We start from the raw sequence: 288358 nt of genomic DNA on the forward strand, positions 1-288358 counted from the left end.
AGAAGCATCTGCGTTGAAACCCACCCCTGGTGCATCAGCCGGGAAGCGCACAGGAGTGGAGAGAGCACATGGCAAACACACGCATATAATGGATTAAAATGTCATATGCGATGAAGTTTTTTTATGACAATGGTAGCATTCCTTTCAATGGTCAATGGTATATGAATGGCGTAGTGGAATTCTATTCATGCTCTGGTTTTGGATGGTTTTAATACACTGTTGTTTTCATACATATGCTGGTATATATAATGTTTGGTGTGACTACTGTTTTCATATAGACTATATCCCATATATACCACGTTGTTGGGCTACCATAATGTTGTTTTCATAAAGTTGTTTTCAAAGTGACTAACATAGTTAACGCTCCTGCGTTTGACTGTATTTAATATATTGTTTGGGGCCAGAATACACTTTGATATCAGAATCAAAAGCACATTTTTTGCCAGCAGAATTATTTTTTACAGCTCTCGGATTTTACAATGCATTCAATCATATCTATGGTGGGAATAGTTCTCAGTGGCAAGGAGAACTATCCTGAATGGTCCCGGATGATAAAACACACTCTCATTTTCAATGAGTTGTGGAAAGGAGTGTGTGTCAGAGACAGAGACAATGAACCAATACAGCCTACCTCAGACAAAGAGCTCGTCATTTGGGAAAACAAGAACAGCAAAGCTTATGCATTAATCACAGCATCTGTAAATGAAGAGGTGAGTCGCCATATTTCGTCATATTCAACTGCCTTTGAAGCCTTACAAAAGCTGAAAGAACTCTATGACTCACATTCTGCACTTGAAGTTGTTCAACTCATGATTAAACTCTTCACTCTTGAACTACAAAATAATGATCCTCTTGCTCTTGCATCTGAAGTAAAGTCTGTAATGTATGATATCAAATCCACTAAAGTTGAATTGGATATTCCTCTTATCGCTTTTCTCAAGGCACTTTATCCTACTTACTCCAATTATCTTGAGTCATTGCAAGCAAATGGAAATCTCAAAGATATAACCTTTGACTCTCTTGTGAAAAAATTTGTTGAAAGAGAGAAAGATTTTGGAAAGAAGACAGCCCCTGAATCTTCTGAAGAGGTTGTGTGCCTTGCTCATAAATAAAAGCATCCTGCTCAAGATTCTACAAGAGGAAGAGGTGGTCGAAGAGGAAGAGGAAAATATTTCAGAGGCAGGGGGGCAGACATTCTCAAGGAGAAAAGGCAGATTTGTACTGCATTCATTGCAAAAGAAATGGATCACATGATGCCTCTACATGCAAGCTACCATGGAACAAAATTGAGCAGAAAAGAAACCAATAGAAAGGTAAAACTGATGATACAGACAAAGGTAAAGCACCTGAATCTGCTCACTATGTTGTGGCACAATGTAACATTGGAGTAAATGAAGATTTATTTAATGCTTCACTTGCTTCTTAGAAAAATGATTGGTTGCTTGATTCAGGAGCAATTTGCCACATGACTCATATAAAAGATTTTTTTGAAGATTTCACTGACAATGTTGATGGAGCAGTATACTTTGCAGATCAATCAAAAATCAAGCCATCAGGGCTTGGCACAATCAGGCTTAAACTGCCTGGTCTTCCAGACTTTCTTCTGCATCATGTCTATATCTCCCACAACTCAAGATAAACTTGATGTCCTTGGTCCACATCCGCCAGCAAGGTCACTCCATTCATATGTTTAATGGAAAGCTTGAGGTAAGAAAAGTATCTGACCACTCACTTGTCATGAGGGGAATAGAAGAAGGAAGGCTTCTCAAGCTGCAAGGAACCTCTGCTCATGCACAACATTTCTCATACAATTCTCATCATGAAGAAGGTACACTTCCATCAAGTTTATTATGGCATGCTAGATTTGGACATTTGAACTACGCCGGTTGTTGAAGAAAAATGGTGTTGCTGGTTTGCCTACAATTCCTAGGAAACTTAAGCAATGTGATGCTTGCATTCTAGGAAAGCATAGCAAACAGTGTTTTCATGATTCACATTCAAGAGCACATAGGAAACTTGAACTCATTCAGTCAGATTTATGTGGTCCAATGCCTGTTCCTTTTGCAAATGGAAATAAATATATCATGACATTTATTGATGACTACACCAGAATGTGTTGGGTTTATTTATTGAAGAACAAATCTGATGTTTTCAAACATTCAAAAATTTTCATAAAGGATTGAAAATGATGCACAATCTCATATTGTGTCTATTCGCACTGATAATGGAAAAGAATACACATCAAATGAATTTGAAAACTATCTTCGCCAACATGGGATCAAACATCAAATGATTGTGCCTTATAATCCCCAAAAGAATGGTGTAGCTAAAAGAATGAATAGGACAATCTTAAATATGGTACGATCCATGCTCTTCTTCAAGAACGTAAAGATAATGTTTTGGGCCGATGTTGTTCTATGTGTTGCATATATAAAGAATAGATGTCCATCTAATGCTATTAGAAACAAGACTCCTTATGAAATGCGGTATGGACATGTTCCTTCGGTAAAGCATCTCAGGGTCTTTGGTTCCACCTGTTATGCCTTGATACCAAAGGTACATAGAAACAAACTTGGTGCTAGAAGTCGTAAGTGTATCTTTCTGGGATATTCAAACACCTCCAAAGCATACCATCTTTATGATGAAGTAAATAAAAAGTTTGTTCTATCTAGAGATGTAATTTTTCTTGAATCATCCAAAACTGACAATGTTGTTGAGCGGCAACTTGATCGCTTGGATAGATTCGCAAAAGCAAAATCATTTCAAGAATTTGATAATCAGATTCCACATCTTGAAGGGGGGATTCCTATACTAGATCAACATGTGGAATCTTCTTATGAAGAACACTCGCCCCCGCATGAAACTCCAACAACGGATGATGCTTTAAATGATGTAATTGATAGAATTGGGAGACTCAATCTTGATTCAGTCCCAACTCAATCAACGGAGCAGCCTGGACCATCTAAGAAAGGTCCCCCAAAATGGCTGACAAAGACACTTGAAAGTGTTCATCCTGATGAAGTTGGAAAGACAGGAACCAAAAATTCAAACCGGAAAATGGAGGTGATGTAGATGACTCTAATTCAGCTGTTGATATGGATGTTTCTTATGATTGTGAATTGAACTTGTCTACAGATTTTAAACCAACTTCATTCAAAGAAGTTGCTTCTCATGATGAATGGAAAGTTGCGATGCAAAAGGAGTATGATGCCCTCATAAAGAACGACACTTGGAAGCCGGTTGATCCTCCATTAGGAACCAAACCAATTGGTTGCAAGTGGGTCTACAAAAACAAGTATAAAGCTGATGGCTCACTTGACAAGCAAAAAGCTAGGCTTGTGGAAAAAGGTTTTGTACAGAAGGAAGGGGTCGATTATGAGGAGACTTTTTCCCCCACAGCAAAATGGGCTACCATCTGGACACTCTTTGCACTAGCAGCTCAGAACAGTTGGAAAGTCCATCAAATAGATGTAAAAACTACTTTCTTGAATGGAGATTTAAAAGAGAATGTTTTTATGTCCCAGCCTGAAGGATTTGTTGTGAAAGGACATGAACATAAAGTATGCAAACTTGTGAAGTCCTTGTATGGCCTCAAACAAGCACCGCGAGCCTGGTATGAAAAATTAACTGAGCATCTTCTGAAACTCAATTTCAAACATTTTGATCTTGATGATGCAACTTTATTTGTCAAGAAAGTTGGAAAAACAGTTTTATATCTTGTGGTATATGTAGATGATCTTTTGATGACAGGGAACAATGAAAGCTACATTGCATCCATAAATAAGGAATTGGGAAAAGTTTTGAAATGACTGATTTGGGCTATGTTCATTACTATCTTGGCATTGAAGTAACCCAACACCCAAAGTCCATATTTCTTTCTCAAAAGAAATACATTGGAGATCTGTTGAACAGGTTTGACATGATAGAGTGCAATCCTTTTGCTACTCCAATGGAACAAAACTTAAAGCTCACATCTATTGAAGGTAAAGAATTTGAGGATGTAACAAAGTATAGACAGCTTGTAGGAAGTCTCAACTACCTCACTACTACCAGACCAGACATTTTGTTTATTAGTGGAATCCTCTCCAGGTTTATGCAAAAGCCTTGTGAGGGACATTGGTTTGCTACAAAAAGAGTTCTAAGGTACTTGAAGGGAACTCAAGACTTTGGAGTCAAGTATACATAGGTGGACGACTTCAGCTTGATTGGATACTCTGATTCAAACTTCGATGGAGACAAAGAAACTGGGGTATCAACTTCACGATATGCTATGAGTCTTGGATCAGGAGCTATCTCCTGGAGATCACGCAAACAATCAGTTCTAGCAGATTCCACAACAAAAGCAGAATATGTGGCAGCAGCTGAAGCAACAAAAGAAATTGTGTGGCTCAGGAAAATTCTTGAAGATTTGCAGTTAAAACAAGTACAATCAACTCCACTCATGATTGACAATACCTTTGCAATAAGGTTGGCCAAGAACCCAAAGTTCCATGATCGAACAAAGCACATCAATACTAAATATCATATGATCTGACATCATGTTGAGGCCAAAACAATCCATCTCCATCATTGTTCCACAAATGAGCAAATTGCAGACATCTTCACCAAAGCGCTTGGAAGAGAAAAACTTGAACGATTCAGAATGATGCTTGGACTCACCAACATCCCTTCAGATTAAGGGGGGAATTTTGACACCTAATCCTTGTGATTGGGTGAATTTATGTAAATAAATAAATTATAAATATGAACAGTCATCGAGAGATGAACTGAACAGTCTCTCCCTCATGTATATAATGAAGATCTACCTTGTGGAATAATATACGAATCAGTTTTTGCTTTATGGAGTTATTGCCTGGCTTGATAGTCTCCCTTCAGGGAATTCACAGCTACGCAGAGCCAGAGCTCAAGATAGTTGCGTAGAACTAGAGGGTTGATAGCAGCAAAGAGTTGAGAGCCGAGAGCCAGAGCAAAGAGCCAAAGCCAAAGCTGAGAGCCAGAGCCAGAGCCGAGAGAACAACAAAGAGATCAAGTGATCCAGCTATTGCTGGTGTCCAGAGTATGCTGAAGATAGAAGAAGGAGTCTAGAGGTAGTTAAGAGAATTCTGAGGGAGTCAGAGAAGCCAGAAGCTCAAGAAGCTCAGAGCACTGACTGAAGGAGTCAAGTCCAAAGAAGCCTATATATGTCTGCAAAGTGAGGACAGCCAGCGGGATAAGATGGTATTATAAACCCATAGTTTTAGTTGTAAACCAATGGAGTTGAGTGTGGAACTTATAAAAGAAGTTTACCATAATCCCAAAGAGCCTAGTCAAGTTGATTAGATCTCATGGAGACGTAGCCCAAGATATCAGGGTGAAGTCCTAATTAATCTTGTTGTCTTATGTGTTTGCTTATTTGCTGCTTTATTTACTGCTATATGTATTTTATATCAGTTTAAGCAAATGAATTTAAGGCACATGATCAGTTAAGGGCAAACACAAGCATACACCTCTTTCAAGCACTTTTAGTTCCGCAATTGGTTAATCATAAGCTAGATCTTGGAAATTAATAAGCTTTGGAGTGGGAGAGGTTCTTGTAAGATAACAAGAAGCCTTTAGTGCCCCATTTTAGATCAGGTGGTATCAGAGCACTTATATCAGATCTGGTTATATTAGAGCCAAAGATTGATTAACCCCACCTTCAAAGAAGGTTATATCAGAAGTGGTTATACGAGAGCAAATGGTATCATGATGCAGGTGGTATCAAGGGTGGATGCTTGATTGATGGAGCAATTTATTTGTTTTTTTAACTTGAAAGGTGTTTAAACGGTCAAGGACTGATTGTTTGATTGTTTGTAAATTGAATGTTGTTGGAGTTTGCAAAGGTTCAGGGAAAGTTGTTGTTAGCTAAGTCCAGGAGAGGACAAGATGGAAGAAGGGATGAAGGAATTCTTCTTATCCCAAAGGACCTCAAAGAAATCCTTGTAGCACAAGAGGTTTGTTGGAAAAGGTTGCTTGAATAAGCTCTTTGTTAATCTTGTTTGAAGTTCTTTTGTTCATTTTGACAAATACTACTTCTGCAAGTGAGTCCTCAAATTCTTCTTTCTTCACAAGTGTCTTTGATGAAGACAAGAAGCAAGACTTGTTCACCTTGATGGATATGGTGAGAGAAATGTATGAGGATGGAAGGAAGAGCATCATACTTAGAGAGCAGTTGAATTCCATGAAGGAAGAGAAGCAGTTGCTTTCTAACAAATTGCAGGAAATGGAGAGACAACTTCATATTGCAAATATGAACCTGGAAAGGATGCATGAGTTGGAGACACAACTCTTTGTTGCCAAAGAAGCCTTAGTCAAGTATCAGCTTGAAGAAGAGGTAAATAATTCCAGTTTGTCTTCAATTTCCTCTAAGAATGTTTATATTGGTTCTTTTGAAAAACATACCAGAGGCATAGGTTCCAAGCTAATGTCCAAGATGGGCTATGAAGGAAAAGGCTTGGGAAAACATGCACAAGGTATTGTTGAGCCAATAATGGTTGAGGAAAGGCCTAAGTATTTGGGTCTTGGCTATGGACAATCTTATGGAGAAAGTTCTGAAGCTACCATGAAGGCCATTGAAACAGTTCCAAGAAGGAGTTTCATTTCAGGTCTTCTACCTCAACAGTGTGAAGATTGTATTCATGGAGAATGCAATAGCTTGAAACATCATTTGCGGGATGCAGGTGTTCATAAGAATGCACTTGAACCAAAGAGTTGTGGAAACTCTGACAGCCTTGAAGAGATTGATGGTGTTCCAAAGGGATTTACTTCTTCATTTAATTCACATCCTCATGAAGGCAATAAAGGTGAAAAGGAGAGGTATAAATCTGGTTCTAAACACATTCTTTTTTATTGTGTTAAGTATGATAAATTTCCATATAAGCATTGGAAAAGAATTGCATGTTCCTTTTGTGGTTGGGATAACCATAATGTTTCTAGTTGTTGGAAGAGAATGGCCACATGCAGGAAACTTTGGAAGGAAAAGAAGCAAGAAGCCAAAGGTCCATTGGACAAGGAAAATCATATTGTCAAGAAGATGCACATGTGTTGCACTTACTACCATAAGCAAGGACACATTGCTGAAAAGTTTTGGACTCTGAAGCCATCAATGCTTCCATGAAACTTGAAGAAGGTGGAAAGATAAAATGGCATGAATGGAACAAAATATTCCATGATTGATGTGTTTCAGGATGATTCACATGTTGTTGTTGATGTGTAGACAAAGGAAGGACCTTTGAAATGGATTGGTAAGAAATGGTTAGAGTTCTTATCCAATTAAAGTTGCATATATTTTGATGTGAACAGAAATATATCACATCTATTTGCATTTCTTTGTTAATGAGATGCAAGTTGCAGGATTTTACCAAGAAGGTGAATGGAAAAGTTGAGTAGAAGACTCACTTTATTGTTGCAACATTATATTCATTTCAGCTTCTAAAGTACAGTGTGCTTAAGTGAAAGTTGAAGGATGAAATGCATTCATAAGCATGATATGCATGAACACAGGGATGTTGATGATTTCCTTGTATTTAAACATGTATGTGTAATTAACTTGAAGGGTTGATTGCTTTGGCATGCATGTAATGCAATATTGACTTGAGAAATGTTGATTTGGTCTCCAAGATGGAGATAATGATGAAGTGTTTCATCTTTGACAAATAACTGTGGACTTCTTTTTCCACATGCTTGACTTGAAGGGTCAATTGTTTTAAAGGCATGTTTTGTTGGCTTGTTATCTAGTCAATCATTTGTATGCAGATGTAAAGACATGGAGGTGTTCACAACTTGTGAAATATGTTTCTTTTGTTGAAGCAGGAGTTTAAGACATCCAATTGTTGTCTATAATTATGTTGTTGTTAACAGTTATTTTTGACAGCATGTCAAACAGGTAAAAATGAAAATTTTGTGAAGCGGAGGTAACTTCACATTGGTTTGAGCCACCTTGGATCAATGAACAGGCATAGAAGTTCAAACTACCTTCTGTGATCTTCTCAGCAAGAGTTCTACAGGAAGTCAAGGAGGAATACAGTTCTTCCTAGGAGGACAAGCACATTCAGGAAGGGAGTGTTCAAAGGCTTTGGTTTAGAGGCACTATCCATGCAGGCAAGTGTATGAAGGCTGAAAGAAGAGGGTGTTGTACTCTCATCTACTATTCAAATTAGTATATTAGACTTTTGGAGACCAAAAGATTTTTAGTGGGAAGGCGTGATCTAAAATGGATTTAACATAGACTTCTAAGTCTATGAATATTCCTCACAGAGGAAAATTAAAGTCAAGGGATGCTCTTGGAAATAGTCCCATTGCATATATTTCTTCATTCTGAATCTAACGCAATTTGAATGGGCTAAAATGGACTTCGGATGAAGAAGTTATTGTAAAAAGGAAAATTGCCCATTATCCTTAGAAAAGGAGGCAATTTCTTATAAATGGGACTTAAGGGAAAATGTGTTTTTAAACATAAAATCCCTTAGAGTTCATCGCATCGCATTCCTTCATCGCATCATATATATATATATGGAGCATTGATATCAAATACTTGCTAAGGTTTTGCAAATGGGGTAGCAAGCTAAGTGGGCTTGATTGTGGGGAAAACTCCACAGTTAAGCGCGCTTGAGCCAGAGGCGATCTGGGATGGGTGACCTCCTGGGAAGTCCTGGTTACCGGGTGCAAGCCCCGGAAGTGATGATTGATGCTATGTGATTCATTTCAATAGTTTCAATCCCACTTCTTCACCCCTGTGAGCATCACCCGATGCAATGAGTGCTAAGTGAACTATTCAAAAATCATGAGAAATTAGTCAGTTACGACTACCTCTCATGGAAATGGTCATACGTGAATGACTTACTTAACGCAGTTGAATCCCAAAATGATATCTAATATAATGCACTACGTAAACCCCCATACTTAAATTCAAAAAAGAGTGAAGGGATCTCTAATTGAATGGTTCATGAGGCACAATACTTGCTAAGGTTTTGCAAATGGGGTAGCAAGCTAAGTGGGCTTGATTGTGGGGAAAACTCCACAGTTAAGCGCGCTTGAGCCAGAGGCGATCTGGGATGGGTGACCTCCTGGGAAGTCCTGGTTACCGGGTGCAAGCCCCGGAAGTGATGATTGATGCTATGTGATTCATTTCACTAGTTTCAATCCCACTTCTTCACCCCTGTGAGCATCACCCGATGCAATGAGTGCTAAGTGAACTATTCAAAAATCATGAGAAATTAGTCAGTTACGACTATCTCTCATGGAAATGGTCATACGTGAATGACTTACTTAATGCAGTTGAATCCCAAAATGATATCAAATATATATATTATAAAGGGGACATTTCATATCGCATCGCAATACATCCAAAGGGAAGGACTTAGCCAAAGGCATAAAGGTTTTGTGATAAGCGATCAGTGATTGCACGTGGATTGTTGGAGCGGGTCCACAGATCAATGGTCAGGATATGACCGCTAATCGGTGATCGGAGAAGGTTGAGGACCATGACCCATGGCATTGCGACTTGCAACCATGCAACTGTGCAATATGCGATAATGTCGATCGGCGATCGATGAATCGCATAACAAACAATACAAAGGCCAATGCACATGCGACCGCTGATAAGGGATGTTCGATATGCTGATGTTCTGATGGGCCGATTGGCGATATTGGGGATCAGCGATCGGAAAACCCCCAATACCAGGGCCAATGCACATTGTGATGTGCAACTTGCGATATGCCGATAAAAGGCGAAACCGATAGAGTTTATAAGTGCGATTTCATAAATTTTGAAATCTGGATTTACAGGATTTCTGTGTATTTCCTATGTATTGGGTCTTTTGGCCATACGCTTATGCGATTGCAATTTGCGATAGAATGGAGGACCCGATGGGTTTATAGATGCGGTTGCATTCCAGTTGAAGTCCAGTTTTTGCGCCTAATAGTGTATTTCCGTGTATATTCTCTTTGTATTGGCAATATGGTTATTTCATGGATTTTGTCCTGGAAAGAGGCCGTCGATTCCTTTGTAACTGTCCCTGTTCTAAAATCATTGTGCCACGCTATAAGTGGGCGTTTTGTAACAATGATGCAGGAATGTGTTATACACAGAGAGCCACAGAGCAAGATGGCCAAGCGCAGAGACACAGAGCCAGAGAGCCAGTGGGCCAGATGCAGAGCCGCAAGGAGCAGATGAAATGCAGAGGCAGAGGAATCATTGCACAGAGAGGAACGGATGGAAGCCACAGAGTTGGAGGATTCCTCACAAAAGCCAGAGAGCGCGATTGACAAAGGGAGCTCACAAAAAAAAAATGTAGCAGTAGAGAAGTTAGTCTCCCTTCAGGGAGCTCACAGTTGCGCAGAGCCAGAGCTCAAGATAGTTACGCAAAACCAAAGGGTCGATAGCAGCAAAGAGCCGAGAGCCAAGAGCTAGAGCCAAAGTGAGAGCCAAGATCTAGAGCTAGAGTCGAGAGCTAGAGCCAAAGCCAAGAGCCAGAGCTAGAGCCAAGAGCCAGAGCCAAATCCAAAGCCAAAGCCAGAGCTGAGAGAACAACAAAGAGATCAAGTGATCCAGTTGTTGCTGGTGTCCAGAGTGTGCTAAAGACAGAAGAAGGAGTCCAAAGACAGTTAAGAGAATTCTGAGGGAGTCAGAGAAGCCAGAAGCTCAAGAAGCTTAGAGCACTGACTGAAGGAGTCAAGTCCATAGAAGCCTAGATCTGTCTGCAGAGTGAGGATAGCCAGCGGGATAAGATGGTATTCTAAACCCATAGGTTCAATTGTAAACCAATGGATTTGAGTGTGGAACTTGTAAAAGAAGTTTACCATAATCCCAAAGAACCTAGTCGAGTTGATTAGAGCTCATGGAGACGTAGCCCAAGATATCAGGGTGAACTCCTAATTAAACTTATTGTCTTATGTGTTTGCTTATTTGCTGCTTTATTTACCGCTATATGTATTTTATATCAGTTTAAGCAAATAAATTGAAGGCACATGATGAATTAAGGAAAACACAAGAATACACCTCTTTCAAGCACTTTTAATTCCGCAATTGGTTAATCATAAGCTAGATCTTGGAAATTAATAAGCTTTGGAGTGGGAGAGGTTCTTGTAAGCTGACAAGAAGCCTTTAGTGCCCCACTTCAGATCATTGTAACTACTACAACACATGGAGACACACTGGTAGAACTCTAGCTCTCTCAATGGACCTTGTTCGTGAAAAGCAAGTCTAACACCTCCGGAGGTATTGTTCAGTTCTCAATTCATCTTGGTTCCCACACTTGCTTGATTGTAAGATGTAGCATTTTCCAAGATCTTGGTCGATTGACACACATTCCAAGTCAAGTTAGCATATTTTTTTCGATTGGGGTTGAGGGGTATATTGGTGCACAAGCAGTATAGTCGTCAGACTTTTAGTTTCATCTCTGGTGTTGCTCCGCTACCAGCAGGCCTGGACAGTACCCTAGCTGAGTCACACAGGAACACAAGCATCGCTACGCTGCCAGCGAGCCTTGTCAGTACCCCGGTGGAGTTACTTGCACCACTTCTCTGCGTAGGAAGACTTTCTCTTCTTTCGCCTTATTCATTTTTCAAGATTTTTACTTTTCATTTTCTCATTTTTCAAGGTTTTTCACTCTTCATTTTTTCATTTTTCAAGATTTTTCACTTTTCATTTTTTCATTTTTCATAATTGTGCATAGCACTTATTCATTTCAGAGGCGGAAGAGGGATCCCATCTTATTGAGAGCAGAAGAGGTTGTTCCTTAAGAGAAGTAGTTTATTATATACCTCTGACGTGCTTGTTAAGGTTTCCCCCCTCACCCTACTTTACTTGACTGAGCTACCAAGGTCTAGCCCAAAAACAACCAACTAGAGTGGGTGACACTAGTTAGTGCACAAGTTTTCTGTTTTCACCAAGGCTCACTTCGAATAGTACATATTTTCCATTAACATATCATGGACCAAAAGTAACAAGTTCTTCATACAGAGGCACGATGATAGATAACCAAGTAGTGATAGATGTGCAAGGCCTCTCGTACTTTACCCAGCTTGTTTCAAGAGTCTTGCATGGTTTCATGTGAAACTAACCTACAGACAAAACAAGCAAACAAACAAAACAAAGTGAAAGAACAAGTAAATGTGAAATAAAAGTGAGTAAGCAAACAAACAAGTAGACAAACAAACATGCAAAGCAAGAAAGAAAACAAGCATGCAAGCAAATAAACTGAAAGCAAACACTACTCCTACTCCTAAGCTAACGGTGCATGGGCCTGATCACATGAAATGATATTTCCAATGTAACCATCGGCACATTGGTTGACCCATGTTGGTGAAGGCTTGGTCCGCGAGCAACCCAGTTGTGCGAACCAGCAAACAAGAAAGATATAACAATGAAGAGAAACACACTTCATTTTTAAAAGTGTCCATGGAACATAAGTGAGTGCAAGTACATGGCATATGGTCTGTGGACTTGTCACAGTGTTGTGCGACATTGCGTGTGGCTTTGAAGCATACGCATACTCTTGACTATGGCATGCAAGCAAATGAAAGAAACAAAGACAACTTGCATATTGCGCATGTGCTTGCAATGTAATATTCCTCCAATGCATGAGCGATGGTCTCGTGTAGTTCAAGTGGAGGAAGCATGATTTGTGTTGATATTAATCTTCAATACATACAGATGAGTGATGATGAACCTTGGGTGATTGAACAATTTCCTAATCGGAAGTGAAACGAACCTCAGGACAACGAGGGCCTGACATAACCATCAGCTTGGGCTAAAGTACCTCGACAGCCTAGGGTGTTTCAACTTCATCGTTAGATAGATCATCATAAACAAGTGGCTTCTAAAAATCAACTGCAATAGAATCATGATCGTGATCGAATATGGGAGTAAATGGATCACGATAGCCATGATCAGAAAAATCAATGATTGCATCAGCATCCTCATGATATGATGAATCAAACAGAGGGGTTTCCAAAAAAAGGCATATGAAAGATCAAGTGGATTTTCAATGAATAATTCATCCTCTCCGTTGTCAAATGATGGACTAACATCCGGTGTGTCCTGCGAGTGATCAACAATGGGTGCATCCATAGATGAAGATACACATGTGAAATCATGGATGGTAGGTTCACCAAATATGTCATGAAAGAATGGAGGGGGCTTGAACAGAAGGGAGTCATCCTTCACCGAGTGTTGATACTCAAGCTCCAAGTCATACTCTTCATGAATGACAGCGCATGTTGGTTGTGCAACACCAAGTCTGTCGATGGCTTGATCCTCTTTCACAACAAGTGTAGAGTCTGAAATGGAAGAAAACAAGACAGTATCATCCGAAGGAACAACCAAGTACGAAGACGGAGGTTTTGGTACAAAATGCATATGACAACTCGATGGACTCATAACCAAATCTGCGCAAAAATTAAGCAAAGTGATGTTGGGAATATGTGACAACTGAACAGATGTGTGAGCATGATCTCCCACATCACTCTACAGTGGTGGAGCTATTTGATGACGGGACGACGGAGATTCACTTGTGACAATGAATGTGTCCGTCTGTGATTGCGCAACTCCATCACTGAAGAATACTAAGCGAGACTTGAGTTCAACCTTCTTCTTGGGATGGCCAGATTTCTTAAGACAATACTTGAATCTATCCTAAAGATAGAAAAAATTCATCTGGCTCTTCAAAGCTTGAAACTACAAATCGCGGAAGCGCTGCCGAAAATCCATAGGCGATTCATGAGGATCCTTATGTTGTTGTAACAGTTTTTGGTCAAGATGTTCTGGATCAAAATGATAGAAAGTGTCTTCAATGAGATCACAGAAGTGCTCAAGTGAGTGCACGATGTCAACCGGTAGGCTACACAAGCACCGATGTGGAGATTCATGAAGTGTGTATGCAAGCAACAGACTTGCATGTTCGTCAGAACATCCATCTTCTTCATGAAGCATGGAAAGGAAGTCATGTAAGAACTCAAGCCAAGCCACTTCATCTTCACCATCATACATGTATGTGGACAAGAGATCAAAAAAATCCCTCGTGATGGTAATATATTCAGCATGCGAAAAACATTGTGGAGGTAGGAGAGTGTAAGACTCCATGATAGATATGAAAAGGTTCAAAAAAGGATGAGAGGACACATATTCTCATCTGGCCCTCCTTCTAGCACCAGAAATGTTGATGGTGCTGGACCCACCTGTTAGCCTCCTGCTGCAGCAAGTTAATCATCTTTCATGATCGACATTTTTACATGCCAAATATGTCATACTTTGCTTGCTGCAATGCTCCATATTTGCTACAGATGGCCAGAGAAGTATCCATGAGAGTGTGCTAATCTAAATGCCACTGCTATGTATCATTTTTGATGAGTTGATCCATTTTGATGAGTTTTCAGCTAAGGGAGGTCCAAACAGCTTAATCTTGGTCTCCCTAGGTTTCAATTTCCTGTTGTAGAATATAGAGAATGAACATCTGTCCAAACAACTTAATCTTGGCAGATTTGTAGATAGGTAGAGAAACAAGGGTGCTCAACAACTTAATCTGAGCCCCTGGATGCAATAAGTGTAGTTGTAGATAGGAGTACAGCAAGAAGAAAAGAACAAAAAGCTGGGTATGCTAGTTCAAGTGCACCCAAACCAAAAAGAAGAGAAAATGCTAGGTGAATAGGTCGGGTAGGTAGCTTTGTGGTTGCAGAATCATGGCTTGTGATCCATTTCATATTGTCAAGTGTTATATCTATCATATCACAAGTTGAAGGTGATTTTTCAGTTGGAGGACTTCAAGAAACGCATGTCTAACTTCCCCTTCTTCCTCTTTCCCCAAATCACTCATTAATTTCCCCTAAAAGAGGTCACGATCTGCTTGATACCTCTTAGATTCATCATTCTCCATATTATCTGCCTTGGTGAAGATCTGCTTCACTAAAGGAATGTTCACACTTCTTCTATCAGTCATTTTCCCCCATTGATAGCCTAAGACATCATTCTTAGCGCTCTCTGATCATTTGTCATGTTAACTATTAACTTTACTATGTAGCTCCCTATCTATTTCCCCTTCCCCTACTAAAACTATGTTAATAACTCCCCTATATACTTATCCCCTCCCCCTGGTTGAAAAATAACCATAAGTACACTTGGGAATTTCTAAGTTTACCTGAAACTGAGCAAGAGCCCTCACTTCCCCCCTCAAACCATCTTCCAAATGCATTAGGACCCCTTCCTATGCATAAAATCCCTCCTTTCATCTATGCAAACCCTCCATTATCCATGTTTTAACCTTTTTTCAAGGCTCAAAACTCTCTCACCATGCTTCGGACCCCTTCCGATGCATTAACAACCTTCCTCCGATTTCATTTTACCTTTCTTCAAAGGCAAAAAACCCTTCTGATGCTTTATAGCCCCCTTCTATACATATAAACCCTCCTCCGATGGATTCCCCCCCCCGATGCGATATCGCTATCGGAGGCTTCCTCCATCATATTTTCCCATATATCCCGCATATACTCTTTTTTATCGCAACTCCCCTTTTTTGTTTTATCGTTTAAACTCAAGTTTTTTATAAAACTTAAGTTATAACGTAAAAACCCGCATTTTTCAACAATATCGCATCGCAGCCGTCCATCGCCCCTGCTCAGATCAACAGCCCAGATCTTGTCGGCGATCTCCCATTTCGGCGATCGCAATTGTATAAAGTCCTGCCCCATGTCCCCGCCGATAGCGAAATGCCGATTTAATCGCGGCCACCCATTCGGGCCCTCAGATCAACGGTCTTTATTAAGTCGCGGCCCCATATATAGCATTGCTTATTCCGGAGCCGAAGTATTAATAAAATGCAGCATATAAAATTATCGGGTCCGAAAGGAGGCCTTTGTACAGCGAAATGGGAAAGCTCCGATATTCCAGAGCCAAAAAGTTATAAAGGGCAGTTTTAAGGGATTTCGGGTCCGCATATTGATTTTGTTAAAATCCGCCGATATGAAATCGCCGACGGACCGGACCCGATCTCCATAAAGAAAGGGCATATAAGCATTTCGGGTCCACGGCATTTCAGAGGTTTTATGTATTGGGACCAATGGTCCGCCCCGATGCGATTTAGCGCCAGCCGTCGGATCGGGCCCCCAGATCAATGGCCCTGATTTAATCGCAGCACTCCCCATGTATCGCTCCGACTAGCGGAGCCGAAATAACAATAAAGCATGGTATATTAGCATTTCGGGTCCGCAAACCAAGTTCTTGTAAATCCGCCGATATGACATCGCCGATGGGCCGGACGCGATCCCAAATAAAAGGAAGGGCCTATAGCATATCGGGTCCGCCCAGTTTCGACGATTGTTTATGTGCCACCCCCTGGTCCACCCTGATGCGATTTAGCGCCAGCCGTTGGATCTGCCTTCACGCAATCCAACGGCCAGGATTTAATCTCCGCTACAGTGCCGCTCCTGCCTATGTTTTTCACGAATTTTACATAAAAATTGGTCTTTTTCTGTGTAAAAGAAAAGGCGGCATTTGTTCATATTTTCGCATATATGCCCGCGCCCGGATCCTGATAAGGGAATTCATGCATCCCTAAGCTTTCTGAGATCGCTCCAAGACCCAGTTTTGCTTCAGATAACCAGTTTCGGCCTCGGTACAGTCAGCAGCATACAAATCCTCCTTTTTGTGGCATTTTTTGCAAGGTTTAATGCTATTTTTGATCGGCCAAACGCCGATTGCACCCAAAGGCCATGGAGGACATTAGCAGCAGTTAATTTTGCATTAAAAGGCAGAAAAGGGGCGATGGGACAGTTTAAAGAGTATCAACGGTGAGAAAAGGCCCAGATTCAGTGCCAAAGTGTATCAGGATGCGGCAAAGAGTATCAGTCCAGTTTTTCAAAGCAGATGAAAGCAAAGCAAGCCCAGCAAAGTCAACAAAGCATCATTCAGCCATTAAGGCTCACCAACACTTCTTTTTTTGCTTTAAAGCCACCTAAAGGCATAGATGAAGGCTTTCAAGGCAGAGTTATTGCAGAGACATTGTTCCCAGTCATTTTTTTGGAGTAGCGTTGCTTCCTTAATTGCGCAGTTATCACACATAGGACAGCGCGTGGCTCAAGGCACTCTTTCAGTCCATTTTTGAAGCTGCAGGACCCTGTGCAACCCTAAAGAGCCATTTTGATGAGGCTGCTCCCTCATGTGCAGTTGTTTTAGATATTTTATTGCATTTATTTCCAGCACAACTTAACATTAGAAGCAGTTATTGCACAGATCTCTTTTGGCTCTGTTTTGATAGATATTTTGAGATATTTTCTCCCTTGACACTTGTTCAAGGGATGTTTGTAAATATTTTTTATTTAAACAACCCTCTGTATTTATGTAAAGGGTTGGTTGGTCGATAACTCCCTCTCTAGACTTGCATTGTATTTTCTGAGAGTCTTTATAATCAAAGATCGTTGGAATGTTTGGGAGATGAACTGACTGTTGTGTTTTAATGTCTGAAGAGTGACTATGGAATCCTAACGCTTCTACATAGCCCAATAAGTGTTTCTTATCTCTGTTTACAATTTATATGTGTTTATGCCATCATTTTTTCACTATCTAAATAGCAGAAAGAAAGAATAGTTCAGAGCTCACTTAGTTGTATTATGTTCTCAGATTCTGTGATTTATCTATGTTTTCCTCTGAATTAGTCCTAAATATGAATACTGATTTGCTCATATTTACACTATTTCCCTCATATATGAATGTTGTTTAGGAATCCTTGATTGCTCCTATATAAATGTTCATTCACCTTCCCTCTGTTAGCATAATGAGAGCTACTTAGTTACCTTTCATTCACTAACCTTCGTTCCATCTTTATTCTAGCTAGATATTGTTTTATGTGTAGCTATCCTGCTCTGTATTCCTCTTGTGACCAAGAAAACGCAACAGCAAGCCTAATCCACGACTCCATGCCCAATGGTTTGAACTTCTCACACTATGCATCCCAACTCTGTTTGAAAGAATCCCCCATCCCACCAAACATAAACAAAACCCCCTTGAACTCATTAGCTAGCCTAATATCATCTTCAACAAAGCTAAATTATAAAGAGAGAGCCCTCTCTGATTGCAGGTAGGCTAGGACCTGCAGTCCAAAGATTGGTTTGTGGTTACCTCGGCCGTATCCTTTAAGGAGCTTTAAGGACAACCTGAGTGATAACACCACCAACATGTCAGGGGATCTCCCCGGTAAGAAGTCCCAACTAGACCTCAAACCATTTGGTGTACGAGTCCCAACAGTGAGTCGTACGGTATCACCTTGACCACAGTTTCGCACAAAATCAAGTAAGATGTCGTTGTTGGTAGCAAGGGTATGATAGTTGCGGTGAGTCAAGGGAGGTGCATGAATAGTTCTAACACACAGAAAGTAGGGTGAGTGCGCCCCTTGGAAACCTGTAATAGTACCCGACTTGGAAGGGAACATGTGAGCAAAGATGCATCACCCACTGAAAAGCAAGATAGCGAGCAATCAAAATTGATTTTTAAACCAACAACACGTCTGCAACAAGATTCATACAATTACATACAAAATAGTTCCTACACAAATGCGTAAGTTAAATAACATACATTGCTAAAGAAACCAGAATAGTCCAACTATAATAACAACATATGCATGAAAACGTGTTGGCTCTATTATATTAATAAGTGTAAGTTCCAGTGATACAATACATCCATGTACACCCGCTAGCCCCGATAGCATAACATTACAGCCACAACCTCCTGCTCTGCCAAAGAGATATACTAGCTCTACACAATGGAGAAGCCAAGGGTCATTACAATACTATCCAAGCATTCTACAGGATACTCCTATTGGAAGCTTGGCTGACCAAAAGCCTTTATAATGAGTTATGAGGGACTATTTATAGCAAAGGGTGGGGTGACCCTTGACATTCCCCTTTTCGATCGTTCATCTACCCTCATGACTCTTCAACTACTATATGACTATTACATTCAACTATCGACACTTGAACTTCCACTTGATAAGACGATACATAAAATCTGTGCATGTACCCATGTGAAACAAAATGGCTTGAGCAAGCGATGCAAGACATCACTGACACTTGGACCATCATGGTGAGACCAACTCTTTGACATCCTTATGATGGTCGATGGTGGCGAACCAATGCCAAGCTTGGTCATCCATGATGGTGTAGTGTGCTCAATGGTGAGCTGAAAGCGAACTCTTGCCTCCATTGCATCCGGGTACACTGCTATGGCTCCTCCATCCAACTCGTCTAATAACATGCACATAATTGTCTTGAGTGTAGATGGACCAGCAACATACTGATGCATAGTGTCTGTGTTGATCTCCAAGTGTGTGTTGGTGACCATGCGCATCAACTTGTCAAAGTACATGTTCAGCTCCAGTCAGACTTGCTTCTTGTCTTCGCCTCAGTGAGTGTGCCAAATGGGTGGGATCGCATGTGTGCGCACAATGACATGCATCCTATTGAATTCCCTTGCATGTGATCAACAGCACTGCTCACCCTGTCTGCTCCATGCTAGCTACTAGCATGGATCTATAACTTGTATGGGCACAGTTTCATCCATCTGTGCATGTTGTGCCCCCCGTTGTACCTGAACCTGTTGCAACTCATTCTCTCATCTGTGCAACTATTGTTCTTCCTTGAGTTGTTGTTTCAACACATGCAACTCCTTCTCTATTCCTTTCTCTACCTTTGTGCAATCATCTTGTCGTGTCGTCACCTCATACCCTTAATCTCCAAAGCTGCTTTCATCATGATTGGATCTACTTTGAACTTGCAGCTTTGTTCTGCCTCTATGCTGTCAACATACTTCCTCTTGCATTCATCGCGTGCAGGTGTACTACCTTCTGTAGTTGTTGATGGTGCTGCTCACTGTTATGTTGCTGCCATATCATCTTAATTTCCTTGTCTATGAACAACTTGATGTTTTCATAGTTAGGGAAGCTTATAGACACTTGCTTGGTTGTGACCCCCATTGTGCTCTTAACGGTGTCCTTTGACTCAGCTCTCCTAAAGGCCATTATACTTGTGTTGTTGAGAGATAGACGAAAACCTGTGATTCCTGGAGACATAGCAACACTCATGGCAAGAAATCCGTAGTTGAAAACCAAAACAAACTAGAGGACTGACTTGCAACATACCTATGTGATTGATCGTGAAGGTTGGCAATTTTCACCGAGAGGTTGGAAAACTGACTGCCAAAACTACACAAGGCACATTCCGGGCTGTCAAGAGGTTGACTGACTGCTGGAATTGTGCAATGCATAGTCCAGCCTGGCCTGCTGAGGACTGAAACTGCGCAATGCGCAATTTCAGTCAATAGTGACATGAAACCAGCGAACTGCATTGCACAATTTATAGGGCCAGTAGGACACTTCCTCGAAGAATTGTGCAATGCAAGTGTGGAGGTCTTTGTTGAGACAGACTTGCATAGTTTCTGGAGGGAAGGCAGAGCCTTCGCTTCTGGAAATGCGTAGTGCTATCCGAGCAAGGCACGATCTGGGGCAAGGCCACTTAGACCGGCCGACGAGTGACTAGAAACATGAGAATTCTGAATGCATGATGAGATGAGTGAAAAAAAGAGTGAATGATCATACATGCAAATAACAAGTGCAGGATTCACGAAATAGGAAAGCATGCATGTGTGTGAAGCGAGTCGTCGCAATGACGACCATTCGTGCAAAAACAGTGTCATGCATGTGATAGTAGTGAGATGCGAACGAAAAATGAAACGATGCTTCTACAAGCTAACATAAATCAAAACAACAGCAGACGTTCACTGAAATCAAGTAGATGGCACTCACACAAAGAAAAACACAAAAAGCGACAGAAATGTTGCACGAGACATGAACAGCGGGCTTACCCCGAAGCAGTTGTGTCGAATGTGCTGACGACTCCTAGATGTAATGTGGGATGTCAAAACTACAAGGTCGATGTGAGGAATGATCTCTACAGCGTCTGGTTGATGAGTTTTGATCAAATTGAGGTTGTGACGCGCATGCCAAAAATATAGGAAAAGTGACACTAGGCGGGAGGTTTCTGAAATGATCCTTGCATGTAACATCCAGCTGCTAAAAATAGATCCATGAATCAAGGGATGCTTTTGCATGCTTCCTTGGGAGAAGAAGTCCATGCATGCAAATTATTTTTGCTCGGCCCCAGAGGGAACCAGTCAACCTGAAGGTACATGCAGCGATCTGCGAGCCTCGGATGAAAATGATTGCAGTTTCTGGGCTTAGCAAAGATGGTTATCCCAGAGGGATTGTACAATTTCTGGGAGGAACAGGTGACTGTCTCCCAGGATTGTGCAATTTCTGGGTTGAGTAGCTATCTTGGGTCAGACCTCGCAATTTTCTCAGGGAAGCCTGTCTAACTACATATCACAATTTCTGAGCCCAGTAGGCTACCTAGCTAGATTTGCACAACTTCTGCTAGATGTTGGGCTGGCTGTCCTAGAGGGATTACGCAATTTCTAGGTTGAGCAGTTGACTGCTACCAAGAATTGCGCAATTTCTAGGTTGGATTGCATAGTTTTTCCAGTGAAGGTTGACAGGCAGGATTGCACAATTCTGGAGCCCAGTAGGTTGCTAGTCAGGATTGCGCAATTTTTGGAGGGAAAGATATGTCCCCTTCAGAATTGTGCAATTTATTGAGGGAGTTGCTTAGCCTGCAGCTATACCAAGTCTAGAAAAACAATCTATGAAGGGGATGCAACAAGATATCATGCACAGCCTGGAAATCTGCTAGAAAAACACCAAAGTTTGTGTACTTGATAGTGCAAGACATGCTGCTGAGGATGGATGCTAGGAAGGCTCCAAAATGAAGCTAAGGAAAAAATTTGGAGGGTGGTTGTAACTGCTACAACACCCTCACAAGGTCCATATAAATGAAAATATGAATGTCCATATCAATTTCATGGCTATGTACTACTGGAAACAATCCTAAGTCAACTATGAAAGGGAAATACAATGTGAGTGTATCCCTATATTCCATTGTTAAACACACCGATGACCCAAAAGAGTCTAGACCCACAAAGTTCCAGCCTTTAGATTTCTTCCTTAATACACTAAATATAGTATTATCACCCCCCCCCCATGGTTTTATATATAAAAACAATGTCTAGAAGTTTTGACTCTATCATCCTTTTAAGGGGTGGAATTTTGGGCCTCCCTCCTAACACTCTTAACATTCAAAGACATAATTTTCATGGAGGAACCCCCTTTGGGGTTTTCCTAGCCTTAGTTACTCTAATAAAAACACTTTTTTGACCCTGATTAAGTTACATTGAGTTGTCTCCTATTCTAAATGTATAGCAGCCTTATGTCCTACCTTCAAGGGACCCCTATCAAAGGGTTAATTGAACCCCAACCCTCATGATGTCTAAGAAATAGAGTGAGGTTTCAGGAGGTATGGATCCATCCCACTGGAGTTTGAGGAGTAGATTAGGTAGGGAATAGGATTAGATGTACCCATAAAGTAGGGTTACCCGTGATAGAAAACCTAGTGAGCCCTTCATGAAAGGAGGGGACAGATTGAGTAGGAAATAATTGGCACCCCTCAAAGAAGTAATGGGAAGAATAGAAATAGATATTTCTTCCTTACTTATATTTCATAGGCCAAATAAAAGCATCCCACTTTATCTCCAATTTATCCCATTGAATAGTTAAAATCTCCAAGTCATCAAATAGGTCCTTCTACAAATCATCTCCCTAATCCATCCCTAGAGTGCCAAAGTAGAGTGATATTGAAATATCACAAATATGAGTCCCTCGTTAAGTTTATATAATGAAGTGTAGCCCTATTGAAACCCCCCACCTCTCTCTATTATATTGGTAATATTATAAGGATATATCACAAGATACAAATTCCTAGCCAAGACAATATCAGTATGGCCATGAACCTTCATTGGGACAACTTCAGACAAAAACACTACATTTTCATCCGTAGGGTCACTTCCATCATTAGATTTACCCACCCCCCACTGTTGAGAAATGGTTGGGTGTGTACAATCCAGCTATAAGTGGCCCATTACATGGAAATAGGAACAAGAAAATGGCACATCCATGTAGTCAAGGATCTGAGTATATGTTATATCACCATTAGCACTTGAATTTATTCAAATAAACCTTTCCCAACATCAATATTAACCAAAATATGATCCATATATCATAAGTTATTCTCTAGGTAACCATCATCATGCACAATATAGAAGCCAATTTTGTTAGCTATAGTTTTACACCCTACATCATTCCAAGGTTCTAGTGGGAGATTGGGAAACTTGACCCAAATCGAAGCACTAGCATGCATAGTTTTCCATGCATCAAAAATGGGGTTCCATGGTTTAGGATCCAGTGTATTGAGATTTAAAAACCATCTTTGCGCCAAAATCTATTATGCGTCCTCCTCACACCTAAATATAAAACCATACCATCCCCTTGACATTCAGGCTATATCTCAGTAAAGGAGACCAATACTATTAAATCTAGGAAGACATATGACCCATATTAAAATGTTGATTGTAGAACTTATTGACCATTTTTTTGTTGAGTAAGTCCCAAACCTAGTCGAGATGAATGTCCTTACCTACCACCAAAGATATATTGTTCCTTAATTGGATCTAATGGGTTATTTCCTTCATCACTGACCCCTATGTAATGACTTGAGAGTAGGTAATGTACCTATTGTTTCCTAAAGCCTTAAACTATATCCTATGAAACCATCATTGAGTAAAGGGAGAAATGTGGGAGCACTAAATTAAGAGTTTGATTCACCTTCTAATGGGATAGTGATAAATGTGTTGTTAGGGACACCAACCCCTTCACTAATGTCCACATTAACAGTTGCTTGAGAGATATTGATTCGAGGATTAATCTCAATTGTTTGTTGAATCGTACTATTATATTTAGGCCTCATTTGTTGTGGCACCAAGGCATGGCCCAAAGATAATACGGTAGGGATTTTCTAAGATCTACGAAGGTCAGCACATGATCACTAGTTCCAAAAAAAATGAACCTTAATAAAGAATCATCGAGTATTCCACCAATTGGACATCCTCATTGACTAGAGTGGGACCCATCCCTAAATCAAAAGCCTCCACCTTAACAAGACTCATCCTGTGATGTCAACCAAATCTTGCAAAAACCATAATGAATATGTTATTCAAACCATCATATTATCATAAATTAAACATGAATTTTATATGAATCAAGATATCTACCAAAAAAATTAAATTAATTATATCATAAGTTGTTCCCCTAGTGCACCTTAAGTCTTGAATTGATCTCGGCATGTTGTGACCATTGAATTCATTAAATGACTACCAAACCTTCTTTTTCATTAATTCCTTCATGTTAAAGCTCACAGCCTGAGCATGGCAAGGTTGTGGCCTTCACCTAAGCGTAACTCGGTTATATGTTTTCGAATATTCTCGAAATTTGATGGATATGAGTGAAGTCAACTAGTTGACTTTGCTCATGTCTATCAAATTTTTGGAATATTTTGTAATCTGTAATTGAGTTAAAGATGGACATGGCATTTAATAATGGATTAGGTTCCTAGATTATTTCTAGAATGCTCTTACACTACGAAATCTCCATGGACAAAGTGCATTCTAAGAGCCAAGAAATGCAGGATAAAACAAGAGCAATATGCAAATGGTGAGGAGTTCAACTCCATGTGAGTTGAGGGAATTTTAAATGGTGGTCTTTGACAGAATTGGAGGTGTAGCCAAGGCTCTATCGATTTGACATTAAATTCAAATGTGTAAACTCTTTGACTTTGAATGAAAAGAGGTGAGGAATATGGTAGAAGATGTGTTGATAGTGTTGAATTATTCCTGCTCCAAATTCATATAAAAGGTTCATGTCAAAGTGGTGTGGACATTAGGTAGGAAACTGGATCCTAAATTTCATAGTTAACGATGAACTACCATGGGCACCACCATTTTAGGGCTAGATGGTAGCCAACCTCATTGTATTGGGGCCTTTCAAAATGGACACATTAATGAATTGCTTACATGGTTTGTATGTGTGTAGTTGTTGGATTCATCTTTAGTGGTGATTGATTTCAATTTGATATCTTTCTAATTAAATAGCATACACCACATTCTAATGTCAATGATCACATTCATGTCATTGTGTGTTTCTAGGAAAGGAAAGGCCAAAGCCATCGATGGCTCCACTTTACTCTCAATCCCGACATACTACCTACTAACTATCAGACTTGGCCAAACACTCACTAGATTACCAATATCAAATAAATTGGAAAATGCTAGTGGAACTTAAATCGAGATGGTAAGATAGTTATTTCAACCAACCATTAAAGTAAAAGTGTTGAGCCAACTTTACATGGAAAAACTAATTAAAAAATAAAAATAAAAAACACAGCAATTAACAAATTCCACATAGGAGGTGAGTTGATGCCAGTGGAGGAAATGGAAAAGATAGATGGTAAAATAATTTTGAAGTCAAAACCATGTAAACAACTCAAATCGCGCATTCAGATAATCAGTTATTATTACTTTTTACTTGTACTTCACACAATAATAAGGAATTCATCTTATTGAAGATAAAGGGTGTTAATAAGTATTTTCAACTTTGTAAATTATTTATTATCTTTTAGCATATTTGAAATGCTCAAATGATAGTAGTTTCAATAAGACAATGTGTATGTTTGGTAGGTCATCACTACGTAAAATTTTGACAACTTTACTTTCTCTTTTTATGTGAAAGTTGAGGATATTAAGAAGCAACTAGAATTTATTTTATGTATGCTTCAAGTTATAACATTCACTCGTACAACGATAGTTGGTAGTTCTCTCACTCATTCTGCAATATCCTAGGCGATTTCGTATTTGTGCACTAGGGTTTGAGTGAGCTCTGCGATCTCCCCCAAGTGCCTCTGGTTATGGCCTTCGGGGCCCTGCCCACCATGGCGGATCCACTTTAGCAACCTAGAGCCCACTCCTTCAAGGATATGGTCTATGGACGACCGCCAGACCAAGCTTCATTCTTCACAATGTTTGCCTCCAGCTCTGCCTTCTGTATGCCACCAGGAAGAAGCTCTGGCAAATAAGAAATTATGCATCCACAACAAAATGAGCTACCAAAAAGGAATGAACACACAATGAAAAGATCAACCAAGGATACTCGGGCAGAAAAGGGCAAGGCCGCAGATACGCCTTTCCCTGCCAACATCAATCCTTCACAATTTTAGGAGCAGCTGCAAGATCAGGGGAAAAATACCAAGAATAATTGTAATCCCAAAGCCAAGAAAATCCCAGAAATGGAAATCCAGGACCCCGGGGTAGTTGAATATAGACAATACATGCAGGAACACGCAATTATATGCAATTTCATGGGAATATGGCCAACTAAAAGAGCCATGAACTAGTGGATTTAGAGAAAATGGACACCCAAAGGGGAGATCAGACTTCAACTAGGCTCCAAAGGATTTTTCACAGTCATCTTTGACCTCCTAGAAGACAGAAACAAAATTTTTGAAGGAGGACCTTATTCTACAATTCAATCGGTTTATACATGAGATTCTAGAGGGAAAAATTCACACCAAAAAAGAGGATTTCACTAGGGTTCTAGTCTAGGTACACCTCTACTCCTTACCTACTGATTATTGGGCTCGTTCAGTCTTAAAAGGTATAGGAGACCAACTGGGGGAGTACATCAAAATGTCTGAAGGCACCAGAACGGGTCACTATGTTTCCTACGCCCGAATCTGCATATATATAGACGTCTCTGGTGCCCTTCCAGAAGCAATCAAATTAATCTTCAGGGATGAAGTTTGGCTGCAAAGTATAGACTATGAACAAATTCCCTTCCGATGCAGAAAGTGTCACGAGCATGGGCATATTTTCCGAGATTTCCCTATGAATAAAACCCCTCAAACGCAAGAGCAAGTAAATAAACAAAAAGACAGCGAAGGGTTCACCAAAATAATCTCCAGGAACAAGAATAACAAGAAGAAATCTATCCTCGAGAAGAACCTATACAAAGAAGCAAGCCAGAATCAATTCAAGGTACTAAACAGTAACCAAGAGAAAAATAACCCTAACGAAATGATAACAGATGAAGCAGGAGAGGCAAAAATGCACCCAGTAGACAGCAACCAAGATGAAAGGGATATAGGCAATACCAATGGAGTTAAAGAGCAGGTGTTAGAGGATACAAAAATGCAACAAGTAGAAACAAAGGAAACACTAGAGGAGAACGCAATAGAGGAAGCTCTGTAGGGGGTAGACCTTGCAACAATTGTAGAGGAATGGAAACAAAAAGGAATAAATGCCATATCAGAAAAATAGTTGCAAAAAATCGAAGGAGATTATCTTCTAGAGGAAGAATTAAAACTCAAAGCCGGCCAACCAACATAGGAAAATACAACGTCAAAAGGCATATTAGCCAACATCCCCATGGAAGGACTCAACCTCAAAGGATCAAGCAAAAAGCGAGGACGAAAGACCACCAGTCATCTCCTTCAAGAACTGGGAGCCAAGTTAATCAATGAAGGAAAGGTAAAGGCTCTAGCTCTATACCCATCTCCATGTCAATGAATTGCTCTTAGAATATAAGGGGACTTAAAATTCTTGGGAAAAAACTCATCTTAAAAAGCAGAGTCTTGTCTAATCATCCCGACATCCTCCTCATTCAAGAAACAAAGTTGGACTCAACTCACCCTCCCCTCCTTCTCAACTCGTGCTTCAAGCCTTACATCTCATTGGCTAATACAGCTACTGGCACGGCGGGGGGCATAATGACTTTTTGGAAAAATTCCAAACTCGACCTAATATCTTCTCTGGCCACTCACCATTCCTTAACAGTGATCCTCAGAATCATAGGCAGCAACGAGACCATTAGTATAATCAAAATGCTCCAAATCATATCCAATCTCCTTGACCCTCTGCACCGCCCCATCAAAATCATTGCAAGTGATTTCAATATGATAACTAACCTATCTGAAAGAAAAAAAAAAAGGGGGGAATCTAGAAGTTAGATAAGGACTCTGAGGCTTTCCTTGCCACCATTGAAAACCTCAACCTCATTGACATTCCCACTAGCAATGGCTTATTCACCTGGAATAACAGAAGAGGAGGAGACCGTCAAATAGCCTCTCGTTTAGACCATTTCCTCCTATCTGAGGAAACTTATCTTACCTCCTGGGAAATGGAGGCGAGAATCCTTCTGCAAGCAGGCTCTCATCATTGGCCTATCTCTCTCGAGATTCAAATTTCCATGACTCCGAAGAATAAGCCTTTTAGATTTGAGGCCTTCTAGTTGAATCACCCGAATTTCATGGAAAAAATGAAACATGGTGGACTTACTCTCCCATTAGAACTGGAAACAAAATGTATAATTTCCAACAAAAGTTAAAAATATCAAAGAGGAAATCAAAAAATGGAATAGAGAAACACTTGGCAATATCATTATGGACAAAAAAAAACTTGGAACACCAACTAGAACTTCTTCAACAAATTATAATTGAAGAAGGGCTAACAAAGACAAGTAAGCAAGAGGAACAACTACTACAACAAAGATGGGATGAAAGAGCCATTCAGGAAGAAAAGTTGTGGCAACGAAAATCCAAAATAAATTATCTGAAATGTGGGGAAAGGAACACAACCTTTTTCCAAAAAACAATGATACAGCACAGGAGGAACAATAGAATTCTGGCTCTGAAGAACCAAGAGGGTCATCTCATTCACACTCAAGAGGAGTTGGAAACACAGCTCACCAACTACTTCAGGTCTCTTCTCAAAGAGACAAGGAGTGATCAGGATCAGGATATCAAAAATATCACCAAGAATATTCCCAATATCCTCATGGAGGACCATAACAAAATCCTCCTAAGGAAATTCTCCCTCCAGGAAGTGGAATATGTGGTCATGGGAATGCCCAATAGAAAATCTCCAGGGTCGAATAGGTTCACTATTGATTTCTACAAAGCTTGTTGGCCTATCATAAAGTTGGATGTCCATACCCTGGTGGAGGAATCTAGAATTCAAAAGTCTGTCCTTAAAGCCCTCAACTCCACCTTTCTGACTCTGATACCCAAAGGAATCTCTGTGATTTCCTTGGACAAATTTAGGCCCATAGCCCTCTACAATGTTATATACAAAATAATCTCCAAAGTTCTTTCCAATCGAATCAAATTCATCCTCCCTCTCCTCATCTCCCTCCAACAGTCTGGCTATGTGGAAGGAAGACAAATCATGGATAGCATCATCCTCTCTCATGAGCTTATTCATTCTCTCAAATCCCAAAAAACACCTGGTATGATGATTCAGCTAGATATGTCAAAAGTCTTTGAAAAAATTAGTTGGAACTATATGACACAGATCTTGGATGTGTTCATTTTCCATAAAGAAAACATCAAGTGGATCATGGCTATGGTGTCAGGAGCTTTCTTCTCCATCCTCGTGAATGGATCACCTTCGCAACCCTTCAATCCTAGAAGGGGTATCAAGAAAGGGAGTCCAATCTCTCACTTCCTCTTTATTATAATGGTGGAAGGGCTAAGTCATTCTATCACTGTTGCCCTACATGAAAATAATCTCTTTGGTCTCAGCCCCATGCCTTTGCCCCCCCTACAACTCACCAACATTTTGTGGATGATACTCTTCTCATGGGCCTCCCTTCTATCAAAGAGGCTTCCTCTTTCATGTCCATCCTGACGAACTTCTCTGATGCTTCTGGTACCTACATCAATCCCCTTAAATCAATTTTTTTTTCTTTAATACTCTGCTGCCCATTTGCAGGAACATCGCTAGACTCCTAGCCATTCCTATTAGCTCTCTCCCCTACACTTACCTTGGTGTTCCCCTTACATATAGGCCTCTCTCTCGGGCCACTTGGGAGAACCTGATAACAAACTAGAGAAAATATTGGCCAATTGGACCTTCAAATCTCTAAATTTGGCTGGTCATCTTATCCTGGTTAAATTTGTCCTTTGAGCCATCCCGCTTTACATGTACTTGGCTCTGGCAGCCCCAAAGTTGATTTCAATCAAAATCAAGAACCTTTAGAGGAACTTCTTATGGAGAGGAGCAAGGTCAAATAGAAATGGGCTCTTGTAGCTTGGGAAAAAAATCTAAAAACCCAAAAAAGATGGTGACCTCAGTCTTAGAGATATAGACCTCCTGGGAAAGTCCTTGGGAGCCAAAAACCTATGGATATGGATTTTTAACCCCAACTCCCCTTGGGATACCCTCTGGAAAGCAAAGTGCACTCCCTCCTTAATGCAAGAGAAAATCATCAGGCTCAATGGAAACATCAAAGATTACGTCATATGGAATCAAGCTTGGGATAATAGGGACATCATTCAAAGACACTATTTCTGGGAAATAGGCAGCGGGAACAAGGCTCTTTTCTGGGAGGATTCTTGGCAACAAAGGTCGAAACTTGATCAAGACCAATATCAACATATCAAGGTTGAAATGTAAAACAGAGGGAAGATCAAAGTCAATGAGTACTGGGAAAAAGTGAAGAAAAGGACAAATGGAGAAAGTGGATCAATCACGAGGAATGGACTCCCCATATGGAACCCAAAAATTGGTCGGACCTCTCCTCAGAGTTACAAAAAAGACAAATCCTCCATGACTTTGCTGAGGATAAACTTAGATGGAGGGAAACTGAGCAGGACACTTCATCTTAAGCAAAGCATACAAATAAATAGCAAAGCATGACCAACTCCAACCAGATCAGAAATGGAATGCAATTTGGGATAGGAAGCACTGGCCGAAAATTTATATCTTCCTTTTGTTAGTCATGCACAGAAAATTTTTAATGTGGGACAATCTAAGAAGAAAATGCTTTATTGGCCCCTCGAGATGCCCCCTCTACCAGCAAGAAGAAGAAATCCCCAATCATTTGTTAAATGTCTGCCCTTTAACTTCCAATGTATGGAATCGGATTTCTTTGGTCTTTAACAACTCTGATCGAGACCCCTCTTCCATTCAAAGCACCATCGCGAACTGGAGAATGCCTATTCCCCCCATCCTCTGGTTAATTACGCATGGAATTTAATACTTGGTTTGATCTCTTGGGCTCTGTGGAAGGAACGCAACGTGAGAATATTTTGCCACCTCTCCATCCAGGAGGAATTCATTATCGCGAACATCAAAAGCATGCTCCGCGAAACTCTTGCCTCTCTACCCAGTCAGACTGTCAAAGCCCCTCCCACCCTCCGCGAAGTGAGAATTCTCTCAATGTTGGATCTTCGTTATATTAAGGTCTGCAAATTAACTTCCCTCCCTAGGCATGATAATAAAAATAACACGTGGCGGTCACCAAAGCAGGGGACTTTCAAACTCAACTACAATGGCGCAGTTAAAGGGAATCCAGGCCCAACAGGTTTTGGAGGGGTCTTTCGAAACTCTAAAGGTGAGATAATCTGGATTTATGAGGGAAATATAGGTTCAGCCACCAACAATGCTACTAAACTTCATGCCCTGGAACATGGCATCGTCATAGTGCACAACCTAAACCTCAGTCCTCTGATAGTTGAAGGAGATTCCATGTTGGCTACCCAAATTGGCAAAAAACTTCAGCAGGGTATCGAGGTGGACAAGATCTCGGAAAATTGGTGCCTAAACAAAATAATACAACGGATCAAGCAAGGAATTGACAGCATGGTAGGCCTCCACTTTCAAGCAATCAAAAGGAAAGGAAATAAATTTGCAGACAGACTAGCGAATGAGGGTACGGCTAGTACCCTACACCTGAAGTCCTGAGCATGTCAGGAATTGGAGGAAAGGGAACTCTGTCAATAATGCGCATCAATCAATGAAGAAGATAACTACTCTCCCGAACAATAACTGTTCGTGTACTTTTTATCATTACAAAATGGATTTTCTGCTCAATGAGAAGGACAGGTGGAGGATGCCTGAGTATGGACTCATCCTTGGTTGGTCTATCTTCAGAGCATGTGATGCCATCTCCCCTCTCCCTTGCTTGATGCTATCTCTATCTCTCCTCTCTACTCTATCATTACTCCTCTGCCCCTCCTCATATCCCCGCATGCTTCCCCTTCCCACCCCCTCTCCCTCTTTCCGGTCTCCCTCCTCCTCCTGGCCTCTATAAATTCACCCCTCCCCCTTCTCCCTCTCATTCTTCTCACTGCCTTTGCCCTCCTCATTTTTCCCCTTGCTCTCTCATTCCCCCTGCATTCTTGTCCCTCGGTTTCTCTCATGGCTCTGAGGCATGGTTCCACCCATAGTCCAAGTAGGGGAGGTGCGCGCAATCGCGCAACCTCTGTTAGCATTCTTTGGGCCCAGCCCCTACTACTCGCGTGGAGGCTGTTGCTAGGCACGCAGCTCTGGGCTACTCGGTGGTTATTAATCCAGAAACTCGGGAGAGGATTTCTGACTTAGAGGCCCATGCCAATATTCTCCGAAGAGAGGTCACCACGGAGGAGGTCGACGCGAAATTCGCTTGGATTCCAGACCCTGCTCTCACCTGGGCATGCGAAAACTTCTACACGCATACAATTGAAACATGGTGGCAAATGAAGACCATCATGGGGCTTGCTATGCAAGAACAAGAGGAGCGCTCCAAGACTCTGGAAACTAAGATTGACTGACTCACTGAAAAGTTTGTAGTGTATGTAGAAGCCATCCACCATTGCAGATTTATCACTTGGGACACTCTGAATTTTATTGTCATCAAGAAGAAATCGACACGAAGGCCCATTCAATTTTTGAAGGAGTCTCGAGCATCAAGAAAGAGGACCCCGAGACCTCCACGAGTCGTCGAGCCATCACCGCGTAGTAGGAGGGAAGCTCTCAGGAGACTCCCATTCGTCTGGATGAGGATCAGGCCACCACCAACTAGGAGTGATGCAGTTGGTTTCCTTCAACGTTTTCCTTCCCATGTGAATGTTCTTTTGCCTTTGCAAAAGTTTGTATGTTCTTCTTCTCCTTTCTTGGCTTCTAATTTCTCAAATTTTGAAATTGTTGTAAGGAGAGTACCTCTCGACTCCACTTTTGTACTATGTTCCCTCTTTTGTTTGGGTAGTACTGTAAATATTGCCTATGTTATGACCATTACTAGCTTTTCGGTTTGGTATTGTGTCAGGTTCTTTCCCACACAACCCTTTTTGTAATCTGTCAGTTTACCAAGTAATATACTATCTTATTTACAAAAACAAAAGCAACAACCAGAATTTTATGTTTATTTTCCATGGGTTGAGGTTAGAATAATGAGAAATCTGTTCTAACTTTTGGACAGTGTATAAATCATTCATTAATTTTATCCTAAGAACTGGAATTCTTCTTTTCCATATTATTGTGTTGTTGTCTCTTGTGGTGACATCATAAAATAGTCAATACTAAAATAGAAACAACGAAAAAGTTCAAGGATAAATTGGCTTCAAGAAGTAACATTATACAACATCTGATTAGATGTTTAAAGATAAATTATAGAGAATACTTGGGGAAAAACATATTCCTTTTAAGCTTCATAGCATTACAATTAAGTTTTGGGATAACGTTATTTCTAAGGTGAAAGGTAATAACAAATGTTAATGGATCTTAATTATAATATCAGTGTTAAGAAATGGTATCCCCTTTCTTCTACTTATTCTTTTGACATTTATGTTTATAAAATTGAATCATTATTATTTTACGTCTTGCATATGTCAATAATATTGTTCTTCTTAATTAATTTTTCCAATGCATGATCAGAGTCAATTGTGAATTAAGGTTTGTCATTTCTCTTAGAGTTTATAGGTTTTCTTCATGGAAACTTTACGAGAAGGGAGCACTACCCTTCCTACTGCAATGTTTTCATAATAGGAGGAGGTGTTGTAAGCTCGCATAAAAATATTTAGGCAGATTGGAATCAATCTATAGGAAAATCCCCTGCAACACGTGAATGCTAACCACCGAAAACAAAGAAAGGTATTTATATTAGTCTAAAGTGTTCAAATGTCAATCCAAATCGAAATATTGGTTCATGCATCCCATAGGAATTTGTCATGCCTAAACATGAAACAGTTTCCTCGAGAATTGTTAAAGACATCCAATACATGAAGGACCATGCCCTCATTGGCAAATTTATTGGTATTTGGCAAACTAAACTGGCTTTGGAAGGGTCGATTAGGAATTTTTTGCAACCAAAAGGTAATTTGGATCTCAAACTAGGCTCTAAATAGTTCTTTAGTGCAATATTTAATAACTAGGAGGATAAAGAAAAAGTTCTTCACAATCGCCCCTATTTTTTCAACTCTACAAGGTTGTATCTTTGCTTCTGAGTAGAGAAATTCAATCCTAACGAAGAAGATTTATCAATAGTGCCCTTTTCGTTGTGCCTATACTCACTACCTCAAATCCAGTCATAAAAGGCCTCAAATTAAAGAAAGGAGGCGCACATATATTATATGTAACTCAAGTTTCTTTAAAATCGCCATTCAAGATTTGTGGTTAGTTGATCTCATCACCACCGATGATTTATTCACTTGGAATAACAAGAGAGGAGGATCCAACCAAAATTATTCCAAGTTGGAACACTTCCTAACCTCTAATCTCTTATGACTTCAAGTACCTCTCTAGTTTCTTCAATTCTCCCCACATTTCGATTGCACGTTTGGGTCATCTACTTGTCATTGAATTGGGAAGGTTGTCTAAAAAAGTTTCATTTTTTATTAGAAACCTTTTGGATTCAACACCTAACCTTTAAGCTCAATATCAAGAAATGGTGGAAGGAATCCTTTGTCAATAAAGGCTCCATTATGTATAGATTTCATAGCAAGCTCAAATACATAAATTTGTAACTAAGACAACGGAACAAAATGAGTTCGGTGACATTTTTAAAGCTCAATTGGGTCTCACAAGCAAATCATAATAGCTTCAAGCTCAAATGATAATAGAAGGAAGATCACCTGAACTAATAGAGCAGGAATAAAAAATTCAATCCCAATTAGAGGAGATATACAACAAGAAGATATTCTCTAGAGGAAAAAATTCAAAATTAGATGGCACTAGGAGGGAGAAAAGAATTACAATTTCTTCCACAAATCAATGTTATAGCACAGTTTCCATAATCGGATCCTTGCATTAAAGACCCTCATGGCAAAAAATTAAAAAATCGTAAGGAAATAGAAAAAGATTTAACATCCTTCTATTAATCCCTCTTCTTAGAACCCCAAAAATACCAGCACCCAACCACCCAGAAGATTACTAGGCACGCTCATTCTTTATTCTCTAGAGAACACAATGAAGCTCTCCTAAGAGAAGTTCCATCCTTGGAAGTTGAACAAGTTGTTATGGAAATACTAGAAGGAAAATATTTAGGACTAGATGGTTCACTATATATTTCTTCCAAGCTTGTTGGTTGATAATCCAAATGGACATCTAGGAGCTAGTGGAAAACTCCAAAGAAACCTCTTCCATCCTTCCATCCCTTGATGCAAACTTTCTCACTCTGATCCCAAAGGAATATTGTTCAATTTGGATCCAACAAAATTTTAGCCATTTCATTTTGCAATGTTATTTACAAGATCATCTCCAAAGTGGTGGCCAATAGGATCAAACCTCTACTTCCCTCCCCAGTCACCCTAGAGAAATCCAAATACGTGGAAGGACATCAAATAATGGATGACATCATCTCAACCAATAATCTTATTCACTCTTTAAAAGAAAAAATTGGTATGTTTATAAATCTTGATATTTCCAAAGCTTTTGATAAATTAAGTTGACAATACATTTTTTATATTTGTAAGGCCTTTGATTTTGCTAAAAAATGGATCTACTAGGTTATGTCATTGATATCTAGATCTTTATTCTTTATCCTAATCAATGGGTCACCCTCCCCCCTTTGAACACCTCTTGTGGCATTTCCCAAGGACATGTCTTATCCCTTTCCTCTTCATTCTTATGATGAAAGAGTTGGGAAAATCCATAAAAGTAGAGGTAGTCTTAGGAAGACTAAGATGCTTGAGGCCACATGGAGAAAATTTGACCTGGTAGCACTAGATTCAATCCCCAAATGAGCTTTGGATCATATTATGGAGAAGGAAATATGTCAGTCACATTGAGGAAAAAAAAAATTATACATATGGATGGAGGAATTCCTCGTTCTCACATATGGAATGTGGCTTAGGAAAATTTCCACTTAATTTAAAATCATTCCTTATTGGAGGTATAAAATGTATAATCTACCCTTTTTTCGGAAGATTTGTGGCAGCGATGTTAAAAGTTGAAACATGATGTAGATCTCATACATCTCTAGGAACTCATGAATTCTCGAGGTAAGCTCTTAGTCTAACAATATTGGCTTCCCACCACTCGCATAAGTGATGACAACCAATTAAATTTTGGAGCTCTCTCCCAGAAAATCTCAATTGGGAAGCTTTCTAGAAAAACTTGAATCAAAGAAAAATAAATATCCAAGAGGAGCCAGATAAATTAAGATGAGGATACAAATTTGTCGGTGCCTTTAACTTAAAAGAGGCCTACATAATACTGGTGGGGTTAGGAAGGCCCTAGGGGAACCAACGATCCTTCCTCTCCCTCCTCTTGGGAAAAATATTGGAAACTAAAACACTAGTAAAAAATATTTATTTTTTTATGGATCTCATTTCACTAGAAAATCCTCACTTGGGACAAGCTCTAGTGATGAGGATTTCAGGGTACCCCATAATGTCACCTTTGTGTTCAAGATCTAGATTCAAGCATCTTCTCAATTCTTGTAATATTTCTTTTTTGCAATGGGACAAAGTAACAATTATATTTAAATAATTAGACTACAACATCGAAGAAAATATTTTTTCCACAACATTTGATTGGGAAATTTCAGCCTTCAAGCATCCCATCATTAACTCAGCCTGTCAATTAATGCCCATTTTTTTTGTTTAAGATTTTTGGAAAGAGAAAAATCGGAGGATCTTCAAGGACCAAAAACTCTTTAACTTGTTAGTTTGGGACCGCATTAAGAAGGACATTAGAGAAATGGTATTCCTCTTCCCCTAATTGTTGCAAGGCTAAAAATTCACCTCCTCTGAATCATCTATTCTTTCCTCCCAGAAATTTTCCCCCTTCTACCCTTCCCCCCTCCCTCTCACCTTCTTTGCATGGAATCTCTCTCGATTCTTGGTCCCCCCCACCCCCTAGTTTCATCAAACTCAATTTAAATGGAGCCTTAAAAGGAATTCCTAGGTTGGGAAATTATGAATGAGTCTTCAAAAATAGCTCAGGCATCATTCTTAGAATATTTTCTAGTTCCTTGGGTTTAGATACCAACAACCCATAACAAATATATGCTTTGGAAAATGGTTTGAGAGTGGCCATCCAAAACAATTTCACAAGTCTAATTATTGAAGGAGATCCTTAACTAATTGTTTGGATGCTCGAAAACCTCCTCAATGGATCCTCTACTTTGAAGATAATTAAAATATGGAACCTAGCTAGTAGTATGGAGAGAGTGGCCCAACTCTTACAAGCAAAAATATGGTTTGTCCCTCCCATATCAAACGCTTGAGCAAAAAGTTTGCAGAAAAACTTGTAAACGTTAGATTAGAACAAGATGGGTCCCCCATAGATCTTAATGGACCAATTACATTCCTCCATCCCTCAAGGAATTATGTTCTAAAATGGTCAGTGTGGATCTTTCTTCTCCCCCACATAGGATGATCACCAAGGCATTCCATTATATACACTAAACACATGTACATGCCACCTATCCATCAACCTTATAGTAGGATACAAATGGTGGTTGGCATGAGAGATTTGGGTTCTATCAATACAAGGAATGTAAGTCACTCCATACTCCACCTGCTCCTCATCATGATCAAGTCTACAATGAACATTCTATGTGGTTTCAACATGTGTTGTCTAGAATTAAGTTAGATTGAGTTCACTAGCTCACGACATGAGAATTTATTAATGGATGTATTATCCGCCCCCCCTACAATGAAGGTCTTACTTGGTGAGAAGTACAATTTTATGTTGGTCTGTTAGGGTCCCACGCTAACCCCCTTATTTATGTAATGGGATCACGTCATAGTCAAGATTCAATAAAGCCCATATTAATATTTGTAAGTGGTTAACCCACAATTAATGACGGGACCACAGTTAGTTGCAAATGGGCCGTAGTATTAGATAGATGGTATTAATAAAACCCACGGTATTGATCTGTGGTATTGCATGTATGAGTCATATATAAAGGATAGAGACTCCCTGCGAGGAACAACGTGTCTTATTTTGTAAGCGAGCTCTGCTCTATTGAAGGTTTCCCCCTCGAAGAGGCAAGTGAACATTACTCTCTGAATAATAAAATCATTGATGTTCTGTGTTTTGGGTATCTTTTCTTTGCATATTCTGTATTTGGGTATCATTTTGCAGGTTAAGAGCATAACATGGTCAAACAAATTAGTGTTTCGTTGTTTCTCTATTTTTGAGTACTGCATTCTGCTCTATATTTTTTTTTTATGTTTTCCCTCTAAGCCTTCTCTACCATTGGCTTCCATCCCATAACTTTTCTTAGCGTCAAGATGCCATCTCCATCCGTCCCTTCCCCATGCTTTGTTCATTATGGCATTCTACCAATCATTACTTGTATCTTTCTATTCCTCTTTGTTGACCTCATCCCATCGAATTGCGTCCTTGGCCTTTGGCCTTTGAACTTCGTTCAACTCTTCTATTTTACTACCCCATTGGACCCCTACCCCTCCTATTGAGCATACACTTATGCTAAGAGAGGGTTTGGGTGGTTATGAATCACATATGACATCTATTAACTACATAACATGGAACATATGATTTAATGACACCAATGACAATAATTCCAACACCTCCTTCATTCTCTTTGCAAAATTTTCCTATTTACAACCCCCACTCTTTCTCAACCAAAAAGTGTAGCCTCTCCCTCTCATTCTTTTCTTGTTACACAACCATGTCACAAAGGGGCTTTATACTCTCTGGCCCAAACTCCAATAGGAGAGAACAATATCCTCATGCTTGTGCTCAATAAGGCATAGAAGTAGCAGCTTGTAGGTGGAGGGAGCTCACTCTTCACTTTGTGTAGGAGGAACTGGAAGCAGTTGAATGTGAAGCACACGTGGAAAGAAGGTTTTTGTCTAACATATATGTAGAATAAGAAGTGGGGTAGTGGGTTCTAGATGCGGGAAACACCCATACTATGTAAAACCAATATATGTAAATAGTGGCATATATTGATAGTTTAAAACGATAATGGAAAGTTGTTGGTAGAGTGGAATAAAGCCCATGAGGAATTTCTTCTTTGCATTTATGCTCTGCAAGAACAAGTAAACAAATTAGACAAAAAAATTCAAACCTAAAAATTTATTTGCGAAGAAATTAGCAAACCTAAAATTTCACAATAGTGAAGAAGATGATTAGCCCCTTTCTCTTATCTAGGTGGACTTCCCCAATAGATTATTATGATTTTGGTTCTCTCATTTTTGTTTCTTAACTACAAGTGTAGGCTCAAGGGACCTGTACATATTTTTTATACGATTTTAATTTATGGTGTTATAGCTAGGTTCAGACTCAGTACTTGATTAAATATTTCTTAGCTTTAAACCTATTTTTAAGACTAGATATGTTATTATACTTATGGTCTAGTTTCTTTAGTGATAGACCAAACATTTGGATTATGTAACCTTTTCTTATTAGTAATACAAGTATGTCTAATTTACCAAAAAAATGATATTGTTCTTCTTGAAAAAAGTTAAATATCTCTAAAAAGAACTCAGGGATCTCTAACATCTTCTCAAAATTCATGAATTCGTCATTAATATTTATTAAACTAAGAAAACAATAATTTAATTTAAGAAAGGATTTTATCCTTCACCTTTGCACAATGATAGTATACTCAAAGAAATGGGATCCCATAAACATTTAGGCACTGAATTTATATGGCATTAGTCCCTACCAAAGTAAGGAATATAGGAATTGGCTAGGTTGGTCAAATATAGTTGACCTAGCAGGGGAGGTTGGAGCGGAGGGGTTATTCTCTGCCCTGATGGAAAAGTTTGGAAAAAAATTCCTAGGGCCTCGGAGTAGCCAAAAATAATCAGGTGAAATAATTTGGCTTATGCCAAGGGTTGAGACTGGCATTAGTCGAAGGAGTTTCCCATTTATCAATTTTTTGTGATTCCCTTGTTACCGTTCATAAATGTGTTAATTGGACTAAAAACAAGGATTGCAGTCTAAGTCCAACCATGCAAAGAATAATCTTCTTGATGGATAAGTCTGAATTCATATAATTTTTTCATATAAAGAGGGAGAATAATAAGCCCGTGGATGAACAAGTAAACCAGGCCATCATCTTGGAACAGAGCGTTGTTAGGGTGGAGGAGGGTGTCCTAGCCAAATGTCACATCCCATGAACCGTATTAATTGGAGCTCCTCGAAATGCATGAACAACTTGGAGAAGGGTGATTTACCTAACAGGAAGATTAATATCATAATTTATTCTTCGACACATCTGTTACGTGGAGGGAGGCTCATAGATAAGTTGGATACCTCATTCTCCAGATGGATAATTATGGTGAAGCATGACAGGATCATGGATAGTTGGGATTGTGTCAGCCGAGATTTAATGTCGAGAGGTAGCGAAGGTATTGTGCTTACTGAGTTCGACGAGGATTGCCTTTGGTCGATTGTGTGGGAATTTTTCTTGGAGAAAGAAGCAATGGAAAGGAATTTGATTGCATGGAGGGAATTAACGAAGAGAATTGAATCTAAAGTGACCCTTAGCACCGTCAACTTGGAGTTTATCTTAGCTATAAGGAGATGGTTAGGCGGGCCATTTGCATTGTGGATTGTAGCACACCCTTTCCGTGATAAGGATATGGCTGCTCGGTCTCGAAATGGAGCTAGAGACTCTCCTGAGAATCCATTTGGGGCATTCAGGCACGAAGTGGAAGAAATGATCTCATGGATAGGAGGGAAAATGATATCCAAGGCCAAGTCTCATTTTTCTCTCATGGTGGGTCAGCTGGAAGATTTGAGGGAGGAGATGGAAATTTTCCAAGCAGCATCGAAGGTCATCATGACGAAGATCGAGAATCTTGATTGCAAGGTAGAGAACTCGAAATAAAAAGTAGAAATCACAGTTGTCTTAGTCCTAAAGGAGGCATTTGGCTTAGGGGAGGGAGGCGACAATGAACAAGTCAGGGGCGTTCAGGGCAATCCTCCTCCGGGGACCATTGCTCAATTAGAATCTCAACAAGTGGTTGTGCAGCTCGAACCTAAGGACTCAGATCAGTTAGGGAAATTTCAGGCGACAGAGATGGATGAATTTGGACAGGATGTGTCAGAGGATGTTGATTAGTTAGTATATATATGTAGTTTTTTTTTTTAAGCATGTAAAGCTTAATGGGGTTTTTTGGTGAATGTATAAGGATAATGTAGTAGAAAAGTTGGGAAAGAAAACTCTGAAAACCTTCTGCCTCTGGTCAGAGTTGTTTTGCAGGGATATAGATTTGATGTTGCTTTTGAATGTATTGGTTCTGGCCAGAATGCAGTTTATTTAATGGAAATATAGCCGTTACTTAAAAAAAAAAATAGTTGACCTAGTGCTATTAAAAGAATTTTTTCTAAAATTTTATAAAGTTATTTTTTATGTTAAAATGAATATTAAATTTAAAAACCTTTTAAAAAATTGAATAGGAATTATGTGATTGGTCAAAAATACTTGATATGACTAAATACCCATGTTATGGATGTGACATTTCTTAAAAGAAAATTAATTTAAAATTTCAAAAAAGAAAAAGAAAATAAACCTAATGTATCTATTTTCATTAAAAACAATTTAGATAATGTTGACATTGTAGATATAATTGCAGCTACAAGCTTCTCCTAACAAATTTGGTGGAGAAATGAGTCTTTCTACAACCTAATCCATCCTACTCTTGTCCTTATCCATTTCAAGATATCCTATGTGACAAGCTAGTAATTCTATTGCACTTATGGGCAAATGCAATTGTTGATTATTTCACATATATTTTCTCTGTTGAAGCTCCTTGCGCTATCAGAGTTGGGTACACCAAATATTTTATCTGGAGTAAGGTCTCCATTTTGAGGACCTTTAACAGGCCATTTATGTTTTTCTCCTCCCATTTTCAGTTGAAAAATACTTGTATTTCTATAAAGACATCTTTAGAAATTTATTTTAATTTGAATGGACTTTTAACAAATTGAGGTATCAAGTCATGAACATTGTTAGTTTTGATGGTGTGTAAAAGTGATTTTTTCTTTGAAGGAAATCTTACTTACTCTCATTCATATTCATAATTAGATAGCTAACTTTCAAAAGGTTTATATTTATACATATCTCAATTTGGAAAAACATAATCTCTCTCACTTGACTTTTTAAATATATGTTGAGATTTTTCTACAACCATTACCCTGTGCAAATATACTATTGAAGTGAAAAGTATGTTTCTCCTACAAGTATTTCAATACATCCTTCTTGCTAATTTTCTTTCATCCACTTAATGATTTAGAGCTTAGCACATACCAAGATCAAATACCACAAAGATATTCTTGCCTCTTGAGGCTAGGTTTCATGCATCATTGCCACTGATATAATCTCACCTCCTAAACAACATAGACAAAGTCCTCTTCCAGAGTATCAAACTCAAGAGTTTTCATTGCATAATGAGTAGTGAAACCACAATTATGTAATTCGAGAACTAGGTCTCACAAAGAACACAAAAAAACAACCCTAGTGATCTAGCAAGTGCATTGAGATGAATGGTCCATGCCACGTTCATGGTCATCCCATGGCTATCAGTATTTTAGTTCAAATCAAACATCTTGTCTGGTACAACTATAAATCAATTGCCATCTCGCATGCATATCAACAGAAACATTGCCAACACAAGAAAAAAAATGGGCACCTTCGCAAGACAAGAAATTTGGGTGGCCATTTTCTAAAGACAATTTAGGTTGGATAAGAAAAATATGGGGACAATTTATGTTGGATGAGTCCATTGTTCTGTCAAAAATTTTGTTGTAAATGTGAGTATTAATGTCATTGATAAACTATGTTCACTTCGGTTGATTTTAAAAGGAATGATTATCCAATTTTGTTGATTCTCAAACTTAGCATGGGATACGTATCTGATCCGGATCTCTTTAGCTACGGGAATTAACCAAGATATTTTACTTATGTGATGTTAGAAGAATTGCATATAAAAGAGTATGGAAAGCCACATGTCCATACTGTAAATAAGATGAAACATAACGACGGCCACAAATCAAAGAGAACAAACACATTGATAACGAAGTTCACGCAGTGTGGGTTAAATCTTCGGGCCCTGGTGTCAAGAGTGGGGAGTTCGCTTCATTAAATGTTGCAAGATGATGATGAGTACATAGTACAATTCTTTTTCATTACAAGGATCAACTCCCTCAACCAGAGTGGCATGTATCTCCACGAGACGTTCTCTCGATAGGAACTCTCACTCAAATGGGCCTTCCTTCAGCATGACAATCTAATAAAATCTCACATGATGTGGAATACAAGTATCCCTAAACATAATGGTAACAAGGATCTCGACAACAAAAACATCATCTCAGCAAATCAAAAGAAAGACATGGCATAACGACATCATATACCTCCACTTTTGGGGATGGATGGAAAATTCAAAGCTCAGCTGAAAAAATGGACTGCACCGTTGAATTCATGGCATGAAATCGTGTCTAACAACTATAAACTTTTCCCCTTTTGAAACCGTCAAAATATGGACCCTTGGGAATCTCAAAGATGCACCCAAAGATTCCTTCCAGGAGATGGCCAAAAAATTCGTTGCTTTGATGAAAATTTTGAGCACACCACTATGCTCCCTACGAAATTATGTGAAAATGACTATAAATTTACCATCATTCCACCTCTGTAAAAAATCAGCCCCTAAGGGAATCTTTTAGATTCCACAAGATCTTGTAAATATTCCTTGTTGTTGGCCGCCTGAATTTTCGTTGCTCAGATGGGGAAAGGGACTATACAGTTGGACTCCTGGCGATAAAACGTGCAAAAATGACTATACACTTCTCAAATTTTGACACTGGCACCTCTAGCCCTCAAGAGAATCTTTTCAGCATCCAAGAGATTCCCTAGCTCTGGGTTCCACCACCCCTGCCGCTCAGGGTTTCACCACTCTTCCACCATCGGCCTCCAGTCAAATGAATTGATTGGGCTTAAGTACAAATGTTGGGTGAATTGGCCAATGTTGGCCCACTTGGCGCACTGGTGGAGCGTTAATTTAGGTAGGCGGAGATCCCAAGGTTGAACCCCCACCTCGCCGCTTGCGTTGTTTTTTGGCATTTAATAAATTTAGTCATCTACGATTCTAATCGTTTGTTGGCAGTGTATATATAATGCGACAATTGTATTAACATGCGGTTGGTGGTTTATTATAATTTGGGTTCGAGGTTAACATTGGAATTTATGTTTAGAGTTTGGTCGTATATGTTTTATGTTTAAATGTTGCTCTGTCGGCAAATCGATTGGTGGTTAAGCCGGGTGGGTTCGACACCCGCCGGAGCATATATGGCATGTTGTGGTAATCGACTGACGTTGTTAATACATAAACGTCTACATATGGCATAATGCAGGTTCCACCGAGGTTGGCCATACGATTATAGTAACGGCCTTTGGGTTGTCATGTGGTGGCGGGGTTTGACACCCACCACCATATTTAAACATTTGTTATATAATGTCATTAGTTGGTGGATTGTCACCCCTTAATATATGTGTGTGTGTGTGATCTGAATCGGATCCTAAACACTCTCTAAGTTTTCATGACTGTTTCAAATTATGACAAAAGATTCAAGTCTTAGAAAAATCAAAGCTATCAGAAGGAATTCTCATAACAGTTGTAGTTGTGGCCAGAGCGGAGCAACGAGGACCCTCGGTCGAGTGCGCAGACCGTTGGCCCATGGTAACGTCCGCTGGCGCAAACTAGCAAAACTGAAGGCCAAATCAAGAAACGGGGGTGGTTTCTAATACGCAATTAGCGCTAAAGTGCTAATCGCCTATCGCAGGGCGTCCCCCTCAGTGAAGGAAAGCCCCGAAGCGCCGGGACCCGAAAACGCTATGAAATGCGGAAAAGTAATGCGTTTGTTTCCGTAGCGTGGGATTCCACAAACCGAACGGATATTGGAAGGCCTAGAGGCGGTAAGCAGTTTTGACTGAAACTCGCCCGATGCCACACATCGAGCAACATGCGTCCGGGGATGAGAGAGAAAATTGCCCACATCGGACGGGTAAACGTCATGCAACTTGTCCGCCCGATACGAACAACGATCGTCGGATCTAGGGGGCCCAGATCAATGACTGAGGCGTGTCCCGATAAATGACCAGATTTGACAAGTCAAAAAGCAAGATTACAGGGGATTTGAAGTCCGACATGGATGATGAGTTGGAAAACGATTCATGTTTCGCGGGAAATCTTGAAACAAATGGAATTAACAGCCATTCAAAAATGATTCAAAGAATTTGACACTCAGTTTGTTAGGAAATAGGTGGCCACCTCCCTGCAAGGCGTTACCCAGTGATGATGATGCAGAGCAAAGGAATTCAAACGGACATAGGTAAGGAAACCAGAAGGTGGGAAGTGGAAACGAACAGTCAAAAGAACAGACTAAAAGCCATGACCTGACAGAAATAGAGGACACACAATAAGGCAGTGACAAGAATTAGCTAGATGTAGATAGCTAAGAGCAGAAAATAGAGAGTAGAATCTGAGCTGACCTGAAGGCAGCATCGAGCCAGACAGAGCTAGAGAGAGTCAGAGAGTCTGTGTACTCCATAGAAGGCTTGAGAGGTTCAAGCAAACTCCTCAGCATAGGCCTGCCATACTACTATGACCATCAAAGGTCGAATTTCAGTAAGGAGAGTTTGTGCACTCCATTCGAGACTCGAATTGAGCTCATTGTTGTAAAAAATCTGCTTGAAAACATAATAGAGAGGCCACCACTGAGAGATGGACCAGGAGACGTAGCCCAGGAGCATTGGGTGAACTCCTTATTAAACGTGTTGTCTTACATGTTTTCTTGTTATGTTTTCTCTAACTGCCTTAGTGTCTGTGTATTTTGCAATCTTATCGATCCATTGCATAAAGTAACATAGGCACATCCATGCACGAGTCTGTAATACCTTTAATTCTTTATCCTGGATAAATTCCAGATCAATATGTGTGTGTGTATATATATATACCAACCATTCAAAAGATTTCAACCAGATTTTAAGGGTTACTATGAAAATTAAGTCGGCAACAAATTCACCCCGTTCCGGTGGTCAGATTCCGTGTCGGGACTCTGCCAAATTGTTGCCTCGTTAGGACTGCCACTTGGCCAAGTTTGACTAGAAATTTTATCAATTATAACTTGAGCATACGAACTCAGATTTAAGTGACGTTCACACCATTGGAATCAAAGCAACAAGCACTATGATCTAGTCCTAGTTGCACTTCAATATGAGGACTTTTATTTTTGAGCATTTACATAGCCATTGTTGAATTTTGAGCATGTCTAGAGCCACCTAGATCATTCCTCCAAGCTAAAGAGATATTTTTCCTCCAAAAGCATGAACATACTCTGCAATTGTTGTGTTACATTGTCTGTACTACTAGTACAAGTGTCCTGACAAGTCACACTTCCTTCTCCTTCACCCTTGTTCTTCAAAGCCATAAGTGATGAGTCAACACCTGCATCTCCTTCAAACCAGTAGTACATATTTGAAAATTACATGCTCAATTACATGACCAATAATGACCCAAGCATCCATATACTTGCCAAGAGTTTATAACACACACTCTCTGGTCAAGTTTACATCATGATAGAAAATCAATCCCCATCTATCAATAAAAGGCCAAAACATCATTGTCCCTTTGATAAGTGATGGAAAACACATAATCACTTTTACATTTATATCAAAACACATGATTTACAAAATTTTCCATGACAAGCTACCATATCTAGAAAAACCATCTCTCACTCATGAAAGTGAATGGGTCATCATCCTAGCTCTGATTCACTTGTTTAACAACTCTTCCAATTGGTTCCCGCATGGGCGCTTTGTCCTTGAAACACAACTCTAGATGGAGCATACAACACGTCTCTCTTTTATGTCCACATTTGTTTCAATCACTACAAAAAGTCTTCGCCCTCTAGACTTGCTTTACCTTCTTCCTTCCATGATGTGGAGAAGGTCTTTCACGTCTCACCAGCCACATGGTTATGCAAACCATAAAAGCTACATAGTTTTCTATGAAATGATTTCTTCTCATCATTAACATGCTTGTAATCAAAATGAAATTTAGAATACTAAGACTTTTTATACCTCTCTTGACGGTCTCTGGTGCTATTTTGGTGGTGACGACTCACCTTAGATTTTCATTTGCAATGTGCACTATCATGGGAGGATTCTGAAGTGTTCCAATCATTCTATTTCTTTGATGTCTTCGACAGTGTCTTGGAAGCTTCTGACACCTTTGAGAACTCTCCTTTAGTGTATCCCAAACCTGCAAATTGAGGCGTTTGTACGACTTCCAATGGCTGAGTCATTCCTTGGCCATTAACACCAAGTCCTCCTCCTTTATACCCCACCTTGGTAAGGAGTCTCATGCCAGTTCCTGAAATGGGTACCTCCGTGTTTCCAATAGAAATAGTGTCATGTGAAAATGAAACTAAAGAATGATCAACCCTATTTACCTCATCTGTCAATTTTGAAATAGGTGGTGATGGCTTCGTTAAGCCTTCGTTGCGCTTCAACCTTTCCAAGGCGCCTTCTGTGGCTTGTAATTAAAGCTGCAATCTTTGCTTCTCCTCTTTCTCTTCTTGTAGAAGTCAGCATTCCCTGCTTGAAAGCTCTAATTGATCTCCTCATCTGAATGATGAAAAGACGATGAATAAGAAGAATGGTCATTGGAACATGTGGATGGAGCATTGTCCTCTTCTCTTTCTTTCTCATGTTCCTCTCTTGCCATCTTTTCCTCATAATCTACATACATTATGTCCACCATGTGTGCCATCCTGAGGAGGTCCTCGTAGAGATCTTTGTTGTTCTTCATTTCCCTTCTTGTTGCATGTTCAATCATACACACTCGCAATTCACATTAGCAAGAAGACTGCTCTTATACCAAACTTGATCTGGATCTCTTTAGCTACCGGAATTAACCAAGATCCTTTACTTCTGTGATGTTAGCATAATTTCATATAAAGGAGTATGGAAATCCACATGTGCATATTGTAAAGAAGATGAAACATAACAACAACCATCAAATCAAAGAGCACAAACATATTTATAACAGAGTTCACCGAGTGTGGGTTACGTCTCAGAGCCCTAGTGTCAAGAGTGTGGAGGTCGTTTCATTAAATTTGCAAGATGATGATGATGAGTACATAGTACAATTCTTTGTCATTACAAGGATCGATTCCCTTAACCAGAGTGGCATGTCTCTCCACAAGACGTTCTCCCTATAGGAACTCTCACTCAAATGAGCCTTCCTTCAGCATGACTAGCTAATAAAATCTCGCATGATGTGGCATACAAGTATCCCTCAACATAATGATAACAAAGATCTCGACAACAAAAACATCATCTCAATAAATCAAAATAAAGAAATTACATAACTACATCATATACCTCCAATTCTGGGGATCACTAGAAAATGAAAATCTCGGCTCATAAAATACACCGTTGAATTCATGACACTAAATTGTTTCAAATGACTATAAACTTTTCCCCTTTCTAACACTGTCAAATTCTGGACCCTCAGGAATCTCGAAGCTTCCCCCAAAGATTCCTTCCTAGAGATGGCCGAAGATTCCACTGCTCTGATGAAAATTTTGAGCACACCACTGCACTCCCTACAAAATTATGTGAAAAATGACTATAAAGTTGGAATCATTCCACCTCTGTCAAAAATCAGCCCCCAAGGGAATCTTTTAGATTTCATAAGATTTTATAAAGATTACTTGTTGCGTCCGTCTGAATTTATGTTGCTTAGATGGGGAAACGGACTGTACGGTTGGACTCCTAGTGAAAAAAAATTCAAAAATGGCTATACACTTGTCAATTCTGACACTTGCACCTCTGGCCCTCAAGAGAATCTTTTCAGCATCTAAGAGATTCCCTAGCTCAGGGTTCCACCGTCCCTGCAGCTCAGGGTTCAACTACTCCTCCACCGTCGGTCTCCAGTCGAATGAATTTATTGGGCTTAAGTACAAGTGTTGGGTGGATTGGCCAAGGTTAGTCCACTTAGTGCACTAGTGGAGCACTAATTTGGGCAAGCAGAGGTCCCAAGGTCGAACCCCCACCCCGTCGCTTACATTTTTTTGGCGTTTAATAAATTTAGCTATCGGTGGTTCTAACCATTCGTTGGCGATATATATATATAACGCGACAGTTGTATTAACATGCAGTTAACGTATATGCAGTCGATGGTTTGCTATAATTTGGGTTCGATAGTTAAGAGCGGAGTTTATGTTTGGAGTTTAGTCATATATGTTTTATGTTAAATGTTGCTCCATCAATGGATCGTTTGGCGGTTAAGTCGGGCGATTCGACACTCGCATGAGCATATATGGCATTTGTTGTAATCGATCGATGCGGTTAATACATATACGTTGACATATGGCATAATGCGGGTTCCACCAGGGTTGGCCATACAGTTATGGTAACGGACTTCGAGGTGTCATGTGGTGGCATGGTTTGAGCACCAACCACCATATTTAAACATTTATTATATAATGTCGTTGGTTGGCGGGGGTGGCAACCCGCCACCCATTAATAGTTTTATTTTTGTTTTTAATAAACCAACCATTCAAAAATTTTCGACTGGATTTTAAGGGTTACTGGGAAAATTAAGTAGGAAACAAATTCGCCCATTCCGATAGCAGGATTCTAGGCGTAGGGAATCTACCAAATTGTTGCCTCGTTAAGACTGTCACTTGGCCAAGTTTGAATAGAACTTTGACCATCTATTACTTGAGCATACAAACTCAGATTTAGGTCGTTCGCATTGTTGGAATCATGGCAACAAGAGCTACGATCTAGTATTAATTTCACTTCAATATGAGGACTTTGATTTTTTAGCTTTTCCATAGCCACAGTTGAATTATGAGCGTGTTTGGAGCCACCTAGATCAATGTCCTTCCTAAAAAAAACTAATGAAGCGATAATTGTTTTCACTCACTTTCTTTTATACTTTTTTATATTAATAATTTGTTATTATTATTTGTCAATATTTATTTCAATTTTTTATTTATTAAATATTAAGAGATATTAAAAAATCATTAATTGTGTTAATATATAAGAGTAGTTATGTTTTCAAATACACCAAAATATGTTGAATAATTTATTCAAAACATATAAATACATGAAGGCTTGTTTTAAGGTAACTCCACTATTTTAACACATTACTTCATGTGTGTGGGGGTGGGGGGGGGGGGGGGGCACACGCGCGTGTGCTCATGTTTTCACATACACCAAAATATGTTGAATAATTTATTAAAAAATATAAATACATGAAGGCTTGTTTTAAGATAACTCCATTATTTTAACACATTAATATGTGTGTGTGCGTGCACGCATCATATTGTCTTTTGTAGTGTAATAAAAACCATGAAATCAAAATAAGTGATCCTTCACACAACCATTTGATCTAACTGCTCTCCACATTTGAAGAAATCCACCTCTCATTAAGAATGGGATATAACCCATGCCATCAACATAGAATGGAGTATAGCTTGCAAGAATCATATTGATTCAAGGGATATTGCCAATCCTGCAAAAAGGGACTAGTCATTTAAATATTCATCTTCAACAACTCCTCTCGGGGTATGAGCCTCTTAAAGGTATCTGGATCCACATAAAATAATGCAAAATCACTAGCTAATGAACACCAATGCTTCTAAAAATGAGACTTGGAATCCTAAATACATCTACAAAAGAAAATATTCTTTGTGATAAGCCTCCTTGATTGAAAATGAGGGAGGCCAGATGTGCAAGCACCCTCCTACTTCCAACTCTAAATTAGCATTCTAACTAGATCTGAAGTTGTTAGTTGAACACACTAATAACTTGTTAACAAAATATCCCAACCATACATTCATTTAGGAGTTAAACTACTTGGATAACTTCTTTTTCATTTACCACTTTGTCTTTTCAAATTTGTGGTAGTTTTTTTTTTGCATCTTAGTGTTAATGATTTGTGCAAATTATTTAGTTTTTAGAAGTATCTTATATAGTGTTAATGATTTGTGCAAATTCAACAAGCATGACAAGTAGAACCAATCAACCACTCAATCAAGCCTCTTAGGTGAAGTTTGAATTGGATTTTGTTGATTGTGATTTTTAGGACGTTATATTTGTTCATGTTTTCTAATGTTATTAGTTTGTTAGTTATTATGTCCTTATGATTATATTATACTCTACTCGAAACTCATAATTTTTTATATGGCTAAATATAGTTATGGTAATTCATAAAGATCATGGATGTTTTATTCAATTCTTTATTGTGTCGATAGTCACTTGATAACCTAGTATGGAGGAGATGTTGTAGTGTCCATAAAATGAATTATTAAATCAAATATTAATAATAATGAAATCATAATGTCAGCGTAATTATAAAAGTAATAAAAAGTAACAAGTAATAAAAATAATAAATTGATTCAATTCAATTTATTATATTGCAATTTTCGTTTTTATTAATAAAGTCATAAACAACTTTTTCCAAGAAAAACATAATATGCATTCACATTAAAATAAGTTTAAATAATAATGGTTCATGTTCGTAATCATTATATTTCAAAACTTCATATTGAAATTTAATTAATAACCCGAAACAAATCCAATAACTACACTAGAATCTTTTTTCATGTGTGTGTGTGTGAGAGAGAGAGAGCACTTTGTATATCACATAAACAAATATAAAACATGTCGAAGAAAAATGGTGCATTATGTAACTACATGTATTATCAGGGTTTTGATAAAATAAAAAATAAGGATATTTCTATAAATAGAGATGTGAAATTTATATAAATATAAATAATATTATTGGGAACCAACATAAGTTCATCTTAAACGTGAATCTACTAAACGTACAGAGGGATCAAATCTCTAAGGTGTAAATATTTCCTCAAGTTTTGTACTCAAAAAGGCATTTGCGTCTTGAGAAATTTGATCCCTTTTAATGCTTGGTAGATCCAAACTTAACATCGATCTATGCTAGTAGAAAAAAAAAACCACTACTTATAAAAGTTTTGTATCATGATATAGAAAATTATTACACCATGGTCTATTTCAAAGTAGGACTTTCAAAATTTCCATTATTTTCAAAATAAAAATGTATGAATGGTCTAGCTTTCATAACTTGAGAATATTCTTCAGCATATACACAATCTAATGGATGAAATCAAGGGTTTCTAAACAATTTTTCCCTTTCAAAACTTATGCACTATGTTTGCAACCCCCACTATATCCTCGCGTCACAAATTATCAGCGTTCCATAAATTAAATAGCACATAAATATTTTGATGGTTATCAAATTTATCAACTATTAAAATTATATAATTATACCAGTTTATATAAATATTGCTTTAAAAACTTGGAAAAACTATCTTCAAAAGGCACAAATCATCTTCCTTCACCATTTGTTCATAGATGTTTACTAATATGAAATGAAGATTTTGTAAATAGTTATTTGAAATTTCATAAAATATTTTTATAATTATTATTGAAAATCAAGTTATCTTATAGATAGAAAGATATATTAATGAGAAAACATTATTTATAATATTTTTACATTACAATAATAATAGTAGAAATAGATTTAATTTCAAATATATATATATATATATATATATATATATTATAATATATAATATTAAAAATTATTAATTTGATATATTTTTTTCATTTAAAAATGATATAAAAATACAATTTTATTTGAAAAGAGAAAAATATTTAACCTTACTAGATAAAACGAAACAATTCTTCTTTGTTCACTTTCCCTTTGTGACCTTTGAAAAAAATGAATTAGAAAATTAGTTTCTTCCTTATCAAGGAGCCCTCTTCAAAAACTTCAATTGCTCTGAGTTCTTCCTTCAATTTGGCATACATCCTTTGCCACACCTTCATCTACAGTGAATGCCATCTCACCTTCTTCTTTCTCAGAATCTAACCATATCTCTCACTTTCTTGTAGCAGTCGTTTTATATTATTGAGTTATGTTCTTAACTCAACCACTTCCTTCTCAAATTCCTCATCACTCATTCTCTTCATGCCAGTTGCATTGGCACTCTTTTTCCTATGATTGTGACTTCTTCCTGAACCCTAACCATCAATAGTCATCTTTATCTTTTCCTTTTGTCATCTTTATCTTTTCCTTTTGTGGACTCTCCTTGTCCACTTGTGAGTTGCAACAAGCCTTTTTCACCTCTGTAACAAGCTTGCTACTTGTCACCAGTACCAAGTCATCCTCTTGGTATCTCCTCTTCTTCTAGTTCTCTACAGTAGAATATATCCTCGAGCATGTCTACTCCTCATCTTTCAAAATTGTTGGATTCTGCATCTTCATCTGCTCACTTCTCTTTTCATTTGAGAACTTACGTTGTCCTCTTCTCTTCCAACAATTTCATCTTGTTGTTGGTTATGTCACAATTTCTTCTTCTAAGAACTCTGCTTGCTTCTTCTTCTCATGTCATGGCTTCAGTTATTGTGATGGCTAATATCAATATTCTTGTTTGCTCCAACCTGCAAACACAATTCTCATAACTAGAGTCAACATAAAAGCGTCAATACTCATCAAGATCTCTTCAATACTTTATCCTTTTGACCGTCCTTTGCACAGTGTCTTTGTCATTTATTCATGCACTCCTATATACATATTCTCCCATTAAAATCATTTCAACCTGCTCTAATATCTTCTCAAAATAAGAGACTTCCCTGTAACTTTTGTCTGCAAATTCCTTCCAGAATCAACTTCACAGGAAAATTCAAATTCTTATTCAAATCTATCCTCCCAAAGTAAATATCTTCCAATCCAAAGATAAAATTTTAAACTTACTATGTGCCTTAAATAACATCGGTGTTCTTTCTCTTACTTCCTTCTACTTCAATACAAAATGCAAATTAAAACAATTTACCTCACCCAAACCTGATTTCTTGCAAACTCTATTTCTCCCAAACAAATTTATATCCTATGATCTTCCCACTAAAGAGCTTTCTATCCTCATATATTCCCACTAAAGATATTTCTATCTCTTATACGACTTTGATGCTGGAAGAATTACCTTGACCAATGATGTGGCAATTAGGCATTTCTCTCAACCCAATTGTGGGGGTATAAATCCCATTTATACCCGAGTCTCAATCATGATTTTGGAATGGGTTCATTTTTATTTAAAAGGCGTATAGAGCCAAGTGGGAGGATTTATTTATTAACAAAAACAATCATGTCCAAGTCTTGTTATGAACTCACCACACGACCCAAGTCATACATATAATATGTATAAGGGGAAGGGATCAATCCCTTTGAAAACCACCAGATTCAAGAACCATATAATCTAACAGGAGTGTGGTCCAATCCCACTTTAACACTAACGTGAACCCATTCTATATGTCGTAGTCTATTTACCTTACTCCAATCTCCCTATCAACAACTCTTCATGACCGCACTCGTGACCTAGATCTTGGAATCCTAGACCCATAACTTTTCAAATAAGCCTGCCTTTAGAATTTTCAAGAGACAAAAGTCGGGATGGGAATATTTCCCATTATATGTCGCTTCAACTCCCCATTATGTGCTGACCCTGGAACTCCAGGCCCCAACATTTTAGAACACATGCACTTGGAAAACCTTCGGGGTGATTCTTCTAGGGAATCTGTCTCTACACGGAAATCCTTTGATGGAGCTTTGGTTTTGTTCCCCAACCTCCATTAAGTGGCATCTCCAACGCTTGACCCTCTCCACTTGTTGACCTCAAGATGACAAATTTCTATGGTATTTGTTGGACCAAATTTTGTCTTTGTCAACTGACAATCCCAAACCCTCATGATTTTAAGTCGAGCTCTTCCTTTTATCTCTAGGGGAAAACATTTGGGGAAGAGGTATTCCCGTATTCGTTTAATGACATTTTTGTTACCTCGACACTTTGTAAGTCTGTTACCCCAGTGTTTTTGAACCATGTCCACTTGGAAAATATCTAGGGTAATTATTCTGAGGATCCTGTTCCAAAATGAAAATTTCCTACTATGAATTACCTTCTATTTGATCGATCTTTGTTTATTGAAAAGCTTTCTAGGCTCAATTAAACTAAGTCTCGAACTTATATTTTTTCCAGAGAAAATGGATACTAGTCGTAGAGTTTTAAAACAGTGAGTATACTGGACTACAATGCGCATTCTCCACCTATGCAACGTATCGAACCAAACCCACTATCCTCCTTCGATCATTCACAATCTCTAGATCTCCACACTTCCTTTGTGCCCTTTCCCTAACTAAATTAGATGATTGATCCGACATGTTGATCAAAGATTAACAATTAATCTTAACCGACTGTAAGTGAAATGGTTCTAACCTACATCCCTACACTACTCCTCTAATCGCTCTACCACCTAAGCTTCAATTCACAACTTTGCAACTTTTTTGTGCTTTCTTACACACAATCCCCTTGAGCTTAATTGAAACAAATATGCAACACACTTGTATTTGATATGATTTACAAAGGTCAGTTCCACACAATAATGAATAGAGCATCGACAGATAGATGAAAAGCACTCACGTAGTGTTTCCTCTATTAATGAATACACATAAATAATTTACAAAGACCTATTTTTGCCTGATTTACATATGATTTAGCTCCTCTTGGCCTTGTGGTCGTACTTGGGTTTACTCTACCAATCCTCTTGACACTACTCTCACACTTTCCTACCTATTTTTCTCTGCCTTTTGATTACATAATTATACACAAGGTTCAGATTCCATAATCTGGTTCCAGACCATTAATCACTCAATAAACCCCTATCTCTAGATCCTCTAGATGCATATTTTTCTCAAGAGGTCTAACTAACCCCAGAATATTGCTAACTCATTCAGACATTCTCAAGATTACTTCTTAAAAGTAGATCTGATTACAATATTCATCAATCTCAATCACTCATTTACAATTATTCTAGAATTATAAGAAAGCATAGGAAATACATTTTATTTAAATAATTAAACTCAATTAGGGAACCAACTCCCTTGGTAAGTGAAAGACCCCTAGGTCTAGTCAAATGTATTTTGGCTTGGAAGTTAAATGCTCCTGCATCATACTCCCAAGGTGGAAAATATTCATGGTCTCCTCACCATGTACTTTCATAAGCTAATGAAATCCTCCTAGGTTACAAACTTTAGTTTCTAGTTGATCATCCATTCTTTTTCATTGCTCTTTTGGTTTTGTTGTTGTTTTATTTCTTCTTCAAGGTTTCCAAACTTTATGTTGCATTTCTCCTCCTTGCTTACTAATTTAAACTTGTTCAACCATTTGAACTATGTTGTTGGCTATCCTTCTCTCTTTAATGTACATCTTCTGAGTCACTTTCATCATCAACTTCCTCATCTCTTCAATCTCTACGTACAGCTTGTCCTCTGGCTGATACATATTTTGTAATTTGTTGTTGCTTCTTTGTTGAACTTTTCTGTTGTTGCTCCTCACTAGTTGTTGTTGCATCTTCTTTTCATTTCCAAGATTCTTTCTCTTATATTTATTTTATCTCAAACTGTTGCAATCCACCATATTGGAACTCACCATGCTTGCATTTTCTCCACAATTTGTTTTTGAACTGTTCAAACAGTCCTCTAAAAATCTCATCTCTATTGTGAGATCACTAACACTTTCCATGCCTTCTTCAAATCTGATTCCTTTATCCTGGAACTTTTCTTCTTCACCCTATCTTCTATAGTCTTCTCAACATTATCTTCTTGAATAATTTATACTCCATTTTCAACCTTCATGTTTGTTTCTAATAACTATCCATCTCCAATATTTGTAAACACATGCTCAAGAAAAAATTCTTCGATCTTAGTCATCTCCTCTAGCAACTTCATTTCTTCATCAACCCACATAAGCATATCATCTAAGTGTTGTTCATCACCTGCAATCATACATAAATTAATAGTTTTAAAATCATATGGTCCTTATCCCAAATTGATGTTATTGTCAGCACATCCTCATGCTTATCTGAACTAATCTAATAGTTCATGAGATTATCAATAAATCACTCCTCAACATCTTTAGCTTCTTCCTTGTTAAGGATTAAGCCTTGTTCAAAAAATTCAGCTGCTCTAAGTTCTTCCTTCAATTAAGCATACATCCTTTGCCTCACCTTAATCTATAGTGAATTCCGTATCACCTTATTTATTCTCAGTATCAAACCATATGTCTGGATTTCTTGTAGCAGTTGTTTTATATTACCGAGTTATGTTCTTAACTCGACCATTTCCTTCTCAAATTCCTCATCACTCATTCTCTTCATGCCAACTGCTTTGGCACTCTTTTTCCTATGATTATGACTTCTTCTTGAACCCTAACCGTCAAAATTCATCTTTATATTTTCCTCTTGTGGACTCTTCTTGTCCACTTGGGAGTTGAAACAAGTGTTTTTCACCTCTGTAACAAGTTTGCTACTTGTCACCAGTACCAAGTCATCCTCTTGGTATCTCCTCTTCTTCTGGTTCTTTGCAGTATAACCTCTCCTCAATCATGTATGCTCCTCATATTTCAAAGTTATTAGATTTTTCATCTTCATCTGCTCACTTCTCTCTTCACTTGAGAACTTATGTTGTCCTCTTCTCTTCCAACAATTTCATCTTATTGTTGTTTCTGTTACAATTTCTTCTTCTGAGAGCTCTACTTGCTCCTTCTTCTCATGTCACGACTTCACTTACTGTGATGGTTTCTATCAATCTTCCCATATGCTCCAACCTACAAACACAATTCTCATAACTAGAGTCAACATAAAAGCATCAATACTCGTCAAGATCTCTTCAAGACTTTGTCCTTTTAAATGTCCTTTTCACAATGTATCTATCCTTTCTTCATGCACTCCTCTATACATATTCTCCCTTTAAAATCATTTCAACCTGCCCTAATCTCTTCTCAAAGTAAGAGACTTCTCTGCAAATTCTGTTTGCAAATTCCTTCTAGAATCAACTTCACAGGAAAATTCAAATTCTATCCTCCAAAAATAAATATCTTCCAATCCAAAGATAAAATTTTAAAATCACTTTGCACCTTAAAGAACATCAATGTTCTTTCTCTTACTTACTTATACTTCAACACAAAAATAAAATTAAAACAATTTACCTCATCTAGACTTGATTTCCTATAAACTTTGTTTCTCCCAAAGAGATTTCTATCATTTGATCTTCCCATAGAAGAACTTTCTCTCCTCTGATCTTCTCACTGAAGAGATTTATAGCTCTGATACCACTTTGATGCTGAAAAATTTACCTCTACCAATAATGTGGCAATTAGGCACTTCCCTTAACCCAACTGTGGGGTATAAATCGTGTTGAAAAAAGTGTAACTAGGTTCAGTCTTCATAATGACATGATCTTTGTAAATGATGAAATAAAAGAAATGAAATTATTTTGGTATGCCTTGCTACATGGGTTTCATGAGCAAGAGGTTTATATTTGTTAGTGGCTCCCATTGAGAGCCTTAAGATTTATTATTGAGTAAAGAGTCAATGTCATATGAAGAAGCTCTTCTTGAGCCTATGTTCAATGTATACAAGTCTATAGAAATGTCTAACAACCCTCCAAAGACAAGCACAATCCTTCTTGAAGAAGTTGGCCTCCAAACAATGTAAAAAGAAGTCATGTCAGCTTACAGTTAAAAGAAACATCTCTTTGTTGGTTCAAGTTAGTTAATTTATGGAGGACAAACTACTATAAATACCCAACTAAGGTCTGTGCAAAAGTAGAGGTACAAAACTCGGATTCTTTGCAATTTTCGAATGGGTACAGGTTCTGAGATCTGCATTATAGGAGGACAGATCTCAGATGTCTCTGAAACTTCGATGGGTAGTTACAGTGAGTAATTATAGTCTCAAGACTTCGTAAATCTCAGAGAATTTTGTCATGCATCTTTGTTCTTCAGATGGGCATCACAGGATGAAGTTTCTTGGCCTCCTTACATTCCTAATGATTACAGTCTCCACCTCCTCGATGATCACAGTCTCGGCCTACTAATACAGTGATCTCTAAAGTAGCCTTACAGTCTCGGCATACTTGTGAAGAGGAGGATCTTGAAGTAACACTCTCTGTCTCAACATGCATTCTGGACATATTCATGATCTTGGTATAGTGGTAATCATGATCTCAGTCATGATCTTGATTAAGACATGGTTGCAAGGTTATGATCTTGATGAAGATTTTGGTGTATCTCTCATACATATAAATATCTATGTATAGAGATCTCGTTATCATGGTGAAGGTCTTAGTAAAGAAGCAACATTGATCTTAGTGAAGGTGTAGTAATGATCTCGATGAAGGTGCAGTAGTGTTGCATCAGTAATGACCTCAATGATGCAATAGTGATGACCTCGGTTTAGCAGCAGTGATGATGATGATCGTAGCAGTGACAAAGAAGAGGATTGGTGTCTTGGTCTTGAAGTGGCCTAATAGGTCAAGGGTCATGGTCTTGGTATTCATTAATTGGAATCTCTGTAAGAATAATTTTGTGTTGGTTTTCCTCTCAAAGAGTGAGAGTTTTTGGCCCTGGCAAAAATCCAACATCTTGTGTCCTTGTCTCTTTTGTTTTGGTAACTATTTGGTGAACTAATAAGACACACTCTAATAATACTAAGAAGAGATTGTGCTAATAAGAAAAAGTTAAAAATACCTCACAAATAGTTATCATGAAGAGAAGAATCTTATTAACTTGATTTTCCCTAGATTCTTCAACATGGTATCAAAGCTAAGGTGTTGAAGCTAAAAGAAGGGAAACAAAGAGACATTCAAGGATCAAGTTTAAAGAAGGGCATCAAAGCAAGTTGGAGGTTATCAAAGAAAAGGATCAAGATCTACATTGAAGAACCAAACCCTCATTTTGATCAAACCCTAGATCGAAGAAGCAGCCTACAACAACAAGAACATTTGTTTCCATAGTCATCATCAAAAAGCCACCAAGACCCTCATCAAGTTGTCTACAAAGCAAGGTAGCTCGAAGGACTTCAAAAATGAAGATCACATCATCTAGGAAAAAGTCAAAACCCTAGAAGTAGTCCCTATCTACACTACAAAATAGGGAAAATCATATTGAAGGCAAGAAGGCATGGTAATCTTCAAGAAAGTATTATCTCCTTGCCCTAGAAGAAGATCATCCAAAGAAGCAATAAATCATCCTCATCAAAAGGAGCAACCTTTTCTATGAAGAAAGGCTTTTTCATCTAAATGAAGGTCATCCAAGAGGAGGTTCTAATACATATTCTTCAACCATCAGCAAAGTAATCAAGTAAGAAGAGTTCATCTTCACTTGTCAAGTAAGTATCTTTCATTCTATAATCAAGTTTGGTTAAATGACTTCATGTTTGCAAGGAGATCTATAAATTGGTTAGGTCATTGAAATTCCTTGCATAAGAAAGGGGGATAGATATAGTCCCCGAAAGAGAAGTCATTGATATCTATGGAAACATCTCTGAAGGTCAAGCATTGCTTGAATGCACGTAAAAGGATCAAGGGACTCATAAAATTCTTATGAAATTAGTCAAAGGTCCTCTCATCCCTATGTATCAGGAGAGGAGGCAGAAAAGAGATATATGAAATGCTAGAAGATATATTCTCTAAAAATGCAGAAAAGAAGGTCGTATCACTTAGACTTGATCTACACAAAATTGAAGGTATCAAAGAATGAAGGGATGTCTCCATAAGGTCTAAATTGGAGATCTAGGAGAAAAGATAAGAATATAATCATCATCATTCTAACTGATAAGAAAGGTAACAAATGTCCATAGACAAGAAGGTTACCTCATTTGACAACTTGTGGTCTCTATGCTAGATATAAAAATACAAGTTGAAGGCAAAAGTTTTGAAGGTTAAAGGACTCAAACATTTGCAGAAAAAGGGAATTTTGGTCCTCAAACAAGACAAAACAGTGTTATGGAAAGATTATGAAAAGAAAGCCATATCACCAAAAAGGTGGAGGACGTTGAAAAAAAGGGCCATGGAAATAGGGAGTAACATATCTCTAATATGATTGAGATGGTATCCCTCACAAAAGGGTCCTATCATAAGCTCCTAAATCTTTTGTTATAGATATGACCATGATAATAAGATGCATCGTGGAAGCATTGGAAGCAAGAGCTCGTGATATCACCATGGGGAATCGTGAAGGACATAAGGATCAAAATACATGGTAGTCAAACATGAAGGATATAGCTCTTGGGAACCTCATTGGACATTGAAGGAAAGGAAGAAGTCATCCAGGACAAGGCTTATCATACATCAAGTCAAAAAGGAAACATCCACCAGATGGGGATATGCAAGATTCTCTGATGGAATCCTCATCAGAGGGTTCACTAATCTAGAAAGGAAGCAAGTGTTTCATCAAAAACTCCAACTTGTGGAATTCATGGATGATGCTATCATGACATAAGAGAAGAAGCATATCAAGGGGTTGAATACACTTCAATCAATGAAGTTGTTGACAGAAGCCTAGATGACCTAAAGGTAAAATGAGGTATGTATGCCTGTATTTGATATTATAAAGTCATGTCATATGGTTGCAGGAAACATGGATCGCTACTTCTATCTTAAGAAGCATGATCAAGAGAAAAATGATCTCTTCCTCTGAAAGAATGCAGGAAGGCATAAGTCACACTAGATGAAATCAACATAATATGTCCTCATATGAAGTATGAGGTGGTTGACTACAATTAAGAAACTTTGATTAAAATCTCCTGGGAATGGAATGAGAGAGGAAGGAAGAGAACGTGATATATTTAACCTTGATGAAGGTGATCAACATCTAAAAGTCCAAGAATATTTGACTAGGAAATCTCCCAGAAAGATATGAAGACTCTGATGAAAGTCTGAAAAATATGGAAACCCTTGAAAATGGATATCTTTGGGAGATGTGTCAACATGTATGCAGGATGTTGATACCTATAGGAATATGTCATGATGAAGAGCCATCTCGTAAGGTACTATTTGATTTAATGTTATGTTTTGATTTCTTGAATAATGTATGGAAGAGTTCATGCAGGGATACTGGAACAAGAGTTGTAAGTACAAGTACAACTATAATTCATGTGGTGGATGGAAATTTTTGAAAAGAAACATGATGAGGAAGAAGTAGCCATATGACTAATGTTCTAGATATGTATCAAGAAGGCCACTTTCCATGAATAAAGGAATGACATGACGAACCAAGGAGGAAAGTGATCAATGGCCAATGCCTTACAAGGAAGAAGCTCAATTGAATTTCATGACATCAAGGAAGGAAATTGATCAAGAAGTTGAAGGAACCACGAAGAAGAAGCTGCTAAGGAAAAGAAGAGTCCCTAGTTATGAGGGAGCTCTCACAAGTCCCTAATTGAGAGGGAGCTTGGGCAAGTTCCGAGTCAAAAGGAACTTGGGAAAAATCCTAGTCAAAAGGAACTTGGGTGCATTCCTTTATAGGAATGGGCATATCTTCCCTAGTTGAGAGGGAGAGATAGACACAACAGAGAGATAGACACAACATTCTTCTCTTCACTTGGGAAGAAAGAATGGAGGATTGGGTAATCATCTGGAATTTGATTCTCTTTGAGGATGTGTATGGAATCCAATATAAGATTAGGCAAGAGGATCGATATTCTTTGAGGGTTGGAAACCCAAGATAAGAATCCTAGAAGGTCATACTTAGTGAACACCTGGGTGGGTATGAACCTTGAGAGAAAATGATGAAGGTGTCTATAGTCACTGGTCTTGCCAACATTGTGCTCTGATATGATGAGAGATAAAGTTGTCATTCAATGCCTTGTTGTGGAAAAAATGTTGGTTACTATGATGCTATACAGATGGGTTACCAATCCAATTCTTCTTATGAGAAATTATTCAGATTGAGAATGACCAAGTACCATTATGAATACCTCCTTAGTTAAGACGGAGTGTTCAAGAAAGTGTAACTAGGTTTGGTCTTCATAATGACATGATATTTGTAAATGATGAAATATAAGAAATTAAATTATTTTTGTATACCTTGCTACATGGGCTTCATGAGCAAGAGGTTTATTTGTTAGTGACTCCCATTGAGAGCCTTAGGATTTATTATTGAGTCAAAGATTCAATGTCATATGAAGAAGATCTTATTGAACCTATGTTCAATGTATACAAGTCTATATAGATGTATAACAACCATCCAAAGACAAGCACAATCCCTCTTGAAGAAGTCGGCCTCCAAACAATGTAAAAAAAGTCATGTCGGCTTATAGTTAAAAGACACATCTCTTCATTTGTTCAAGTCAACTAGTTTATGGAGGACCAACTACTATAAATACCCAGCTAGCATCTGCACAAAAGTAGAGGTACAGAACTCAGACTCTCTACAATTTTCGGATGGGTACAGGTTCTGAGATTCACATTACAGGAGGACATATCTCGGATCTCTCTAAAACTTTGATGGGTAATTAGAGTGAGTAATTATAGCCTCAAGACTTCGTAAATCTCAGAGAATTCTGTCATGCATATTTGTTCTTTGGATGGGCATCACAAGATGAAGTTTCTCAACCTCCTTACAGTCCTAATGATTATAGTCTCAACCTTCTCAATGATCACAGTCTCGGCCTACCAATACAGTGATCTCTAAAGCAGCTTTACAGTCTCAGCATACTTGTGAAGAGCAAGATCTTGAAGTAAAACTCTTTGTCTCAGCATGCATTCTAGATGTAGTCATGATCTTGATATAGTGGTAATCATGATCTCAGTCATGATCTTGATGAAGACATGGTTGCAAGGTTATGATCTTGATGAATATTTCGGTGCATCTCTCATACATATAAATATCTAAGTATAGAGATCTCGTTGTCATGGTGAAGGTATCAGTAAAGAAGCAGCACTGAATCTCAATGAAAGTGAAACAATGATCTCGATGAAGGTGCAACAATGTTGCAGCAGTAATGACCTCAATGATTCAATAGTGATGACGTCGGTTTAGCAACAGTGATGATGATGATCTCTGTAGTGACAAATAATATGATTAGTGTCTTGGTCTTGGAATGGCCTAATAGGTCAAGGGTCTTGGTCTTGGTATTCGTCAATTGGAATCTCTATAAGAATAATTTTGTGCGGGTTTTCCTCTCAAAGAGTGAGAGGTTTTGTCCCTATCCAAAAGCCAACATCTTGTGTTCTTGTCTCTTTTGTTTTGGTAACTATTTGATGAACTAAGAAGACACACTCTAATAATAATAAGAAGAGATTGTGTTAATAAGAAAAAGTTAAAAATACCTCACAAATAGTTATCATGAAGAGAAGAATCTTATTAACTTGATTTGCCCTAGATTCTTCAACAAATCCCCTTTATACACGAGTCTCAATCATGACTATGTAACAGGTTCCTTTTTATTTCAAAGGTGTATAGAGCCAAATGGGATTTTTTCTTTATTAACAAAAAACTATGGGATTCAAGTCATGTTATGAAGTCACCACACGGCCCAAGTCATACATATAATATGTAGAAGGGGAAGGGACGAATCCCTTTGAAAACTACCAGATTCAAGGACCATATAATATAAAAGGCGCACAGGCCAATCCCACTTTAACACTAGCATGGACCCATTCTATATGTCGTAGACCCTTTACCTTACTCAAAGCTCCCTTTCAATAGCTCCTCATGACTGCACCTCGTGATGTAGATCTCAAAATACCGGACCTGAAACTTTTTAACTAATCTTTCCTTCAAAAATTTTGAGAGACAGAAGCCGGGATGGGAATATTTCCCATTATCTATCACTTCAACTCCCCGTTAAGTGTTGGCCCTAGAACCTTGGACCTTAGTTCTTAGAACACATGAACTTGGAAAAGCTTCAGGGTGATTCTTCCAGGGAATATGTCTTTAGATAGAAATCCTTTGACGAAGCTTTGGTTTTTTTCCCTGTCCTCCATTAAGTAATGTCCTTGATGCTTGACCGTCTCCACTTATTGGCATCGAGACGAGAAATTTCTACTGTATATGCTGGACAAAATTTTGTCTTTGTCACTTGACGACCCCAAACCCCGGTGATTTTAAATCGAGCCCTTCCTTTTATATCAAGGGAAAAAACTCTAGGGAAGAGGTATTCCCGTATCTATTTAATGACATTTCTATTACCCCAGCACTTTGGAAGCCTATTACCCTGACATCTTTAAACTATGTACACTAAGAAAATATCCAAGGTAGTTTCTTCCAAGGATTTTGTTCGAAAAAGAAAATTTCCTAATGTGAACTTCTGTGGGATCAATTAAACTAAGTCTCGACCTTGTATTTTCTTCTAGAGAAAATGGCTACTACTCGTAGGGTTTTAATACAGTGAATATACAAGACTCCAATGTACATTCTCCACCTCTGCAATGTCTCGAACCGAACTCAAGCTCCTCCTTTGATCCTTCAAAATCTTTGGATCTTCAGGCTTCCTCTTCGCCCTTTCCCTAACTAAACTGGATCATTGTTCAACGATCAACAATTAATGTTTTTTTAAAATGAAAACAATTATGTTTGTATTAATTCCAAAGCACCAAGGATAGACAACTTTGATATAGTGATACATAAGTAGGGGACATCTCTAGTGGAATAGTTCCCATTGCAAAAATACATATTACAATATGGAGACTATCTATTCCTATTTCACTAATTGAGTAGTTCCTTACAAACGGTTGAAGAAGTAAGATGTATCTACACTTCATTGTTTGTTACAACTTTACTTGGAGATGTCGCAGTGCTTCTTGGCTGTGATGATTGCTTATTCCTATTGTTAATTGTTGATATAATTCTCCTCTTCCTAGTGGTTGGTTGTTATAATCCTGCGACTCTAAATTTTTTGCAATCTTCCTTTCCAAAAATAAAACACGATACTCCAACAATCCAATGCATCTATGATGTGCATAGATGAACTTCCAAAGAGATGAGATTGTTTTTTTAGTGTGTTTAAAATATTCCTTGTTCCATTTTTCTTGGATTTCTTTGGCTTGGTCCAACTCTGCGTTGAGAGATGTGCATTGGTTACCGGAGGTGCTACAATTTTTGTTTGGATCCATTTCAAATAAATCGTTAATAACAAGGAGAGGCAGGTCAAGGGGGGTTGGGGATGGGAATAAGAAGAAAATTACACAAGTTTGATGGGAAAAACAAACATAGAAGCAAATTATTGAGCTGGGGGTTCTAGGGGTCAAACTAGGTGATGGATTCAAGAGGTTAGGATCTCTGCAACGGATCCAAGAGATAGATAACTTGAGGATTTCTCTAGATTGGATTTTCCTTCATGTCTGATAATATTTGATGAGAGGAGGTTGACTTTATATGCATGGATCCTAGAGTTATCATTATTTTTGAGAGCGTCAATGTTGGAGTTTTCATCTGACCTTATCTTAAAGGATGACGAGACAAAGTTCGCAAAGTTGTTGATGTCAAAATTAATGATTAGGGTATATGGATGGTATTATGATCTCCATTGATTCTCGCCTCACCTTGCTGCCACTAACATGCCTTATTTCCTTGTTGATTTGTTGTTGCATTATTACCCCTTAAGATATGATAGAAGGTGACTTTTCCCAGTTGTACTAGCTGGTGTCGAATCCGATCTAAAATTTGACTAAGCTCAACATTTTTGGGATTGGTATCTCTAACTATTTGTTGAATGAGAAAATCTGAATTTCCCAGGACGATTGGATCTTGGAAATGGAGCTCTAGAAGGATTGGGACACCCAGGAGGAGATCATCTTCATTCTTGTTGTTCGACGCTTGTCTAAGGTCCCATTCAAAATAAAAAAGTTCTCCTCCTCCTATTGCTACAATAATTCTTCCCACCTCTGCTCTTCCCAGATTGTTTTTTGAAGCACCATCAAAGAAGATACAAGATCTCTTTTGGTTTGTTAACCATTTCCTAAATTCGCATTCCTTGAGTCTTATTTTCCAATTTTGGAGGAGGGGAGGGGTGCGGTTTCTGTAGGGGTTTTGGATGCTTTGAAGAATTCTATTCAGAACAAATTGGAACCAATTGACTTTTACCTCCTGCAATGTTTGGAGATCAATTTTATTGTTGCCTTTTGATAAGATTGCTTCAGTGGCGAGGCCCCAAATTTTGGCAATTATCTTCCTCTTATCTGGTTTTTTTTCTCTCGAATACACTCTTATTTCTTGCTAGCCAGAGCTTCCAATAGAGGAAGGATGGGAGGCTAAGCAAGAAGTGCTTAGTCAATTTTTTCTTTTTGAGGGTCGGGGGGTAATTTATGTTCCAATTATCAAAAAAAAAAAATCATCCAATTTCCGAGTGAATTTTGGCAAGACCGAAAGGGGATAGATCAAAAATTTCCAACACATTTGGGGAAAGGGAGATGAGAGGATAAATGTTGAATGGACTCTACAGAATTTATGCAGAAGGGGCATCTTTAGGGGCTAGATATATTGCACTTCTTTAGATTATCTGCAGTCAATATTTCTACCTTGAGGAGAGTCCCGGTAACAAGTTTGATTTTGGGAAAGCTTTCAGCTTTCCAAACTATCATCCAGAATGACCATACAGGTTGTTGACCTTGCTCTTCCAGGAGGGCATTGTAACCACCCTTGATTGTATATTCCTTCCCTGTTAGATTCCACTTGAACCCATTTTGTTGTGTGATTTGGACTGGGTTTGCGCCTTTGAGATGCTTGACTAATGAGTTTTATTGATGAGAGAGCCTAGATGGAAAAGGAGGTGGCTTCCAATCCTTCCATACTAAATAACTTGGATCCTAAGATGAGATATGAGTTAACTTTGCTATGCCTTTCCATATACACCAATTCTTAAGATGTTGGATTTCTGAGATGGTTGAGAGATTAGGTCTGCTAAGAATGTTGCCTTCCCAAACATTTATTTCATTTCCACCTCCTGAAATTCTAGATGTATGAGCTTTGATGAGAGGGAGCATATTTTTACAAAAATTCTAGATCGAAGAGCTAGGCCTAAGGCAGATCCAAGAGTGGAAAAGAAATTGGTGAGAGCTGTTCAAATATTTCCCTTTAATTACCATTTTCCACCATGTTGGTCCTTCATTAATTAATCTCCATAGGATCTTTGATCCGAGAGCTATATTCATGATTTTTGGTTGCTTTATGTATATCCCCCCTCTTTCATAAAAGGCTATCACCTTCTTCCAACTAAAAAGGTTGTAATTTTTTGTTTCAATCTTGCCTCCGTGCCACAGGAAATTTCTTAGGAGGAACTCAATCTTCTTTTGGACATTGACAGGTGTTTGCAGGACTACATAATGATAAATGGGAAGAGTAGATAATACTGATTTGATTAAGATGACCCAACCTACCAGGTATAGTCTTTGTGTTCCCCAGTATTGCATATATTTTTTTTAATTCGTCTATGATCTTTTCCCAAACCACAACTTTCATGTTTTTTTTTTTTTAAATAGGCATCCCTAAATATGTAAAATGAGTCCAATCAGATTTGCAGGAACCTCCAAAATTTGGGAAATTCGTCTGAGGTTAAAGGGAGAAGTGTTCAAACCATAAATGTTTCTTTTATGCTTGTTGAGAGAGCCTCCTCGTGCTTCGAGAAATAAGCCCAAATTGTTCTTGATTCTTCTTGCCACTATAGGATATGCTCCTTTTAGCAAAGTATCATCAACAAAATGGGAGTGGTTTATACTCTTTACTCCCTTGCTGTAATGGATGCCAATTATTAACCATGTTTTTCTTCCATAAGGGATCGTTTTTTTTTTTTTAGAGCTTCTTCCATAAGGCCATATAGAAAGGGTGAAAGGTGGAACCCTTGCCAAATTCCCCTTATGCTCTTGAAGAAGTGACCTGGCCTTCCATTTACTAGTGTAGCTATCCAAGGGTTGTGTATATAAGTTTTGATGAGGTCAATAAATGTTTTAGCAAAGCTAGTTTTTTCTATGGTAGTGAATAGAAAATATTGTCTTACTCTATCAAATGTGTTTGCAATTTATTCTCGTATTAGGCTTGAGTGTATTGCTTCCTGAACAATGAGAATGTTGTCTACGATCTGTGTTTTTTGAACGAAGCGGCCTTGATTTTCAAAGATTATACGAGGGAGGAGGTTTTTGAGGCAGTTTGCAATGAGTTTGTAAGAAGAGTTTCACAGGGATATAGGACGAAATCGATTGAAATAGGTGAGTCTAGTTTCTTAGGGATAAATGCAAAAAAAGGTTGAATTTGTGTTACCAAATATTTTATGCTTCAGTTGAGCCTAGTGGATCATCCTGATGAGATCCTTTTTTATGAGATTCTAGTAACACTTGTAGAAAGCAATGATGAATCCATCTGGCATTGGCACGTTGTTAGGGTGTAAACTCCACATAGATTTTTGCAATTATTCTCCTTCAATAGGTTTTGTTAGTGCAACATTGGTTTCTTCTGATATCATTTTTGGTATCGGCCTTATGATTTCCTTGACACTTGGAGGTTCAAGATCAACTATCAAATTTTTTCTAAAATGTTGATATGCTTCCTCTTTGATCAATTATGGCCGTTTGATGAGTGTGTTCCCTTCTCTGTGTATTGATCGACTATGTTTTTATTCCTTCTATCCTTTGTTAGGTTGTGAAAGAATGTTGTGATTTTATCACCATCTTGTATCCATAAGATTTTGAACTTAATTCTCCATTCCTCTTCTTCTTTCTTATTGTTTTGATAAGATTTCCAGTACAATAATTTCTCTCGCTTGGAGGTATGTTGTTTCTTCATCTATTTCCATTCTTTGTTGCACTTCTACTAATTCCTTTTGGATGTCGATATTTCCCTAAGTTGGCTCTCTTTAGTTCGTCTTAACCCAGATTTTTAATGACTATTTTACAAGCTTTATTTTGGTCCCCCAAACATAGCTAGGGAATATGTCTATTCTGGTATGTCAAGTTTAACTGACCAAATTTTTAACCTCTTCATTGGTAGACGAAAGTGGATTGTAATGAAAAGGCAAAGGGCAAAATTGACTCTCATTTAAAATCAATTTAATGGGCTTGCGGTCTGATGCTACTAGAGTGAGAATTTTGGATGAGGTCATTCCATTTCTTGCAATAAAAATTGTGTGAATTATGAACCTGCCCAACCTTTCCTTTATATTGTTTAGTCTCTTTCTTCTATTTATCCAAGTATACTTACCATTTTTTGGTTTGATGTTCGGAAAATTGTGCGCAATCATGATAGCCTCAATATTTTCTCTGTTTGGATCTAGAAGATATGATCCTCCTCCTTTTTCATATGAGTTCATGACAAGGTTAAGATCCCATCCTAAAATAATATGTTGATCGCCATCAATTTCCAATTGGTTTGCTAGAGATGTCCATCATTGTTATTTGTCTCTGTAGTGAGATCGAACATATAAGTTATAGACTATGATAGTTTCTCAATTTGTTTTATTATGGGAACAAGTCTTAATCCAATGTTTCTCTTCATGGATTTTTTGGATATCCAACGTTGTTTGATTCCACATGGTGTTGATTCCTCTTAATGATACTCTTGTGCTTATTGCTACATATTTGTATTTTTATTGAGTTTTTTACTGTGCTTGTCATTTCCTCTTCAATTACTTTGGTCTCCTGGATTGGAAGGAATGCAGGGGTTTCTATTTTTATTAGGTATTTATTGCATTTGTTTTTTAGGCGTGCCCAAGACCTCTGCAATTCCAAGAGACCAGATTCATTATTTACTTTGTGAAGGGATGACAGAGCCCTTTCCTCTCCCTGCCTAGGTCTATATTTCCTTTACTGTTGATCCTTTACCTAGGAATGTGTTCATTGGTTGTTAAAAGCCCATTGCCATGTCTTTTTGTGTTGCTTCATCGCAAAATTATTTATTAGTCTTCCTTCTAGTTTATCTTTGAGGGGCCTCAAATGGAGTTGAGGCCTCTTTAGCTTTGGTTCTAGTCACGATCCCAACAAAGGAGGGAGTAGAAGATCGCAAAGGTGAGAGGAGGGGTTCAAGGAGAGGGGAGGAGGTTTCTACAAGAAGAGGGTCATATTCAAGTTTTCTTATAGGGGAAGATCGCATAGGAATGTTCGCTTCCATGGAAATAGGTATGGAGTGGTTTTGGAGTGGGGGTTGAGGATTATTAGAAATTTTTGCCTCATCGGATTTGGAGGTAGGAGGATCGATTGGATTAGGATCTATTGGAAGATTTTCCAATGATCTAAAGGATTTTGAGGAGGCATGCTAATGGATTCCAGGATAAGTAATTGGTTCAACATTAGAGGAATATGGGGCAGAGGAGGAAGGCCCAGAGGGGGGGTGATCTGGTTGTTTATTTGGTTTACTAGAATTGTTTTTGCATTTGACAATTTCCAATTGAGCTTCCTGAATTTCATGAAGATTCAGATGTTGTTTACTTAGGACATCGATTATCAGAATGACTATATTCATGGCATACCTTGCACTTAAAGGGTAGTTGTTCATAGTCAATTTTTTGAATGTGTGTCTAACTATATTCTTTGATCTTCATCACTTCAGGAAGTCCTTTGGCTAGATCAATTTCCATGCATATTCTCCTTTGGCTCGCTTTGATTGATGTATTTCCTAATTACATGAACCCTATGGCTCTTACCAATTCATCTCCCCAATAGTGAAGAGGGATGTGGGGAAAACAAACCCAAACTGGTACTGCACTATGGATATCAAGCTCTAGATCGAAAATCAGTGTCCATATATTCAGATAAAGGCCTCTTAAGTCCATAAAGTATGGTCCATTTCTAAAGATCAGGTCGCAATCTTCCTTGGATTCAAAGTAGAAGGTGTAATATCCTCTGTCGCAGAAACAAATCAAAAATTTCTCTTGAATTTTGAGGGACCAATTACGTCCAATCCATTTTTGTACTGGTTTTGGCGAGGGTTAGAGTTCAGTAAACTGACCAACCAATCCTCATTCATCTAAGGAGAGTGTTGTCTATTTCTTGAATTGAGTCTAGGCATTTGACAAATTTGGAAATTGATGGGCGTTCACAAGGTGGACCCAATGAGAAAATGAGGGACATAAAGGCCTATGTAGCTGGATCAGGTGGAGGAGGAGGAGAAGGGGATCAACCCCCTCCCAAAGAGGTCTCCAGAGGGGCCATACAAGTGATCAGGGTCACGAACTAGGTTTGACAACGTGGTAGATCAAAGATTCAAAGTGTAGTCAGAGAGTTGCTAATTTGATCAATGGCATATTCAACAATTAATCATGATCGCCTGTAAATGAAAGGGTTATGACCTACTTCCTTGCACTTATCCTCTAATCGCTCTCTCTCCTAGCATTAATTCACAACTTTTCAACCTCCTTGTGCTCCCTTACGCGCTCTTTCTACACGCAATCCCTATTGTGCTTAGTTGCAACAAATCTTTAACACAATTCTATTTAATATGATTTACAGATGTTAATTCCACATAATAATGAATAGAGGCTTGACACACAAATGCAAACACTCAAAATATAGTGTTTCCTCTATTAATGAATACATACAGATAATTTACAAAGGCTTATTTTAGCCTGATTTACATATGAGTTGCCCCCTCTTAGACTTGTGGTCGTACTTGTCTTTACTTTGCCAATCCCGTTGACATTACTCTCACACTTTCATAACTATTGTTCTTGCCTTTTGATTACATAATTATACATAGAATTATGAAACCATAAGTTGGTTTAGATCTATTAATCACTCAACAAACCCCTATCTTTAAATCCTCTAGATCCATATTTCTCTCAAGAGATCTAACTGACCCCAAAATCTCTCTAGCTCATTCAAACATTCTTGAGATTACTTCTTAGAAATAGATTTGATTACAATATTCCTCACTCTCAATCACTCATGTATGGTTCTTCTAGAATTATAAGAAAACATATGAAATACATTTAATTTAAATAACTAAACTCAATTAGGGAACCAACTCCCTTGGTAAATGAAAGACACCTAGGTCTAGTCAAAAGTATTTTGACTTGGAGGTTAGATGCTCCTACGTCATGAATGTTATGTTATTATATTAAGAGTACAAATTGAGTGGGATTAATGATTAAGAACATGTGTTTACTCTTAAGGGGGCATATGTACAAATTTAGAGGGGGTAGAGCCCGTGCATATCAGTAAACCTTTTTTTTTAAACCATGGTGAATCAGTATCACATTGGAATAATCTAGGTGATGCCCATGATCAAATATTCTGGATGCAACTACAATACCAAGAGTGTATTTAATAACTCACAAGAGTCATATACACCTTAGTAAACTTTAGGAGTCAAATCATTGTGTGGATATGGGTCCCTTGTCCAAAAAACAAGAGAATCTCATACACCAATTGTGCAGATCCCTTGTCCCACAAACAAGGGGGGTCTCATACACCAATTGTGTGCGTCCCTTATCTCACAACCAAGGAATTCCCATAAACCAATTGTTTGGCTTAGCCGTGACCTTAAAATTAGATTAATATTAATATTAATATTAGGATATAACATTAAAATCACATGTAAAATAACAAGGTTCAATTTTTTATTAATGTAGAGTCGTTTTTATAAGGGAAGGTATTTGACTTTTAAAACTTGATTTTTTATTATCATTAAAAAATTCAATTGGTCAAATCACTACAATAAAAGAGTCTTTTATTCTATAAATATTTTTTACACATTAATTTAAAATCAATGTTGTAAATGTTGTAAATGTTTGTAAACATGTACATGTCAGCTCAATTAAAAAATAATAAAATGTTAAAAGTAATATAGAGCCTGGTAGGGGAGATATTATGGTGTCTGTAAATGAGCGTAAACATTTAAATGTTGCCCCAATTAATAATAACAAGTTAAAAATAATAAATTTTAATTTCTTATATTGTAATTTTATTTTTGTTAATAAAATTATGAACAATTTTCTAGATAAAAAAATAAATCATAATATACATTTTACCATATAAATTAAAATAATGATTCAACATTGTTTTAGGGGTCAACGTTTCTAACCCTTAATTGTGGTTCATCATTAGGACATAATGATTCTATAACCATATTTAAATTTAATTAATAAGCACATAAAAACTTAATACTTACAATAAACTTACGAAATAACAAGATTCTTAACCATGGATATTCACCCCCATTTTACCATGGATATTATTAACTTGTAAATAGGTTTTGTAATAATCCCATGGGTCAATACCAGTCACACATTTTACAACCAAAATATTTTATTTTAATTTAATTTAATAATATTTTTAATTAAATATAAAAACAAAAAGGTTATAATTACTTTTGAGATATATCTAAGCCCTCTATCTGTTGAAAAGTGTAACTAGGTTCAGTCTCCATAATGACATGTAATTATGATTTTATGTAATGAGATGTAAAGAAGAAAAATAAAATTACTATATTGACTTGCTTCACGAGTTTCATGAGCAAGATATTTTGTTTTTGAGTCAAGACTCCCATTGAGAGTCTTTAGGAATTATTTGTCATCTAGTCATAAAATGATAGAGTCATTGCCAAGTAATGAAGTCATGTTACACTTTGTAAAAGGTCAATATTGTCTATGTAAAGTATCCTCCAAGACCTTGTCACTTATCCTCTTCAAGTCGGCCTACAACGATGGAATAACATGTTGGAAGAAGTCGACCTAACCTCTAGGGATCATGTCGGCCTAAAGGACATGTGTGGAGGTGTATATATAGCCACACTCGGCCTCACTTAGAGGCAAGCAACTCGACTTGCATTCGATCAAGCAGAAGTGCGGAGAAGAAGGCTACAAAGAGAAGTGAGAAAAAGGGTTTCTTCTAGGGCAACAAAAGAGATTCTTCTAGGCATAGTGAAAGAGTTTCTTCTGGGCAAGTGAAGAAAGGAGTTTCTTCTGGGGCAACGAAGGAGGTTTCTTTTGGGGAAAGGAAGGAGGTTTCTTCTAGGGAAACGGAGGAGGTTTCTTCTATGATACTTGTTCTGAGTAACCGAGATAGATATATAGAGACCGAGATTCTCTAGAGGAAGCAAGTGAGATCATAGAGACTGAGTTTCTCTAGGATAAGTCGAGAAGAAGCAGTGTGAAGTATAGAGACCAAGCTTCTCTAGAAGGAGCCAAGGAGAGCAGTTTGAAGGAAGTCGAGAAAGGGAAGAGGAAAAACATCAAGGATAGTGACAAGGTTCTTAGGAGGATACTAGAGTCAAGGGTCTGTGTCATTGTCTTGGTATTCATCTATTAAAGATCTAGAAGAAGAATTTTGATCGGGTTTTCCTCTCAAGAAGTGAGAGGTTTTGGCCTTGACTGACAAGCCTACATATTGTGTCACTTGTCTTTTATTGTGCATATTGGTAATTTTCTTGATAAAAATAACACGATAATAACATAACAAAGAACATATCATAAGCTAAGAAGTAAAAGTACATCACGAGGAATTATCAAGCAGAGAAATCTTTTAACTACCAATGCCCTAGATTTCTCAACACTATCCTCGCTACTACTAAAAATATTCCATGGATATTCCAAAGATATTAAATCAAGGTTTTAATAAAATAAAAAATGAGAATACTTGTATATATAGATATGTGAAATTTATATAATATAAATAATATCATTAAGAACCAGCGTAGATCCATCTTAACTCTAGATATACCGAGCAAACAAAGGGATTAAATCTCTCAAGATGCAAATATCTTTTCGAGTGCAAAATTTGAAGAAATGTTTGTGCCTCTAGAGATTTTATTCTTTTTGGTTCTTGTTAGATCTAGAGTTAAGATGGATCTATGTTAGTTTGAGCAACACACTAATAATTTATTTTAACTATAAGATATTTTTATTTTCACTTAATTTATAATATATATATATATAAGTAATATACATTGAAATCACGGGCCTCATATTCGAAAATAGAAATATATATCCATAGGATATACTCTTTCCCTCCACACACACACATTGAATTATGTCACATGTCTCTCTCTCTCTCTCTCTCTCTCTCTATATATATATATATATATATATATATATATATAGAGAGAGAGAGAGAGAGAGAGAGAGATGGACTCTATATTAAACTTCTCCTATGCTTCAAAGTAGTAAACACTTAATTTTCTCGCCCTTTCTCTATTTGATGTTAAAATCTTTGATTCAACATGCACATTAAATTATTTGATTTATAATCCACATTAAACATTTTTTGTTATTAATATTTTTTAAATGTTATTGTCTTTTTTGTTTTATAATCCACAGTAACATTTTTTGTTATTAATATTTTTTAAATGTTATTTTTTTTTTTGTTGGCTTCACCCACGGAGGATTTGAACTTTGAATCTCATGTTTTACATAGTACTTCATAAGACGCTATCACCATTAAATATTATATGTTAACTACGTATTAAGAATGAAATAAATTACACATCTCTCTAGAAATGGAAAATGAAAATATAAGAAAAAAATTAATTTAAATTACTTTATTTTTCTCTATATAAATGGGTCTAAAATTATGTTATTTAATATGGAGAATGAAATATTTTATTTTATGGTTGAAACAAAAATATTTTTTGTAGTGCAATTTTTTTATTTTGTTAAGATTTTGGACTAGATACTCTACTAATAGCAGTTATAGGCTAAATATTGTAATGTCTTTTGAGCAATGAAAGAATTTAACTCATATCCTATGTATAATTTTTTTTTATTATTATTAATATTTATTGTTATAAATATTACATGTCAATTGAACACAAAATGATTTTTTTCCACAAAAATGAGTAGTTTAGTATTAAATCTGCATCTAGTTGCAACAAAATACACGAGGGTTACATCTTCAATATTCAGACCTGACCAAAATTCTGAGAGAACACTGACCCATTACATAAAAGGACCCAAAAAAATTAATAGTAGACCTGATAACCTCATCTCTGCAAGATTACAAAAAGGACAAAAATCCACATGTAGTGATAGTAGCTAGATTTAATCATTGGTTGTTGTTGGCTTATTGATATCTGTGTCACGCTTTCCTGAATCTTCTTGGTGCTGGTCGGGACCAGTGGGAGCATCTTTGCTTAGCTTGAGGTCCATGATAATGTTACTGAGCACGTCAACTTCATCAGTCAATCAGGAGAACTGAAGTTGGACTGTCAATAGTTTGTCTGTGAGATCCACCTAGGCGTGGTACATTTGGCAGAATTTGACTTGGAGATCATAATCTGCCCTGTGAAGAGCTTCATGGATAGAAAAACACTGGGTGCAGGGACTATCCACTAGGGAGGACTCTGAGTCTAAATTAGAATTCATTGGACCACAATGAAAGAGATTTCGACGAAGCTTGATGGTAGTAGGAGATGATCCAAGATTCCCTTTGTTGGCTTCAAGGATTTTATCACAGTGAGGTGATAGGTTCGTTTTTAAGAGCCTTAAATATATACTGGAGCCCATATACAAACATAATATCCATGCAAATCAGATGGATTGATAGTGGGGACTAAATAGAGCTTGGGAGAAGAATATAGGAGATAGCTCTACCACCACAAAACCAAAGACATGACAAAACCTCCAGAAGAGAAGGACAACATAATTGTTGATTAACCAACGGAGCCTCAAACCACCTCAAAAGACTCCAATTAACACCCAAAGAGCTAGGATAAGAGCCTATATCTCTGGAATTTCCATCTGAACCAAATTAGGTGCAAAGAACAAAGTTGAAAACATGAAACGTAAAAGTACCTTCTAGAATTGGAGTCCATAGCAGACTGAGGGCAGCAAAGAAAGGATGCTCAGGCTCTACCAGGGTGGCCTCCGAACCAACGAGCCCCTGAGCACCATAATTCCCATGAGAAGGAGTGCCTTACCCACACAGTCATTGCCCTATTGAGAAGCAATTGAAGTCTTAAGTGGAGCTCTTCATAGATATGTAAGAAGTTCTGATGCCTTAATGCCACAGTTAAGTCCAGAGGTAGAGCACAATCCAATTTCCCATACTTATGAGAAGACTATGCACTCAGAGTAATGATCACATGAATGTATGGAGTTGCAGTGAGGCACCATCCCAATTTAACATTGCTTCCCCTATCAGTCCACACAATTTTCATCTTTAGAACATTAAATTTCCCTGTACATCATCCCAAAAGATCCATCATTATTTTGATTGAAGGGCAAATCCAAGGCTTGGGTAGATAAATGTTTTTAATTTGAGCATGAGAGGTAGGAAGCAATGTCTTGCATGGTGGCGAATTACATATCTTGACACATTTTGACATGAGACCTTGTTATCATAAAACCTTACCAAAGTTTGATTAAACTCATTGCAATGATTATAAGGGATGGAGCATGAGAGGATAAAAGGAGTATAAGGGAGGGGAAAAATATTAACCATTTTTTTCGGGAATATTTAGTGTTCTTGGACAAACACCTAACCCTCTAGATCTAGTAGCGGATCTAGAAACAACAAACAAAGTAATCTTAACTTTTCCTATAAACAACAGATAAAATAAGAGAATAGAGAACCTACTTGTAGCTTCCACTTGTTCCTTATCTCCCTTGACCGATTCCGTTGCTCCTTCCCGTACTTAAATCACTTGAGAAGTACCTGCACAACTACAGAAACAAAAACCCATCAAAGAATAATGATCTATTGCTTATAAATAACATGGAATCGGAAACATGATATACATATGGAAGCATTAACATATAACACAAGCATTAGGGAAAAATCTTGAAAACTTTATTGATAAGAGGAAATATTACAACCCATATGAGTTCGATCCAGTTTCATCCTTCCAATTCAATCCTTCATCAACCTCATGAAAAGCAAGACACTCCAACACTATGACAATACTTGCACTCAATTCTAATCTCATAGCACCAGCATCTCCTTACAACTCAATATTTTTCAGCCCAGATCTCTTAGATGAGTGATCTATTTATAGGTGAGTGAAGGAGGTTATGCCATCAATGGAGGTAATGAATGCCTTTCTAAATTTATAAATCAGTTCCATGGAAGAAGGGATAGGGTATTGATGTTTCCTAATTCCCTTTCTCATCCAAAGGCGAACTCAAAGGAGTAGGTGGCATTGAGAAACTTCTAGAGGCTTCCAATGGATAAGGAATCTTCAAACCCTCATAGAACTTTGCTCAAATTTTCCCAGCGCAGGCCAAAGAGGGACCAAGTGCACTGCATAGCACCCTGTCAGTGCATGGTTTGCATTGTAGCGCACCCTAATGAAGGCCTACCTGTGTTGATCTTCTTAGAGGTGGTTTTTGGATGTTTTCAGTGATGGAACTTCTTTGGAAGTAAGGCATTCGGATGACTAACTTCTTTAGGGCATGTAACAACTGCACTAGGGTTTGATGTGCCCTAATAATATCGATTTGTAATTTGGGGTTGATGTGCCCAAATGGATCTGTATTAGTTGCCCCCTAAAGCATGAAGTCGTAATTATATATGTCAGGTGAGATGCTTTATCACGAGGAGAGGAGGTTTTGAACGGAAGGTGACTTGCATCAATTGCAATACATATATCATGATAATTTGATTTTTCTCATGAACTCGTTGAGGAAGGCATACCCATGCTCAGCTTATAAACTTTCAATACATGTACATAAATCAAATAGTCATCTACAAATATAGACTCATGTTTCTACAGATATAGACCCATGATTAGGATGACCATCTGTGTAAGGCCATTGTACATTTGATTTGGTACTCCAATCTGGTTCAATCTTCACTCGATGTACAAGTCTAACCATGTGAATAGATGTTCTGAAGTCAAACATGGAAAGACATCGTCTGATTACCAACCAATGATGTAAGCCGTTAACAGACGCGAGAGGAATCATCGATAATGAAAATGACCCTCAAGGTACTACTGTACATTTCCCGTGGTGTGAATAAATGATTTGATGTCGAACACCATACAAAGTCTTTCCTATCGCCATTGATGTCAACCTTCGCCAGAAGTGAGAAACCTACCATTGATATATGTAAGCTTCAAGGCACTGAAGGGGTGTCTCTAAATCAACTTCTTGGATGATGAGCTAATACCGACAAGAAGCAACTCGTCGTAGGAGGGCATTGATGTATCCCACATCTACGACACGAAACGAGATAAATGACTTTGGAGATAAGAATTGACTGGTGACACAAGGTTCAGGAATGGCGGTCATGAAAATGAAGGTTTAGAGTATTGCAACAGATGAATTTTTAACTGGATGACTTCTCTTGAACATATCGGCGACACTGAGATGAATTGGTGGCGTTGACCCAAAACAAAAGTGATGGATGGTGTGATAGACCAACAGTGTGATAACCATCAAGCTAAATGACCCAACCCAAATAGTCACGGAGATGAAGTGAAAGTGTCATGTTCAAGAGCAACTAGCTACCAAAAGTTTTCTCGAATTTTCCCATTTTCCCCAGTCATTGCTGACTAGTACCTCTTTTTTTTTAATCAAGCTTGAGGAGGATAACATATGCTTGTTGTATAATTCACCCTTTGGGCGAACCCATCACTATTTGATGCTTTAACGAGTCTAGCAAAGGTGAAACTCGGCCTTGTCTAGATGGACAAGTTTGTCGCTATTTGATGTTTTTAACGAGTTTAACGACAAAGACAACTCGGTCCTTTTCATGTTTAGAGAGTTTTAAAAGGGACGAAAAGGAAACTCCATAAGTTATTTTTCGTAAAATAATCTCTCAAGTCCAAAAAAGTGTAAAATAATATAAGAGAGATGTCATTTCCAATCCTTTAACGAGCTGGAATAGACAAGCGCTCGACAATCTTTTCTTGTTTAGAGAGTCTAAAAAGAGTTTAAAGAGGACTCTATGGGGGTTTCTTTTCGTTTTTAACAAATCTCGAAAAATAAACAAAAGTTTGCTTTGTGGTCAAAGATGTCCAATTTTCCCTTTAGCACATTGAATTATGCTTTCAGTTGTTAAATTTACTCAAAAACTTCATCAAAAAGGATTAAAAATACATGTTCATGGATTAAAATGAATAAAAAACTAACATTTACTTGATTAATTGCAAAAAATAAACATAAAAACAAGTTTTGTAATTCATTTTTACCATTTCACTTTTACCTTTTGATTTGGAGCTCTGGAGCAGTTTTTTACCCCAAACTTCACCAACTGATTGCGGAGGATTCTGTGGATCGTTTCTCATGCCGTCTGGACCAGGTAGGAGCTATCCCTGTTCTCTTCCATTTTGTTCCATTCATTTTCAATTTTGAGCAAATTTTTTTGGTTTTTAAGGCCCCTAGGGTTTCATGCACCCTTTCTATATTGAAAGGTGCGCTACATTGCATACACCTAGAAGGTAGTATGCATTGCAGCGCATTGTCTCTAATGGAGGGGTGCGATGGGCACAAAAACCAAATTTTGACAGTTGTTTTCTCCCAAATTTTCAACTTTTTTTTGCAAAAATTAGATCCTAATTTGTCTAATGGTTGCATTTCAGACATTCATCGGATCAAAATGGTCATTATATGGAGAGAACAAGAGCATGAAGAACAAGACATGATTTCCCTAAATGATCAGGGAACAATTGATGCCCTAAGGAACTATGGTTCGCTGAAGTATTTTCGATTATCCAACGTGCGGCAACAAATTGAACTGTTACAATATCTTGTTCGTTCTTGGGATCCTACAGATCAAGCTTTTCACATTAGGGGGAAAGTGATCCCCTTTACCATCGAGGATATTTACTTTCTGACGGCACTGTCGAGACGGGGTGCCCCCATCTGATTAGCAGGATTCACCAAAGGAGGTGAATCAATGAGAGATTATATTCGACAGTTCTGCCGGGAAGGAGCTCAACCTAGCAGAGATGGAAAGATCAATATTAGAGATGTCAGTGATTTACCATTGAGAACAATCCTTTTTACCCTCACCAAACTGGCTGGTAGCGCAACTTTAAATTTGGCAAACAGGTCTTATAAGTAGTATGCTTTAGAGTGCTTGGAGCCAAAGGTATTTAATTGGTGTGAGGCAATTCTTACATCTATGAGAGAACAACTAACCAAGGTAAAGAATGGAAAGACAAAAAAAATTGGTTATGTGTCTATCTTGATTTACTTTGCCTTGGAGAGAATCCCACTCATGCAGCCACAACACATCTCACTGGGAGTAACTGGACCTAGAGACCCACGGATGCAGAGGTGGGTGGATCTTATGGCTCCTCTACTTTCTTTGAGTGGTTCGACCATCAGGAGATGGCCTTCTCAGAATATCCATATTCAGGGATGGATTTCCGTTGTGATCGAGATCTGGTGTTGCCAGCTGGGGCACAGCGGAGTGCTATTGGTAAAATGTTTGACCACAATGTTTTTTCTTTTTAAAGTTTCTACTTTTTTGTGTTTTTTGATTGTTGCCAAGACTAAACAAACTTCTATATGTATGTAGATGTTGGATCCATTCGACCTGTGGTACGCCAATGGGAGGCAGGTGCACTAGTGCAGAGAGTTGTTGGGAGGGCAGTTCTCAGAGACTTGGATTTAGCATAAACCTTGGCCGAGCTACAAGATCACATAGAGGGTTTGACCCTGGTATTCTGGATGTCCGGATTGAGGAGTTACCTATGCGATTACAACGCCATACCATTTGCGTGCCGAGTCATTGGATGAGACTCCTGCGTATGATAGCACAGGCTATGACCTGTTATCATCAACATCACTAGTCTATTGGGATATTTTCTGCATACATTTTTAGTTTTTTGGGTCAGATGACCAAATTTTGTCTTGGACACAAACTATTTGTAAAAACTTATATATACAACTATCTAAAACTATCTATTTGACTTTCAGAGTTTTATTATGGTTAAGTGATGCAATCCTATTCAAATGATGTTAAGAATGTTTACTTTACATATAAATGTCTATTTAACACATAGTTCGCTAGAGAGTCAGTTAATGTGTTTAGATTTCTGGAAATATGTTGATATTGAATAAATTCAAAATACCTTTCCAAAATACAAACTCTAAGGAACATGCAATGAATTTTTGGGTTTCGGACGATATAGACGCCAGTAAGTTGTAGTACGACGAGTTGTGAGTCTAGCCTAATGATAATTCGGCGTATGCCAAGTGAAATGGCATCAGAGAGGATTTCAATCAACGTGATATACTCAGCGATATTGTTTGTCGATCGACTAATACATATCCCTCTAAAATTCACTAACTCGCCGCTCGAAGCGAAAATGGCCCATGTTGCAGAAGATAAATTCTGCATACTACGACTAGCTCCATTGACATACCCAACAAATGTTTCCGAAAAGTTTGACATCTGCAACAAATGCGAAGTGGATTACCTAACCAAACAAAAACTCTAAAAGAAACACACACACAAATGCAGTCAAAGCATATATACAATGAGTTTTACTACACTTAACTAAGCATAGTAATGTTTAAGGTACAACCCGTTTTGGGGCTGCGACAATAGAATCCCATCATAGTCCACTAACTCGTAGGCACCTTTCATCAACACACGTTTAATAATATAAGGGCCCATCCATAATGGTTCAAATTTTCCCGCTCCAAGTTTGTTAACATCCTGATCATAAAGCAAGGCCAGGTCACCTTTTGAGAAGACACGAGGCTTAACATTTTTGTCATTTTGTGCTTTGATGCGTTTCTTATGCGCCTCGTTAGCTAATGTGCATCACGAAGAGTTTCATCCAGATGGATTAATTCCAAAAAACGCGCTTCTTCTTCAGAAGTGTCAGGTAGCAGGTCAATCGCGAGTTTGAGAGACGAGATTTCACATTGGATTGGTAAGATTGCTTCCAAACCATACACCAACTAAAAAGGCATAAATCCAATCACATTTCTCACTGAGGTTCTATATGCACATAAAGTCGAGTACAGGATTAAATATCAATTCCTTTTATGGCTCCAATCATTCTTTGCAACATGCGCTTAAGGACTTCGTTGATAGCCTCAACTTGTCCGTTAGCTTGTGGATAGTATGGGGTAGAACTATCATGTGACAGTCCTAATTTGGCAGTTAATTTGACCATCATGTGGTTGCGAAAATGCAACACGTGATCTGTAACTATAGCTTGTGGTACACCAAACCTGGCAACCACATGGTTGAAAAAAAACAGAGCAGCCGTTTCGCCACTGTTGTTCAATGTTGACATCGCCTCGGCCCATTTGGTAAAATAGTCAACAGCGACTATAATATACCCATGCCCCCCGGCCGTAGTGGGGTTACATGTCATAAAATCAATGCCCCATTTTGTGAATGGGCCAACAACAACGACTGGATGCAGTGGTGTAGGTGGTAATCTGGTTTTATGATCAAAAATCTGGCAAGCATGGCAACTTCTGACAGCATGAATGCAATATTTGAATATGGATGGCCAGAAGTAACCAGCTCGTAGAATTTTTTGTGCAGTTGCGTAACTAGATAAATGCCCCCCACAAGCACCTAAATGACACTCATTCAAAGCTTTTTCGACCTCCTCATGAGTAAGGCACCTACGTAAGATCATATCGACACCACGACAATAAAGTGTATCTCCAATGATTAGATAACCTTTGGCTTGGTATTGAGTACGTCGCTGTTTTGAGCGAGAGGTATTAAGCCGAAAAGCTTGGGTCTGGAGATGGACCAGTATATCTCCATACCATGGATCACTTGATGAGATTAGAAACACAGACTCTTCCAAGATTGATGCTTCGGATGTTATATCATTGGAAGACGAGGGAAGGTCGCAAAGTAACTCAACAAAGACAAGAGATTTCTTTGATTTAGATTTTATGAATTCCAAATCAAACTCCTACAAAATAACTATCCATTTAGAATACTTGCCCCCTAGCAATTGATGTGACAAGATGTATGTCATAAGGTTGCAATATGATATAATGGTAGTTTTGTGAAGGAGGATGTAATGACGAAATCTTTGCACAGCTTGAACGACTGCTAAGGCTAACTTTTTGACATATGAATATTTACTTTCTGTATCATTGAGATTACGACTCAAATAATAAATAGGATGTTCAGTTCCACTTTCTTCTTGAAATAAAACCATACCAATGGTTGTATCTGTAGCAGCGAGATACAGGAAAAGTCTTTTTGATAGTTTGGGGCATACAGTAATGATGCTCTAATCAGGGAATCTTTGAGAGCATCAAAAGAAGCTTGCGCAACTTAGTCCCAATGGAAGGGTACCCCTTTCTTCACTAGACGTGTATAACCTTTAGCTAATTTAGCATAGTTTGGAATGAATCTCCTCAGAAAGTTTGGCTTCCCTTGAAGTCTTTGTATCTGTAACAAGTTTGAAGGTGGAGGCAAGTCAAGGATTACCTGAACCTTAATGGGATTGAGTCGAATTTCATCTTTCTAAACTACGAATCCAAGCAATTGACCAAATCCTACGCAAAACACACATTTTTGTGGGTTGAGTCTTATCTTGTAGTGTCGACATCGTAAAAATATTGCTCTCAAATGTTGCGGGTGATCAGTCCGTTTTCGCGAATGAGCAGATAAATCATCAAGATAAGGTTGAACAATGTGTTTGATATCATGGAAGGCATAATTCATCGCCCTCTGAAATGTAGCCCTTGCATTATTCAAACCAAAAGATAGCTTTTGATAAGCGAATGTGCCCCACGGACATATAAAAGCGGTTTTTGATTGGTCCTGTGGGCAGATATTGATTTGATTGCAGCCAGAAAATCCATCCATGAATGAAAAGATTTCACATCTGGCACATTTGTTAATAATTTGGTCGATAAAAGGTGTAGGATAATTGTCCTTTGGACACGCTTGGTTTACATCCCTATAATCGACGCACACTTGAATTGTCCCTTGTTTTTTCATCACTGGAACAATATTAGATACCCAATCAATAAGAGGTATAGGGAAAATGAAGCCAGCATCCAAAAGTTTTTCAACCTCTGCTTTAATGGCAGCAACTTTCTTAGGATGAACAGGTCGAAGCTGTTGTCGTACTGGTTTGACGTCAGGGTACATTTTAATCTCATGTTCAACAATACTTGAGTCACCCGACATCTCCTCATAAGACCATGTAAAGACATCTCGAAATTCGTGAAAAAGAGCACAATACTTATCAAGTTCCAATGGAGAACAAGATTTGTCGACATGAATGTTTTCTACAATGTTAGGCTTGGTCAAAATGTTTATAGAAATTGTTTCTTCTATATTGGACAGATTACGCTCAAAATCTACAATATTTACGGAATTTGACAAAAAATCAACGATCGATGGGTGATTTAGTTCATTTTAATAATCTTTTCTAGATGATGATAATCTTCCCACGACGTCTCTCCTATCATCATCGATTGGACGATTCCTTCATCCGTAGAATGTATACATGAAAAAGGATCCATAGAAGTACCATATTATAATGTTCTATCTACCCATACAATTGTTGAGTGTGGATTAGGGTTTGTCGCACAAGGCCAAAAAATGATTGCTATTATGATTCAATGGGGCTTAGCGGCAATGTCTCTCCATGACCATCAATTTCAAAGTAGCTGGAAATCTTCTTAAAATTAGATGATGTAGAAGAAATCATGTTGCAAGTCTCCACTCTTGCCACTTGCGCGAAACCAGATGGTGACGGGAGGGTAAAAGTGCCCATCAGGGAAGGATCTTTAAGGAGACCTATTCCAACATTTTGAAGTGATGGTGGGTTTCCGTGTATCAACGGAATGCTTCCCGTAGCCTGTGAACTATTGGCAAAGAAGGCTAACTGATCAATGACTGTGATTCCACCCTTGAAAGGGAATGCAATTGTACGAAAGTACGCAGAAATGACCGCTGCCATAACATATACCCAAGGCTTTCCCAGTAAAATGTTGTAATCAAGGAGTCCGTCAACTACCTCAACGTCAACAATTACTGTCTCGCCTCCTAGTTCAATTTGCAGGTTACTCAAAATCCCATATGGAGTATACGTTCTTCCATCAAATGCTTTTAATGTAGTTGGTGATCGTGACAAGGGCGATGAACCAAGTGTTTTCCAGCAGCTCATGGGCATAATGCAAGTATATGCCCCCTCATTAATAATAGTTTGGTGAAAATTCTTATTGAGAGCTTTTACTTGTATTAGGAAAGCTAATTGCGCCAATAACTATGGTGAATATCTTGCATGGTTAAAAACCACAAGCTTGGAATCCATAGGATCTATTCCACCTATTGCTGACAATAAAGCTTGTTTCTGGGAGGGACAGTTTTGCAACACCTCGAGTGTCGACATAGCGAAAGGTGATTGAGCAAGATCTTCCACTATATTATAGTTTTGAGCTGCTCGAGCATGAGGATTGAAAGTTGACTTGTACGCAACTCCCTTTGGTGGCTTTATTGTCAATTTAGGAACAATTCGTGGAATAACTTCTGATGAAGTCGAGGTCGAAGTACTAGGTTGATCAGTGGCCTGGTTATTCGACGATGACGGATTTCGGTAATCTTTATTCCTTGTTCACACCAAAACATCATTTTGCGGATTTGCGATGGATAACATGAGTACTTGGGATGTGGAAGCATTGTCAGTTGCAACCAAATGTGTCTTCAGGGTTGGAAACAGATCTGTCAACATTGTTGATGTGTTTGAAGTCTTTAAAAGTTTAGAGACCTCAGAGCGATGTGGACAATCTCTTGTATAATGCTCGTCATTACATATCAGACATGGATAACGAGGTTTCCTAGCCGTGGTAGGGGAATCAGATGATTTCTCAGGAGTGGAATTTTCCTGTTTCTTTTTGTTATTCTTCCCATTTTTCTTACCTTCTGGTTGTTTTGGATTTTTGCCTTTGTCAAATGACACGACATTAATCTCTGAGGCAAGAGTGTTTTCTGATGCATTTGTAGCTTGATTGGAAATAGCAAGAGTTTGACTAGATGGTCTTCCTGTTGCCTATGTGCTTGAAGAACCAATCACACCGTCGCCGGCATGAGAGTCCTTACTCGATTGTGGAGGTAGTGGAATAGTGTAAGCTGGTCTAGGTGCATGAGGGATTTTATCATAGAGCGTGCCAGATTGTGTGTATATCAAATCCAAGTATTGAGCACAAGTGATAACTTGATCTTCTGTGACAACTCCACCTTTTGCCACATCCTCTGTGATTGATGGCAACAAGGACTTGATGAACCACTCAGCTAAAAGCTGATCAGGAACGTAGGTCTTAACCATTCGACAATGATGCCGCCACTCATGAATATGATCTGATATATGGGTGGAGGTAGTCTGTTTAAAGTTGGTCAAGAGTTCCGTTCCAGTCTCATACCTGATAGGTAACTGGAAGTCGGTCAAAAAGGTAGTGGCCAAAGTGGTGAAGTTATTGAAGGAAGCTCTCGGTAATTCAATGTACCATTTAGCAGTTGGACCAGTAAGCGTTCTTTGGAAAAGACGAAGTCTGATTGAATCATCATTCAAGGTGTTGGATGAACACCATAAATGAAAGGTCATAACATGATTCGATGGGTCTTCTCCAGGATTTCCGTTAAACTTTGGAATATCAGATGGTAACTTGTGCGGAATTACTGACCACCAAGGTACATATGCGATTGGATCGTTGGTGAGCCAGTTTAAATCTAGTAATTCTAAAGTTGCTACGAATGGCAACTGTCGATTCAAGTCAAGTTGAGCATACCCAGGATATGTTGGAATTGTTTGTGCAATAGGTCTTTGTAGACCATCGTAGGGCATCTGCATCTGGTAACCTTGGTAAGGTTGTTGGAAAAAACCAGTATAAGGTGGTTGTTGAGAACCAGATTGGAATTGTGGTTGTCCATAACCTGCAAAGCCTTGCTGCTCAGGTCCTTGGTAAGCTTGATATTGACCAAAACCAGGTTGAGCTTGGGAACCAAGTCCAAACTGAGGTTGGAATTGTTGGAATTGGTGTTGTTGGAATTGTGACAACCACGATTATTGAGACAAATGTTGTTGCTTAGTAATGAAAGATGAATTGACTGTGAATCAACTATACCAGTGTAAACCTGAGTCAATCCAGATAAAGGTATACTAACCTGAGGTTGTTGTTGGGCTCTAGAAACAAGTGGTTGTTGTAAAACAACTTGAGAAACTTGAACCTCTTGACTTGAAACTTGTGGTTGCAAGGAAGAAGGATTACTTTGTATCGGTTGAGATACAATAGTTTGAGCTTGTGACTGTGGCACAGTAGTAACAACAGGTGTAGTAGGAATATTTGACACAGTTTTCATTGATTGTGTTGGATACACAAGTCTTGGTTGAGTTGGCATTACTGGTTGCCATTGAAAAACTCTAATTCCAGGTTGACTTGAATATTGTGGGAAATTACCATATGGTTGTCCTCCAGAATAAGGAGGATACGGTGAATAAGCATATTGCCCTCCATATGGTGGAAAACCAGTATTTAATGGATATACAGGTCTCTGATGACTAGATTGCCCGGCCTAATACTAATGTGTAGGATCAAACTGTGAGTTCCTATTTGAGAAAAACCAGGTAGAATTCCGGATGAGTACATGGGTGTTGACCATGGTGCAGAAGCAACCCCTGAGTGGGTTCCAAACAATGATTGGTAACCAACCGAGACGGATGATTCACCATATAGGTGCGAATCAGGTGTGGTAGAAAACATTGAAGGAGTTACAATAGAAGATTCTGCTGCAGCTGCATCAAATGATACAGTATGGGATGTTGACGGTTGTTCAGCCATAGTTAACTAGCCCAAAATTTGTCCCAAAGATTCGATGGGAACATGCAAGGAAGTAGGATCAGATGAAGCAAATTAATCAGGAGTAGTAGGATAAAGATTATTCCTAGTTCCAAAGTGAAACGGGGTTCCAGGTGTGGAATCTTCTACTATCTCCTCCTCTATGGCAATCAAATATGGTGGAAGAGGTTGACCGTCAGGTCCGTAAAAGATTTCTAGTGTTGGTGAAAGTTTAGTTTCAACAGTGACTGATGTCAGAGGGGTAACAACTTCTGAATGTTGAAATTCGAAGTCTAGATGTTTAGGTAAATGAACAACAGTTTCAAAGGGAGGTTCCTGAACAACTTCAGGTTTAGATGTAACTTCTATTTGAACTGGGATAGATTCTGGACCAACTCTTGGTTGAATTGTTTCAAGTTCAGAAGCACCTTTTGGTTGAACATTTTCAAGTTGAATATCAACTTGTTGTTGGACAACTTCGGTTACTGTTACACTAGGATCAGAGCTAATGTCCTCAGGTAGCTGTGAAACTTCTTCTTTATGAATGAATGTGCCAGAAATAGTTGGAGTAACTGGAGCCTTTGTAGCTACTGAAACAAATGTTTCAGGTAACCCAGATGAAGAACTAGGAGTTCTTGATGTACTAGACTCAGTTAAATGAGACCGCTTTGTCTGAATTGGTGTCGCTTCAGGAGGCAAAGGCGGTTGGCTCGTTGTTCTTCCTTGAACGACGGGGTTTGGGTTGATTTTCCTCCACGATTGCTGATTAACTTTATCAGCTTAAACTCAACTAAGGAATAAGGATGTTATTCGTGGTCAATTAATTTTTACAACACTGGAACACAACTTTTCTTTTTCAGTTTTAAAGAGTCGAGAAAAAACAAAAGATGACTCTAGTCGCCTTCAATTTTTAATAATCCTGAAAGGACAAGTGCTCAGATGATCCTTTTACTTTTAAGAGTAAAAAAGGAATGAAAGTGACTACTCTGGAGATTCTAGACAAGAGGGTTTACCAGACAAATCGCAACCTATTGGGGTCTCCCACTATATACTCGACCGTACAGGGAGCACAAGTCCGTACTAGCACTTATCGGATCAAAGAGGAGGAATCACCCAACCTTCAGTGAAAACGACAACCACTAGGTTTAAAGACGCCGGAACACGTCTCTAACCTAGACCTCTAGATGTTTTTCATTAAGTTCCAATGCGTTGTTAGATTAATGGATGTTTATTTTAAGTTTATATTGCTTAGAAATTTTCCTTTGAAGGTTCTCCGCGAAATGTGTTCTGAAAATCCTAAGAATGCAACTAGAATGATAAGCACTCTTTCCATTTAATTTCAACAATGAAAATGCTAGCTATGAGGGATAGAGCATAGAGGTACTTTTTGAACAAACAACAAAGAGCACAAACTAATGAAATTCCCTAAACCATTCCTTTTAACACACAAACTCAAGCTCTAAAATGCAAATTGCATGTATTTCTTTTCAGTTTCTCTTAATGTGAATGATGCAATAAGAAAAACTAATGCACAAACGATTCAGAATGCTTTTCACAAAAATGACGATTTATGACAATTTCTTTTAAAAGGGAAAGGAAGATTGTACGACACTTTCAATTTTAAAGAAATGAAAATTTTTCGACACTTTAAGTGAAAAATACAAATCAAATGCACAAATAAATCAATCGATTATTTATAAAGGAAGATTTTACGACACTTCAATTTTTCGAAGAAAATGACGATTTTACGACACTTTTCTATCGACAAAACAATCAATAAAAAACTATCTTTCGACAATGGATTGCAAATGATAAATCAAATACATAAAAAACACCCACCAATCCTAGTCTAAGTAGGGCCAAATCAAGGAGATGACAAATTGATTTCAGAGGCAAAACATCATTAACATTCAGTAACTAATTCAAATAGGAGAAAATTGCAAAACTTTCAGTTCCTAGATGGGAAACTGATCCTCAAGAGATCAACGCAAGCTACAGTTAAAGACAGTGCACTGAATCGCTCTGTACCTATGTGGGAAGTGCACTACAGTACAGGCAACAGTTAGAGACAGTGCGCTGATAACAGTGAGCAATTCTGAAGGCAATTTTGGCACAGTTTCGACTCAATTTTCAATGAAAGAGGACTGAAATCAATAAACGACCACAAGTACAGTATGTAGAAATGTCTTAAGAGGTTGATAAGCTACTAAGCTGGACAATCTGCTCCCCAGTGGAGTCGCCAATTTGTTTCGGGAATATTTAGTGTTCTTGGACAAACGCCTAACCCTCTAGATCTAGTAGCGGATCTAGAAACAACAAACAAAGTAATCTTAACTTTTCCTATAAACAACAGATAAAATAAGAGAACAGAGAACCTACTTGTAGTTTCCGCTTATTCCTTATCTCCCTTGACCGATTCCGTTGCTCCTTCCCATACTTAAATCGCTTGAGAAGTACCTGCACAACTACAGAAACAAAAACCCGTCAAAGCATAATGATCTATTGCTTATAAATAACATGGAATCGAAAACATGATATACATATGGAAGCATTAACATATAACACAAGCATTAGGGAAAAATCTTGAAAACTTTATTGATAAGAGGAAATATTACAACCCATATGAGTTCGATCCAGTGTCATCCTTCCAATTCAATCCTTCATCAGCCTCATGAAAAGCAAGACACTCCAACACTATGGCAATACTTGCACTCAATTCTAATCTCATAGCACCAACGTCTCGTTACAACTCAATATTTTTCAGCCAAGATCTCTTATATGAGTGATCTATTTATAGGTGAGTGAAGGAGTTTATGTCATCAATGGAGGTAATGAATGACTTTCTAAATTTAGAAATCAGTTCCATGGAAGAAGGGATAGGGGATCAATGTTTCCTAATTCCCTTTCTCATCCAAAGGCGAACTCAAAGGAGCAGGTGGCATTGAGAAACTTCTAGAGGCTTCCAATGGATAAGGAATCTTCAAACCCTCACGGAACTTTGCTCATATTCGCCCAGCACAGGCCAAAGAGGGACCAAGTGCACTTCATAGCACCCTGTCAGTGCCTGGTTTGCATTGCAGCGCACCCTAATGCAGGCCTACCTGCGTCGATCTTCTTAGAGGTGGTTTTTGGATGTTTTCAGTGATGGAACTTCTTTGGAAGTAAGGCATTCTAATGACTAACTTCTTTAGGGCATGTAACAAATGCACTAGGGTTTGATGGACCCTAATAATATCGATCTGTAATTTGGGGTTGATGTGCCCAAATGGATCTGTAACACCATGTTTCTAATTAAAACCATAATCCAATAATTAAGGAACCTAGGAAAGATCCAAACCCTTGGAATCATATAACCAACTAGAGGATTGGATACATGTTATTATGTCATTGATTTCAAGCTTAGCTTCTTCGAGGAAGCAATCTTGATTCACTTTCATATCAACTTCCACATTGTTGTTTCTAAGTATGTGATAAAATATTCTTGAGTGAAAGAATACCATTATACTTCTAATTCTTTAGAGCACCATAGCAAGGGAGTTGTCTTTCAGACTATTTTCACTGTTAAGATACTAGATCGTGAGCAACTAATCTCCTAAGATGATAATGTCTTCCACACCTCTATCTTTGACAATGTATAGAGCTTGCAGTAGCCCATACATCTAAGCTTGGTTGTTAGTTTTTCTTCCAAGGCCCCATGAGAATTTTACTTCTATTATTCCATCGGGATTAATTAAAATCCCTCCCCCTCCTACCACCCCTGAAAACAAAATGAATTACACATAATGTAATATCAATAATATTATTACTACATTCCAAGTATCTAATCCGTGTTTTTTTGTAATCTTAGTAGGGCCTTTCATTCATTCATTTTCAAAGCAGATTACATCCATAAAAGACATTCCGTGGCCTCAACCTGCCCATTGGGAAACCAGGTCTGTTGGACATCAGAACACATTCTAAGCCATCCAAAATCTGAGGTTCTGTAGGTTGTCATGCTCAGCCTTATAGGCATGAATGTCTAGAAAATAGTTCACCTTTAACATGCTAACAAAAGTACTACTAATCGACATATACATAATCAAAGTTTAACAAAAAGAAAACTGCTAAATACTAGTCATCTGAGGACTCCACTAGGGCTAGGTCTTTTGCACTAGAACCTGGTAATTAGGATTGAGGAAGAAACAAAATGTGCTTCTCAATACAACCCAAATGGACATTTTGCTGCTGAATTTGAAATTGAATAAGTTGGAATTCCTTCTGAATTTCCTGAAACTTGGGATCAGATTTAATAGAATATGTTGCATTCATAATAGCTCTAGCGACTATGCTCTTCGTCATCCAATAGAGATGGATTGTCTGCTTGTACTGAGTGAGCCTGCCTTGGGTGTGGCCTGGATTAGGGACCAACAAATTCCATTCCTCCATCTGTATTTCCTACTCAATCTGTTGATTGAGGTCGAACTCCCAACCTGCAATCATCTGCCTCACTTGCTCAGAGTGCTTGTTGTATATGCTTGGGCCACGACGGTAATATGTTGAGAATCCGATTTTTGACTGCTCCTCCTCGGCAGTTGCAACGAGGATTCTCCTAGTCCACCCCGAGACCCACTCTTCTTTGCCCATGACCCCCAATGCCTGATAGGTCTATGCCCATGGATGGCCTAACCATTTCCATCAAGCTCCACTTAGCTGCAAGATACTCATCTAGCCAAACCACCGATTGAACAGAGACCCACGACTCGTAGACTAGGTGGTCTCTCAAGTTAGTAGAATCTGATACATTCACAGATAACAACAGCAGGGAGCAAATGACATTAGACACAAACCATGTGAAAGCATAGAAGGTTGTGATGACCAACCTGCACTGGTGCTTTCTTCCAATCACTGGCACCTTGTGCTCAAACATCGCACAAGACAAATATGAGCCAAAGAAGGTCTCTCTCCACCATAGGGAAGAGCTATCCGCCGACTCCTCAAGTTGCTTCCCATATAAAAATACATCAACACATTGTAAAACCAACAACAATGACATGCAAAGTATATTCAAAATCCATTTTAACCAAATACAGAAACAACCATTTCAACTAGGCATAAAATCCTTCCCGCACAGACAAGGAGCCCAAATTATACCATACATTCCCATTCAGAGCAGTAATATACCATAAAAAACATATACCGGCTTAGAAACAACGATTTCAAGATAAAATTGAGCCACACAGACATTCTTGTCAGACGAATAAACACTACCAAGTCGCACAGTCACCCATTCGCAGGAGGGGGCATAAATCTTACAAGTAACTTCATAATAACTGTTTGTCACGGGCAAGGATGAATGAGAAGAAATGAACATATCCTGTTATCAGCGCCATGAAGCCGACACGGATGTCCTCCCACAGACGCAACCTCCTTGCCAAGCTTGCCACCAGAAGGGAACCCAAATGCTTCCTCGTAGCTCTCAAGACCACGCTATACTACAACGCAACAACATGAAGTGAGGTACAAGCATTCACCACTTGAAGGTTTATCGCCCGACGGAAATTAATGCCCTCCTCAATCTCTCCTACGCCTCCTCCCATTGCATCAACCCACTCACACATACCCTGCATCTGTCGGAGCTGCCCTTTCACATTATCTCCCATTTAATTACCATTAACGAGAGTCCCAAGTGGGACGGTGAACTGGCATGCACCCCAATTAGGGAAAGTATCCACTCCATATTAAGTAGTGAGGAAATTACATATCTTCGTCATACAATTTATTTATTTTTTTTAATTTTTTTTTTTAATTTATTTATTTAATTTTTTTTTTTTTTTAAACTTTATCTTGCTATACAAAGTTGATGTAAACTTAAGATGGAATTGAATTAGTGTATTTATCGCTGACATTAATATTTTGTTATCACTGTTTTTTTTAATTTGTTAATGTAAGTTTTTTTTTTTAATGTAACATTATGTGACAACATCTCCCTCATATTGGGGTGTAGAGCATTATATACATATATAATAAAAATTTGAATAACATGCACATATATTATATTTAAAGATATACATATACATATTATTATTATTCTTACCATGGTATATCGGTAATTCATTGGATTAATCTGGGTAAGGCTCAAAATCAAACCTAGTAGTTGCCACTATAACACCAAAAGTATATCCACAACCCATAAGCCACATTTACCAAAAATTTATGACTTAGCAAGAGTTCAGACTCCACGAGGGGGGGGGGGCTACTCCTTGAGCCTTATCACAATGGGCCAAAGATGTCCCCTCATGGGATTTGAAGCCAGGTGGAGGGGATAACATCCCATTATGCCAACTACTAGGTCTTCCCATGAGGAGACTAGAAATATAATAATAAAAATATTTTACCATGGTAACTCGTTGGAGTAATTTGGGCGAGGCCCAAGATCAAACCTAGTGGTTTCCACTATAACACCAAGAGTATATCTAACAACCCATAAGCTAGATATACTAGGAATTTATGACTTAGCAAGATCAAAGAATCCATCAAAGAATCCATGAGGGTGGGAGAGCCTACTCCTTGAGCCTTATCACAATGGACCAAAGATGCACCCCTGTGGGATTTGAAACCGAGATATACCAGGAATTTATGACTCCATGAGGGTGGGAGAGCCTACTCCTTTAGCCTTATCAAAATGGGACAAAGATGTCCCTCGTGGGATTTGAAATTGGGTGGAGAGGATAAGATCCCATTGTGCCAACCACTCGGTCGTCCCATGAGGAGACAACAGAGAGTTTTTTAAACCATGGCGAATCAATAACTTGTTGGAGTAATTTGGGCGAGGCCCAAGATCAAACCTAGCGGTTGCCACTATAACACCTAGGGTATATCCAACAACCCATAATCTAGATATACCATAAATTTATGACTCAATAAGCGTCGAGACTCCATGATTATGGGGGAGCCTACTCCTTGAGCCTTATCAAAATAGCCAAAGATGTCCCCCCATAGGATTTGAAACTAGGTAGAGGGGACAACATCCCATTTTGTCAACAATTTAGTCGTCCCAAGAGGAGAAAATATATTATTATTATTATTATTATTTTTCTTACCATGGTGAATTGGTAACTCGTTGGAGTAATCCAGGGGAGGCCCAAGATCAAAGCTAGTGGCCACCACTATAACACAAAGATGTCTCCTCATGTGATTTGAAACAGGGTAGAGGGGATAACGTCCCATTGTACCAATCACTTGGTTACCCTACGAGGAGACAAGAGATATAAATATAATAATAATGATAATATAATTCTAAGGTCATGGCCAAGTTAGAGATCAAATTGGTATATGAGACACCCTTATATGTAGAACAAGGGATCCACGTTGACATAACAATTAGACTATTCACAACTCATGTTATATGCCACAAGACCTTCCTCGATGGAAGTCTTCACAACTCAGGTTTTTTCTTCCTATAGAGGTCAATGTTTTTGTTTTTTCTTCAATTTGACTATTCACGTCCAAGTGTGGGTGCACTGATATGCCAAGTGTTATATGCTACAAGGCCTTCGTCAATGGAAGTCTTCACAACCCAAGTTTTTTCTTCCTATAGAGGTCAACATTTTTGTTTTTTCTTCTTTCCTGCTCCAATGACAAGTCTCTTTCACTGGGCTTTTTCTTGGTTGCAAGCGGCGCTACTTCCATTGCAGAGGATTAAAACCAGGGTTTACCTTATCAAGTTTTTGTGCTTATATTATTTGAAGCCTCCAAATTTTAGTCAAATATAGTTTTTTGTATCTTGGGCATTAGTAGATAAAAACTTTAGTTTTGCTAGAGACACTCTGTTTTTATTTCAGAAGTTGTATGAAGCTACTCTGTTTGACATTCGAATCTGTATTAGGCCGACTGAGAATATCTTATAATCCAATATGTAGTATTTAGATCCTATTTTATAGTTTATGAAGGAAAAAGTTTTTTCTTGGCAGACGTTGTCACTATGGAATGTAAAATACAGAACTGTGGAATTGTAACTACTTCTATTTTTCAATAAAAATAGTTGATTTTTTTTTGTTTGATTTTTTAAAACAATTTCACTATTAAAATATGTGAAAAAGAATTGAACAAATGAGAGTAGGTAGATGGCCTAATGTTATCTTCAATGAAGGCATGAGTGAAAGAAAGAAAACATTGATGATACAAAACTGCACATGGTTGCAAAAATGGAATATCTACCTCAATGCCTACCCCACAAATAGTAAGGAGCTAAAGAATTTTGTTATGGAAAAGTTTCGTAAATGGGTATGTGGAAAAGAGTTGGGTAGAAAGAAGAAGTACTTCATCGAGGAATTCAACCTCACGTGTGATCTCCAATCGAGGAATTCAACCTCACGTGTGATCTCCAACAAAAAGAGTACATTGGAGCTAGCATTCGCGTTTATTCTCTGTAAACTTCGGTGTAAATCTTGGGAAGAATGGGTGTGTACATTTTGCACGTCTGACATAAAAAAAAAAAAAAAATATAAAATATATATTTCATTTTGGAATGTGATGAGTTCAAAGACATATATGTTAGCATCAATTTCTTGGCATTGTCTTTTCAGCGAGAGGATTTCAGCTCATCATCAATTTAAATAAGAAAAATATTAAATTACAAAAAGGGAAAGACAAGAACTAATAGTCCCATAAACTATTTTTAATTTCATAGAGGTTAAAATATCATTTCATTTCATTTCATTACCCATTCACCATGATAAAAAGAAAAAGAAAAAATCTATAAAAACATAAATATTCAACCCTCTAAATTTTAACCTATAAAAACATAAATATTCAACCCTCTAAATTTTAACCTATATCCTCTTATTAAAATGCATACTTTTAACTATTAAATCTACTTAAATTTCTTATATATAATTTTTACATACTCACTTGATTTTCAAATTCTAAAATTAAAATTTATCTACTTAAATTTCTTATATATAATTTTTACATACTCACTTGATTGTCAAATTCTAAAATAAAAATAAATTTATATTAATTATGACAATAAACTAAATTAATTTCAATGATTTCTGATTGAAACATTAAGGCATCCGGTGTCCACTTAAATTGCGTAAAACTGTACAACTGTCATACATGGTGTTTTTGTAAGGGAAAAACACAAACTTGGTACACAGCAGACTTTTGGATTTAACCTGCCATTCAACTTTCGTTACGAAATTTGGAAAACAATAATTTTAAGTCATCCTCAACTGTTAGGTGCTGTTTACTGGGACACAGCATGTGCAGAGGAGGATTGATTGTAGGTGTTTCTTAACTGAAGTGTATGACTGGTGGAATTTTGTGGATCCGGTAATGGTAATGGCTTTTCTTCTCTGCCTGTATATTGACAATTCGATGTACAGTTATGAATTATCTATGTACACATATAAAACGTATGAACTATCGACGAAATGTTTTGTTATGTAACTGGGATTTGAATAGTTGTGAAAGCAAAAGGCCAGGATGATCTAAAGCCACAGGAGAGGCCTGGCCATCCATTGGCAGTTACATAAATTCTGAAAGAAGGGTATATGTTCTTTTGATGCGTAAATTAAATGATAGTATGCAATAGGAAATGCTTACCAAATATTTATAAATTTCACCTTGACCATGATAACAGATCTACTTGAGATTTATTTTAACGATTCTGTAGATGGAATGATGTGCTCGATTTAACCACTCTATAAATGGAATACTGTACTTCATTCAGTATAAAATTGGATCAGAAAGAATATGGCTGAAACCCAACAAAACCGAATCCTAGAATGCCCAGCTTACAGTAAGATTCACATCAAGTGCAAGACAAGCAACAAAAACCATAGACTACTAGCAATGGACAGTTATCCTTGAGTTAGGGAAACTCATAACAGAGGTCCTAGACGATAAACCGATGTTGTTAATTTCATTGCAATATAGTATGACCTGAATGGGCAATAAAGAAGGGACGTAAATTGAAAAAAATCTATCGGAAACAGAAAATCCAAAGTACAGTAAATACATCTAAGAATTGTGGGTCAGTCCAGGGATTGGGGCATATCCAGGTTCCAAACTTTAATTGCACGAAGTTCGTTGTCACCATTTTGTGTACATCGCTGTATGCCCTTCTCATTTTTAAGCGGGCAAAGATTAGGGCTCACATGTGAATCCATGCTTACTAGGCACCCATATTCTCACCGTGGCTTAGGAGGTCCTCACTGATCCTCGTGAATTTTTGGAGTTGGCTGTATGAAAGAGGTAAATTAGAGATGTGAACGCTAAGATAGCTTGTAGCTCTATGAATTAGGGCATCAAGCATGAAGTGTTGCTTCCATCGTATCTATTGCTTGATTGAACAACTTTTTGCAAGTCCTTTTTCATCATATCTGCTGTCAACTGCTTTCAAGAATTAGTGCCACAAAGATGCAAGAGACAATGGGACCGATGACTGACCCTTTTCGTTGGGTTCTTCGTTCACATACGACAATGTACACAGCGGCACTACAATAAGAAGCGCATATATAGTGAATCTTTTGATAAACGTGACTGCTATTTTAAATCGAACTTTTTCTAGCTTATGTTGCAGACTGTTTTAGGCCATCATACCATCGTTGTTATTATTAACCATTTTATGCCACAACTGTAATTGAACAACGTGGAAAACAGTATGCTGTGTATAGTCAGCCCCTGTCACTCTGAACCTCACTATCTTACAGTGTCTTGTGCTCACTGTTGTGTCTTCCTCCTTCCCTTACCCTTGCTTTTATAAGCTTGAGTTGTTGGCAGAATCCATAATCCTAATCTCCAAGGTGATTGACGGTTGAGATTAGATCTTACCTCACTTGATATCAATGGTTAGGATTCATCTAATTCACTAATGCAAAACCTTTGCATTTCACTAGATTAAACTCACTCTTTTATAAAAACCACTTCACTTAATTAATCCTTTAATTAAAGTGAATTTGCTAAGGTCGAAGGTCTTGGATGACTTCCACACATTTAGATACTTAGACCTATGCAGCAGTTCTTGTTCGATGCTACAAACATCAACATTGTGTGTTAGTGAGAAAGGAACTTCTTGAAGAGCCACATGGAACCGGCATTCCCTTTGGTCCTGACACAATGTCCCATACATCATCCTCTACCATGGCATTCCTCCAAGCCTCTTGGTTTGCTGTCTCGTTAATGATGTTACTCATCAGTTCCATGTAGTTTGGATTCTGGAAACTTCTTCAGAGGCCTGCTCTCCTTGAATGCGCTCCTAGGAGCCTCAACATGCTCTTGAGCATCCTTCAATGTTTGCGTAAACCACCTAGGCCTCTTGACAATACTAGAAGAAGCAGTTGACTCCTTCTCTCCACTTGAAGGTTGAATTCTTGAATTGGAAACCTCTAAATGATATTCACCCTTCAAAGCCTCCTACTCCTTGTCCTTTGTCACTATTAGTGGCTCATGAGACTTCCTATATGTGAAGTTCTCCTCGAGCTTCACATCCTTGCTCACAACTGTCTTCCTCTTTGTTGGAATGAAGATCCTCTAAGCCTTTGAAGTCTCGTTGTAAACTAAGTCACCTGACACGGGGATTCGAGATTTGTAGGATATGGGGATTCGAGAGTCGGATCTGGACACGTTGACCCCCCGGAACAAGACACGTAGGATTCGTTATATATATATATATATATAAAAATTAGATATTTCTTACACAAATTCTCATTAATGATACAAATTCATTGATTTCAAACATAGATCTTCATCTAGATGTTAGTTTTACTGTTTACAAAGTAAGTTACTAACATTATAGCATGCATAGTACATACAAAATTCAAATACATGTCACATAAATCATGATTCATAAATGAAAGACAACTTACAAGATAGTAAGATAAATACACTGATAACTATAGTTTTCTCATTAAGTCATCAAATCAAAATGTGCTACATCGGTAGTGCAATGCCAATGGCAAATAGAAATAGAAAATATAAAACAACTACAGGTATACAAGCCTCAAGGCAATAGGTAGCCCATGACTTATGAGTCAACAATCCTCATAGTCATCATCAGAATCAACATCAATTTCCTCATCATCATGGTCATCACTGCTCTCCTCTGCATCCTCCTCCTCCCCTGTATCCATAGTCGCCTCTGCATCTGCTGGTGTGGAGGATGACCCCTCTAAAATATCACTGTCATCAAATCTAACAGGCTCTAGCACTGGATCATTGAGATCCATGTTGGCCAATGCCAACTCAACACTGCTGTCCAGACCCATATCATTAGGAAAGACATCCCACATCTTTGTCTTTCCCCTCAACCACTCTTCCCTCTGCCTGTAAATAAGACGAAGGTTGGTGTGCACATACACCATTGTCTCTGCCTTGGATTGCTCAAGCCTGCTCTTCTTCACACTATACAAATTCCCATATGTGCTCCAATTCCTCTCGCAACAAGAGGATGAAGTCACCTGAGAGAGGAGCCTCATGGCTAACTGCTGAAGAGGAGGGCTTGTTGCCCCATGATTTGCCCACCAAGAATAGGGCTTCTTAGCCCCCCTGTCTCTAATCACATCATATCCTGCAAATCGACCAGTGCCAGTGGAAAACTCTGCAAAGGCATCCTCCACCTCATCAAGTAATGCTCTATCCTGAAAAACCCGCCTGAATGCATCTTTCCTCCCCTGTGAGATTTCACCATCCATGTGAGGAGCGAATCTGTGGGAAGGTCCACCATTCAGCCACTCATGGCTATAGTATTTTGGGTTCAATGAGTGAGTCAAACAATGTAAAGGTGCAATTCTTGTCCCATCTGCTGACAAGAATATCCTATATAGTACCACAGAAGGCCTCTGGTGATGTCTCATACTCGAGGCACTCACTCTGTAGAATAATGCTCCTCACTGACTCAATCATGGAATCCCATCTCTCATAAACCTCTCCTCGGATGGGTTTGTCTGTATTTGCAAATCGAAGCAAAGAAATGATAGGGTCCATGATCTGAATAATTAGATCTACCCTCTCCCACCAAGCATCATCTAGCACTGTGTCCTTCACTCTTTTAGAGGCTACTTGATCTGTCTTTCTCCAAAAAGACCAAAACTCAGAAATAACCATGGCCCCAAGAGCGGTCTTGACCTCCCTCAACCTCTTCAACATCATGAATGAAGAGGCAAACCGTGTATCTACAATCTTCAACAATGATAGATTGTTGTACTCCTTGTAGATAGTGAGGGCATTTGTATGATTTTGCACAAAGTTACAGATATGTTGTGCATCCTCAATAATGTTACCAATCCAAAGCACATCAGAAGCAATGGATTTCAGTGTTAAGTTCAATGAATGGACAATGCAAGGTGTCCAAAACACTTGTGGATATTTAGCTTCCACAATCATGTCAGCAGCCTTGCAAACAAGTGCATTATCTGTAATGATTTGCTCACAAGAATCAACACCTACATCTTCAATAACTTTAATAAATAACTCACCCATAAATTGTGCATCCTTGTATTTTCCAAGTGTATCCACTGCTTTCAAGAAAACTGGACTATTCAAGGAAGACACCATGAAGTTGATGATTGGGTGTCATGCTAGATTTGTCCACCCATCAGAAACAATGCTAACCCCAGATGTTGGCCATGATGCTTTAATAGGCTCAAGCATTTTTTGCACCTCTTTTTTTGCCTTCGTCAACAATGTGGTTCTAAGTTTCTCTGAACCAGGAGGCACATACCATGATGGAGACCCGTGAGTTAGAGCTCGACACATCTCAATAAATAGAGGTGAGCATGCAACATTAAATGATATGAAGTTTTGATAGAAAAAGAAGGCAATGGTGAGATCAAGCTCTTCCTGTTTCTCTTTTTGAAAAATCTTGTCCATTGGACCAAGTGAAATTGCTCTTCTTTTTGCTGCTTGTCCCCCAATAGAACTCTCAAATGGAAATTTGGTGGTGCCTTTCCTCAAAAATGGAAGGGGGTCTTCATTCTTGGTTTTTCTTGATTTTGCAGCCACATTTGCCATACCAACAGTGAACTCCTTTTCCATTTCTTTCCTCTTTTGTAAAGGAACAACTTTACAAGCTCCAATTCCACAACCTGGTAAAGCCAACAAATGGCCTTTCACACGGTAATATGTGCTTTTGAAAGAAATGTGGCAAAAGTTGCATCTCCATTGCACATTGCCTCCTCCCTTCCCCTTGGTGCTTGTCCCATCCTCTCTTGTGACATATTTCCACAAGGGATATTTCTCAATGCTGTCTTTAGGTCCTCCTCTTCTCTCAACATTACTTGCAGCAGACTCTAATGATATTGGGGGAGGAGGGGCATCTCCAATGGAGACATTCTTCCAGTGAAATGAATGGGTAATGACATTGTTGATTTCCAACGAGTCTCTCATCATTCCATCTATAGGGACTACCTCCCTTAGCCTGCATTTAGGAGATAGCTTAAACGAAGAGGGCATGGATTAGAGTGACATCCCTTGCCCTAAGCGTTGTCGCGTTGGGTGTACAATTCGGGCGACAACAAGATCCCCTTCTTTGATCAGAAGTCCCTCAAGCTATCACACTTCCTTTCAAGGCTCCAACAAAGGATGGCTAGGAAATCTCACTATTGGGATTCTAGGGAGTTATCAATTGTAGCTAAATTTCCTTAATTACAACCAATATAATTCTGTACAATCATTGTTCTCTATAAATTGATCATTGTAGCTTCATAGTTCGATTTCACATACACATCGTAGTTCAATCTAGGGCAATTTCCCCAATTTCCTAGACAAAAAATAGTTTGCATGGCAAATTCTCGATTTCTACAAAGTTCGTCTCTTTGATAATTGAATGACAATCTCCCTTTGAACTTCTGTTTCTCCTCCCTCTAAATGTTCAAAATTCAAACCACCAAAATAATTCCAATAATTCAATTGCATAGATAAACTTAAATTGCATGGCATAAAGGGGCCATGTATCCCTCGATACACTGATCCCCCTTTAAGGCTTAATTAAATGATAAACCATAATTAGCTAATAACTAAGGACATAATTAAGTTGACAAGATTTTGGGTTAGCTCCCTCAATGGGCTCCCTTAGCCACCTATTAAGCCCTCTTCTCTTCTTCTCTTGTGGCAACATAGCCTTCCTTCTTTTGCCCTTCTCTTCTGCAACCATGATGTGCTTTTATTAATATTCAATGTTCAGTTGGAAATTACATTGTGCGACTTATTACAATTCACCATGCATATACACAACTCTAAACCAAGGATCAAAACTAGGGTATTACATTTTACTCTATGGTGAATTCTTTGGCCCATAACATGTGGTGGGGGGATTGATGTATCACATTGGTAATTCAAAGACTTTAATGCCCCCAAATGCACACAAATTCTTTCAGATCTTTTTGCATATTGATCCTAAGACCAACCCTTTTCTTAGAGTATGGGATAAAGAACCAAGTCGGCTCATGGCATATGATGCTTCCAATTGGGGTGGAGCTTCGTTCTAGAAAAACATAATTATATAGGGAGCTCTGGGAACTCCATCAAACTGAACAATATAGCTGGTAGGCAGTTTCAGGCAGTGAGGTGGTCATTAAAACTCCCCCACCTGTGAGCCTATCATAGGCAAGAAAGGCCACATCCTCAGGCCTGTGCAAGCTCCACTAAACCCCCAAAAGTGAATTCTGCAGTGAGGACAATAATTTTGGACCTAACCCTAGATCTCATTGCAATCTAAAATGCACCATAAATTCATTTTCTATATCAGCATATATCTGTGATATGCTAGAGCAGGGATAATGAGGCCCTTTTTCTGTCATACAAATAAGTGTTCAACCGCAAAAAAATCTGTATAGAAAAGTGTCAGGTTTCACCAACATTCAATCCTTAAGGTGGAAAGTGAACCCCGGTGAATGCTACAAAATGTTAAGTATCACTGATTTATAATTTCTATTAAATATGTTATTTTTATGAATTTTATATCATCCATTTCAGATATGCTACCAAAGTTTGCAATATGTTTAGCAATCTAGAGGTAACTTTGTGTCATCAAGTGTCTTAATTTTCCTTTTACTACCCTATGTTACTGCACTCTCTCGTCTTTTTATCAAAACAGTCTTGGATAGATTCTCGTGAATATTTATCATCAGTTAGGCTTGGTATTTATGAGTTGCATTATAATTCCATGTCTAAGTTTTATGTTAGTTCCAATTTACTTGATAATCTTTTCTTTTCAATATTTGAATGGGACAATGTAATTCAGTGTTAGGAAAAAATAAAATGAATGCTATTCCTTTCTATATATGTTGTGTAACCAGAATTTTTTTATTTTATTGACCATGTCAGATGGGATCACTAAATAAAGCCATTAATGGTGATCAGTTGGAAGTGATGTTGTTAACTGATTCTCGTTCATTTCAAGAAGATGATGAAGGTGGTGATGGTGGACGGATACTATATAGAGCATCCTTTGAAGAGTTTGAAGAAAGTTACGTAAATTATCAAACTGCACACTGGATTTTATTTTCGCTGCTTCTTATTTTGGCATGGGGAATTGGTCTTATCATGTTACTTTATTTACCATTGAGAAGATATATTGTTCGACAAGAATTTCGATCACGCGAGTTGTATGTCACATCGAATGCAATAGTCTATAAGGTTTGTTAATACTGTCTTGTGCTTATTGGTGCTGTATTGTTTTATATTGAGCTTATTTCTTTAATGCCTTTCGAAATATACTATCAATTTCAAGTTATTATGTCTTGAAATAATGGTAAGTGTAAGACCCCAATTTTTGGCATATATAAATATATCGAGGAGCATAAATCAACGTTGTATATGTTATGTACATCTGTGGTGACATCGTATTTTTAAAATGGAAACATACGTGTAAATATCCCATCTGGCAACACTTTATAATGCTCATTTGCTTTTGATGTTGACAATTTTAAACTTGTGTTTGGATGTAGATTGTGAAAGTGCATTAATTCAAATAAATGTGTGGATTGCTAAGGGACTGTGGGGTCTTGGATACGGCCTTAGGTAAATTATAAGTGGATGCAAGGAAAGCCAAGTTGGTTTCCTCATCAAGCTGCATTTGATTAATTGGAAAGGTATTATATAAAGTGCATGCCTTGATACGATTTCATCCAAATTTAAGAGGGATTATTAATTTTTCCAGGTTTTGGCTTGTTTTAAGTATGTTTTATGGTTCTGCCATGCCTTTTTTTATAAGAATTGGATGTTTTGGGCACCTTTTTGGGAGTTTCCAGGTTGACCTAAGTGCCCAAGAGAGACTTGGGATCTGTTTCCACCCAAACTAGTAGGTCTCGCTAAGGTCCTTGCGAGCTGCTATGGTGGCACCACAGAGGACAAGTGCCCATTGTAACCTTGGCACGAGATCCCACTCTTTAGGCCAACTCCTACAAAGCCAAGGGAGGCTTCCCTACACTAAATACTCTCCAACACAAGTTAGTAGATCAGTGCCTGATAATACCTCTTGGGAGATGGAGTTTAGGACTTTGTTTGGGATTCTTGCAACTTGAAAATGAAATTCTATTACAGAAAATGCATACCAATAAGGTAAAAACACTCTAATTGTGAGAATAAACTTTGAAATAGCACAATGAGTGAGTGTTGATATCCCTTACCAAGTTTGAGATGAAATACATTGTTGTAGGTCTTGATATGTGGTTGATGATGAACAATTATTTTGCTGTTCTGATACTTCAGACTTGCAAAATTGCAGAAAAAACGTAGAAACTGGCATGTAACCCCCTTTAGGGCCTCCCACAAACCTATAAATGCTCAAATAAAGTAACATTATTGGGTGGAAGTGTTAGGGTGATGAAATATGAACAAAATGAGCAGCCCAACGCTTAAAAAATAATGAGTAATATGAAAGATATTCAAATTTGGAAAATATCGCTCATGAAGATGGGTCAAATCTTTACTAGGGTCAAAACCTAGATTTTCCTTTATGTAGAAATTTAATTTCCAGCAAATTGAAAATTGATTTTTCACTTCTAAAAATGTTCAATTAATGCTCAGAAGAGAAAAAATTGAAGGATTTGAAGATATGTACCTTTAGGCTCAAAACTCTTGTGAAAGGTTGCACTTACCATGCAAATCTGATGCTGTAAATTGAATTTGTAGACCTGTAAAACCGTTGTACAACACCTTGAATTGCTTCAAATTAGCCTTTCTACACAAGACAAACAAGCTATTCCTTCCTTGGGCCCATTAGATAAGATTTAAGTTCAATCCAAGTGATAAATTAGCAGAAGAATATGAAATTGAGATCAAGCTAGTGAAATATTTTTTGTATTTTATAAGACAAAAGTTTTGGAAAAGAAAGTTTTGGAGTTTTTGGAATATATGGTGGTGAAGTGAGGCTTACCTTTGTTGAATTTTGTAGCTATGGTCGGTCTTCATAATTATATTTTAGCCCTTGTAATGTATAAAGAATTTGAAATACATGTTCTTAATGTTATTTTGATTATTTAGTACTTGAAATAATTTATGCTAAACATGTTCTTCATGTCATATTTAAAAGAGAAATTTTCAAAATTTGAAATTTGAATTTTGGCTCAAAGTTAGATAAGTTGGCCCTCCCTCAAGTCAAGTCGGCCCAGTGAAGAGACACACCCATTTGGACAGACAGACCACTATATAAAGCCGTTCAACCACCTCCACAAGAGCACCATTCGACCATCACACAAGAAAGACAAGTTCTAGGCATCCAAGTGAAGGAAAAAAGGAAGAAGGACGAAAAGAATGACAAAGATCTCTTTCTAGTTGCATTTCTCTTTGTCTCTCAGATTTCACACGCATGACCTTTTTTCTGAGTAGTTTTTTGGGCATGGCGAAGTTCTGGGCACCATTTTCTCGGCAGGCTAAAATTCTGGGTAGATCTGAGAAGGCTGAAATTTTGAATGGAAAAAGTTTGACTTGACTTGAGGGTTGGAGACTAGGTTTGACCATAGCTTGTTGATCTTGTTGATGTTTGTTGATAGTGCTGGACCTGCCAACATTCAAGGGGTCTCCCCGATATGTGGTCCCAATTAGATCTCACACCATTTGGGATAGGAGCCCCATTCAGAATATGGCCCGATTGTCGGTTTCTTAAAGATTTGCCTTGGCTCTAACTGTCAGAGAGAGAGAGGAGTGCAAATGTGCCTTCGAAAAGCAAGTGTGTGCCTGGTGAGTGTTCGGTTGTAGGTGTGTCAAGGTTCTTCTACTGCGGAGGGAAAAAGAAGGTGAGCCTCTAGGAGAGAGGTAATAGTAGCTGTTGACCATTGGAGTGGCACCTGACGATTATCTGAAGACTCCATGCCCATGGATGTATCAAAGGATGCTTGTACCATTAGAGATCATTATATTACCAGAGTTTTTCAACTCTACTTCTTCTTATCATTTTCTGTTGTACCCAAATTCCACAAGCCCTACGGGATGATGTAAAGTGATGCTAGTATGATGAGTTTGAGTCATGTAACAGGCCTATGTAGCTTGGGACCTTGTCATCAAGTGAGTATTACTCTGGGAGGTTTTTTTCACTTGGTTAATTATCATCTCCTTACGAGGACTTAATAATAACCCCAAAGCCAAAGTACGGTTTGATGGCGAGTCCTAGTGTCTAGAGTCATTGTATATTACCATACTAGATCACTTGTAAAGTTTCGTGGAATTTGGTTAGGTCTAGGGGGTCATTTTTTAATTTTTTAAATTTCCCGCAGGGCGGAAAATTGGAATAAAATTTGTATATGAAATGTAAAAAGTGATGTCTAGAGAAGTTGTATGGGGTATGATTAATAAAAATTACTCCTCTCACCCTCAAATTTCTTCCAAGGCACACTTTGAGGGGTTAAAAATGTGTTCTAGATCCTCAAAACCCAATTTTCCTAAGTTTAGTGAAAAAGTGGCAATAAATTAAGCCAACAATTAAATAAATGGAGAAAAATAAATATCCACACATGCCAAATGATGTGGAAATGAGGTGGAAAATCATGGAGGAGTTAAAGTGAAGTCCCAAGGTGATGTGGACTCCTAAAATCAAGGAAAAAACATGTGCTCCAAGAAAATCAAATTTTTGGAGGGGACCACAAGATTCCCAAGGAAAAACACATTTATTATGGAGAGGAATTCAAATTGCTTGGATGAGTCATCTTTTTGGTGGGATTTGACTTGGAGTTTCACTGAAGATGAGTGGAGAGTGGTCTCCTACCACTCCACTCCCATATACACTTGTCCCTCCTCAACAACGAGTTAGCTCCTCTCAAGGATTGCGTGGGCCTCTCTGGGGAATTCAAATTGCATGATGGAGCTTTGGGATTGTCATCATCACACTTGGCATTTGGTTCTTCATTGGGATCTCCACCCATTCTCCTATATAATTGAGCCTTGGGCTCTCATATTGTATCTTTTGCAACGAGCTATTGTGCTTGGGGAAGCTCTGCTTCTATGTACTCTTGTTCTTCATTTGAATAAAAAGACTTTGGGGTTCATTCATGATTGTTATTCCATTGGAGCATGTGCTTGGTTCATTGATGGTATAATCCTCTCTACTTGTGCTTTTGAATTGTATTTCATTTGCTCATATGCTTTTATAGAATTGTAGATGTATAGCTATCTTACATTTACAATTGGTTTATGAATATGCTCTAGGTGTAGACTACCTCTAGTTGTTTTCATATAAATTTCTAGAGTTATCTCACCATTGTTTATTGATTTAATCCATATGAGCTAATGTGTGTTGGAAGTTTTGTAGAGGATCATTGTTGAATCAACTAGCAAGCGTGAGGGGAAGTCTTCAAGAGACCAACCCACTCTTGGCATTGTTTTCAAGGAGCTCTCATTGTTATTTGAATTTCATAAGTCTAATCTTTAGAAGTACTTATTCTTGCAAGGTTCTCTTTTACATAATTTATGCATTAGTCAAAATATCAAAAAATCTTTCATATCTTTTGATCTTGTGTTTTCATCTCTTTATCTAGTTGATTAAGAGCTTCTTATAAGATAGACAATCGATGGGGTCTTTTCCCATCACTTGATTTAGTTTTTTGTATAGTATTTTGTAGCATTATCACCCACTTACATGCTCTCTTTTTCACACTAACTTTGGTCTTAATTTTGTAGCCCTAACATTCTTTCTTGTGGGACCTCTCAAGCTTCAAGACTCATTCCAAGGAGGCTAGGTCGTGCATCATTTTGGAGCTTGTATTCTCTAATTGTAGAATCATTTCATCCCTTTGAGACTCCCATAGCTTGAAGGGATTTCCTTGTTGTTTCAAGATTTTAATTGTGTTTTCCATCAATTTGTTGGGCAACCCCTTAAGAGGCTCTAACCATCATTATAAACCATAATAATAAAAATTTATGTTTTTGTTGTGGGAGCGTGGGTTTACCCATGGCATCCTATTTCTCCATTTAGGGAGAAAGGCTTGTGGGTGGATTGATTGTTAACATTTCTATTTCTTTCATTTTTCACACATATGCATGTTCTAGTTGGGAAGTAACACAAATCACATTTCCTTTTCTTCAAGTTTTCTACATGCTTTAAGCTTGCACCCCCTATCATTTTTTCCGGAGAAAAATCAAACTTTTTATTAAGCCAATAAAAAGTTACAGCTGTAGATGCATTAAGCATTCTTGAAAATTGTAAGTCCATAATGAAGCAGAAAAAACAAAGCGATACTGAGTAGAAGAAAAAAACATAAATGCTACGTAGAATCCACGAGCAAAAAACCATAAGTCCATATCTAGGCCTCCCCATTATTGGAGAAAACAACCCTTACATAAAAACTATTTTTTAAGAACAACTGTAGCCAGTGTATCCACAAATAAATAAAAGTACCAGTGGTGTCAAAATATCAAAAACTAGCCTAGCTGATATGAAGCATCAAAAAAGATAAAGTAAAATGTAATTGTCAGAGCTCAATGGAAATATGCATGGATCATCTGTTGTAAGGATACTGATCTGTTAAGTTATGGTATGTTCTATGCTTATAACAGTTTACTTCTTTTTCTTATTAAGTTCCACAGATTAGCAATCACATGTACATAAAGTAAAGTGCAGATAGAACATTAAATGATCGACAGAAAACAAGCCAAGACAAGAGACACAAGATGTGGCGGCTAGCCAGGGACAAACCCCACAATGTGTGGGAAACCCTTTGATCAAATCTTCTTTTATCTTCAATAATTCAGCAGAGAGAAATAGTACAATAAATCTGATTTATATCAGCAGTAGCAAACCCTAGATTAGCAGCATCAGCATTAGCGGCTTCATCATCAAAACTAGGGCAGACGATATTTCGCAAACCGACTGTCGGATCGGCTTGATTCCACTACCAAAAGTTGTGGCTTCCAGAGGAAGTTCAGATGAACCTACAACGCAGTTCAGATGAGGATATCTTCTAGTCCACGCAGGTCAAACTTCACTTCTGCAGTTGCAGCTTCAGTTTCAGCAGTTTCCTTCAAACTAGGGCAGTTGATATCTTGCAAACCGTCCGTCGGATTGACTTGATTCCACCACCAAAAGTTGCAGCTTTTAGAGGAGGTTCAGATGAACCTACAACGCAGTTCATATGAGGAGATCTTCTGGTCCACGCAGGTCAAACTTTACTTCTGTAGTTGCAGCTTCAGTTTCAACAGCTTTCTTCAAACTAGGGCAGTCGATATCTTGCAAACCGTCCGTCGGATTAACTTGATTCCACCACCAAAAGTTGCGGCTTTCAGAGGAGGTTCAGATGAACCTACAACGCAGTTCATATGAGGAGATCTTCTGGTCCACGCAGGTCAAACTTTACTTCTGCAGTTGCAGCTTCAGTTTCAGCAGCGTCCGGCTTCACATGTGTGAGGGAGAGACCCTTTTCTGCGCAGTAGAGAAGAGACTCTTTTCTGCGCAGTAGAGAGAGAGAGATGTGATGAGATGAGTGAGTGAAAATGAGGAAAAGTCCTCCTAAATTTATACACAAATGTTGATGTTTGAATAGATGTGACTGTTGGGCTTTTGAGCCTACATGAGTTATAGGTCGGCTTGATAATAATTCCATAATCAAAATAAATTCATATCTCCATGAATAATTATCGGAATCAGATGATCTTTATATCAATCCTACACCTTTCGACGAGAGGAATCTAATAAAAATATTATCAGCCATGAATAAGATGACCCACATGAAGTTTGGCCATAGTTTCCAATTTTAACACTCCCTCTCAACTAGGGAGAACTTCATCTGCAATCTGTCTATCGATCATTACCATTCATTCATCAAATGCACTGCCCTGTACAGCCTGACCCTTGCCCTGCTCTGCTCTATTCTGCCTGTTCTGCTTTGTCTTGTTCTGCCTTGTACTGATTTGTATTGTTCTGCTCTGCTTTTGTCCGAATTATGAAGAAGAAGAAATGGTCGAGGATGTATCATACTGACTCAAAGTCAGTCTCAGAGTATGTACCACTGGTCCTAGACCAGTCTCAACCAACCCGAAGGCAGCATCATAGTGAGTACAACTCCACTGGTCCCAGACCAGTATCATCCTCCACTGACTCAGTCAGTCTCAGAGTGCGTACCACTGGTCCCAGACCAGTCTCAACCGACCTGAAGTCAGCTTCATAGTAAGTACCACTCCTACCACTGGTCCTAGACCAATATTGTAGTCTCAGAGAGTGTACCATTGGTCCCAGACCAGTCTCAACAGACCCGAAGTCAGCGTCATAGTATGTACCACTCTCACTGGCCCCAGACCAGTACTTCACTGACACGAAGTCAGTCTCAGAGTATGTACCACTGGTCCCAGACCAGTCTCAACCAGCTCGAAGTCAGTGTCATAGTATGGTACAACTCCTACCACTGGTCCCAGACCAGTATCATTGATCCCAGATCAATGGAGGTCATCCTAGCGTAGGGAGTACGGTAGATACAACGATACGTCCATCGGTACTACTATGGTCCCTAACTTCATTCCCTGCTCATTGATCAGATGAGAGGTACTTCCCATGAGTCCCAGACTGCATGGGTAGGATGCCTCGACAGGAGAACTTAATCAATCCCGTCCTCATAGGAGAACACATCAATCCTGCTACAATCGCCATGGAGAACACATCAATCCAGGCCTCACAGGAGAACACATCAATCCTGGCCTCACAGGAAAACACATCAATCCTGCTACAATTGCCATGGAGAACACATCAATCCAGGCCGCCATGGAGAACACATCAATCCAGGCCTCACAGGAGAACACATCAATCCTGCTACAATTGCCATGGAGAACACATCAATCCAGGCCTCATAGGAGAACTAATCATCCTGCTACACAGGAGAGCGAATTATCCTGTTCCACAAGAGAGCAAATCATCTTGTCCCACAAGAGAGCGAATCATCTTGTTCCAGTGCGCACCACCAGGGGAGGGTGTGTCACCCTGTGGTCGTATGTTGCTCCAGTAAGAACCGCAAGCCCTCAGAGCTCCTAGAGCTCAATGTATGCAACATGCAGGACCCTTGTACAAGGGTTTCTTGACGACTCCAAGTCGTTTGGGAAAATCACAGATTAGATCTTTTCTCGGGGCTTTGACAAGGTGTATCGATCTGTATATCATCTTAATGCGATGGAGCCTCCTTGCTCATCGACTTACCATATCCCAGATGATGTCTATCTACTGGAGCAATCGACGAATACGGGATTCCTCAATAATCGAATCCCACCTCTGGTTGTTACAGAGAATCACAGTGGTATGTGTCCAAACAGCTCACTGAAGAGCTTCCCCAACCAGGCAGCTTCATACAAGATCATACTCGTAGATATGTATCTGGTCTTGGCGGTGCTTATGGCAACCGACTTCTGCTTCCTGCTCATCCATTATATCGAAGTAGAATCCAAAGAGAAACAACACTAAAAAATGCTCCAGTGATCCTCCACACTACTTGCCTAATCAACATTCGAATAATCATGTAGTTTCATATTTCGGGCAGTGTATCTCAATCCATGGGAGATTGTGTCCTGAAGACATCTCAGAAGATTCTTGGCACCAATCTAGTGAGGCTCAACCAAATATGAGCTCACAATACTAACTGCAAAACATATGTTCGGACGGAGGTTCACCAAGAACATCAACGCGAATGAGTTTTTGAAACTCAGAGGCATTTCCCAAATCTGGTCCGAGATCACTACCATATAACTTCTGAAAGTTAAGATCCTCGAGGTAGTCACAGGCTTGTAGTCCATCATACCGAATCTTTCCAATATCTTTATCACATATTTTCCTTGAGATAGGAAAATTTCCCTTGGCTTCTGCCACACTTCAAGTCCTTGGTTCTTCATTTCAAATTCAGAAGCCAACTCCCTCTTACATTTGTGAATGAGAGGGTATGCACCTGTTAGAAAGAGGTCATCCACATACAACACCAGTATGAGAGGTTTGTCATCTTCAACCTTAAAGTAAAGGTTAGGATCGGCTTCACTCCTAGTGAATCCCAGCTTCATCACGTAGCTATCGATCCTCTCATACCATGCTCGGGGTGCTTGCTTCAGCCCATAGAGAGCCTTCTTCATACATGAGATTTTCAATCATAAATCTCAAATCCTTCGGGTTGCTCCACATAGACCTCTTCTTTGATCGAACCGTGCAAGAACACGGTCTTGACATCCATCTGATGTAGGTTCCATCCTTGTGAAGCCACAAGGGCTATGATCAAGCGGATGGTCGTATATCTGGCAACAGGTGCAAATATCACATCATAGTCTATACCTTCCTTTTGGGAGAAACCACGAGCAAAAAAACGAGCCTTATACTATTCCATACTTCCATCTGCTGCAGCTTTATCTTGTAAAGACATTTTGAAGTAACAATTGTCTTGTCTTGGGGTCTGGGAACTACTTCCCAGACATCATTCTCCATAATGGTCATAACATCCTTCCATACTAGTTCCCAGACATCATTCTCCATAATGGTCATAACATCCTTCCATACTTGATGCTTGACGACATCTGAGAATGATGAAGGCTCATTTTGTATGATTGTGCTCATACTGGTCAGGTACCCCTGATACCTGTTGTGTTTCTTACTTTTACGGAAGGTTCCTCGGGGTGCAGCATTTCCTTCAACATCATCAAGTAGCCCCCTAAGCCATGAAGGCCTTCCTGGAAGAGGAAGGCTCAGGTGGATAAATAACATCCATCGGTTCTTCCACATCAGGCATTGTTACATCATCTACCCATAGAGACAGCTTCCACAATCGTACGGTGCCACACCATTCTGCTCTGGAGTATGTGGTGTAATAGTCTCCCTCTTAATGCCAACCTCAGGTATGCTTGAGTGAACCAACTGTAATATATCAGAGGTCTTGCTTAGGCTTGAGGGGAATGGTCCCCTTTTGAGCTTTCCTTCGGCACATCCTGGACATACACCACCTTTCTCTACTCGGAATTTGGGCATCCCTGTCACCATTTGTCTTACACCGAGTAGAGCTTTATAATGAAGGGGGGCAAACCTCCGATGCCAAAGTTCGGACTAAAGAGATGTGTCATAAGACATGACACCTAGCGGACTTCCATCGACCTGATATAATGAATCAACACGAAACCCAAGAGTAAAGGCATCTTTAACATTATTTTTCCATATACGTACCTTGCCATCGCTGAAGGTTACCTTGTAGCCTTTGTCTTCCATTGCCAAGATGGACACCAGGTTCTTTTTGAGGTCAGGTGCATTTAATACATCCTGGAATTTCTAGCCTTCTTGAATGGTTGTCCTCTTCCTTGATTTCCAACATTCCTTTAATCTTTGCTATTGATTTTTCCATCCCTTCGATTACCATGAGAGGGATTTTGATCATCGTCACAGTGAGAGTCCTTTCTATCAGGGCATTCCCTTGCATAGCGACCTGCTTTATTGCAAATGTAACATCGTCATTTTCTTCCACCCTTAGGTCTAGCATTTCTTTTCGATTTACACTCGGAATTGTTTCTTTTCTTAGTATGAGAAGAAAAGGCAACAGGAGGACCTTTAGGCATGGGCATTTCTTGCTCTTCTACCCTTGTTTCTTCTTGAATGCATCTAGCCATTAATTCCTCAAAACCAGGAATTACATTATTGTTTAGAAGAGTAGTCATGAACACGTACCATTCGGATGGTAATCCTCCAAGAGTTGTGAGTGCCATTTCCCTGTCAGTAATAGTTTCCCCAATAGATAGGAGATCGTTCTTGATCTCGATGATTCTTAAGAAGTATGCTTGCATACTCTCATCTTTACCCTTCTTGATTTCCCTCAGCTTATTTTTAAGAAACAAAACTTGATTTACATCATTAACTTTAAATAAACTCACCAGTTTATCGTAGATTTCCTTGGAGGTGTTTAGATCAGAGATGTAGGCCACCAAGTGCTTGTCGATAGAGTCCCGAGTGCTTGTCGATAGAGTCCCAGTTGATCTTCTGTTTTGACTTCTCCGGTTTTTCATTCGTTCTAGGCAGCAGCGTATGCATTTGATGGAGGCTCAACAATATTGCCTCTTACATGGTCCAACACTCCTTGATCTTCTAGGATAGCCTTGCCAATCTTCTCTTCGGTGATTGCTCTTGCTCTTGCTCGGGCTTTGTCTTCACCTCAGCTCTGATACCATGTTAAGTTATGGTATGTTCTATGCTTATAACAATTTACTTCTTTTTCTTATTAAGTTCCACAGATTAGCAATCACATTTACATAAAGTAAAGTGCAGATAGAACATTAAACGATTGACAGAAAACAAGCCAAGACAAGAGACACAAGATGTGGCGGCTAGCCAGGGACAAACCCCACAATGTGTGGGGAAACCCTTTGATCAAATCTTCTTTTATTTTCAATAATTCAGCAGAGAGAAATAGTACAATAAATCTGATTTATATCAGCAGTAGCAAACCCTAGATCAACAACATCAGCGTTAGCGGCTTCATCATCAAAACTAGGGCAGACGATATTTTGCAAACCGACTGTCAGATCGGCTTGATTCCACCACCAAAAGTTGCAGCTTCTAGAGGAGGTTCAGATGAACCTACAGTGCAGTTCAGATGAGGATATCTTCTAGTTCACGCAGGACAAACTTCACTTTTGCAGTTGCAGCTTCAGTTTCAGCAACTTCCTTCAAACTAGGGCAATCGATATCTTGCAAACCGTTTGTCGGATTGACTTGATTCCACCAACAAAAGTTGCAGCTTTTAGAGGAGGTTCAGATGAACCTACAATGCAATTCATATGAGGAGATCTTCTGGTCCATGCAGGTCAAATTTTACTTCTGCAGTTGCAGCTTCAGTTTCAGCAGCTTCCTTCAAACTAGGGCAGTCGATATCTTGCAAACCGTCTGTCGGATTGACTTGATTCCACCACCACCAAAAGTTGCGGCTTTCAGAGGAGGTTCATATGAACCTACAATGCAGTTCATATGAAGAGATCTTCTGGTCCACGCAGGTCAAACTTTACTTCTGCAGTTGCAGCTTCAGTTTCAGCAGCTTTCGGCTTCACATGTGTGAGGGAGAGACCCTTTTCTGCGCAGTAGAGAAGAGACTCTTTTCTACGCAGTAGAGAGAGAGATGTGATGAGATGAGTGAGTGCAAATGAGGAAAAGTCCTCCTGAGTTTATACATAAATGTTGATGTTTGAATAGATGCGATTGTTGGGCTTCTGAGCCTACATGAGTTATAGGTCGGCTTAATAATAATTCCATAATTAGAATAAACTCATATCTCCATGAATACTTATTGGAATCAGATGATCTTTATATCAATCCTCTACACCTCTCGACAAGAGGAATCTAATAAAAATATTATCAGCCATGAATAAGATGACCCACATGAAGTTTGGCCCTAGTTGCCAATTTTAACATGATCTGACACACGGATCCTCCCCTCCAATTATGTTATGCTCCAATCGCCCAAAACCTGTTGCAGGCCCTCCTTAGAAAGGAGGTCTGCCTCTGCGTTCCGCTCCCTGTATATGTGGCAAACAGATATAGAATCAAAACCCATTTTAAGTTGTAATATTTCTTCTATGAGTGGAATCAAAATGTGATTTTGACATCTCTGAACTTCATTAAACCAGTTTATAACATTTAAAGAGTCATTGAAAATTTGAACTGAATCAAATCCCAATTTGTTGACATGAAAATGTGATTTTGAACATCTTTGAACTTCATTAAACCAGTTTATAACATTTAAAGAGTCACCGAAAATTTGAACTGAATCAATCCCAATTTGTTGAAGCCAACACAATAAATATTTCAATGATTGGAGTTCTGCGAAGTTGTTTGATCTCGAACCAAGGCCAACTGAAGCTTTTAATAGTTTGTGTTCATTAATGTGTATTACCAACCCCGCCCCACATCTGTTCTGAGCATCAGAGGCACCATCGAAATATGCCCAAGGGATATGTGGTTTGATTTGTTCTTCTCTAATGATCCGAGGAGTCTGACTTGGAGAAGGCAAGGGTATTAAAGCAAAAATAGAGGCACACTTTGCCGCAATAGGTGAAGGTGACGAAGGGGTGTCCTGAAAAATGCCTTTGTTTCTTGCCAACCAAATGCCCCATGTGATGATTAGAGGAATATTTCTCAAGTTTTCATCATGTGCTGAGTTCCACCAATTTTGCCAAGCTTCCAAAATACTTACCCCATTCTAGATAAGTCTAACCCCTAGTAAACTTAGCGTGGCCTCCCAAATTTTGATAATGAAAGGACAACTTAAGAACAAATGGCAAACTGATTCTTCTGAATTTTTGCATAATATACACCAACCAGGCCCATGTTTGTTCCTTTTTTGCAGGTTGTCCCATGTGGGCACTTTGTTCTTAAGGAGGCACCAGAAGAACAGTCTTGACTTCGTTGGGCATTTCAATTTCCAAAGTGGTTTACACCACCAAGTCTGCACCCCCTGAGCTCTCCTAACCATTTGATAACTATAGCCATATTTTGGAGAGTATTGACTTGTAGGTGCATGAACCCATCGAAGTGCATCTAGAGTCTAGACGATCCCTTATCGTGACATTTGTATGCTGCAATTCTTTGATATAGATCTGTCGATTGTGAAAATTCCTTATCCTCAAGGTCAAATCTGAATCTATTTCACCTACATGATTTTAATTACATTAATCAAGTTATTCTTCTGAATACTGAAGCAAATTACTTCTGCAGCATACACTACTTAAATTTGATTACGTGAAACAAGGAAACTTAGCAAAGAACAAGATACATAGGACACAGTTATGTTTGGACAAAATAGTCCCCGGAAAAACCCAATGCGGGAAAATCGGTGCAGCAGCTCTAAGGGTTTATTATTATGTAGAAGAAAATTCTGAATACAAATCTAGGATGCTCAACTAGCAATCCTTTACATAGAAAATACTGGACAAAAGACTGGTGAAATGATCTCACACTGTCACTGGAGAACCAATGACTGATCCTCAATTTTGGGAGGCTCTGCGTCACCTTTTGATGGCCTCTGCGTGAAATTGCGTCACCCTGGGCAGCTTCTGCATCACCCCTCTTGGGTATTACGTTGCCTCTCTGCTCTGGATCTTCTACTGGTTGAGAAATCGACTTTCTTGCCTCCAGTCTCACAACCTGGCTTCTGGCAACTGAACTTCGAACTCCCTTTGTAGAAACTCGACTTCCCCTCACTGACTGTGCTGCCTCTGTGTCAACATTGCGTAGGCCAATGTCAACCCTCCTCTGGACGTCTTTCTGTCCTCTCTCTGTTTTGTATTCTCCCGAAATTCCTTCTCTCGGATTCTCACTGCCCCTCTGCTGCAAGATCTCCCCAATCGATTTTCCTTCTGAGAGCGTCTCACCTCAGAAAATCGATTTCCTCAATCTCTCTGTGTGTGTTTCTAAATGAACCCCATGCCTCCTTCTTATATTTTTCTCGTTGAGACTTCAACGGCCGAGATTATGTCTCTAATCAACGACTAAGATTAAAACTTGACTTGAGCCACCTTCTAGATCATTCTCACCCATATTTTGATTAATATCCATTAATATTTTAATTTTCCTAAGTTTAGACTTAGGAATCCCATTAAAAATATTAATTATTTTAATAAAATACAATCCGGGTGGAATTTCACCAAATGGTTTATGGGTTCTTTAGAATTCATGTGCCTTAGCCTCTCCACCAATTTTCATGGCTAGAGCACATCCGATGCTACCAAAAACTAACACCAATCATCTCCCTATTAGGGCTCTAAATGGAGATCTTCAGCAGTTTTCCAGCCCTGATGCCAATTCGTTGATAATTCTGCTTTCACTATTTGATTAAGGAAAATGATACCTTGGTTGTTGAGAAAATCTATTAGCTCCCTAGGAAGAACATATCCATCACTACATCCCACCCACAGGTCAATACCTACTCTGAGTTTTTCTCCATTCCCTACATGCCAAGCAAGTCCGTCTTCAATAATACCAAAAGAATCTACAGTGGCCTTCCAGATTGCTGATGCATTTAAGGTTTTCTTATCCATCCTACACATCCATTCATCGATAGGAACCGGGTCAATATATTTCCTTTTCACCACTGCAGTCCACAGATTATCCATTGATAATAAGCGCCACCCAAATTTTGCTGCTAGAGAAGATGCGAAAGATGGAAGGTCCTTTATTCCCCAACCACCCCATGCCTTTGGGAGGGCTATTTTGTCCCATGCTACCCATGGAAGGACTGCATCCTCCTTCGAACCAGCCCATAAAAATCGACCACACAGTTTCCTAATTTGGGAGAGAATGCCTTTTGGTACCCAGGTGAGAGCTATCCAGTAAACTGGAATAGAAATTAGAACTGATTTGATTAATACCAGTCTACCAGCTCTCGAAAGCCACTTGAAGCTCCAATGTTTAATATGTTTTTCAATTTTGGCCAACAACCATTTCCAGTCATGCTTTCTGTAGGAATCTGGCTTGAGATGGAACCCCAAATATTTAAAACTATCCATCATAGGTTTTGCTTCAAAAGGGAGAACCGAGAGTACTCTATTGACCTCAACCATCAAGAGGCCTTCATGAACTATAGAGGATTTTTGAGCATTGATACACATCCCAGTGGCTTTGAGAAACAGATCAAGAGAATGTTTCAGCTGTTGTATATCACCTCTAGATCCGTCTCTGAACAAAAGGATGTCATCAACAAACAAGAGATGGGTGATATACAAATTTATTGCTACTTTGATTCCTTTAACTTCTCCTCTTTGTTTAGCAGCAAGAATCAATTGACTTAATCCTTCTGCCGCAAGTAAGAAGAGTAGCGGAGACATAGGGCACCCTGTCTGAGCCCTCTCTGACTGTGGAAAAAAGGGGATGCAACACCATTGATAAGGACAACAAAACTCACATTTGATATGCATCCCATGACCCAGTTGATGAAGCCAATACCAAAGCCCAAATGAGTAAGAAAAAGGCGCAGATATAACCAGCTGATTCTGTCATAGGCCTTTGAGAGATCAATTTTAACTATCAAACCTTTTCTTTTGCTCCTCTTAATGCTATGCATAGATTCCTGAGCAACCCCTATGGCTTCATGGATTTGTCTGCCATCAAGAAAACCAAATTGTTCCTTAGAAATATTTCTAGAAAGAATTGGTTTCAATCGGATAGCAATGATTTTGGCAATAATTTTATAGAGACAGTTATAGAGTGAGATGGGCCTGAAGTCCTCAAAATTTGTAGGATCATCTGTTTTAGGGATTAAAGCCAGAAAGGTAGAGTTGAAAGGTTCATAAACATAGCCTCTGAGCCTAGATTCCTCCACCACCCCAGTAAGCTCTTCCCCTATAAGCTCAAAGAAGTGTTGAAAGAATTCAACCGTCCAGCCATCAGGTCTTGGACTCTTGTCTTTCTGCATTGATTTAATTACCCCTTCGACTTCACCTTTTGAAACAGGAACCATGAGCATATCATTCTCTTCCTCCTCCACATATCTAGGGAACAGTTGAGCCACCCGGATGACTTCTGCAATTGTAGCTTCTTCTGGAGCTCTAAACAAGCCTTTAAAGTGATCTCTTCCCAGAGTCGCCAGCTCATCAAAAGATTTTGCTGTTCCCCCATCTGCCTGTTTCATTTCCCAAATAGTGTTAATATTTTTCCTGCCCTTTGCATAATTTTGAAAGAACTTAGAGTTTTCGTCCCCAACAACTAGCCAAATAGCTCTGCTTTTGAGCCTCCACTGTTCTTCTATGTCATTAAGAATCTTTCTTTTTGAGGTTTCCAACTGTTTTATCCTCTCCTTTTTCTCGTCTGTCTCGTATCCATCCCCCTCCGGGCTTTCCATGGATTCAAGTGCTTCATCAATACGTTTTAACTCAGCTTCTTCCCTAATATTTTTTTCTTTTGCCCAAATGATTGTTGCCTATTTCATTCTTTTAAGATTTTCCATAAAGATCTGAGCTAAAGAAGAACCCTGATCATGGTCCAGAGGCCTCCAAGTGGCTTTGACTAAATTGTTGTAGCTAAGATCTTTGAGCCAGGCAGGATTAAATTTAAAGGGTGAACCAAGCTTCCTACTGGTCCCTTTCAGCTCCAGGATGATAGGAAAGTGGTCTGAATCACCTCCCGATCCAACCCACTGCCTAAAAAAGGGAATTTGATTAACAAGGTCCTCCTTCATAAAAAACGATCCAATCTCTTAGCCACCCTTGCTTCACCCGAGCGCCTGTTTCTCCAGGTAGGTCTGGATTTGATCAGATTTACATCAATAAGCTTGCCCATCATGAGTTTGTTCACAAAGAAATCAGCCAGGGGATCTGCTTGAGCCAAAGGCCCCCATGTCTCAGACATGCCCAACGAAAAATTGAAATCCCCCCTACCACCAAATTGGAGGATTTCATGAAAGATTTAGAGAACAGGGCATTCTAGAAAGAAGGCCCTTGTGAATATTTCTAAACAGAAATTCTATTACTGCAGCAACTGATTTATTTTACCTACTTATTTCTCAATAAGTTACTTACGAAATCCCTTCAGTAAATATTAAAATAAATTCTACTGCAGATGTCACACCATTACACAAACAAATATATGCACGAGAATCAAACACATCAACACAATTATTTTTGGACAATTGTCCCCGGAAAAACCCAATGCGGGAAAACCAGTGCAGCAAAGGAGGGTTTTATTAATCTTCAGCAACAATCGCTTTTACAGAAAATTTTTGCATAGACATTGGGAGAAAACACCTGAGACTTTTCTCCGAGACTTTCTGACACCCTGGAGGACTTCCTTTCCCTACTGCGTCATTCTGCTTGGCTTTGCACTGCTCTGTCCTTCTGTGCGTCATCCATTGCGTCTCTATGATCTGCGTCTCCCTCTGCGCTATCTCTCAGAGTCCCTGCGTCACCTCTTCTGAGCTTCCTAACTGCTGCTAATCACCCCCTCTTCCTCCACCCTGCAACTCTCCCTCTGAAATCGATTTCACTCTCTTTGAAAATCAATTTTCCTTGGGATACTGAGTATCTGTTGGTGTATCTCCAAATGGCCCTCAAGTCTTTTCTTATACTTTTCCTGATGACGAATCAACGACTGAGATTAAGTCTCTAATCAACAGCTAAGATTAAAACAGACTTGATCCTCATCTCTTAGAAGCTTCTCATCCTTATCTTTATTAATACCCATTAATATTTTTATTTTCCTAAGTTTAGACTTAGGAGCCCATTAAAAATATTAATTATTTTAATAACTCCTCATCCAGATGGAATTTCTCAAAACGATTTCTAGGTCTTGGAGATCTTATGTGCGTTAGCTTCTCCACCAATTTTCATGGCTAGAGCACTTCCGATGCTAACACAAATCAACACTCCCTCTTCACGAGGAATGTGCTCTAGTAATGCTGCACCACTGAACATCACACTGATCCTCCAGCATCGGTACCTGTGCTGATGCTTGGCCTGCTGCCCAACATCCTCTGCACTGTTGCCTCCTGTACTGCTGGCCATGGCTCTGCTACTGCCATTGCTACATTTGTACTGCAGCACCTCAACATGCTGCCCATGCTGCCCATAGCACTGCCACTGCTAACTGTTGCACTTCATCCCTTGATACTTATCCATTTCTGCTATTGAAATGGATTCTTTACCATCTCCATCTTCTCCCTGAAATAAACGAACTTTGTTCTTCCTAGGGCCTTGGTGAGGATGTCTGCCCCCTGTTCTCTTGTAGGAGTGTAGTTCAACTGTACTGCTTCGCGTTGGATACAGTCTCTGACAAAGTGACACCAAATATCAATGTGCTTCTACCGATCATGAAATACTGGATTCTCAGAGAGCTTGATGCAACTCTGATTATCACACATGATCCTGGTCGCCTCCATCCTTCTTCTGAATAGGTTCACAAGCAATTTTCTAAGCCATATGGCTTCACATGAAGCTTTGCTAGCGCCCATATATCCGGCTTCAGCTGAGCTCAGGGCTACGAATTTCTGTTTCCTACTGCACCAGGAGGTCATCCCCGATCCAATGTTGAAACAGTACCTAGAGGTACTTTTCCGATCTACTGAACTTCCAGCCCAATCTGCATCAGTAAACCCACTCAGTCTGATATCATTACTTCTGGTGTACAATAGTCCATACTCGATTGTTCCCTATATATATCTGAGAACATGTTTGGCTGCTGCCTAATGCGCCCTCTTAGGTTCCACCATGAATTGACTGAGGGTGTTGACAACGTAACAAATGTTTGGCCTGGTATTGACCAGATACATCAAGGACCCTATGAGCTGCCTGTATAAGGTGGGATCAACATCTTTGTCTTCTGATGCATCAATTTTCTTCCAGTTGGTGATCATTGGAGTAGCCATAGGCCTACAGTCCTGCATCCTGAATCTCTTCAGGATTTCTGTAGCATATCTCCCTTGTCCAAGGAAGATCTCACCCTTCTACTGCCAAACTTCCAACCCCAGGAAATAATGCATCTGTCCCAAATCCTTCATGTTGAATTCTGTGGCTAGATTCTTCTTGCAGTCCTCGATGAGCCTGGATGATCCTGTTAGGAAGAGATCATCCACATATAATACTAGGACTAGAGGCTCATTCTCTACAACCAGATAGTAGAGATTGGGATCTGCATCACTCTTGACGAACCCCATCTTCTACAAGTAGCCATCAATTCGACCATACCATGCTCTAGGCGCCTATTTGAGCCCATACAAGGCTTTCTTCAATCTGCATACATGAGATTTCTTCTCATGTGTCTCAAAGCCTTCTGGCTGTTCAATGTATACTTCCTCTTCTATCACCCCGTTCAAGAATGCCGTTTTGACATCCATCTGATGAATCTCCCACCCCATCTGTGCTGCAAGAGATATCACGGTTCTAATAGATGTATACCTGGCTACTGGGGCGAAGGTCTCTTCGTAGTCTATTCCTTCCTTTTGAGCATACCCCTTAGCCACAAACCTGGCTTTGTATTTTTCCACACTGCCGTCTGTAGCGTATTTGATCTTGTAGATCCATCTCGAACCTACCACTGATCTGTCTTGAGGCCTAGGCACTACTTCCCAGACATCATTCACCATTATAGAGTTGTATTCCTCCACCATCACATCCATCCAAACTTGATGCTGAACGACCTCCTGAAAACTGGAAGGTTCCCCAACCTGAGCTACTAAGGCCTGATATCTGTCTGGCTGTCTTCGCTCCCTTTTACTGTTCCTGGGTGCACCAATGAAATCTTCTGCATCCCGTAGAATCTGTCGGAGTTCCCGGCTCGTTCTTCCTCTGGTAGTAGGTGCATCTGTTAGCTCTTCCTCTTCCTGTGATTCCTCTTGTTCTGAAGGAGAATTCCTATTACTGGCTTCCGCTGGTTGAAGAGGTTTGACTAACGACTCATCTTTTGACTGCTCCTTGGAAGGCATTTCTCGAGATTTTTTGAAGGCCCTGTCTTCCATGAACTTCACATCTTGCCGAACTACTACCTTCCTGCTCCCTAGAAGATAGATTCTATATGCCTTAGCATTCTCCCTATATCCCACAAGATATCCTTTCTCTGTTGTCTGATCTAACTTCTTCCTCTTCTCCTCGGGTATATGACAATATGCTAAACTCCCAAATATCCTGAAATGACCAACTTTAGGTGTCTTCCCGGTGAAGACCTGCTCTGGAGTAATCTTGCCCAATGCCCTATGAGGAGTTCTGTTCTGGACATAGATTGCCGTGTTGCATGCTTCTGCCCACAGGAATTTTGGCATATCCTGATCATACATCATAGCCCTAGCTGCTTCCACAATAATCCTGTTCTTTCTTTCTACTACTCCTTTTTGCTCCGGATTGTAAGGAGCTGTCCACTCTCTTCTGATGCCCTCCCTAGCGCAAAAATCAGTGAAGTTCTTGTCGACATACTCTCCACCATTGTCTGAGCGCAACACTTTTATTTTCTTCCCTGTCAAATTCTTCACTAGAGCCTTGAACTCTTTGAATCAACAGAAAACCGCATCCTCGGTTTTCGGAAAATAGATCCAAGTTTTCTTGGAATGGTCATCGATGAAGGTGACGAAGTATTCGGCACCACTAAGAGCCTTTGTGGACATTGGTCCACAAATATTTGAGTGTATCAATCCTAGTACACTCTTGGCCCTATTTTTACTTCTAGGAAATGCTGCTTTGGAAAACTTGCCTAGAGCACACCCTCTGCATACATCATCTCGTTCTGTACTAAGATTTGGAACTCTTGTTACAATTTTCCTGAGAATTCTCAGAGCTCCATGGTGCAAATGTCCCATCCTTATGTGCCATAGTTCATTCAAATCCTTGTCTCCATCACTGCCTATCAGTGCCATTGGTGATTCTAGCTGCACCTTGTACAACCTATTACTTCTGATTCCGATTTGTACCTTCTTTTTCCAACTCGGGTGTTTGACGTATACTTTTTCCTTAATGAAGAAAACGTCATAGCGCTTGCTTTGAAGTTGAGATACGGAAAGTAAGTTCATCCCCAGTCTTGGCACATGTAGCACATTGGTAGCTTGGAACCGCTCTCCTGTTTCTGTTTGAAAAACTATAGTACCCTTCCCTATTGGAGTACACTTTGCCTTATTCCCCATGGTGATCTGAAAATTCATTCTTTCCTCCTGATAATCTGAGAAACATTCCTGGATTCCTGTCATATGCCAGGAGGCTCCATTGTCTATATACCATACCTCCGATGATGCAGAGCTTGTTACGCAAGTAACTTCTTCTTCCAATTTGGAAGCCAGCATAGAGAAATCGAAATTTCTATCTCTTGTGCATTTTTCTAAAAATATGCATGAGTCTCCTGACGTGGATGCCTCTGCATCATGCACTTGACCCATAATTGATTTTCCCTTTCCGTTTCCGAATCTTTACTCTGATACCATGTGAAAATTTTTAAACAGAAATTTTATTACTGCAGCAATTGATTTATTTTACCTACTTATTTCTCAATAAGTTATTTACGAAATCCCTTTAGTAAATATTAAAATAAATTCTATTGCAGATATCACACCATTACACAGAAACAAATATATGCACAAGAATCAAACACATCAACACAGTAATTTTTGGACAATTGTCCCCGGAAAAACCCAATGCGGGAAAATCAGTGCAGCAGATGAGGGTTTTATTAATCTTCAGTAGCAATTGATTTTACAAATTTTTTTTGCATAGACACCGGGAGAAAACACCTGAGACTTTTCTCCAAGATTTTCTGACACCTTGGAGGACGTCCTTTCCCTACTGTGTCAACCTTGCATCATTCTGCTTGGCTCTGCACTGCTCTGTCCTTCTGTGCGTCAGCCATTGTGTCTCTATGATCTGCGTCTCCGTCTGCGCTATCTCTCAGAGTCCCTGCGTCACCTCTTCTGAGCTTCCTGACTATTGCTATTCACCCCCTCTTCCTCCACCCTGCAACTCTCCCTCTGAAATCGATTTCACTCTCTCTGAAAATCGATTTTCCTTGGGATACTGAGTATTTGCTGGTGTATCTCCAAATGACCCTAAAGTCTTCTCTTATACTTTTCCTGTTGATGAATCAATGGTTGAGATTAAGTCTCGAATCAACGACTAAGATTAAAACAAACTTGATCCTTGTCTCTTAGAAGCTTCTCATCCCTATTTTTATTAATACCCATTAATATTTTTATTTTCTTAAGTTTAGACTTAGGACCCCATTAAAAATATTAATTATTTGAATAACTCCTCATCCGAATGGAATTTCTCAAAACGATTTCTGGGTCTTGGAGATCTTATGTGCCTTAGCTTCTCCACCAATTTTCATGGCTAGAGCACATCCGATGCTACCACAAATCAACATCCCTGTCCTGACATGACCCGTAGATGTTGAGGAGGGAGAGCTCCGTGCATAATTCTGAAGAATAAACCTCAGCCCCCAAAACCAGATCCGATCCCCAGGAATTTAACAACTTAATACTACTATCTCTAAAGCCCAAGGCTAGGCCCCCAGATCTTCCCTTTGCATCGACTGTCACAAAAGACCAACCCGACAACAATTTACAAAGAGAAGTCATCACAATCTCTCCATTCCCAAGGGTTTCTTGAAGCATGATAACGTCAAGACTGTAGTTTTTGAATAATTCTTTTAAAGCTAGCTTCTTACAGGTGCTAGCAAACCCTCTGCAATTGAAGGACAAAATAATCATTTGGTAACCACCACAAGGGGGTTGCGCTGCTCTAAGCGCCCCTTTGAGGGATAATTGTTTTCCATCGGCTATATCCAATTTTTCTTTTAGCTGTGCCTTAGATAAGTTTGATTTCCTACCTCGAGTCTTACGAGGCATTGAAGGCTCCCGGAAACCCCCCAACCCTCCTACAGTAGCTAAAGAGAGGTCCCTCTTGTCCCAAGGACGCAGGTTGTAATGAGGAATCCCTGAGGATGGAGAAGGGAGGGTAAAACACTCAGGGCCGGACAGGGAAGGCACAGAGAAATTGGGGTGATGATACTATCTAGAGAAAAAGACAAGCTACAACTATGAGACACTTCAGACTGTAATGACCTGGAGGGACCAGGCCTAGGGAGAACATCTAATAACGAGTGCAGAGAATCAGATAATGAGGAGAGGGGATGAGAAAAAATACTCGCCGACTAGGGAGCAGGTCCGATGAATTCAACCTCATCTTGAGCCTCCCATTGTTGATCGAACTCCGACATAATTTGGATCCTAGGCCTCGCAATTTGTTCTTCTTGGACCTCCATAGGCTCCGGATCCCCATCCTGTTGTTCCCCAATCTCCACTGCCTGTACATTAACCTCCTCTTCGGCATATGCCCAAGCTTCATAACCTAGCTCACCCCTTTGTCGTCTTCTTCTTCGGAAGCCTAGGGGACAATCACGCACCAGATGCCCATGTTTATGGCAACGATGGCATCAGAAAGCAACTGCTCGTAGTCGATAATCTGGGAGTACAAATACCCCTGAAGCTGAAGCTGAATTTTTTCGGCCAAACCCTCTCTTGGATCTAGTCTTACTAGAATTCGGGCCACATTCCTGCTCTTTGCCTCCAAAAAAGACATATCAACTTCAAGAAAATTCCCAATTTGTTACCTATGGTCTTGTTGATCACTACGTGTCAACGACCCATAGCAGTACACCCCCTTTTTTTGCAAAAGGGATAGCGCCTGATCGATGTGTCCGTGCCGTCCAGCTATCATCATCAACCTGATTTCCAAGATGTTATGTAAACCCTTTCTGCATGTGTATAATGTAAATAATCTCAGCAGATCCGTGTCATGTATGTAACGACCTAGGTAAACCTACTTTTCTAGTGACGATCTCCATTTTGGGAGGTTTTTTGTCTCACCGATCCATTCTCGGATGGTCGATAGAGTTTTCCTCCAGTCTTACCCCAAAGCTGGAATGGATTTTGTCGCTAGGATCTTAGGTGAGTCCTAGTGTTCTAGATTGAGTCTATGTAAAAGTGATTTGGGAATAATCCTAACTATTTGGTTAGGTTATTTTATTACAAATTGCTTGGTTTGCTGGATTATATTTGTGTTGCAGAAATGGGTGAGGATATATTACAAATGGGTTTTCCCCCTTGTGATGTAAAAAATATGAAAATCATGATGTAAAGTGTCTTGAGGGTTGGAAAAATAATTTATCCCCTCATAGGTTAATTAATTAAATTTTCTGGCCGAAAATGAATTAAAATCCTAAGCCAAAATTTTAATCAATTCTAGGTCTTAGGTAAATTTAAATTCTCTAAAAACAAAATTCGTCGATCCTAAAAAATGAAATTTTAAAAGGTCCCAAGACTAAGGTAAATTAATTATTTTGATAAATTTTAAACCTTTGATCCCTAGGGGTTAAGTCAAAGTCAAAATTTTGGGGAAATTAACTCAAAAATTTAATTTTTGAGTTAATTAAAATGCATTTAATTGAAAAATTCAAATTTTTTTGAGTTAACTAAAATGCATTTAATTGAAAAATTTGAATTTCCTCAAGAATTAAATATTTCGACGGATGAGATTAAAAATATTTTTAATCTTCATCAACGGTCAAGATAGCTTTGACGAGGATCACTCGAACTAGCCGTTGGAGGATTTATCTTTAAATAGGAAGTCATTTGTCAGTCGATCCATCCGACTTTGAGTCGTGTGCTTTTAGCAAAAAGCTCTTGTGTAATCTTTTTCTGGATAATAAAGAAAGACTTTGGGGTTAAGTTCTGCTTGTGTTACTCTTCATGGAAATACTGTAAGATGCGTCGTTTTCATGCATAATTTTTTCTAAAGCCATTGATGATAGCTTCTGAAGAGTGATTTGAATACAAGTATCTTGCTCAATCGTTGGAGTTTGAATAATAATCTAAATTTTGAACGTAATAGCAGGTACCTCTATTTGTCTGAGTTTTATTATTATTTTCTCGCCCTATTTTTAATGGTTGGATCGAGTTTTGCAGGGAAATCTTGATTTTAGATCCTCGGGCGTTAGGAGAAGTTTTCAGTTGGACCAGCCAACTCCCGATTTGTGTTTCCTAAAGAGCCTAGCTAAATTAGCTTCGGGCTTATCATAAGATTTTACTGGTGATACACGAAGGGTTTTGAGTTAGCGCTTTTAAAATCTAAAAATCTTTTAATTTATGTGCAACATAATGATAGATCTGGATGATTAGAGCCCGCAGTTTGTAAATTTTGTAATTATTTTTCTAACATGGGTTTTTCTGGGTTTAAGTTTTTATCATTGTATATATCATTTGGGTGTTTTCTTGTTGTCGTGCAGCTACAGATCTGAGGAAGAAATTTGTGTAGAGTCCAGATCTAGGTTTTGGAGGGTAAGACCTGGATCTTTGGGGTTTATCAACATAATTTTCCAGGGATATTATTTCATTTTTTTTGCTTTCCAAGGGTTTGAAAATTTTAAATCTGGAAATATTTATAAGGGTTTCAAGGAAATCTGAAGCAAAAGGATTCAACATTTTAATCAGAATATCTAGAAATTTTCTTAGGTTTTTAGCTACCATTTTTCTCCTGTCTACTGCTGTATTGAGCCTCCATTCTCTGTTGTGTTTTTCCCCTCCAGAAAATTTCGAAATTTTTTGTTGTTGTTGTCTGCATTTTGGGGTTTCTGGAAAAATTCGACTTTCTTTGCTGCCTAAGGTCTTCATTTTTTCCTTGCTGCCATACTTTGTTGTGTTTGCCTTTCTCTGCTCCAAAGCTGCAACCTCTCCCGTGGCTCCCTTTGCTTTCTCCTCTCGTTGGTTGCCAAAAACTCCAACTCTTTCATTTCTCTGCAAATCCAACGCTACCCATCTGCAGCCTTCCTCACCCATCTGCGTTCCTCCTTTCTTCCAACTCTCCTCATCTAATCTGAATCCCTTGCCTTCAATCTGCAAACTCTTTTGATCCTGCTTCAATCTGCCCGCATTCTCCTTTCCCTCATTGCTGCTACTGCTCTTTCCGTCCCTCTTCCCTGCAGCATTCCCGTAGTCCATTCCTTTCGCAGCGGTCCAAATGCTACCTGCATTAAACCCTCACTCCTGCCGCCATCAACTGCTCCATCTCCCTTTGTTACTCCTCAACTTGCAAATCCTCATCCGCGGCTCCTTCGTCCCTTTCGCTGTCCGCAGTCTCCCCTGTCTGCCCACTGCCTCTTTGAACTCCTCTCTTCCCTCTCGGTTGCATACTCCTTGTGCTCCCTTGTTATCGCTGTTGCTTCTCTTCGAACCTGCAAAGACCAAAAACAATTCGATTTTTTTTTCATTTGTATTGTGTATGCGTTAGGTTAGGTTTAGGTTTTACTTTTTTATTTTTTTAGTTTAGTTAGTTCCTTTTGATTTCATTTGACTTTTTTTACTTTGGTTAACTTATTCATTTTTTTATTTTTTATTTTTATTATTTGTGTTTGTTTAGTTTAGGATTTGCATTAGATTTATTTTATTCTGTCTTTTAGATTCATTTTGATTTAAAATTTGATTTTTTGATTTTTATTTTTTGTCTTGTCTTGATTTCACATTTTCTTTTTTACTTATGATTTTTTGATTTTGATTTTGATTTCCTTTCCTTTTATTTTTATTTTTCATTTTTGATTTTGCTTTAAAAAAAAAAATTAAAAAATCTATTTTTTAAAATTTTTTGGTGAGTTTGATTGCTAATGAAATAAATCAAAAGTAGAACTTTCATACTTGAAAATTTTTAATTTTTTATGATTTTTTTAAAATTTGATTAAGGTCTTTTGATTTGATTTTTGTAGTCACATTAAAAATTTCATTTGCCACATTAAGCGTTGCTTCATAAGCTTAGCATTTACCTAAGGGATAATTAACATTCAAATTTAAAGTTCCTTGGTGTCTTTGGTGTTAAGTGCGAAATTTTAATTTTAATGGTAGTGATTTCTCTATTGTCGAGTGCGATTAATGTTTTAAAAAATCATATTGACTATAGGAGAAAGATAAATTCGTCTAAGATTTGGGATTTAATTGCTAGAAACTCTTGCATGATAAAGTTTTGAGCATTCACATTTAATCATTCATGATCGTCACTATTTATAAATTGATTTGGATAACTTGTTTTTTATTTAATCTATGGTTAATTGAATATAAGGCACTGGTTTAAAATCATCTCTATCTTGTGGTTGTGTCTTATTTGTATTAATTGTTTAATCTATCCATCTCAATTGAACAGGACTTGTTCTAAATTCATCAAGTTGTCCATCTTTAAGTCTCCTAGAGCCTATGTTTCACAGGCTATTCTCATTCATTCACCTTAGGGAATACCCCCCTTGACTTGTCTAAGAGAGAGTCTAAATGAAGTGAGTAAGGATTAGAGTGACAACCCTTACTTTGAGCGTTGTCACAGTGCCTAGACACTTTGTGCAACAACAGGTCTTAAAAACGTCCTTTGTCTAGAGCTGCGAGGGCAAAGTCGGAAGTCGAACCCAAATAGGTATCTCTTCTAATTTTTCTCTCTGTGCATAAAAAAGGGAAGTCCATTTCTTGAATAAGATTGGTGATATCCCGAAGCACTAGTTCCGCTCCAACACCCATTCCAGAGTCTCACCCTTGTTGAATCTAACCATGAACCATCCCCTTGCCAATGTGATCACTTCTACTTGTATATCTGGAGCCCCAAACCATGCCTTAGCAATCCATTCAGATATATACTTTGCTGAATAATGCCTTCCCTTTGCTCTTCCAACCAGAATTAATTCAGAGGCTTCCATAGCCTTATCAATCTGTATGTTGACCCCGAGAACAAGATTTGGGCATTCCGCTTTTTTCTTGATTACTCTCCCCTTCTTTCTCTTCGAGCCAGTGGACTGGCCATTCTTGGCTGATACTGAGTTAGACTGCCCTTCCCGAGCATGGGTCGCTTCCTCAATATTCAACCCTAATCGATCCTCCGCCGACACATTCTGAAAGAAGAACTCCCCAAGATCTATAGACTGCCCCTCCACTTCTGGGCTAAAATTCAAAGTCCTCGCCCTTGCCCTCGCCCCTAGAGGGTTGAGACCCAAAACCTCTTCATGCTCGAAACCCTGAAAATTTAATGAGGGACCGCGACTTCGTTCCTTCACAGGGTCCACAGAAAAATTGTGAACTGCTCCTTCCTTCAGCGCCCGGTTTTCTGGGACAAAACCCTCCCTTGTCGCACCAACAAGGCTGTGAAATTGATGGGGTTCGTGTGTCTCATCCTCCCTCTATCTCAGAGCTAATTTGCATGCGAGGGTTCTGTTCAATCTTTGGGCCAAGCCCAGTTCATTTGACTGAGGATCCTTAACCAAGCAGGACTTGAGTCCCTCATTCCCCCATAGACCACTTCTTTTGACTATATCTTCCAGGCCTCCCGAAAAATTGACAGATTCTGGAAAAACCGAGGGAGTTTTAGGACTTACCAGGAGTTCCGCCGACACCCCTACGGCGAGATCCGCCGATTCCATTGTTGTCGCCTGACCTTCCTGAGTACCGATGTTAGAAACCAACATTCCACAGGTGAAGAGATGGGTTTTCCTTCCTCCAGGAACCCTAAACCACCTCCAGAGTTCCAATCTAACATCGTTAATCCCATTTTGCCAGCTGGGGATCTAGCTAGAAGTTTTACCTTGTCCAAATTTTGTTGAGTTGGCTCCAAACCCCAAACAAATAGGATGTCTTTGGCTCGGGCTCCAGATCGACACAATCCCTTGGGCTGACCATTTCCTCTGCATGATGGTGAAAGTAAAAATGTAACCGCTCCTGCAGTTGTTCTCCCCTGGTAAAGGCGCATGTTGCTGAGGATTAACCAAGAAAAATGACCGAGTAAACTTCCTTCCCTTGAAGCGTCGTGGCTTAGACTCCTCCGATTTCCAAAAGGCGCCGGTTCCCATGTGCATCCACCTGCTGCCAGTTATGGGTCAGGTGTTGATTAAGCCCTGTCGTCGGATGACATCCGTGCGGCTAAGTCTACCTCCCTTCATCGATCTTAATGCATGCGCAGACTGAAACCCTAACCTCCATTGAAACCCTCCCCGCACCACTTATCATTGTTGCTACAAGTTTCAAGTTTACATTTCCATTTGCAAATCAATTTACTCTTACTTTATGCAAACATCTCTATTATTTTTAGCAAACTTTGATACATTTAGCTTGACACTTGTCTAAATAATTCATGCTTTATTGTTATGCCACATTTCCATTTTGAGTATATTGAAGCATTGTGTATTGGACAAGTTTATTTTCCAAAGCAACTATTTACTTCATGTCAAGCTAATCTTATTTACAGCAGTGTTTAAATGAATAGAATGAAAAGAATGCATGCCGTAAGCCAATCTTTCACATGCAGTGACAGAAAAGTTTGTGAAGTCTGGGGTGGAAGAAGGGTGATGGTGTACTGTCCCTGCAATCTGTCAAAAAGGTGTCTAACTTCACTAACAGTGACCTGAAACCCCCTTTTATCGAAGCAAGCAGAAAAATTGACATAAAGAATGCACCCTAAGAAAGAGGGAGGAAGAATATTGAACTGGAGGAGTACTTGCCTTATTTCCCAAAATAAAACAGTATGCATGGGCATCTGCCATCTAACTTGCTACTTCAATAATACCTGCTGAGAATACCCCAAAAACAGAGCACTGATTTTGTTCTAAACAATGGAGAAACCACTTAGAACAATCTTATCAATACTGTGTATAATTATAATATATATTTTTATCTCTTCTAGTCATGTGCTTCAAGTTATCACTTGACTATTGATTCGATCTACTAAGCAAAAAATATTGGAAGCTTTATCCCTGATATTTCTCCCTGTGGGCCATTTGAACTATGCCATTTGCAAATTTTAGGTTTACAGCTGGGGTTTCACTGTGTTATCAAGTGAACTTTGGATTGATATGGAGTCTATGGCAGCATACCATGTAATTGCATCAAGTTGAAAATTCACTTAAAATGATCAATATTTATCACAGAAAACTGATTCTTGTCTAAATGCTTAGTAGGCCGTTTTCCTGGCACATATGCAGGAATTCTATCCAATAGACTATTTTTATGGGTTGATTGTTTAACCCTTACATTTTTCAATCATTTCATCTCAAAGATCTTGGAAGACAATGTCACATGCAGAACTATTTTCTTTGTAAATGTTGAGCATGGCATTTTCCAGGCACATATGCAAAATTTCTTTCCAATTGACCATTTTTATAAGTTGATTGGTTAATCCTTGTTATATTTTTCAATCATCTCCTCACAAAGATCTTGAAATACAGTGCTATTTTAAAATTTTATGGTTGTGACGAGGCTCACTATCAGGAGAAAATATTTTGTGTTTATGTTATCTTGATTTATGTTTATGGTTTGTTGCAGGTGAAACGACCATTATTTTTTCCGTGCTTTGGTGTTATGAGGAGGGAAAAGCATATGTTGCTGCCTTTAGTGACAGATGTGGTGATTGAGCAAGGTACTTGAGAAACTGACATTGATTGCTAGTTTGAATTGCTGTAAATGTAATTCAATGTTTTGTCTATGCACAATATGTCTCCTGTAATAAGGAATCATTTCTACATAAGAATGTCATTTTATTTTACACAAAGACAGTAGAACCGTGACAATTAGGATTGGTTCCCAATTCTTTTTTGATTAGCTGGATTTTGTTGCTGCTTGTGTGGCCAAGGCCAGAAACCTGAATTGTATACATCCCTTAGGTACATACCATTCCAATTAGCTGGGTTGTACATCTTACTGGCATGGATCTCATTATAACCCTTGATTGCAACAATGCATTTCAAACTTCATTACTACCTTATGGCCTTTCCCACATATGGCTTATGCTATACTTTCTACGTTTTTTCAGTTTTTCACTTTGGTTTTATAACCGAACATACTTTTTTCCGAGACTATTGATTTTAGACTGATGGTGGTAGATTTCGTGAGGAACATTCTCATTTAGCTATTAATTCTTCTCTAAAGATAGTGGTGACTCCTGTATTGTTTGGCAAGTGCAACTCCCAAGGTGAAAGGGAGATCTGGGAGGCCTGAAGCATGATTGTCCACTTGTATTTGCATGATTTAACAATTCATCTAGAGGAAACCTTGTCCATTCGCGGTATTTGGTTTAAACAATAACAAAAAAGATGTTTTGTTTTATATTCAAAAGTACATAGCTTTGACCAAACCACTTTGGCTTTAGATTTTCATGACTACCTTTTGTTGGACATATTTTAAGTTGTTGCCTTTTTTCTCTTTCTTTTTCCTTTTCCTTTTTATTTTCCTCATGAGTTTCAAATTAGTTTTGTTGTCATCTTCTTCAAAATCCGTGGTGGTTATTTCTGTTTGCCCTCCTTTAGATGGGCTCATTTTTCCTCTTTGATTTTGATGATTCATTTTGGTTTGTGTAGTATTTACACCATCTTCGGCTTTTTCTTCTGCTTGTGTCTTGTTTGTTATGTAGTCCTTGTCTTCTATATGGTCCTTTTGTTGCCTTCTCACTTGATTTTTCTTGTTTGACTCTTCATTCGAGGATGAGTATGAGGAGAAGTCAAATTCCTTTACTTTTGCTTGGCTAACCTGAAGTTTTCTAATTCCTCCTCTTTTCTTTTTCTGAGATCCTCCTGTTTGAGCTAAAGGGCAAGAAAAGAGAGCATAATGGAGATCATGACAAAGATTACAAGAAAAGCTCAAGTTTTAATAATCAAGAGTTTGGTTCTAGCTACAATCAACCATGTTTAGTGTCATTTCAGTCAGAAGTCCTTAACTTACATCTGTCTCCATTCAAATTATGGCATCGGAAAGTACCACATTGCTTGGAAGAGGACCAATGGATAAAAGAGACCTCCTGATTGGTTCCCAATTCTTTCTTGATTAGCTGGATTTTGTTGCTTCTTGTGTGGCCAAGGCCAGAAACCTGAATTGTATACATCCCTTAGGTACATACCATTCCAATTAGCTGGGTTGTACGTCTTACTGGCATGGATCACATTATAACCCTTGATGTCAATAGTGCATTTCAAACTTCATTACTACCTTAGGGCCTTTCGCACATATGGCTTATGCTATACTTTCTACGTTTTTTCAGTTTTTCACTTTGGTTTTATAACCGAACACACTATTTGCTGAGACTATTGATTTTAGACTGATGGTGGTAGATTTCGTGAGTAACATTCTGATTTAGCTATTAATTCTTCTCTAAAGATAGTGGTGACTCTTGTATTGTTTGGCAAGTGCAACTCCCAAGGTGAAAGGGAGATCTAGGAGGCCTAAAGCATGATTGTCCACTTGTATTTGCATGATTCAACAATTCATCTAGAGGAAACCTTGTCCATTCGTGGTATTCGGTTTAAACCAATGTTGCAAAGCGGGGACGTTTTTTGGAAGCGGGGACGCGGAAGCATCATTTTTCAAAAATCTAGGAAGCGAAGCGTCTCGGAAGCATCTACTATGTATATATATTTATATTTTTTTTGCAGCATTTATATTCAAAACAAACATCCCAAATACCAAATTAGTTGTAGAAGACATGAAAACATGCATATTTTTACATAAATCAAGATAGATAAGGCATCCATGATTCCATTGTGCATCAATGACTAATTATTCGAGCATCAACCATCTATATTCTAGCAATTACATACATACGTCAATTTTTTAAGCATATTATAAAACATAAAACATATAGCATATTATCTAGCTAGTGAGCAACTGTCAACATTTGTCATGTCCAAAATTCAAATAATAATGTTTACAAAATAGGCCACTTGGTCACCGCCAAGAAAAAAAGGTTCAAATTCACAACAAGCCTACAAGTCTAATGATTAATCTATGACAAAAGTAGTAAATTGTGAATAAATCTATTGATCTCTCCTCCCACCAGGAAGAAAATGTGGTGGTGGGCCTCCATGTGGTGGCAATGAAGAAGGTGCCTGTGGAAGTTGTGGGAGTGATATTGAAATTGATGAAGACGAAGCCCTTTCTGTTGGTGTTGAACCATGGAACTCGGGAACCAAGGGACTAGATGGGGGTGGCATCTCAACTCGATCATCATCATCCTGGAATCGCTCAAAAAATTCATACAAAAAAAACTAGTTAGCAAAAAAATTTAAAACAGGAATTAGAGAAATTCTTTATAAGCAAAATTCATACCACAATGGACATACTTGGATAAGAGCATCCTCTAATTGTTCTAATCGCAACACTCCATCCTCCAAATTCGGCTCCTTTGGATTCCTGTCCCAAACCTTAAGGTCTTTATCAGTCTTTGCATCATCGCAGTAATGGAACAACAATCACAAGTTGTAATGAGCATAAACCAAGCTCTTTGCCCGATCTAAACTCAATTTGTTCCTTTTAACACTGTGGATGAAAGAATAAGAGCTCCAACACCTCTCTGCAGAAGAAGTGTTTACCACCTGTGATAGCACCTGCAATGCCAAAGTCTGTAGAAGTGGAGTAACACCTCCATGCATGTTCCACCACTCAAGAGAAGAAAAAGTCTCTCGATCTCTAATTGCATGCATGCTCCCAAATGGACCAGTGCTAAGCGTATAGTTTCTCAACTGTCTCCGTACCATGGCAGCCTCCTCCTCATTAGGGACTCATTTACTCAATGCAATCATATAATTTTTGTGAATCTCTTGATCTAGGTGTGGTGTCCTCCTGCTCCCCCCCCAGGTGCTGGTGTTGAAGGCCATGATGGATGATAGTATTTAGTTGTCAAAACATATACTAATGCATGCAATGGAACATTTAGCATTTCCCATTGGTTTTCCACCTCTGCACGAATATAATTGTACAAGGTGATATCTCTAGGCTCAACAATGTCTTTAATCTGCTTCAACATGCTATCCATTTGCTCATACACCTCCCCAATTATTGGTCGATCTGAATCTCCAAATTTGATCATGTAATAAATTGGTTTGGTGAATTGCAAAACATATTTAACCTATGACCAAAAGTACGTGTCAATAATAGTGTTCTTGGCTACATTAGCACCATCTCTATCAGTGTTAATTTCCGCCCATGGTTTAGCGGTCACCATATTAGTTAAAGCTTGTCTCACCTTCACTAGCCGCCTAAAGGTGAGGTAATAACTTGCAAATCTTGTTTTTGCAAGTTTAAGCAACTGCAACTTGGAGTAAGTGCCATAGAAGTTGTTTACCCTTGTATGCCCTATGATAAATTTAATGAGTTTCTTCCCTCTTTTGTAAAGCTCATTAATCCACCCACATTCTTTATGCTTCACAATATCATGCATCAAAAGGTTCAATGTGTGAACCAGGCACCCAGACCAAAAGCTGTGTGGATGAGTACGCTCAATAACTTTTTCTGCCGCCTTACAATTTGCTACATTATCTGTTATCACTTGAACCACATTATTCGGACCAACATCTCTGATTGATTGCAATAGGAGATCTGCAATGTTTTGGGAAGATGCACTGATGGAGGAGGAGTCATGGCATGTAATAAATACTGCACCACTAGCAAAAACACCAAGAACATTTATCGAATGTTGGTTTCTAATATTTGTCCACCCATCTGATACAATGGATACCCCACAAGCTACCCACTCATTTGTAAAATGTGTTAAAGCTCTTTGAACCTTTGCTTTTTCTCTTTCTAATAACACCGTTCTAGCTTTCTCATTGTTGGGGGGACTTGTATCCTTCCGGGACTTCATTGATGGCCTTTACAATTTCATGCCAATAGGGAGAGCGAAGCACATTGAATGGTACATCGCAAGCACAAAGAAATCGAACTATCTTTCCATCCACATCATCCCTCCTAGCAACATTCATGAAATCCCCTATTGTTCTTTTACCTCCAGAGCTTGCAGAAGTACCATGAGGAGATGAGCTACCAAATCTAGAGGTTGCACTTGATTCAGATTGGTTTCTTTGTTTCTTGCTTTTTTGTTGTGCAACCTCCTCTATTTGGATGTATTTTCTTCTTTGTTGAGCTGAAATGTTTGGGCAAATTTGTATCCCCACAACACCCTTTTTACCATCACTGTCCATCACCCCACAAAGATGCCTCCTCACACGGGTATATAAACCGCTAAATGGTTTTCCTCCATGACAACCATGAGGGCACAAAAATTTGTAGCTTGCACCACCCTTTCCCCCTTCAAGTTTGGTCACATAGTTCCACAAGGGTGTTAATGCAGCTTTCCCCTCTAGTGTTTCAGTGTTCCCTTCAAGTTCATCCCCTTCCTCCTCATCATACATTGGGTCACTCATATGGGGATCACTATCCTCTTGTTCTTCTTCCTCTTGTTCTTCTTCCCGTCTATTCCTACTCCCCCTTGCCATCATTAAAACCAAAAGTGGAATGGTACATAGAAGCCAAAAGAACACCATCTTGGAATATGGATATAGGTAGTGGACAACCGGCAATTAAATGAGCAAGTAGAAAGAATGGGAAAGAGTAGGAGAGGGAGGAGAAAAATACAAAAGACAATGACAAAAAAATGAGGGAGCTTGGGGTTTGCACTTACCTCTTTAGCTCTTGTAGATGGAAGCCCTTCTTTACTCCAAGATCCTCCTCCTTCTCCTAGCTCCTCCTTCACTCCTCCAAGCTCTCCTCTCTTTCTCCTCTCCTCTTCTCCAAGCTCTCATAAAATAAAAGTGAGCAAATGAGAGATGAAAGGGTCTTTTGATCCCTTCACTCCTCACCCTAACCCAAGTTGGACCCACCCCTAACAAAGAAAAAAAATTGAAAAAAAAACGCCACTTTGTGGGCTGTGCGACGAAAATAGCTAGCTGCCCAGCGAAGCGGTCAGATCCGTACAGATCTGACTTGAAACCGTTGCGGATCGTATGATCGATCCGCCGTACGAAATGCGTTTCAGAAATTCTGAAACGCAGATCGGGCCGTACAGTTCTGAAATGGCAGGAACCATATTTTTCAGCCCGATCCATATTTCGGAATTTCCGAAATGAGTTTCGGAGGGCAGATTGCCCATAGATCCGTATGGATCGCGTTTCAGGCTTTTGATCCGGGGGGGGTGTTTCCTACAACACTGGTTTACACAATAACAAAAAAGATGTTTTGTTTTATATTCAAAAGTACATAGCTTTGACCAAATGACTTTGGCTTTAGATTTTCATGACTACCTTTTGTTGGACATATTTTGAGGAGTTGCTTTTTTTCTCTTTCTTTTTCCTTTTCCTTTTTATTTTCCTCGTGAGTTTCAAAATAGTTTTGTTGTCATCTTCTTCAAAATCCGTGGTGGTTATTTCTGTTTGCCCTCCTTTAGATGGGTTCATTTTTTCTCTTTGCTTTTGATGGTTCATTTTGGTTTGTGTAGTATTTACACCATCTTTGGCTTTTTCCTCTGCTTGTGTCTTGTTTGTTATGTAGTCCTTGTCTTCTATATGGTCCGTTTGTTGCCTTCTCACTTGATTTTTCTTGTTTGACTCTTCATTCAAGGATGAGGAGAAGTCAAATTCCTTTGCTTTATTTTTTGCTTGGATAACCTGAAGTTTTCTAATTCCTCCTCTTTTCTTTTTCTGAGATCCTCATGTTTGAGCTAAAGGGCAAGAAAAGAGAGCATAACGGAGATCATGACAAAAATTACAAGAAAAGTCCAAGTTTTAATAATCAAGAGTTTGGTTCTAGCTACAATCAACCATGGTTAGTGTTATTTCAGTCAAAAGTCCTTAACTTACATCCGTCTCCATGCAAATTACGGCATACGAAAGTATTGCATTGCTTGGAAGAGGACCAATGGATAAAAGAAACCTCTTGATTGGTTATCAATGCTTGGTAAAATGCCATCTTCCCACATGAAATAGGGAGTTTTGGAAGCCTCATCCAACTTGGGAGGACCTCAATTTTTTTTGTAGATATATTTAAGTTTAGGTGCCATAATTTCATGCAGAGAAATCAGCTCCCATAAAACCAAGGTCCTCCTTGAAGTAGTGTTGCTTTGTTTAATTCAATCTAAAAAGTGTTGCGCAAAAGTTATAGAAGATGGTGCCTAAGATTAGAACATTACTAGGAATGTCTTGTATGCTTTAAAAGCCTTTCCACAAGGGTCAAAAGATCCAAAATTTACAGAGCAATTCCATTTTTATATATCTCTCAATCGAATGTGGGAGAGGTCATTCTCAATCTCAAAAGGAGGGGGATATGATTTTGGATCGACAATGATTGTTTACCAAAGCTGTCTTAAATAGGAAAGCTACCGCACCAACATCCTTCCCTGGACAGTTACCTGATGTAGAAAGAGAAGCAGAGTTATTCAAGCCCTTGAACGGTATGATCTTTATTGGAACAACTTGCCCTTTTGAGTCTTCTAGAAAGAAATAAAGAAATTATGTTAATGTCCATTGTCCATGAATGGGCCAAAGGAGCTTGATGGGACTCAAATTATACCCAACAAAATAGAAAAGCACTAGCAAAGGCACTACTACACCTTCCTCAACTAACTAAGAGATTCTTGTTGGAGGTGGCAATGAAGGGCTTTTTAGGCCATTAAAGTGGGGTGCATCCTTAGTGTCGTTTCCTTTAACACGGGACACCATAGCAAGTAGCCCCAAATTGACAAGATTTCCATTGCCATTCGAGTTAGGAATTGAAGTAATGTCCTCTCATGCACTCCATTGAGATATCCCTCAAAAAGGGATTGGTGACAAGAGGAGGGGATATGCGTTTGGAACAAAAAATAATTTCTTAACTGAGGTTGTTTGAGAGGGAAAATCTACTACCCTTCCTTTGAGAGCCACTTGATATGGAAAAAGAAACAAAGTTATAACCTCTATTAAAACAACTTTTTTTGTGTATGTCATATATGGCATTGCTAACCTTTGTCAATTACCTTAGAGATGCCTATTTGAGGTGATGAAAAAGGGATTTTTAAACTAGTAGAAGAGGGTGTGACCTTAGCAAAGCTACCACCAACATGGCACCTTATAGTAGGTAGCCCCAAATTGGCTAGATGTTCATCAACATTTAAGCAAGGAGTTGAATTAACATCCTCTCCCACCCTTGGTTGAGATATATCTTAGAAAGGGGATTGAATTCAAGAGGGGAATATGCTTTTGGAATGACAAACCACTGATAATCTAAGGCTGTTCAAGATGAAAAAGCTATTGCACCAACATCCTTCACTGATGAGTTGCCTAATGTAGAAAAAATTTAAATTATTCAAGGCCTTGAGGGGTTTGATCTGTTGATGTTTTGGGTAGCATTGTGAGTATTCTCACATGTGGGGCAAGTGGGTTAAGTGATGGGGCTTTGCACCCATATACCCATGGTATTTTGATAACCAATTGTATTACTCGTGGTATTCTGACAACGCATGGTATTGCACCCTTTGGAAAAGTATAAGTACAAGGGTGAGTGATTCATTCTTGCATGGATTGGTAAGATGATTGAAAGGGCTTGTGGAAGGTGGTTAGCCATCGACAAGAGAGCATCTTGTGGAGGAGAAGGCTGAGTAGGCCTCATATCTTTGAGGGCCGAGAGGGCCTTTGGAAGGTAGACAACAAGAGAGTATATTGTGGAGGAGAAGGCTGAGTAGGTCTCAAACCTTTGAGGGTCGAGAGGGCCTCTGGAAGGTGGTAGATGAGAGAGCATCTTGTGGCTTGGTAAGAGAGTCAAGAGGGCCAAGAGGGTCGACAGGGCTAAGTTGGGCCAGGAGGGACAAGAGGGCTAGAAGGGCCAAGAAGGCCGAGAGGGCTAAGCAAGACTGAGTTGGGCTAAGAGGGCCTTTGGTAGGTTTTATATTTGTGGAGGGCTGAGCAGGCTGAGAAGGCTAAGAAGGTCAAGAAGAGCATAGAGACATGCGGGGGCACAAGACATTGAGAGAGAGATTCACTCAAGTAAGTAAGAGATTTGCATGAGTAATATTGTAGGTTTGCTGTGAGTGAGATACTTAGTTGTGCTGAGTTTGAGGAAGGAGTACAGAGCAGCATGTTGGAATTTCTAAGTCTGACACGTCAGAAATCCACATCAGAAATCGCTACTGCATTATCGGGTTTGTTTTCTCCTACTTGTTATTTTCATTAACAAGTTATTTATAAATATAAATACTGAAATAAACACAAATGTAGCCTTAACACATATACAGATCAACAACTAAAATAATTGAGACAAACACACAAGGGACACCATTAGTTTTGGACAATCCTCCCCAGAAAAATCCAATGCGGGAAAATTGGTGCAACAGATATGAGGTTTTTATTATTATGCAGTTTCCGAATACAACTAGGGTGCCAGAAATGGCTCACCCAACAAAGGATGCCCTTGGTAGAAGTACCTCTCGTTGGAGACAGATATTTCAGCTGATCAGACACAAGATGATCGATCCCACAACAACTATGGCAACTCCTTAGCTGGACATCGAAAGCTGCTCCAAGCTTCTCCACTGCTCTGCATCACTTTGCTAGGGACTGCGTCATCTCTCAGCGCACTAGCACTCAGTCTGCGCCACGAAAATCACCCAGCGCTGCCTCTTGGCCCTGCGTCAGCTTTGCTAGCCTCTGCGTCAGCCTCTTGGCCCTGTGCGTCAGCTCTCTAGCCCTCTGTGTCACCCACGTTGGCCTCCTTAGCCTCTGCGTAAGTCCCAGCTGCCTTTGCGTCAACCTTCCCAGGTTCTGCGCTTTCTCTGGCACTATCTATGCCTCTCTGCTATGTATTCTTGGCCTCGTGCTGAACTGGTTCGATTCTCTCAACAAACCCCACTCTAGAAAATCGAACTGATTGATCAATTTGGTGTATCTCCAACTGACCCTCAAGCCTCCTCTTATACTTTTCCTGTTGAGTCTTCAACGATCGAGATTAAGTCCCTAATCAATGACTAAGATTAGATTTGGCTTGATCCATGTCATTTAGAACATTCTCACCCAATTTTCTATTAATACCCATTAATATTTTAATTTTCCTAAGTTTAGACTTAGGAACCCCATTAAAAATATTAATAATTTTAATATCTGGGTGGAATTTCCCCAAACGATTTCTGGGTCTTGGAGACCTTATGTGCCTTAGCCTCTCCACCAATTTTCATGGCTAGAGCAGATCGGATGCTACCACAAATCAACACAGCAAAGGAGATCTAGATCAGCCAAATCAAGGACAAATTTAGGGCTTGATCTGTTGAATCCATAATTTTAGAAACCGACCGGCTTGAACCGGAAACCGGTCAAACCGCTGGTTCATTGGGCGACTAGGTCAAACCAGACAAAAAACGGGTTCAATGGCCTATTTTGCCCAAAATCTACAAAAATCGGCCCTAACCGACCGGTTTAGGACGGAACCGACTGGTTTATGGTCAAACTGGTCGGTTCCATCCTAAACTGGTGGGTTCATTGCCAAGGTCGCGGCAGACCCACACGACACAGTTTAGGAAGCTTCCTAGATGTTTTGGAGGGAAAGTAAGGGTTGTTTCCCTCAATAAACACCCTCTCCAAGACTTTAAAAGGAGCTCACCCCCCTCATTTGCCTCACACACCTCATTTGGTGTTTTTGTGAGTTTGATTGGGAGCTTGGAGAGTGTTGATTTTTTGTTGGAGTAGTCATTTTAGAGGCTTGGAGTTAGAGTTGGAGCTATTTTGGAGATAGTTTGGAGTTGTTAGTAGAGTTGGCATCTTCAAGAGGAGGCTAAGGAAGCTAGTTTGCATTTCTAGGTAAGGATTTTCACTTGAAAAATTCCTCATTTCACTGCTGTCCATGTATTAATTTTTTTATGTGTTTTATGCTATCAAATCTCTAGTTCTATGCTATCAAATTTTGTAGGCTACATATGCATTTTTTTCCTAAATTTATCTTAGGTTTTCCATTTTTCTTAGCTGCAATTTTTTTTTAAATGGTAGATTTCTTTGCAAATTTTAATTATTTCAAGCCAACATGGCTCCAAAAGCCAAGGACATTGCATGGGCTCATTGTGATGTGATTGATGGAAAAATGATATGCAAATTTTGCAATAAACCTATTGGAGGTGGGGGTATTCTTAGATTGAAACAACACTTGGCTGGGATAAGAGGCCAAGTAAAGCCATGTGAAGCACCAAATGAAGTGTTAGGTCCTGTTAGGGCAGAATACCTTTCCAAGTTTCAAAGTTTGAGGAGAATAAGGCTAGGGAGAAGGCCATCCAAGATGAAATTTCAAGGAAGAGGGAATTATTAGAAGCCATGAAAGAGAGTGGGTATGATGATTATGAGATTCAAGACTCCTCTTCTATCCCTTCCACCAATGACCCCTTTCACTATGTTCCTCCTGCTCTTGGCCAACAATCTAAAGGAACAAAGAGAACAAACATCTAGAGTTATTTCTCATCCTCTGCCACCACTGCCTCTGCTAATCCCACTTCCTCCTAGCCAAGTCGTCAACCCACTTTGGATCAACATTGGAAAAAACAATGCAAAGAAACTTCTTATCAATACATTGCTAGATGGTGGTATGATGCAAATATCCCATTTAATGCTGCTCGCTCACCTTATTACCAAGCTATGTGGGACTCTGTTATAGCTGCAGGAAAGGGCTTCAAAGGCCCTACTATGCATGACTTGAGGGGAGCTCTTTTGCAAAAAGAGATTTCTTCCATTGATGAGTATTTAGTTGAGTATAAAGAGCCATGACTCAAAACCACACTATTGATGGAAAGAACCACACTATCATTAATTTCCTTGTTTCATCATGTTAGATGGATGGATTGATGGAAAGAACCACACTATCATTAATTTCCTTGTTTCTTGCCCTCAAGGAACCATGTTTTTGAGATCAATTGATACATTTGATAAGGTGAAGGATGCAACTCTCTTATTTGAGCTTTTGGATGAGATTATTCAGGAAGTGGGGGGGCAGAATGTTTTGCAGGTCATCACAGATAATGCCTCAAACTATGTTCTTGCTCGAAAGATGCTTGAATCCAAATATAAGACCATATTTTGGACTCCATGTGCTGCACATTGCATAGACCTCATGTTTGAGGACATAGGCAAAGTGGAGTGGGTAAAAAACATTGTAGAGCATGCCAAGTGCATTACAAAATACATCTACAACCACTCATTGGTATTGAACCTAATGAGGAAAAACACTGGGGGAAAAGAGCTTGTTAGGCCTGCAATTACGAGATTTGCAACTCACTTCCACACGTTGCAATGTCTCAATTCTCAACAAAAAATCTTGTAGAAAATGTTTTCTTCTGATGATTGGCTTGATTCTTGGTGGGCTCGTAGACAAGATGGCAAAGACATGAAAAATAAAGTTTTTGACAATTATTTTTGGAAAAGGTCTGTAGAGCGTGTGAAAATTATCGAGCCCCTTGCTAAGGTGCTAAGGATGGTGGATGGGGAAAAATTGGCCATGGGCTACATTTATGAGGCTATGGATCAAGCAAAGGAGTAGATACAGGCAACTTACAAGGATAGGTTAGCTACATATGGCCATATATAGGAGATCATTGATAACAGATGGAACAATCAACTCCATTGTCCTATACATGTAGTTGGGTATTTTTTGAACCCAAAATATCATTATAAAGCTCGGTTAGGAGATCTGTGGGATGGGGAGGTCAGAGATGGATTGATTGATTGCTTGGAGCACATGGTCCCTATCCATGCAGACTAGTTGGAAATACATAAACAACTTACTCTTTTCAGTATGGCAGCTGGTACCTTTGGAAAAAACTTGGCAAAGATGGCAAGAGATGTGGATCAACTAGGTAAGCAATTCCAATTTGTTTTTCTTTTCAAGTTAAATTGTTTACAAATTTACAATTCAAATTATCTATAAATACTTGTAATTTGTAAATAAGTAATGAAATGAACTAAGTTACTAATTAATGTCTTTTTCTTTGCAGCACATTGGTGGGAGTCATTTGGCGGCCAGTGCCCTCAATTGCAAAAGTTTGCAATTAGAGTCCTCAGCCAAACTTGCAGTGCTTCAGGTTGTGAGCGCAATTGGACTGTTATTGAGCACATACACATGAAGAAGAAAAATCGTTTGGAACAAAAACGATTAAATGATGTTGTTTTCGTGCAATACAACCTTTGACTAAGGCAGAACCAAATGATGAACAAAACACCTGATCTAGATCCCATTGTGTTGGACGATATTGATCCAACATCAGAATGGGTGGAGGAGACTGAAGATCCTGTGTTTGATGCTGATTTTGATATTGACATGGCATTAGGGGGGATGAAGCAGATTTGGTAGCGCCATTAGAACCAGGATTAGTAGCTGCATCAAGCAAAGGCAAACAACCAATGGAAGGCACTAGTCGTGCAACTCAACGAACTTGTGCTTCCATTAGGTCCACTTCTATTGTTATTGGTGGCAGTGTTACTACTGAGGTTGCAGATGAGGCTGAGGCATCCTTAGACTCTGAACCAAATGATGTCTATGTAGCTCCTGTTGATGATCATGTGTCTAGTAGTGGTGATGAATTTGATGATTGATCATGTGTAGACTTGTAGTAGGCCAATGGCATCATAACTTGTAGCATCGTTTTTGGACTTTATAGGCCATTTAGAGCCTAATTGCTTATGTATTTTGTCAATGATATGTATTGCACTCGGTGCCATTTTGATATATTCACCTTTACATGGTATATAGATGAGCAAATTTTACATATTTTGTCTCTATTCGCTTGGAATCATGGTTTTAAATCTCAAAAATAGTTTTTTTCATTAAAAATTAATTATTTAATGTATTTTTTTAAAAATTGGTTCATTGAGATCTGATCAGTCCTGGTTTGGCCAGTTCAGGTTTGAAACCCGATTTATTAGGTGGACCGATCTGGTCCCTGGTTTCGGTTTTCAAAACTGTGGTTGAATCAGATCCAGGGTAATTGTTGTATATGTAATTCCCTCGAGGGCTATTATCCCAGTCAGGGAGCTTGGCTAGGTTTTGAGAAGAATTTAATGAAGAATTGTTGATTGGGCAAAACTTGTGTGTAATATGTTACTGTGCATGATCTAATTGCTAGTTTTATAAGCTATGTTGTGCAAAATTTGTTTATGGTTAGTTACATCAATGTGTTTCAATTCGTTAGCTGTGTAAAGTTAATAGGAAGTTGTTACCAGATCTAGTGTGTGTGCGCGCTGAGTCTAGTGCCCACAAAATTCTAACATGGTATGAGAGCATGGTTTTTGAGAAAGGTAGTTGGATCTGAGATTTGCACAGTGACGACTTTGAGAGGGAGCTGTAGGAACTGTTGCAGGTTGCAACAATGATTTGAAGACCCACGACAAGAGAGTTGGCTAAGTATGGCAAATTGTAAGAACAATGAAGGAAGAGTGCAGGTGGATTTAAGATCATTTTTGGGAGGTCGATTTATTGGAGAGTCTGATTTTCCAGGGTTGAATTTCTGTGACAACTGAGGCTGTGCCAGGGGAAGGTGCAGGGCCGAGTTGCCTTTGAAGAGGTGGGCTGAATTCTCCAAGCCGAATTTCTTTAGAGGCCATTTTCTAGTGTGTTGAATTCTTAGCGCCAAATTCTTCTTGTGGGGCCAAGTTACAGGTTCTTGTGAATGCATATTTCCTTGGGCAACTTGGGGCTGCAACAAGAGGTCGCAGTGCAAACCTAGTAGAGGTTCGCAGGGCCATGCACATTGTAGGAGAAAGCAATTGTACACGTGGGTGCAGTAGCACACAGGCTGTAGAGAGACCATGTCGAGACCACAAACATGACTATTGATAGGGTGGTGTGTCCTAACCATCAAGACTAGGTTGTGGAAGTTAGGTTTGGTCACTGGTGCAAGCAATGCCACAAAGCAGTTTGAAGGATCATGCCGCGGGTAGGGTGCCACGTTGGGCATGATCGAGTAACTGCGGGATGTAGTGGGTAGCAAGGAGTGGTTGGGTAGAGAATCTGTTGCAACATACTTTGAGTGTCAACAATGTTGTGAGTGTCGATTTATTGGAGAGGCTGATTTTCTAGGGCCAAATTTCTTGTAACAACTGAGGCTGTGTGAGGGGAAGGTCTAGGGCTGAGTTGTTGGAGAAGAGGTGGGCTGAATTCTCCAAGCTAAATTTCTTTAGAGGCTGATTTCTAGTGTGTTGAATTCCTAGGGCTGAATTCTTCCAGTGGGGCAAGTTACAGGTTCGTTACAAGTTCCAGTCAATCCATATTTCCTTGGGTAGCTTGGGGTTGCGACAAGAGGTCACGGTGCAAATTTAGTACAGGTTGGCAGGGCCACGCACACTGCATGGGAAAGCAGTTGGACTCGTGGGTGTAGTAGCGCACAGGCTATAGAAAGGCCACGCCGAGACCAAAAACAACACTGTTGATAGGGTGGTGCCTCATAGCCATGAGACTAGGCTGTGGAAGTCAGGTTTGGTCACTGGTGCAAGCAATGCCACAAAGTAGTGTGAAGGACCATGTTGCGAGTAGGGTGCCACGCTTGGCATGATTGAGTAACTGCGAGATGCAGTGGGCAACAAGGAGTCATTGGGTAGAGGATCTACTGCAACATGCTGTGAGTGTCGACAAGGTTCATCCTACAGAGTATGGTACAAAGGATAGTACTAGCATCCAGCAGGATTGGTAGAGGTTAGTATTGAAAATGTAACTAGTGTTGGTCTTCAAGGGAGCATCTTGTGGAGGAGAAGGGCAAGTAGGCCTTGTTGACCATGTGCATGTCAATAGTTCCAAGAAGCAAAGTACAAAAGTGTGGTCAATTTTTTTTTTTTGGTTTTCAGTCATTATCATCATTGTAATCCCAAATTTTACAAATTGTTGTAAAAATGATTCTAGTATGACTATTAAGCCATGTAACAACACCTAGGTAAGCCTATGATTGTTCTCAAAGGGTTTCACTCTAGGGAGTTTTTTAACCTCTCCAAATTATTTGTGTTTGTAAACACGAATACTTGGTAGAGTTTTTCTCCTAGATATACCCCAAAGCTAGCATGTAATTCATTGACAATTTTGAATATTTTATGTTATTTTCTAACTTCACTAAGACTGTGGTTTGACATTTATCTTTCGAAATACATCTAGCCATTGTCAAAGATCTACAAAAATTCTATTTTTCAAATTTTTTCTCAAGCATTGTATATTTGTATATAATTTGTAAACTATTTTTGTAAGATAATTTTTTGTAAATAAATTTTTCTAACCCTTGTTTTGCAACAACTGGGTTTGGGGTTTTTATTTTATTTTTGTATATTGGGTTTTTTTTGGGAAAATTTATTTTTATTTGTACAGGTGAAATCTCTCAAGGGATCAAAGAAATGAGTAAACTTTTGAAGTTTCCAACCCTTAAAAACCCTAGACGTCTAAGGTTTTTGAGCCCATTTTTGCAGGTTGCTTATTTTCAAATTGGGGAAGAAACCCATTTTTTGAAGGCCCTAGCCCTTACCCAACCTAAAAGGCTAGTGTTTGGGACCTATTTTGCAAGCATTAAGAAGGCCATAAGCCCTACAAGGGCTAGATCTCATTGCAAACAAGGGTTTCTTCAAGGGATTGACATTTTATCTCTAATAATTTGTGATTGCAACAGTCATAAAGGTTTGATCTTTGGGTTTTGAGCTAACATTTTGTGAGTGCAAGTGTTGAGGAGTGATTTCTCTCACATCTCCAAACTTGGCATAGGCCATTAGGCCTTGGGTTTGCTTCTATTGCCTTCATTTCTCATTTTAATTGACTACATAATTTATATCAGATCTGATATATTGATATAACAGTGACATAATCATCATAATACAAGCCTAAAGAACCCACACATTAAGCTAATAACTCATACAAGACATCAAAATAAATTACAAGGGTTTGATCTATCAATTTTATTGTTTTATGTTGGCTGTCATATAATTTTCAAGATCTGATTTGAAATTGCAGAGGTCTGATCTGAAAGTTTAAGGTTTGATATAATTGTTACAACAATGTATTCAGGGCATAAACACACATAAAATAAGCCTAAATTCATTAACAAGTCACTTAAGGCATTGAACATTAATCTTGTGGTTAAATTGATTGCATATAAGTTATTTTTGAGGACTGTTGGGCAATTTCCAGATCTGATATATTTGCTACAGCCATTTATGCAGTCATATAAACTAAATAAGAATCATCAAAATTGACTGAAGATCATCTAAAAATCACTCAAATTGATTAGCTAATCATTGGAGCTTATTTGGCATTAATATTTAGGCACCTTGTTGGTTTATTAAAGATTAAATCACTGATTTTCTGAGTTATTACAGATCTGATATACATCATTTTGAGGTCTGATCTGAGCATAATAAATCTGATCTATAGTGTCTAAGCAGTCCTATAATCAAGTGAATATCATTGGAAGTTAAATGCATTGATTTTCTAGCTTATCTTTGGCATCTTGCATCACTTCTTGACTGCTGATATAAAATTGCAGACCTCTGAATACAAGGTTGTAGCGATAATAAATCACATATAAGTCTCTAAAATTGGGTAAGGAAATTTTACAATTCATAATCATTCATGGTTGAAGTGATTTGGGCTTAATTTTAGTCATTGGCATCTTTTACACTTGCATTCACACAAGTGCTTTAATCAAGTTGATAACTGTTTAATTGGCTAATTTCTCTAAGTGACATTGTGGATTAATGCTTTTAATTTTTCATTGCCATTACTGTCATTGAGTGGATTCATTGCTCATTGTTAAATTGGATATCTCTTGTGGATGTTATTTTGATCATAATTGTGATAAGAGATTTAAATCTCTCTCTTGTATCTAAGTGGCATATTGGTGATTTATTGATTATAATCTTGGAGATTGTTAATTGCTTTAAGTAGCATTAATCTTGTATTTGAGCAATTGTCTATTTATATTACTGCTGCATTTCTCTAGCACTGTTAAGCTTGAACACTTTCTCTTGTGGTTGAGATTTTATTCATTTATTGTTTAAGTACCTTATTGTTCTTAATTGAAAATCATTGTCATTAAGAACTTAACAAATGAAGTAATTTCACCTTAAGAGCATTCATCTCTTGCACTTGCATACTAGGGAAGTAATCTCACCTCAAGAGCATTCATCTCTTGCACTTGCATACGAGGGATAACCTCTTGCATTAATAATTTACCTCCAAGCATAAGCTTGGTTAATAGAGAATAGGACCACCTTTCTCAATTTAGCTTGAGGTGCTTAGCACCTCTTTAGTGGTTAATAGGGTGACCTTGCAGTTGTCAGAGCCACAGCCTTTGCAACGACGGAGGCATTGGCTGTTTAGAACGCAGGGGGAGGTATCGTTAATCAAACCTCTGCTTGCTTCCCGTTGGCGTCTATCCTACAACCTACTCTAGAGACTAGTTCCAAAATAGTTAATAGGAAGGCTACACTAGAATAGGCATCTAACTTAAAATCGACCAAGATTTTGCATTTCACCTAGCTTGTAGGATTTGCACTTCATCTAGGATAGTCAAGCATCCAAGCAACGATTGTTCATCCAGTTACTTGGCATCAAATTGATAATAAGCAAGAATTTGACTCCATAAGGCATTGGTCTCACATTTAAATCTAATCTAATCTTTAAGTCTTGCTAAATTTAACCAAGTAGCTAGGCCATTCAATCGTGTCTCCCGGACTTGTTGGTTGCCAACTTGTCCTTCATCTTCACATTTCCATAGGGACTACCCCCCATAGCTTGTTGTTGGGAGACAACTAGAACGAAGAGGTCGGGGATCAGAGTGACAACCCCCGACTTGAGTCATTGTCGTAGTGCTTGTACAATCTGAGCGAAAACATACCGATTCTTTCGTTCTGCAACTCCATTTTGCTTGGGATTATAGGGGACTATCAACTCCCTCTTAATTCTAGACTCCTTACAAAAGGCTATACGTTATTTGGAAGTATATTCTCTCCCATTATCAGATCTTAATATCTTGATTCTACTTTTTGTAAGGTTCTCTATTTCAACTTTGAATTATTGAAATTTGGTAAAGACTTCATCCTTGGATTTCATTAAGTAAACCAAAGTTTTCCTTGAATGGTCATCTATGAATGTGACATAGTATAGATGATCTCCAAGTGACTTTGGAGTCATAGGACTGCAAACATCGGAATGAATAAGATCCAAGATTTCTTTTGAGCTTGAAGCACTGCTTCCAAATGGCCTCCCGGTGTTCTTACCCAATGCACATTCCTTGCAAACTCTTTCATGATCTTCTTTCAGTTCGGGGATGCCATTTAATATGGTATTTAGTGTGGTTAAGATTTTGTAGTGGAGATGACCAAATCTTCTATGCCAAAGTTCACATGAGCTAACTTCAACGTGAACCAAATCTTGAACGAGGGAAGTTATCAATCTATAGAGTCTTCTTTCACGAATCCCAATCATTCTAGCATCTTCTATTCTTGAGTTTTTACCCCATACTACAACCTTTCCATCAATGAATGCAACTCGATCACCCTTGTCTTCTAAGCATGAAATGGAAAGTAAATTCTTGTGCAAACTTGGAACAAATAAGATATTGTTGAGATGAATGTTTCCTCCATTTTCTAGCTCAATTGAAGTTGATCCAATTCCTCTTACAGGGTAGCTTTTATTATCACCAAGTTCTACGGAGTAAGAGGACTTCCCTTTTGATAATGTCTTCAATTTCTTATGTTGACCAGTCATATGCCTTGATGCTCCACTGTCGATCACCCAAATATTATCATCTTGAAATGTGCCAGTGAGTGCTGAGAATAATCCTTCATCCTTTGTAGATGTCTTGGTCACTTCCTTCTTAGAAGAAAATAGGAGATCCCATACTTCTTTGATGCCCTTCTTGAGTTGACTTGCCACCTTCATACACTTCTTTAGGAACTTCTTCAGTGTAGTAGAGATCTTCATTATGCCCTTAGCCAACCTTAGCTCTGATACCATGTTGAGAAATCTATAGGGCAATAGTTAGGATGATTTCTCTTTTCTTGATAACTGCTTGTGATGTCTTTTTACTTTTCTTACTTATTAGTTTCTTCACTTATTATTATGTTTGTGGATCATCAAACAGTTACCAAAACAAGAACAATAGTACACAAGAACACAAAATGTAGCTGCAAGCCATGGCCAAAACCTCTCCACTTGAGAGGAAAACCCGCAAATCTCTTCTCTTTTTATAGATTCTTCAATTGACGAATTCCATGACCTCTAGACCAAGTCCAACCCTTCCAGATGATGTGCTTCCTTTGTCCAAGTCAAACCTAGTTAAATCTCTTCCAGCAGCACAACTTCGACCCCCAGCTTCAAATTTCGGCCTCTGCAGTAGGTCTGAAATTTTTGGCCCTCCCAGCAGCAGTTGTGTTAATTTAGGCAACAATGGTATGTTCTATGCTTTAGAGCAATTTTACTTCAATTTCTTTACTATCCCAATATCAATATCCAGTTTAACAATCACATCAACATGATAGTAAAATGTAGATAGAACATAAACATAAATAGTAGAAGACAATCCAAGAGGACACAAGATGTGGCACCAGCCAGGGACAAACCCCATTGTGGGGAAATCGTTGATCAAATCTTCTTTTAGTCTTCAATAGTTCGGCAGGGAGAGATAGTACAATTTACAAATCTGATAATTTATAGCATCAGCGAAAGAGCCCTAACCAGAAAAGTTAATGTTGGTCAACAAGGCAGATTTGACCCTCAGCAAATCGGTCAACTTCAGCCTCCAAACAACAAAGATAAATCAACCCTCAAAATAGTCAGATTCAACCCAGTCAAAGTTTGGTCAAACAACCAACCTGCGGTTAGCTTTAGCTGCAGTCAACGCTGGTCAACAATCAACGTTTAGCCTCGATTTTTGTGCCTAGAAATGCGGCCTGCCCAAATAGAGATAGCCCTCACATAAACACAATCAAAGGAGGTCAACCCATGCTGGTTAATGCTTCGTCAAACTGTCTAGAAATTCGGTCTCCTGAAATTTCGGCCTCCGGAAATTTCGCTCTCTTGAAATTTCGGCCTCCTGAAATTTTAGACGTGTGGAGAGAGAGGCCCAAAAATCCGTACCCAATCAATGAGGAGAGAGAGAGAGAAGTGTGAAGATGAGTGTGTCCAAAAGAGGCTAAAGCATCATGTATTTATAGCAAACATTGAGGATGAATAGATGTGACTGTTGGGCTTCTGAGCCTCCATAAGTTTGCTGGCCGACCTTGACAATTTGTCCATAATCAAAATAAATTCTTAACTTCATTTGTACATCTCGGAATCAGATGATCTCTAGATCAATCCTTCACCTCTCGGAGAGAGGAATCCAAGAAAAATATCAGCTGTCATAAATAAGATGACCCATGTGGAGTTTGGCCCCAGTTGCCGATTTTAACACTCCCTCTCAACTACGGAGAACTCCATCTGCTAATCCATCTGTTGATCTGTACCATCTTTGCCGTCAATGCCCTGCGTTGCTCTACTCTGCTGAACTATGAAGAAGAAGAAGTGATCGAGAATGTATTATACCATTCTCTACTGACCCGAAGTCAGTCCCAAATAAAAAGAGAGTGTCTCATACCCCTCTTACTGACCAAAAGTCAGTTCCAATCAAAAGAGAGTGTCGCATACCACTCTTATTGATCCGAAGTCAGTTTCTATTGATCCCAGATCAATATCGGTCATCCTAGCATAGGGAGTATAGTAGTACACGATGCATCCATCGATAGTACTATAGTCCCTATCCTCATTTCCCTACTGATTGGCCAGATGAGAGGTACTTCCCATGAATTCCAGACTGCATGGGTAGGATGTCTCAGTAGGAGAAGAATGAACCACTCATCCTGCCTACATGTTGCCAAGGAGTATCGCAGGGGAAGGCTGAACCACTCACTCTGTACACAACAAACCACTAGGGGAAGGCTGAACCACTCACCCTATGGTTTCTCATCGCTCCAAGAAGTACCCCAAGCCCCTCGGAGCTCCCAGAGCTCAATGTCCATCTCATACAGGACCCTCATAAGAGGGTCTCTCCATGACTCCAAGTCGTTCTCGGAAGGCCAAGAACTTGACCTTCCCTAGGGGCTTTGTCAGAATATCGGCGACCTGCTCATTAGTCCCAATGTGATGGAGCCTTATTGCTCCTTGTTGTACCATATCCCGGATAAAGTGGTACTTGATATCTATATGCTTGGAGTGATCATGAAACACGGGATTCTCTGATAATCAGATCCCACTCTGGTTGTCGCAGAGGATCACGGTGGTATCCAACACATGTCCAAACAGTTCACTGAAGAGCTTTCTCAACCCGACAACTTCACAGGAGGCCATACTAGCAACTATGTATTCGGTCTCGGCGGTGCTCAAGGCAACTGATTTCTGCTTCCTGCTCATCCAGGATATCGAAGCAGATGCCAAAGAAAAACAACATCAGAAGTGCTCTTGCGATCCACCACACTACCAGCCCAATCAGCATCATAATAACCATGCAACCCCACATCTTCGACAGTGTATCTCAGTCCATGAGTGATTGTGCCTCGAAGATATCTCAGAAGATTCTTGGCACCAATCCAATGTATAAGATGAGGCTCAACCATATATTGGCTCAATGTGTTAACTGCAAAACATATGTCTGGACGGGAGTTCACCAAGAACATCAGTGCTCTTATGAGTTGACGATACTCAAAAGCATTTTCCAATTCAGGTCCAACAACACTACCACATAACTTCTTAAAGTTAAGTTCAATTGGAGTAGTTACAGGCTTGCAGTCCACCATCTCAAATCTTTCCAATATCTCACAACATATTTTCCTTGAGAGAGAAAAATTTCATTTGGATTTTACGAGACCTCCAACCCTAGGAAATAGTGCATCGTTCCTAGAGCCTTCATCTCAAATTCAGAAGCCAACTCCCTCTTACATTTGTGAATGAGAGGGTCTGCACCTGTCAGAAAGAGGTCGTCCACATAAAGTACCAGAATGAGAGGTTTATCGTTTTCAACCTTAAAGTAAAGGTTCGGATCAGCTTCACTTCTAGTGAATCCCAACTTCATCACATAGCTATCAATCCTCTCATACCATGCTCGAGGTGCTTGCTTCAATCCATAGAGAGCTTTCTTCAACCTGCATACATGAGATTCCTGATCACGAACCTCAAACCCCTCGGGTTCCACATAGACTTCCTCTTTGATTGAACCATGCAAGAAAGCGGTCTTGACATCCATTTGATGTGGGTTACATCCTTGCGAGGCAGCAAGGGCTATGATTGAACGAATGGTGGTGTATCGGGCAACAGGTGCAAATATCTCATCAAAATCTACACCTTCCTTTTGAGAGAACCCTCGAGCAACAAAGCGAGCCTTGAACTTTTCTGTACTTCCATCAGCTCCATGCTTGATTTTGTAGAGCCACTTAGAGGTGACAATTGATTTGTCTTGGGGTCTAGGGACCATATCCCAGACATCATTTTTCATAATTGACTCGTATTCTTCATTCATAACATCCATCCATACTTGATGCTTCACGACTTCTTCGAATGATGAAGGCTCATTTTGAATAATAGTGCTCATGGCGGTCAAATATCCTTGATACCTGTTCGGCTTCTTGATTTCACGGAAAGTCCCCCTTGGTGCAATGTGTTTCTTGGCATCTTCGAAGGTCTCCCTAAGCCATGAGGGTCTCCTTTTGGAGGAGGAGGGCTACTGAGGAGGAGGATCCATAGGATCCATAGGTTCATCAGCAGCAACATCGTTTCGTCTTCTTTTGCACCCTGATTTCCAGTGTTAGCTTCTTTGTCCTTCCTTAGGATAGGAAGGTTGTTGATGATCCTGAGGGCCATATCTTTGTCGAAGGTGACATCATGACTTATCTCAACTTCCTTTTGACCAACCACAGTTTTCACTATCACTCACAAAGATTCCTTTCTTCCCAGATGCGCCAAATTTGCTTCTTTTCTCTTTCGGCACATGAAAATTGTTGGAAATACTGAGGGGGGAGTGAATCAATATTTTTTTTCAATTGTTATTTTTACCAGTTAGATCACTTATAATTAGAACACAAAATGAACAATAAAAATAAATACTTTTATTAATCTCAGTAAATCAAGTACAATATTTGTGTAGGGCTCCAACCCTAGATGAAGACACCAATCTTCAATCTCCCAGGCTCCAACCTGTATTTGCCAAGCACTGACTTGGACTTCCCAAGGCTCCAACCTTGTCACATTGAGGCACCAACCTCTAGGGCTCCAACCCTATCTCTGGTAGAGGCACCAACCTAGTCTCTTGAGGACTCCTATCTTCTAGGGATCCAACCCTATCTTCCAAGGCACCAACCTTGTCTCTTTGAGGCTCCAATCTTATTTTCCAAGGCACCAACCTTGTCTCTTTGAAGGTCCAACCTTTTGGGCTCCAACCCTTAGCTTTATGTGGTATACCTAGGGGGGATAGTATGGGTTACAGTGGGAGGTACCCAAGGGAATAATGTAACAATGGGATGGGCCATAGTAATAAATAAAGTGGTTAACCCGTATCATGTAAGGGACCACAAGTAGTTAGCAATAATGTAATAAGCCCATTAGATAGATGGTATTGAGGGAACCATGGTAATGATCCATGGTATTGTATGTATGTGTAGTCTCTAGCCTCTATATAGGCCTCATACGAGGCTAGAGACTTCACATACATACAATACCATGGGTCATTACCATGGTTCCCTCAATACCATCTATCTAATGGGCTTATTACATTATTGCTAACTACTTGTGGTCCCTTACATGATACGGGTTAACCACTTTATTTATTACTATGGCCCATCCCATTGTTACATTATTCCCTTGGGTACCTCCCTCTGTACCCCATATTATCCCCCCTAGGTAAACTACATTCCACCCCCCTTAAACATGGTTTGCCCCAAAACATAAGAAGAACGCAAATAATAAGATCTACTCAAAAGAGTAGTCCACTGGTACCATGCATGTGCATTTAGCCATCGAAGAGAAAGTGAACCCTCGATCTAGTTGGTGCCTTGCTCGTTTGAGATGGAAGTTGACCCTGACGACTTTTCCATGTTGGTGTGTTGTGGGTGGATCGTCGCCCCTCTCTATCTGTCATGCAGGGATTGTTGTCCTTGTTGTTGATTCGTTGCCATCTTGTAGGTTTTTGTCTCATTGGGTGATGTGGGTGGTGATATGCTGAAGCTTTAACTGATGGAATATATTTCTTGAATTCCTCTACTATTGGTGCATGAGTGGTGTCTGGTGCTTTTTCTGATACCTGATTTGATGTTTGTGTTTGGTTGTCGACCATCAAAGGCTCATCATCTGATGTGTCAGTGTCATTAGAGCTTTGTGCTTCTGCCTCCATAGCCTTTGCTTCATCCTCTTTGGACTCTACCTGTTTATTGATGGAAATATCCTGTAATGTAATTTTCTTCTTTTTATGCCAGAGCTTTAGAAATTTCTTCTGCACATGATATTGATAGTACCAACAGATTCCGTTTAAGGGTATCTCAAAACAACACCCACATTAGCCATATCTGAAACATAAAAATTAGAATGCAATACATATTTGTCCATAGAAATCTTCAAATCTTTATAAATTTGCACTTGCTCATTATTAACCTGTGTGCTCCATTTGTTTAGCTGGAATTTGCAATTTTTTTGCTAAGTTAATATTGATAAAATTATGCTTGCAGCTAGGATTTATAGACACAATGATCTCCTTTTGAATACATCCATGAACCTGCAATAAGGAGATACTAGTAGAAAATAACCCCTTACATGTTTCATTCTCCTGTTTTCTAGCATGAGACCATTTGTCCACAAGGAGTTTTTCAAATTCTTCATCTGAAAATTCGAACTGCTCACTGCCAAGTGAGTGCCACCATATGGCAACTTCTTCTTTCAAATTAAGCCATAGGAAACTTCTCCAAGATTTCTGATGGTTTTTCTTAAGATCTTTTATGAATTCTTCAATAGTAGGACCATTATCTTTCCCTGTAAAAAAATGCTTGCTAGAAGCCATGAAGAGGGTTTTGAAAAAAAATCACTTAGCGAAAATTTAAAGTGGCCACCGCTCGATCAATATTGCGCAGAATCCCTATTATGCCCTGTTTTTGGAAATGGAACAACCATTTTGCATCTTCCCATGTGATATAAATCCCAATCTAGGCACTGGAATTTCAGATTCGTGCTGCAACTATTCCACCGTTCCAAAAAATTTCTGAAAAAAGAGCTGATTTTAAATCAACGATATCTCCCTCATTTAGACTCCGATTCGACCGTTTTTTTTTTTGAAATTGGGTATTTTTTCACAAAGAACCCAGATCTGCAATTAGATTCTGCAAATTTTGCACCAGAACATACAGATCTGATCCGCAAACTCGCCGCCCCGAAAAATGTCTGCAACACAGCTGCTTTTTAAATCAGCGATATCTCCCTCATCCGGACTCCGATTCAGCTGATTTTTCTTTCAAATTGGGTATTTTTTCGTGAACAACCCAGATCTACAATTAGATTCTGCAAATTTTGCACTAGAACGTATAGATTTGATCTGCAAACTCGCCACCCAAAAATTCCTGTAAAAAATAAAAAAAATTCTCCGCTTTGCCCAAGAAAGTGCTCTGATACCACTTTTATAGATCTGACCCATAAATATATGAGAATACAAATATACCCAGAAATAATAAGATAGAAATAAATAGAAATGCTTCTTTATTGATCAAACCCTTTAGGTAAGGAAACACCATACAATCACTTCTTAAGGAAGGAGAACACTCCACAAGCCATATGCTTGTTCATACAATATTCCTTGACATCTCTCAATGGAGAGTCTTTAGCCTCTATATAGGCCTCATACATACAATACCATGGGTCATTACCATGGTTCCCTCAATACTATCTATCTAATGGGCTTATTACATTATTGCTAACTACTTCTGGTCCCTTACATGATACAGGTTAACCACTTTATTTATTACTATGGCCCATCCCATTATTACATTATTCCCTTGGGTACCTCCCTCTGTACCCCACACTATCCCCCCTAGGTATACTACACTTTACTTCATCAAGTTTGTTTGGTTATACTTCACAACTCCCAATGTCTTCTTCAACAAGCCCTATCAATCTTTAGCTACGCCTTTACATAGTCTCCATGTCACGTCATCAATGACAACCCTGTTCTTCACATGAAGGTGTCACCACTGCTCTTCATGTTACCCAAACAAAACTTCTTCAAAGTCACCTTATGATGGCTTCAATGCATCATGGTATTCAATGATCTCCACAAATCTTCAATATGTTGCTTCACAAAGTTCTCCAACTCTGCTCTATTCTATTATCAAGAGAAGACTTCAACAAGCTCTATTTGTCCAATCCCAGTAAATCAATACCTTGACCATGACAACTATGACAACTTTGACCACGAAAGCTTCAACCACGACAACAACGACAGCTTCGACCACGACAACTATGGCAGCTTCAACCACGACAACTATGGCAGCTTCGACCACGACAACTATGGTGGCTTCGACTACGGCAACTACGGCAGCTTCGAACACGACAACTACGACAGCTTCGACCAAGATTTTATGCCCAAACAGAGTTATCCTTTTTTTCGTCCTAAACAATAATCTCCTTGTTCTCCTCGGCCTTCTGTCTTCTTTTGTACTTCGTATCTATGAATTCTTGCCCGAATTGCTGATCAAAATGAAGTGTTTAGACGTCTATTTATAGAGATTTCGTTTATAACTGAAGGGACACGTCTATTTGAAGTGAGGCTGACTTGTATGACTGAGTGTAGGTCGGCTCACTGCTAGGAATAATTTCCTTAACTTAAAAATTCAATATCTCACAAACTATTGGGAGTTTCAGGGCAAATAAAGGCTCATTAGAAAGAGGAAAAAATCGTCTTTAAGATGGTCTAGGACCATTTTGAAAGGATTCCTCCAAGGTGTCCAAAATAATTTTTCTTTGTGACTATCCTTAAATTTTATGCATAAAAAATTTGGGACAGCATGAGGAATGTTTGGGACAGCGTGGCTTCTTCATTGTTATCAATGTCATCATAGGATCATAGAGTCATTATGTAGGAGTGCAACATCCATGTAGCATGATGCATGAACAATGCCATCATATACTAGTGCAGTCATAGGGCAACATCATTAGGAGAGCTCCAAAATAATCTTCCAACCATCAATTGATCTCCAACCATGTTATCAAGACCTCATCAAGTGCCATCATCAATTGTGGTTATTCATCAAGAATATGACATCATCAAATGTAGTCCTCCATATGTCATCAAGGGCTTCTAAATACTTGGCACTTGGCACTTCTTAACACTTCTTCATTAGTGACTTGACATATTAATTGATGACATTCTTATCAAACAAGAGTTACAACATCATCATATGGAACCAGGCATCTATTGTCTTCAACCTTATCATCTCATTCTAGGGTTTCATGATATTCATTAGGCATATCAAGAATATTTGCCATGTCGGCCAATGCCATATTGACATCAATGACAACATTGATTAACACTCTCCCCCTTTGTCATTGATGGCAATATTTTTTCCCTTCCAACATTCTCTCCCCCTTTGACATCAATGGCAAACAGGGTGCCCAAGTACTCCCCCTGTCAAGATGCTTCTTTTCATCATATTTTCTTTATCAATAGTAGTTCTTCATAGGTATGTTACTCCCCTTGTCATGGTTCTCTTTCTTCTGGCAATGTGGTCCATGATAGATGTGCTTAAATTCCTTTATGTGATGAACCAACTCCCTCTCATGAAAGATTACCTGCTAGTGATCAAGTGGAAGAGATCTTCAATAATAATCCATCGGGTGAATAAGGATTATATTCTTCAAGGAGTGTTCCTGAGGGATAATCTATCAAAGAATGATTGTCCATATAGCTCATCAAGGATTTCATAAGACCCATTCATGGATAGCTTCTGCAAGAATGCTTAATCACCATGAGCTCCCCCTAACTATATGTATGGTCTTCCTTTTGGTAGAGTCTCCCCATCAAATACTTGGAATATCAAGGATGACTTCATCAAGTCAACAACATGTGTTGTCGGCTATAGTGTTCAAGGGACTTCCGGATTCAATTTGCTTCCTTCTCCATACTTGTATAATTTTCTTCTTTGGCATGGTTCTTCCTCGTGTAGGGGCCCAAGTCAAGTTACAATCACATGACATATGTCCAATGTTATGACACTTGAAGCACTCTATTTTGTTCATGAATAAGAATTCATGACTTCTTCTTGTAAAACCACTTCTCGGAGATTGACGAGGACCATTATATGCCCTACAATCTTTTTCCATGTGTCCAAAGTTTGTACAAGCATAAAAATAACCAAGAAATATACTTTGGTACCTGGGAGATGGAGATTTCCTTGATGTACTTCTGAAGTCTTTCTGCCTTGAGATCCTTTGATGATAACCATTGCTTCTTGCATCCTTGGCACCATCTGCATTTCTTCTTGGAGTAGGATTTCTTCCAATGTCAATTTGACTCTTGCCTTTGCTGGGGGCATCAACATTTCTTCTAGGCTTCCTCACATCCTTGTTGTTTGAAGCATTATCATTCTTGCTTGAGGATTCACCTGCATAGCCAAGACCTGATTTATCAAGGGGAGACCTTTGATGACTTAGGATGTCATCTAGGGTTTGAGAACTTTTCAAGTTCTTATTTAGCAAGTCAACTTCCTTTTTAAGAAAGACAATTTCTTCCTTCATTTTCTTGCATTCTTCATCCTTATTTGATAGAATGATCTCCATTTCTTCCTTCATCTTGGTTGTTTCACATGATTGGGCCTTAAGCAAAGTGATTTATGATTTTAACTTGGTGATGTCATCATCCTTTTCTTCTAGTTGACATATCATGGTATTTCTCTCTTTTTCTGCTTCATTAACTTGTCCTTCTATGAATGTCAAAGCTTCCATCACCTTCTCAGCTCCTTGTGCTTGTTTCCTTGCTTCTTCTAGTTGAGATCTAAGGGAGGAGACCTCTTCCTTGTATTGACCAATCTCTGCTTCAAGTTTGTTCAAGCTCTTGTGCCTTTGTTCAAGGTGGCTTGACAAGGTATCTTCCTGTTTATTTGCCTTATCCAATTGATTTGTCATAGATATGACTTCTTCATGATGCTTTCTCTTGTTTTCATGAAATTCTTCCTTAATCTTCGTGAACTCCTCATTTGTTTCTTGTACTTGAAGCTTGACAAGGTCAACTTCCTTCCTTGTCTTGTCCTGGTCACCAACTTGCGCTTTCTTCTTAAGTTCCTCATTTTCGTTTTTCAAATTGTTAATCTCTTCTATGGCAGCCATAAGTTTAGTGAGGAGATTTTCTTCAAAATCTTCTTCATTTTCTTCATCTTCTAGATCTTCTTTAGCCTTGATGTTATCACTCTTATCTTCAACTTCCTTGATGGGCTCTGGATTTCCTTATTGTTTTCCATCATTTTCTTGACTAAAGATCATTGTCAATGCTCATTTTGAGTGAAGATCATGAAGTTTATCCCATATGCCTTTTGCTGACGAACATTTTTCAAAATCGTCCTTCATAGAATCAGGTAGCCCATTCAAGATTGCTTTCATTGCTCTTGTATTATGTTCCTTGGATTCTCCATCCATCATGCTATCAACAATCACCGATTTCCAGACTTCAATGCCTTGAGTCTTTAAGAAATTCCTCATTCTTGCTTCTCATATATCAAAGTTTCCATTGAACAATGGAGCCTTCACAAATTGATTGACTTCAATTTCGGTGGTTGAGGGAGACACATTTTTAGGAGGATTGGAGACTTTCTTCCTTGGCTTCGCCATTTGTGTTCTAATAATCAACCTTCAAGTTGTTAGGCTTTGAGTGAAGGTACTGGCTCTGATACCAATTGTTGGAAATACGGGGGGGGGGCGTGAATCAATATTTTTTTTTCAGTTGTTATTTTTACCAGTTAGATCATTTATAATTAGAATACAAAATGAACAATAAAAATAAATACTTTTATTAATCTCAATAAATCAAGTACAATATTTGTGTAGGGCTCCAACCCTAGATGAAGACACTAATCTGCAATCTCCCAGGCTCCAGCCTGTATTTTGCCGAGCACCGACTTGGACTTCCCAAGGCTCCAACCTTGTCACTTTGAGGCACCAACATCTAGAGCTCCAACCCTATCTTTGGTAGAGGCACCAACTTGGTCTCTTGAGGACTCCTATCCTCTAGGGCTCCAACCCTATCTTCCAAGGCACCAACCTTGTCTCTTTGAGGCTCCAACCTTATCTACCAAGGCACCAACCTTGTCTCTTTGAGGCTCCAACCTCTTGGGCTCCAACCCTTAGCTTTACTTCATCAAGATATGTTTGGTTATACTTCACAGCTCCCAATGTTTTCTTCAACAAGCCTTATCAATCTTCAGCTACGCCTTCACTTAGTTTCCATGTCACGTCATCAATGACAACCTTGTTCTTCACATGAAGGTGCTAGCACTGCTCTTCATGTTACCCAATCAAAACTTCTTCAAGGTCACCTTATGATGGTTTCAATGCACCATGGTATTCAATGATCTCCACAAATCTTCAATATGCTGCTTCACAAAGTTCTCCAACTCTGCCCTATTCTGTTATCAAGAGAAGACTTCAACAAGCTCTATTTGTCCAATCCCAATAAATCAACACTTCGACCATGACAACTCCGACCACGACACCTTCAACCACGACAACTACGGCAACTTCAATCACGACAACTATGGTGTTTCGGGTGAAAGAACCCTAGGGCTTTGGGTTAGAACCCCAACAGAGCAGAAGCAAACTACAACAAGAAATACTCAAACAACTCAGGCAAGATGCTTATATTATCAAACTACGTAAGAGTGACCGTACTCGAATTTCCTTCGTTCGAGTAGGTCTCGTAGGGTTCAGACCCTCTGCAACTCCCGATGTTCTTCAAACCTGAAAATCATTCAATTCGAACATACATAGCAGTATAGAAGTAAAGCATATTCACGAAATTGACTTTATATCATATAAACAAATGATTGATCATACATCAAAACGACATTCATATATGAATTAAAACATAATTTGATGCATAGACATAGTTAATTTCGGAAACAAGACAACATTTCTTTTATTGCAGTAAGCTATAAATAACATGGAGAGAATTCACCTGAGTCTTTCTTTGGCTCCAAGCAGAACCGTCCTCCGGATTCGTCCTATCCCAACCTTCAACAGTCTTCTTTCATCACCAACACCATGATATCTCAAGCAAAAGGAAGGATACCTATAATCAAGGAAACAAGGGTTTCCTGAAGCTTGGGGAAGTGCATGAAGCACAGGGATTCATTAGACTTTGTCAGGGATAATCTCAGTATAATAACTCTATCTCTTCTCCTCCTTCAAGGTCTTCCCATAGAGGTTTATTTATACCTCTCCCAACTAGTTTTTTAGTTGGGAAACAGTTGGACCACGGGAAATAGGAGGTAATCAATAGGTAAAACCCGTGAACTCCGCCGAAAATTAAGGAAATTTAATTTTTTAAGTGTTTTAATACATATATGCGGGTTGGGTATTGACTGACCTGCATGTACACACTTTTAGCTCAGGGCAAAGTAGTGTACAGGGAATAAAACACAGTTTTTTATATATTTGGACCAAGTGTGGAAGTAGGGGTTGCCCTAGGCCATAAACAAAGCATCATATATACCAAGAGTGGTAAATGGTGCTATAACATATGGCAGCTTCGACCACGACAACTTGGCAGCTTCGACTATGACAACTACAGCGGCTTCGACCACGACAACTATGACAGCTTCGATCACGGCAACTACGACAGTTTCGACCACGGCAACTACGATAACTTCGACCAAGATTTTATGCTCAAACAAAATTAGCCTTTTTTTCGTCCTAAACAATAGTCTCCTTGTTCTCCTTGGCCTTCTGTCTTCTTTTGTACTTTGTATCTATGAATTCTTGCTCGAATTGCGGATCAAAATGAAGTGTTTAGACGTCTATTTATAGAGATTTCGTTTATAACTGAAGGGACACGTCTATTTGAAGTGAGGCCGACTTGTATGACTGAGTGTAGGTCGGCTCACTGCTAGGAATAATTTCCTTAACTTAAAAATTCAATATCTCACAAACTATTGGGAGTTTCGGGGCAAATAAAGGCTCGTTAGAAAGAGGAAAAAATCCTCTTTAAGATGGTCTAGGATCCATTTTGAAAGGATGCCTCCAAGGTGTCCAAAATAATTTTTCTTTGTGACTATCCTTAAATTTTATGCATAAAAAGTTTGGGACAACATGAGGAATGTTTGGGACAATGTGGCTTCTTCATTGTTATCAATGTCATCATAGGATCATAGAGTCATTATGTAGGAGTGCAACATCCATGTAGCATGACGCATGAACAATGTCATCATATACTAGTGTAGTCATAGTGCAACATCATTAGGAGAACTCCAAAATAATCTTCCAACCATCAAATGATCTCCAACCATGTTATCAAGACCTCATCAAGTGCCATCATTAATTGTGGTCATTCATCAAGAATATGACATCATCAAATGTAGTCCTCCATATGTCATCAAGGGCTTCTAAATACTTGGAGCTTGGCACTTCTTAACACTTCTTCATTAGTGACTTGACATATTAATTGATGACATTCTTATCAAATAAGAGTTACGACATCATCATGTGGAACCAGACATCTATTGTCTTCAACCTTATCATCTCATTTTAGGGTTTCATGATATTCATTAGGCATATCAAGGATATTTGCCATGTCGACCAATGCCATATTGACATTAATGACAACATTGATTAACAATATATGGGACTTCCAAAAATTCTAAAATGAGAGACATCGGGTTTCTTACCAGTGAACATTTCTTCTGGAGTCTTGGAGTCCAATGCTTGATGAGGGCATTGGTTTTGAACATACACGACGATATTTGCAGCTTCAGCCCATAGGAACTTCGGAAGGCCTTGATCATGAAGCATGGCACAAACTGCTTCTACAATAGAGCGATTCTTCCTTTCAGCCACACCATTCTTCTCAAGAGTGTATGGCGTTGTAGTCTCCCTCTTAATGACAACTTCTCTGCAATAATATTGGAATTCATTGGGTTCATACTCGGTCCCATTATTAGTCTTCAATATCTTGATTTTCTTCTCGGATTGGTTTTTGATCAAGGCTTTGAAGTGTCGGAACCAGGTGAACACTTCATCCTTCTTCTTCAAGAAGTAGATCCAGGTCTTGCGAGAATAAGCATCCGTAAAGGTGAGATAATATAAGTATCCTCCCAAAGAGTTTACGGGCATCATACCAGATATGTCAGAGTTGATCAATTGCAATATATTTGTGGTCTTGCTATTACTTGAGGGGAATGGTCCCCTTGTAAGTTTTCCTTCGGCATATCCTGAACATACACCTTCATGCCCTACTTTGAACTCAAGCATACTTGTCACCATCTGTCTCACATCGAGTAGGGTCTTATAATGAAGATGGGCAAACCTCTGGTGCCATAGTTCAGATTGCAGAGATGTGTTGCAAGACATGGCTCCCAATGGACTTCTTCCAACTTGATACAAAGTGTCAACCCTGAACCCAAGAGTAAAAAAATCTTTAAAATTTCTTTTCCAAACATGTACCTTTCCATCGATGAATGCCACTTTGAATCCTTTGTCCTCCATGGCTGAAATGGACACCAGGTTCTTCTTGAGATCAGGTACATATAGTACTTCTTGTAAATTGATAGTGTTACCTTGATTCAATTGAAGGGTAACATTCCCTACTCCCTTCATGGGATAGATGGCATAGTCTCCAAGGATGATCTCCAAGTTTGTCTCCTTTTCTATCAGATTAGAGAGGGCTTCCTTGTATCTGGTGAAGTGCCTTGAGGCACCACTATCAATCAACGAATTTTCCAAAGTGTCCGAAGGAGAGGCAGTGGAGAGGGCCGATATAAGATAGTACTCTTTTTGCTTATTGTTAACAACATTTGATACTTTATACCTGGAGTTCCTTGATTTCTTGGAGGGTCGACCATTTCCTTGATGTCCCACATTCCTTTTTCCTTTGCCATTGGACTTTCCATTCCTTTGATCATTGTTGTTGAAGTTGCCCCTAGAATGATTGTGATCATCATCATGCGATGTGTCCCTTCTATTTGGACACTCCCTTGCATAGTGGCCAAACTTGCTGCAAACAAAGCATCTTCCCTTCCTTCTATTTTTGAATCCTGGTCTTCCTTGACTTTGCTTCTTTGAACCTGCATTGTTCTTCCTCTTGGCATGAGCGGAGAATGCCGTGGGGTTGCTTCTATTAGAAAGCATTTCTTGCTCCACCATTCTAATTTCTTCTTGAATTCATCTCGACATCAATTCTTCAAACCCTGGAATTCGATCATTGTTGAGTATAGTGGTTCTAAGTACATACCACTAGGTGGAAGTCCTCCAAGGGTGGTGAGAGTAAGTTCCCTGTCAGAAATGACTTCTCTAATCGAGAATAGATCATTCGTGATCTCAATAATCCTTAAGAAATAGGATTGAATATCCTCGTCCTTTCCCTTCTTAATATACTTCAACTTATTCTTGAGAAATAGAATTTGATTAGCATTACTAACCTTGAACATGCCGACCAACCTGTCGTAGATCTCCTTGGAGGTTTTCAGTTCAAAGATTTAGGCCACCAGATGCTTGTCAATGAAATCCCTGATAATCTTCTTTGCTTTGACTTAAGCCCTATTGTACTTGGTCTTCGCAGCAGTCGGTGCATTTGAAGGAGGTTCAAGGATTTTACCCTGCACATAGTCCATCACTTCTTCTTTTTCCAAGGTCAAATCAAGAGACATCTTCCATCCATGATAGTCAGATTTATCATGGAGCTTGTCTTCAGTCAGGAAGTAGGCTGAGGAACCCATTGAACCTTTTGTCCTTGTCCAACTATCTTTGGTGATTTCTCTTTTAGTCTTGCTTGGGCTTTGTCTTCATCTCAGCTCTGATACCATGTTAATTTTAGGCAACGATGGTATGTTCTATGCTTTAGAGCAATTTTACTTCAATTTCTTTATTAGCCCAATATCAATATCTAGTTTAGCAATCACATCAACATGATAGTAAAATGCAGATAGAACATAAACATAAACAGTAGAAGACAAGCCAAGACAAGAGGACACAAGATGTGGCACCAGCTAGGGACAAACCCCAACGTGGGGAACCCTTGATCAAATCTTCTTTTAGTCTTCAATAGTTCAGCAGAGAGAGATAGTACAATTTACAAATCTGATAATTTATAACAGCAGCAAAAGAGCCCTAACCAGAAAAGTCAACGCTGGTCAACAAGGCAGATTTGACCCTCAACAAATCGGTCAACTTCAGCCTCTAAACAACAATATAAAATAGCCCTCAAAACAGCCAAATTTAGCCTAGTCAAAGTTTGGTCAAACGACCCACCCGCGGTTAGCCCTAGTTGCAGTCAACACTGGTCAACAATGAATGTCTAGCCTCGATTTTTGTGCCCAAAAATGCGGCCTGCCCAAATAAAGATAGCCCTCACAAAACCGCAGTCAAAGGAGGTCCATGCATGCTGGTCAATGCTTGGTCAAACTGTCCAGAAATTCGGTCTCCTAAAATTTCGGCCTCCTGAAATTTCGCTCTCTTGAAATTTCAGCCTTCGGAAATTTTGCTCCTGAAATTTCGGCCTCCGGAAATTTCGCTCTCTTGAAATTTCAGCCTCCTGAAATTTCGGGCGTGTGGAGAGAGAGAGGCCCAGAAATCCATACCCAATCAACGAGGAGAGAGAGAGAGAGAAGTGTGAAGATGAGTGTGTCCAAATGAGGCAGGCTAAGGCATCTTGTATTTATAGCAAACATTGAGGATGAACAGACGTGACTGTTGGGCTTCTGAGCCTACATAAGTTTGCTGGCCGACCTTGACAATTTGTCCATAATCAAAATAAATTCATAACTTCATTTGTACATGTCGGAATCAGATGATCTCTAGATCAATCCTACACCTCTCGGAGAGAGGAATCCAAGAGAAATATCAGCTGTCATAAATAAGATGACCCATGTGGAGTTTGGCCTTAGTTGCCAATTTTAACAAGTTGCTACCACACGTGTGAGCTTATTCTGGTCTCCCAAGGCTTCTTCAGACCTTCGCTTGGCTTTCTCCTTCTTCTGGTGCTTAAGGATGACCTAATGTGACCTTCACTGACCTTCTTTCTCTTCTTGCTTCAAGATCGAACTAGCAACAGAAAAACCCTAGTCCAACAGCAAAAACCCTAGCCTTCCTTCGCACGTGTGAGAGAGAAATAGCCCAGAAACAAGTCTTCTTCGTCCTCTTCCTTCTTCACTGCCTTCTTGCTCTTCTTCTTCACTTGGATGAGAGAGTGAATGAATGTCTTCCAAGGAGGTCGAGTTCCCTCCTTTATATAGGCTTCTAAAGGTGGACGTGGCTCCTCAAAATAGGCCGACTTCCCAGCTGCCAGGCCGACTTGGTCTTGAAGGGTATTTTGACACTTTTAATGAAAAAAATAATTTTCTTTACAAGTTACAATGTGCCCGATGGGGTCTTCAACTTATGACAATGACAATGACTCTTTTGAATTCTTGACCTAGGACAAATCTTAGAAGCACTCAATGGCTGCTTGACCTCTGAAATAAAAGACCTTGAGCATGAAACCAATGCTCTAAAAATAATAATAATAATTTTTCATTCATTTGACAATATACAAGAATAAAAAGTACTTATCATATTTGTGAAGCCCGAACCTAGTTACACATTTTTTAACAAACAACAACGAGACACATTTTAAGGTATGTGCACGACACAATCGGTATGGGTTGAGATATACCCGAGGGGATGACGTCAGACTATGTGGGTTCACATATGCAGATTGGGTAGGCAGTTCAGTGGATAGGAAAAGTACCTCTGGGTATTTCTTCAACGTTGGATCATGGATGGTTTCTTGGTGCAACAGGAAGTAGAAGTCAATAGCACTAAGGTCTACAGAAGCAGAGTATATGGAAACAAGCACAACTACATGTGAAGCTATATGGCTTCGGAAGCTGCTGGTAAGCTTGTTTAGGCAAAGGATGGAGGCGACCAATATCTACTGTGATAATCAGAGTTGCATCGAGCTATATGAGAATCCAGTGTTTCATGACATATCGAAACACATAGAGATTCAATGTCATTTCATCAGAGATTGTGTGCAACGCAGAGCAGTCCAGCTACAATATGTTCCCGCAGATGAGCAGGTTGCATATATTCTCACGAAAGCTCTAGGGAGAGCTAATTTCGTCTATTTTAGAGAACATATGGGTATGGTGGAGAACCCGTTTCAATAGCAGAGACAAATGTGAAAATTCTATCACTGCAACAATTGATTTATTTTTCCTACTTATTCCACAATAAGTTATTTATGAAATTACTTCAATAAACATTAAAATAAATACTGTTGCAGATATCACATCGTAATACAAAAACAAACATATGCACAAGCATTAACACATTGACATAGATATTTTGGACTACAGTCCCCGAAAAAACCCAATGTGGGAAAATCGGTGCAGCAAGGGAGGATTTTATTATTCAGCAATTCCTCTGTACAACAGGGTGCCAAACTGGCTTACGCAAAAGAGAGAAATAATTCTCCAGCACTTCTCCCAATCCCAGCGTCAGCCCGACTGACCTCTGCGTGGCTCTCAAACCCTCTACGTCAGCCCCTGCTTGATTGTGTCAGCCCTGGGCCTCTCTGCGTCACTCACGCAGGCCCAGCAAGTGACTGCGCAGTCTTCTGCTGCCTCTGCGTCTGCCTGAAAAGCCCTGCGTCTGCCTCTATTGCCTTAGCGTTGATCTCCAGTGGCTAATCCCACCTCTCTGCTCCGTACTTGCTACCTCCTGACTACTCACCAGACCACTGGTTCAATTTCTTAGCTAACCCACTCCAGAAATTGAACTGATTGGTCTCTCTCAATGTATTCTCCAAGTGACCCTCAAGCCTCCTCTTATACTTTTCTCGTTGACAAATCAACGACCGAGATTAAGTCCCCAATCAACGGCTCAGATTAGATCTGGCTTGATGCATGACTTTTGGACCATTCTAACACAATTTTATATTAATACACATTAATATTTTATTTTCCCTAAGTTTAGACTTAGGGACTCCATTAAAAATATTAATTATTTTAATATTTCCCAAACTGTTTAGAATCTGCCCAAACCCTTTCTGGGTATTGGAGATCTCATGTGCCTTATCCTCTCCACCAATTTTTGTGGCTAGAGCACATCCGATGCTACCCCAAATCAACAAAAAAATATTTTGGATGCTTCTCAGTTGCAGTGCAGTGCAGAGTTGGCAACAATATAATAGTGTCACACTGTCAACAACAACACAGATACAACATTAGAGTTGCGTAGTGGTTGGTGGGCAGTAGTCGTCAGTCACAATGGCCAGACATCAATAACGTAGAGAGGGTGATACAAAGACAGGGTGTTGTATCAGTAGTGCAACACTAGAACACCTTCCTCTCTAAGAGGTAGTGTTAGTTTTTGTAGCATCAGATGGTGTTCTAGTCTCAAAACTTTGTTGAGAGGCTAAAACACAGGAGTTCTCCATAACCCAGAAATTGTTTATGGAAATTCCACCTAGAAGTGTCTTGATTAAATTTTAGCCTATTTTTAAATATTTCTTAAGTCTAAACTTAGGAAAATAGGTTAATTAATCAGTATTAATTGAGAAAGGTGAGAATTCTCTAGAAACTCACACGGATCGATTCAGATATGATCTCAATGATCGATTATGTTTTAATCTTGGCCGTTGGAGTCCCAACTAGAGATTATAAGAGGAGGTTGATAGGTAGATGGAGGACACACCAGTCGCTAATACTCAGTGATCTGGGCAATTCGATTTTCCAGTGCAGGAAATTCAGCAGGAGAAATCGAGCCAGTAGATCGAGTAGTAGGTGACAGAGGGGCAAGACAAAGGTTTTTCGGAGGAGTTTCCAGTTCCGAAGAAGTAGTGAGAGGAGGCCGTATTATTTCTCTAGGAGGCTACGCAGGGGCTGCACAGAGCCTCAATTAAGCAGTTCGATTCAGCCAGAGCATGGGTGGATTCAACTTCTAGTGGCCGAGGAAATTTCCAAGAGGCCGGAAGAATCACTTCCAGTGGCAACAATAGGCTAGACGTCACATCAGAGGCAGTTTTTGGGTAGCACGAGTGGGGCCTACGCAGAGGCAACGCACAACGCTGATGCAGAAGTGTTTCGGAGCTAGTTCCGAGGCTCAGACTATTGTGGGATTGCTTGAGGAGGGTAAATACCCTCATATGTTTTTGCCAGTATTTCTTTTAGATAGAAATGCCAACTTGGCATCATTTTATTGTACTCAGAAATTTTGTTGCTGCATAATAATAAAAACCCTCAGTTGCTGCACCGGTTTTCCCAAGTTGGGTTTTTCAGCGGACATTTGTTCAAAAATAATTGTGTCATTTTTTATGTGTGCGCTAGCATTTCTCAGTTCCTTTTTTTTTACTTCCGCAATATTTTATTTGGTGAGGAAATTGCAGTGTGAATATTTCGTTATCTTGCCGTAAACAAAATAAATTGCATAATTAATTTATCAGTTAGAAGAAATATTTCTAGTTGCAGCATTTCAAGGAATTTTCACAGAGATCTTCTGTTGCAAAGAATGTGAATGTCTTAACTCATCTTGTGTTTGCATGGGTTTATAGTATGCATATCAATATGTTAATTGTCTTGATTTGATCATTGGAGCTAGTACGCCAATAAAGGATTGCTCCTCACTGTGCAATGATTTCTATTCTGGTATTACAAAGATTTCACAATGAATGAATGGTAGAAACTTATATGACTTGTCCTTGATGTATGCACTTAGATTTAGTGATAGAAATGATTCATATTATGATCACGTGGATGGCTTGATGAAGTTTGACTTGATGAATGACAGTTGTTAATATGGAAATAGATAAGAGTGTGAGCTCTACCTATTAAAGAGTTTGACATTGATGTTGGCAGAAACTTTCACGGCTTTGATATTTGTTTTGGTTTGGCATTTAAGGCTTGATAAGTAGACTTGGTTGATTTGATTGTACAATATTGATTTGTTTGAAGGTTTGGTCAGTGTTATGTTTGCAAAAGCTTTGTATGGTTTGAAGCAAGCTCCTCGAGCTTGGTATGTCCACATTGATAGTTACCTAGTGAAACTTAGAAGCAATGTTGACTCCATCCTCTACTTCAAGGTGGTTAAAGGTATGCCTTTGATTTTGGTTTTATATGTTGACGATCTATTCTTGATAGGTAATGAGCCTCTGATAATCAAAGTAAGAGGAAGTTGGCCTCTAAGTTCGAGACGAAGGATATTGACATGATGCACTACTTTCTGGGTTTAGAAGTTTGGAAAAGGAAAATATTGTTAATTTTTGTAGCAATGGATGGTGTTCTAGTCACAAAATTTTGTGGAGAGGCTAAAACACATGAATTCTTGAAATTCCAAAAATAGTTTCTGGAAATTCCACCTAGAGATGGCTCAATTATATTAATTGACGATAATTAAAAAGTTAAATGGTTAATTAATAGGAAAAATGGTTAATTAATAGTAATTATTTGAGAAAGGTGAGAATTCTCTAGAAACTCACATGGATTGACTTGGAGACAATCGATTAAGTTTTAATTGTGTCAGTGCAAATACCAATGATCTGGGCAATTTGATTTTCTAGTGCAGGTGATTCAACAGGAGAAATCGAGCGAGTAGATCGAGTAGCAGGTGGAAGAGGGGCAACATATCAGTATTCTAGAGGAAATTCTAGTTCTAGAGAGTCAGAAAGAGGAGGCCGAAATTTATCTCCAAGAGGTTGCGTAGGGGCAACGTAGAGCCTCAAGTGAGCAGTTCGATCTAGCTAAGGGGAATCTCGTTTTCAGTTCTAGAGGCCGAGAAGATTTTCCAGAGTGTCGGAGAGGCAATTTCCAAGTTAGCAGCAGGCAGGATGACTAGATTGGCAACAGTTCTAGGCTGAGCATGAGAGGGTCTGCATTAGGGTGACGCAGGGTCTGCGCAGAGCAGGGAAGATGACTTGCTTTTTAGAGGCAGTGAGGTGCCGAGATTGTTCGAAAAGAGGGTAAAATCCCTTAGTATATTTTTGCCAATATTTCTCTTGGGTAGAATTGTCAGTTTGGCGACATTTCTGTACTTAGAAATTTTGTTGTTGCATAATAATAAAAAATAACCCTCACTGCTGTACCAATTTTCCCACATTGGGTTTTTCCGGGGATAAGTGTCCAAAAATAACGGTGTCATAATTTTTGTTTGTGTGCTAGCATTTCTCAATTTCCAGTGTTTTTATTTCCGCAACTTTTATTATTTTGTGAAGAAATTATAGTGTGATTAATTCGATATTAATCAAAAAATTAATAAACTGAATAATCAGTTAGGAGAATTAATTCCAGTTGCTGCATTTCAAGGATTTTTCACAAATATGTCGTGAAGCTATTGGAGAGATTTGGAAAGTGGGAATGCAAATCATCCTTGGACACCCTGATGGAATTGATTTAAAAAGAAAAAAATTATGTAGAGATGTTGCTAGTTCTAAGTACTGGCAGTTGATTGAGACATTGATGTTCCTTGTGAACACTTGTCTGGATCTCTGCTTTGTAGTGAACACCTTGACTCAATTCATGTTTGAGCCGCTTCATACAAATTGGGTTGCTGCTGAACGCATTTTGAAATAATCTGCATGAGATGATCAATCTTGCTCTAAGATATATTATAGGAGATGTACGATTGCATGGATGCACTGATGCTGACTAGACTGGAAACGTTATTGATAAGAAGAGCACATTTGGGTGCTGCTTTAGCTTGAGATTTGCCATGACATCTTGGATGAGCAGGGAATAGAAGTCCATAGCTTTAAGCATGGCTATCTGCGAGACAATTTGGTTAAGGAAGCTCTTTGGAGAGATGATTGAGAAGGCTCTGGATATGACAGTGATATATTGCGACAAACAAGACTGGGATCCAATTGGCAAAAGAATCCCGTATATAGCTGTGACAAGGATGTCTTTATATATTGAGACAATACTATTGTATGAGACAAGCTTAGGCTTGCAGTTGTTGCCTCCATGAGAGGGAAGATGAATAAGGTATCCTTTTATAACATGTATTTTCTCTAACATAATATTTGATTTGATGTTCCGTATGAATAGGAAAACAAAGGATTGCTGCTCGAAAGAACTGCATAAAGCAGTATGATTGAACTCTTCAGTGAATTGTTTGAGTCGGTATTGGATATGAGCATGTTGATATGTTTTTGATCTACAGAGAGCAACATGGATTGATGGATTTGACCCTCCTGAGTAAGGATCCGGGCTGATCGAGGACACTGAGCTAGCTCTTCCCCCCAGCTGAGCTCCCAGGGTGAGGAATTGAGCCGTAGAGCTCCTGGAGTTGAGGGATCTCTGGACAATAGGGTAATTCCCCTATTTGTCACCCAAAGGGTGTGTGCGATCCTTGTCCATTTTGTCAATTCGGGTATCTCCCCCTATCTTTGTCTAGCAGAGTATACCCTAGTTGGCATCATATCCACAAGCCAAGCTTGTTGGGATTGCCCCTCCCCCTCTGGCCAATAGGTTGAGGAGGCTTGGGGGTGTGTGATCCTTACCTTTGGTAAGTCGGGTATCTCACCCAAGCTCGGATTATGATGTAGGTGTTCTACCACATGACTCTTAAGGGTCATTGCTGGGAAGATCAACAGGCAATAGGATGGTTGTGATCCTTACCTCGTATAGCAAGTGGTATCTCGCCCATTGATTGCACAATGGGATGGTTGTGATCCTTGCTTGGTAAGTGGTATCTCGCCTATTGCTCGATATAGGGTGGTAGTCGGATGCTCCCCTATATGAGATGACTTGGGGTGAGAGTGTCCCATAGGACCTTCCCCATTGTCGCAGACATGAGGTGAGAGTGTCCCATAGGACCTTCCTCATTGTCATTAGTTTCTGGGTGGTAGTAGTGGCTCCCCGATGGATAGAGGGTGGTAGCTTAGGCATGTCAAATTCTACTTCTTTTAGATTCAAGAGTGTTCAACATATGAGCATAGATGAGCAAAGATAAGCAAAGATAAGCAGAGATAAGTAGGGATGAGTTGATATGAGCAAAGATGAGCGAATACAACATTTGTTAACGAGATATTTGCGATGGGACATATGTTGTAGTCAGTAATTTCTCCCTAGCTGAGAGGGAGTGTTAATTTGGCAACTCAGGGACAAATTCCCTCCTTTGGACAATCTTCCTCATCAAGGACGACCCCTCCTAACCATTGGAAGAATTTAATTTGGTTGAGGAAAAATATATATTTTAATATGGAAACCCACATGTGCACAAAATGACAGGTCAACCCTAAAAGGAAATTGGAAACCCTTGGATGGATATAAATACAAGTCAAGTGACCCTCATTTGGAGATGACCATCAAGCATTCTTCTTTCCTCTTCTTCGGTTTTTGGCTTGCACAAGTCTGAAATTGGTGTGCGGTGAATTCATATGCATAGGTCCGAAATTCCAGGGTCTGAGCCCACACATGCGGATTAGGGTTTTTGGTTCGCAGCTGCAGGGTTGCCACAGAAAATTTTTAGCTGCAACCGCATGCATGCAAGCCTTTGTGTGCGACTGGAAGGCTTCAGCCGCACGCACGACCATTAGCTCCGTGCGGTTGAGACTTGGGGTTCTTTTCTGACTGTTGACCACATATTTCGATAGTTGACCACAGGCTTCCACAAATGTTGATAGTTGACTGTAGGCTTCCGAATCAATGTTAATTTTACCACTGTTCTAGGTTGTTTCAATTATTTTAGCCATTCAATTCTTCAATTAACAATCTTTTCAATAGTGATTAATTCTTTCATTAATCAATAATAACTAAAGATAGAACAATAATGCAATGACAATAGGATACAATCAACAACATCAACAAGAGACATTGATTTGGTCAAAGACCAGGGAAAAACCCTTTGAAGTTCTTCTTCTATTATATTGTCATAAAATGCTCAACATAGTACAATGAGCCAATACAAAACTATCCATCAAAATTCCACCAAACAATATCCAGAAATATGATCCCAACAACAATACTGATCAGAGTTAACTTTCCCAATGTGCAGTCAACTATGGTCAACTACAGTCACCTGTAAAAATGAAACCCTAAGTCTTGGTCGTACGGAGCAAGTGTGCATGCATGCGACTGAAGTGTTTTGGCCGCACAGATAGGCTTGTATACGTGCAACTATAGCCGAAAATTCCTATGTCAAACCTGCGGCTGCAAACCAAAACCATAATCCACATGTGTGAGCTTCTGACCTTGCAATTTCAGACCTGTACGAACCAAATTCTGTGAACCCACTTCAAACTTGTGCGAACTAATCCAAAGAAGAGAGAAGAAGAAGATTCTTGATGATGATGTCCAAATGAGGGTCACTTGACTTGTATTTATAGGCTTCCAAGGGTGTCCAATTTCCTTTTAGGGCTAACCTGTCCTTTTGTGCACATGTGGGCTTCACTTCAAAAATACACTTTCCCTTGTCCAAATCAAGTGCTTCAAAAGTCAAAATTGGTCCTCTTGGAGAGAGGAATCTAGTCCCATGATTGGAATTTGTCACTGAGCTGCCAAATTAACACTCCCTCTTAGCTAGGGAGAAATTCCAACTGCATCATGTAATCATCATAAGTATCCTGTCATCATATCATGTCCCATCTCTGCTCAACTCTATTTGCTGAAACATTATCGAATCTAAAGAAGAAGAATCATAGGGGAGCTTCAGATACCACCCTATTTGAATAATGAGGAAGGTCCTATGGAACACTCTCACCTCATGTCTATGACAGTGGAGTGTCGAAGATGTAACTAGGATCCGTCTTCATAATTGTACTTGAAGTCAAAATGTAATATATATTTGTCAAAAGAAAGCAAAAATAATTTTATTATTATTTTAATTGACTTGTTAAAGCATGGGTTTCATGCTTGGGTCAAATGTTATAGGTCAAGCCTCCATTGTAGGCTTTAGGTTATTGTCAAAGTTAATTTTTGAAGACTTCGCCATCCATCAAGGTCTCCTTGCTGTCGAAGGACTCATCATCAAGTCGGCTTCCCTCAAATAATCTCATGTCGGCCTAAATACAGTGACACAACTCTTCATGATCACATGTCGGCCGATTTTCATATGGCAACAAATATATATACAACTTTGCATAACTACCACATAAAATTCGGATAAGAATTTCAAAGGTAAGTTTCAATATCATTACACGGAAGGAGCTCGGATAAGTGACCTCAGTTCGATGCTATGGTAGATACATTTTGGTGATAGTACAGTGGACAAGTCTCGGTTGAATTGCAAAGATGATTTTAGAGACAAGCTCGACATACTTCTCTGAGATAATGCGGATTACAGTGGAGACTTTCAGTGATACATCACATTGAAGGATTTGATGCTACCATAGTGTGAAGGATTTGGTGCTACCACAGTGAAGGCCTTGGTGCTACCACAGTGAGAAAGTCTCGATGCTAACATAGTGAACAAATCAGTGCTATCTCAGTGAGTAACATGACAAGGTTGACTTGATGGATGGAGGTAGTCCTGAGTCTAGTTTGTAAGGGTCTTGGTCGTTTCATCTTAAATCTACTGAAGGAAGAATTTTGACTAGGTTTTCCCTTAGAGTGGGGTTTTGCCCTGACAGTGTGCCTACATCTTGTGTTCTCTTCTATTTGTTGCTTGGAATTAGTCTTGATGATAAGAAAAGATAATTCAAAAGAACAAATAATAATAATGAAAAACATCACAAGATAATGTCATAATAAGAGAAATCGTTTAACTGCAACACTTTGGATTTCTCAACATGGTATTAGAGCGATGGTCATGGTCAAAGGAATTTTGAAGAAAGGCAGTTCTGGGCTAATGAAACTAATGGAACTAAGTGAGCATATTAAAGACACCAAGAAGGAGGTTCGGATGTCTCAATGAAAAAGTCAAATCATCTCAGAGAGAAAGGTTCGATGATCTCACAGTCTAGAAGAAATGTAACTTCGCTCCACAGGACAGTGATATAATCCACAGAAATAAGTGAAGTTCAAACCAAATTTCAGTAAGGAATTCGTAAAAGTTGTAATAGTGAACTCGAGACATCTAGTATCAAAAGTATAAGGTAAGCACAAGTCTCCACAAGACAGTTCGAATCAGTTTTGGTGAAAATCACAAGGAGACTTGCTCGATCATTGAGTACGTATAATCTCAGAAGAAAATAAGGATTATGGTATGATGTAAGCTACAGTGAGACAACCTGGTCACCTCAGAAATTGGGTTCATAGTTTTTCGGAGAAGTCACAGTCACAGTCATAGTCATGAAGAAGAATTCAGACTCATTGATATGCTGAAGCAGTGATAAGATTGAAACAATGATATGTATATACAGTGAAGTAGTACATTCGATCTACAACTCATTGAGGAAAAAGATCTCGGAATAGCTGCCTATGGAAATATACCAATGATATGAGGCAATGATCTGAGGTATCTATGACTACAAGAAGTATTCAGTTTGAAGGGAACCCAAAGTCTATCCTATGGAAAAAGAACTAGCTTAAAGAAATCAAGTAAGTATTGTCACTACAACAAAGTCTAGTGAGCCATCAAAATTCAGAGGTATGTAAACACAAGGTACGTATAATCATAAGCTTTTAAATTTTCAATATCTAAATGATTCATAGCTAGTCTAGGGTAAAAATTGTAATCCTAGATAACATACAAAAAAAATCGCATGTTAGAACCTTAAATTCTAGAGTTTACAAGTAACCTAGGATGTTAAGCGAAAGTCCTAATATTGATTGAAAGAATAAATAACTCGAATTTCATTCCATCCTCCATGGTTATGTAGGAGATCTAACTTGAGAAATTAAATCATGTTCTTGGTATCACATGTTTTGCTTGAACTTGTGTATTACAGGTGTTGACCACTACGTGTCAATGACCCATAGCAGTACACCCCTTTTCTTTTAGAGGGATAACACTTGAACGATATGTCCATGCCGTCCAACTATCATAAACCCTTTCTGCATGTGTATAATGTAAATAATCTCAACAGATCTTTGTCATGTATGTAACAACCTAGGTAAACGTACTTTTCTAGTGACGATTTCCATTCTAGGAGGTTTTTTGTCTCACTGATCCATTATCAGATGGTCGACAGAGTTTTGCTCCAATCTTACCCCAAAGATGGAATGGATTTTGTCACTAGGATCTTAGGTGAGTCCTAGTGTTCTAAATAGAGTCTATGTAAAAGTAATTTGGGAATAATCCTAATTTTTTGGTTAGATTATTTTATTACAAATTGCTTGGTTTACAAATGGGTTTTCCCCTTATGATGTAAAAAAATATGAAAATCATGATGTAAAGTGTCTTGAGGGTTGGAAAAATAATTTATACCCTTATAGGTTAATTAATTAAATTTTCTGGCAAAAAATTAATTAAAATCCTAAGCCAAAAATTTTAATTAATCCTAGGTTCTAGGTAAATTTAAATTCTCCAAAGGCAAAATTCGTCAGTCCTTAAAAATTAAACTTTAAAAGGTCCGAGACTAAGGAAAATTAATTATTTTGCTAAATTTTAAACCTTTGATCCATGAGAGTTAAGTCAAAGTCAAATTTTTGGGGAAATTAACTCAAATTTTTTTATTTTTGAGTTGATTAAAATGCATTTAATTAAAATTTCGAATTTCCCCAAATATTTAAATATTTTGACGGATGAGATTAAAATAAATTTTAATCTTCATCAGCGATTGAGATTGCTTTGACGATGATCACTCGAACTAGCTATTGGAAGAGTATCTTTAAATAGGAAGTCATTTGTCAATCAATCCATCCGACCTTTGAGTCGTGTGCTTTAGCAAGAAGCTCGTGTAATTTTATTTATTTATATATATATATATATATATATATATTTTTTTTTTTTTCTGGATAATAAAGAAATACTTTGGGGTTAAGTTCTGCTGGTGTTACTCTTCATGGGAATACTGTGAGATGTGTTGTTTTCATGCATAATTTTTTCTAAAGCCATTGATGATAGCTTCTAAAGAGTGATTTGAGTACAGGTATCTTGCTCAATTGCTCGGGTTTGAATAATAATTTAAATTTTGAACGTAATAGAAGGTATCTCTATTTGTCTGAGTTTTATTATTATTTTCTCGCTCTGTTTTTAATGGCTGGATCAAGTTTTGTAGGGAAATATGGATTTTAGATCCTCGAGCATTAGGGGAAGTTTTTAGTTGGACTAGCCAACTCTTGATCTATGTTCCCAGAAGAGCCTAGCTAAATTAGCTCTGAGCTTATCATAAGATTTTATTGGTGATACACGAAGGGTTTTGAGTTAGCACCTCCTTTAAAATTTAAAAGTTTAATTCTTTGTGTGGCATAACGGTAGATCTCGCTGATTAGAACTTGCAGTTTGTAAATTTTATAATTATTTTTCTATCGTGGGTTTTTTTGGGTTTTAGTTTTTATTGTTGTATATATCGTTTGGGTGTTTTTTTTGTTGTTGTGCAGCTACAAATCTGAGGAAGAAATTTATGTAGAGTCCAAATCTAGGCCCTGGAGGGTAAGATCTGGATCTCTGGGGTTTATCAACATAATTTTCCAGGGTTTTTATTCAAATTCTTTGCAGCCCAAGGGTTTAAAATTTCTTGGATCTCGAAAGGTTTCAGGGATAAATCTAAAGCAAAGGAACACATCATTTTAAATCAATTTTTTTTTTCTGATTTTTTTTTAGTGTTTGGGCTACCATTTCTTTGCTGATTGGTTTTTTCGATCTGCTGACTGGGTTTTTGGGTTCACAGAAAATTTCAAAATTTTTAAGAAACCCTTACGCAACTCCATTGTTGCCATCCCTCTGCTTGCAGTTCTTCTTACCCCTGCTCCATCTCCATTCAAACCCTCCTCGCAGCCTTGCCATCCCTTGTCGCAACCTTACCCAAGCTGCCTCATCCATCCTACAAGCAAAACTATGTATTCCCTACGCCTCTCTCGTCGAGCTCCTCCACAACTCCTTTTCCCTGCACTGTCCCTTCTTATCCGCAACTCCTCCCGCAATCCATTCCTCTCGCATCCATCCAAACGTTGATTAAACCCTCAGCTTTGTCTACCAAAACACTACCTTATCCTTCTCCGTAGCCCCAATCTTCTTGCGTGTTCCTCCTTCCCTTGCCCGCAACGTTCTCCCTCTTTCGTCGAAGCCTGCATCTCCATCCGCGTGCTCCTCTACCAAACGCTGTCGTCGAGTTGCTCTCTTGCCGCCACTATTCCTCTTCGACCTGCATAACACACTCAATCAACTTGATTTTTATTTTATTTTATTTTATTTGTTTTGGTTCATTTGTTTTATTCTAGTGTATGCATTAGGGTTTAGTTAGTTTTTTTTTTTTTACCTTCTGTTAATTTCTAGATTCATTTTTTTATTTTAACTTTGAGTTTTTGTTTTGGTGGTTCTCCTTTTCCTTTTATTTGTTTTTTTTATGACTTTGGTTTTTATGTTTTGATTTTTTTTTTCATTATTTTGATTTTGTTTTAAAAAATAAAAAAAAAATCTAAAACAATTTAAAAAACATTAAAAAATCTAAAAAGTTCAAAATTTTTTCATTCTTGTGACTTTAAAATTACTAAAAGAATTAAATCAAAAGAGGATTTGCGCTTTCACATTAAGAATTTTAATGTGGCCTATGGCCCATTAAAATTTCAATTTATTAACCCTTTTGATTTGTTTTTCTTTTGTCACATTAAAAATTTAATTTCTTCATTTACCACATTAAATTAATTGCCTAAGGAATAATTAAATTGTTAATCTAAAGCTTTTTGGTGTCTTTTCGTGGTAGTGATTTCTCTATTGTTAGGTGCGACTAATGTTTTAAAATCATTGACTATTGGAGAATGATAAATTATTCTAGATCTAGGATATTAATAAAAATCATTTTCATTTCATAATTCTTCACAGGATTTAATTGCTAGAAACTCTTGCATGATAAAATTTTGGGCGTTGACATTTAATTATTCATGATCGTCGCTTTGCTACATTTATAAACTGCTCGAGATAATTTGTTTATGTTTTAGTCTATGGCTAATTGAATATAAAGGCACTGGTCTATAATTATTTTTATCATGTGGTTGTGTCTTATTTTACTCTATGCATCTCGGTTGACCAAGATTTGTTCTAAATTCATCAAGTTGTCCATCTTTAAGTCTCCTGGAGCCTGTGTTTCACAGGCTATTCTCATTCATTCACCTTAGGGACTACCCCCTTGACTTGTTTAGGAGAGAGTCTAAACAGAGTAAGGATTAGAGTGACAACCCTTACTTTGAGCGTTGTCGCGGTGCCTAGACACTTTGTGCGACAACATTTTTTGGCGTTGTTGCTGGGGATAGAGTTTTTTTGTCCTTGGTCCTCACGACATTTTTCTAATCATCTCATTTTTTCCACCATTCATTAGCCCGTCAAGCAGAACAACATTTTTTGGCGCCGTTGCTGGGGATAGAGTTTTTCTGTCCTTGGTCCTCACGACATTTTTCTAATCATCTCATCTTTTCCGCCATTCATTAGCCCGTCAAGCGACACAACATTTTTTGGCGCCGTTGCCGGGGATATTTTATTCTCGGTGTTTCAACGACATTTCCTCATCATTCTTCTCATTTCTCATCTCTCATTCGAGCCAACAAAGCCAACACTTCTTGGCATTGCCACCAAGGACCAATTTATTGGACTTTGGCTTTACGACATTTCATCTCATTTTTCTGGCGTCATTTCGTCTCTTCATTTCTCACCATCCTAACTCTCGTCATCTCTCTCATCTAATCCTTTCATCTTCACTTTCTGCACTTGGACATTCCGGTTGGTTTCTTGTTTGGGTGGCGACTCCACTTATTCATTCATTTAGTCCCAGACAAGGAGCCCTCCCTGAGTATCCATCTGCCTCCGTCCACTAACTTTTTGGTGTCGCCTTTGGAAACTTTGTGAGAGATTCATGCTCAAGTGGCGACTCCACTTCTTCCATTTCTTACAATAATTTTTGCTAGAAGCTTGCTTCTTGTAGATGTTTTGATTTTCTTGAGCAGGGATTTCTCTCTCTGATATCCATTTGGCCTATCTTTTTCCCATTAGACAGGTCATCATGGATTTTGACTTGTTTGCTCCTTGTGATTTTACTAACATTCAGGGAGCTCCACATGGTTATCCTTATTTATTTGGTGAAGCCATCGATGAATTTCCTCCTTTTCAAGGTAACAATGCTTTTATTGCCGAAACTCACCTTCGGAATGTCAGTCTCTATATAAGCAAGTGTCACCCATATTCTAACTATGAAGATGTGAAGATGAAGATTTTTGTTTTCACCTTATCTGGAGATGCTTTAGATTGGTTTATTAAGTTCCCTGATAACACTTTTGATTCTCTACAATCAATAAGTGATGCCTTTGAAGATAGATATGGAGATTAAGAAAAGGTAAAAGCAAACGCTGAAGTAGAGGAAACTATAGAAGTTGAAAATAATTTTGAGTTAATTCAAATGGTTAAAGATATACAGTGAAATCAGGCTCAAGTAATCAAGAATGCAGAAGTTAATCAGATTCAACTTATTAAAGATATGGAACCTAATCGAGCAAGATTAACAGCTGATCATGCTAGGGAAATTAATTTTATGCAAAACAAGTTATTAGCCCTAGAGGAAAAGATGACGATCATGGAATTCAATCATTCAAATCAATTGACTGCGATGGAAGCAAGCTATTAAGAAGAAATAAGTTCAATTCAGAACAGATTGTCAACTATGGATGAAGAAATGACCATCATGAGATTCGATTATAATAATCAGTTAGCTACCATGTAAGCAAATCATAAGAAAGAGATAAACTATATGCAAAAGTGCTTCATGGGCATGAAAGCAAAGAATGATAAAATTATAAAGGACATGGAAGCTGGTCAGATATGTCTTCAGAATAGGTTATTGACCATGGAGGAAAACCATGCCAAGGAAGTCAGTGCTATGAAGCTTGAACACTCTAACCAGATGGATGCCATAACAATGGAAAAGATACAGGTATTGAAATTTCAACATTGGTCAGAGGATGAAAGAAACAAGGAAACGTCAACATATCATAAGCCTCCCTATCTGTTGCAGCAAGCTCCATCTTATTATGAGGAGGTCATTTGTTCCATTGAAAAGTGGCTAATTGAAGGTGACTCGGATAAAATAGAAATTGATGAGAATCAGGTTGATGCTTACATAACAGATCAGGGTCATAAAGAAGCGCGGGTCGCAGGAGTCTTGAACATTCCAAATTTTCCATATGAGCGTTTTTCAGATCAAGAAGGAAGTTATGCGCCGACCACATCATCATCAACATCACAACCTACCACAAATAGAAAGCGCAAGAGAAAGAGAATGAGAAAGCGGTTTGATCCATTTGATGGTCGCGAGCAGCTTGTTTTTCGGATAGGAAAAAGTCTTACCGTGTGCAGGATTGGACATGGCACATCTGAGAAACAACCAACAGATTTGCCTAAAAGCAGGCAAATGCTCAACATGCACTACATTGAACGCATCTGATGCCATGGGGCATCCTTTGTATTATATTCCTAACCCCACACTTTTTTATTTTAGTATTTTATTTTTGTAGGTAGATGTTTTTCATGTTATTAGGATAGTTAATAAATGAAGAGCTTATATCTTTCCTGTGCTTAACGTTATATGATGATTTTTGGATGGACGCTACTTATGTTATCTTGTGTGTTGCGTGGATGCAGATTCTGGATTTTCACATTCCTCTAGTGCAACAATATGTCCCCAAGTAGAGCCAGATGTTGACCACTACGTGTTAACGACCCATAATAGTACACCCCCTCTTTTTTAAGGGATAGCACTTGATCAATGTGTCCGTGCCGTCCAGCTATCATCATCAACTTGACTTCCAAGATGTTATGTAAACCCTTTCTGCATGTGTATAATGTAAATAATCTCAGCAGATCCTGTAATGTATGTAACGACCTAGGTAAACCTACTTTCTAGTGACGATTTCCATTCTGGGAGGTTTTTTGTCTCACCGATCCATTCTTGGATGGTCGACAAAGTTTTCCTCCAGTCTTACCCCAAAGTTGGAATGGATTTTGTCACTAGGATCTTAGGTGAGTCCTAGTGTTCTAGACCGAGTCTATGTAAAAATAATTTGGGAATAATCCTAACTATTGGGTTAGATTATTTTATTACAAATTGTTTGGTCTGCTGGATTATATTTGTGTCGCAGAAATGGGTAGTCTGTGAGGGTCTTTTACAAATGGGTTTTCCCCCTTATAGTGTAGAAAAATATGAAAATCATGATGTAAAGTGTCTTGAGGGCTGGAAAAATAATTTATACCCTTATAGGTTAATTAATTAATTTTTTTGACAAAAAATTAATTAAAATCCTAAATCAGAAATTTAATTAATTCTAGGTCCTAGGTAAATTTAAATTCTCCAAAGGCAAAATTCGTCGGTCCTTAAAAATTAAACTTTAAAAGGTCTCGGGACTAAGGAAAATTAATTATTTTGATAAATTTTAAACCTTTGACCCTGGGGGTTAAGTCAAAGTCAAATTTTTGGGGAAATTAACTCATATTTTTTATTTTTGAGTTAATTAGAATGCATTTAATTAAAAAATTTTGAATTTCCCCAAATATATAAATATTTTGAAGGATGAGATAAATTTTTTTTTAATCTTAATCGATGGTCGAGATTGATTTGACGAGAATCACTTGAACTAGCCACTGGAAGATTTATCTTTAAATAGGAAGTCATTTGTTAGTCGATCAATCTGACCTTTGAGTTGTGTGCTTAGCAAGAAGCTTTTGTGTAATCTTTTTTTGGATAATAAAGAAAGACTTTGGGGCTAACTTGCTAAGTTCTGTTTTTGTTACTCTTCATGGGAATATTGTAAGATGTGTTGTTTTCATGCATAATTTTTTCTAAAGCCATTGATGATAGCTTCTAAAGAGTGATTTGAGTACAGGTATCTTGCTCAGTCGCTGGGGTTTGAATAATAATCTAAATTTTGAACATAATAGCAGGTATCTCTATTTGTTTGAGTTTTATTATTAGTTTCTCGCTATATTTTTAATGGTTGGATCGAGTTTTGCAAGGAAATCTTGATTTTAGATCTTCGGGCGTTAGGGGAAGTTTTCAATTGGACCAGCCAACTCCCGATCTGTGTTCCCGGAAGAGCCTAGCTAAATTAGCTCCGGGCTTATCATAAGATTTTATTGGTGATACATGAAGGGTTTTGAGTTAGCACCTCCTTTAAAATTTTAAAATTTAATTCTTTGTGTGGCATAATGGTAGATCTGGCTGATTAGAGCCTGCAATTTGTAAATTTTGTAATTATTTTTCTATCGTGGGTTTTAGTTTTTATCATTGTATATATCGTTTGGGTGTTTTCTTGTTGTCGTGCAGCTACAGATTTGAGGAAGAAATTTGTGTAGAGTCCAGATCTAGGCCATGGAGGGTAAGACCTGGATCTCTGGAGTTTATCAACATAATTTTCCAGGGATATTATTCAAATTTTGTGCAGCCCAAGGGTTTAAAATTTCTTGAATCTGGAAAGGTTTCAGGGATAAATCTAAAGCAAAGGAACACATCATTTTAAATCAAAAATTTTTCTGATTTTTTTTTGTTTTTGTTTTTGGACTACCATTTCTTTGCTGATTGGTTTTTCAATCTACTGCCTGGGTTTTTGGGTTCGCAGAAAATTTCAAAATTTTTAAGAAAACCTTATGCAGCGCCATTGTTGCCATCCCTCTGCTTGCAGTTCTCCCTACCCCTGCTCCATCTCCATTCAAACCCTCCTTGCAGCCCTGCCATCCCTTGTCGCAGCTTACCCAAGCTCCCTCATCCAACCTGCAAGAAAAACTGCGTATTCCCTACGCCTCTCCCGTCGAGCTCGTCCGCAACTCCTTTTCCCTGCGTTGTCCCTTCCTATCCGCAGCTCCTCCCGCAGTCCATTCCCCTTGTTGCCATCCAAACGCTTCTTGCGTTAAACCTTTAGCTCTGTCTACCAAAATGCTGCCTTATCCTTCTCCACAACTACAATCTCCCTGCGTGTTCCTCCTTCCCTTGCCCACAACATTCTCCCTCTTCTGTCGAAGCTTGCATCTCCATCCGCGTGCTCCTCTGCCAAACACTGTCATCGAGTTGCTCTCCTGTCGTCGCTATTCCTCTTTGACTTGCATAACACACTCAATCAACTCGATTTTTTTTTTCTTTTATTTCATTTTTTTTATTCTAGTGTATGCATTAGGGTTTAGTTAGTTTCTTTTTATTTTTTATTTTGTTTTAATTTGATTTTTTTACCTTTTGTTAATTTTTAGATTCATTTTTTATTTTAACTTTAATTTTTTGTTTTGGTGGTTCTCCTTTTCCTTTTATTTGTTTTTTTAATGACTTTGGCTTTTATGTTTTGATATATATATATATTTTGATTTTGTTTTAAAAAATAAAAAACATTAAAAAATCCAAAAAGTTAAAAAAAATCTAAAAAAATTTAAAAATTTAAAAACATTAAGAAATCTAAAAAGTTTAAATTTTTTTCATTTTTGTGACTTTAAAATTCCTAAAAGAATTAAATCAAAAGAGGATTCGCGCTTTCACATTAAAATTTTTAATGTGGCCTATGGCCCATTAAAATTTCAGTTTATTAATCCTTTTGATTTGTTTGACTTTTGTCACATTAAAAATTTAATTTCTTCGTTTACCACATTAAATTAATTGCCTAAGGAATAATTAAATTGTTAATCTAAAGCTCCTTGGTGTCTTTTCATGGTAGTGATTTCTCTAATGTCATGTGCGACTAATGTTTTAAAATCATTGACTATTGGAGAATGATAAATTATTCTAGATCTGGGATATTAATAAAAATCATTTTCATTTCATAATTCTTCACAAGATCTAATTGCTAGAAACTCTAGCATGATAAAATTTTGGGCGTTGACATTTAATTATTCATGATCGTCGCTTTGCTACATTTATAAACTGCTCAGGATAATTTGTTTCTGTTTAGTCTATGGTTAATTGAATATAAAGGCACTGGTGTATAATTATTTTTATCATGTGGTTGTGTCTTATTTTAATCTATCCATCTCAGTTGACCAAGATTTGTTCTAAATTCATCAAGTTGTCCAACTTTATGTCTCCTAGAGCCTGTGTTTCACAGGATATTCTCATTCATTCACCTTAGGGACTACCCCCCTTGACTTGTCTAGGAGAGAGTCTAAATGGAGTGAGTAAGGATTAGAGTGAAAACCCTTACTCTGAGCGTTGTCGTGGTGCCTAGACACTTTGTGCGACAAGAATAAGTATACAGATTATGACTTAATACAAAGAGAACACTTCAAAGAATCCTTACAAGGTTTGTCAAGGAACATCTCCAGGGATGTTTTAGACCATACATCTTATAAGATTCTCTTAAAAGTACATTCATCGTATTTTGAAATTTACGTTACATTACCAACATCGTTACGTCTAGCTATCTTGAATCATAAAGATTCTTGTTTAGGGCATAGTTGTGGGGGAGCGCCCTCCCCCCCTCGAACCCGCTCCCGAATCGCGCTCCGGGCGGGAGCGGCTCCGGAGTGCCTCGGGAGCGCGCTCCCGAAATCGCTCTCGGACAGGAGCGCTTTTCGGGAGCGCATTGGGGAGCAGACGCTCCGTCGCTCTCGGAGCGATTTTTTAAGCCCGAGAGCGATCGCTCCCGAGCATTAAAAAATCGCTCCGGGAGCATTTCGCGCAGCGCCGAGAGCGGTTAGGCGGAAAAAAATTCCGCGGACGTAAAAAAAAATTGAATTAAAAAAAAAAAATGTTTTAAAAGCCCAAAGGGCATAAAAAAATTTCATTATCAAACCATTGAGCAAGAGCTTGACAAAGAGCAAGAGCAAAGGAGCAAGGAACAAGTGCTGAGGAGCGAGGAGCGAGGAGCAAGCCTGCAGAGGTAAGTAACTTAGTAATTTAGTTAGTCTAGTTAGTTTAATTTAGTTAGGTAGTAATTTAGTTAATTTAATTTAGTTTATTGAGTTTAAAAATTATGAATTTGAATTAAATTAATAAATTAAATTAATTAATCCCAATAAATTAAATTAATTTGCAGATTCTTGAATCAAAACCCTACAAACATCAAACACCATGGACCTGGCTATATTTCTGGGCATTTTCCTCTTCCTGGTCCCTTTTATGGTTATTATGGTGCTGGAGAGTAGGAAACGGAGGGGCCAAACTGAAGAGGGGGATGAAGAAGTTGGAGAAAGTCGAATTGGTGAAAACCCCGGTGAGGAGGAGCTGGAGGAGGGTGAACATGACCCTCAAAAAACTAAACAAGACCAAACTCCATTGTGGAAATATGTTAACAGGGCTGAAACAGGGAAAGGGGGTGGAACCACTAAATTTCATTGCCCCCATTGCAACACTGATTACACAGGTTCATACACCTGTGCTTGAAGACACCTCTGCGGGAAAAGGCCATGGGATGAAGACAAAAAAATAGGAATCAAAACTTGTACAGCGGTGTCAGTAGCGAATAGAGCCAAATACATAAGGGGAGAGGAGGAAGCCCAATACAGATCAAAAAAATCAAGTGGTTTCTTTGAACCAAGCTCACAATCACAAAGAACTCCTTCAGCATCCTCCCAAGGCAGTGGATATGGAGGCACAGGGTCATCATCTTTAAGGCGTAGAACCATATCAGATTTCCTTGATGAGGGGTGTAGGAATGATGTGGATTCAAAGGTTTACAGGTTTCTCTATGCATGTGGGATACCATTCAATGTTTTTCGCTCACCTTATTGGCACGAAATGGTTTTTGCCATAAATGATGCCCCTAAAGGATACAAGAGCCCTGGGTATGACAAGGCAAGAACCGTTGGCCTTGATCATGAAAAAGCAAAAATATCACATTCTTTGAATAGAATGACAAGTTCTTGGACTGACCATGGGCTGTCCATTGTATTTGATGGATGGACAAATGTAAAAGGCAAGCCATTGATAAGTGTTCTTGCTGTGTCTGTTAGTGGTCCCATCTTTCTAGCTGCACATGATTACTCAGACAAGTTCAAGACCGCCATCAACATTGTAGAAGCATTACTTGAAACAATTGAGCGTATTGGCCCATACAATGTCATCCAAGTCATCACTGATAATGCTCCTAATTGTAAGGCAGCGGGAGCAATTATTGAGGATAAATACCCCAACATATTTTGGTCTGGATGTTTGGTTCACACATTGGACCTTCTGTTGCATGATATTGTCAAGAACAAAAATGAACAATACCAATGGATTGGTGATTTGTACAAGAAAGGCAAACAAATGATAAAATTTATTACAAATCATAGCAATACCCATGGCCTTTTCCGCAGTCACTCGAGATTGGAGTTGTTGAAGATTGCGAAGAACAGATTTGGTAGCTATTACCTCACCTTCAGGGGCCTTTTGAAGGTAAGAGAGGCATTAGCTAGCATGGTATCAAGTCCACATTGGCAGGTATTAAACGAAAGGGCTACAAATGTAGCTGACATGGGAGGTTTTGAAATGGTGGAGGAGGCCGCTCTTGATGGGCAGTTTTGGACAAGTGTGAGGCAGGTATTGGATTTCACCAAGCCAATTTATCACATGATTCGGTTTGCAGATACAGGGAAACCAATGATTGGCGAGGTGTATGAGCAATTGGATACCATGTTGGGGGAAATAAAAGATATTGTTCATAATAGAGATCCCAACTTGTACAAACTGATTCCTGATTGTGTGTGTGAACGATGGAATAGGCTTAATCTTCCACTACATTGCTTGGCGTATATCCTTACGCCAAAATACTACTCTACATCTTGGTTGGGCCAACCTGCAGCAGGGGGTGGGGGTAGGACCAAACTCCATTTAGATCCAGAGGTCACTAAAGGATATTTGGAAGCATTAGAAAAGTTGGTACCTGACAGGGAGGAATGTGTCGTTGTGCGCTTTGAAATAGGCAGATACTTCAGTGGCGCTGGTTTGTATGGTAACTTCCATGCAATGGACGACAGAGATAGATTTGATACTCTCACATGGTGGGAAACATATGGCGAGCATGGACTTCTGCCAAAATTGGCAAAAAAAGTTCTTTCACAGGTTGTAAATACTTCTTCTGCAGAGAGGTGTTGGAGCACCTACAGTTACATACATAATGTGAAAAGAAACAGAGTCAATGAAAACCGAGCAGAAAGCTTGGTTTATGTGCACACTGCACTACAACTTGAGGTTGTTGAGTCATTACTGTGATCGGGCTTATGAGGATCCCACATATAAATTTGGGACAATCACCCAGAGGATGACAATTTGGAGGATGACATTGTACATATTGAAGAACTGGAAGAGGAACTTGTAAGGGATGAAGATGAAGCAGCTGCAGCAGCCATGCCACCTCCACCTCCACCTCCACCATCCAGTAGCAGTGCTCGAGGTCCGAGTCTTGTTCCATCACTGTCGCCACCTCCATCTACACCCTCACGTGAAGGTTCTAGTTCTGGTCATCGGTCTGTGCGGGAGACTCCTAGAAGACCACCACGACCTGCTTATACTCCTGGAGACTCTCGTGGCAAGGGCCACATGTAGATTGACAGTTTACTTGTCTTTTTTAGTTTCTATTAGACTTTAGTTTTCATAACTATTGAGTTTTGAGTCCTTGACTCTTGACTCTTGACTCTTTCATATCATAATGATATTTTTTGTAAACAATATATCACTGTGACAATGAAAATTTGAAGTTTGAAGTTGGGCCTTGGCAATTATAACTCATTGGTAATGATTGTGAATTATGAATATGATGCTTCGTGAAAGACTAAAGCTGTTTCATTTCATTTCATTATTCATGTTTCATTTTATAAATTTATAACATTTCATATCATGTTAACAGTTAGAAGTTAGGCATTAGAAATATCTTAGATATTACTTTTTGTAATGGTTAAACTTAGCTTACAAGTACAACTTTGGTGATCAATGATGATAAATGTTATGGACTTTTCAATTTTGAAAGCTTGAAGTTGAAACTTTAAGATTGAATTTGATGAATCATGATTCATGAGACTCAATATGTTGCAGTTGTAATATGTATTTTACTAACTTGTGGACATGGTTGATGACGATTATAATTTCTAGATGATTGATGTGATATGGTTCAATGATCAATCTATGTTTTTTTATGTTTTTTATGTCTAATTCATCATTCTACATGTTTTTGTTGACATATCTGTATCAAAAATTAAAAAATATAAAAAATATATATATTTTTAAAAAATCGCTCCCGGATTCGCTCCCAAACCGGGAGCTTTTGAAAATGGTCGCTCCCGCTCCCGTTTTCGCTCCCGCTCTCGCTCCCAAGCAACATGGGTTTAGGGTGATTCATCTTTCGATAAATTTACCCTCCTTACATCCTTGATTGTTCTTATAAAACCCTAGACACGTTCTCTGGAAAACCCTAACCTAAGGGTATGTTGACAGTGAATGAAACCCTAACCTACATAGGGTTATTGATGAAGTCTAAAGAAAATTATGTTTGATTTATTGTTGATGTCATGTTTGGGGTTTTGGTATGATCATGAAAACCCTAACTTGTTAGGGTTGAAATGGTGTTATTTGAAATCCTGAACCTTTGAAGTTCTGGTAAAGTAGGGTTTGCTATGTTATGAATTGAAACCCTAGATCCTTAGGGTTTAGTTGGGTCTATAAGCAAAACCCTTGTTATGTATTTAAAGTCCTAGGAATGAAACCCTAGGTATGTGTTCATTTGGTTGAAACCCTAGCTTGGTCTAGGTTGGTATATGTCTAATATGTTAATATTGCTTGACATATGTTATGCTTATGATTGATGATGAATTCCTAGATATATGTGTTGACCTAATTATTAATGGTCATAAGTCCTAGGGTTTGGAAACAAGCCCTAGCCAAAATTTGATGTTCTAAATTTGATGTTCTAGGATGATGCAAATCTAGGGTTTTGCAACTAAACCCTAGTAGTAGTTAATTTCTCTAGTATGTGTGATATGACAATTTGGAATCTATGAATCTATATAGTGATTGCTGAGAATTTGTAGATGCAGATCTAGGGTTTACATAAAACTCTAGTAGATGCTAGTCATGATGTTGATTAAGCTGTGGTTGGTTTTTGATCGTTGGAGCTCATGTATAAAATCTAGTGTTTACATGAAATCCTAGTAGGAAGTCTAACATATGAAATTTGAAAATTGTTAGATGCATTAATCTGATTTGTTTCTAGGGTTTGCTATATGAACGATTGTGTCATGTCATTAAAAGAATATTGAAACCTTAGATATAATGAGTTTGATATCTTGATGAGCTATGAATGTGATTTAGGGTTTGTAACTAAACCTAGGCAAGAAGTTGAAGTATTGAAGTATAGTCTCTTGTTGATTATGTTTGTAAAGTCTAATGCTTCCGTTATTATAAGATTTTGATATGGCTAACTTCATGCTTCTATAATTTTGGTTGTACTTGCTATCTAAGTTGTGCAGGTACATCATCTTCAAGATGGTGAAGATGATTGTAAGTAAAGTTGATGTGATAAGCATGATATATGAATGACTCTGATAAGAAGGATGGAAGCCATGAAAGATTCTCCGATGTCGTAAAGAAGAAGTAGAACTCCCTAAGTTAAGAGGGAGCCTGGATGAAATCTCCCTAGGTTAAGAGGGAGCTTGAATGAAAGGAATCTCCCTAGGATAAGAGGATGGTTGAGAATATTCCTTGTACAAGAATAATTAGATCCTCTCTGATTAAGAGGGAGTGACAGATATGATTCTCTACTTCATGTGTCATGCACTAGACCAGGACTAACAACCGTAAGTTTTAGTGAAGGCCATGAGTGAGAGAAGGAACTTGGAGAAAGTATTTTTTGAAGAGAAGCTAGATCGATTTATGAAATATGTTGCTATATGAGAAGATGCAGTTGTTGAGGAATATTCTGTCAAGATCCATTGGGAAATCTCTAAGTCTTACTATGAAAAGTTGAGAAGCAACATCAAGTTGTCTGGAAGACCTCGGAGGTTTGTATTTGATTATTGTTGGGCTTCCAACATGTCTTCAAAATGACATCCACTTTCACCTTTATCGCCACCATTTCACTCACATGTCACATCTCCATAACCATATACCCTTTCATCAGCCACCATTTTCATAAATATATGGGTTAGGATCCTTATTTACCAAAGTTATTTATTTTATGTGTTTAAAGTGAATTTATGATTAAAAACTAGGAAATTAACATGGTTTCATGTGTCTATATATGTGGCTTGAGTTTCATGACATGTGTAGGTCATTTGGAAGCTTCCAAGGCACCCATATGTGGCCTGCAATGCTCAAATTCGAATTCCCTTCAAAGGAGATTTGGATAAAGGTCAAAGAAGGACATGTGTCCTATTTGGATTGTAACTCTATGAGGTGTCTCATCATTCTTATTTGGATTAGAACTCTATGAGACACTTAGGGGATATGTGTCTCATTATGAGCTATTTGGTTGTAACTATATAAGATTTTAGTGGATCCTCATTAAATAGGGCAGCTTCTTATGTTTTTGTATAAATAGGAGAGCCTTCTCCTTTGAAAGCCATGTGTAAAGTTGGAGAAATGCTCATGTTTTTAATAGAGAATTTGGAGCTTATACTTAGAGATTTGTAGATTTAGTTTTGCTTGCATATGGAGCTTTTTCACTTGCCATCCTCATACACCATTGGAATGGCCATCTAATGATTGTGAGATTTAATTGCTTTTGTAGATTAAAGTTCATTTGCTTTCTTAGTATTAGTTTTAGAATGACTGTGTAATCTTTGCTTTTCTAAAAACATTCCAATAAAGAAGATTTATGTATTTTCTAATTGGATTAAGTTTGAGGCAAGAACTCATAGTTATTTAGTTTCCTTTCATGTTATGTTATTTTCTTTCTTAGATCAAACCATCAGTTCATTGTATAATTTAATAAAGGATCAAGCCAAGAAGGTGACTTCAAATTGGGTGATTGAATGTTCAACCTATGCAATTATTGAACTTTACTTTTCCATGCTTTTATATTTTCTTTTAAGATCCTCGTTTAATTGCATTAACTAATATTCCTAAAGATCATTCTAAGAAATTGATTTAATCATATTTCAAGATTGAATGGTTGAATATTTGATACATGCAATTACTGAGTTATTTTCTGCACATTTTACTTGCTTTTCTAGGACATTAGAAGTTAAAGTATAAATAGTTGTGTTGTCGCGCGGATTGGCACGACAACGCTCAGACCGGGGGCTGTCACTCTGATCCCCGATCCCTCCGTTTAAGCCTGTCTCCCGCGGCTAAGGGGGGTAGACCCTGTGAGGTGATGAGACCAACTGTCGACCAGTTGGTTGGGAGACACGAGATACGATGATAAAAGGGCTCGATGGATTTGGTTAATTTAGCAGACCAGTGCCTTGTGGAGTCAATGTTTAAATGATTACTTTTTAAATGATAAAGAAACATGGACCATGAACAACAATCATCTATCATCAGCTAAGACACAATTCTCTCAGAATGACAAAAAAACGATATCCAGCAGCTAAAAATTTGAAAAGATGAATACTTTAAATCACCACGAGAATCATAAACCATCAACCAGATATCAATTTCGCATCTCGGCTTGAAAACTTTAGATCTCAGCATAAAACATATAATGCGAACGCCCCTGAGACTTGCAAAAATAATTTCTCACAAAATTTTTATTTTTTTTTTTCAAAATTTTTTAAATCTTTTTTCAATTTTTTATTTTTTTATTTTTTATTTTTTGTATGAGAAGATAAAATGAACTACTAAAAATAAATTAAAATCTAAATCTCTAAAAAATTAAACTCTAAATAAAATAAATCCTAAAACATAAATCCAAAATCTAAATAAAACTTAAGCCAAAAGAAATATTTTTTTATTTTTATTTTTCATATTTAAAAGCAAAAGTAAAACTAAATTTAAATCAAATTTAAAACTAAAATCTAAGAACTAAAAATGAAATCTAATTAAAAAACTTAAAACTAAACTAAAATAAAAATGAATTTTAAATCTAAGCTAAAATCTAAAGCTTAAAAAAAAAAAAAAATTAATAAAATTTAAACTATGATACCCAAAATATACCTACGCTATCCCCCTTTTTTTTTTTTTATTTTATGTTATATTCAAAATACCATTAACAAAATCTAAAAAAAAGACTAAATCGTAAGGCATATATACATCTAAGCAAATGAAACTAAAATTGAAATCGATCTCATTACCTACGCTTAAGCTAAACCACGCATCTGCAATGAACAAAACGATTTCACGCTACAGCAAAATGATAAACACATATATCTGAAACCCTAGCCGCATAAGATTTGAAAGATTTACGGCTTTGCTTTGGTTATCACTTGTACAGGTCAGACGGCATGAGGAAACAAATGAATTTGCTTTGCCCACGCCCGTATCAAAGCATAAATGCCTGTGTAAAAAAAATTTTAAAGACTGTTTGCGTGCAGATGATCAATGGCAATGCAGCGAATGAGGAGCTCGGTTTGCAAATCGCGGGACTGGGCAGCGAAATGATGGCAAATGGCTTCGGTGAAAACCCGTCAATGGAAGGAAAGGCCGTGTGAAGGTTTAAGAGCGTCATAAGAAAGTTTGAAATTGCGGAGCTGCGTGGATACAACAGCGTGGGATGAATGCTTATTATGCAAACCGGAAAGAGAACTGCACGTACACTTACTTGCGTAATACATTACCTGGCCCGACGTGACTACGATTCGATTGTTGGCGTGTAACAGTTTGGACGAGAGTCATAGCCCTGGACAGAAGCTTGATTGCATATTGCATATACGATGAATAAAGAACCAAATTTGAATCGAAACCCCTGTCACATACTCAGGACTTCAAAGCACGTTATGTGACCAAAAAAAATCGATTTTTTCTGCTACGGATTATGCCCAAGCCGCTGAAAGATTTAACCACCGCAGATATTCATATCATAAGATCAAAATCGAAAATGTGCCTAATGAAAAGCTATACGGTGATATCTACACTGTCAGGGAGAGAAAACGTAATTCGTAACCTTAATATTGAACGCATAGAGCCGTCGATGTGATAGCAGATAGAAAATACGGTTCGTTAAAAAATTTTACCTGAGGGTTTGTGAATGGAGCAGTGACGCGTTGAAAGATCATAGTCGATGGGGAGAGAAATACCGTGAACGCAGATGTATATGCTGGCCGAATGATAGACCAAGCAAATCCACGTATATTTCCCACGCTGACAGTCGATGCTAAATCCGCAGTCAGGTCACTTGTTTATCTTTGTTTGTATGCAGAGAAATCATTGGATGTTCGCAGCAGGATTTGTCGACAGCAACAGATATTATCACCCATGCACGCAGCCTTTTTTGAAAACTGATTTTGCAGCTACGCTCTGACAGATAGTTTCTGAAAACCCTGTAGCTGAAAACACAGAAATACAAAACCCTAATGAAAAAAATGTGAAAAGCAGAAGTTTGAAAACCCAAAAAAAAAATGAAACCCTAAGACAGCTTAATAATTTACAGATTTGGCCCCTGAAATGCCAGATTTGACAATAATTGCAGTAATGTTTTCAGTATATCAGAAATTTTGAACTTCACTGTGAACAGAAAGAAAATCTCTCAATGTAAAACAGAAAAGAAACTCTTAATGATTAACCCAGGGAACAATCAGCTGGGCTCTGCACAGAAAGTGCTTGCGGGAGTTGGCTGGTTCAGCCGAGAACTTCCCCGAACGCCCACAAAATTTCCTTCAAAAAATGTTTTCCTGCACATCTCAAGCAACCATCAGCAAAGAGAGAGAGAAAGCTGCTAGATCTCAGGAAATAATGGAGATACCTGTCATTATTTCATAAACCCTAGCAGCCCTCAAACCCTAGCAGGTGAACAAGATACCTGTGCTCACACTACTCTAAAAACAAGCTATGATTAATGGCTGAAAACTGAAATATGCAGAAAATTAAAGATCTCACAACAATTCCAGAGAGCAACACCAACACGATTTGGACCCCAAAGTCTTTTTATTAACCAGAAAATCAGATTACAAGAGAGCTTTTTCAGTACAGACTCACAGATCAGATGAATTGAAATGACCCCCTAAGACCCTATATAAAGGAAATGATCCTAAAGGCTAGTTCGAGTGATCCATGTGGAAATGATCTCGACCGTTGATGAGGATCAAGACATCTCTTGATCTCATCCGTCGATTTATTCACTTAAAATATTATTATTTTATTAGTTAGGGTTTTTTGTTTGATTTTTTTTAATTTTTTAATTCATTTTAAAATGAATCACTGAACTAAACCTTCGGAAACATCACCTAGGACCTAGGACTTAGGACTCATGAGGGGATTTAAAACATTTCTCGACCCTCAAGACACGTTACATCATGACTTTTACAAAATTACATCTTAAGGGACAAACCCATTTAATACAGACCCTCACAAAACACCCAGCTCTGCGACACAACGATAATCTAGCAGATCAACACACTAGGATTCTCCTAAAGTTCAAATGACAAAATCAATCCCGGCTTTGGGGTCAGGTTTGAAGGAAAACTCTGCCGATCCGTGGATCGGTGAGACAAAAAACCTTCCGGGACGTAGATTATCATCAGAAAGTTAGGTCCACCTAGGCAAATTACATACATGACTTCATGTCTGCTAAGATTATTTACAGTTAATACATGCAGACTGGGTTTACAATCAAAAAGATCAAACTGCTGATGATGGCAGGATGGCACGGACATGCTGCTCAGGAGCTACCCCTCTCTGCCAACAGAAAGGAGGTGTACTGCATGGGCAGTTGACCAGTAGTGGTCAACATCTGGCTCTACTTGGGGACACGTTGCTGCACTGGTAGGAATGTGAGAATCCAGAATCTGCATCCATACAACACACAAATGAAAATAAGTAGCGTCCATTCCAAAGTCATCATATACATTAAGTACAGGAAAGATAAAAGCTCTTCATTTATTGACTATCTAATAACATGAAAAGTAAATCTAATCCCAAAAGCAGAAATGAAATGCTGAAAAGACAAGGAGTAGGGACAGAAATACAATACAAAAGATGCCCCACGGCATCAGATGTGTTCAATATAGTGCATACTGAGCATTTGCCTGCTTTCAGGCAAATCTGTCGGCTGCTTGTCGGATGTGCCATGTCCAATTTTGCATATGGTAGGACTCTTTCCTATCCGAAAATCAAGCTGCTCACGGCCGTCTGATGCATCAAATCTTCGTCTAATCTTCTTCCTCTTGCGCTTCTTCTTTCTGGCAGGATGAATCACTGATGATCTGGAACTTTCTGTTTCGAAACTATCAGATGAAGTGTGTAAGTTAAGCATGCTAAGTCTTTTTGTGTCTTGCATCTGATTTTTATCGTTTTTAAGCTTATCTGGATCACCTTCAATTATCCACTTAATGACCTCCTCATAGTAAGATGGAACTTGTTGCGGCAAATGAGAAGGCTCCTGGTTTCTCTTATCATCTGACCATTGTTGAATCTATTGAACTTGTATTCTAATGGCATCCATCCGTCTAGAGTGTTCAACCTTTATAGCACTAATTTGTCTGGCATGATGTTCTTCCATGTCTTTTATTACTTTAACATTTTCTTCCTTTATGTTCATCAAGCAATGTTGCATGGAATTTATTTCTTCTTCATGATTCGCTTGCATGTTTCCAATTTCCGTTTCATGTTTAGTTTTCATGGCCTCAATTTCCTTAGCATGCTGATTTTGCGTGTCCTCAATCTCCTTATTACGTTTTTCCAGATGGGTGCGTAAAGTTTTAACATCATTGATAAGATTAGTTTGGTTGCTTTCCAGATTTTTCACCAGCATCTTTAAATCTTGTATTATTTGCTTTTGCTCCTCCTTTTCATTGTCATTTATCCCTGATTTTTCACTATGATGATCTGCAATATTTCCGGTGGATGACACATTCTGACCTTGAAATCTTTCTTCAACAGCTGAATTACTTTCTTTCTGTTCAACAATTTTAGAAGTAGAAGGCACGCTGTTTGGACTATCATATCTATCTTTAAAAGCATTGAGAATGTCTTGTAAAGAAGTGAAAAAATCATTAGGAAAGTTATTAAACCAATTCAAGGCATCACCCTCTAAAGAACGGACAAATAGACGCATCTTGAAATCTTCATTATTATATTGAGGAAATCTACAGTATAAGATCATTACACAAGTAAACATGTTTAAATGCCTTTTAACAGCGACCGAATCATCACCCGAGAACTTAAGTAATTTACCAATGGCCTCTTTCGGAAGATCATGGAGATTATCAGTAAAATGACATGGTTTAAATGAATAATCCATGATGAACAATAAGGGATCAGATGGATGATAGAACTAGCTCTTTGCTCAAGAAAATCAAAAGATGAAAGAAGTGGAGTCGCCACTTGAACAATAAAACTGATTCTAAGATCCAAGAAGTAACCAACAAACAGATATGCGGGAGGCTTCTTGTCTGGGAAAAAATAAAAAATGGAGTCGCCACCCAAACAAGAAACACACCGAAGAGATGCTGCTGATATGTGATGAAAAGATGCCAAAATTTTGAATCTGCCAGCTCAAATGAGAGATGAGAAGATGAGAAGATGAATGTCGATGAAACTCCAGGAACAGAAAAACTCTGTCCCCGGCAACGGCGCCAAAAAATGTTGTCGCGCGGATTGGCACGACAACGCTCAGACCGGGGGCTGTCACTCTGATCCCCGATCCCTCCGTTTAAGCCTGTCTCCCGCGGCTAAGGGGGGTAGATCCTGTGAGGTGATGAGACCAACTGTCGACCAGTTGGTTGGGAGACACGAGATACGATGATAAAAGGGCTCGATGGATTTGGTTAATTTAGCAGACTAGTGCCTTGTGGAGTCAATGTTTAAATGATTACTTTTTAAATGATAAAGAAACATCGACCATGAACAACAATCATCTATCATCAGCTAAGACACAATGCTCTCAGAATGACAAAAAAACGATATCCAGCAGCTAAAAATTTGAAAAGATGAATACTTTAAATCACCACGAGAATCATAAACCATCAACCAGATATCAATTTCGCATCTCGGCTTGAAAACTTTAGATCTCAGCATAAAACATATAACGCGAAAGCTCCTGAGACTTGCAAAAATAATTTCCCACAAATTTTTTATTTATTTTTTTCAAATTTTTTTAATTCTTTTTTCAATTTTTTATTTTTTGTATGAGAAGATAAAATGAACTACTAAAAATAAATTAAAATCTAAATCTCTAAAAAATTAAACTCTAAATAAAATAAATCCTAAAACATAAATCCAAAATCTAAATAAAACTTAAGCCAAAAGAAATATTTTTTTATTTTTATTTTTCATATTTAAAAGCAAAAGTAAAACTAAATTTAAATCAAATTTAAAACTAAAATCTAAGAACTAAAAATGAAATCAAAACTTAAAACTAAACTAAAATAAAAATGAATTTTAAATCTAAGCTAAAATCTAAAGCTTAAAAAAAAAAAAAAAAAATTAATAAAATTTAAACTACTATACCCAAAATATACCTACGCTATCCCCCTTTTTTATTTTTTATTTTATGTTATATTCAAAATACCATTAACAAAATCTAAAAGAAAGACTAAATCGTAAGGCATATATACATCTAAGCAAATGAAACTAAAATTGAAATCGATCTCATTACCTACGCTTAAGCTAAACCACGCATCTGCAATGAACAAAACAATTTCACGCTACAGCAAAATGATAAACACATATATCTGAAACCCTAGCCGCATAAGATTTGAAAGATTTATGGCTTTGCTTTTGTTATCACTTGTACAGGTCAGACGGCATGAGGAAACAAATGAATTTGCTTTGCCCACGCCCGTATCAAAGCATAAATGCCTGTGTAAAAAAAATTTTAAAGACTGTTTGCGTGCAGATGATCAATGGCAATGCAGCGAATGAGGAGCTCGGTTTGCAAATCGCGGGACTGGGCAGCGAAATGATGGCAAATGGCTTCGGTGAAAACCCGTCAGTGGAAGGAAAGGCCGCGTGAAGGTTTAAGAGCGTCATAAGAAAGTTTGAAATTGCGGAGCTGCGTGGATACAACAGCGTGGGATGAATGCTTATTATGCAAACCGGAAAGAGAACTGCGCGTACACTTACTTGCGTAATACATTACCTGGCCCGACGTGACTACGATTCGATTGCTGGCATGTAACAGTTTGGACGAGAGTCAGAACCCTGGACAGAAGCTTGATTGCATATTGCATATACGATGAATAAAGAACCAAATTTGAATCGAAAACCCCTGTCACACACTCAGGACTTCAAAGCACGTTATGTGACCAAAAAAAATCGATTTTTTCTGTTACGGATTATACCCAAGCCGCTGAAAAATTTGACCACCGCAGATATTCATATCATAAGATCAAAATCGACAATGTGCCTAATGAAAAGCTATACGGTGATATCTACACTGTCAGGGAGAGAAAACGTAATTCGTAACCTTAATATTGAACGCATAGAGCCGTCGATGTGATAGCAGATAGAAAATACGGTTCGTTTAAAAATTTTACCTGAGGGTTTGTGAACGGAGCAGTGACGCGTTGAAAGATCATAGTCGATGGGGAGAGAAATACCGTGAATGCAGATGTATATGCTGGCCGAATGATAGACCAAGCAAATCCACGTATATTTCCCACGCTGACAGTCGATGCTAAATCCGCAGGCAGGTCACTTGTTTATCTTTGTTTGTATGCAGAGAAATCATTGGATGTTCGCAGCAGAATTTGTCGACAGCAACAGATATTATCACCCATGCACGCAGCCTTTTTTGAAAACTGATTTTGCAGCTATGCTCTGACAGATAGTTTCTGAAAACCCTGTAGCTGAAAACACAGAAATACAAAACCCTAATGAAAAAAATGTGAAAAAGCAGAAGTTTGAAAACCCAAAAAAAAAATGAAACCCTAAGACAGCTTAATAATTTACAGATTTGGCCTCTGAAATGCCAGATTTGACAATAATTGCAGTAATGTTTTCAGTATATCAGAAATTTTGAACTTCACTGTGAACAGAAAGAAAATCTCTCAATGTAAAACAGAAAAGAAACTCTTAATGATTAACCCAGGGAACAATCAGCTGGGCTCTGCACAGAAAGTGCTTGCGGGAGTTGGCTGGTTCAGCCGAGAACTTCCCCGAACGCCCACAAAATTTCCCTCAAAAAATGTTTTCCTGCACATCTCAAGCAACCATCAACAAAGAGAGAGAGAAAGCTGCTAGATCTCAGGAAATAATGGAGATACCTGCCATTATTTCAGAAACCCTAGCAGCCCTCAAACCCTAGCAGGTGAACAAGATACCTATGCTCACACTACTCTAAAAACAAGCTATGATTAATGGCTGAAAACTGAAATATGCAGAAAATTAAAGATCTCACAGCAATTCCAGAGAGCAACACCAACACGATTTGGACCCCAAAGTCTTTTTATTAACCAGAAAATCAGATTACAAGAGAGCTTTTTCAGTACAGACTCACAGATCAGATGAATTGAAATGACCCCCTAAGACCCTATATAAAGGAAATGATCCTAAAGGCTAGTTCGAGTGATCCATGTGGAAATGATCTCGACCGTTGATGAGGATCAAGACATCTCTTGATCTCATCCGTCGATTTATTCACTTAAAATATTATTATTTTATTAGTTAGGGTTTTTGTTTGATTTTTTTTAATTTTTTAATTCATTTTAAAATGGATCACTGAACTAAACCTTCGGAAACATCACCTAGGACCTAGGACTTAGGACTCATGAGGGGATTTAAAACATTTCTCGACCCTCAGGACACGTTACATCATGACTTTTACAAAATTACATCTTAAGGGACAAACCCATTTAATACAGACCCTCACAAAACACCCAGCTCTGCGACACAACGATAATCTAGCAGATCAACACACTAGGATTCTCCTAAAGTTCAAATGACAAAATCAATCCCGGCTTTGGGGTGAGGTTTGAAGGAAAACTCTGCCGATCCGTGGATCGGTGAGACAAAAAACCTTCCGGGACGTAGATTATCATCAGAAAGTTAGGTCCACCTAGGCAAATTACATACATGACTTCATGTCTGCTAAGATTATTTACAGTTAATACATGCAGACTGGGTTTACAATCAAAAAGATCAAACTGCTGATGATGGCAGGATGGCACGGACATGCTGCTCAGGAGCTACCCCTCTCTGCCAACAGAAAGGAGGTGTACTGCATGGGCAGTTGACCAGTAGTGGTCAACAAGTTGTTCACACATCATCTCAAGAAGGTAACACTTCATAATTGAATGCTGGAGTAACTAAGCATACATTAATTGTTTTTGATTTCACAGGTTAGTTGAATTTCATTTTCATTTGGTTTTCGTTATTTTGTAGTTAGATTGAACTAAGCTAAAAGACAATTTCTAGCACATACAGTGCATGCATGCTTCACAAGTTTACGAAACCCCCAAGTTGACAAATTAAATGACAGGCAATCACTTTGCCCCAACATTTTGGCGCCGTTGCTGGGGAAGTGTGCATAGGAACTAACTTTCAGTTTAGAGTGTATTTTATTTGTTTAGGTTTTTACTAACCATTTATGGACAAAGGATCTAGAATGCAGCCTAAAGACTACATTGAGGAATGGTATCAAGAAGCGGTTATGCCACAATATTCATCAATTCTTCAAGAGATCCTGGCGGCAAATCTAAAGGTTGAAATGATTTCTCATGTCCTCATGCACAATCAGGTACATTTCGAAAATTTGGATATGAATATTTTAGAAAGTTTAATCCGTAAATGGCTCCATTGGAAACATTCATATACTTAAAAATTAAAAAAAAAAAAATTCTTTCAAGTAGGATAATCTAGGACATAAAATCAAGCTTGATTGCATTTTTTAAAGTTTTTAGACTTTAAATTCTTCTAGAATTTTATTTATTTTCTTGCATTTCTTCATTAACCTCACAAAAATATTTTCAATAAAAAAATCATGTTTTGATTCTAAAAAAAAAAGAAAAAAAATCATGTTAGATTTTCAATAAAAAAATAACAAAAAAAAAGCTCTTCATGTTTTTGAATAAGGGAAATGTAGAATTTTAAATAAAAATGATCAATTGATAACTGGCTCTAATGCGACCTGCAAAGAAATTTTTTTTTTAGCTTGGAATCCAAAATTCAAAAATCCATCATAATAAAAAAATCATGCTCGAAGAGGCTGCGGTTTGTGCAACATAGCTCAAAAACAGTTCTAAATTCTAATATTCTTTGCATGTGTTCTGAATTGTATCATATGAGCCAGCTGGTCTGGTCGTTCACACCAAAGAGGAGTCGAATTAGATTGGTAGGGTCGTTCTGTTCTGATCCAACTGCTTTGGTAGGTTTAGCTGGCCAAATTGACTGGTTATGGTTTGTAGTAACCTTCAAAACGTTGTGTCTTGTTTATGTTTTTGCTATTTAAATAAGTTTTTGCAAATTAGCTACAGAACGCAGCCTGTTCTGCAGCTAACTGTGTGTTCCGTAGCTACTTCCATGGTTTAGCAGGATATAAATGTCAAATGAAGAAACCGGCCACATGGGCATCTCTAGAATCGTCTCCACATGGATTCTATCCTAGTCACCCAACCCAGATCGTTAAAAAAGCCAGCTCAAGACCACAGTGAAAGGTGGAGTCAAACATATGAAACCTGGAAGCAATAGGACTCTGTCTACCCTTTTGTCCAGATCCTGGTTTGACACTTGCTTGTTGACAGCCCTGTTTTCAGGTTCCAGTACATTCACTTTGAAGCCTTAGTTGCCCGAAATTGAGAACCATTAATCATCTCTATAAAAATTCACAATTTCAGAAATAAAAATCAAAGCTTCCAATCTGTTGAGTAATATTTCGTGAGGGTAAATAGTTGGTAAGAGTTTTCTAGGTAGGATCAGCAGGCCTAGATTTTTCATCTTTGAAATGTGATATGTGAAGATCTCAAATGCTATGGTGTACCCCCACGAATACCTTCTTTTTCCATGTCTTTTGAATTGTTGAACACTGAAAATTCTCCCCTGTTTTAAGATCTTCATTCAACTTAGCACACAGTTTTCATAACCCTGCTACTCATGTTCTTCTAGTACCTTGCTCTTTTTATCTATCTCTTTGAAAAAAAAAAAATAATGTGAAAATCAAGATTCTGCTAAATGAATTGATGCTTGCATTTGTTGAAGCTTGAACTTTCAACCTAAGATCTTCCAACTCCTAAATGTATTGCTTTCCAACAGAGGCAACAGAGCTTTGTGCTTCAAAGCAGCGTGAGATTGGCAGGAGAAGCAACAGCCATTATTTAATTTCAAGGCCAGTAGTTACCTGAGCATTTGCCAGAAATGCGTAACAACTGAAAAAACATCAATTTTTAAATGCGATTTCTGGCCAAATGAAAACAAATTTAGGAAAACCGAGACATGGGTTTTTCTCAGGATAGGCCGAATTAAATAACCCAAAAACGGTTTCCTCAATTTCACAACCGTTTAAGAGAAATCTGAGATTCTTCGGGACGTTGTTTTGCTAACTGCGTGAGAAAAAAACAGTTTTAATTAATGCACAAAGACAACAGTTGCGGCCATGCAAGAATCAAATCCGATTTTGGGATGCTATGGTGGTTTGAGGAATCAAGATTGTGATTTGTTGTCACTAAATCCATGGATTCGCTGCCACAGAAGAAAAACGTGTAAAAAGGAGTGACAAAGGAGGCTTCATTGATAGCAATATCGTCTGTCCATGGTCAACATTAGTCCGCAGCTCTGCTACAACAATAATTGATTGATTTGATTATTAATTCACCACTAAAGTCAATACCTATCCAATGGTGTATGGTTAATGGCTATAGTTAGAAGTTACAGGCCACTAATCTAGTTGGGTAAATGAGAATCTAAGAGCATGCAGGGGTATTGAATTAATATCTTATACGCATTTTTGTGGCATTGAAGACCTTGTTAACATATGATGTCGTGTTTTCTCAACTAGTCTTGCTGTAAGTAGAGTTGATTTTCATTTTTGTTATGGCCTCTGCTCCATCTATACGCATTAACGTCCAAGAGCACAAAGAAATCCCTTTACTCAACAAAGAGTCGACGATCTCTGGTGGGAATGATGTAAATTTGACAAGAGGCATTGCAATTATCACTGGATTTTGGCTCCAGTAAACCAAACATTGTTTCTTGCTCTTTGAATTCATTTTTGGTTATTTATTGATTTGGGTTGTTTGCTAAGGATTTTAGCTACAGAAACTATGCACATTCTGCAGCTGAACAACAATTCTGCAGCTAATCGACAATTCTGCAACTGAACAACGATTCTGTAGCTAATTAACAATTCTGCAGCGATGCATTTAACTCAATGATTTATTTGTCAAACAATGCATTCTAACCATTTCTTCTGCTTACATCATCTTTCATTGTAGCATCATGTTCCCATGCCACATTTTACATGACAATTTTCACTCTTTCATAAAAATTTCAAAACAGTCTAACTTTTTCATACGACATCGAAATTCGAAGATTCAAGCATCATTGGAAAGATCTCAACGAGATCTACAAAATGAGGAAGCTATTATCAGATTTTGAAACAGTAAAGAATGAAGAAATTGCTGAAAAGAAACAACAGGTAACTTGAGGCATTACTTTCGACATAGGTATAAACTCTTTTTTTTTTTTATTTCATGAACTTGTTTAATAGTACCGATTCTTATTTTTTTTTTTTATGTAAATTTCATTAACAGAGAAATTGATCACCTCTCTTTTTGATAACCTTACAATCCATTGGAGAAGAGGTACTAGTTTTTTGCAGGTTCCAGGAGGAAGAACAGATGACCATAAGTGAATAGTGTCTCTCAAAAACCACATTTATTTCACAAGAAAATGATCAGAGCAGCAACAAAGATGAAACATCAATGCATGAGCACATGCTAATGCATATCAGATCCAACAGTTGCAAGCCTTTCAGATGCCAGTGTTTCCATTGCATCCATACTCCTTCAATCAATAAAACCTTCATCTCATTTCCTTTGCAGTCGCATTGCATTTCACTTAGTCAGTCAATAAAAATTCTCATCTCATTTTCCTTCACTGCCCATTTTTATTCATATAAACTATGTTTTCCTGCCTTGCTTTCACTAACTCATAACCCATTTTCATAAAGACATTCAGCTCGCTTACATGCTGATTTGTCCTTTTACTTTCCATTCACTTGTCATTTTCCTTTTCGTTAAATAAACCTTGATCCACTACAAAATTTTCCATTCATAGTCCTTCAAAATCATTGTTTCATGCTCGCATTAGATGATGGAGGATTCCTTAAGGCCTTCCTTCTAACAAGCCTTGGCCTATCAACATCGACACATTATCTAGGTCCAAGGCTAGAGTCCCCATTAGTACCTTGAGGCTTGTATGCCTTAATGACAGGCTCTCTCGCCAACAATCATGGAAATACATCAATGTCCCTTGATTGTTGGATTTTGCAAGTGGCTCGACATCGGCGAATAAATCGGCTCATTTATTCGCCCTTCGCAATATGTACTTAGGTACCTTGGAACTCTTTGACATTAATGGCGAGTTTGCCTTGCATTGGTTAACGACATTCATCAATGGCTGGTAATCCAATGACCTCCCTTCATGCTCGACATCGACACATTTATTCGCATGAATAGAGTCGTACCATCGGTTTTATAGCGATTGAAGACTATATCATTTCAGCATTTTGCAGCAGATACAACAGATTTAGCAGCAGAAATAAAGAATCCACTTCACAACCTCATCCACCATTTATGCAACCAAGAAGCAGATGAATTTTACATTTCATTCCATGATCCAGAAGTAGCCACACTCTTCAATTTCCATAACTCATGCACATTGAAGGTAAGTGAAGGTATGTGGTTTTCTAATTTTTAGTCATGCAATTCCTTAAAATACTAAAATTGTAACTTTGGGAAATTCCTCACTTCCTCTTTCACATTGTCATATCTTTAGTTGGGGGGAAGGGACATCATTTCATATTCATATATCATACACCATCACACATTTTCATTTCATCCTAAGATACTTGTCCTAATCAATTATGATTGCATTATGGTTCAAAAAGTTATATGATTTGCAAACATTGCCTAAATTATGAGCACACTATATGGCTGATTTTAAAGATGCATTCTTAAATATGTTCAATGAATCTTGCCGCAACAAAAAAAAACAAGGTATTGAAACACAAGAACTAATACCAATTAGAATTTGGTTGAAACCAAAGAACCAACCAAACATGTTGCAATTCAATGTATGACAAGGAATACTTTGCAAAAATAAATAAAATTGTCAAATGCAAAGTTTAAGGACATATGATATAAGCCAAGCTCATTCAAAAACAAAGACGTTGCGAGAAAATCAAAGGAATTAATGCAATATTTGCAATAGGACATGCAATTACTCTAGTTGGGGGGTATGTTGGGCCTCCAAAATGTCTTCAAAATGACATCCACTTTCACCTTTATCGCCACCATTTCACTCACATATCACAACTCCATAACCATATAACCTTTCATTAGCCACCATTTTCATATATATATGGGTTAGGATCCTTATTTACCAAAGTTATTTATTTTATGTGTTTAAAGTGAATTTATGATTAAAAACTAGGAAATTAACATGGTTTCATGTATCTATATATGTGGCTTGAGTTTCATGACATGTGTAGGTCATTTGGAAGCTTCCAAGGCACCCTTATGTGGCCTCCAATGCTCAAATTCGAATTCCCTTCAAATGAGATTTGGATAAAGGTCAAAGAAGGTTATGTGTCTTATTTGGATTGTAACTTTATGAGGTGTCTTATCATTTCTTATTTGGATTAGAACTCTATGAGACACTTAGGAGATATGTGTCTCATTATGAGCTATTTGGTTGTAACTATATGAGATTTTAGTGGATCCTCATTAAATAGGGTAGCTTCTTATGTTTTTGTATAAATAGGAGAGCCTTCTCATTTGAAAGGCATGTGTAAAGTTGAAGAAATGCTCATGTTTTTAATAGAGAATTTGGAGCTTATACTTGGAGATTTAAAGATTTAGTTTTGCTTGCATATGGAGCTTCTTCACTTGCCATACTCATACACCATTGGAATGGCCATCTAATTATTGTGAGATTTAATTGCTTTTGTAGATTAAAGTTCATTTGCTTTCTTAGTATTAGTTTTAGAATGACTGTGTAATCTTTGCTTTTCTAAAAACATTCCAATAAGGAAGATTTATGTATTTTCTAATTGGATTAAGTTTGAGGCAAGAACTCATAGTTATTTAGTTTCCTTTCATGTTATGTTATTTATTTTCTTAGATCAAACCATCAATTCATTGTATAATTGAATAAAGGATCAGGACAAGAAGGTGACTTCAAATTGGGTGATTGAATGTTCAACCTATGCAATCATTAAGCTTTACTTTTCCTTGCTTTTATATTTGCTTTTAAGATCCTCATTTAATTGCATTAACTAATATTCCTAAAGATCATTTTAAGAAATTGATTTAATCATATTTCAAGATTGAATGGTTGAATATTTGATACATGCAATTACTGAGTTATTTTCTGCACACTTTACTTGCTTTTCTAGGACATTAGAAGTTAAAGTATAAATAGTTGCTTACACATCATCTCAAGAAGGTAACACTTCATAATTGAATGCTGGAGTAACTAAGCATACATTAGTTGTTTTTTATTTCACAGGTTAGTTGAATTTCATTTTCATTATTTGATTTCATAGATTAGATGAATTGGTTTTCGTTATTTTGTAGTTAGATTGAACTAAGATGAAAGACAATTTCTAGCACATACAGTGCATGCATGCTTCACAAGTTTACAAAACCCCTGGGTTGACAAATTAAATGACAGAAAATCACTTTGCCCCAACAATTATGTACATGTGAAAGTATATTATTGATTGGGGTTGTGTTTGTATAGGTAAATCTCTCGAAGGTTTTGATAGCGTGCTAGTTACCGATCAATTTGATCAGGAGAGATTTGTTGTCCTTGATTTGCTAGATCAAGGAGTGTGGAGGCTTTGTGAGTGAAGCATTGCTTGGGAGGACATCTGGCCGACACTTTGTGTTGATGTCTAGATCCTGAAGTTGGAAGGGTGGCGTTGGTCATTGAGCTCTGAGACGCACCTGAATCTCTAGGTTGATGGTTAGCAAGTAAGCTTGATGGTACCTAGAGGGGCTGAAAGCTTGAGTCCATCTTAGTCCCACCTGGATAGATTGCCCTGGTCAAGAGTCTAGTCCGTGGCATTGCGGTGCCTAAATTGTTGAGAGACCAATGGATAGATTGCCCTGGTCAGGAATCTAGTCCATGGCATTGCAGTGTCTAACCTTATTCATAGATGATGTGTTTTGAGATCTTCCATGTACCTCTATGATTATATGTAAATATGAATACCTCCTTAGTTAAGAGGGAGTGTTGAAGAATGTAACTAGGTCTGATCTTCATAATTGTACTTGAAGTCAAAATGTAATATATATTTGTCAAAAAAAAGCAACAAGAATTTTATTATTATTTTAATTGACTTGTTAAAGCATGGGTTTCATGCTTGGGTCAAATGTTATAAGTCAAGCCTCCATTGTAGGCTTTAGGTTATTGTCAAAGTCAATTTTTGAAGACTCCTCCATCCATCAAGGTCTCCTTGTTGTTGAAGGACTCATCATCAAGTTGACTTCCATCAAATAATCTCATGTCGACCTAAATACAGTGACACAACTCTTCATGATCACATGTTGGCCTATTTTCATATGGAAACAACTATATATACAAGGATGAGGACTTCGCATAACTACCATGGAAAATTCAGATAAGAATTTCAAAGACAAGTTTCGGTATCGTTGTAGGGAAGGAGCTCGGATAAATGTCCTCAGTTCGATGCTATGGTAGATACATTTCGATGATAGTACAATGGACAAGTCTTGGTTGAATTGCAGAGATTTCAGAGACAAGTTCGGCATACCTCTCTAAGATAATGCGGATTACACTAGAGACTTTCAGTGATACATCACAGTGAAGGATTTGGTGCGACCACAGTGTGAAGGATTCGGTGCTACCACAGTGAAGGTCTCGGTGCAACCACAGTGAGAAAGTATTGATGCTAACACAGTGAACAAATCAGTGCTATCTCAATGAGTAACATGACAAGGTTGACTTGATGGATGGAGGTAGTCCCGAGTCTAGTTTGTAAGGGTCTTGGTCGTCTCATCTTGGATCAACTGAAGGAAGAATTTTGACCAGGTTTTCCCCTAGAGTGGGGTTTTTCCCTGACAGTGTGCCTACATCTTGTGTTCTCTTATATTTGTTGCTTAGCATTAGTCTTGATGATAAGAAAAGATAATTCAAAGGAACAAATAAGAATAATGAAAAACATCACAAGATAATGTCTTAATAAAAGAAATCGTTTAACTGCCACACTTCATTTCTCAACATGGAGAAGGTCCTATTGGACATTCTCACCCCGAGTCATCTCATCGAGCAATATGTGAGATACAACTTACCAAGCAAGGATCACAACCATCCCGTGATGCAATCAATGGGTGAGATACCACTTGCTATATAAGAGGTAAGGGTCACATCCATCTTATTGCCTGCCGATCTTCCCACCAATGACCCTCAAGGGACATCTGGTAGAACACCTGCATCATAATCCGAGCTTGGGTGAGATACCAGACTTACCAAAGGTAAGGAACACACACCCCCAAGCCTCCTCAACTCATTGGCTAGACGGGGAGGGACAATCCCAACAAGCCCGACTTGTGGGTATGATGCCAACTGGGGTATACTTTGCATAAACCAAGATAAGGGGAGATACCCGACTTGTCAAATGGACAAGGATTACACACACCCTATGGGTGACAAATAGGGGAGATACCCTATTGTCCAGAGATCCCTCAACCCCAAGAGCCCTCAACGGTCCATTCTCTCCTTGGGAGCTCAATCAAGGGGGGAAGAGCTATGCTCAACGTTCTTGATCAGCGAAGCCCATCATTCAGAGGGGTTACATCTATTAATCCAAGCTACTCTCTGAAGACCAAGAACTTCCCTTTCAACAAAGCCTTCGTGAGAATATCTGCAATCTACTCATCCATCGATATGTGATGGAGTCTAACGGCTCCTCTCTGTACCATGTCTCGAAGATAATGATATCTGATCTCTATATTCTTGGACTTGTCCTGAAATACAAGATTCTCTGTCAATCGAATCCCACTTTGGTTGTTGCAATATATCAATGTAGTGCCCAGAACCTGCTAAAACAAATCTCCAAAGAGTTTCCTCAACCAAACTGCTTCGCAGCTAGCCATGCTAGCGGCAATATACTCTGCCTCAGCAGTACTCAAAGCTACAAATTTTTGTTTTGAACGTATATAGGTGTATTTGTTGCTTCTCCCCAAAGGAACTTCAACAACTTTTGATCATGTAGCATGGCTCGGGCAGCTTCTACAATAGACTTGTTCTTTCTCTTAACCATCTCATTTTGTTCGGGATTATAGGGCACAATCATCTCTTTCTAGATGCCTTCCTTAGACTTGCAAAAATCTATGAATTCATTTGAAATGTACTCTCCATCGTTGTTAGACCTGAAGATTTTAATTTTCTTCCCTGTTTGATTTTCGACCAAAGCCTTGAAGTCTTTGAACAAATTGAAGTCCTCATTCTTATGCTTCAAGTAATATATCCAAGTCTTCCTTGAGAAATCATCGATGAAGGTAATGTAGTAGAGATGGCCACCAAGTGAATGTATGGGCATCGAACTACAAATGTCAGAATGAATGAGTTGGAGGATGTCATTTGTCATTTTTTCGCAAGAGTGGAATGGTCCCCTTGTGTTCTTTCCACTGGCGCATCCAGGACATACTCCATCGTGTTGGGCTTCAACATCAAGAATTCTAGAGACCAATTTCTTCAATTTCAGAAGAACATCATAATGGAGATGAACCAATCTACGTTGCCACAACTCACTTTGATGATTCATATCATGGACCATTGCTAGAAGAGGTCTTCCATTGACTCTATAGAGTCCTTCAAATCTAGATCCCAATGTGAAAGAATCTCTCATAGGGGATCTCGCCGACCAAGTAAGCACTTTTCCCTTGATGAAGGCAACCCTCATCCCTTTGTCTTCCAAAGCAGATATAGAAACCAAATTCTACTTTAACCCTAACACATACATCACATCATGGAGCAAAACAAACTCCCCAAAATCAAACTTGAATCATATTGCTCATTGCTACAACATATCCCTGATACTTGCTTGATCTCTTCCTTTCTCTAAAAGTCCTGCTGGTGGGAATGAGTCTCTTGGCATCCTATAATGTGTCACAAAGCCAAATTGGCCTCTTCCTGGCAAGATGATCACATGGAGGAGGATCCAAGGGGTCCAAGGGGTCCATGGGCTCCATGGGATCATCAATAATGTCTCTCTCAGATTCAGGTCTGGAAGGACCTAAAATATCCATATCATCATTCTTCTTCTCAGGAGGAGGTGGAGGACGGTCCCTTGCTTTCCCAAGGGCAACATCTTTATCGAATGTCACATCCATGCTAATTTCAACCTTCCTTTGACTAGGAATGTATATTCTAAATGTTTTGGAATCTTCACAATATCCAACAAACATACCCTTTCTTCCAGTGGCTTCCAGCTTGTTTCTTTTGTCTTTCGACACATGGAAATATAAGGAGGTGACCAATGTCAGGCAACTAAGGGACAAATTCCCTCCTTTGGACAATCTTCCTCATCAAGGAAGAGCCCTCCTAGCCCTTGGAAGAATTTAATTTGGTTGAGGAAAAATATATTTTTAATATGGAAATCCACATGTTCACAAAATGAAAGGACGACCCTAAAAGGAAATTGGAAACCCTTGGATGGCTATAAATACAAGTCAAGTGATCCTCATTTGGAGAGGACCATAAAGCATTCTTCTTTTCTCTTCTTTGGTTTTTGGCTTGCATAGGTCTGAAATTGGTTCGCACAGGTCTGAAATTGCCGGGTTCAAGCTCACACGTGCAGATTAGGGTTTTTTTTAGTTCACAACCATAGGGTTTCCACAGGAAATTGTCCGTTGTAGCCGCACGTACACAGGCCTATCCGTGCAGCCGGAATGTTTTAGTTGCACACATTATCTCTCTCTCCATGTGGTTGGGACCTAGGGTTTCATTTTTAAGGTGACCACAGTTGACTATAGTTTGCCATAGTCTAGGAAAGTTAACTCTGATCAGTATTGCTGCTAGGATCATATTCCAAGGTATTATTTGGTGGATTTTTTATGGATAGTTTTGTATTGGCTCATTGTACTCTCTGCTAAACATTTTATGACAATCTAATAGAAGAATAATTTCAAAGGGTTTTCTGTCTTGTGGGGTTTTTCCCTGGTCTTTGACCAAATCAATGTCTCTTGTTGATGTTTTTTATTGTCTACTATTGTCATTGCATCACTGTTCTATCTTCAATTACTATTGATTGATGAAAGAATTAATTGCTATTGAAAAGATTGCTAATTGAAGAATTGAATTGGGTTAAAGTAATTAAAACAACATAGAATAGTGGTAAAAATTAACACCCCATCCCTCTCTGAGCCCAACCCCATTGTTTGAGCATTGCTACATGCACAATAGATCACCAGAAGAACCTTGCTGAAGCATAGGCATAGGCCTCATTCCCTTTAACCCTAAGCCGTCTGTCCCTAATTAAAGACTTGATAATACTACTCCCCACAGACACTCATGTCACCAGGGCTAAGCTCTAGCTCCGCCACCTCTCGTCAAGCACAATAATCCCCTCAACTTCCCAGGGGCAACATTCCATACCCTAAGAAATATTGAAATCCCAATACTTGCCACACCATACCCAGAAAATACAAGCCACTAAGAACTTGGACCTGATGTCGCCCAATTCACCATGCTCCACTAGAGAACAAAAGAAATCTTGCTCCAATGGATTGCTCCTGGAATTGGAATAGAAACCTTCCCAAGTGCAGGAGTTCGTCCGCCAGGAACACCACCGTGTGGCCCAAATACACAAAAACTCCAATGACCACTAGCCCCTAGATCCCAAGTTATGCGTTGAGGCTTTCCCCCAAGACCGCCTTGAGAGTCTTGCCTCGTCACTGCAATAGCATCCCACGAAAAAACTAGTGAATCGAGCATGCACTGGTTGGCGGCCTATGCATATTCAACATCATTTATGCCAACCTTCCACTCTCACGTCATTTATGCCACCCTTTTGCTCTCCCATACGACGAAACCACCAACACTGAAGCCAGGTGGTTGTTCAGAGATTATATGCCCGAGCCTACTTCGTTATACTTCTAGATCTCCCACACCAGGTGTCTTGGTGAGTCTTTTCAGTATTGCCACTTTTCATGAGATGGTTTCCCTGCCACACCAGTGTTTCCTTGGTCTTCCACCCTCATCGAGGTTCAAGAAATTAAATGATTAAATGTTTTTGAATTTTTTAAACCCTTTTTTTTAAATACCAAGAAATTTATATATTTGTTTAATTTTTATTTTTCCACTTTGAAAATAAAGTACTTTTATATATTCCTTTCTGTTTTAATTTACAAATGGGATAATTTAATGCCCCTTTTTGTTTCAAAAACTATTTATAATCTTATATATATATATATAAAGTCAATTTGTAATTCTCTTGACTTAACTATTTCTAAATAGATTTAAACTTTCAATTTTAAGAATTAAAAGCATATTTTAAAACGTAAGAAAGAAAGAAAGAATTTTTTTTAACGTCCACGAGGCCAAGGTAACCTATGGGACAGATTGCTTCTTCATTTGGTTGATGTATTCGGCCCTTTTCCCGTTAAGCCTCACAATAAACGCCCCCAAATTCTCGACAAACCCCTCACTAAATAGATTATCCGAAGGGCTAGCTGCCAGAATATTTGCGTAACTTTCTCTATTGCCTTTGAAGGCCTCGCATTCTAAAATGAAATGCTTTTCTGTTTCCACTTTAGGAGGAAGAACAAAAAATACATACTATTTCCTCCCATAGTTCTTTTGGCCTTTTCCAGCGCCCTGTTTCACAATGAAGCTGATGAGAATTAGTCCGTAACTGAGCAATAAGAATTTTGGCTCTTCAAGAAATATTGGCCTCTGTGTACGCTTTTTGTTGATGATTATGAGTGGGATTAAACACTTCAATACAATACTTTTTCTCTCTCCCTAGCTCCTTATCCCAAGTAAGCTTGTGGAACTTATCCATAACAAAAGCTTTTATCTCTTTACTGTTTATGGGACACGTGTTCAAGCAAATACCCCATTTACTAAACCATTTGTTATTTTGTTGCATCCAAGTCTTTTTTCTTTTGCACAATATGTCATTAAAGACAACCTTAGGCCATCTGCCCTCTTCCATTTGCTCAATTTTTTTTAAATACCTTATGACTCGCACCATAGCAATTGCTTCAATAGGAGCAACCCCTGTTTCACTTAACAAGATAGCATAAGGAACTGCACTTTTAATTTTGAATTTGTTTGTAATCAAACGCTTCTGAATTTTCTCAATTTGTTTCCACTGCATGTCGGATGTACTGCTGGCCCACAGTTCACAACCATAGAGAATCACCGGAATCACTAGAAGCCCAAAAAGAGTTTGAGTGGTTTTCCAGTCCCATAACTTTGCCTCTCTACACCTATTTTGAAAAGCATAAAATGCTTTCCAACCCCTCAAAGTTATTTTCTTTCTACAACCATCCCAACTTAGATTTTTGTTGAAGTCAATTCCGAGGTATTTGTAATCTGTAACTTCTTCCAGAATGTTGCCTTCAAAATAGAACTTATGCCGGTTATGTTTTCTTTTTTTAGAGAAAACCACTACTTTCGTTTTTCTAATATTGACTTGCATCCCCACTCTTCTATAAAAATGCTCAAGGGATAGTAAGTGCTCTTGCAAACCAAGAGAAGATTTAGCTATCAGAATAAGGTCATTTGCATACAAAAAAAGCCTTATAACAAACCTGCCCAAATAGATACGTTCACCCCCTTGCGAATTTAACCACTCCTCAAGTTTGTCGATATATAAACCAAAAAAGGTAGGAGATAGTGGGCAACCTTGCTTGACCCCTATATTGCTTCTAAAACTTTCAGAAATACCTGCTGAAGTTCTAATTTTGACTTTCACCTCTTCGTACAGCCTACGCACAATTGCTCTCAAATGTTTAGGAATCCCAAGTTCCTCCATTCTGTGCCAAAGCTTATCCCTAGGAACCGTGTCAAACGCTCTTCTGAAATCAACAAAGTAACAAAAAACTTCTTCCTTTTTCTCCCAAACTTTTTCAATGATGTGCCTTAAAGTTATACAATGATCAACTGTGGAATGTTTAGGTCTAAAACCTGCTTGCCCTTTAGCACGCTTATCTCTTTCTTCTGCCCACTTGCTGATTTTATTTTCTAGCATGCTTCCAAATAACTTTGCAAACAAAGGGTTTATCATTATGTCCCTATAATTGGAGGGATTATTGACCTCACCACTCTGTTATTGAGTATACCAGTTAATGAAATTATTCTGTTTTTGCTGCATTGTACGGTAAGGATGTGACCGTATGCTCTTAAATTAAGTCACAATTGATACAGACGAGAATAGAAAATGATGTTTTATTGCGCTGTTGTGCGATGGCTGGTAGTGGATGATGGTTTATTGCACTGTTGTATGACGGAACGTGTATGATGTATGGCTGGTAGTGGATCATACAAAGTGTACAACATCAGTGAGTGGGTCATGTGAATGGCATTTGTTTGGATGCGGATCGTATGGACCGGTTTCAATTTTTCTGTGCATCGATTTAGAATTTTAAACATATGGCTGTATAGTCATGGCGTATTGAATTTTAAAACTGATGCAAAAAGAGGTACGGCGACACTTAGTATAGCATAAGGTTTAGAGTACAACAAAATTGTATCGTTCGGCTCAGTGACCTTTCTGCAGTGGAATAATAATTTTCTCTTATCTTTTAATTTTATATTTTTATTGATCACAACTGCGACCCCTGTTCTTGTGAATAGAATGTATAAGCATACTGAAATATTTGCAGATACAATAATCAGAAAGCTATAATTATTTCCTCGTACACCAATATAATTTAGTGGAACCTTATGTAGATATATAACTGAGGTGGATTATTGTCATGCGTATTTAATAGAGGCGCCTTTCTATGTCTCTCTTCTTTTTTCTTTTTTGGCTGAGGGCAGAGAAATTGAGTCAGATACTTTCAACACAGTGATCATTAGTTTTTCCCCTTCAAATTTGCAGTGGAAAAATATTTCTTCAATGTAATTTCAAATTTTAATTGGCTAAGGGCTGATATATAGGTCCAAGACATGGATAGAAGAAACTCTGTAACTTTCTACGGCCAACAGTTGAATCAGAGTAGCTCTAGTAAGAAAGTGGCCAAAGGCTGGATGAGAAACGAAGCTCTGATACCATATGCATAACCTAAAATGGCTCACCAATAAAGTATATCCAAAACAGTTGGAATATAAAGTAATCCATTGAGGATACAACTAATAATATATATAAATCTATGACTTTGAATAGTCTGAATATGATACAATATGGCCATGTATATATACCTAAGTAGAGTGCCCCTTCATTAATAGTGATTAATAGTGATGTCTTTTGAGACGTGCTTTAATTATACTCATTATTATTTAATTGAGTTATTCATTTATATTATTTTATATATTTATGTTCATAACATACTCACATAGTCTATAAACAAAGAATATAATACATATCCAAAAAGGAGGTTTCCATCAACATGGGATGGTGTAACAGGCAACACATGGCAAGATGCCCATTGCCATTCAAGTCAAGCGTTGAAATAGAGTCCTCTCCCTTAATTGGTTCAGAGATATCTTAGTGAGAGAATGATATCAAGATGAGAGGTATATGCTTTTGGAACAACAATTGATAGTTGGGTTTGTTTGAGAGGGAAAAGACATTGCACCAACATACTTCCCTAGAACCACCTATGATGGGAAAGGGCAATAAAATTATTCAATCCTTGAGGAGTATGACCTTTGGTAAAACAACTTTTTTTTTTTATATATGCCTAAGTAGAGTGCCCCTTCATTAATAGTGATGTCTTTTGAGACGTGCTTTAATTATACTCATTATTATTTAATTGAGTTATTCATTTATATTATTTTATATATTTATGTTCATAACATACTCACATAGTCTATAACCAAATAATATAATACATATCCAAAAAGGAGGTTTCCATGAACATGGGATGGTGTAACAGGCAACACATGGCAAGATGCCCATTGCCATTCAAGTCGAGTTGAAATAGAGTCCTCTCCCTTAATTGGTTCAGAGATATCTTAGTGAGAGAATGATATCAAGATGAGAGGTATATGCTTTTGGAACAACAATTGATAGTTGGGTTTGTTTGAGAGGGAAAAGGCATTGCACCAACATACTTCCCTAGAACTACCTAATGGGAAAGGGCAATAAAATTATTCAATCCCTTGAGGAGTATGACCTTTGGTAAAACAACTTTTTTTTGTGTTTGACAAAGAGGGTACTACTACACCTTCATTGACTAACTAACAGATATATCAAAGGGGACAGAAGGGATTTTTAGGCCATCAAAGGAAGCACATCATGTGGCCTCAACAAAGATACATTGATGTGGGAACCCATAGAAGGCAACCCTAAATTGACAAGATCCCCATCACATCCTGAGCTAGGAGTCAAAGTAGCGCCTTTGAAACATTGTCAAGAAAAATGCGCATAGGGAGTTCCTATAGAACTCTGAAATGCGGGAGATTGGCATGGAGAATTTTGAGCTCTAATTGATGTTAAAAAAACGTTTCGACTTGCGGCAAATGAACTAGATCATAAAGATGAACGTGAAGAGATTTGGCTTGTGTCAGTTGAATGAAGAGACAAAAGGCTGCAACCAGATTTGGGAGCGCATGGTGCCATAGTGGTTTAGTCTACTTATGCTACAACAATACAAACCCTATTCGCTCCCATCTTCCAACATAATGTCATTTTGCAATAAAAAAATTACATGCCTTTTGAAAATTATCAAAATTGGTGGGAGTTCCTTGTTGAATAACCATCTATATGTAGTCGCTTGGTTGAATTCAATGTAGTGGAAAGCTCTGCAAGGCCATAAAGATTAAGCCTTTATAATCATAATTCATCTTGCCAAATATTATACTAAGGCTCAAGAAAATAGCATTTGTATTGATTCTTATAGAAATGATGCATTTGATTCCCGCATCTTGGGTTGCCAAGGAGAGAGGCCTCAAACATATTCATGTGCTATGAAACATATGCACAACTTAAGCTTTTGGCTAGCTCTGTCAATATCATGTACTTGCATCATAATGCTTAAAATCATTATGGGCTTGCATGCCTACGATTCCCATATTCCTGCATTGTCCTTGCTTGGAAATTGGGTCCTAGTAGGATGATCCTCAATTTAGTTCAACACAACTTGCAGATATCATGCAATTGCTAGCTCTGACATTTGTCTTCAAAATTGACAGAAAATTACAATTGGTTATGGGAGCAGTTGGATAATTTGAGCTATTAACTGTGCATTCATTTAAATGAGGTGCACAAGGAGATGTTGCTTTCCATTGTCGATGAGAGGCACAAATATTTGATGGTGGTTGTATTGGGTAGTTTTACAGGCAAAATTCAACACAATATATTATGTCTAAATCGAATGGATATTAACTTATATATTTTTTGAAGTGGGAAATTAAGTTCTTAGAGAAACACATCGCATGGTCATGGGCTTTACCTTATTGTGTGGTGTGGACTTACTTTGGATTAGATGCCAAGTCAGAGTGGCAGATATTTTACCAAGATGCTCCGGACTTGCACTCGACAGCTCATGCCGTTTGAAAAAGGACAGCCACAGCTAAAATAAAACCTTGATGGGTAGCCAAACTTATTATATGTTTTCAAAACTAAAAACGGTGAACACTTCACTATTATATAATATTGATAGATCAAATTCAGTCATAGTGCTCTGTACTTCGTTTATCGTATGGCATTTAAAAAAATCTACATGTAGAAGTTATAATTGTTTTAAAAAAAGATAAACGATAATATTAAGTTTTCTGGACCTAGCGGGGACAACTGGTTTAAATTCTTTCGGAAACTTGGTAAAATAACCAACATCTTAGGGGAAGCACATGCTCTTTATAAGGTTTTGGATTTATGCATTAAATATGCATTATGGACATTAATTTTATCCACAATTAAGCAATCATAATTGATACTATGTAGGGGAAAGGCAGTGCCGATGAGCATAAATTTGACAAGAATATTCTTTTGAATAAGTCTTTTTCTTTCTGATATCCATAATGTCACCTTTACTTTCTCTAACAATTTACGTCTTTCTTAACGTTTAGTGCTTCTCTTGTACAGGGTGCTTGCAATCTGCTTTTGGCATTTTTTCAATCAGAATAGAAAATGCAGGTTTAAAACGCCCAGTTCCTGTTGACGATGCTCAAATTCTAGGAGTTGTAAACCCTAAGCATTTCAGAAAGGTAAGGTTTCACTTTGTCATTTAATAAGCTTTCCTATCTGTATATATGTATGGTGGATAGATCGAGTTGCTGTTGCTGTGTCCAGGTGGTTCTTATGACAGCCTCAAGCTTAAGAAAAGAACGTAATAAGATCACTAGCTTCACGATTCCTATCAATGATGAAGAGGAATTGCCAACTTTTAGCACTGAAATTCACAGTTCCAGAAATCAGGCACGGCCACTTGGTGGATCTGGTCCAGCGTCTTGGCAGGTTAGGAATTGCAATGTATTGGCCTATATAGAGAAATCTACTACTCTGTTTTCTCAGATGATTCTTTTTCCACGTTTATATGGAGATCTATCCTCTTAATTGTATGTTTGATGAGATGATAATGCAGATGTCGCCTGTTAATCGCATCGAAGAGTTGATTCCCTGTGAGCCCGCCTCTGGAGAAATACTTATGCAGAAACTGGAAGAAGTTGAGAATTCAGTCAAGGTTTCACTACTAGACACGATAGTCTACCACTCTTTGTTTCTTGCTTGTTCTTGTTGGGATATATAGTATTTCTGAGACTTATTTCTCGTAGATAAATTATTGTTTACTTAAATTGATGATTATGAGTGTACATGTGTCAGTTACCTTACAAAAAGACTTGGTAATGCAGAGAGTGGAATTTCTCATTGAGAACCAACAATATCAAACAAGCGAAGGTGAAAATGCTGCTTGATTGGCAAATATGCTGCAACTGGCAGCTAATTTATATTGCATTATGTAGCTTTGTAAGTTTGTACAGCAATTGACATACGTTTTCACGAGGATAACTGATACAAGAATGTCTATCATATCAGGCATCCTATATTTTAATCTTAAACGTATGGGGATTTGGTTTTCAAGGTTTACTTGTGTTTATCTCATGGTCACATCGGTTGAACAGCACATGACAATAACCATTTCCATTAGTAAAATTTGAATAGGTCAGTAATAGTTACTAGGGATTTACATTCGTTTGGGATCACCCATAGTTTCTCTTATGTTTGGGAGAAAATTTGTAGTAAGAAAATTAGTCTAGAGCCCTTTCATGAAATTGAAATATTATTTCCTTCTATTGTGAAACTGATGCTTTGGATTTGATATCTCTAAATGCAGATTTTATTTGGTAACCATTAGCTAGTCACAATTTTCTTTATCAGACTATTCTTATCAGATTATTATTTAAATTTGGATTAGTGCGTTACAAGATTTTATTATTGTTATCAGATTATTATTTAGATTTGGATTAGCGCATGCCTGGACTGAAACTTTTGACGGCTTTAAAATAATGTCAAGATGGTGATTCCTTGGTTAGAAAAGCCTCTATGAACTACAGATATAGCTTCACAACTTCAAAGAAACTGTATATAATACGTGGAGTATGAATAAGGTCATGGAGGAAAGGCAGGAGCAGGAGAACTCAAAATACCTAGGAGGTAGGACAAATCTAGATAAGATTATTGGTTAATATTTTAGGAAGTCAAATAAACATAAAAATATATTTTTCCAACTAATAAATATTAGTTATTGATCTAAAAAGGGCTTCAGGCTGAGAGAGACTGACAGTCATGTTACAGATCTGACAATTTTTCCAAGCATCTAGGTCCTACTTCTTACCCCATCCATCATAGGGGGATGGGATGGATACAGGATGTTCGACCTTCAGGGTTTCTTTCTACTCTTCTAGTGATGGTTAGAGTAAATTTGCACAAATTGATTTACTAACAATTCACAAAAAGCAATACATTTAAAGAATGTTTTTAGCGGGATTATGTCATGCATTCCGAAGCGTGCTTCTGGGGTTTCCCATATTTCGTATCGGCGACCCGGGTCCATTCTTCAGGGTTTTCTTGGTAGGGCGTGCTTAGTGCATGCGAGGAGGGGGTGTCTCCATCCATACTCTCCAGCATCTGACTCTGGTGGATCAGGTGTCACCGGCTTTATTGTAGAGGTTAATCCCAAGGAAAGAACCTGTTGCTGTACTTCCTAGCTCCCCAGATCAATTGAGAGTATGCAGGTCTCCACACTCTTTCCTTCTTCATTGTCGGCACCCTTGGAGTTTTCCCTTTCGCAAGCATCTGCTGTTACAGAAAGTGATGATACAGCAACACTTGGTTGGTAAATGGTTACTTCTGATCCTTCCAGGGGAAGCTTGTTACATGGGCTCCAAAGGAGACACATGAACTACAGGATTGGATCAGGGATGCGATGCCCTATTGGCTTGGAGGTGACCACCTCAACATTCTCCAACTGGTTATCATCGGTGCTGCTTTTTAGCGGGTTTCCACCAAGCGGGTTTTTCGCTTGACCAGAAAATGCCCATCTTACTGGGGCAGTGGGTATTGTTTCCAAGCAAGATCTGCACTGAAAGGTTGTTTGCTCATAGTCCAAGCATTGAGTCCAGGCATAATCTTTGGCAACAACCTTGATTATGCCTAATATTCTCTGTTTCTACTCTACAAAAGCAAAACTTACCAATGACATTTCCTCCTATTCGCCGTAGGGATTCGTATGAATAAAACTGGAGGGGAGATTTGGGGACCTTTTTCAGACCGGAGCTGTTGAAAAAGAGTTCGAGTTATTAACCACAACTTCATACAAAGATCAAAATGAATCCAGGACCAAGCCCTCGAGTTCAGGATAAGCTCTCAATTTGCAGCAGAGTCAAACTCCAGCGTAAAGAATCCTTTGGCGCGGGTAAAGATACACACTGGAACCAACTTTTCCAAATGAAAGTTCCATCAGCCTTGGTCAGAACCAATTGAAACGATAGATCAACTTCCGGTTGAGATAAAACAGAGTCTGGTTAAGGGTTGTTTTTGTTTATTTAACTATGTGAGGTAACTCATTGGAGTGATAACCAATATCATGCAGGCTAGGTATACTAATATTTAACAAGGAGTCAAGGTCTTCTTTAAAGATTTAGTGAACAAACGAGAGAGAGTAAATTTAGTTATTTAGTGAAGTGAGAGTAAATTTAGCTATATGAATCTGGGGTCTTTGACTTTTTTTCCTTTACATTAAGGAAAAACGTTTTAATTTATTAAAAATAGTTTTAGGTCTTACCTTAAAATTAAAAAATAATTTTACTTTAAATCATGATTATTAAAAAATAAAGATCTTTTATTATTATTATTGAGATTATAACTATGTAGTTTAAATAATATATAACTATTAACTAATACTAGTGTAGATTTATTTTAATCTAGATTTATCAAGCCCTAAGAGGGGTCAAATTGTTTTAGGTGCAAATATTTTTAGAGCTTAAATTTTAAAAAACTCTTAACATTTGATAGATTTAGGGTTAAAATGGATGGACTAGGTCCTCTAGCATTCAGCAGCGCGCGAACCACCCAGGAAAGTATTTAGTGGACAATTCGCACTTGCCACCGACTCTTCATCGGGCCAACAGACTTTGTTGAGTTTCTTGAGTGTTATTCATTCAACCTCGGATGTTAGGAGAGATGAGTCTGGTCCTTAGACCTATTAGCTCCTGGATCTTCTCTGCTGGGAAGGGAACACACGAACGAAGATGCATCACAAGTTGGAAAGCAGGTTAGTCAGACAATCCAAAGTGATGGTTAAACCAACAACACATTTGCCACAAGATTCATATAATTGCGTACAAAAGTGTTCATACACAACTACGTAAGTTAAACAACATACATTGCTACAACAACCGGAACAGTCCAACTACAATAAAAACATATGCATGAAAACGTGTTGGCTCTTATTATATAAAGAAGTGTAAGTTCCAATCATACAATACATCCATGTAAACCTGCTAGCCCCAACAGTGGAACGTTACAGCCACATCCGCCTGCTCCTCCAAAGAGATGAACTAGCTCCGTGCAGTGGAGAAGCCAAGGCACATTACAATATTGTCCAAGTTCTTTCCAAGATAGTCTTATCAGAGGCTTGGCTGACCAAAAGCCCATACAATGAGTTATGAGGGACTATTTAAAGCAAAGGGTGGGGTGGCCCTTAACATTCCCCTTTGTGACTATTCTACTACCCTCATGGCTCTTCACCTACTCTATGACTGTTACATCCAACTATTGACACTTGACTTACACTTGACATGACTTAACATTACAATGCACATGTACTCATGTGAGACAACATGGCTTGAGCAAGCCATGCAATACATCACTGACACTTGGTCTATTATAATGAGACCTACTCTTGGACATGCTTGTGATGGCGAAGGTGGTGAGTTGATGCCAAGCTTGGTCGTCCATGATGGTGTGCATGCACCCCATGGTGACATCTTGCTAAAGCGAACTCTTGCCTCTGTTGCAACTGGTGCATTGGTTCGGCTCCTTCATCCAACTCGTCTGCTAACATGTGCATGGTCTTCTTGGGTGCGGCTGAACCGACAACACACTGATGCATAGTGTCTGTGCTGATCTTCAAGTGTGTGCTGGTGGTCATGCGCATCAACTTGCCGAAGTACATGTTCAACTCCAGTTGGACTTGCTTCTTGTCTTCGCCTTGGTGAGTGTGCTGAATGGGTTGGATCGCATGCGTGCGCACAATGACATGCATGCTGCTGAATCCCTTGCATGCAATCAATAAAACTACTCGCCATGTCTGTTGCGTGTCAGCGACTGGGATGGATCTTTAGCTTGTATGGGCACAGTTTCATCCGTGAGTGCATGTTACGCCCACTGTTGTTCCTGTTCCTGTTGCAACTCATTCATCTGTCTGTGCAGCTTCATGTTCTTCCTTGAGTTGCTACTTTAGCACATGCAACCCCTTCTTTGTTCCATTCTATGTCTTCGCGCGATCTTCATGTCGCGCTGTCACCTCATAGCCCGAGTCTCCAAAGTTGCTTTCATTATCAGCGGATTTGCTTGAGCTCACAACTTTGTTCTGCCTCTGTGTTGTCAACAACCTTCCTCTTGCATTCGTTGCATTCGGTATGCTGCCTTCGGTCGTTGTTCATGATGCTTCTCAATGTGATGCTGCTGCTGTCATATCTTGGTGTCCTTGTCTACGAACAAGTTGATGTCTTTGTGTGTAGGCAAGTCCATAAACACTTGATCGACTGCATCCCCAAGTGTGCTTCGAACGGTGTCTTCGACTCTACTCTCTTGGAAACCACTGTCCCTGTGCTGCTAAGAGGCAGATGAACACCTGCGATACCTGGAGACATTACAATACTCATGGTAAGCAATCTGTCAGTTGAAAACCAAAATGAGCTTGAGCACTGACTTGCAACACACCCGTGTGATTGATCATGAAGGTTGCGCAATTTCCGTTGGGAGGTTGGGAGACTGACTGCCAAGACTACGAAAGGCACAGTCCGCGCTGTCAAGAGGCTGACTGGCTATTGGAACTATGCAATGCACAGTCCAGCTTGACTGCTGACTACTAGAATTGCACAATGTGCAATTTCAACTGACAATGACTGCATGCTCAGTGACTGCATTGTGCAATTTTCTGGGCCAACAGTGACTGTCCCTCGAGATTGTGCAAAGCAGGCCTGGGGAACAACTGCTGGGCAAAAATGCGCATTGCTGGAGAGGAAGGTAGAGCCTTCCCTCTCAGGGTTGTGCAACGCTGTCTTGGTGAGGCTCTTGGTGAGGCAAAGTCTGGGCCAAGGCTGGCTCAACTCGCTAACGGGCAACTGAAAGCAAATATGTCAGTGAATGCATGACAACACTTAGTGGAAGCATAAGTGATTGACAGTGCATGTAAACATGAATGAAAGATTCAGTAAACATATCAACATGCATGTGGGTGAAGCGAGTTGCCGAACAACCGTTTGTGCAAAACATTTTCATGCATGCGACAGCAGTGAGATAGCAACGAAAACTGAAACAGTGTTAGGACAAGCTAGTATACATGTAAACGACAGCGAGCGTTCAAAAAAATCAAGCAAACAACACTCACACAAGCGAATACACAAAAAGCGACAGAAATGCAACACAAGACATGGAAGGCGGGCTTTACCCAAAACAACTGAGTTGAATGTGCCGACTGCTCCTAGATGTGATGTGGGATGTCAGAGCTGCAAGGTTGATGTGAGGAATGAGCTCGGCAGTGTCCAGTTGATGAGTTTTGATAACATCAAGGTTGTGATGCGCATGCCACAAATATAGGGAAAGCGACACTTGGTGGGAAGTTTCTGAAATGATCCATGCGTATAATCTCCAACTGCTAAACATAGATCCCTGAAACAAGGGATGCCTTTGAATGTTGCCTTGGGAGAAGCAGCCCATGCATGCAAGTTTGTTTTGCTCAGTCCCGAAGGGAATCGGTCAACTCAACTGCACATGCAAGAGACTGATCGACTGCTAGGGGAAAATGCACATTTCTAGCTGGGAGCTAGGCTGGTCGCCCAAGAGATTTGCGCAATTTCTGGGCAGAGCAGTTGATTTCTGCCCAGATTTGCGCAAATTCTAGGCTGAGCAGCCCTGCTGGGGAAAATTGCGCAATTTTCACTGTGAGTGTTGACTGCCAGAATTGCGCAATTCTGGAGCCCAACAGGCTGCTAGTCAGGATTGCACAATTTCTGGAGGGAAGGCTGGTTGCCCTCTAGAATTGCGCAATTTCTTGGGGGAGTTGCTTAGCCTGTAGCTGGACCAAGTCCGGGTGACCATCCTATGATGGGAATGCATCAAGTTGTGATCGACACACTGCCTTTGTGCAAGAAAAACACTGAAGCTTGTTTACTTGAGGAAGCAAGACATGTCGCTGTGAAGGTTGGAATGGAGGCTCCAAAACAAAGCTAAGGCAAAATTTTGGAGGGTGGTTGTAGCCACCACAACAGAATGAAAAGTGATTTAATCTCTCATGGCACTTGGTAGATCTAGAATTAGACTTAAGTCAATCATAAAAAAATAAAAAATAATTGTAAATTAAATTAAAAATATTTACTTTTAATTACTTTATTTCTATGATATAAAATTAAAAATAAAAAATAAAACATTTTATTTATAACATACCATTTTTTACTTTATTACTAATTTGTAATGTGTTAATACAAATATTAATTTATTATTTTAAATATAATATCATGCGAATATATCTCCCCATCTCAACTATAAAGCACCTCTATACAAAATAACCCAATACTATTTTAAATATTATAATTTAACTTCTTATCTAGAATAATAATTTTCTATGTTTACATCATATAAATATAAAATGCAACGCAAAACAATGATTCACCATAAAAAAAATGATCATTTAACTTTAAATTGAGTTCAATAATTGTCATTTTCTGTTGACCAATGTGTGAAAACTTATATTTCGTTTAAGATTTAATTTTAAATTGAGTTCAATAATTGTCATTTTCTGTTGACCAATGTGCAAAAACTTATATTTCGTTTAAGATTTTAGATATTTGAGTAATTGTCATTTTCTGTTGACCTATGTGTGAAAACTTATATTTCGTTTAAGATTTTAAATATTTGAGTTTGACATAGAGGATGAGGATTTTTGGATTCATGCGCTTTTCTTAATTTGAAAATTTCCAAAGAGTGATAAGAAATGATATTAATGTTTTTGAGATGATTTTTAATAAGAAATTTTGTTTGTATTAATTAGTTTGATAAAGGTTAGAAATATTATTATTATTGATGTTAAAGATAGGGAGAGATTATAAATGTTTAAGATATAAAGATTATTGGAAATATTGTTTGGATATTTAGATTTTTTTTATGCTCAATTTGTATATTTTATTTTTAATTTATTTTTACTCTAAATACCTAACTCAAATGAGAGAATATAGGATATATGGTGTTGAGATTTTCGGTTTTAATAAAATGGGCAAAAATCTCCGTAGGTGACAACATTGTGTTGCTATATTAGCTCTATTTTGTTGGGAGAGAGTTAATGCATCCTATATTTGTTGTAACAGGATTTATGAGTCAGTCAGATTCTCTTAGTTATAAAACAGGTGTCCATACGGATTGGGAGGTGTGTGAGAGAGTTTGTGAGGAAATTGATTATTTTGTAATCTCCTGTTTGATAATAAAGATTGCCGATGCCTATGTGTGGTGGACGTAGCCCAGATTGGTTGGGTGAACCACGTTAAATCTCTGTGTCTTTTGTGTATGATTTTATACGTTGTGTTTGTCTTTTGTTTTCGCTGTGCACCGTTGGCTCTAACAAGTGGTATCAGAGCGAGTTGGAGGAACGGCGCAGCGGAGGCGTGGCGGGCCCAGAACCTGGTTGTGGAACTGGTACGTGAGACCAAGACAGTCGACGTGTTTTTAGTCATCTGCGTGGCTGTGTGAGTTGCGTGTAGAGTCTGTTGTGGCATGGCCAGATCTGCCATCAAACTGCGTGGTATTAAATTACTCCCTGTTTGGTTGAACGCTGTAAGCTGGTGTACATAAAACCCGCAGGATCCTTCACGATGTCGTTGGTTGGTGTGCAGCGTTAACATGTGAATCTGCAGTGTTTGACATGTGGACTGGTCGTTCATATTTACAACGCAAGACTGTTAATCACAGCGCAGGACTTTTAATTGTGGAGTTTTGAAGTGCTATGCGTGCAACGCTGGAAAGATCCACGAACTGGTGCGTGCAACGCTGGAATGATCCATGAACTGGTGAATGCAACGCTGGAACGATCCATGAACTGGTGAATGCAACGCTGGAATGATCCTCGAAGGTTGTCAAAAACCTGAAGGTTGTGCGTGTTTTGCCAGAAATCTCAGAAAACGACTGCGTGGAGGTGGAGTATTTTGTTTTTTCTTGAGTTTTTTGCGATTGGCGCGGGTTATGATAACACAGTCGCGCCAATAAAATCAGAATGGCGCGGAACTGATTTTATTAGTAGCGCCAGTGCGCCAAGATCCTGATCAGCGCAGATCCAAAGGGGAAAGACGCGCCAATTTCGGCACTCTACGCGTTTTTCTCTCCGGCGCGGATTGTCTGCTGGTAGAAGAGCGCCAACGCGCCAACTGCGTTGGTAAAACTGCAATTGTTTTTGGTTTTTTATTTTATAATTGTAGTTTGGTACAACAAAGCGTTTTTTGATAGAAGGCGAAGGCATTGTGTATTAAATCTTTATTTAATTGATTAACTAGTTGGAATTGGAGATTGTTTTTTGGTTGATACAAGATGGCGAAAACTTAGAGTGCCCGGTTTGAAATCGAGAAGTTTAATGGCAAAAATAATTTCGAGATTTGGAAGGTAAAGATGCATGATTTACTGGTACAACAAGGCGTGGCGAAGGCATTGTTGGGCAAATCCAAACAGCCATACAACATCACAGATAGTGAATGGACCGAGAAGGATGAAAGCGCTGTGAGTGCTATTCGGTTGTGTTTGGCGGATGATGTGTTGTTTAATATCGTGTCAGAGAAAACAACTGCAGGCCTGTGGTCGAAGCTTGAGAAGCTCTACATGACGAAATCCTTGACAAATCAAATTCTCCTGAAGCGGCAGCTATATAGTTTGCGAATGAAGGAAGGTACATCGATTACTGATCATTTGAATGTTTTTAATACTCTACTGGTGCAATTAGAAAGTATAGAAGTAAAATTTGAATCCGAGGATAAAGCCATAACTTTATTGTGCTCGTTGCCTGAGTCATGGGATCATTTTGTTACTTCTATAAGTCTTAGTTCATCAGAAACCATTGAATTTGATGATGTCTTCGGAGCTTTGTTGTCCGAGGAGACCAGGAAGCAGTCGAATGCTGACACCTCTACATCAGAGGCAATGATGGCTAGAGGTCGTTCTAGAGAAAGACGCTCTGGTAAGCACAGCGACTCACGTTCAAAATCGAAAGGGAAGAAGAGTAAAGTAAAGTGCTGGTTTTGTGGCAAATCGGGGCATTTGAAGAAGGATTGCTGGAAGCGACAACAAACTTCTAAAGAAGCTTCATCGACAGAGAAGAAGGAAGCAAACACGACAGATACAGGTTTAGCATCTGGTTCAGGTATGAGCGACGAAGTGTTATCAGTTAATTTGTCAAATCATGATCAACATTGGTTGTTAGATTCTGGTGCATCAAACCACATGTGTATTCATAGAGAATGGTTTAAGACGTATAGATCAGTTAATGATGGAGTCGTGTACATGGGTAATGATGTCACATCTAATATTGTGGGAATAGGGAGTATACAGCTGCAAATGTTTGATGGGACAATTAAAATGTTAACTGATGTAAGACATGTACCAGATTTAAGGAAAAATCTAATTTCACTAGGAGCACTTGACACCAATGGATATAAAACTGTAATTCAAGGTGGAGTAATGAAAATTTACAAAGGTATTTTACTAGTAATGAAAGCTAAGAAGGTAGGAAATCTATTTCAGTTAGAAGGAAGAACAGGGTCAGTTCATGTGTCTAGGGTGTCTGAACATAATAGTAGTTCCATTCGCCTATGGCATCAAAGGTTGGGCCATATGAGCGAAAGAGGGTTAAAGATTTTGGCTGATCGCAAGTTACTTCCTAATCTAAGGTCTGGAAAGTTAGATTTCTGTAAACATTGTCTGTTTGGCAAACAAAGTAAACAAAAGTTTAAAACAGACAAACATACTAGTAAAGGAATACTTGATTATATCCATTCAGAGGTTTGGGGTCCAGCACCTACAACCTCGTATGGTGGCTTGTCATATTTTGTATCGTTTATTGATGAATTTTCTAGGAAAGTGTGGGTCTACATGTTGAAAATGAAGTCTGATATTTTTACAGTTTTCAAGCAGTTTAGAGCATTGGTAGAAAACATCACTGGTAGAACTATAAAATTTTTAAGAACTGACAATGGTGGTGAGTTTACCTCCAAGGGGTTTGAAAACTATTGCAAGGATGCAGGGATCGAGAGACATAAGACTACTGTTTATACTCCTCAGCGAAATGGAGTTGTTGAACGCATGAATAGGACTCTTTTGGAGAGAGCAAGGAGTATGCTGAGTAACGCTAGTTTGCAGAAGGAGTTGTGGACAGAAGCGGTGGCTACAGTTTGTTATGTGATAAATCAGTCATCATCGACAGCGATAGGTTGCAAGATTCCTCAAGAGGTATGGAAAGGTCACCCTTGTGATTATTCTAAACTCAGAGTGTTTGGTTGTGATGCATATGCTCTAGTGCCTAAACATCAGCGCACTAAATTAGATCCAAAATCAAAAAGGTATATCTTTGTTGGATATGGTGATGGAACAAAGGGATTTAGATTGTGGGATCCTACTACCCGCAAAATCATCATCAACAGAGATGTAAAGTTTGATGAATCCTCTCTTTTACAGTTAGATGTAGATAATAAATTGAAACAGGATGATGTATCTGAGTTTCAACACATTCAGTTTGACAGCACTTCTAATGATAGTTGTGATGACCATAGTTCAGATTCTAGTCATGAACAAGTTTCAGAATCAGATTATGAACAGGGTTCAGATGTAGGTCATGAACAGGTCTCAGATGGTGATCATGAAGAAGTTCCTACAGATGGTAGTCAGCCAATTGTGGAAGCACCAGAAACATCCTTAAGGAGGTCTACAAGAATCAAACGCCCTCCGAAAAGGTATGATGATTATGTTACTTCAGTTGCATTTACCACTAATGACGATGAACCTCTGTGCTATCAGGAAGCTATAGAAGGTTCGAAAAGTGACAAATGGAAAGCAGCTATGAAGGATGAAATGATGGCCTTACGTAAGAATGGCACATGGGATCTGGTTGAACTTCCGAAAGGCAAAAAAACTGTGGGATGTAAATGGGTTTTCAAGGTGAAACGGGGTGTGAATGATACAGAGGACAAATACAAAACGAGGTTGGTCGCAAAAGGGTTTTCTCAGAAAGCAGGCATTGACTTTCATGAGATATTTTCACCAGTTGTTAAAATAGTTTCAATTCGCATTGTGTTAGCATTAGTCGCTTTGCTTGATTTAGAATTACAGCAACTAGATGTTAAGACTGCATTTTTACATGGAGATTTAGATGAGGAAATTTATATGGAACAACCGGAAGGGTTTGTTCAGCATCGCAATAAGAAATTTGTCTGCAGGCTCAAGAAATCATTGTATGGTCTGAAGCAGTCGCCTCGACAGTGGTACAAGAAATTTGATTCTTTCATGTTGAGTCAAAAATATATAAGAAGTGAATATGATCATTGTGTTTACTTTAAGCAATTAAGTAATGGCATGTTCATTATCTTAGTGTTGTATGTTGACGATATGCTTTTAGCAAGCAAAAGCATTGAAGAAATCAACAGGTTAAAGACTCAGATGGCAAGGACATTTGATATGAAAGATCTAGGAGCAGCAAGACAGATTTTGGGCATGGAGATTTTCAGAGACAGGAGCAATGGTAAGCTGTGGCTATCACAACAGAAGTATATTGAGAAAATACTCTTGAGGTTTGGTATGAACAATGTGAAGCCTGTGTCAGTCCCTTTAGCTTCCCATTTTAAGCTTTCTTCCAGTTTATGTCCTAATACAGATGAAGAAAAGGATTATATGTCTCGAATTCCATATGCCAATGTAGTAGGATGTTTGATGTATGCGATGGTTTGTACTCGACCAAATATTTCACATGCAGTTGGGGTTGTCAGCAGGTATATGGCAAATCCGGGTAAAGAACACTGGTCAGCAGTGAAATGGGTGCTTCAGTATTTGAGAGGCACAAGTAGTTATTGTATCACTTACAATAAGAGTAGTGAATTTGTTTGCGGGTATGTTGATTCTGATTTTGCAAGTGATTTGGATAAGAGAAGGTCAACTTCAGGGTATGTCTTTACTCTTGCAGGTGGAGCTATTAGCTGGATGTCAAAGCTACAAAACATTGTTGCTTTATCCACTACTGAAGCAGAATACATTGCTGCTTCTCATGCTTGCAAAGAAGCGATTTGGCTAAAAGGTTTGCTTGGTGAGTTTGGTAGGTTACAGGACAACATCAAGTTACTTTGTGATAGTCAAAGTGCAATACATTTGGCTAAGAATCCGCCCTATCATAGTAAATCAAAGCATATACCAATAAAGTACCATTTTGTAAGACAGGTTATCACTGAAAGGGGAGTCTCTCTTGAAAAGGTGCATACAAAGGAAAACTGTGCAGACATGTTCACGAAACCAGTTTTGTTAGAGAAGCTGCGTTGGTGTTTGGCTTCTCTTGGCTTGCAGAAAAAATAAATATAATAAAGAAACAGGGTATCAGGCTAATTGTTGTCAAGGTGGAGATTGTTGAGATTTTCAGTTTTAATAAAATGGGCAAAAATCTCAGTAGGTGACAACAATAAGATTGTGTTGCTATATTAGCTCTATTTTGTTGGGAGAGAGTTAATGCATCCTATATTTGTTGTAAGAGGATTTATGAGTCAGTTAGATTCTCTTAGCTATAAAACAGGTGTCCATACGGATTGGGAGGTGTGTGAGAGAGTTTGTGAGGAAATTGATTATTTTGTAATCTCCTGTTTGATAATAAAGATTGCCGATGCCTATGTTTGGTGGACGTAGCCCAGATTGGTTGGGTGAACCACGTTAAACCTCTGTGTCTTTTGTGTATGATTTTATATGATGTGTTTGTCTTTTGTTTTCGTTGCGCACCGTTGGCTCTAACAATATGGTTCAAAATATTAGTCCATGACCTTTCCAATAGTATATGACACTCTTTAACTCTATAGGGATCAAAAGATATGAAAGATTATGTCAAATTGGCCCAACCAAAAAGTACAATTTGGCCCCATAAGTGAAAGTAGGTACACTATAAATAAAGAATAGATGAATGTATTTAAAGATAATTAAAGCAATAAGAGATGCAAGGTGTGCAAAAGAAGTTGGGGAGTACTCTTGGGGTTTAAAGGTGAAGCAAAAATTTGTTTTGTGGAGTGAACAAGACATCTTGGTATCTTTGCTATAACTTTTCTTTTGGGATCTTTTAATGTTAAAGAGTGCAACTAGAGGCTAATTCCCCTTCTTCCCCTTCCTAGAAGCCATATATATATATATATATATATATATATATATATATAATTGACTAATAATTATTGTTGAAGAGTCATATGTTGAAAATAGCTCATACTCACGTAAATAACTTATTTACCATAAACTACTACCCACCATAATTTAAGCAAGTATTTGCGTAAAAGATGAGATAAGAAAAGAAAATGTAAATAAATATACTTACTAGGAGTTACTGCCCACCATTATTTATAGGTTCTTCAACACTTTAACAAATATGGATAAAATTGTAAATGTGCAAACTTATTAGAATTTAATTTACAAAGATACGTGATCCAATTTACAAAGAGAATGTCTCTTGGATATCTTGAGTATAAAATTCACTTGAAACTTTTCATTTTATAGAATTCACTTATTATCTTATATCTTCTTGTGTTGTTGATGTTCTATCTACAATTACTGTCAATGATGATTTAAAGTGAATATACTAAAGTTTTAATGTGATTGCTATTGAAATCTGAAGTAAAGTTGTTATTCGGCTAATAAGACATTGAAGTAATTGTTGCAAACATAAAACATCCATAAAATTTAACATTTAGGCTATGAAATTTTGAGGGGATAAAAGTGAGATATTCATGAACTTATAAAAAATTAAAGCATGGGTTAGCTATACATCAAAATATGCTCTGACGATGTCAGGGGTTCTTGAATTCTCTTGAAATCTATTTCAAACAAGTCAATTTGGAATTTTCACGATAACTTGTTTTCTAAGATGTTTTACACTACCAAATATTGAGGAGACAAAGTTGACATCTCTAGGTATGTGTGGTAAAAAAAATTAGACTTTGCTTTGATATAATTTCATAGATATGCCAAGTGGAAGTTAAGGTTTCAGAATCCTCCTAAAATATGTTTCAAACTGGTCAATTTGACATTTTCATTATAAATTATTTTCTGAGATGTTTTAGATTGTGAAATCTTGAGGAGACTGAGGTGAGATCTTTAGGTACTTATCGTAAAAAATTTAGACTTTGGTTCAACATAATTTTGGAGATATTTCATGTGGAAGTTAGCATTTATAAATATTCCTGAAGTCAACTTCAAACATGTCAGTTTGGCATTTTCACCGTAACTTTTCTTCTAGGATGTTTTAGACTGAGAAATTTTCAGAGACATGTGGAGACATATAGTAGTACCTCAAGTAAAAATTTTAGAGTTTGATTATTTTCTATACTTTCGAATATGCCTTGTGGAAGTTATGGTTTCTGAATGATCCTAATATTAGTTTCAAACAAGTTAGCTTCGAATTTTTGTTGTAACTTCTTTTCTAGTACTTTTCATACTTTTGAAATCAGAGCTTTGAGGAGACACACAAAAGTGCCTAATGTAAAAATTTAGAATTAGATTTGCAAAATTCGATACATGGCATGATGTACAAGTTTGTTCTTAAGAAGAGACAAAACCAACAAGTTTTGGGATAAGAAGGTCTGGTGAAGGTAGAAGCAGTAAGATGACCTAATGAAGGAAGAAGTAGTAAGATGACCTAATGAAGAAAGAAGAAATGAGTAGACCCGGTAAAGGTAGAAGTAGCAAGAAAACTCAATGAAGCAGGTTGGTGCCTACAAATATTTGTAGCAGTGGGGATTGGTGTTAGTAGGTTGGTGCCTCTGAATATTTGTAGTGGTGGCGTCAGGCCCTAGAGTTGGGTGTGCTTTAATCAAGGTGCGTGCCATGGGCAGCATCTCCGTCACATAATTTGTGTCAAAGATATTGAAAGAAATGTGATTAAGGAAGATTTTGGGCAAGAGCGTGGCAACACAAGGTGTTGAAAATTGACACTTGGGACTTCCAATGGGCGCATGTAGGCAACTTAGTGGCATGTTGGATGTGAGTGACCAAGTACCTGACTTGGCCTAGCGATGGGTGATAAGGCCTAGGACAACATCGTGGGAAGCAAGATGAACACCCCAAGGCACAAGCCAAAACGCCCCTAGACGAACAACCAAACATTGGAGGAGGTTGGCCGAGGGCAAGTTAGATTGAGGGGAGGAAACCATGAAAGGACGGGTGGTGGGTCGAATCCCAAAGAAGACCATCTGAGACAGGCCAAGACGGGCCGAGTGTTGGAACAATCGACTAAAGCCATGTTGGCTTGCATGATGTGTTGAGCAATGGGTGAGATGAGATGAGTGAGGGTGCATCTGTTGAGCGAGATAGCACAACTCAGAATGAGCGCGCATGGGAAAAATTGAGGGCATTGGGAGGAAAAATGAGTCAGGCCGACCCAATGCACCCAACACATGGGAAATTCAACCTGTGCAAAGGAGTGGAACAATGATATGAGTCGATTCATGCGAGGAATGTATCCAACCGATGTGTGAAATGGGAGAACCGCATAAAGGTGGGACAAAACCATATAAGGAATTGCACAATTGAGGAGAGACATCCAACAATCTAATAACGAAGCACACAAGTTGCACAAGGGACGAGCGAAGGAGTTGATCCGAATAAGGATGCAACTGAAGTTCGGATGAGCGAGAGAAGAGTTGGGACAAAGGCTCGAGCTTGTGTCGTGCAGGACCCAATGTCCTTTGGCAACTAATTCGAATCAACCCTACTACGGTGGAGATGACCCGCGCAAGGGTATAGATGACCCACGATAGGGTGGATGGGTGGCCCAATGGGGAGCGCATGTTAGATAAAGGTTCTTGTACTTGATTGGTGTTTCTTGGCTTTGTGGATTTGTGGACCGAGCCATTGTCTTAGGGGAATGTTGTATTTGTGGATTTTAATAAATGCATAAGGTTGGTGGGTAATTTCCTTTATAAATCTATGCATGTGTATGATAATGTTAATGATGAATTGATAGGCTTGCATATAATGTTCATGTCTTTATGAATGAAAGTTTAATTGAAGTAGAAGTGACAACAAGGCTATATTGAAGAGTTATGATATTCCTCTAATGATATAGAGATTATATAAGTAAATTTACTGTGAGGCGTAGTCTAGGTGAAGTGACTTTGTGCTCCACGAGGTAGAGGTGAAACATATTGGTGTTGCATGCTCAAGTGATCATTGGGCACCCAAAATGTGCCTTGTGGCCGTAGGAGGCCTTAGGGTTGTGACAAGTGGTATTAAAGCTAATAACAAAAATTGGTAGAAGAGCTAGTATTTTTGTTCTCCTACCCATAAGTGGTGAATAACTATTGATTGCATACATGTGGCATTGTAGGGGCAACTTCCTTTCTCTTTGCAAGTTATTTGGGAAGGGGCCTTTGTAATCAATTGTTAGGAGGGAAAGGGGCTTTGGCTATGGCTCTTGGTGTAGGTTGAATATGAATGGTCTCTTAGGAGTGGCCTATGGAGAGTCATCGTGGGAGAAGGATGTAAACATGTGCTTGGAAGGAATCCATACTATTACAGGAAGATGGTCAAGAGATTTGGACAAGCTAAAGGAATTGTCATCATACTTCCAGGAATTCCAATTGGAATTGTAAGAAGGGATGAAGACATCCCCTATTATGTCGAGGGAGATAAAGTGCAGCGAATGTTCCAGAGAACACTTTTGTGGAGTTTTTCCCATAAAAGGAGCAAGCTTGTGACAATTAAAGGATAAACCAATATGATGAGGAGCATGAATAAATAGTCCTTCCACATGAGGACCAATTAAGTACTGACCATAAGGAGGAACTCAGAGCCAATCGAGCTAGTCTTGAAATGGGTCACCTACACAGTCCGAACAAGGGGATGCCACACAAAAGGAGCCTAAGGAAGAGTTAAATTGTTTTATTAGCACAATCCAAAATATGGAAGAAACAACAATAAGAAATAAAGAGGTAGTTCCCATGGATCAACCAAAGAAGACAATAGAAGATGAGTTGCATAAGACAACCATGATGTGTGCAACTATCATGGAGGATGGCGAGAATATGAAGGGTGGATTGGGCCTTCAATTCATTCAAACAACAATGAAGGGAAGGAAGTTAGTAGCTCTTGTGTATTTAGGGGAAACCCATAGCCTCATGAGTGATAAGGCATCCAAGTCCATATGACACCCTTGGAATCACAAACAAGGTACGTTAAAAGTAGTTAATTCAACAGAAAGAGGAATGACAAAACAATTTAGGGTAGTTCTAGTTGGAGTGACACACTGGTTTGGGAGGATGGATCTAAAGATAATTCCACTAGATGATTGTGTCATGGTTTTGGGGCAATATTTCTTGAAAGCAACCAAGAAAATACCCACACTTGCTATAGGGGAGTTGATGTTTCTAGGAGAAGAAATAACCATATATGTTCCACTAACAAGGAAGAGTAGATTGGGTATTGACCGAGGATGATAGCCATAAAAGTATGTAATGATGTGTGCATTGGTAATTCAACAAGAAGTGGGTCAACATCACCATTTTAAGCAGAGGAACCAAGTGGTGGCAAGAACATACAATATTTCCAAAAGGCTAACCCTTGAAAAGAGAAGGGAAATTACTTCTTGGATCTGTCATGTACATCATGGTGGCAAATTTGAGGGTGTTGAGCATGTTGGGTGTGGAGCATGATTATCATCCTAATTTAGAGGTCTTTGTTTCAGCCGGATGTATACCCCAGAAAGATTGTACACCCCTCCATGCGGGGCTGTGCGGGGGGACTTGTTCCCCCCACGGGGGTTCGGGGGGGCCCATCCCCCCCGACCGAAGGGTCCAGGGGCTAGTGGTCCCCCGACAGGGGTTTTGGGGGCAGCGCCCCCCGAAGCTAAAAACAGATGTAAAATTGCCTTGTAAAAGTATAGAAATTTCTAGTCAATTTGGGTCGTTAATTAGGCGGATGATTTGACGGTAGAATTTATGTTTAGTTTAAGGTTTTTTGCCCTAGAAGGAAACCCCTCTCTTTGTATGAGGGCATTTTATTGAGGCTATGGAAAATATGTGTATTCTCAGAGCGAGAACAGAGAGGTGAGACTGTGAGGGAAAACAGAGGATATTATAGCGGATCTATTGTAGGTTGTGTCTCTTCATTTTGCTGAATGATAGAAAGGAAAGACTGGCTGTTCGGGGTGAACGTAGCCCAAATTGGGTGAACCACGTTGTGAGGTAGGAAAGTGTTCCCTTTGCAGACAGAGGCAACCCCTCTAGCCCTAGAGTGGATCTAGTCATAAACAAGGACAGATCAACAATAGTTTTCCTTAAACAGTCATAGTTGGAGGCCTACCTCAACTAGTGGTCGATGGAGTTCCGTTGCACTGCTCCAGCTTCTGCTTCCTTCTCCTAAATAAGTGATCAACTTGAAACAATTCAAAAGAAACACAACAAAGCACATAACCGGAAAACAACAATGATCTATTTACTCACAAAGTCAAGAAGTCATGAGCTATCAAGTAAATTACATACAAGACACAGGAAAACATCATTGATTGTATTAATAATGAAATAAGAGCAAGCTTACAACCAAATTCTTGACGTCGCAAGCCTTATCAGAGGAATCCAGCTAGCATGTTCTTAAAGCATTCACTCTTTGAAGATGGATCTACCAACATACAAAGTTCTCTCTCACTCATAAGTTTTACACAAAATTAAGGGGCACTTCACAACCTTCCACAAGCTATCAACAATCCCACACTTGTCACACTCACACCAGCTATCTAGCAAACTCACAACACTAATAGCACTGCTCAATCCAAGAATTTACCAACTAGCCAACTATCCAACTAGCAGATCATAGAAATTGTGAGAGTTTAAATAGGAGAAGGAGTTTCCATGAAAGGTGGGAAAGAGAGCTTATCTCCAAGGAAGGTAGCACAAATGATGGAACTGCCATGCCAGAAAAGAAAGGGCGACATAACCTATGCCAACAACTAGGTCTGGAGTCATCCAGAAGGCCGACTGTTGGAACAAATTCGCCCAATCTGGATCATCGCGGGTACATAACTGAGCTTTAGCGCTGACATCGCTAGTGAGCAGTGTAGCTAGTCAAATCATCGCTAAAGATAATAAGTAACCTCGCACTGGAGCATGAAATCGGACCATCGCGGGAATCAAATGTACTTCCGCGCTGGCAGCGCGGCTGGACTGCTTATGAGTGCCTTTCAGCGCGTATATTAAGTCCACAGTCGCGATGAGGTAGATAACTTAGGAAAAGTGGGTCAATTGGCAGCACAAGAGAGCATTTGTTCAGTATGAGCATGTTTGACTTGGACACATGACACAGTAGATGGACTGGAGTGAACGCAGTGACAAATTACTGTGTAACAAATGCCCCCTAAAGTATGAAACTCGAGAGAGTGGGAGGGGTGAAATGCTTTACGAAACTGACTGAGCTGGAACACCATCTGAAAGAACCTGCACGCAAGTACAACTGATATCTCTGATAATGAAGTACATGTAGTCTAGGCATGGGCGCAGCCATCCAAAAGACATACAAACTAGGTCTATGGTATGGACGCAACCATCCAGCTAATAAGACCATGATAGTGATAAAGGTATGGTCGCAGCCATCCATGAGGACTCAGGTATGGTCGCAGCCATCCATCAATGAGTCATGTAATCACGAACCAATCCACGCAGCCCGAACATGTGTAATCTAAGTTTGAGGTCTTGAACCCAACCAATCATAGTACAAATTCTAGCATGCGAATAGATGTGCTGAGGTCGAGCATGATAGAAAGTCGCTTGATTATCGGTCGATAATAAAAACCATTAACAAGCACGAGAGAAACCACCAATAATGCCAATGGTTCTCAAGGTACTATCTGGCACAATCCACGAAGTGTGAAGAAGGAGCTGAAGTCGAACACTCGTGGAATCACCCAATCGACGACCAATGATGAAAGTCAACCGTCAGGTGCGAAGAACTTTCCATTGAGGCATGCAAGCTCTAAGGTACCAAAGGGGATCTCTAGATCAATCTCCTGGATAATGCGCTGATGTCGACAAGAGACGACCCGTCACAGGAGGGCCATAATGTTTCCCCCATCAATGACACGAGATAAGGAACAAGTGGCAGATGGCGAAACAGAGTATCAGAGGAAGAGGCAAGGGTGTAAACTGCAGAAGGATTATACTCTTGAACATGTCGGCGACACGACTCGGAGGGTGGCAGCATTCAGGTACCAAGGGATCAGAGGCTTGATGGAGACGGCGTGAATCGAATGGAATGAGGCTAAATGGCAACCCAAACCCGTGGAAGGCCAAATGACGATGTATGGATGTCCCAACCCGACAAGAAGCAAAAGTGTCGATGTTCAAGAGTGACTAGCTGCCAATGATGATTTCCAAATTTTTCCCCCACCATTATTGGCAAGTACCCCACTTATTTTTGAAAACAAGCTTGAAGGGGATAGCGTATGCTTGTAATATAATTTCGACCGTCGGTCGAATCCAACCTAGTAATAGTTTTAGGATCTCGGAAATTATATAATAGAATTTGAGAATGCAAAAGTTTAATTTCATTTTCATATTTTTCAACAATTAAATTAAGAAAACACATTTTAGTTTCATGAGAGTATTTTCTTATTTTGACAATTATAAATACAACTCTTAAAAAATCTTCATCAAGCTGAAATTTTGATAACTCATCCCTGAATTCATTTAAAATTTCATCAAATGAAACATTTTCCACAAACCTGATCATCCTGTCTCACTATTAATGCTTTGGAATATGGATTATTTGGTTGTGGAATTTCTCTAAAATTTGAAGCTCTAGATCTTTGAACAATGGAGTCTTGATTGTTTGGGGCTTCTTGATAAGAAAATGATCATCAAAAGAGTCAGAAGAATGATGCCCAAATGTGCATGGAGATTTTATATTTACAATTTTTAAAAGAGATAAATTAAAAACTACTCTAAGATCTTCTCTAAAATACTATATATATTGAAAGATTTTCTTGATGAGAAAGAACATAATGTCTCGGATAACAATCCAAGTTAAAAGCCTAATCTTTTCACATAGTTCTTTTAGGTTCATTCCTCCAGTGGAGTCTTTATTGTAGAATTGATTTTGGAGTCGCCGTGTGGATGATTTTAACCTTTGTGTGTCTGATTCCTGTCCACCATCGTAGATCAGATCTAAACCTGTAAAGCAATTCTGAAGAAAAAGTTAGTTCTCCAGGAAGCCAAATTTCGAGTATTTTATGATTATTCTGCTTTTTTACAAATTTTCAAAACAACTTCTATGATTTCTTTAAGAGGCTTTAGATATGAGATTTAAACTCTCTTAAAGATTTATTTGACATGAAGAACTGATCGAATGTTTGGAAACCAAGTGTTTAGTTCATAAACTAAACTAGAGATTGAGTGAAGCAGCATTCATCTAGTATGCACTTGCAAAGCAAGAGCAGTTCAAAGGCTACCTGGCTAACTTGAGGCTCCTTCTGTAGTTTATAAAGCAAACAATAATAATAAATAAACAAACTATTCATTCCCTAGCGGAGTCGCCACTATGTTATCACTCAGATTTTCCTTGAAGTTGTTGGGAAGAAGAAAGGGGTATGAGATAACCACAAACCAACTTTTAGGTATAGAATCTAGCCAATCTGTACCCAGAGAGGGCTCTCTCTTTAAGTTTTAGCTTTGTTTTGAAAGATATTAGGCTAGTTATGAAAGTTTAGGGGTTTTGATTGTGTTTGGTGGTGGAATTCAATAAAAGAGGGGTAGGACTAAGTAGTTTAGGCCATTGGGCTAATAGAGTCAAAGAAGATGGCTTAACTAGATTTGGTTTCTTAACAATGGATGGTTTCACAGGGCAAGGTAGTTAAACAAGGAACAAATAGAGACTTAAAAAAGATGGAATGGACTCAAAAGAGATGAAGGGCAATTAAGAATCCTTCAACATATTTTAAAAGAGGGAACTTGGATGATTACCAATAAAGAGCAATTAAGAATTCTTTACCAAATAATCAAAATGAATAAACTAGGAAACATGAGCATTTAAGAATTCATTGTTTATGCTAGTTTAGAGGAAAACATTAAGAACAAAAACAATTGAAAACAGATTGCACTCAAGCACTTTCTGAATTATTCTTTTTCGTTTATCATTCAGATATGAAACACAGTTGATATAATAAACAAGAAAACTTTAAAACATGAGATATAGAAGACTTATTGATCCGGTGTCTGACTCATGAATCCTGTGAAAAGTCCTTTGCATCAATTCTTCATCCAGCTAGCCATACAAAATTTTGTCCAACAGCACTTTATTCCAAAATAATCAGTTTTACAGCAATGTCTAAGAATCCACACAAAATACTTCAAATGAAGAAGTATTTATACTAATTCTAAACTGAAATATCTTGAAAAAATATCAAGATTGGTTTACAAATATCTCAAACTGTTTTACAATAATAGAACTTAAATAAAGGACATTCCAAACTAATGAATCTATTTGGCACTATTTCTATGGATTTATGGTGATGAAGAAGAGAAAGTCTAATTTGGTAGCAACTCTTAGTTGATGATGAGGCATCCCAGTCACTAACTGCATCCTTCCTTTGTGCATTCTGCCCCAGAAATTCTGCAAACTTAGGGTCCAATGATATGCTTGTATATCTCCATCCGTGATAGATATGTAAAAAGTGAAAGAGGTTATTGTAGATAAGAATGTTTTGAGATAAACCTCTCTTAGTTTCCAAAAATTCATCTCCAGTTGTTCACAATATTCTCTGAAAAAAGATGTCAAAAATAGGACTTTGCACAAATTGAAAAATACGCCGTGAAGACATGCACTTATCTCCCTTTTGGTAATACCTGTGTAAAAAGTGAGATAGGTTTTGTAGATTAGCCTGTTAGGAACAAAAAATTCCTCCAGTTTCTCGAAATACTTCTTGGATTGGCCACAATAGTTTCTGCAAAACTATGACTTAAACAGGAAATTTATGAAGAATGTACCATTTCTTCTTTGATTTCATCTTTTAACCTTAAATTCCTTTCAACTGTTTTTCACTTTTACTTTGGATAAACTTCATTGTAGCTGGTGAAAGTGTTTTCATCTTTGTTTAACCCTTAATGTCTTCATGTCTACAGTTTACTTTTACTTTTTACTTTTTACTTTTACCGCTCTGTCTTTTCATCTGTCTTCACTTTGACATGAATTTGTATACTCTGTTTTGTAACTATCTCTCCTGCTGTTTATCTTCATACTAGTTGATTTGATTGACTTGGTCTTCAATCTGATACTCTTTAATCCTGATACACTTTGATTGTTCTTACTGTGTCCTTTTGCCTTCAATGTGTAGTTTAGGTTTTTATTATCTGTTTTAACAGTAAATCGTTTAATTTCATGTTTCTTTTGCTTGTCTTTCAACTATATGTTTTATTTTCTATCTCTGTTTGAATAGATTTGATAACAATCTTGGAGTAAACAGTGCTTATGACTAGTATTAAGACTGTTTATCCAAGGATGTGGTCTTCTGATCACCTGTAAAACAAAACAAATTGTTAAGAAAGCATTGGTTTGTAGGGGAGGTCGAAAAGGTTTCATTTGGGTGGGAAAGGGTAAATATTGTAAGGGATTTATATAATATAAGTTAAAAGTTAGTATGACGATAAAACGAAAGCGCTATGTATAAAAACAGTTGACTTGTGTAGTTAAACTTAGGCTCAAGATGAAAAAGAGTTTATATGAGAAATATTTGCCATTTTCCTAAGTAAAATAGGGTTTTTCTTAAGAAAAGAATTATGAAGGTGAATAAGCGATCTTATGAATAGTTTTAAGTACTTTAGGCTTTATAAACTATTGGGCCGAGGGTCTGGTCCCTCCAGAAGTCAGAGAAATGCTCTGAGCCCCTCTAATTTAGCAAATGCCTTAGTACTTAGGGAAAATTAGTGAGAATTTAGGGGAAAATGAGAGGGGGAGATAAGTATTTGACCTTGCTTTGCTTGAAATGCTTTGTAATGTCTGTCTTGTACTTGTGATGAAAGTAAAAATTAACACATTTAGAGTCATTATTCATCACATGTAATTCTGCAACATCATTTACCTACCCTACCTACTTTAACCTATCATTTTTTCTTCTTTATTTGGGTGCACTTAGACTGGCAAACCCTTTTCACGCTTCTTTTTTTTTACATGTAGATATCTATCTAAGTCTAGTCTTATTACATCCAAGGGCTCAGATTAAACTGTTGAGCTCCTTTTATTCACTCTACTTGTCTACTTATCTACCAAGATTAAACAGTTTGGTCAGATTTTTATTTTATATCTCTAAAACATAAAATTGAAAATATGAACTAGTCAAGCTTAAACTATTTGACTGTTTATCAATTGTGGCATAGGTGACAAGTTGCACACAACTGTTTATTGCACAAGAGTAAAAATAGTGGCATTTAGACTTTCACACTTTCCTTGGTCTTTCTTTTGGTGGGGTTCCTTTTCTTTCACTTTTTTGACCATCTTATTCTTTTTACCCTTTGATTTTCCTTTTAGGATATACCCTCTTTATATTTTTTTTATTTTTTTATTTTTTGACAATATGGAAAACCTTTGCAACAAGTAAAAGTATGAACATATTACATAGCCCATCAAGTCAATTATGATATATGACACCTATTGGTATATTAGCATAACAGAATCTATAGGTGTCCCCAAGCTCAAGGAGGAGGTTAATCAAAGACCCTATTAAGTGGTTTCAACCTCTAAGGGGGTTACAAGTCCATGGTACATCCATCAAGTGGCAATTGTCATGTGTCATGTGAAATAATGGTGGAACGGAGTGGGGTATTAGGGAAAGCTCCAAGCCACATGCCATGGTACAAGCGTAGCTATAATGAGGGGAAGCCCACACATGGGTGTATAGATATAGCAAGGAGAAATCGTGGTACATGAGCTACCCCGAACTTTGTTTTTCCCCCTCTTCATATGCCTTTTTCCTTTTATTGATTTTTCTTTATTTTAGTTGCTCGGGGCTCTAGGGAATGAGAGCATGATGCATATGATATAACAGTGAATACCCCCTTGAGGTTGGGCAATTCATCACCCACCAAGGGTTGGGACAATCATGGGTTCCATAATGATGCAAGGGGCTCATATAAGGGCCCTACTAAACAAGGTGATGGCCATGATGATAAAAGGGGTATAGCTCATGTTTGGCTTTTTCCCACACACTAAATTTTTATGTCCTGACCACCTTTTGCATTTTATGGTACATTTCCTATTGTAAGTGGCCAAATTATGCTTTTAACTTTCTTTATAGTTGCATCCACCTTTGAGGCATCATTCCAGGCCCGACCCAAAGTGTAGACAAGGGAAGGGGGAGGCTAAATCCTTGTGGAGCCAATGGACATATGTGGACTCGGATGGGAAATATGTGAAAAGGGGTTATAATGAGCGAAGGGGAGTGATGATTGTAGTGTCAGGAAGCGGAACCACACAGCCAAAATCATGGTTTCCCATGTAGTGCCACTCCTAAAGCTAGTAGTCAATAGAGGAGATCCCATGGGACTAGGATACAAGACTAACCACCAAGTTGGACAAGTGGACAAGTGTATATACCAATCCCATTCTTTTCGTTGAATTCCCCCCACTAATCCATGTTCAGATTTGGCCATGATAAGTAAGCAAAAATACCCAATTTCATAATGAAAAGCCATACCTTTAGGATGGCCCACCTTCAAACAAACGAACATAATATATGGGCGAGGGAACATAATAGTTGGCCCAGGTGGTGGATAATGGTGGCACATCGGGCTATCTAGTGGCTGCCGACTGAAGAAAAATCTAGAAAAAAATTTCTCCTATGGGTGTCACCCACCAGTGGTGGGTAACAGAACCTGTAGAAGTGGGAGTTGGTGCTTCCAGCAAGTTGTAGCTTGCAAAAGAAAAGCGAGGTTGAAGCCTCTTGTAGGTAGGAGCCTAAAAAAATTGATATAAGAAGTGGGAGTTGTGAAAATTCGCTTGAAATGCAGCAACTAGAATTTATTCTTCTCACTGATTAATTAAGCAGTTTATTTGTTACAACAAATATCAAATAAATCACACAACAATTTATTCACAATAAAAACGTTGGGTAAAATAAAATGTTGCAAACTGATAAATATGCTAGCACACACATAAAAATGACAATTATTTTTGGATAATTGTCCCCAAAAATACCCAATGTGGGAAAACAGGTGCAGTAGCTGAGGGTTTTATTATTATGCGGCAATGAAAAATTTTGAGTACAACTAGATGCCCAAAACTGGCAATCCTCTACAAGATAAACTGGCCACAAAATTAGTGAGACAAATTTTGTCTCTCCTGACACTGATCCCAGCCCCTGAACTAGCTCAAAATGGGTTGCTTGAACCCCTGCGTCAGCCTTTACACCAATGTTGCGCAGACCCTCTCATGCTTTACCTAGAATTTGCAACTAATCAAGTCGTTTTCCTAACTCAACCTCTGAGAATGACTCATTGGCCCTTTCGGAAATTCCCCTGGCCTCCAACAACTGAATCGACCCTCTATCTGGCCAAATCGAACTCTACCTCTGAAACTTCTATGCAAAGCATGCGCAGCCTCACTGAGGAACCTCAACCCTCCTGTAGCTAACTCTCCGGACCTGTAAAACTTTCTCCAGACACTGTCTCTGCCCCTCTGCATCCCTTCTGGCTCAAACTCTCTTCCTTTTCTCGACCTCTAAAGCTGGATAGTTTGACTAGCCAAGGAACCCGCTCTACTAGCTCTCACTCTGTGTGTTTTCCATCAACCCCATCTACCTCTTCTTATAATCTCCAATTGAAACTTCAACGGCCTATATTAAAACTTAATCAATGGTTGAGATCATCTCCAAGTCGATCCATGTGAGATTCTGGAGAATTCTCACCTTTCACAATTAATTACTATTAATTAACGAGTTTTCCTAAGTTAGACTTAGAAAAAATCTAAATGATGGTCAATTAATTTAATTGAGCTATCTCTAGGTGGAATTTCCAAAAACGATTTATGGGTTTTGAAAAACTCATGTGTTATAGCCTCCCCAAAAAAGTTCGATACTAAAACACTATCTAATGCTACAAAAACTAGAAGGAGTGGGTGCCTCCAGCAAGTTGTAGCTTGCACAATAGAAGGGAGGTTGATGCCTCCTTTAGGTGGGTGCCTACAAAAGTTGATGTAAAAAAGGAGTGGGTGCTTGCATTACATCACAACAACAAAAGTCATGGTTTTCCTTTATGGGTTTCTACTTATATTTGGTGTCTACATGTGTTTCTTTTATGTGTTGATTCTAATTCTTATTTTGTGGCTTAATGTTGTTTATATGTTAAATCTACTACTCATATGATGTATTGTTGCTTATCTAATAGTTCAGATAGCTATTGAAAGGAAAAGTAAAAAATTGGAAATTAATGACCATGAATGTACTACATTGATTCACCCCCCTCTCAATATAGTCAAATTTCCAATAATTGGTATCAGAGTAGGCTCCCTTTGTATCATCTTAACCACTAGAAAGTAGACTTGGTTGAATCATGAATCATCAAAGTGTTCTTGCACTCAGTGCTACAAACTTTCAAGAATGGATAAAGAAGGTAAAATATGAATTGATAGCTTGTGGATCTAATGTCTAGAAGCTAGTATGTGATGGATATAGTAAAGATTCCCGCTCAAAGCAAGTTTAGCAATGGAATGCCCAAGCTAAACATACAATTTACAACAAACTTCACAATCTGGATCTTGAGATGTTGATAGATCTCAAGTTTGCAAAAGATATATGGGACAAGTTGCAGGTCCTTCATGAAGGAGATTCCAATAGCAGTAGTGTAGAAAAAGAGGAAGAAGAAAAAGGCCTCTTAGAAAGAAATTGTTCAGTCAAATGAGATCTATTCTCCTAGTGTGAAAACAACTGATTTTCAAGAGGAGAAGTTAGCCTTTGTTGAACTAGAAAAGCTCTTAATGGAAAAAAAAGACCAGAAAAGCTTCTTTAGATACTTGAAGAAAGAGAGCATGAGTTTAAAGAAGAAATCATTAACCTAAAGACCCAATTAGAAGAGGCAAGGAGAGTTGAAGATGTGATGAGCAGTAGCAAGAAGAAAAGAGCAGACGATGTGAAAAGTTAGAGGAAGACGTTGTCTCCATGAGAAATGAGTTAGAAAAGAGCAGATCTAGCTCAAAGGCAACCATAGGAGATAATAAAGCAACACCCAAAAGGCCTGTAAGAGAAGTTAGCAGTAGCATGATCATAAATAAAGGTGGGCAACAAAAATAGCAGCCAAGGAATGAGTGAGGAAAAGTACTTTCATCAAGGAGATCCTTTGCTCATTTACTAGAAGATGTCAAGTGCTTATCTTGCCATAACCTCAGGGATATTGTAGCTGATTGTAGGAGCAGTCAATTCAAGGTTTATGAGTAGAATATATAGTAGAAGATGCAGTCAAAAAGGAAGTTCGCTCAGGCAAGCAATCAAAGAAGATCGTTCCCTACGAGAAGATTATCAGTCATCAAGGACACAAGTTCATTTTATGGCTATTTTTATTCATGCAATACTTTGGCCATGAGGTTGTTGATTGCAGACCCTATGCAAAGAAGAGTATGAGTGCATTGAATGTGAAGGGAAAGTCATATGAAGATAACAACACGAGAAGATAAGAAAAATTCCCCCTTTTCTTGGTCACATAAGATGCTATATATGTGACAATCTTGGCAACATGACTAAAGATTGCAAATTGCCCAGTTTCTTAATGTAATTCAGACAAAAGGATAAAATCATTCAAAGAAGATTAAACAAGAAGCGAAAAGGTGATGCACAGATCAGAAGGTAGGCCATCAAAGTCCAGAAAAAGAAGGAAGAGCAGCATGTGACTTCAAGGAAAATTTGAAGTCATCATGAGCTCAAGGAAATGAAGGCACCCATGAGCAAAGAAGAATCTAGCCGGTGTTTATACTAGATTAGCATTCATGTACTATGAAGCGCCTCAAGGGGAGAGCAAATAATTTGGTGTGACAAAGCTGTGAAATATGCATTGAAAATCACAAGGACAATGACACATTCTTGACAGACCCTGAGGTAGCAAGTGTAGTTGGGAGTGCTCCCTAATCTCAGGGGGATCTAAGATTATAACTAAGACAGAGAGAATAGCAGCAAATGTTTGTTATAACACTCTTCTGGCCTAGCCCCATAGTTTTCTCTAAAACAATGCAAAAGAAATCACAACTACAAAAAATGACCAAGAAAGATGGCAACAAAGATGCAAAGATTAATTTACATCAAAGAAGTAATAACAACAGAAATGTCAAAGGTTGGCTTCTAAGTTTCGTATGACTTGGAAAGAACAAGCCCACAGTGGCACTAGTATCATCTTCACGATGCTTACGACCACTTGAAAAGCTCATCTTGATGTAGAGAATCATGTTCACTATCGGTCTCAGAAGTATAGTGGAGATAAACCAAGTTACAATGATCGTAAAGAAGGAACTAATGAAGTTGGCCTTGATTCCATTTTTCGAATTTTGCATTGGATGCAGGAAGGCAGAACCCTAGAGGATATTGACGCAATAGGGAGAACAACCCTGGAATGAAGGCCTATATCACTGGGATTGTTCCAGTGCCACCCCAGGAACTAACTAAATAAAACGTTCGAAATAAGTCCAAAGAAGCAAGCACTAAGGGGTAACATCCCGAAATAAAAGTGTGAGACAAGCTTGCAGCCTAATAGAAGTATGAGTAAAACTACATTAAAAAAGCAATTAGCCTGTGAGCACTTAAAATGCCATCAAATTTCTTTTTCGATGTATTCCTCGTTTCCAAAAGTATAAAAAGCAAAAAAAATTGAGTTGTGTTTGTCCAAGGTATTAGGTCTTCTACCCATGGCACTTTAGGAAGCATTTTGTTGTCGATTCTCATCTACACCCACCGAAGTTAATTTACAGAAGCAAAAGAAGAGTGGCAGCAAGGCGAAGTTGGAAGATTGTGGATGAGCGTCTCAGTTTAACTAAATAGGAGAGACATGAAGTTTGTATTTTGTTTAAATTGAAATTAGGGATGAATAGATATGCTTCTCCAGTGGCAGGCATGGCTATGCTGGGAGCTCCTACAAGAGTTGGTGGCGCTACAGTAGAGAAGAAAGTCACTGAGAAGACATCATTTTGTGTCAAGCTTGAGAAAAACGATGCCATTCAAAGATCAAAAATTATAAAAGAGGTGAGGAGTTTCGCAGATCTAAGGCTTGAGGCCAAAGAATTGGTAGAAAAGGCTCCTACTAGTTTAAAGAAAGGACCGACGAAAGAGGAGGCTGCCCAAATGATTGAAAATTTGGAGTTAAAACTACTTACAAAGGCACAATGTGAAACCAAAAAATTGTTTGTAATCACGTACAAGATGAACTACAAAAGAAGAGACAAAACCTTCACGGAAGATTATAAATACAAAAAAAAAAAAGATAAATTATGTGAAAGATGTTACACAATTAAGCATACAAGAAAACTGAGACAGGATTGCACAGTGTTGTCGAACAAAATGTCTAAGTACCGCGACAATGGCTCAGACCGAGTGTTGTCACACTGATCCCCAATCACTCCATTTGAGTTGTCTCCCAATAGCAGACTAAGGGGGGTAGACCCTATGGAAATGGAAAAAGGAAAAATTAGTTGGGAACCAACCAACCTGGGAGACACAGCTAAGCAACCAATACTTATTTTAGATTGCGCAAGATTTTAAGGATTCAAAATGATTTGAAAAAAGTGATACCAGTGCCTTGTGGAGTCAACTATCTTGCAAAGAAAATAAGGTTCAAGTAAAGGATGGGAAACTGCTGCTGAAAAGACTCGACTGTCTCATATGCAAATGCAAAATTTAAAACTATGTGAAATGCAGAGACTTGGTTAATTTTAGTTAAATGAGGGCCTAAAATTATTTATGAAATATGTTTTAAATGTTTCTTAACTTAAGGCTCAAAAAGGTGGTAATCTAAATGTGAAAGCAAATACTTATACTAGTACTGCAAAATATAAAATCTACACAAATAATTACTGAAATGCACAATAAACTAAAATGTAAAACGCTGGAATAAAACACATTTAAATTCAAAAATTCATTTGTATGAAATACCCAATCAAAGATCATTAAATGTACAAGTAAATTTAGATTATTCCTACTTGCATAAACATGTAGAAACAAATTAACTTCAAAAATTAAACTAAATGTTTTAAACTCATATTACATTAATGAAATATCAATCTAGTAATCTGCTCTTACATCAAATGTTAAAACCAGAAATATATTCTAAAACAACAGTCTTGTAACTATGCAATATTCAGAAATTTCTATGTATAACAGCAAAAAAAAATGACAAACTCATAACTACAATTCAAAAAAGATCTGAGTTTAATTATTTTTTATCTATTAATGTATTTGATCTAAAAACTTAGAAATAAACTACCAAACATTAGTAAACCAATTTTCAGAAATCTGTTTGCAAAAGTTACTGAAACTAACTTCTATTTCAGCAATTATACAACAGTAAAAATGTAAATGAAATCTGCTGCTAAATTCAGAAAATTTCTGAGTTTAATTCTTTATGGTCTATTAATTTATTTGATTTAAAAACATAGAAATATACTACCGAACAACAATAAAATAATTTTCAAAAATTTGTTTGCAAAAATTAATGAAACTAACCTCTATTTCAGCTATTATACAACAGTAAAAATGTAAATTAAATCTGCTGCTAATTCAGAAAATTTCCGAGTTTAATTCTTTCTGATCTATTGATGTATTTGATCTAAAAACTCAAAAAATTACTGAAAAAACAGTGAATAATATTCAGAAAATAGCATGCAAAAGTTTCTGAAAGTACTTATATTTCTAAAATGTAACGCAGTGGAAGATGCAAACTAATTTGTTGTTAAATTTCAGATAACTAAAATTTTATGTCAGTATTAATCTTGCTTTCAACTAGATCAATGAAAGAGGTAAGGGTTTAGAAGATGTGCATCAGTCCAGCCCCTAAGGGCTTGAAGATACTTGAAGATGGGTTGCCCAAGCCACTGAGGGTGGAATGATAGAGGCTAAGAATGAGGCTGGAGATGGCCAACACATGGCCTCGAGGCCCAAAAAAAATTTGCCCACGATCCTTCTGAAATTTCTCCTCAACCTGCAAACAAAATGGAGATGCCCTCTGGGACTCAGATCTCTCTCCGAAATCCACAAAAATCAACTGCAATTTTCATATTTTTTGTTGCACAAATAAAAGACAGAAAACCCCAAAGCATGTATATACAAAAATATGAAATACCCAGAACTCCAATGAATTAGAAATTTTATATTTACAAATCTATCTGCAGATCAAAGCCCTCTATTAGCCATATTTAAACAAATATTTCACAATATTTAGAAATGAAATTGAAAATTTAAAGAGGCACAAGCCTAAGAAAAACCTTGTAAGTAAGATATTTTATAGAATGGCTTCAGAAATTAAAAAGGCAGTAGGCTCTTTTAGATTCTCCAAACTAAGAGTCAGTTGGTCCAACTGAGGACTTCCCCAAATGCCCAAATCTTGAATGATAACTTCTACACACTTAGATCTGATTGTTAAATTAATAGATATTTAAAAATGATCATAAAATCATCAAGAAAATGAGATACCTGCTACTTCTATCAAATCAAAATGATATTCTAAAAACCCAGAAATCTGTGCAAGATACCTATATACATATCAATCATCAAAGGCTATTAACCATCAAATGCAAATAAAAGCAGCAAAGTATTAAGAACAATATTACCACATAAATCTAAAAGCAGAACACCATGACCTGAAACTGCGTTTTGTTGTCGCATAAAGTGTCTAGGCACTGCGACAACGCTCATAGTAAAGTTTGTCATTCTAATCCTTACTCACTCTATTTAGACTCTCTCCTAGACAAGTCAAGGGGGGTAGTCCCTAAGGTGAATGAATAAGAATAGTCTGTGAAACACAGGCTCTAGAAGATTTAAAGATGAACAACTTGACGAATGTAAATAAGTCTTGGTTAACTGAGATGGATAGATCTAATAAAATAAGACACAACCACAAAATAAAAAATGATTTTAGACCAGTGTCTTTATATTCAATTAACCATAGACTAAATAAAAACAAGTTATCCAGAGAAATTTATAAATGTAGCAAAACGACGATTACGAACAATTAAATGCCAACACCCAAAACTTTATCATACAAGAGTTTCTAGCATTAAATTCCAGATCTTAGAATTTGACTCTCATGTAGTCAATACGATTTTTAAAACATTAATCGCACCTAACAATAGAGAAATTACTACCACGAAAAGACACCAAGGAACTTTAGATTAACAATTTAACCAAAAATTTTAAAAATCAAATCAAAAGACCTTAGTTAAATTTAAATTGTTATGGGCCATAGGCCATATAAAAAATAAAAATTTCTTAAATGTAAAAGCTCAAATTCTTTTGATATAATTCATTCGCAATTTCAAAGTCACCAAATTTTAATTTTAAATCTTTTTTAGATTTCTAAAATTTTTAAAACAAAATCAAAAATAAAAATAAAAAAACATAAAAACGAAAGTCAAAAAAAAAATGGAGAACAAGCAAAACAAAAAATCAAATTTAAAATAAAAAAATGAATCTAGAAGTTAAACAAAAAAAAAAAAAAAAAAAAAACTAAACCCTAACTGCATAATACAAATGAAAAATAAAAAATAAAAACGAAAATCGAGCTATGGCTGACCCTAACACATAAATGAAACAAAATAGAAAAATCAAATTGTTGAGTGTTTTGTGTGCGGGTGTGGAGAGGCTTGACGACAGAGTTGGGGAGCAGGGTTTGCAGCGACGCAGTGGGAGGCAACGTTGGAGGGAGCCATAGGTAGGAGATGAGGGCGGTGACAGAAGGGAGGAACGACGGCAGCGTTAGGGAGGAGTCTACACAGAGGAGGGCAGGGATCTGCAGAAAAAGCCTGGCAACGAGTTTGCAGGTCGAGCAGTTCCAAGGAGCAGTGAAGTGAGGAAGCGTGGAGCCGAGGGTGAAGGGAAACGTGCAACAGAAGAGTTGAGGAAGGTCGCAGATGGGGAATGGAGTTGTGGGTTATGAAAATAACACAGAGAAGGGAGTTCATGAATGGAGCCATGCAGAATAGCTAGCGGGTTTGAGGACGCTGGCAGCAACAAAAGGGAACACAGGTGGATAAACAGAACGCAGGTTTAAGGATAAGCATGACTGCGAGTAGAGGACGAAGGTGACAGCGCAGAGAATGTGGTAGCAGAAGTGGCAAAGGAGCTCGAATGGGTGAGGAAAGCTGGAAGAAAAGACTGCAAAGGTGATGAGGTAGAGTGAGGAATAAAGGGAGCAATGGCATCCACAAATCGATGGAGGAAGGAGGGTCGCAGAGAGGGAAAGATGAGGGTTTTGAAGTCACAGCTACGGGGGGATGAGCCACAACAATGGAGAAATAAGGGGTTTCTAAAAAGAAAAATCGAAATTTGCAGAGAATCGAAAAAACCAGTCAACATATCGGAAAACTCAGTCAACAGATAAATGGTAGCCAGAAAACCCTTTAAAACATTTACAGAAATCTTAATTAAAACATTGAATTCTTTTGCTTCAGGTTTCCTTGAAACCTTTATAAAAATTTCCAGATTTAAAATTTTCAAACCCTTGGACTACAAAAAATTTGAATAATATCCTTAGAAAATTATGTTGGTAAACCCCAGAGATCTAGATCTTACCCTCCAAAACCTAGATCTGGACTCTACACAAATTTCTTCCTTAGATCTATAGTTGCACGACAACAATAAATCACCCAAATGATATATATAATGATAAAAACTAAAACAAAAAAAAAACCCACATTAGAAAAATAATTACAAAATTTACAAACTGCAGGCTCTAATCAGCCAGATCTATCATTATGCCGCACAATAAAAAAAAAAAATATTTTAAAGGAGGTGCTAACTCGAAACCCTTCGTGCATCACCAACAAAAATCTTATGATAAGCCCGGATATAATTTAATTGGGATCTTCATGAAGTACAGATCGGGAGATGGTTGGTCCAACTGAAAATTTCCCCGAACGCCCGAGGATCTAAAAATAAAGATTTCTCTGCAAAACTCAATCCAGCCATCAAAGTAGAGTGAGAAAATAATAATAAAATTTAGACAAATAGAGATACTTGCTATTACATTCAAAACTTAGATTATTATTCAAACCCTAGTGACTGAGCAAGATACCTGTATTCAAATCACTTTTCAGAAGCCATCATCAACGACTTTAAAAGAAATTATGCATGAAAATAATACATCTTACATTATTCCCATGAAGAGTAACACCAACAGAACTTAACCCCAAATTCTTTCTTTATTATCCAAAAAAATATTACACAATAGCTTACTGCTAAGCACATGACTCAAAGGTCGGATAGATCGACTCACAAATGACTTCCTATTTAAAGATAAATCCTCCAACGGCTAGTTCGAATGATCCTCGTCAAAGCAATCTCGACCGTTGATGAAGATTAAAATCATTTTAATCTCATCTGTCGAAATATTTAAATATTTGGGGAAATTCGAATTTTTAATTAAATGTATTTTAATTAACTCAAAAATAAAAAATTTTGAATTAATTTCCCCAAAAAATTGACTTTGACTTAAACCCCAGGGATCAAAGGTTTAAAATTTAACAAAAAATTAATTTACCTTAGTTCCAGGACCTTTTAAAATTTAATTTTTAAGGACCAATGGATTTTGCCTTTAGAGAATTTAAATTTGCCTAGGACATAGAATTAATTAAATTTCTGACTTAGGATTTTAACTAATTTTTTGCCAGAAAAATTTAATTAATTAACCTAGGAGGGGATAATTTATTTTTCCAACCCTCAAGACACTTTACATCATGATTTTCATATTTTTTACATCATAAGGAGGAAAACTCATTTGTAATAGACTCTCACAGACTACTCTTTCTGCGACACAAATATAATCCAGCAAACCAAAAATTTGTAATAAAATAACCTAATCAAATAGTTAGGATTATTCTCAAATTACCTTTACATGGACTCAATCTATAACACTAGGACTTGCCTAAGATCCTAGCGACAAAATCCATTCCAACTTTGGAGTAAAACTAGAGGAAAACTCTATCGATCATCTGAAAATGGAACGGTGAGACAAAAAACCTCCCAGAATGGAGATCGTCACTAGAAAATTAGGTTTACCTAGGTCGTTACATACATGACATGGATCTGTTGATATTATTTACATTATACACATGCATAAAGGGTTTACATAACATTTTGGACTTCAAGCTATGATGATAGCTGGACGGCACAGAGACATCGATCAAGTGTTATCCCTTTTTCGAAAAAAGAGGTGTACTATTATGGGTCGTTGACACGTTTGTAATAAAATAACCTAACCAAATAGTTAGGATTATTCCCAAATTACCTTTACATAGACTTGATCTAGAACACTAGGACTCGCCTAAGATCCTAGCGACAAAATCCATTCCAGCTTTGGGGTAAAACTAGAGGAAAACTTTGCCGACCATCTGATAATAGAATGGTAAGACAAAAAACCTCTCAGAATGGAAATAGTCACTAGAAAAGTAGGTTTACTTAGGTCATTACATGCATGACATGGATCTGCTGAGATTATTTACATTATACACATGCAGAAAGGGTTTACATAACATCTTGGAATTCAAGCTATGATGATAGTTGGACGGCACAGAGACATCGATCAAGTGTTATCCCTTTTGTGAAAAAATGGATGTACTGTTATGGGTCGTTGACACGTAGTGGTCAACACGTTTTTATTAACCAGAAAAAGTTACAAGAGTTTTCTCAGAGCAAGTACACGATTCAAAAATCAGATCCAAATAATGGTAGAGGTCTCTCATTTATAGAAAAATCTCCAACGGCTAGTTGGCTTGATCCCCATCAAAGCAATCTCAACAGTTGATGAATATCAAATAATCTTTTAATTATCACCGTTGAAATAAAGTTACTTTTTGAGGAAATTCGAATTTCACTTTTAATTTCATTTTAATTAACTCAAAAATGATTATTTTGAGTTAATTTCCACAAAAAGTTGACTTTCATTTAACTATTATGGCCCAAGGGTTCAAAATATCTTGAAATTTTCAATATTCCCTTGGCTAGGGACCTCCAAAAATCAAAAGCTTTAAAACCCACGAATTTTAAATGTTGGAGAATTTAATTTTCCTAGGACCTTAATTAATTAAATTTCTAGCTTTAGCATTTAAATTTATTTTAGCGAGAAATTTTAATTAATTAACTCATGAGGGGATTATTAATTTTTCCAACCCTCTAATATTTAGCCATATTATTCAACTATGAGGGACCATGCACTAAATATTTTTTACATGAAATATTATATTTCTAACCCATGAAGGAGAAAATCCGTTCATTATAGACTTTCAATAACTACCCATTTCTACGACACAAAATATAATCTAGTAGACTGAGTGACTTGTAATAAAATAATCTAACCAAATAGTTAGAATTATTCCCAAATCACTTTTACAGAGACTCAATAAATAATACTAAGACTCATTTAAAATCCTGATGACAAAATCCACCTTAGCTTTGGGGTAAGGCTGGAGAGAAAAACTTTGCCTATCATTCGTATTTAAAAACACACATGAATCGGTGAGACTAAAAACCTCCTATGATAGAAATCATTATCAAAAAAATAAATTTACCTAGGTTGTTACTGTTGTAGCATTTTTTGGTTTTCATAAGTTAAAATAAATTAGTCCAAAAAATGAAAATATTTTTCAAAAAATGTTAAGCTAGAATATGGACAGAAAAAATATTGAATAAAAATGTTAGAAAATATTTTGATAAATATGTTCATATCAAAGAAAATGTTAAAATAGATGCCGTAAAAAATGAAGGCAAAAATAAAATGTTAGGTTAGAGAGAAAAACAAAAAGCAAAAACGAGATCATGAAAGTGTGCAAATCCAAGTGCCACTACTTTTTACTTTATTATGCAAAATAATGGTTGTGTGCAACTTGTCATAAATGTCACAACCCATAATAGTAAAATAGTTTAATCTTGACTAGTTCATGCTTTAAATTTCATGTTTATAGTTAGAGAATAAAAATCTAGCCAAATTGTTTAATCTTGGCAAATCAGTAGTTAGATAGAGAATAATAAGGAGCTCATCAGTTTAATCTGAGCCCTTGGATGTTATAAGGTTAGAATTAGATAGTTTGCTTTTCGAAAGAAAATAAATAAAGGGTCTGCTAACTTAAATGCACCCAACTAGGTGAAGAAAAAATGTTAAGTAAAGGGTAGGTAGAAGAAAGGTTGCAGAAGTACAAAGTTGATTGAAGCATAAGCACATTTATCATGTTTAATCCAATGTTTCAATGTGCAGAAGCAGTCATAAAAGTGAAAGGATGTTCAAGTTGATTTGGTTAACTTCCCGTCAGTCCATTTCACCACCCACTACTTATTTATTAATTTCCCCCATTTTTCCCTCATTTCTTGTTAAAATACCATTTTCCCTTCATTTTCACCATTTCCCTTGGTTTCACACATTTTTCCTAGCAAAGTACCCTCCAAACTCATTCTCCTACTCAAAACCCTTTTTCCCTAGTGTGAAACCCATTCCCCTTTTAAAAAATCACTTTCCCCGTATTAATTTCCTAAATACTCATAAAACCCCTTAGCCTAAGTTTTTATTTCCCCCTCCACTTTATTTAACTTTAACTCCGCCATATGCCTAAAAAACCCATAAAAACCCTTTAGCCTATGTTTTATTAAACCCCGCATTACTTAACAAAACTCCGCAAATTCACTTTTCCCGATATAAGACCTTTTAACCCACCCTTTGTGCGGTTAAACAAACCCCGCTACATTTTAACCCTAGTTCCACTATATTGAACCCACGCATTATACTTTTAAACCCGCTTTATTCATTAAATTTAATTACAGTTAAATGTAATTCATCCCCCGGGCCCCGCTAATCTCCGCCTAATTCACCTCTGTGCAACTTCACCGCACAATAGTCATTAGATCTTTCACCCGCAGATCTAACGGTGTGTATCCATATCACGCATTCCCAATCTCCAACCTTTACCGGCCTGAAAGCACGCGAGATTCATGATTTTGCTCGAGCCCCTTTTGGCTACATGCAATCTCACATTAACTCGCGTGCTCTCCAAAAACTACCGCCCTTCACTCAAAAGCAATGCGATGGCCTCCAAAACCGCCTCCCCACGTACGATGAAACCACTCACTATTCACATTATGAATTTCCGCGCCAAAGTTAAAGTTTCCCGTTTAAACGCCAAAGACCCTCATTTTTGCTCTTTCGCCCGTTTACACAGTGAAACCCGCCTAACCCTTCCTGTGCCACCCTGAACCTCTGCAACCCAATTTGACCTTCAATTACCATCCAAACACTATCAGGACTCCGTGCACAGACCTCACAGCTCAAATAAAGCCATTTATCACCTCCTTGTCAACCTGTGTTTTTCTTAACAATTGTTGTATTTTGCAGGTGATTAGCAAAAGGCCAGAAGTTTGGATAAACAATTTGATATTGATCTAAAAACCTATTTACTCCAAGATTCACAAGGAAATCCATTCAAAAGCCTTTATTCAGAAGAAAAAGACAATTATCACAGAGCAGAAGGAAACAATTTACACAGTAATGGTTAAAACAAAGAAGAAATCATTTACACAGAGACAGTAAATGTTAAAACAGAGGAGGCAGATAAAGCATACAGTTAAAAGACAAACAGATGAAATATACAAGAAGATGATCAATATCCAACTACCAAATGCTGAGACATGTGAAAAACTAAATGATTTATTGTTGAAATACACAGTAAAAACTTGAAATGTACAATAAAAGTAAAAAGCACAATAAAGGATATTGACAAGTCAACAAGGTTAAAGAGTATAAGATGAAAGTCTATCAGATGAAAGGTCATAAGTAAATATGAAATCCAGCTGGTAATCAAACAGCATTTAGCTTTTGGAGGAACAGTTAGTCAGCTTCAACAATTTTCAGTTTTTCAGTGATAGTCACTGTCATGTGGAAAGAGTCAATTTTGCGGACAAAACCGACCTCCCTAGAAACTAAGGCGTTTCTAGTGACAAACAAAACAATCAAGCACTATCTTTCCCTAAATATGCATTTAAGATAAAAGCAACCAGGTGTTTAAGGCTTACCTTTAGTCCAACGTTGTTTGTAGTAGCCAAGCCTCTTCGATCCAGATGAGCTCCTTCTCCTTGAAGCCTGCATACACAAACAAGCAAACGATTACATAACACCTGAATAACTCATATAATAAAACATATTCATCATAAAGACCAAGGAGTTTATGAAACAAATTATATATAACAACTTGTTGAGAAAAATGAACTTAATTGTATTAATTGGAAGCAAAAGAAACCTTACAACCAGTGTCTTGGTGTTGTGCAGGTCCCTCCCAGGGTCCAGCAAGAGTTCTCCTCTACTTTGATCAGCTCACCCACTTCCAAATGAAGCTAAGAAAGGAATGTGATCTCTCCTCTCAAGCTCTATAAGGGAGTCCTAATTTCAGCAGCATCTACCCTTAGGAATGTTCAGCTTTCAACCTCCCCTCTCTCTGGCCCAATGTCTGTATTTATAATGCTTTGAAGGAAGTTAAACAGGTCCACCATCAATGGGATAAGCCCCTCTTTCAAAGGGATAGCTCCCCTCTTCATGGGATAAGTTCCTCTTTCATTGGGATGCATGAACCATCTGGAGGCGTTCAATCCACGTCAAACCATCTTCTAGAATGCTCTAGAATCGACCACAAGTAAGTTTTTTGAAGTAAAACTTGTGCCTTTTGACTTTTACAGGGGTACGCACCCACCCCTTTACAAACAGAGCGTACAAGTACGCAGGTATAAGACTTGGAGTTTGACATGAGGAGCAGAGGTATAAGACTTGCCAAGGAGGACAGTATGGTTATTGATGGAGCCATACTGACTGCAAATAGTCATGGTGACAAATTTTAGTGTAACAGTCACCAACAGCACAACATCAAAATAGTGCCAGGTCAACTAGCACTCTTTATTTTGATTTCATAAATAATCTATTTTTGTAAAAACAGTTTAGGATATTTTCTTAGTTTTACTGTTGTATAAATAACTCTCTTCACGAGTTATTATGGGTTTCACCCTTGGAGACGCAGTTTTAAACAATTGATGTATTTGAATTTTCTGGAACCTTAATACAAAGCAAAGGATTTTGAATTCTGTTTTACACAGTTTGTGTTTCCTATAAGTTTTTCCAGTATTACTCATTATGTTTTTCTTCATATTCTTATGTCTTACAAAGATAACCAGGTAGGAATAATTGTGTTTCAATCTATTCCTATAAGCTTCCAAAGTGATAATCTATAAAGAGAATGAATTAATGCACTGTTTGCTTAATTAATTCCCTCTGAAACAATAAATCACTAGCATCTTTTGTAAGCTTAAGCATATTCTCTTAAACCTTATGAACATAGGTCAAAAGTTTTCATACCTATGATTATTTAATTTTCAATTTGAAAACTGTGATAATCATATTATTTTTTGTTTCTGCTCACCACTATTCAAGCTATTTCATTGTGTGAAATTTTATAGCAGCCCTCTTCTTTGATATTAATATTATTCAAAAGGTTAGGCATTACAGTGTTATATTTGTTTCATTCATTGGTCCTGCAAATTAAAACAAAGCCCCCAAAACAATTATCTTAGATGCTCTGGCATGATTGCTGACCATTATCATCTCAAAGTTACAATAGTTATATACATTTGTCTTACTAAGATCATTTACATTACAAAATGCAAAATGGGTTTACAAAACTCCAGTTTACATATAGTTGATAATGATGAATCTGTGGATCATCTGAGTGCTCAGACATGATGGAAATCCATGGGCAAAAAGATGTATAGCTATGGGGTAGTTGACATGGAGTGGTCAACACACAGGACTGACAGCTAGGCGTTACATGGACTAGCCGAGAGCGTTATGATTCAATGTCAAGATTGACAAGATAGAGCGTTTAAAGGGACGACACCACCATTACATAGTCTAGCAATGGTCGTGAGTGCATTATGACACCTGTGATCAGACCTAGTTGTGAGAGTTATACGACTAGATTGACAAAGCATTATTAATAAAGCAGAGCAATTATATAGTGTGTGTTTCACATAGGCTACATTACGAGGCAGAGGAATCCCAACAAAATGGCTACGAGACAAAGTTGTTACAAGGCAATTATAAAATGCTACTAGAACCGTTACAACTTTATAGAGTCCTCAAAGCATATGCATTATGATAGTTGGAGCATTCATTCCACAGTTAGCAATATATACGCAAACCTATGAATCCAAAGCATATACACATTAGTATCCAACAGAAAATTCATAGCAGTTACATAGTCTACCATTGTCTATGAAGCTGTGCGAAACGAATTGTGATATCTCTCCCATGTAATCTAGCACCAACAAGCCATTCAAGGGCTTCCTCGGCATCATCTTCATCCATGTAACGAACAAATGCAAACCCTTGGGAATATCCTTTCATCATGTCTCTTGGTATATAGATTTCCAGCTCCTCGTTGAATTAACTGAATACACGATACATTTCATATTTGGTTGCATCGGAGTCACATATAAGAGGTAATACCAGTCTACATTACAGTAATCAAGAACGTAGCATTATCCTACATCTCAGTTTGATATGCTTCTACGTCTGAATGTCGGGTAACACTGAGAAGAAACGTCGAAGAATAAATCATCGGGACGATCACCTTGTCCACACATAGCATGCTCCTCCCGTTGATGCTATCTTTAGAGCCCTACTACCAAGATATGACAAGGAATTTCACCTCATGTTGAAAGATATACATCGAGCTCTTGATAAAGATATGCTGGAAGAGAATAGAAAAACTCTGCATTGTTTGTTCCATAAGGCTTCAACATATTTTCAAAGAAATCTTTTGCGTAAACCTTGCTTGCACAATTGTTGAGTTACAACATTCATTATAAAATGATTAATTGGTTGTATGCCAAACTATACATTGTTGCTTGTCTATACACTTGCCTTGTTTCTTTGGACAACGAAAAGATGGCGATGAGGTGGTTGTTGAAGATGAATATCTACCTCTTGATAGAAAAGACCAATATGTGCTCTAGCTATAAGTGACATGTTAGACAAACGAATGCACTAACTCAACCTATGCATGCCAAACCAGTGTGAAATATAATGGCACTTACTGAAAAGTCCAATTTTGTTTGGAGGCACCTGATTGTGTAGTGATGGTGAATCAGATTGCTAATGCTGGAAAAGAATATCAATCGGCATATGGGAACAACAACCATGGTCTCTTTGATCTCAGCTCTTGGTTTCCTTATTATTGAGCAGAATTTCCCACCTATAGCTTCATGGACTATATTGGAAGAAATGGGATTTCATCAAAAGGTGGAGAAACTCCCCAGTCTAAAGATGCAACATCTATATGTCATTTTCTGAAAATATGATTGTTGTAGGAGATTATAAGGAGAGATAGTGGATGAGTCGAACATGTCTAATTGAAGAATTCTTCACATGTACGTGGTACTCCTGCATAGAGCAAAGAAACATGAACCAGATTTGTATTGTTATGGGAAATAGTATACACAATGTCAAAATGGAGAATTCATCGTGACAAAGTCAAAAGAAAAGGTAATTGTGAATGGTTGTTTGGTGATGGTCGTGGCATTTTCTCTTGCATGGTGCTCTTTACATTACCTAGATGATGTATCTCCTTTGTCTCTACAAAGATGTCATTTTCAACCTACCTGTCCTAAAGTGAATGAGCTCCTCATGTATTCTCAATACTATTCAAAATTCATAGCCTGCATAATGAAGTTGAGGTGGAATAACTAATCTAGCACTAAAATTTATGATTAAAGAAGCACCATATATTTAGAGGATTGGTCACGTGTATGACCATCATTGTTAGTTGTTGATAGTGGCTATAGTTTTTTTTGAAGAAACTATAGGACTAAAGAAAAATGAAAAAAGAGTTGGTCATTCAAATACTAAATCAAGAATGTCATTCAAATGTGCACATGAGGAAAGAAGGTAAGGAGAAATAAGTATTGAGTTTTCAACCCTCTTGACATTGATGTCAAAGGGGGAGGTAGAGAGAAACAAAGAGAAATTTTTCTCAAAACAAAAAATGGGAGGACAAAATCAATGTTTCCATCAATGCCAAAGGTAGATTGTTGGCAAATTTGTCATTGATGGAAAAGGTGTTAAAGGATCCCTATGTCATCGTGAAGCAGTTAATTATGAGCATCCACGGAGATTATATTGTGAAGCAACTGATTGTGAGCATCCATAGAGATAAGGTTTAAGGTCTAAGCCACAGCTAATTTAAGGGGGTATGCTCAGTTCAATTTGAGTGTCCATGACTTTGCAATGTTGTCCTATAGTGATAATGTTGATTTTATTTGCCACATGGTATATGTAGAGCAAAGAGTTGATTGAGTTAGATCTTAGGCTTTTGTGATCCATAATGTAGTAAGCATGTCTTTCGAATTAATCACATCAGTATAATGTAGTAAGCATGTCTTTTGGATTAATCACATCAGTATAATGTAGTAAGCATGTCTTTCGGATTAATCACATTAGTAAAATGTAGTAAGCATGTCTTTCGGATTAATCACATCAGTATTATAATTTCGGATTAATCACATCAGTATTATAATACTGATGTGATTAATCCGAAAGACATGCTTACTAAGTTGATTGAATTGTTGTGAGACCTGCTTCATGGATTGTCTGGCAAAGAGAGAATGAGGAAAAGGAGTATATGTGAAGCAGAATTAGGGAAGAGGAGGCAAAGATAGAGTATAACAAAGACAAGGTTTAAACATTTGATTTAAGGGGGTATGCTCAGTTTAGTTTGAGTGTCCATGACTTTTTGCAATGTTGTCCTATAGTGATAGTGTTGGTTTTATCTACCATATGGTATATGTAAAGTTTGTTATTGGACATAAGTCATTCACTTGAAGGTTGGCTTGACATTTTTTTGCCTTGGCTTATGCAACAATTAAAGTGGTTGACGTTAATCTTTTAATATTATTTAGAGCATCGTTAATTTTGTTTTGATATTCAAAATTTGGAAGCATGCGAAATGAATAGGTGGAATACAAAGAGATAGCCTTGGAATACAAAGAGACTACATTAGAATACAAACAGGAAGCTAGTTATATAAAAATGAATTGTAGAATGCAGAGCAGAGAGTTGATTGAGTTAGATCTTAGGCTTTTGTGATCCATAATGTAGCAAGCATGTCTTTCGGATTAATCACATTAGTATAATGTAGTAAGCATATCTTTCGGATTAATCACATCAGTATTATAATACTGATGTGATTAATCCGAAAGACATGCTTACTAAGTTGATTGAATTGTTGTGAGACTTGCTTCGTGGATTGTCTAGCAAAGAGAGAAAGAGGAAAAAGAGTATATGTGAAGTAGAATTAGGGAAGAGGAAGCAAAGACATAGTATAACAGAGAAGAGATGGAGGTATTCATAATTAAAGACCAAGTAAGCCAACATATTAAAAATTCCATGTATCAGGGGATTGGTGTCTCCTTTTAGGTAATAGCCTGAAAAAGAACAGTTTGGATCCTGTAGAAGTGGGAGTGGGTGCTTCCAGTAAGTTGTAGCTTGCAGAAGAAAAGAAAGGTTAAAGCCTCCTATAGGTAAAGAACCTACCAAAATTGATATAAGAAATGGTAGTGGGTGATTCCAGCAAGTTGTACCTTGCAAAATAGAAGATAGGTTGAAGCCTCCTATAGGTGGGTGCCTACAAAAGATTATGCACAAAGGCAGTGGGTGTTTGCTTTACATCACAACAACAAAATCTGTGGTTTTTTTCCTTTATGGGTTTCCACTTATATCTAGTGTCTACATGTGTTGTTATCATGTGTTGATTATGATTCTTATGTTGTGGCTTAATGTTGTTTATATGTGAAATATGTTACTCAGATGATGTACTACTGCTTATCTAATAGTTCAGATAACTATCAAAAAGAAAAGAACAAAATTGGAAATTGATGACCATGAATGTACTATATTGATTCACCCCCCACTCTCAATATAGTCAAGTTTCCAACACAACCCATCGAGGTGACAATGGGTGGTTGTCGTTTGTTTCCCTTGACCTCGGTTGCCTAGTGAGGCTTTTCACTAGGCCTAATAGATTTAGAGGTAAATGTTGAGATTTTCTGTTTCATAAATTAGGCAAAAATCTCTAATGTGTGACAACAATAGGAATTTGTTGCTAGATTAGCTCCAGGTTGTTGGGAGGGAGTTAATGCATCCTAAATTTGAGTTGAGAGGATTTATGAGGCAGTTAGATTCTCCTTGCTATAAAACAGGTATCCATACGGATTGTGTTTGTGAGTGTGAGAGTTTGTGAGGATTTGATTTATGTAATCTCATGTTTGATTAATAAAGAATTGTCGATGCCTATGTTTGGTGGACGTAGCCCAGATTGGTTGGGTGAACCACGTTAAATTCCTGTGTTTCCTGTGCATGATTTTATGGCTGTGTATATGTTTTATTATTTGTTGTGCATCTGATCTCCAAAAAGTGGTATCAGAGCAGTTGGAGGCGTTGTGTGAGGGTGCTGAGTGTGCTGCGTGGATAAACTGATTGCTGGAGGTGGAGAATACTAAGCCTGCGTGCGTATATGATTGCTGGAGGCGGAAACTGATTGCTGGAGGCCGAGAATGCTGAGCCTGCATGCGTATATGTGTGCTGGAGGCCGAAACTGCTTGCTGGAGGTGTGGTTTGATTTGCATTGGCGCTGCGTGGAGGTGCGTTGAATGGTGCTGCCTGGAGGTGCTATCCGACCTGCGTGGAGCATGTTATAACCTGCGTGGAGGGTGCTATTCAAACCTGCGTGGAGATATATGACAGCGCTGGTGCGGTGTTTTTTGTGTATGTGGATGGTTCCGTTTTGACAACTCCTCCAAATGACGGGTCAAAACGGTGGTGCCTGTGATGCGTGGAGCGTAGATCAGGCAGTGTATGTCCACTGAACAAATGGTATGTGCAGCGTTATATGTTTTTTCGCTAATTGCTCTTTACAATGAGTGACAGCAGTTGGAGACATGGATCTGCGACTTAAATTGTTGTTTTTTACCTGTGCGCTGAGGATTAACACTGCCTGGTGTATTAAAACCTGATTGTGCGTGCTGAATGTTGTGTCTTAATGAGCGCGTGCTGGAGGTATTTAAATTTATTGCTGCGTGGAGGAATTGTTTTTTAAATCTGAGTGAAGTTTTTTGCAGCGTGTCCACCTTAAATGCGTGGTGTTGGTAAAACTGCGCTGTTTTGTTTTTTAGTTTTGAGTGTTGTTTCCAATAGCGCGAATTTGTTGGTTAAACAATAGCTCAAAATAAATAGAAAGGCGCATTGTTCCAGTGCACGTTGATACTCAGTTTTTTGTATTGTAACTCAGCTTTCTTTTAAAACAGCAAAGGCAGTGTCATATAAGGCATAGGCAGTTTTTTTTTATTGCTGGTATTTAAAAGTTGGATTTTTGGAGATTATTGTGTTTTGGTTGATATAAGATGGCGAAAACTCAGAGTGCTCGGTTTGAAATCGAGAAGTTTAATGGAAAGAACAATTTCGAGATCTGGAAGGTGAAAATGTACGATTTGCTTGTCCAACATGGTGTGGCAAAGGCGTTGTTGGGCAAATCCAAACAGCCTTACAACATCACAGATAATGAGTGGGCTGAGATGGATGAAAGAGCAATAAGTGCTATTCGACTGTGTCTAGCTGATGATGTCCTGTTTAATATCGTGTCGGAAACAACAGCTGCTGGTTTGTGGACAAAACTGGAGAAACTGTACATGACCAAATCCTTAACCAATAGGATTCTCCTGAAGCGACAGTTGTACAGTTTGCGAATGAAGGAAGGTACATCGATTGTTGATCATTTAAATGCTTTTAATACTCTTCTTGTGCAATTACAAAGTATAGAGGTAAATATTCAATCCGAGGATAAAGCTATTACTTTATTGTGCTCGTTGCCCGAATCATGGGATCATTTTGTTACTTCTATAAGTCTTAGTTCATCATAAACTATTGAGTTTGATGATGTAGTTGCATCCTTATTATCGGAAGAAACAAGGAGAAGGTCGCATTTTGAAACCTTTACATCAGAAGTTATGATGGTTAGAGGTCGTTCGAAAGAAAGACACTCCAGGAGGCCGAGCGACTCATGTTCAAAGTCGAAAGGGAAGAAGAGTAAGCTAAAGTGTTGGTTTTGTGGCAAATCAGGCCATTTAAAGAAGGACTATTGGAAGCGACAGCAGCAAACTTCTAAAGCAGATTCTTCGACAGAAAAGAAGGAGGCAAATACGACAGATACAGGTTCGACATCTGGTTCAGGTATGAGTGATGAAGTATTATCAGTTAATGTGTCAAATCATGGTCAACATTGGTTGTTAGATTCCGGTGCATCAAACCACATGTGTATCCATAAAGAATGGTTTAAGGAATATAAATCAATTAATGATGGAGTTGTGTACATGGGTAATGATGTAACATATAATATTGTGGGGATTGGGTGCATACAACTACAAATGTTTGATGGGACAACTAGAATATTAACTGATGTGAGGCATGTACCAGATTTAAGGAAAAATTTGATTTCATTAGGAGCACTTGATTCAAATGGATATAAAACTGCAATTCAAGGTGGAGTAATGACAATTTACAAAGGTATTTTACTAGTTATGAAAGCTAAGAAGGTAGGAAATGTATTTCAGTTAGAAGGAAGTACAGGGTCAGATTATGTATCTACGGTTTCTGAACATGACAGTAGTTCCATTCACTTATGGCATCAAAGATTGGGGCATATGAGTGAAAGAGGGTTAAAAATTTTCGCTGATCGCAAGTTACTTCCAAATCTAAAATATGGAAAGTTAGATTTCTGTAAGCATTGTCTGTTTGGAAAACAAAGTAAACAAAAGTTTAAAACAGGCAAACATACTAGTAAAGGCATACTTGATTATATCCATTCAGATGTTTGGGGACCAGCCCCTACAACTTCATATGGTGGTTCGTCTTATTTTGTATCATTCATTGATGACTTTTCTAGGAAAGTGTGGGTCTACATGTTGAAAAGGAAGTCTAATGTTTTTTCAGTTTTCAAGCAGTTTAGAGCATTGGTAGAAAACAACACTGGTAGAACAATAAAATGTTTAAGAACTGACAATGGTGGTGAGTTTACTTCCAAGGAGTTTGACAGCTATTGCAAGGATGCAGGGATCGAGAGACATAAGACCACGGTTTATACTCCTCAGCAGAATGGAGTTGTTGAACGCATGAACAGGACTCTTCTAGAGAGAGCAAGGAGTATGCTGAGTAACGTCGGGTTGCAAAAGGAGTTGTGGACGGAAGCAGTGGCAACAGCTTGTTATGTGATAAACCGATCTCCATCAACGGCGATAGGCTGCAAGATTCCGCAAGAGGTATGGAAAGGACACCCTTGTGACTATTCTAAACTCAGAGTGTTTGGTTGTGATGCATATGCTCTAGTGCCTAAACATCAGCGAACTAAATTAGATCCAAAGTCGAAAAGGTATATCTTTGTTGGGTATGGTGTTGGAACAAAGGGATATAGATTGTGGGATCCTACTACCCGCAAAATCATCATCAACAGAGATGTAAAGTTTAATGAATCCTCTCTTGTACACTTAGATGAGATAGTAGATTGAAACAGGATGATGTATCTGTTTTTCAGCACATTCAGTTTGATAGCATTTCTAATGATAGTCATGATGACCATAGTTTAGATACTAGTCATGAACAGGGTTTAGAATTAGAACATGAACAGGGTTCAGGTATAGATCATGAACAGGTTTCAGATACTGGTCATCAAGAAGTTCCTACAGATGGTAGTCAGCCAATCGAGGAAGCGCCAGAAACATCATTAAGGAGGTCGACAAGAATCAAACAGCCACCGAGAAGGTATGATGATTATGTCACTTCTGTTGCATTTACTACTAATGACGATGAACCTCTGTGCTATCAAGAAGCAATAGAAGGTTCGAAAAATGATAAGTGGAAAGCAGCCATGAATGACGAAATGATGGCCTTGGGTAAGAACGGCACATGGGATCTGGTTGAGCTTCTGAAAGACAGGAAAACTGTGGGGTGTAAATGGGTGTTCAAGCTGAAACGGAGTGTGAATGATACGGGAGACAGGTACAAAGCGCGGCTGGTTGCAAAAGGGTTTTCTCAGAAAGCCGGTATTGACTTTCATGAGATTTTTCACCAGTGGTTAAAATTGTTTCAATTAGAATTGTGTTAGCATTAGTGGCTTTGCTTGATTTAGAGTTGCAGCAATTAGATGTTAAGACTGCATTTCTACATGGAGACTTAGATGAGGAAATTTATATGGAACAACCGGAAGGGTTTGTTCAGCATCGCAATGAGAAATTTGTCTGCAGGCTCAAGAAGTCATTATATGGCCTGAAGCAGTCGCCTCGGCAGTGGTATAAGAAGTTTGATTCTTTCATGTTGAGTCAGAAATATGTTAGAAGTGAATATGATCATTGTGTGTATTTTAAGCAATTTAAAAATGGCATATTCATTATCTTGGTATTGTATGTTGACGATATGCTTTTAGCAAGCAAAAGCATAGAAGAAATCAACAGGTTGAAGGCTCAGATGGCAAGGACATTTGATATGAAAGATCTAGGAGCAGCAAGACAGATTTTGGGCATGGAGATTTTCAGAGACAGGAGTAATGGTAAGCTATGGCTATCACAACAAAAGTGTATTGAGAAAATATTTTTGAGGTTTGGTATGAATAACGTGAAGCCTGTGTCAGTCCCTCTCGCTTCCCATTTCAAGCTTTCTTTGAGTTTATATCCTAATTCAGATGAAGAAAAGGATTATATGTCTCGAATTCCATATGTTAATGTAGTAGGGTGTTTAATGTATGCGATGGTGTGTACGCGACCAGATATTTCACATGCAGTTGGGGTCGTCAGCAGGTACATGGCAAATCCGGGTAAAGAACACTGGTCAACAGTGAAATGGGTGCTTCAGTATCTGAGAGGCACAAGTAGTTATTGTATCACTTACAATAAGAGTAGTGAATTTGTTTGCGGATATGTTGATTCCGATTTTGCAGGTGATTTGGATAAAAGAAGGTCAACTTCAGGGTATGTCTTTACTCTTGCAGGTGGAGCTATAAGCTGGATGTCAAAGCTACAAAACATTGTCGCTTTATCCACTACTGAAGCAGAATACATTGCTGCTTCGCATGCTTGCAAAGAGGCGGTTTGGTTGAAAGGTTTTCTTGGTGAGTTTGGTAGGTTACAGGACCACATCAGGTTACTTTGTGATAGTCAAAGTGCAATACATTTGGCTAAGAATCCGGCCTATCATAGTAAATCAAAGCATATTCCAATTAAGTACCATTTTGTAAGACTGAAAGGGGAGTCTCTCTTGAAAAGGTGCATACAAAGGAAAACTGTGCAGACATGTTCACGAAACCAGTTTTGTTGGAGAAGCTACGCTGGTGTTTGGCTTCTCTTGGCTTGCAGAAAAGATAAAATAATAAACAAACAGGGCATCAGGCTAATTGTTGTCAAGGTGGAGATTGTTGAGATTTTCTGTTTCATAAATTAGGCAAAAATCTCTAATGTGTGACAACAATAGGAATTTGTTGCTAGATCAACTCCAGGTTGTTGGGAGGGAGTTAATGCATCCTAAATTTGAGTTGAGAGGATTTATGAGGCAGTTAGATTCTCCTTGCTATAAAACAGGTATCCATACGGATTGTGTTTGTGAGTGTGAGAGTTTGTGAGGATTTGATTTATGTAATCTCCTGTTTGATTAATAAAGAATTTCCAATGCCTATGTTTGGTGGACGTAGCCCAGATTGGTTGGGTGAACCACGTTAAATTCCTGTGTTGCCTGTGCATGATTTTATGGCTGTGTATATGTTTTATTATTTGTTGTGCATCTGATCTCCAACAGTAAATTCACAATTGCACATTATATTTGGTTGTTTTTTAGCTTTCGTAAGGTGTATTTTTGCAAGGACCCTCTTATTAATTTCTACATATCCAAAATGCCTTCAGCATTGATTGGAGCATATTGCTAATAGCCTAACTACATCTCTTGATCATTTTCAAAGTCATGTTCATTGGTTTTAACTTTATAACCAAATTATGATAGTAAAATAAAAATAATTAAATAAATAATAGTAATAATAATAAATGAAGTGATAAAACCCTCGGGGGGCAGCGCAATTGGTGATGGTCATGAAAATAAAGTGTTGTGCGAGAAGATTTGAGGTTCAAATCCCCCCCAATTCCCCTGTGCATGCGGAAGGGGCATACGTAGGCGCCTAGGGGTTATAGTGGTAGCGATTGCAATTAACCTTGTTTCACACAGGTACAAGATCAGCCTAGTTGTTGATTCCTCTATATACAAATAATAATAATAATAATAAATGAAATAACACATCATTACAAAGGGTGTGACCTAAGGAAAGGACATGACCCATCAACCGTATGGTCCATCAATGTGTATATATATTATATACCATCATGTAAGCCATTGTAATTATCATCTAGCTTATTCATTATTTACTTAATACAGTTTTCACATACTATATGGATTTCTGTCCATTATCATTCTTGTGTTGGATATTTAGTAAATTAACCTTGTTCAATATTGGTATCAGAGCTATGTTTTTTTATCCAACTATTGGACACATCTCTTATTACACTTTGTCTAATCCAGCTTTTGGCCACCCCTATCTATATGCATTGCTCTTAGTAAATTCCAATATCCATCTTATTCTAAAGAAATCATCAAAAAACAATATTTTCTAGGGTTTCCTTCTTTGTGTCAGAAAAGAACTAACTTAAAGTGAATGGAAGAATAGTTGAGGTGACAATGGGCAGCCCTCTAAGTGCCCCGAGGTTGAACATTGTGAAAATATTTTGTAAAATTTAAAGTGCAAGTTTGGGAGATAACAGAAACCATGCCTGTAACTGCAGCTCTTTGTAAGGAGTTCATATTGGTTCTACCTTGAGATTGTCCCAGCATTATCAAACCCACTGAGCTATGAGCTTGATTACTTATAGACATTTCTGCCATATTCTCCATTGTATTTCTTATAAAATCACTACTTGTTGCACCTAGACATTATCTACCTTGAGTCATGCATGATTTAGTTGCCACACTTCGAGATTCATGACCCTCTCTCAACACTTATGCCATATCATGTTTCCAATACCAGGGGTCTGTTCCATGCCCCATGTTGTTTCTCTCTTGTCCTTTTTGCATTTTATCATGTGGTCTGAACTTTATTTTTATGCAGTGAGGAACAGATTAGACCAGTGATGTGAAAAGAAATAAAAATGAATAAGTGTTTACTACATACGAAGTGCACTCAGACAAGTGAACCATCACGCAAGCATAGTAAACAAAAGATGAAGGTAAACGGAAGCTGGGGTCCATTTCTGATAGGTGGTAACATTACATTTAAACTCTGAGCACTTACTCAACTGATCATTGTCCATCGCGACTCCACCAGCCCCCGAAAGCATTACAGGGGAGCAACAAGCGCGACCAATATGTTGGTGCTACCCCCTAGAAGAGAAAAGTCAAAAAGAGTGATCAGGCCGATCAACGGCCCAGATTGACTCTGAGGGGTCTAGGCTCGATCCCAGCTCCTGATTGTCCACCTGCGAGAGAGATGGGGACCACACCTACTGCACTACACACAGAGATACCGTTGACGATAGCAAGCAACCGTTGTTGTAAAGGTAAAAGGTATCCCCCTCCCTTTGTCATCGAGTCGCCTTACCAAACCCCTGCCGCCACATGTTAACCCCTTCACATGCTCTGTTGACGTCACATTACCGTTTTCTCCCTCCAATAAAAATCAGACCCGCTAGCCATTTGAATTTCAAAATGCATTGTTACAGTTGATCCCTTCTATCGCTCCTCTGAACCTCAATGTCGTTCGACTGTCAGATAGCTTGGAATCGTCCTCAACGTCGTTCAGTCCAAATTCGCTTGGTCGCTAGGTAACCCGCTACCCCACAATTCACAGATTTTGTCCTTATGCTCAAAATGAAGAAACCTGCGCCCAAAACTCCCAAACCTCGAGAGGTCAAACTGTTAAATTTTGACTTAATATGTTCTTTTCTTAGGTTAGTTACTTCATTCAATTCCATTTGTGCATTAGACCATAAACAATCAATTTAACCATCTCTAGATAACATTAACTTAATGAAAGAACATTAAATGAAAATGCAGAAGACAAGTCAAGACAAGAGAACACATGGATATGGCTCAAGCCAGGGAAAAACCCAAAGATGGGGAAAACCCTTGATCAATTCTTCTTGTTATTATAATCAAATGTTCAGCAGAGACAAAGAAAGAGTACAATAGAGATCTAGAATCTTGAACATCAACCAAACTGGTTAGGGCATACCAACTGCCCTAATCAAACATGCTAAACATAGTGTATTCTGCTTTCACTGAGCAGCTCCCTTGAAGTTCACTTCAAGACATCTATACGCAGATCTAGGGTTCAATGCACCCTACCCAGTACCAACAGTGGCCCAACACATAGGAAGAAGCCCTTAAACAACGCAATGGAATCTTCATGTGACTGCGGCTTGAAGAGAAGAGCCTTCCAATGCCTTACCGTCCCTCAAACAGGTGACTTAATATGCAGTTGTAGCTGATACTGTCTGCAGCTGGAACAAAGATATGGAATGCACATAGAAACCCTTATTATCACCCCTATGAATTGTGGCCAATGACAGCAAGAAATCCATAGCCCTTAAACCACATTAAAATAGATTTCTAAACCTTCTTTCTGGCTATGGCAACCACAGACAACTTCGTATTTTTTCCCAACAGGAAATGGCACCCAAACAATGACAATCTCTTCACAAATCCAGCTACAGCTTTGGATGTCCTAGTCTCAACTCTGCACCCCATTTTAGAAGAAATTCCACCTTGATCATATGTGAAATGAGGTTGGAGGCACCTCAATATATACTAGTTGATGGGGTTGAGGAGACGTGACTTTTGGGCTTATTGAGCCGACATATAGGTGAGGCCGACCTTGTTAATTTTACATGAGAGAAACATAAATTCAAAATCACACTTCTCCTTAACCAAATTCGATGATCTTTAGGTCGATTTTGGTCCTCTCAAAAAGAGGAATTTAATGCCATAATTATCTTCCCCAAAGGAGTTGTCCAAAGTGGAATTTGGCCCTAGTTGCCAATTTTAACACTCCCTCTCAACTAGGGAGAATTCCACCTGCCAATCCATCCATCATCAATCATCATGCCATCCTATTGTCATGAACCATTTCTATATCTCATCTCTACTCTACTCTCGTGAACACTGATATGAATAATAAAGAAGAATCGATTGAGAGTGAGTCACAAGACCTTGCCACTCTCCACTGACAAAAGTCAGTCCCTATAACCAAAGGGGTGAACTCCAATCGGGCTTGATCCCAAGTGATCAAGTTGAAGAGACATCACTCGTCCTAGACATAGGGAGTACGACAGTACACGATGCATCCATCGGTAGTGCTATGGTCCCAAACCACTTTTCCCAACTCATTGGCCAGATGAGAGGTACTTCCCATGTGTCCTAGACTACATGGGTAGGATGATACAAGAACATCAGTAGGGAAAGAATATATCACATCATTTTCATAACCATTTGTAGCAAAAGGGGAAACCACATCCTACAAACGCATGTCATAACCACACATAGGGAAAGGATTAACCACATCCTACAAAAACATGTCACAATCATCATAGGGAAAGGATAAACCACATCCTACACGCATGCAAACCAACAATAGTAGGAAGGATCCTACATGTGGGGAAAGGATGAACCACATCCCACCGACATGTCAACCACAGATCGTAGGGAATAAGCATCCTACATGTGGGGAAAGGATGAACCACGTCCCACCAACATGTCAACAGATGCCTATATGCATCTCTCACAGGGGTATTCGCGGGAGAAGCTGAACCACTCATCTTGCTCATATGCCATAGGAGAAGGTGAACCACTCATCCTACTCATATGCCATAGGAGAAGGTGAACCACTCATCCTATGCATATGTCATCAACAGTAGGGGAAGGTGAATCACTTACCCTACACACGTGTCTGAAATCATAGGGGAAGGTGAACCACTCACCCTATGATCGCTCATAGCTCAAAGAGTACCACAAGCCTCCAGGAGCTCCCAGAGCTCAAATTTTCAACTGGAATCCTCATAGTAGGGTCCTTTCATGACTCTCAACTTCTTTCTGAAGGAAGATAAACTGTGTCTTTAAAAATCAATTTCCTCTTAGTAAATGAAAGGATCATTATTTGTTGGACAGACATCATTAATTAACATCACATCTCCCTCTGAATGTTTGAAGGTAAGCTTACTTAAAACATAAGCATTGAGCTATATGCAACCTGCTTTTTATCCTATGGCCCATGGGCTGGAATTATCCAATCATAATCATGCAACTTATATCAAGTTCAGTTATCATGACATGCCTTTTATCAGGAATCATCGGAACAACAATTTCAGAAAAGGTCTGAATCATCACAGACCTAGTTGTCTCATCCTTTATTGCATCAAATTACCCAATTCATTATGGGAAGAAGACTTTCTCATCGGGCATTCATATCTATAGAACCATTCTTCACAAAATCCTGATGCAATCAAGATATCAGGAACTTTTGCTCAATGTGCTTGTATACTTCTTTCTGATTTTCATAAGGATTGATAGAGAACTGCTCAGAGTGCTATGCACTTCTTCTCTAGGTGATCTTCAAGATTGAAGGCTTTAGGTAAGGTGTACTTATTATCAAAGGTGCTGCAATTTCCTTTACTGACAGATCCTTGAGAGTTTCAAGGTTGAATTTGGCCTAGAATTATTGTTCTTCGTTGCCTTTTGTAATTAATGATTTGCAGTATTTACCAGGATGTTATGTCAATCATGCTTCATGTTGTACCATATTCCAAATAAAGCGGTATGAGATGCCAATATGCTTGAAGCAGTTGAGTCGTGGATTCTCTGAAAGGAGAATCCCTCCCAAATCATAATATACAATGGAGGTTTATGCTTCAAATGGCTTGCTAAAGAGCTTTCTTCAAATGGCTTCATAATAAGCCATGCTTGTTGCTTTATGCATTCAGTCTTAATGGTGCTTCGGAGCAACAGACTTCAGTTCACAAAATAAAGGTGGCCCCCAAGAGATGAGCCCTTTCCATTTTACTGCCATTTCAGCAATCCTCAGCAGTGTACTTCAGAACAAAATTAATTTTAATGAACAGCTCGCCAATATGTGAGGCTTAACCATGAGCAGCTTTTAAACTTAGGAACAAAGTTGGGTCATTCGCTGATAAGCAAGAGGGACATCAATCAGTCTTCATTAATAGCTGCATCTGAGTAATCCAATTATCATGGCTTGTCCATAACTCCCTCGGAATATAGGGAGAGTGACCTTCTCAGAGCATAATCATCGAGCCACCTGTAACCTGTCCTATTTTTGTTATGGATTCTGAGGTTCATGTTATCAATCATAATTATGCAGCTTCAGCATCTCAAATAACAGGGAAATATGAAGGCATCATCCGAATCATCATAATCATTATGGCTAGCCTTCATCAATAAGCATCAGGCAGGAAGAGTCATTAGGTCATACTGTCAGAGATTCTCTAGCTCCCTCTTCAGATGAAAATCTAGACTTCATCAAATTTTAATGCAACAATTATCAAATCTTAGTAATCTGCATTCACTGACAATATGCTAAACCGGCAAACCATATGTTGTTGATACTACAAGGTTTGTTATCAGGATTCAGGATAAGGTTAAAATGCTTCTTAACAAATATCATTATCACAAATACTTTCATGCAAGGGTTAGCTGCCATGCCATGTCAAGGTTTACAGTCGTACACCAAGAGTATGATGATATCATGAAGAAATATTTGTATTGCAATCTTCCAGATTTGCTGAGGCCTTTTATCAAGGATAGAGTCATGACGTAATAAAGATCACAGACAGGTTTGAAGATTATGAACAAGGTCATTCCCAAGGTAAATATACAAAGTTCATCAAGAGATCTGAAAACATTCAGTCGTGACTCATCAGAACAGACTTTGCTGACACATAGACCAACTATGGTGGCTGTTATTGAAGATAAGTGCCCATTCATAAGCCAAATCTTAAGAACTCCTGAAATAATTATTGGAGGAAGAAAAAAAACAGGCTTTCTGAAATTGTCCACAAGATATGTGGATTGAATTCTTAAAATGAAGGATAAAATATCTTTCCTTCAACTGATGTAGAATTCAAATGAGAACAATTGATTTCAAGAGTTTATTTCTGAGTTTATTTTGGACAGGGTAATCCTTTGGATAGATTGACACCTCAACAGTTTAGATTTCCACAGAAATATGTCTGTATAGAGCTAATGATGTTTGTATCAAATCATATGAAAATGATTGCTCATAATGTTGTGTGAAGACCTAGAACCAACCAATGAACGTCATCATGAATACTGCACAGTGATTTGCCCAGTTCCTGCTAACCGTTTCACAAATCTGCATGAGGAGCTTATAGATAAGGTTGCCAAATAGATTTTTCAAAATATACTTCATTGATTCAGAAATCAAAACCTTTTCGCTCAGATTTGAAGCAGAGGATAAAGGGTGTTATCAACAAGTCTTCCTTGCTGGACGGAATTCATAAAAAAAACCCTCTACAAACAGCAAATAGAATACAATACTTCTTGATATTGAAAGAGCAAAATTTCAGATGACAAGAATCCTGGAGCTAATTGAGTAGTGACAGCCATACATAACTCTGAGTGCATATATGAATTGGGAAGTTTGTGCATATAGGTTGATACCCACCCTTGCTAATATGAGAAGCCAGACCAATATTGTTCTATCTGAGATTTGACAACGTTCATATGACTGAAGCAAGAGATATGTCGATGTGGAGATCATTGAATTGATCTCATTCAATTACATAATTGAGACAATGTCGTAATGCAGAGAATCATGTAGCGGGACCATATGTTATTATAGTCAATCATATACCATATGCTATTGCAATGAGACAAAGGAATAGTTATACCAAGAGAAAGATCATAACCAGATGATGAACGTTCAATGATGCAGTGTCAATATTGTTGAGATAGGTATTCAAGACAATACTGAGATGTGGGTTAAGGTATATACCGAGATGAAGGAGCATACCATTGTCCGAGAGTAGAGTACAAACTTATGGCATGAAACTCGTACCTTA

General features: G+C 38.4%; 1 protein-coding gene across 2 annotated transcripts; it reads left to right on the top strand.

Annotated features, from left to right (window-relative positions):
* Nucleotides 1-98871: 98871 nt before the first annotated feature.
* On the top strand, nucleotides 98872-229257 carry LOC149176111 (uncharacterized). 2 transcript variants are annotated; one of them, XM_089423029.1, is made up of 7 exons: nucleotides 98872-99083; nucleotides 106077-106388; nucleotides 136967-137060; nucleotides 228052-228173; nucleotides 228259-228423; nucleotides 228551-228649; nucleotides 228819-229257. In XM_089423029.1, the coding sequence occupies exons 2-7, from the start codon at nucleotides 106077-106079 to the stop codon at nucleotides 228879-228881; spliced, it is 855 nt and encodes a 284-aa protein (XP_089279155.1). In that variant the 5' UTR covers nucleotides 98872-99083; the 3' UTR covers nucleotides 228882-229257. The 2 variants fall into 2 exon arrangements, with proteins under 2 accessions (XP_089279155.1, XP_089279154.1); XM_089423028.1 differs by having other exon boundaries at nucleotides 98874-99089.
* The last annotated feature ends 59101 nt before the right edge of the window (nucleotides 229258-288358 follow it).

This window comes from Pinus tabuliformis, chromosome 4_1 (assembly GCF_031772625.1).
Source record: "Pinus tabuliformis cultivar Carrire ecotype Pingquan chromosome 4_1, CPIR1, whole genome shotgun sequence".
In the NCBI taxonomy this organism is placed as follows: domain Eukaryota; kingdom Viridiplantae; phylum Streptophyta; class Pinopsida; order Pinales; family Pinaceae; genus Pinus; species Pinus tabuliformis.

Excerpts from the sequence above, each read along its gene's own strand:
- LOC149176111 (XM_089423028.1), top strand. Across the intron at positions 106,389-136,966 it reads CGAATGCAATAGTCTATAAG|GTGAAACGACCATTATTTTT; the intron begins GTTTGTTAATAC and ends GGTTTGTTGCAG. Across the intron at positions 228,174-228,258 it reads ACCCTAAGCATTTCAGAAAG|GTGGTTCTTATGACAGCCTC; the intron begins GTAAGGTTTCAC and ends TGCTGTGTCCAG.